At 38.4% G+C, this 288358-nt stretch overlaps 2 protein-coding genes and 1 pseudogene across 2 annotated transcripts; 1 reads left to right on the forward strand and 2 right to left on the reverse strand.

The window, feature by feature from the left end:
- Nucleotides 1-42140: 42140 nt before the first annotated feature.
- On the reverse strand, nt 42141-213929 carry Efhc2 (EF-hand domain containing 2). The gene is made up of 15 exons (XM_047536385.1): nt 213819-213929; nt 182597-182785; nt 150414-150564; nt 139283-139506; nt 135778-136029; nt 133407-133520; nt 132882-133020; nt 125761-125926; nt 118635-118777; nt 115853-116049; nt 112407-112537; nt 76237-76434; nt 74525-74617; nt 61954-62059; nt 42141-42948 (listed from the first exon to the last, which is right to left on the reverse strand). The coding sequence occupies exons 1-15, from the start codon at nt 213858-213860 to the stop codon at nt 42841-42843; spliced, it is 2253 nt and encodes a 750-aa protein (XP_047392341.1). The 5' UTR covers nt 213861-213929; the 3' UTR covers nt 42141-42840.
- Nucleotides 159524-162016, forward strand: LOC124972189 (putative deoxyribonuclease TATDN2). Its single transcript, XM_047536462.1, has 2 exons — nt 159524-159562; nt 160301-162016. The coding sequence occupies exons 1-2, from the start codon at nt 159524-159526 to the stop codon at nt 162014-162016; spliced, it is 1755 nt and encodes a 584-aa protein (XP_047392418.1).
- Nucleotides 213930-271728: 57799 nt separating the features above from the next.
- LOC124972495 (60S ribosomal protein L34-like) lies at nt 271729-272055 on the reverse strand (annotated as a pseudogene).
- Nucleotides 272056-288358: the final 16303 nt, after the last annotated feature.

Consider the following 288358-nt stretch of genomic DNA (forward strand, 5'->3'; position numbering starts at 1 on the left):
ACCAGTAAACTTTTTTTTGTGTGTGTGGTACTGGGGATTGAAACCAGAGGTGCTTTACCACTACCACTGGTTAAAGGTGCTCTACCCAGTCCTTTAATCCTTTATTCTATTTTTACTTTTTATTTTGAGACAGGGTCTCACTGAGTTGCTAAGGCTGGTCTCCAACTTTTGATCCTCCTACCCCAGCCTCCCAGTTAACTGGGATTATAGATGTGGCACCAGTTAGCTTCCTGAAGCTAGGGGTTGTAGGAAGTTCAAACTTGTATCTGGTTATAGTTTTATTTGAAACAAAAGCCTTCAGATTGGAAGATCCAAAGACCTGGGGTGAAATGTCCATATGTTTAGGTTAGATAAAGCATGGACAACTATGTAGAAAGGTTATTGGATCAAAAGGGTATGAATTAATAGTATATTTGGGGGGGGGGTCCTGGGAGTTGAACCCAGGACCTTGCATGTGCTAGATAAGCCCTCTATCACTGAGCTACATCCCAAGCAAACCAATGATATAGACTGAGGGGAAATCCAGCGAGGCCTGCCTGTTCAGACTCTTTTGGGCATCTCTGTGTAGCATTCCTTCCTTCTGGGAAAGGGACAGAACTCTTTTCTGGAATGGGAGTCTTATCGCCTATAATCAAACAAGGTAGTTCAGAGAATTAATTCATTTATTCCTCCATGTGTGTGTGCTTGCATGTGTAGGTGTGTGTGTGTGTGTGTGTGTGTGTGTGTGTGTGTGTGTGCTGGGAATTGAACCCAGGGCTGCTTTACCACTTAGCTACATCTCAAGACAGGGTCTCACTGAGTTTCCCAGGCTGGCCTCAAACTTGCAATCTCCCTGCCTCAGCCTCCAAAGTGGCTGGCATTATAGGCATGTGCCACGGTGCCCAGCTACAAACTATGAAATTTGAGACAACATGATATAAAAAGTTGTGAAATAGGTAAAGCAATAAAAAATTAACTAATTTAAATAAAGCTAAAGCAAATAGGTTAGGAAGGAGTTCCAGAACTTGGTGGCTGACGCATTATATGGTGGCAGAAAGAACACTGGGTAGACAATCAGAGGAACTGGTTCTGGTCTCATTATTACTCCTCATCACTTAGGATGATGCTATGGTTAGGATATGGTTTATTGTGCCCCCCACACCCCGCAAAGTTCATGTGCTAGAAGTCTGGTCCCTGGGTGGTATTATTAGGGGGTGGTGGATCCCTTAAGAGGTGGGACCAAGTGCAAGGTCCCAAGGTCATTGGAGACATGAGACAGTTCTCAGGCAATCCATGGATAATTCTCAATAGAGGATTGTTAGAAAAGGAGCCAGCTTGCCCCCACTTGCTTCTCTTTGCTTTCTGGTTCAAGATGTGACTACGTAATCCAACACGATTCCTGCCTTTGCTGTCATGAGATGATGCAGCCTTGCCACAGAAACTATGTATGCCATTTGGGCTTTGAACCTCTAGAACTGTGAGTTCAATAAACCTCTTTTCTTCATAAGTAGAATGTGTCAGTTATTTCATTACAGTGACAAAATGTTGAATAATACATGTGGTTCTGACTGAGTTGATAAATCACTTCTTCCTCCCTTCCCCTACCACACATGTACCTTGGTCTCCTCTTTGAAATAGGGAAGCAGGGGCCTGAGTGGGTGATCTCTGAGCTCACTTTCAACACAAGAACCCATTCATAGAGGGGTATGGTGAGGCACACCTTTAATCCCAGCTTTTTGGGAAGCCAGGGCAGGAGGGTCTCAAGTTCAAAGCTGACCTCAGCAACTTAGGGAGGCCCTAAGCAACTCAGTGAGACCCTGTCTCTAAATAAAATACAAATAGGGCTGGGGATGTGGCTCAATGGTCAAGTTTTCCTGAGTTCAATCCCTAGTACCTGCCTCCCAAAATGAAATGAATTTAAAGGGACAGACTTCTTTGACCTGTTCTTCCTCTCACTAAGATAACCGCACACCATATTGAACTGTCCCCAAAAGACACCAGACCTGTGTTTCTCAGGGTCACAAATGGGTGACTTGCTAGCTTCCTTCTGCCCTGATACCATTTTCTGGCACAGTTGTTCCGATAAAAGGGAAATTCCTTCAGGGAGACATTGACCTTTTTTAAGGAAAAATTAAATTATGGTAAATCAATTTTATGCTTTGTTTCTGGTCTACATCAGCTTCACCTCTGGATTGGACCAGACTTGGGTACACTGGGCCATGACTGTGATTTATCACGAGCAGGCTCCCTGGCCCATTGTTCCCTTACTGAAATAAAATGAGAAAAATCAAACTAACCTTCCATTCAATGGATGATATTCTAAATGGCAGCTCCCTTCAAGCACACACGGAAACTGTGGGCAGCCCAGATGATCACTCTGTATGATGTGATGCCCACAGCTGCCTATCCGTCACAATGTCGTTCCCCAAGGGTACATCCACTTCCAATCATTTATCGCTTTTCTTCAGCTGTGCGGGTGTGCGGGCAAGCAGCACGGGGTATTTGGGAGCCCAGGGCTGCTGCTATAAATCAGAATCCCTAATGCCAGATGCACGCTCATCCTTCTGCATTAATTTATTGCAGGGGTTGATTATTATTGTTTACACCAAGACAGGCTACATTTATTTTCCTGGGTGAAGAAAGGCAGGGTCTCAGACATTTAAGTCTCTTGAATAAAAGTCCTAAGGACAGTAAAGCCCACACTGATGGAGGCAGCAGAGTGGGGGTGGGGATTGGACTTTGAAATTAGCAACTCACCCCAGTATTTTCTGTAGGGAAACAGCACACGTCCCCATGTCCTCAGACATATCGCCTTGCTTATCGGAATTCAGAAGGCCATTGTAAATTTCAGACTTGCACTTAGTTTTTTCAATTCCAAAGTGGCTACATTTCTAACCAGAAATCTGTAGGGCATAAGGTTTGTCTTTTATCTCAAGCCTCCCCCAGTGAGACACTAAGGTCCCTCCACCCTCTCAGCAACAGGGCGGGGTTGGGGGGGTGCTATGAGGGAGGAAAAGACCTTTCTGATACATTGTTTCATTTAATCCCTGCTTTTCTTAAACTCCCTGGATTTAATTTAGTTATACTGAGAATTAGAAAGATTCTGTTTTCTTGTATTTCTGAAAGGGAAACTTTTGGAGATGCTGATGATCACTAACCAGCCTGAAAATATGTTAGCTTTGCTTCTCATTAGCACATGATCTCAGCTACGAACTTAGACTTCTAAGAGGAAAGAAAAGTCAAGTGTCAGCATAGGGTATTCATGTGGATTGGCTTAAGATCAGCCTATCACAGTTCCTTTATCTTTCTAGCATCTATCTATCCCAAAACTCCTCTGGGTAGAGCATTGTGGGGGGCATGCTTACAGAGGAAAGGAAAAAATAAATAAAAAGTGGCTGGGTTTATGCATTAGAAATTAATATGCCTCTTTGGGGGACTAGTTTTATGACAAGTTGTATCATTTGTCGAACTGGTTGGGGGTCTGTACACCACAGTCGTTCATTTTTTCAGGTGCTGTGTATTCCCCATGAGAAAGTCTTCATCCACTGTTAGCCTCATCCCTAATGGCCTATATTAATTTATAACTGAAGGGAATTGCAAAAATGTACTATGTTTCACAGAATCAAGGCAAGCTGTAGCAACCCTTTTAAAGTCATAATAAATTAAGTTGCAAAGAATGCCTGTATTTATCTTGCATCATTTTTATAGTTATTGCAGCTATTTTTCTTATGCTGGCTTAATTAAGATATGTCTTTGGGGAATTAACTTCTATTGGAAAAGAACAGAATTTTTTAAATGGCTTTTAAAAAAATTCTGTGAATATAAGAGTAGGTGCTGTGGATTGATTAGATGGTAAAGAGAGGTAGAGAACTCTGACTTGGGAGTTTCATCCAGGTTCTACCACATACTAGCGAGGTGACTTGGGTGTCGCTTTCCCCCTCTGGGTCTCAGACCTAGAGAAAAAAGTTGGAAGAGCCAATCTCTGTGACCTTTTGCCTGGTTCTTTGACCACCCTCAGGTTGAGAACTGCCAGACTTGTTCACATCAATCAAGAAACTCACCCAAATCACTAAAACCTGCTAGTTTTTAATGACTGAACTGGGTAGACTGCTCAGTATCCAGATTGATCATTCCATAGCTGGTTGTTATGACAACCAGTAACATTGCTGCAAAAGCCAAGGACTCAGTGGAGAGAAGTGGACACAACCAGAGGCCCCTCTGCCTTGGGAGCTTTAAAGGGACCTGGTTGGCCCCGTGGATTTGTTCTTTCCAGCCCAGAGCTGACACTGGCCCCATTAGTCTTTCTCTCTGACACGAGGTTTTGTGCTTACTCATTTTACAACAGCTTTGTATTTAATCTACAAAGCAACCCTGGCTGACTTGAAAAGTCCCTTGGTGTAGCCAACCATGGCCTGTTCTTCAAGCTAAGCTAATTATTTCTTTGTTTATGAAAAATATCCATATGCCTAGTAAATTCTTGTGAATATACATTTTTATTTTCCTGTTAATTTTATATGACATAGCTAAAGCAATAACTCAATCCGGCTGGTTAAGAGGGGCATAAAAAACCCTTTTAAGGTTTTCTGATCACAAACTCCTCTTTAGTTCCTCTTGAAAAGACCTACTTTTCCCTCCCATCAAAGATAAATAATATAGCAATCATTCCAGCCAGGTTCTCCTTCAACAGGCCGCATTCCACCAAGCAGAACACTGGCCTCCACCACTTTTGGTAAATCACTACATGGTGGAACCATGTTTGCCAGTCAGAAGCATTTCCTCTCTGCTTTAGCGTTGTGTGATTGGTTGTGGGTTTGTGCAGTTCCTGGCACAAGGAGAGCCTTTTCCTCCTTTGCCAGGTTTCTTTCAGACTTGCTACAGCCTGGTTTCAACTCTGGCTCAGAAACCAACCCACAGAACTACCTTTCCAATTGCTCTTTTGGCCTGGAGAATGTTGTCCAGTTTCCTGTGAAGGCCTCAGTCAAAGGCCTTGTTGTTCCCAGAGCTGGTGCCGCAGTGGGGATAAACTGTTGCCAACCATGGCTCCCTCACCCACCCCAGCCCTGGGGACTGCTGGGGGACTTTGAGTTCCCACAGACCCACAGGCAGGCACTGAAAGTCTGGGATACCACTGAGCATGGTTGCGAGGCATAATTTGGGGGTTCTGAAACTCCTGACTTAGAAACTAGACCCTGGTGGAGCTGACTCTGAAAACAAGAAAGAAAAGGTTGTCGAGCAACAGCAAATAATATGGATTAGGTCTCAAATTAACACAAACCAATTTGGGATTCCAGGCCACTTAACAAGAGACCTCCTTCCATTTTCCCAAACTCTGTTCCTTCCCCTGCCCATAACACACAGTGTTCCCTTTCTCAGGAAGTAATTTCTGTTAAAAAGCTTTTATTGCCCACTTTATGGAGACTTTATTCTCAGATTTATAATACTTCTCAGACTCCATATACATAAGCCATGGGATCTGGATTTCTGAAGAGAGAGTAGCTGTTATTTAGTCAAAAGGAGACTTCAAATTTGGCCAATATTCTGATTTATCTAGGGGAAGACTTTTTCCCCCAGAAATGAGAAAGAGGCAATACTCTAAATGCCATGGGATCTGTAGTGGCTGCACCTCATGAATAAAGTCACCTCATATACAGATTTCTCCTCACTATACTACTCCTCATCCTTGCTCCTCTCATTACTGCTCCCAGTTGTTTGATCATGACATGGGAGGCATCGGGACACAATATTTACTGGGTATACTCTGCATACCTTACAGTTCAAGGCAAAAAGAACAGGGAAAATGGAATCCAAAGGAAGCTCAGGTCCTTACAGTCTCTCATCAGGGTTCTTACTCTAGTAAGAACTGGCTTGGCAGCCAGTTCTCCTTCATGCTCTAATCCAGTGGTTCTCAAACTTTAGGGGTGTTAGAATTACCTGGAGCCTTACTAAAATGGGTTGCTTGTCTTATTTAGTAGGTCTGGGTAGAGGTAAGAATCTGTGTTACTAAAAAGTTCTCAGATGGTTCTTACATTCTGGTTCTACTTTGAGAACCACCACTCTAATCCGTTCCTGTTTCCAGAGCAATCTGGAGCATAGGAGCCTGATCCAATACCCTGTATCTGGTCACCATGGAGTAGACTCACCTCAGCATGACATTTAGGGCTGCCACAGTGTGGTCCTAGCTGGTGTGAGCAGTCACCACCTCACACATTCCATGTTCTAGCTCTTAGATTGTGTTCCCCCAAAAGCAAACCTAAGACAGAGATTTGAATATCAAAGCCAGGAAGCTGATCTATGGAAGGCAGTAAGACAGGAAAGGAAAGGAAAGCAAAAATGAGGTGAGTTAATAAGATTAGTGCTGTGGAAGCTGGGACTCAGTCTTGTGGCGGGTGAGATCCAGGGCCCAGGGTTACGCCACATGCATCCAAGATGGCAACTGGCAGAGAGTCAAAGGTGTGCTGAATGCTCCTTGAGAAAAACAGGAAGCGTTTACCATTGGCTGTATGATAATTAGTCCAGCCGCCTAGCGCACGGACAGATATATCTTACATGTATGCTTGAGCTGGTGATCGCTTGACCTTTAATAGGATTGGATGGACATATCTGATTACAATTGCTTATGCATGAGAGTGCTTATATATTGAGGGTGTTATCCGAATAAAGTGGAAGCTGCTTCATGAAGAGTACCTGTCGTTTGTCCTGCTGGTCGGTGGCAAGTGGCACAGTCTCACCAGGAGTCTCTCAAAGAGTGATCCTACTTGGGTGAGTGAGGGACTGAGGGCATTATCCATTCCTTTCTGCCTGTGACTGGTTGGGGACCACTTCTAGACCATTAACTTCCCATTGCTTTCAGTGTGCCCTGTGTACAAGTCTAGCCTCACTCTAGGAATCAGAGAAAGCCTGCAGACAGAGTCCCAGGCACTAGAAATAGTAAGCCTTCTGGTCAGGGTGCATGGGATGGAGAGAGCTAAGGATTCTTTGATGGGGCACTAATAACTTCTGCTCTCCGATATAACCCATTCTTATGATGTCCTGCTCTTCTGCACAGATGGGACCAAACCTACCTTCTCCAACTCTGGCTCTCTGGAAGACAGAGCTTTGCACTGGGCTGAACCAATTCTTTGGGGCTTGAATGGGCAGGAGCCTGGGTTATCCTTAACTCAACAGAAGTTTGTGTAACTACATGAAGTTAAGGAACCCTTAAGCAGTGGGTAGGCAGAAGGTGAGTAGAAATAGCCCCAGGAGGGCCATGGACACTAGGAGAAGATGCTACATGGTGGGTGTTGACCTCAGTTGCTGACAAAATGGCCAAGGTTTCTCAAGAGTCTTTTGAGATCACCAAATTGGGATAAAACTTAAGCCCTTTTGCCTTTTTTTGGTCAACAATGGCCACCTGCTCTGCAGTGATCTTCAAATATAATAGAATATAGAAGAAAATGATGGAATTGGAGCATCCTGATACCCAAATGAGTAGTCTTAAGAAATGTACACTTGAGCTGGTCCCTAGATGTCTTTAAAAAGTCCTGGATGTGGTCACTATGAGTGTGCCCTGCTACTTGCAGAAAGCGCCCCTCTTCCCAAGGGCTGAGTAGACCCTGCTTTCTCAACCTGTCTTTGCTTTGGGCATCCAGCCCAAAGAGTTAATTCCTTGAGAACCTAATAGCATGGAGCACTAGAACCATCAACAAGTTGAAAGCATTCTCTCCCTCAATTTTTAAACAGACTTTTTGCTCTTCCCCTATCAAGGTTATGAAAGTGCAGATTTATGGGTTACTCAAAGTGACTCGGAGAAGCAAATATGTATGACACTGGTTGTGTGGGTGGGCAAGAAAGACAAGAAAAATAAGCAACTGAAAATTCTCATTTAATGCTACATGGTAACTTAACATTCACTATATAAAAATGTCTTCCTTCTTTTTAGAAAAGGTCTAGACATTTTTTTTCCTAAGGAATTTCTGATCAAAACAATCTTATGCTCATAAAATGTTAGTGAATAGCTGGTTCATATCTTTTTTTTAAATGCCTTATTCTTTTTAATCACAGTTGAAGTGATATATGTATGAACTTTGCAAGGCATGAGAAAACATAATTTACTTGACATGATTTGGGGAGAAAAACTGAAATATATTAAACAATCCTTAACCGCATTATTTAGAAAGAAGAAAATCAGAGACACTAATTGCCCGTGATGGCTATTTATACGCTGCACCACTGGAGTGAAGGGATGCTGGCTGGTCTTGAAATAGGCAGTTTAAATTTGATCCAGAAGGCAACCAGTGGAGCCAGGAAAGACACATAAGCTGGGAGGTGACATATTTTCTCTGTTAAAGTTCAGTTATTGAGATGATAAAGAAACAATAAGAATAGGCCTAAGTCTAGTTTAGAAACATTACATAATACTACTGAGTAGGAAAAGTTTACTCTCTTTTCTAATTCATTCTCCTACCTGAGTTCCTTCCTTCAGATGTCTACCATCCTGAGGTTAGTCCCTAAATGCTCCAAACTCAACTAGGCAAACTCTTGATCCAGAACAACCCTTTCTTTCCTATACATCAACCAAAACCTACCTGTTTGGTATTTTAACCATCAAAAGTTTTCTGTGTGCTGAACTAGCCACCAGCTATAATTTAATAAACAAATTCCCATGCAGATGTCAAGGACCAATGGTGGCACAATTGTTCTCAGTCTGGGTATCACATAGGGAGTTGTGATAGGGAAACACATTCAGTTGCCAAATCATTTTGTTCGTGGTATTTAAATTAAAGGATTCCTATTAGATACAGAAAGAGGAAAGGTCTATCTTCATATTTTACCAAATATATAGACTTGCTTGAAAATGTAAAAATAACAAGTCTGAGGGGGTTACCTTAGAATTTTCAGTTCTGTTAAATTAGAAATATATTTATATGTTTCTATGGTGGAATGTAAGTTGTGGTTTCCATTTCTTGAATCTGTCCTTTAGGTAGTATACCTGGAATGCCATTGGTGTCTCTAAAACTTAAAGTATTTGTTTTGACTCACTGTCAGGTAATATAATTTGTTACAGAATAAAAGATGGGTCAACATAACCACCCAAAAGACACTATTCAATATGTGTCAATAATACAGAAGGTTCACCCAAATTCACCAAAAGGCTGTAGGCCCACTCCCAAGCGACCTTCACACTCAAAACAACATCCTTTCACTCTCAAAGATGTTGTAGCTAATGTCAAATATAATTACTTTGGGGGAGGAAATGAAATCAGAGCTAAACTATGGAGCACTGATAATGGTCATATACTAAGGGGCGTCCTTCAATCTTTATTGCCATCTCAAAAGTTTGTAACCTGGCTATTATCATTTCTCCAAGAGAACCCTCAAAAAGAAAAAAAAATCTTGCTGCCTAAATTAAAAGTGGCTCCATGTCCCATATGATTTCATTGAAAGCAATGGTTCTCCAGTGTGATTCCCAGACCTGTGGCATCAGCATCACCTGGAAACTTGCTAGAAATGCATGTTCTTGGGCCTCCCTCCAGTCCAACTAGATAAAAAGCTCAGAAAATCTCAAAACGTTGGAGAGTTGCATTTTAATAAGCCTTCTCAGTGGTGCTGATGCTCTTTAAAGTTCGAGAACCTCTATTCCTGACCACATTGTTTCTCACATGCCGTGACCATTTCCAGTGATGAACTAGTCACAGCTGTGCCCCTACCACGAGCGTTTAATCCTTATAAGCCTAGAGACAAGCCCACTCCTCCAATGAACTCTTTCTCCTCTGAGCCTCAAAAGCCATCATTGCCTATAGAATCCTTTTGTCATTTATCACTTATTTCTTATGACAACTGGAGCCTCAAACTCTTAGACCTTTGCACTGACTTAATATTTCACACTTGTCTCCCACTTAACAGTGCCTGACAACAGCGGTTCGCAGAAAGCAACAAGTTCCATAAATATCAGTTTCCATGGTGAATGACTTTATCAGAAGTTCTAATGATCACTTTGTATATGGCAGGAACACTGGAATATTCTTCAATCTGGAGAGCACCCACTAAATAACAAATGAGAATGGATGTGTCTTCCTCAAAGTCAATACTTCCTAAATTCTATTGAGCACATGGGAAAACTGAATAGCTATATGTAAAAAAGAAAGAAAGAAAGAAATCAGACCCCTGTCTTTCACCCTGCACAAAACTCCAAATCGAAATGGATCAAAGACTTAGGAATTAGACCAGAAACTTTACAACTGATAGAAGAAAATATAGGGTCAACACTCCATCATATAGGTGCTGACACTGACTTCCTTAACAAGACCCCCAAAGCATAAGAAATAAAACCAATACTGAATAAGAAGGATGCCATTAAACTAAAAAACCTCTGCACAGCAAAGGAAATGATTAAGAGCATGAAGAGAGAGCCTACAGAATGGAAGAAAATCTCAACCATCTACTCCTCCAATAGGAGATTAATATCCAGAATATACAAAGAACTCAAAAAACTTAGCACCAAAAAAAAAAAGAGAAAACAAAACAAAACACCTCACAAGTAATCCAATCAATAAGTGAACAAAGGAATGAAACAGAAACTTCTCAATAGTAGAAAGACAAAAGAGCAATAATACATGAAAAAATGTTTAACATTTCTAGCAGTCAGGGAAATGTAAATCAAAATACCCTAAGATTCCCTCTCACTCCAGTCAGAATGGCACTGATCAAGAATACAAACAACAATAAATGCTGGTGAGGTCGTGGGGTGAAAGGCAAACTTGTACATTGTTGGTGGGACTGCAGACTGACACAACCATTCTGGAAAGCAGTATGGAGATTCCTCAAAAAACTAGGGATGGAACTACCACATGACCCAACTATCCCACTCCTTGGTATTTTCCCAAAAGATCTAAAATTGGCATACTACAGTCATATAACCACCTCAATGACTATAGGAGCACAATTCACAATAGTTAAATTTTGGAATGAACACAGATACCTGTCAATAGATGAATGGATTAAGAAATTGTGGTGTATTTGTATATACAATGGAGTTGTACTCAGCCATTAAAAAGAATGAAATTATGGAACTTAATGCTAAATGGATGGAAATGGAGAATAACATGCTAAGTGAAATTAGCCAAACTAAGAAACTCAAAGGTCAAATGTATTCTCTCATATGTGGAAGCTATAATAAAATAAAGGAAAGAGTGAGAGAAGGATAAGATTACATAAAGAACCAATCAAGTACAAATTAATAGATGAGCAAAAGGAAGTCTAGTAGAGTAGAGGAAGTAGGGGTCGGAGGACAGCAGGGGAAAAGGGACAATCATGAATTGAAATCAATTTCCATGCATGTCTGAGTCTCTTGGGGTGAATCCAACTAAATGTATAACCACAAAGATCTAACTTAAAAATATAAATAAATTTAAAAAATATTTTTAGTTGTCCATAGACATTTATTTACTTATTTATATGCAGTGCTGAGAATTGAACCTATTAACTTCACACATGCTAGGCAAGTGCTCAACTAAGTCACTAAGTGGTATACTAAGCCACAACCTCAGCCCAAAATAAACAAATTCTAATGAGCACATAAACCATCTGAAGATCTTGTTAAATGCAAATTTCATTCAGGAGGACTGGGGAAGAGGCTGAGATTTTAAATTGCTAGGAACTCGCAGGTGATGTCACTATTGCTGGTCCACAGACCACACTTTGAGTAGCATGGCTAAGGTGAAGGAGATCTTGAAGGATCTGAAAACTATGACACAAGATGATCAGTTGAGGTGGGACCTATGTGACTATCTTTGGATATTTGGAGGTGAGGAATACCTTCACTCTTAGCTGACCTAAGAGCAGTGAGGGAAACTATAGTACATTTAGAAGACTTCAACTACAACTCACTAGAGAAGAACTTCTAAATAATCAGAATCTTCTCTACAGTAACTATGTTACCTAGAAATATCTGTGCACTGCCCCTGCCCCAACTTCACCAGACCTGGAAGTGTTACTACAAATGAGGGACCACTGGACAGAGGAATCCTGAATGGGACAAGTTGGACAAGATGGTCCCAGGACCAATGTAGCATCAGGATTCAAGTGTAGGGGTAGGGTGTGGCTCAGTTGTAGAGCACATGCTTAGCCTGGGCAAGGTTCTGGGTTCTATCCCCAGCACTGCAAAAGAAAAGAAAAAAGAAAAAGATTTTATTAGCATGTAGTCATATGTATATTCTCCTACAGTTTTATATTTATTTTTGGCACTGGGAATTGTACCCAGGGGTGCTTTACCACTGAGTTACATCCCCAGTCCTCTTTTGTTTTGAGACAAAGTCTCTCTAAGTTGCTGAGGATGGCCTTGAAATTGTGATCCTCCTGCCTCAGCTCACTCCCTCCAGTCACTGGGATTACAAGCATGCACCATTGCCCTACTTCTCCTATGATTTTATAAGGCTTTTATCTGTACTCTCTATTGCAAGTATTATTCTCCATTTCATTATATGTGAAGATGTTTACATTTTGTGATGTTTTTATAACTGACATAAATTTATTATAAAATTCTGATTGCTGTGCTATTTCTCATTTCTTTCTGATTTTATGTTTGTGATATTCTTCCTTGAACTTTTGGTCTTTATCTAATTTATACAAACAACACTCTTCTTTATAAATGAAAGGTTATGGATTTATTTATCCTTAAATGCAATGTTATTCATATTCCATACATGTTATAGGGTTTGTTTGTTTATTTGAGGCAGGATCTCACACTGTTGCCCAGGCTGGCCTTGAACACCAACTCCAAGGTTCAAGTGATCCTTCTGCCTCAGCCTCCTGAGTATCTGGAACTACAGGCACACACCACTACACAGTGCTAGGTGCTTCTTGTTCTTACAACTTTATTGAAATACAATTGATACATGATAAACAGCACTAATCTACTTTCTGTCAGTGGAAAAAAAGTTTGCATTCTTTGGAAATTTATATAAATGGAATCATACAGAATGTGTGCATTAAAGCACACATTAAATTAAATTCTAGCTTTTTCCATTTGGCATGTTTATTTTGAGATTCATCTATGTGGATGCATGTATCATTTGGATATACTACAATGTATTCATTTACTGGTAGATAGAAAGATGGGTGGCTTCTAGATTTGGACTATTATAAGTAAAGCTGCTATGGCATTTGTATGCAAGCCTTTGTATGCAAATGAGCTTTCATTTCTCTTGGGTTAATATCTAGGAATAGAATGACTCTGAAGATGTATGTTGAATATTTTAAGAATCAACCTATTTTCCAAGATGGTTTTACCAGCCTACATTCCTACCACAGTGCACCAGTGACTCCCCACATTGCCAATACTGGCTGTGATATAATATTAAATTTCGATTAGGTATGTATAGGTATTTTGTTATGGTTTTAATTTGCCTTTCCCTAAACTATTCATGCTTAAAATCCTCTTGTGTTTACTTGCCATCTATATACTATACAATAAAATGTTGAATAGAAGCAATAAGTGTGTACTTCCTAGATTTTTCCTGATCTTAGAAGGAAAGTAGTCAGTCTTTCATCTTTACGTACGATGTCAGTTGCAGGTATTTTTTTCATAAGTACTTCTTATCATGTTGAAGAAGTTCCCTTCTTCTTTGCTGGGATTCTCAAATTCAAGAATTTTGTATTTTTTTGAAATTCTTTTATGAAAATTCATTGAAAATTATTTTCCTTTTTTGATCTACCAGTGACAATGATTGGATTTGGAATGTTGAACTAACTGCACTCCTAAGTTAAATTTTACTTGGTCATAATGTACTATCATTTTAAAAGATTACTGGATTTATTTTTGTAAAATTTTATTAAGAAATGTTGCATCTGACTAAGTATGGTGGTATATTCTATAATGCCAGCTCCTTAGGAGGCTGAGGCAGGAGGATGCCAAGTTTGAAAACAGCCTCAGCAACCTTAGTAAGACTTCATCTCAAATATAAACAGAACTAGGCACATAGCTCAGTGGTAGAGCAGTTTCCTGGCATGTGCAAACCCCAGCACAAAATAAAAAAGAAAGAAAGAAAAGAGATGTTGCATGGGTATTCATAAGGGATGTTGATCTGTGGTTGTTCCCTCCCCACTAAAAAAAGTTTGTTTGAGTTTTTGTATTAGAGTAATGTTCAACTCACAATGAATTAAGAATTTTCTGGAAGAGTTTATACAAAACTGGTATTATTTCTTCACTAAATGTTTGGCACAATTTCCCATTGAATCCGTTTTTCTTGTCTGAAGGACTGTCTTTGATTTCATGTGAATTTTAGAACCAGTTTGTCAATTTCTACAAAAATGTTTACTCACATTGTGATTGGGATGGTATTGAATCTATAGATCAATTTGGAGAGAACTGTTCTTAAATACTTTCACTTTTTCTATATCCGAAAAAGTCTTTGCCATCCTTTAAATTTTTAAAAATTAAATCTTTTATTTTTATATAATAGTAGACTCACATGCAGTTCTAAGAAATGCTTCAAAGAAATCTCATGTATCATTTCCACAGTTCCCCTGATGGTAACATATTAAAAACTATAACACCATATCACAATCAGAGTACTGATATTGACAGTGAAGATATAGATTGCTGTCATCCTGAGGGTTCTTCATGCTGCTTGTTTATAGCCACACCCATTTCACCTCGTCTCATTCTCCATACCACCTGGTAACCTCTGGCAACCACTAATCTGTTCTTCATTTTTATGATTTTGTCATTTTAAGAATGTTCTACAGGGCTGGGGATATAGCTCAGTTGGTAGAGTGCTTGCCTAAGCACAAAGCCCTGGGCAATCCTCAGCACCATAAAAAAAAGAATGTTCTACAAATGGAATAATACAGTGTTATGAATCTGGAATATTCCTCAAAGGCTCATGCATTGAAGGCTTGGTCCGAGTGCAGCAATGTTTAGAAGTGGGGCTTTGGGGACGTGATTGGATCATGAGGGTTCTGATCTCATCAATGGACCAGTCTGGGATGAGTTCAGAATTGAATGGACTACAGAGAAGTAGAAGACACTATAGGAAGTAGGACCTAGTTGAAGGGAGTGAATCCTTGGGGATGTACCCTTGAGGATTATACCTTGTCCATCTAGTTCCCAGTCCTTTTCTCTCTCTCTCTCTGCTTCTTAGCTTCCATGAGGTGAGCAGTCTCCTTCATGCCCTTTTTTTTTTTTTTTTTTTTTTTGCGGTACTGGGGATCGAACTCAGGGCCTTGTGTTTGCGAGGCAAGCACTCTACCAGCTGAGCTATCTCCCCAGCCCTCCTTCATGCCCTTCTTCCATGATGTACATAGGCCCAGAATCAACAGAGGCAAATAGCCATGGGCTGAAACCTCTGAAACCCTGAGCCAAAACAAATCTTTGCTCCTTTGTTTTTCCTTGGGTATTTTGTCACAGCAATGAAAATCTGACTAACACATACCGTATATAACCTTTTGGGATTGGCTTTCGTATATGGCTTAATTCTCTGTAGACACATCCAGGTTGTCACACTGAATCATTGCCTTTTATTGCAGAGTAGTATTCTACAATATGGATGTGCTGCAGTTTATTTGAACATTAACCCATTGACTGGGCTATTACAAATAAAGCTGCTATAAGCACTTCTATATAGGTTTCATACCATGGTGTAAAACTACCATCAGGAAACTATTCTCTCATCTGTTCTTGCACAGATCCATTTATCTTTCCAAAGAGTCATTTGTTTCTCCATAAGTACCCTTTCTCCCTCCCTTCTAATAAGTCATTTATTCTCCCAGAAGTGCCCCTTTGTCCCTCCCTATCTCCTGTGAAGATGGAATATAAGCTCTAAATTCTAACTGCTTCCTTAAGTTACATTTCTTTCTGAGCTCTCGTGTGTATGTACATAATTAAATCTGTTTTTTTCTCCTTGCTAATCTGTTTGTTTCATTTCAATTTGCAGGTCCCCAAACACTGAACATACAATGGTAGAGGAAACATTTTTCTCCTAACAGTAGCTAATTATCCAACAAAGAAGGTAAAATGGAATCATAACAAAAATATGATTAATCCAAAGAAAGAAAAAAAGAGAAAAGGAAACAAAGGAAAAATTGAGCAGCTAGGAAACAATACAAGATGACAGATTTAAATCTAACCATATCAATAATTAAATTAAATCTAAATCTAAATACACCAATTAAAAGGCATCAGTCATCACATTGTTTAAAACAGTAAGACCCAACTAAATGCAGTCTATGCTAAAGGTATTTCAAATATAAAAATACACATATGTCAAAAGAAAAAGAAACAGCTGGGCTGAGGATGTACCTTAGTAATATAGCACTTGTCTAGCATATGTAAGGCCCTGGGTTCCATCTCTAGCACAACAGAAAAAATATACCATGGTAACACCAATAAACAGAAAGCTAGAGTGGTTTTATTATCACACAATATACTTTTTTCATGTAAAATGTTACTTTAATCATTGTTAGCAGCTCACATATTAATCCAACAAAACTGGCCTCAGATGACATCTCAGAGGTTCAATAACTTTGTTAGAATTCTCTCTTCTTTTCATTTTTTCCCTGCATTTTGCATCTTCTGTAAGTGGTCAAGGTCGATAGGTCAAAGCTGACCTGAGAGGTCAGAAAATTGTATTCTGACTCCATCTTTTTTTAAAATGTATACTATATACATTTAAAAACTTTTTTTTAGTTATAGATGGACACAAGACATTTATTTATTTTTTCGTGGTGCTGAGGATCGAACCCAGTGCCTTACACGTGCTAGGCAAGCACTCTACCCCTGAGACACAACCCCAGCCCCCACAATATACATTTAAAGGCAAAGAATATTGCCAGCAATAAGGAAATTCATTACATAACAATAAAGGGGTCAATTAATCAAGAGGACCTTCGACCCTAAATGTTTATGCAGTTAATAACAGAATTTCAAAATATATGAAACTAAAACTGAGAACTATAATTACAGTCAGAAATTTCAGCATCATCCTCTGAATAAGTGTTGGAACAAGTAGACAGAAAATAAGATATAGAAGATATGAACAACTTGACCTAATGGACACTTATAGAACACCCCATAAAAGAAGCATAGAATATACATTTTTTTTCAAGTGCACATAGTACACTTACCAAGATAGGCCATATTCTGGGCCTTAAAACTAGTCTAAATGAACTAAAAATATATGTCGTACATGTATGTTCTCTGATCACAGAGAATTAAAGTAAAAATCATCAGAAAGTTCCTTGGACAATCCCCAAATATTTGAAACTAAGTAGTATACTTCTAAATAACCTAATGAATCAAAGGATAAATCAGAGAAATAAAAAAGTAACTGAGCAAGCAAATGAAAATGAAAACAGTCTATCAAAATGTGTGGAATACCACTAAAGCAGTATTTAGGAGGGTTTCATAATACTAACATTAGAAAAAAAAACAAAGACTTTGAATCAATGACTTTGGTTTCCAATCTAAGAAACCTAAAAAGAAGAGCAAATTAAACCCAAAGTAAGTAGAAAGAAATGATAATGATCAGAGCAGAAGCTGATGAAACAGAAAAACACTAGAGAAAATTAACAAAATGACAAGCTTCTTCTTTGAGATCAATGGAACTGATTAATCTCTAGCCAGACTGACCTTGGAGAAGAAAAGAATAGAGAAGTTATAGTATGAGGAAGAGAGAGATGACATTGCTAGAGATCCTTCGGATAGTAAAAGGAAAAAAAAACTAAATATTAATGAACAACTTTAAGTCAATAAATTCAACAGCCAGCATGAAACAAACAGATTCCTTTAAAGACACAAACTATCAAACTCAACAGCACAAGAAATAGTAACCTAAAAAACCCTACGTTGGGAAATTAAAGGGATACGAATAGGAAAAGAAGAACTCAAACTATCCCTATTTGCTGATGATATGATTGTATACTTAGAGGAACCAGGAAATTCCACCAGAAAACTTTTAGATCTCATTAGTGAATTCAGTAAAGTAGTGGGATATAAGATCAATGCACATAAATCTAAGGCATTTTTATACATAAGCGATGAATCTTCAGAAAGAGAAATTAGGAAAACTACCCCATTCACAATAGCTTCGAAAAAAATAAAATACTTGGGAATCAATCTCACAAAAGAGGTGAAAGACCTCTACAATGAGAACTACAGAACACTAAAGAAAGAAATTAAAGAAAACCTTAGAAGATGGAAAGATCTCCCATGTTCTTGGATAGGAAGAATTAATATTGTCAAAATGGCCATACTACCAAAAGTGCTATACAGATTCAATGCAATTCCAATGAAAATCCCAATGATGTACCTTACAGAAATAGAGCAAGCAATTATGAAATTCATCTGGAAGAATAAAAAACCCAGAATAGCTAAAGCAATCCTTGGCAGAAAGAGTGAAGCAGGGGGTATCGCAATACCAGAACTTCAACTCTACTACAAAGCAATAGTAACAAAAACGGCATGGTATTGGTACCAAAATAGAAAGGTGGATCGATGGTACAGAATAGAGGACATGGATACAAACCCAAATAAATACAATTTTCTCATACTAGACAAAGGGGCCAAAAATATGCAATGGAGAAAAGATAGCCTCTTCAACAAATGGTGCTGGGAGAATTGGAAATCCATATGCAACAGAATGAAACTAAACCCATATCTCTCACCATGCACAAAACTAAACTCAAAATGGATTAAGGACCTCAGAATCAGACCAGAGACCTTGCATCTTATAGAAGAAAAAGTAGGTCCAGAGCTTCAACATGTCGGATTAGGACCAGACTTCCTCAACAGGACTCCCATAGCACAAGAAATAAAAGCAAGAATTAATAACTGGGATAGATTCTAGCTAAAAAGCTTTCTCTCAGCAAAGGAAACTATCAGCAATGCGAAGAAAGAGCCTACAGAGTGGGAGAAAATCTTTGCCAATCATACTTCAGATAGAGCACTAATCTCCAGAATCTATAAAGAACTCAAAAAACTCTACACCAAGAATGCAAATAATCCAATCGACAAATGGGCTAAGGAAATGAATAGACACTTCACAGAAGAATCTACAAGCAATCAACAAACATATGGAAAAATGTTCAACATCTCTAGTAATAAGAGAAATGCAAATCAAAACCACCCTAAGATTCCATCTCACCCCAATTAGAATGGCGATTATCAAGAATACAAGCAACAACAGGTGTTGGTGAGGATGTGGGGAGAAAGGTACACTCATACATTGCTGGTGGGGCTGCAAATTAGTGCAGCCACTCTGGAAAGCAGTGTGGAGACTCCTTAGAAAACTTGGAATGGAACCACCATTTGACCCAGCTATCCCAATCCTTGGCTTATACCCAAAGGACTTAAAATCAGCATATTACAGAGATACAGCCACATCAATGTTCATAGCTGCTCAGTTCACAATAGCCAGATTGTGGAACCAACCTAGATGTCCTTCAATTGATGAATGGATAAAGAAACTGTGGTATATATATACAATGGAATATTATTCCACCATAAAGAATGATAAAATTATGGCATTTGCAGGCAAATGGATGAAACTGGAGAATATCATGCTAAGTGAGATAAGCCAATCTCAAAAAACCAAAGGACGAATGATATCGCTAATAAGTGGATGATGACACATAATGGGGGGTGGGAGGGGTTAGTGTTAGGGTTAGAGTTAGGGTTAGGGAGGGGGGCAAGAATGGAGGAAGGAAGGACTGTATAGAGGGAAAAGAGGGGTGGGAGGGGTGGGGGAAGGGAAAAAAAATAACAGAATGAATCAAACAACATTACCCTATGTAAATTTATGATTATACAAATGGTATGCCTTTACGCCATGTACAAACAGAGAAACAACATGTATCCCATTTGTTTACAATAAAAAATTAAAAAAAAAAAACAAACCCTACATTGGACTAAGGATGTAGCTCAATGGTAGAGCACTTGCCTAGCATGGGTGAGGCCCTGCATTCAGTACCCAGCACACACATACACACACATACTCACACACACAAACACCCCCAAAAAACCTATCAAAGTAATTGAGGTTGTAGTTTAAACAAATCTTCCCACAAAGTAAACTGCAGGTTTAGATGGTTTCACTGGTTTAATTCTATTAAATGTTTAAGGAAGGAATAATTCATAAACTCCTCCATTGGAAAGAAAGGAATATTTCCTAACTCATTCTTTGAGGGCAATGTAATCATGAAATCCAAAGCGGACAAAGATATGACAAGAAAACTGCAGATCATTATCCTTCATGAACATAGGAGAAATATTTTAAACACAATTTTAACAAACTAAATGGAGTGGTGATACATAAAAAGAATAACACATCATGACCTAGCAAAGTTTATTCCAGCAACACAGTTGGTTTAACATCTAAAAATCAAGGTCATTTTCAAAGAACAGTGGGCAAAGGGGTTCAGTAGACATTTCTCCAAAGAAGATATACAAATGGCCAACAAACACATGAAAAGATGCCCAACATAATTAATCATTAGAGATATACAAATCAAAACCATAATGAGCTACCCATTTATACTCACCAGCATTTCTATAATTAAAAGGAAAATAACAAGTATTGGCAAGGATATGGAAATATTGGAACCCTCCTACATTGCTGTTTGTTATGTGGAAAATAGTTTGGCAGTTCCTCAAAAAGTTAAATGTTAAAATAATCATATGACTAGCAATTCCACTCAATATATATACTCGAAGGAACTGAAAACCAGCACTCAAAACAAATACATGTAATACATATTCATAGCAGCACTGTTCACAATAGTCAAAAGGTAGAAACAATCCAAATGTACATCAATGGATGAGTGGATAAAGAAATTATGGGGGCTGGGGATATAGCTCAGTTGGTAGAGTGGGCCCTGGGTTCAATCCCCAGCACCGCAAAAAAAAAAAAAAAAAAAAAAAGGTACAGCCATAAAATGGAATATTACTCAGTCACAAAAAAGAATGAAGTGCCAATACATGCTACAATATGGATGAACATCGAAAACATTATGCTGGGTTGGGGTATAGATCAGGGACAGAGCACTGACCTATCACATGAGGCCCTGGATTTGATCCCATAACCATACACGCATACACACACACAAATGCTAAGTGAAAGAAGTCAAATTCAAAGGTCCCATATTATGTGATGCTATTACATGGAATATCTAGAATAGGTGAATTCATAAACACAGAAATCATATTGGGGTTGGCAGTTTCTAAGAACAGGGGATAATATGGGGTAACTGTTTATTGGGCATGGTGTTTCCTTTTGGGGTGGTGAACATGTTTTGGAACTAGAGGTAGTGGTTTTACAACTGAAAATGTACTAAATGCCATTGAATTTTACAATTTAAAATGCTTAACTTTATGTGATATGAATCTCACATTAACAAAACTTTTTAAAAATCAATAGCATTTACTATATTAGCAAAATACGAAAAAATATGATCATTTCAATAGACGTAGCAAAAGCATTGGACAAAATCCATTATTGATTGTATCATTCAGTACAATAGGAATAGGAAGGAGCTTCCTAAACCTGATAAAAGTCATCTATCAAAACCGTGGAGTGAATGTTGTACTTAATGAAGAAAAACAGAATACTTTCCTTCTAAGTTCCGTGAGAAGAAAGGGATGTCCGCCCTCACAACTTTCGTTCAACATTGTACTAGAAGTTCTAGCCAGTGCAATAAAACAAGAGAAGGAAATAAAAGGCACACCTATTTGAAATGAAGAAGTGAAACTTTACTTATTTGTAGACTAACATCAGTGATGTAGAAAATCTGATCATCTGTGATCATCTATGTGAATTGTCCATATAAAAAATCTGACACTATCTACAAAAAGCTGGAAGACTAGTAAATGAGTGTATTAAGGTCAAAGGATACAACGTCAGTGTACAAAAATCAATTTTATTTCTATGTTGTAGCAACAATCAGAAATGAAAGTTTTAAAAATTAGCATTAACATCGGGGCTGGGGTTGTGGCTCAGTGGTAGAGCACTTACCTAGCATGTGTGAGGCACTGGGTTCAATCATCAGCACCACACATAAAAACCTAAATAAAATAAAGGTCTGTCAACATCTAAAAAATACGTCTTTTTAAAAATTAGCATTAACACATAGGAAATACATGCAATATCTGTACACTAAAATCTAAAAAATATTGCTAAGATAAGGAAACCTTAAGTAAATTAAGTTATATACTATATTCATCGGTCAGAGGACTCAAATATATATATATATATATATATATATATATATATATATATACACATATATAAATTTATGTATTTTTTTTTTGTACCAGGGATTGAACACAGAGGTACTTAACCACTGAGCCATTTCCCCAGCCCTTTTTCAAAAAATATTTTATTTAGAGACAGGGTCTCACTGAGTTGCTTAGGGCCTCACTCAGTGGGTGAGGCTGGCTTTGAGTTTACAATCCTCCTGCTTCAGTCTCCCGAGCTGCTGGGATTACAGGTGTGTGCACCATCACACCCAGTAGACTCAATATTTTTAAGATATTAATCCTCTTCAAAGTGATCTGCAGATTCAGTGCAATCCCAATCAAAATCCTACTGGAATTTTAGTATTACTAAAATTCATATGGATGCAAATGATCTAGAATAGCCAAAACTACTATGCAAAGGAGAACAAAGTTGGAGAATTAACACTACTGGTTTTGAGACTTATTACACAGCTACAGTAAATAAGCAGTGTGGTTATAATGATAGACATATAAGTTGAGGTAGGATGGAAGAATTTTTAAAAATAGGTAGAAAAGAGACATAAAGGACAAGGAAATAAAATTTAAATCTCGAAGTTCTGCATACTTTTTGTAAGAAAACCCACGAAAACCATGCCGGACACAGGAAATCACATAAGGGAGTTTATTAAGCAAACAGAGTGTCTCCCTGCAGGGTAAGAGAGAAAATGAGAGGAAAAGAGAAAGGGTGCACGTAAGAAAGAGTGTGGAAAGTGAGGAGGAGGAGAAAGCAAGTGAGTAGGAGAGAGAGAAGCAAGAAAAAAGATGGCGGGGAAGCTATCCTTAAGCAGTCAAATTCCGCGGGCTAACAGGCGACCAATAATGGAGAAGGATACTTGCAAGCTGACTGATGAACCAACAACTAGCTAGGATGTTCACAGACTGACAAGAAGTTGGGAGGCGGGCAAATGACTGCGACGAAAAGGGCGGGGAGAGCAACTTTGTATTACACTTTTCCAGTCCTGTCACTCCCTAAGCCAGTCTCTTTCCCAGGCTAGTCACTCCCAAATTCCTAGAAAAATCTGTAAATTTTTTTTCTTATTATTTTATAATAAAAAATCATAATAAATATTAATTAGAATTTTATAGTTATACATAGTATTTGGGCTCATCCTGATAAACTCATACATGGATGGAAATCAATTTCAGTTCATGATTCCCTCCTTTTAAACCTGTAAGTCTTAAAGTTAACTGTAAATTTATTCACTTACAATAATCACCTTGAACACTGTGAATTACCCCCCATAAACAGTATAAGCAAAAAGATATGATATCTTGAGGAACCTATAATTTAGGCAACCTCACAGTTCTGTTGATCAGATAGCCAAGACCACATTGGTCTGAGGATCCTGAGATTGACCAGACCACTAGAACCCATCGTGAGATTACCAGACTGATATGATTTCTACATACCTTCCCATACACACCTCTCACCAAGTTTTCTTTAAAAGAAGAACTGGGAACCTCCAAACCACATCTCTCTCTCTCTCTCCCGATGGCCCACATTCTCTCTGTTTCTCTACTCTCCTAAATAAGCCTCTGTCCATACCTCTGACTGGCATATACTGAAATTCCTTTCCATCATGTCTGCCAAGAACCCTGCTGGTCCTGAGTCAAGTTCCCCCTTCTCTCTGGGAACTCCTCAGAACCTTTTCTGGAGGCACCTCTCCTCCCCTGACAAATCCAGAAGAGAATATATTAAAAGAATAGACTTCATCAGAATAAAACATTTTTGCCCCACTGCCCCCCCCCAAAAAAAACCCTGTTAAGAGAAATGAAATGAAAATTATAGTTGGGGAGAAAATCTTTGGAAATCCCATATCAGATAGAAAGCCTGAATCCAGAACAAAAAAGAACTCTCAAAACTTAATGAGAAAATAAACAACCACACAATAATGAAGCCAGAATTGAGGGCAGGCAGTTAGCGTAGAATGGGGAATCTGGCCAAATCAAGGAATGGAGGCCATCAGAGTCTGGGAAGTTGGAGACAGCCCCTGGGAGATTGGAATGTCAGTGTTCTCAGTGCCCTTTTGATGACCAAGGTTACCTGCCTAACCACCCCTCCCAAAATGCTGCAGACAGGGAATTGCTAATTAATGTCCCCTGGGCCCCTACCTGAATCTCCATTTGGCCCTTCCCCCTGCCATCTACTGCTCACCTTTTTTGCTATGTCACAACTCCTGGGCTTAGTCAAAGGCAGGAAGAAGAGATAAGGGAGGGGAGAACAGAACAAAGAAGACCCTAATCTATAAGAGTTGCAGGCTGCGCTCACTTCTTGGGACTCTAGAACATCAGACATGGTCCACTTCTTCCTCCAGGGAGAAGTCTGTATTATTATCTTTAAATAAAACCTGCTTAATATGCTTGCCTTGGCGTGCTTCTCTAATGTTCAAACTTCAACATTTGAGGAAGCAGAACTCATCACCAGTAAACGGTGGTATCAATAAGATACTACTACACACCTATTACAATGGCTAAAATTAAAAGGACTGACCATTGTAATGTACAAAGCTGCTCCCCCGCCCTTTCAGGTGCAGCCATTTTCCCCGCCTCCCAACCACTTGTCAATCTGTGAACATCCTGGCTAGCTATTGGTTCATCAGTCAGCTTGCAAGTATCCTTCTCCGGTATTGGTCCCCTGTTAGCCCAGCGGAATTCAACTGTTTACTGTAGCTTCCCTGCCATCTTTTCCCATCCTTCTGTCTCTCCTCCTCACTTTCTCTATCCTCCTGGCTTTCACACTCTCTCTAGCGCACGCCCTTTCTCTTTCCTTTCTCTTTTCCTCTCATTTTCTCTCTTACCCTGCAGGGAGACACTCTGTTTGCTTAATAAACTCCCTTATGTGATTTCCCGTGTTCGGCGTGGTTCCATGGGATTTCCTTACAGTGGCGCCAGACTTGGATGGGATCTTCCACTGTCTCTTAAGTGAGTGGAACCCCATCTGATGCGCCAGTGCCACCGGACACAGCCCCACCTTCCATTTTGCCCAGATACTCTGCTCTGCATTCATCACCATACTTCAGGTTGGTGAGTCCTCTAGGTTGGTTCCCCTAGGCCGATTTATAGTTCCAGCAGGCCCCTATCGTCAGTCTTATCTGCCAGGTGGATTCCTGATTTTATGGTGGAGATTCTCTCAGGGTTGAGGCTCATCTTGCACTCACATTTGCACTCGAAAACCCTGATATCAGGTCCTCAAACCCTTCTCGGCTTTTGCTGGGCACACACATTGGTGCTTGTGTGACGACACAATGTGTTGCCCCTCATCTCCAGCCCAGTACTCTGGTCTCGGGATGCCCTGGCCACAGACTCGGCTGTATCAGTCCCCACCATGGGATCTGGGTCATCCAATCTGTCAGATCCCACCCTGGGAACCCTTCGCCCGACCCCCGGTACATAAAGCCATCAAAATTCATTTGTGTAATGGCACACAGCTTCCATGAGCGAGCGGGCAGATGGAAAAGGATTCCTTATCTTCAAGTCTCTTCTTTCTTGCTTCTTGGCTCTTCCTGCAGGCTCAAGCGCCTTCAGACCCTGCTTCTCTGTCTTGCCCTGCATCCCCATGTAATATAAGCAGCCCCATTCCCCACAAGTAGTGGGAGATAATTGTTTGACAATTTTCTGCGTCCAAACCTAAATTAATTACTAACCAGGAAAAAGGGTTAAAAGGACCTAAGAATCAAGTTTCTGCTAGAACATTATAGCCCTTTTAGATTCAGATCTCAGCCAAGGCTTAATTGAAATGTAAATGGAGGAAGGTGTAGTGGGAGACCAGTCTCAAACCTAAAGAAAAAAAAAGTGTCCATTTTAAATTTCTCCTGGGCTACAACTCAGAATTCTTTTCTCCCTTTCACCTTTTCTCTCCTTCTCATTTTCTCATGCTATAATTATGACCATTAACATTTTTCTTCTAGGACTTTTGTTTTTCTTAAATGCTATATTTTTGAGGTCACAATTTTGATTCTACATACCTAGGTTAATGATTTTTTCTTTTTTTTTTTGCATTAGCTTCTTTTTTTTATTGTAAACAAATGGGATACATGTTGTTTCTCTATTTGTACATGGTGTAAAGGCATACCATTTGTGTAATCATAAATTTACATAGGGTGATGTTGGTTGATTCATTCCGTTATTTTTCCCCTTCCCCCCACCCCTCCCATCCCTCTTTTCCCTCTATACAGTCCTTCCTTCCCCCATTCTTGCCCCCCTCCCTAACCCTCACTCTAACCCTAAAACTAACCCCTCCCATGCCCCATTATGTATCATCATCCACTTATCAGCGAGATCATTCTTTCTTTGTTTTTTTGAGATTGGCTTATCTCACTTAGCATGATATTCTCCAATTTCGTCCATTTGCCTGCAAATGCCATAATTTTATCATTTTTTATGACTGAGTAATATTCCATTGTATAAATATGCCACAGTTTCTTTATCCATTCATCAACTGAAGGGCATCTAGGTTGGTTCCACAATCTGGCTATGGTGAATTGAGCAGGAATGAACATTGATGTGGCTGTATCTCTGTAGTATGCTGATTTTAAGTCCTTTGGGTATAGGCCAAGGAGTGGGATAGCTGGGTCAAATGGTAGATCCATTCCAAGATTTCTAAGGAATCTCCATACTGCCTTCCAGAGTGGCTGCACTAATTTGCAACCCCACCAGCAATGTATGAGTGTACCTTTTTCCCCACATCCTCGCCAACACCTGTTGTTGCTTGTATTCTTGATAATCGCCATTCTGATTGGGGTGAGATGGAATCTTAGGGTGGTTTTGATTTGCATTTCTCTTATTACTAGAGATGTTGAAAATTTTCCATATGTTTGTTGATTGTTTGTAGGTCTTCTTCTGTGAAGTGTCTGTTCATTTCCTTAGACCATTTGTTGATTGGGTTATTTGTAGTCTTGGTGTTGAGTTTTTTGCTGATAGTTTCCTTTGATTTTTAGTTTGAATCTATCCCAGTTGTTGATTCTTGCTTTTATTTCTTGTGCTATGGGAGTCCTGTTGAGAAAGTCTGGTCCTAAGCCGACATGTTGAAGATCTGGACCTACTTTTTCTTCTATAAGATGCAAGGTCTCTGGTCTGATTCCGAGGTCCTTAATCCATTTTGAGTTGAGTTTCGTGCATGGTGAGAGATATGGGTTTAGTTTCATTCTGTTGCATATGGATTTCCAATTCTCCCAGCACCATTTGTTGAAGAGGCTATCTTTTCTCCATTGCATATTTTTGGCCCCTTTGTCTAGTATGAGGAAATTATATTTATTTGGGTTTGTGTCCGTGTCCTCTATTCTGTACCATTGATCTACCTGTCTATTTTGGTACCAATACCATGCCGTTTTTGTTACTATTGCTTTGCAGTACAGTTGAAGTTCAGGTATTGCAATACCCCCTGCTTCATTTTTCCTGCGAAGGATTGCTTTAGCAATTCTGGGTTTCTTATTCTTCCAGATGAATTTCATAATTGCTTGTTCTACTTCTGTAAGGTACATCGTTGGGATTTTAATTGGAATTGCATTGAATCTGTATAGCACCTTTGGTAGTATGGCTATTTTGACAATATTAATTCTGCCTATCCAAGAACATGGGAGATCTTTCCATCTTCTAAGGTTTTCTTTAATTTCTTTCTTTAGTGTTCTGTAGTTCTCATTGTAGAGGTCTTTCACCTCTTTTGTGAGATTGATTCCCAAGTATTTTATTTTTTTCGAGGCTATTGTGAATGGGGTAGTTTTCCTAATTTCTCTTTCTGAAGATTCATCACTTATGTATAAAAATGCATTGGATTTATGAGCATTGATCTTGTATCCTGCTACTTTACTGAATTCACTTATGAGTTCTAAGAGTTTTCTGGTGGAATTTCCTGGTTCCTCTAAGTATATAATCATATCATCAGCAAATAGGGATAGTTTGAGTTCTTCTTTTCCAATTCGTATCCCTTTAATTTCTTTGGTCTGTCTAATTGCTCTGGCTAGAGTTTCAAGGACGATATTGAATAGGAGTGGTGAGAGAGGGCATCCCTGCCTTGTTCCAGATTTTAGGGGGAATGCTTTCAGTTTTTCACCATTGAGAATGATATTAGCCATGGGCTTAGCATAGATGGCCTTTACAATGTTAAGGAACGTTCCCACTATCCCTATTTTTTCTAGTGTTTTGAGCCTGAAGGGGTGCTGTATTTTATCAAATGCTTTTTCTGCATCTATTAAAATAATCATGTGATTCTTGACTTTAAGTCTGTTGATATGGTGAATGACATTTATTGATTTCTTGATGTTGAACCAACCTTGCATCCCTGGGATAAAACCCACTTGATCGTGGTACACTATCTTTTTAATATGTTTTTGTATGCGATTTGCTAAAATTTTGTTGAGAATTTTTGCGTCGATGTTCATTAAGGATATTGGTCTGAAATTTTCTTTCCTCGATGTGTCTCTGTCTGGTTTAGGAATCAGGGTGATATTGGCTTCGTAGAATGAGTTTGGGAGGGTTCCCTCCTCTTCTATTTCATGGAATACTTTGAAGAGTATTGGAATGAGCTCTTCTTTAAAGGTTTTGTAGAACTCGGCTGAGAACCCATCTGGTCCTGGACTTTTCTTTGTTGTTAGGCTTTTGATGACTTCTTCTATTTCATTACTTGAAATTGGTCTATTTAAATTGTGTATGTCCTCTTTGTTTAATTTAGGTAATTCATAGGTCTCTAGAAACTTGTTGATATCTTCGAAATTTTCTATTTTGTTGGAGTATGGATTTTCAAAATAGCCTCTAATTATGTTTTGTATTTCAATCGTGTCTGTTGTGATATTTCCTTGTTCATTCCGAATTTTGGTGATTTGGGTTTTCTCTCGTCTTCTCTTTGTTAGTGTGGCTAAAGGTTTATCAATTTTGTTTATTTTTTCGAAGAACCAACTATTTATTTTGTCAATTTTTTGTATTGTTTCTTTTGTTTCAATTTCGTTGATTTCAGCTCTGAGTTTATCTATTTTCTGTCTTCTACTACTTTTGGTGTTGGTCTGTTCTTCTTTTTCTAGGGCTTTGAGCTGTAGTGTTAGGTTGTTTATTTGTTGACTTTTGCTTCTTTTATTGAATGCGCTCCATGAAATAAATTTCCCTCTAAGTACTGCTTTCATAGTGTCCCAGAGATTTTGTATGATGTTTCTTTGTTCTCATTTACCTCTAAGAATTTTTTAATTTCCTTCCTAATATCTTCTGTTCTCCATTCATCATATAATAGCATATTGTTTAATCTCCAGGTGTTGTAGTAATTTCTGTTTTTTACTCTTTCATTTATTTCTAGTTTCAATCCATTATGATCTGATAAAATACAAGGAAGTGTCTCTATCTTCTTGTATTTGCTAACATTAGCTTTGTGGCATAATATATGGTCTATTTTAGAGAAGGATCCATGTGCTGCTGAGAAGAAAGTGTATTCACTCTTGGTTGGATGGTATATTCTATAAATGTCTGTTAAGTCTAAATTATTGATTGTGTTATTGAGATCTATGGTTTCTTTGTTCAATTTTTGTTTGGAAGATCGGTCCAGAGGTGAGAGAGGTGTGTTAAAATCACCTAGTATTATTGTGTTGTGGTCTATTTGGTTTCTGAGATTGAGAAGGATTTGTTTGACATACATGTGTGAGCCACTGTTTGGGGCATAGATATTTATGATTGTTATGTCTTGCTGATTTATGGTTCCCTTAAGCATTATGAAATGTCCTTCTTTATCCCTTCTGACTAACTTTGGCTTGAAGTCTACTTTATCGGAAATGAGGATGGATACCCCAGCTTTTTTGCTGGGTCCATGTGCATGGTAAGTTTTTTCCCATTCTTTTACCTTTAGTCTTTGGGTATCTCTTTCTAAGAGATGAGTCTCTTGCAGGCAACATATTGTTGGATCTTTCTTTTTTATCCAATCTGCCAGTCTATGTCTTTTGATTGATGAATTCAGGCCATTAATATTCAGGGTTATTATTGAGATATGATTTGTATTCCCGGTCATTTGACTCATTTTATTCATTTATTTGTTTATTTTTGACTCGACTTGGTTCCTCTTTATTTGAGAGTTCCTTTAGGATATCTCCTCCCTTTGCTGATTTGCTTCTTTGTTTTTCATCTCTTCTTCATGGAATATTTTGCTAAGAATGTTCTGTAATGCTGACTTTCTTTTTGTATATTCTTTTAGCTTTTGTTTATCATGGAAGGATTTTATTTCGTCGTCAAATCTGAAGGTAAGCTTTGCTGGGTATAAGATTCTTGATTGGCATCCATTTTCTTTTAGGGCTTGAAAAATGTTATTCCAGGCCCTTCTAGCTTTTAAGGTCTGGATTGAAAAATCTGCTGATATCCGTATTGGCTTCCCCCTGAATGTAATTTGGTTCTTTTCTCTCACAGCCTTTAAGATTCTGTCTTTATTTTGTATGTTAGGTATTTTCATTATAATGTGCCTTGGTGTGGGTCTGTTGTAATTTTGTGTATTTGGAGTCCTATAAGCCTCTTGAACTTGATTTTCCATTTCGTTCTTCAGATTTGGGAATTTTCTGAAATTATCTCATTGAATAGGTTGTTCATTCCTTTGGTTTGTTTCTCTAAGCCTTCCTCAATCCCAATAATTCTCAAATTTGGCCTTTTCATGATATCCCATAGTTCTTGGAGATTCTGTTCATGATTTCTTACCATCTTCTCTGTTTGTTCGACTTTGTTTTCGAGGTTAAATATTTTGTCTTCAATATCTGAGGTTCTGTCTTCCAGGTGTTCTATCCTATTGGTTTTGCTTTCTATGGAGTTCTTAATTTGGTTTATTGTTTCCTTCATTTCAAGGATTTCTGTTTGTTTTTTTTTTCAATATCTCTATCTCTTTATTGAAATGGTCTTTTGCTTCCTGTATTTGCTCTTTTAACTGTCTATTGGTGCGTTCATTCAATGCCTGCATTTGCTCTTTCATTTCATCGTTTGCTTCCCTTATCATGTTGATTATGTACATTCTGAACTCCCTTTCTGACATTTCTTCTGCCATGCTGTCATTGGATTTTATTGATGTAACATCCAGATTTGTTTGAGACATTTTCTTCCCTTGTTTTCTCATGTCCTTCAGGTGTCAGTGGACTGCAGAGATGTTGCAGATTTCCTCTATTGACTTATAATGTCCCTGAAGATTGCTAGTGTATCCCCTCTTATCCTTCAGTAGCCTGAAGTCTTAGAGGAAGTTGATACTGCAGTGCTCCCCAAGGAAGCTGCCTCTCTAGGGTTGGTGACCCTCAGGTGGGGTATATTCCCTGCTAGTGGGCAGAGGTGCCTCTACTTGTTGACCAATGGTCATCCAAAGGGGAACTAGACTGTGGGCTGAGGCAAGGCCTGTTTGGGCCTGTGTCTCTGGTTTTACCGTCCTTGTGGGAAAACCCCACCCAGCGGGGAAGACTCACCTGGTGGGGAGGTCTCGCTGGTCAGTTCCCTTCCTAGAGGTTCCCCTCAGTCCACAACTACCGCCTGGGCAGGGCAGCCTTCCCAGGCAACGTTCCCAGGGGCCCGGACCTACCTCCTGGGCCTGGGAGCCTCACCCTTCGCAGACGAGTCTCCTTAGGTAGCCCCTCCTCAGAGAAGCTGCCCGCAGTCCTGGAACCTTCGCTCCGCCCCTCAGCTTGTCTCTGAGTAGCTCTTTCAAGAAAAGGTGCCTAGGTCCCCAGACCGGACCGTGCTTTGCACCTAATCGCCTGGCTATGGGACCCCTCCTCTGAGCAGTCACTTGGAGCCTTGTACATATGCTCCAAGTCCCAGTGACCCGTCACTCGTCTCTTCCTCCAGGCAGCCACCCGGTGTTCTGTGTGGGCGCTTGGAGACCAAGCAACTTACTGCGCACCTCCACTTCCTCAGGACAGCCCCCTCCCCGTTGCTCAGGCGGTTGCTGAGTCCAAATAGCTCGCCGCCCAACTCTTTCTCTGGCAGCCGCCGGAGCCCCGGCAGATTGCTCCAAAAAACCAAGCGGTGTGCTGCTCGGCCTCCTCTGCAAAGTTCCCCGCTCTCCAAGTTCACTGCTCCAGCGGGGGGAGGGGTGTCTTGCCGCCTGGGCAGGGCAGCCTTCCCAGGAAAGTTCCCAGGGGCCCGGACCTACCTCCTGGGCCTGGGAGCCTCACCCTTCGCAGACGAGTCTCCTTAGGTAGCCCCTCCTTAGAGAAGCTGCGCGCAGTCCTGGAACCTTGTCTCTGTGTAGTTCTTTCAAGAAAAGGTGCCTAGGTCCCCGGACCGAACCGTGCTATGCACCTAATCGCCTGGCTATGCGACCCCTCCTCTGAGCAGCCACCTGGAGCCTTGTACATATGCTCCAAGTCCCAGTGACCCGCCGCTTGTCTCTTCCTCCTGGCAGTCACCCGGTGTTCTGTGTGGGCGCTTGGAGACCAAGCCACTCACTGCGCACCTCCACCTCCTCTGGACAGCCCCCTCCTCGTTGCTCAGGCGGTTGCTGAGACCAAATAGCTCGCCGCCCAACTCTTTCTCTGTCAGCCGCAGGAGCCCTGGCAGATCGCTCCAAAACCAAGCGGTGTGTCGCGCAGCCTCCTTTGCAAAGTTCCCCGCTTTCCGAGTTCACAGCTCCAGCGGGGGGAGGGGTGTCTTGCCGCCTGGGCAGGGCAGCCTTCGCAGGCAACGTTCCCAGGGGCCTGGACCTACCTCCTGGGCCTGGGAGCATCACCCTTCGCAGACAAGTCTCCTTAGGTTGCCCCTCCTTAGAGAAGCTGCGCGCAGTCCTGGAAACTTCGCTCCGCCGTTTTTTCGCTCCGTTTTTTTGCTCCGCTTCACTGTCCGTTTTTACCGCTCCAGCGGGTGGAGGGGCGTCTCGCCGAGCAACTCTACTTCACAAAGTTCTCTGCGTTCAGGGGCTACCACCCCATCCGGGACGCCTCCCAATGGGAAAAACTCATCCAGCGGCTTTGAGTTGGTCCCAAGTCACTCACTATCTCCTCTTTTGAATCTTGAGTCCTGGAGCAACATGAAATGCAGTCGCCCTCTAGTCCGCCATCTTGAAAACCCCAGTTAATGATTTTTGATCAGTTCTTTTTATCCAACTCAAGTTATTTTTGAACATCCGTTACATTGCAATGGAGATAAGCATTATAAGGCCTTTGCTTTTGTTAAATATAAGCGTGCATAAAAATTAAAATTTTAAAAATGGATCCAAATATTTTTAATTCACGTAATTTAAAGAGGTTCAATTTAAATTGGGTAAACTAATAGAAGTAAAATGTCTTTAAAATCAACTCACAAGTCTCTAGGTGGTCACACTAATAAAATGTTGATGTTTATAAAATGTCTAACATCAATTTTTCTAGGACTTTTCTTCAACAAGAAAGAGACGGCAAATACTGTTGGTACACTTGTCTGATATGTTGGTTTTCTTACAATAAGATGAGTGAATTGGAGTCGACATGTATGGGATTACTCAAATGTGTTTGTTAGAGACATCTAATTAATTTACAAAGTTATTCCATGAAGTAACATACTCAAAAACATTATTCTTTGTATATTAAATGTGTTCATATTTTCTAGGTATGCAAGCCTTTAAAGCAGAAGATTTATCAAGCTGCTATTTTCCAAATTAAACTTGTCTGTAATGGTAAACCTATCATTTAATGTTCTATTATAGGACCTGTCATCAATAGGGTATATGTAAAATTTGTTAAATGTATTTCTAAAAGTTTTTGAAAGCCTGATTTATTTAAAGGTTAAACATGAAAGCATTTTACCACTTTGCCACACAAAAGGAAACTTAAAGCTCTCTCAGCCTTTCTTTAATTCATGTTTTAGATATAATGTTAAATTGTGTTAACAAATGTGCATATAGACTCAGGAGTCGATATATGTAAACTTCTTAAAATAACATTTAAGAAAGAGTATAATGTGCAGTAGCAAAAATAGGACAATAGTGACTGAAATTGGGGTCTCTGATGACCTCATGACTGTAGCATGCCTGGTGCCTGGGAGTGCTCCTGTGCAGGGGCACAAGATGCCTAACTGCTGTGGCAGTACATTGATCTCAGGCACACAGCTCTTGGGCAGGAAGGAATTCTTTTGCTAGGTAACTAGTGTTTCATCAGCTCCCTTCTCTGGTTCCTACCCACCCTACAGAAACTTTGGAACCTAACATTGCACATATATAAAGATTGCTGACATAACTCTTTAGATCTGCATTTCCGTCAGAGAACAGAGCTAAAAGCCCTGCCTTACCTGAGATAAGGCTCTGCCTCACAACCCTGCTGCATACTAGAATGACTCCAAAGTAAGCCAGACTTTAACTCATCTAAAGTTGTGTTCAAAAGTTTGATGTTTGTTGTAAAGACTACTGTGATCTCAAGCAGGGGATATAATGAATAACTCAGCCAAAATTCAAGATAGCTATTGCACAAACTGAATGTTTTACTGTTGGTGATTCCATTTGGTATTTTCCTTGTAAACTCTGTTGCCTGATCAATATTTTGCAGAAGTACTGCTTCAAGAGCGAACACCGTAAATTAACTTGGAATAGTAAGTCATCAGCTATAGGACAGATAATGTAAACCCCAATTAGATAAAAGGGGGTAAATAACTGTAAAGTCATAGACATTGAAGTTAAAGCCCAGTACTTTTGCTTTATGACTGGTGAGACTGACTTGCTTGATGGTTAAGATCAAACTTAGAGATTGAGATTAAATACAGAGATCAAGAAAAGTCCATATTTGGGTCTTGCCCTCAAAGTCAGCCTGAACCCAGGGAACAAGAGGACTTCTCCAAGGAGCTTTGCAACTCTGGGTCACACAACCTCCTGACCAAGGAGATTCATGAGGCCACTAGAGGAAAAGCCACTCAGTGCACCTGCTGCAGAGGAGGGGCATGGATAAAAGGGAGATACCCCTAATGTTTCCAAGGGGAGTCACCTCATCGAGAAGACCCTGCCTAACCAATGGCACTAATGGAGCTAAGAAGCTGCTCTTAAGTTCCCTACAAGTGACTCCTGTGAGAACTCAGCTGACTCTTTAACAGACAGGAACAGGTCACTTTGACCAGCTTGATCTTAAACACCTAGCAAAACAGTTAAAACCAAAATATAGCCATTCTTGGACATTTAAAAGAAATAATACTTAAATGTAACTTACGATGTATACTTGTGTTAGCCCACTAGAATAAAGACTAAAAAGAGAGATTCTTAGGCAAATGTGCCTGATAACTATCAAGAGAAACTGCCAGAGTCAGAAGTTTTTAGTCAGTTTAAGGCCTACAGACACAGGTAGGCTTAATCTATGTTTGCTAGTATCTCTACTGAATGTTGTGTTTACATTCCTGATAACCTAGACAATGTTAAAGCTCCCAAATAAAGGCCTTGTCCTCTCCAGCCTTTGCTAGACCTTGTTATGGGAACAACTTCTCAGTTCTTCCACCCCCTGGTGAGGAATTATTGACTTCTGTCATCTTTATGATATTCATTGGCATGTTCCAGATTCTGCAACATTTATATTGTATCAATCTCATTTCAGTACTCATGTCTTTTTGTTCTTCTCTCATAGAAGCACCCACCCCCAGATGCCTTTACAACCTGCTCTTCCCCAACCGGACTTCTACCATGGACCCCTCAATTGACCCAATTTCTAAAAAAGGAACTCCAAAGTGCTTGCCCCATGCTTCCCCCTTCCAGCTTGAAGAAGCCAGATCGGTCATCACCCCCTTTCCCTACAGCAGTGAAGGAGTTCCTAGAATTAGAGGGGTAAATGAAGTCAGAATTGGGGACAGGCAGTTAGTGTAGAAATAGGGGATCAATTAAATTGAGGAAATGAAGTCCATGAAAACCATCTGCCTTTGGAAGTCTGGAAGGAGAATGGACTTTTTACATCTCACCTGCAAAACCAGCCCCAGTCACTTAGGCAGGAAGGAGAGAGAAGGCTTCGGAAAGAACTGGAGAGCAAGAGATTTTCTTATAAAAACAGAAACAGGGGAATGTAATGCATAAAGCTGCTCCCCCCGCCCTTTCAGGTGCAGCCATTTTTCCCGCCTCCCAACCACTTGTCAATCTGTGAACATCCTGGCTAGCTATTGGTTCATCAATCAGCTTGCAAGTATCCTTCTCCGGTATTGGTCCCCTGTTAGCCCGGCGGAATTCAACTGTTTACTATAGCTTCCCCGCCATCTTTTCCCATCCTTCTGTCTGTCCTCCTCACTTTCTCTATCCTCCTGGTTTTCACACTCTCTCTAGCGCACACCCTTTCTCTTTTCCTCTCATTTTCTCTCTTACCCTGCAGGGAGACACTCTGTTTGCTTAATAAACTCCCTTATGTGATTTCCCGTGTTCGGCGTGCTTCCATGGGATTTCCTTACAACCATACCAAGTACTGGTGAAAATGTGAAGGAAATTGAACTTAATACAATGCTTTAAATATGTACAGTTCAAGTCAGGTATGGTGGCACACACAACTGTAATCCCAGCAACTTGGGAGGCTGAGGCAGGAGGATAGCCAGTTTGAGGCCATCCTCAGCAATTTGGTGAGGTCCTAAGCAACTTAGTGAGACCCTGTCTCAAAATAAAACATAAAGAAGGGCTGGGGATGTGGCTCAGTATCCTCTGGGTTCAGTCCCCAGTACAAAAAAATCAAATGTGTGTGTGTGTGTGTGTGTGTGTGTGTGTCTGTGTGTCTGTGTGTCTGTGTCTGTACATTGTATGTCAAAGAAACTTTTTTTTTCTCAAAATTTTTCATTGATAATGAAGCCATAATCGGGGATAGGCAGTTAGTGTAGAAACAGGGGATCAGGTCAAATCGAGGAAATGAAAGCCAAGAAAGCCATCTGCCTCTGGAAGTTGGAGACTGCCCCTGGGAGAATGGAATGTCAAGGATCTCTGGAGCTCATTGATTACCAAATTTACCTGCCTTTATCAAGGACTGCAAGCAAGGAGCTGCTAGTTAATGCCCCCTGGGCCCTTGCCTGACTGAATTACTTTGGCCCTCCCCCTGCCCCATCTGCCTCTTTTTACATCTCACCTGCAAAACCAGGCCTAGTCACATAGGCAGGAAGGAGAGATAAGTGGGGAGAGAACTGGAAAACAGAAAGAGACCTTAACCTATAAAAGATGTAGGGTGCACTCACTTCTTGGGACTTTAGAACATGAGCCATGGCCCCCTTCTCCCTCCCGGGAGAAGTCTATTATTACCTTTAAATAAAACCTGCTTAATATGCTTGCCTTGGCATGCTTTTCTAGTGTTCAAACTTCAACATTAGAGGAAGCAGAACTTGTCACTGGTAAATGCGGTATCAATAATATGCCAGGCACTGTGATTCTCAGACAACATGCTCCTCCTGGGTGACCTTATCCAAACTCACAACTGCCATCCATACTCTGATGAGGCCACTTATCTGTTCCACAGGCATCTTAAAGATTTAGCATGCCTAAGGCAGAATTCTATTTTTTCTCTGATCTTTCTTAGTACAGTGAATAGCAACACTATCTGACTAGTTGTCAAAATGACCCAGTTCAATGGGGCATGGTGGTATACACCTGTAATTACACAGAATTGGGAATTGAGGCAAGAGGATCTTGGGTTCAAGGCCAACCTCGGCAACTTAGGGGAGACTCCGTAAAGAAAATATATAAAGGGCTGAGGATGTGACTCAGTGGTTAAGTGTCCCTGGGTTCAATCTCTGGTACCATAAATAAATAAATAAATAAATAAACTGGGGATGTAGCTCAGTGGTACAGCACCCCTGGGAGCAATCCCACTACAAGAGAGAGAGAGAGAGAGAGAGAGAGAGAGAGAGAGAGAGAGAGAGAGAGAAGAAAGAAAGAAAGAAACCCAATCATAATTTTGATTTTTCATCTCCCTCACCTCCAACATCCCAAATGTGTCCTGAATCTGTCCACTTCTCAACATTACATGAATCGAAACCATCCAGCATTTCTCTGGCAATAGTCTCTTCATCAGCCTTCTCATCATGAAACTTGCTTGACAAAGTTCACACACCCAAAGCAGCCAGAGATTTTAAAATACAGCGTCATCTTTTCATCCCCAATATTAAAAATCTTTTAGTAACTTCTCACTCCCCACCTTAAAGCTCAATCTCTTTAAGGTGAGTTATGCACACAAGGTGGCCCCCAATCTCCTCCCAATTCCCCTCCACAATTGTCCTTTCTTGCCACTTCCTTTCTCCCTCTGCTCGCTCTGGTGATTGTTAAAACTGGGGATATCTGCGGCAGTCTGAAATGACTTTTCGACTCCTGTTCTGTATTCCATGGGTGGCCTCACAGCAATAATGAAGAGCAGTGGAAGCACGGGAGACAAAAAGCAGGCAAAAGTAATTTTTATCAAGTTCCTTTTTGAGTCAGATGTTCTTGTACAGGCAAAGTAGGAAAAAGGAAACACAAAGATGACTTTGGTGGAAGGATTTCTAAAGGAGAATGCATTTTTGTGTTTTCACCAAGCTATGGCTCCTCTGGATTTTAATATTATAGTGGGGTCATAACAAGAATTTCCTCTATTGTTGGCTTTACACAGATGCAAAGCGGTGCTCAGGAAGCTGGGAGATTGATGAATAGTTGGTTTGATGTATTTGAACCATTCACCACTTTGAGTTAAATGTGCATATTCGGTTCGAAATAGACAATGGGGAGGGGCAGTCCCCCTTTCCTTCTCTAACTTGCATAACATCAGGCCTCACTGCTTTAACTAATGAGTATTTAGAAGTAAAGACTCCTACTGATTCCAGCGAGCCATTAATTCTCTGCTTGCAGAGCCACTGTGGAGTTTTTCATCAGCCACATTTTTTAGCCATTACCAGTTGCTTCTGAGCAGTAGTGCTGACCCTTGGATTCCTGTATATGTCACACATCAGACACATAATGGGTTCCAAAGTCCTCCTGGAAGGAATTTTACAGGGGACCAGGAACACATGCAAAGATGCACATTCTGGTCACTCTGTTGACAAAGGTGTCTCAAAACTGTTAGTTTAGGGACTGTAACAGACTCTGAATGAAAATGTATATTTAAACCAATACATAACCTGGTAAAAGGTGCGGGTGGAGGTGAGCTGCGAAATTCTCTTAAACTAATTGCTCAGTCAGCACTACCCTTTGTAATAATGATGTTTGCTCCAGGTTTATTATTTTGCTTAATAGCCTCATTGATCTTGCCTCAGTGGGCTTTCCATTTTTACACATCACATTCTCTTGGGAATTCAAAAGACTGTGTCTCTGAAGATGCTCAGTCAACTTGAAAAGACTCATTTTTGAAAAGGTCTTAACCTGCCTTCAGCTTGAAGCAATTCAGACTTTGCCCAAGCAAACACCAGGGCACAGACGCATTGCTGGAGTACCTGTTTCTACCATTTGGAAGCTGTCTGTCTGAAAGGTCATTTACAGACCAATTGTGAAGGGTGCTCAAAATTCAGGGATCCATACTCATAACTAAAGACAATATACATATAATTGGGAACAGGGCAATTCATTATTTAATGGATTCTGCATTATTCAATGTCATAAATATTTTGTGGGAAGGCCTACTATTCCATTATATCTCCAACTATTAAACTTACAATGAACAAAATCATAATGGGTAGAGGAAGGGAAAGTCAAGAGAAGAAACACACAGAAAAGGTCATGAAATAACTCCCACTCAAATTAAGATACATCCAAGTTGGAAAGGCAAGAGTTTCATGGCTTTTCTTTTTTAATTTGAGGGAAGCTCATTTTATTCATCAATAATTTCCAGCTATTCGAAAGAAGGAAGGGCAAATTAAATCTCTTAAACTCATGACTGAGGGATCCAGAAAGAAGAGAAGCTCTCCAACCCCAAATAACCAAACGTCAAATAGCATAACATTTAAAAAATACCAAAAATAGTATATTTGACATTAATTGAATCAAAGGCAATACACAGAATAAAGTAGGTAAAATGTTTGAACTGTGATAAAGCATGAAATTTAAAATGCTCTGCCTCTCCTCTCTATTGTCTAAAAGTTTAACCATTCTAATAAGGACTAAGTCAACCAGTAGATTTCTCCACATTACTTTTCAAATGATTAGGTAATAGGTAAAAAAAAAAAGGGGGGAATAAAAGGGAAAATTAACACTGCACATTAGTCATCTTCTGACAACATCCATATTTCACAACAGTGACTCAGCAAGCTACTTAATGTGAACTTCAATGGCTTTTAATTAGTTTTGTAATGAAAAGAACCTGACTTGATTTGGGCTTTCATATGACTTTATCAATCATTTCCACAGTTCTGAGAATACTAACAAGTGATTAGTTCTTAGGACAAAAGTTTGCCTGTATTAGCCTTCAACCTACCCAGACACCCATAGGCAGCACTTATTTTCCATTAAAATGAGAAAATGTTAGGAGCTAAAAATACAGGTCTATGCAAAGGTGTGAAACTTCTTTCCAAATTATTACCTTGGAACAATGACAATAGTTAGGATTTCTCTTTTTCAGAGAGAAGAGGCAGAAATCCCAACCCGTTCCCCCACCTCCCCCAAAGATTTGAGTCACATGGTTTCTTTGTGCTGAAAACCAGTTATCTCTACTTGAAACCTAAGCAGAAAGCATCAGTATTTCGGGACCACCTGGAACCAATGGGGGTGCTGGGAGACTTCCAGATGGATTCTAAGACTATTCATTGATATTTACATAAGGAGAATAAATGTTTTTCCTAAGATAGCATGTCCCTTCAGTATCTTCAGACCACCAGCAAGAGAGGGAGGTACAGAAATTCTATTACATTAATAGTCTTTGTTTTTATGGCTTTGGCATTTATTAACTAGTGGGAGCTGTTTATTGGGTCATAAACTTTACTAATGGGGATATTATCTCTAAATTATAAATCTCCTTCAGTATATGGCTTAGTTATAAAAAGAATAATTATTTAAAGTGTCTGTATGGCTGCAATGTATCATGTTCATCGGCATGATTCCTATAATGTCCATTTCATTGTTTTGTAGGCTTGAACCAGGAACAATCAGGGCAGAAACACATCTATGCAAGAGAAAGAGTATGTTGTTACCCCCAAAACTCAGGAGTGTTCTCTTGGTTTCCTTCCCTTTCTTTTCTCCTTCTGCTTTTCAAATGAAGTACATTGCAAGCCAGTACAAGGGCTAAATTATCTATATATTTCAACTCCTGAGAAAAAGACAACCAAGTAAAGAATTGAATAGGTAAGTGACAGATGTGTCAACTTGAAAAGTTCCAGGAAAGTGTCATCATTCTAAAAGCTTGCTCTCTGGGGAATAGAAAATCTTAAAGTGACAAAATGGCTTGGCACTGTCAGTTGTCTTCAAAAAATATAAAAATCCTGGGACAAAACTCAAATAGTCAAAATTAGGGTTAATGGGTAGGTGCTTCTAGTATCTAAATTGAATATACTCGTTCATTAGAAGTCCTGTGGAGTCTATTTTAACAACAGTACATGTGTGGTTATCCTAAATGGTTAGTATAGGAAAGTAGTTTATTGATTAGTTTCAATTTTTTTTAAATGAAAGAGCCATTGTTGTTGAGCAAAATTGGTCCATCTGAGTGCCAAGAAGCCAGCTCACTTCCAGGCAAGATGCTGCAAATGTGGAGTGAAAGAATAAGGAGACAGGTGAGCCCCTGACATGTCATCAGCATCTTTTCCTCTCGTCAGAACAGACACTGAAAGGTGACTGGTGCAGTCCCTTCCTGACAGGGTTGTGCCATTGATTTATAATGCCCAGGATCCAACAATGAGGGTTCAGGTAGACGCAGAAGACTTGACACTGACTTCCTAGAGGTCTATGGCCATGAGTTTTAATCAAATGTACACACTATCACAAGAGTTCTGCTGAAGAAAAATAAAAATAGAACAAGGGAGATGCAGGAGGGAAATGTAGTTTTAGAATATTTAAACCTCTAGGCCTGGGGGCCATTGGTATGTATGTAAAATAAACCAAAACAAATCCTTGAAATCTCCAGCATTCACATCCTTAAATATTTTAGACATGTTACACTTTTGGTCATGCTATAATTATATACACGCGCATATATTCCTAAGCTAACAAAATGACTTTAGATTCAAAAAGGGCATTAAAAATACAAACAGTGCATGTTTCAATTTTTCACCCAATTGTGTGTGTACTGGCAGGGAGGAGGTTTCTTTTTTCCCCATAACTTTACTAATTTCAGAAAATAAATACATTCACTCTAGAGAGTTTAAGAATTATTTTGATGAGGTGAGTTGCTATAAAACTTAATTATATAAGTAATAAACACATGTCAAAAAGATTTTTAAAATGTTTACTAGAATCACAACTTATTGCTCTGATATAATTTGATTTTAAATTGTCATACATAGTTGGCAAAAATCATTTTCTTTGTATTGTAATAAATCAAATTACATTGGATGAAAAAAATTATCATAAGATTCTTTAGTATTCATAAATCATACATACGATATAAATGTTGAACATTTCTTTAAATGGCATTTTTAATAGTGCTGGTAACATTAGTAATATAATATGATGATCTGAAAAACTAAAATGACAAAAGATTAATTGTGGTTTATGGATTTCTATTCAATATGTACCTTGTTTCTTCTTGCTTTTAATGAAAATTAGGCCTATTAAAATAAACTTGACAAAATTAGAGCAGTACATCAAAGGAAGTTGACCGAACGTATCATGGTTCCTCCTCCTCTAAGCCATACACATCCCTCAAAAGGTCTAAGTATCTAATGCATTTCACAGGCATAGGTGATGGCATTCCCAGCCAAACATCTTCACATTTCTAGGAAAAAACAAAGATGGATATAATTAGAGCCACATTTCAAAACACAGTTTTGAAAATTCAACATCAACTTCTTTCTTGTCTTTATTTAAGCTTTTGGTAAACAGTTTATTTTCAAAACATAATTTTTTGCTCTGCACTTCAGGATCATGAGGACTTTGGTAGATTAGATTCTTTTCTTTCTTTCTTTCTTTTTCCCCAGTGCTGGGGGGGAATCCAGGGTTCTGTGCATGCTAGGCAAGTGCTCTACCACTGAGTTATACCCCCAGCCCTAGCTTCTGTATCTTGATTCTTTACCCGCTGTCTCTATTAGAATTACAGGTCCAGACTCTTTACCATATGACTTCGGATCCTGCCATGGAAGAGGAGGAGTAGTATTTTCCTGTCCCTTTCTTGTGGACTTGGCTACATGAATGGCTGTGGATTGTGCACTGTTAGTGCCAGGCCTGCTATACTTTTGTCACCACCACGAAAACAGTATGGCCCTGGATACTGCTGGTTCAACAGGAAACCAGGCCTACTTGCAACCTGGAGCTAAGCCCAGCTACAGCAATCCAAGCTCATCTGACCTACAGACCCATGGATGAAAAAAATAAACATGTCTTGTGAACCACTAAAATTTGGGGGATTGTTTGTTAGGCAGCACTATTGCAGTGATAGCTCTTGCTATTCTTTATTAAGAACTCAACTTTTTTTTTCCTCTTTCTTTCTTTTTTAAATGTTGCTGGAAATTGAACCCAGGGCCTTGTGCATGCTAGGTGAACACTCTACCACTGAGTTACATCCCTGGCCTTAAGAACTCAATTTTAAAAATCCAAACTGGTAGCTATACTGGCAGTTTGGGTCCCATTTCTTCAACAATCTGTTAAAAGAGTACTGGATTACTCACAGTATCCTTTTAGGGATAAGCTCCCTTATGTATACAGTCATGTGCTGCATAACAATATTTTGGCCAACAATGTACTGCATATCTGACAGTGATCCCATAAGATTATAATGGAGTTGAAAAACTCCTACTGCATAGTGAAGTCATAGCTGTCATTATGTTATGACACAACATATTACTCGTACATTTGTGGTGATGCTGGTTTAAATAAACCTACTGTGCTGCCAGTCAGATAAAACTATAGCACATACAATAATGTACATAAGTATGTACATAATGCTGGATAATGATAATAAATGACCATGTTTATGCATTTACTAACCTTTTATCATTAGAGTGTATTCCTTCTACTTACAAAGTGTACCATGTTATGCTATGGCAGCCTCATATCTTGTGTTTACCACACCTCTTCTCGATTTCATCATTTTCTTTTGTGCTTGATTTAATCTCACATCACTTTATTCATTTTGGCTCTAAAGTAATAGGCTATACTATGTGTATACACACACACACACACACAAAAACCATATGGCCCAGGAATATACTAGCAGTAACATCTAAGTTTGTGTAACGAATACTCTTAGGGTGCTTGTACAACAGTGAAATCACTTAATGAAGCATTTCTCAAAATGTACTTGTATCAGGTGACATATGACTATATGTGTGTATACATACATACTTTATATATAATACATGTATGTGCATATATGTACAAACTTCTTGCATATGCTACAATGGTCAATAAATATTAATATCAACAGAGGGAAAGTCCATAACTGTGGTTGCATATATTTCTATTATCAAGGTTAATTGTCTTATATATAAGGTTCTATTTCTTCTTTCTTTCTTTTTTTTTTTTTGTTTCATTTCTTGTGGTCCAAGGGAGCTAGGGATGGAACCCAGGGCCATGTGCATGCTAGGCAAGTGCTCTACTACTGAGCCACACTCCTAGCCTACATAAAAGGTTCTAACTCTCCACTAGTGTTACATTAGTATCCAGAGTCACAGTGTGTCATGGAAACACAGGGAAAGACTCAGTAAGTCTATGGTGATAGAATTCTGGAAGCACACTGGGTTAGCAAGATTTCAGTTGGGCCTTACAGGATGAGGAGCATTTCTCATGGGGGGGGGGGGTGGTTAAAGCACTGCAGGGTGTGCTAGGCATGGGGACTGAAATAAGCAAAGGCCTGGAGACCTCAGCACCCATTTTCAAGAAAGAATGAGTAGCCCAATGTGATCTGGAAGGGCCTTCTGAGCTAGTACATACTTGAGGCTGTGGTAAGAGGAAGCTACTGGTGGGTCTTGTCCAAAGGAACAGCAGGAATGTGATTAGAAACTGATTAGATAACTTGTTGGAATGTATGGAGAGTAAAATGAAATCGAGAAGTCAATTTGGTGGTGACTATGATAATCTTGAGGAGAGATGACTGCACCATAAACCAGAACAGTTGAAGCTGGGCTGAAGAATAGGGGTTATGTTTGAAAAATTCTACTGCAAGAGAATAAAGAATAACAAGAAGGCAAGATTTGAAATGGTGATAAAAGAAAGGGGTAGTAAAATGGTTTGAATCATGTACCCCACAAAAAGATATGTCAAAGTCCTGACCCTCCATATCTTAGAAAGTAACTTTATTTGAAAATAAGGTTTTTGCAGGTGTAATCAGGTAAGTTAAGATGAGGAAGATGAAGTCATATTGGAGTAGGGTAGAGCACTACTCCAATAAGACTGGTATCCTTAAAAGAAGAGGGCCACACGAACACAGAAAGACTCAAGGGGGTAATGCCATATGATGACAAAGCCAGAGATTGGAATTATGTAGCTATAAACCAAGAAATGCCACAAAATGTGAGAAGGCAAGAAAGGATTCATACATAGGTTTCAGAGGCAGTGTGGCCCTGCTGATACCTTGATTTTATACTGCTCACCCCAGAAGTGTGAGATAATAAATTTATGTTTGTTTCAAGTTACCTAGTTTGTGGTACTTTGTTAGGGTAGCCCTAGCAAACTAATACAAGTAAGGATGGTTCTAAGGGAAGAGAAGGAAATTAAAGGGATACGAATAGGAAAAGAAGAGCTCAAACTGTCTGTTTGCTGACAACATAATCCTACATTTAGAAGACCCAAAAAACTCCACCAGAAAACTTTTAGAACTCATAAATGAATTCAGCAAAGTGACAGCACACAAATTCAACACCCATAAATCAATTGTGTTCCTATACATCAGCGATCAATCAACTGAAAGAGAAATTAGGAAAACTATCGCATTCACAATAGCCTCAAAAAAAAAAATGCTTGGGAGTCAATCTAACAAAAGAGGTGAAGGACCTCTATAATGAAAACTACAGAACACTAAAGAAAGAAATTGAAGATCTTAGAAGATGGAAAGACCTCACATGCTCTTGGATAGGCAGAATTAATATTGTCAAAATGGCTATAAAAGCAAAAACACTATACAGATTCAATGCAATTCCCATCAACATTCCAATAATGTTCTTCACAGAAATAGAAAAAGCAATTATGAAATTCATTTGTAAAAATAAGAGGCCTAGAGTAGCCAAAGCAATCCTTATCAAGGAAAGCGAAACAGGAAACATCACAATACCAGACCTTAAATTATACTACAGAGGCATAGTAACAAAAACGGCATGATATTGGCACCAAAACAGACATGAAGACCAATGGTACAGGAGAGAAGACAAAGAGACAAACTCACATACATACAGTTATCCCATACTTAACAAAATTCCAAAAACCTACAATGGAGAAAAGATAGCCTCTTCAAAAAATGGTGCTGGAAAAACTGGTAATCCATGTGTAGGAAAATTAAATTGAACTCCTATTTCTCACCCTGCACAAAACTCAACTCAAAATAGATCAAAGACCTAAAAATTAGACCAGAAACCATGCACCTGCTAGAAGAAAATATAGGCTCAACACTCCAACATATTGGCTCAGGAATTAACTTCCTTAACAAGACTCCTAAAGCTCAAGAAGTAAAATAAAAATCAATAAATGGAATGGCATCAAATTAAAAAGCTTCTTCACAGCAAAGGACACAATCAAGAGCATGAAAAGAGAGCCTACAGCATGGCAGAAAATCTTTGCCACCTGTTCCTCAGATAGGGCATTAAAATCCTGGGTATACAAGAACTCAAAAAACTTAACACCAAAAACAAAACAAAACAAAAACAACAACCTAATCAATACATGGCAAAGGAATTAAAGAGACACTTCTCAAAAGAAGAAATATAAATAATCAACAAATACATGAAAAAATGTTCAACCTTTCTAGCAGTTAAGGAAATGCAAATTAAAACTACCTTGAGATTTCATCTCACTCCAATCAGAATGGCAATTATCAAGAATACAAGTAATGGGGCTGGGGAGATAGCTCAGTCGGTAGAATGCTTGCCTTGTAAGCACAAGGCCCTGGGTTTGATCCCCAGGACCCCCCAAAAAAAGAATACAAGTAATGGGCTAAGGGTGTGGCTTAGTGGTAGAGCACTTGCTTAGCATGTGTGAGGCACTGGGTTCAATCCTCAGCACCACATAAATATAAAGGTATTGTGTTCATCTACAACTTAAAAATATTTTTTTAAAAAAAGAATACAAGTAACAAGAAATACTGGTGAGGATGTGGGGGGAAAGGTACACTCATACATTGCTGGTGGAACTGCAAATTGGTGCAACTATTCTGGAAAGCAGTATGGAGATTCTTAAAAAAGACTAGGAATGCGCCGGGGTGCAGTGGCACACACCTGTAATCCCAGTGGCTTGGGAGGCTGAGGCAGGAGGATCTCAAGTTTAAAGCCAGCCTCAGCAACTTAGCAAGGCCCTAAGTAACTCAGTGAGATCCTGTCTCTAAATAAAATACAAAATAGGGCTGGGGATACAGCTTAGTGATCAAGTGCCCCTGAGTCCAATCCCTAGTACCCAACCCCCACCAAAAAAAACTAGGAATGAAGCCATTATTTGACCCAGTTATCCCACTCCTTGGTATATATACAAAGGATTTAAAATAGCAACACAATTTACAATAGCTAAGCTATGGAACCAACCTAGGTGTCCTTCAACAGATGAATAGATAAATAAAATTTGGTGTATGTACACAATGCAGTATACTCAGCCACAAAGAAAACGCCAGTTAATGGACAGATCTGTAGACTATCATGCTATGTGAAATAAGCCAATCCCCAAAAACCAAAGGCCAAAGCATTTCTCTGGTATGTGGAAGCTAACCCACAAAAAGTAGGGAGGGGCAAGAATAAAAGTTCAGTGGAGTAGACAAAGGGGAATGAAGGGAAGGGAGGGGAATGAAGGGAAGGGAGGTGAATGAATCTGACATAACTTTCCTATGTACATATATACCACAGTGAATCTCACCATCATGTACATCCACAAGGAATTAAGTAAAAAAATAATAATAACTATGGGTATTTGGCAGAATAATCAAAAGAGGGAAGGGAACAGAGGTTGGTAGAAGGGAAGGAGAATGAGAGATCCTGGGAACTAAATTAGAAGAAGATACATTCCATGCTTTTATAATTATGTCAAAATAGGTTCTACTATCATGTATAACTTAAAAGAACCAATTCTAAATTTAGTAATAGTTGACCATGTCCATATTAGTTTCCTAGGGATGGCAGTAGTAAATTATCACAACCTGGGTGGCTTAAATTAACAGAAATTGATTCTGTCACAGTTTAGGAGGCCAGCAACCCAAAATCAAGTTGTCAGCAGGATAGGCCCATGCCCTGTCCCTAGCTTGTAGAGGCTGTTGACCATCTTTGTTGTTCCTTGACTTGCAGAGATAAAACCGCAATCTCTGCTTCTGTGTTTACATGGTGTTCTGTGTATGTCTCGGTTCTTTATGTGACTATCTTATGAGGATTCCAATCATTGGTTTGACAGTCTACCCTAATCAGTATAACCTTGTTTTAATGGATGACATTGACAAAGATCCTATTTCCAAATAAGGTCACATTCTGAGGTTCTGGGTAAATGTGAATTTTGGGGGCAGGGGAAATATTCAACATAGTGTAATAGCATAAGCAAAATAAGGAAAGCAGGGAGAGAAAGTTAAAAGAAATTTCAGTGGAGACATAAGGATCAGAGGGAGATAGTATGTTCAATTTTGGACATTTTTAATTTCAAGTTCATATGGAATTACAGTGAAGATTCTGGTAAACACCTGGAAATATAGCTCTCTAGAGCACAGAGCTCATGTTCAGACTGTGCAAAGATGTGGAAGTCACTGGAATATGGGTGATCTGTAAAATTATGGCAATTGATAATATTGATGTAGACTCAGAACACCAAGTACTGGCCTCTTTAAGGTCCAAAATCTTAATTTAAGAGATGATTTATAATGATGAACTAGCTGAAGATTTTTGCAGGGTTATAGGAATCTTGTCAATATCTAGTGCTAGTAATAAGAAATTTGTTGGGTATTTAGTACATGACAGAAACTCTTTTAAGTGTTTTACATGTATCCCATTGTTTAATCATCACAGGAAGACCCCAAGAGGAAGATGTTATTATGATGCCTGTTTATAAAAAAGAGAAACAAGTCACAGATGGATGAAGTAACTTATTTAAAACTAAACCTCCAGTCAGTGGAGGAGCTTAGACTCTAACCCTAGCAGTGAGGCTCCAGAGCTATGCTTATCTATGAGGCTGCCCTGTAAGACTAGCAATGAAGTGGGCCTGTTCAGAAGTAGCTAACCTCCATCCTACATAGCTGCATTGGGTTCTATTATTTTCAGCAATAAAAGTTAAGTAGAAAACAATATTCTTGAAGTGAAACTCCTCTTTTCCCTCAAGAATGCCACCTCTCAGAGGTTGAGCCCAGTTCACCAACTGGCAATGTAAAGAAGGAAATGACCATTCTGACTCCTGTTTTGTGTAATTCATATCATATGGAACTTAGTGAAATAGTAGTGTATCATTGTGAACCTCACACCAAAGGTAGTGTACCATTGTGGACTTATTAAGCAATATATTTTAAAGAAGGTTGACATCAATAGTCATTCAATTCTACTATTCAACACATTCTCAAAAATTTATTATGAAATTTAGGGTAATCTTTGCTCTTAAATGATATTTTATAATTTAATCTTTCTATAGGGGAATGGTACAGACATACAGATTCAAAATTGCTATCTCCTGATAGGTTTTTTAAATAGTTTTTAATACAAAATGAATAAAACACATATAACTCATATAATTATGATAGGCATATTCAAGGAATGTATCCTCTTATGAAACAGCTCAGTACTAGAGGATCCTCCTCAGCACTTGTTAGTAAAAGTGGGTTTTGTCGATCTTTTTTTGAGCATGGAATCATGATTTACATGCTAATAATAGAAGAAATAGAAGCACTTACACTGGAATAATAACTCAAGAGTTTGGAAGCAAGAATCAAATTTATTAGCAATAAGCCAGACTTGGGCAAAAAGAAACTTAAGTAAAGGCCTAGGAGGTTTGAAATTAAGGACGGTTTAAGATAAAAGATAACAGTTTATTTCTTTAAATCCTGACTGCTCCCCACAGCACCCACAAAACTTTCCTGACTCCTCTAGCTCCACTATACTCTTTGTTTAGAATCAATATCACTTCCCTTGATCATTTTTCCCTTTCTCACTATTCTCTAGATTCTAGATGGGAGTGACTTTTTCTGTCTCAAATATTTGATAAATGCCACAGACACATTTGCAGTGCTTGAGGAACCCAGGATCCATCCACTGCCCACTCCCAACTTCAGGGAGATGTCCTCAGGTCACCTGAAAATAGAGTAAAGCAGGGGATTTTCAGAGGCTTAGGCAATAGAGTGGGACATCAATAAAGTAGAAGAAAGGCACCTTTTTCGTAATTTTGCCTATAATTGAATCTACCTAAAGGAACTGCATGGCTGGTCCCTTTGTAAAATAAAGAAGATTTGGGCAACCTAAGAAAACCCTGCCAGGTGTGGCATGGTGGTACAAGCCTGCCTATTATCTCAGAGACTTGGGAAGCTGAGGCTGAAGGATCACAAGTTCAAGGTCAGCCTTAGCAACTTAGCAAGACTTCAGCTCAAGAATAAAATAAAAAGGGGGATATATCTCCAAGGTAGAGTTTGAGGATGTAGCTCAGAGCACCCCTGAGTTCAATTCCCCGTACTGCCAAATACATACATATACACACATATGCATGTATATATGTGTGTATGTGTGTGTGTGTGCGTGCGTGTGTGTGCGCACTAAGCAATTTTGCATCTTCCCAAACTATCAGCTACTACTGTTGTTCTTTCTAATAAATCTGTAAGTGTTCCAAACATTATATAAGCTTAATGAAAATCTGGACAGTGAGTTAAAATACTGACCTTTTATTCATCCTACACTAAAATGCAAAGAAAACTCCAGATCATGTGACTTTCCCAAAAGTGCATGTAAGGTTTTGTTTATTTATTTTAGTACTAGAGATTGAACTTGGACCTTGTACATCCTAGGCAAGTGCTCTACCACTGAGCTACATTCCTAGCCCATGCATGTAAATTAAATGGGAGTAACTGCATGGTAATTCTACAACAGGGGGAATTCACCCATAGAAGTTGATCTCTCCCTTTCCAGATGAAGATGAGCCTTCTTGTGTCTCTGTAAGACAGGCCCCTGGCAGTGTAGGCTTGAAATCTATGTGTCATAGGTTTTGCCAGTGCTCCTTCCTACTCTCTCACCCTTTCCACTTGATCATACACCAGTGTTCCTTTGCTGATGAGCTTCTCTTAGGCCTCTGAGGTCCACTTTGGCTACCTCTGGCACAAGCCACAAGTGCCAGGGAATTACTTCCTATCCCCCACTTCGAAAGCAGTCCTCAACCAATGACTGAAGGGAGTTGACAGATGAATACTGCAGCTTCTTTGCACTTTGGATGGGACAACTCTGAGAAATATGTTGGCCACTGGATCCCAGCATTTCCTAGCATCTCTAAGCTCCAGTTATCCACATTTGTAACTGTTTGATAATGTACCCTTTAGTAGCTCCCTCCCTTCCCTTTTTCAGTACTTCTAATCCCTTCCAAATGGTTCTTTCACTTCCCTGCAAAACTATGATCAAATCCTTGTCTCCAAGTTTGCTTCTAGAGGAAATCAGATGAAGACACTAAGCAATTTTGCATTTATCAAAATTAAGAGCATGTTGCCAGGCATGGTAGTGCACACCTCTAATCCCAGTGACTTAGTGGTGATTTACATAAGTGTACACATGTGCAACTATTCCTCAGGCAACACTTAAGATCTATGCAGGATGCAAGAAGCAGTGGTGCACGCCTGTAATCCCAGTGGATTGGGAGGCTGAGGCAGGAGGATGGAGAGTTCAAAGTCAGCCTCAGCAATTTAGTGAGACCCTGTCTCAAAATTTAAAAAAAAAAAAAGGGCTGGGGAGTGGCTCAGTGGTTAAGTGTCCCTGGGTTCAATCCCCAGTATCAAAAAATTTAAGAACAAGTCTATGAAAGTCACAGCACAGCTTCGAACAAAGAAACTTCCTGGCAAACTGTGGGTACATCCAGAGTCTCCAATGTGACTTCCAGATAAATAGACAGTGCCCAAATCTCAGAACAAAATTTAATGTAACCTGGAGCATTGAATAATATGTGCCACATAGCATTTTCTGGAAGAGGGAAGACTATGAAATACAGAATGACATTCAATGATATAAAATTGTGATTCTGAAATGACTGGGAATCATCAACTCTGAGAGGGTCCTATGACATATTCCAAGCTGTCTGTCACTAGAACCACTTAAGATGTCAAAGAAGTTGGCAATAAATTACTCGTTCATCAATGGTAAAAAATTATAGCTGCCGATCTGTAAAAAATCATATACCCTCGAAATGGGAAGCAAAGATGGCACTGGATGAAAACCCAGTAAACAGCAGCTGCCCAGTGAGAATAGCAAAGCTGTGTGTGAGCTAATAGGCCTTGGATTTATTTGCTTTGACATTTTTAAAAGGAAATTTAATTGGATTATGTCTTCTTTTAGTTTCAAATTTTTCTACTGTAGGACTGGCCACCAGATGCATGAGGGGAAAAGATCGGGAGCCAATTAAATTCCATGCTTCACTGAAACAAGGTTATTTTTATTCTTCCCAACTGCAAGGCTGATAGAGTCATGTTAGTGACTTCATCATATTACTCTCTTCTACTAGCTTGGAAAAGGATGGTTCTATGCAAAATATCTATGCATTATAGAAAAGTCCAATAGTAGGATATATGAAATCAAAATTATGGTTTTCTTGGGTTTCCTTCCTTCTGATAAGGGTGACATGACCTTAGAAATAATCAAATTAGGTACAAAATCATAAAAGCAATTAAATTTTAGCAAAGAAAATTGAAATTCATTTTGGGAAAGGGATTTTGAAAATACTTCTTAAGATAGTCAAAAGCATTCTGATAATATAAGTAAAAGCTCATATATAAAACCAAAAGATTGGGCTGGGGTTGTAGGTCAGTGGCAGAGGCACAGGGTTCGATCCCCAACACCACACAGAAATAAATAAATTAAATAAAGGTATTGTGTCCGTCTACAATGAAAAAAAAATTAAAAGATTTGCTAATAACCCTACCCATTTCTGTCTTATCACAGCAATGGCAATTTTTCACCATCACTTTCCTATGCTCTAGACAAAGCTTCAATAGAGTTGTCATTTATGTGTGAGTGTAGCTAAAAGAGAGCTGTCACTTCTAAACAGGAAAACCTTCCTTAGAACTTCATCACAGGGAAAGTAAAATTTCAAGGAAACATGGAATTTTGGGGCTTAAGTGACAGGCTTATGTGCACAATTCTAGTAGATGTCATCCAATGCTTCAGCTCTTATTAGATTCCAGAAGCAGCATCTCCAACTAGGTTATTGCTCTGTGTTTACTAGTTATTTTTTCAATCTAATGAAAATGGATAATAATCTTTTATTTCAATTGTTAAATTCAACCACAAATACTAGAAATAACTGTTAATTTTTAAAAATATTTTTTAGTTGTCAATGGACCTTTATTTTATTTATTTATATGCATTGCTGAGAATTGAACCCAATGCCTTGCACATGCTAGGCAAGTGCTCCACCACTGAGTCACAACCCCAGTCCCAATAACTGCTTATTTTAAAAGTTGGCACTAGCCGCTAACTATATATGCCTTACCTTTAGGAATGCCTCTGAGTCTTAGCTTCCTATTTACAAATTGGGAATGATATTTATTTGGGCAAGATGTTGGGACAATAAAATGTCACAGAGCATTCTGTGCTCTAAAATGCCAAGAAGAGTGAGCTCTACAAGTAGGCTGTCCAAAGATTTATCCCAGGGTGTACCCAATCACCCACTACTTCCCACTGTCAAGGCCATATATTATCCTGTTGTGAGAAAGAGGGAGTTTTAGAACCAACTGCTAATACTTTTGCAGTTATAGTGCTCGTAAAATGAAGCCATGTCCAGTTTTTCTCAGAAATGTCACAAGATAAGACACCAGTCACACAGCACAAGTTATAAAGTTTACATGAGAACCAATTTAGTGTTATTTTTTAAAATGTGACTTCTGAGATTAACCAGACAGGCTCTAAACAGTGGGACCTATTTTGCCAGCTTTATAGCTACCATCTGTGAGTAAGCACAATAGAATGGAAATGGGGTCTCCAGGCTGTGATTGCACCAGGACAACATGCAGAGACCATAGATAGTCACATAATGAAGTGAGAGGTAAATTACAGCCCCATTGGCTCACCATGGGCTGTTGAAGTGAGACAGAGTGATGACCAAGGAAGCCCCCTGATCCCCAAGAATCCAGGCTACAGGCCACTGGCTGTAGGCCACAGCCAGTAGTCTTGAAGGGTGATAATCAGCTTATATCCATCTATGAATAAAAAAAATCTCTTACCAAAGGGCAGTAGGACCAATCAAAGATAGACTGCATGTAACATAGCTCTCTTTACATTTTGTTTGTTTGTTATTGGAACCCACTTCCATTGTCTGAGGCCACATGACTACTACATGTAGGGGAGCCACATCTGAGTTTGGGGCACTGGTCCTGACATCCAGCAGACCAAGCTCCAGGAGCTATTAGTCTGGTCCTGGCTTTATACCCTGGCTAGGCTATACAGTTTGTTCTCCTGAGCTAAGGTCTTTATTCTGGTAACAGATTGGGTTGGGTAATTCTTCATTAACCCCTCAAGATTCTTCACTCTGCTATCTGCCCTGGGAGGATGACCTATGTGGATCACATCACTCCCTGAACTTCCTTAATCTCTGGCTTCTAGGGTTCAGCTACTGGGAGGTGGTGTCAGGATAGGGCTGGGAGTAGGAGAAGAGGGATGTCATACTGATTTTCCTCCTCCTTGACCTCTTCCCTCCCTTTTGGCCCATGATTTGGTGGTGGCTGTAGTAGCAGTAGTGCAGTGATTTTATCCTCCACCTACTGCTCCAAGTCTAGCTCCTCTGCTGGGCTCCAGTAATACTGGTCCCTCCCTGCTTCCCCAGGCCTAAACCTGGTAAAGGTTTTCTACCATTGCTAGTCTCTGAGTGTTCCACTCTCCCTTAACCCTACCCATTCTTCTGTTAGTAGTCCTTTCATCAATCATCTCCAGGACCCCTTTGAGTTGTGTGCATTTCATGGTGTTACCTCACTAGAAAAGGGACTCAACCTGCTCTGTCCCCTTGGTGAGGCTGAAAGTTTGGGAGCCTGCCAACTGGCTCCCTCTGATTGCTGAACAGTGCTAACTTCTAGTTTCCTATCACTGCGCTGTTTTGGAGGTATGTCCTGCTGGACTCCCTGATACCCAAACCCTTCTAATCTCATATCTTGTGTACCAGACCACCCCTCAACTCAGCCTCTGGTTGGACAAAGCCCTGGTGCTGTTCCTGGTTTTTGTCCCCTCCCTATCTACCCCACACACTGAGAAGGTGCCCTTACCTAAGCTATTTATCCTATCAATTAACACCTGATGCAAGCAGAGTGTGAGTTGAATCTAGCACTCAGCTTTCATCACTCAAGAAGTCCTTTTTTCATTTCTCAGTATGATCTTGGGTAGAGGGAAGAGGTCATACTGAGAAAAACATTCAGCGTGTGAGTAAATCTATCCAGTTCTGAGTGGTGGCAGTACTGGGAACTTCTAGAGAGCTGTCCATGTCATTTCTGGAACTTTAGCCACAGTCAGACTGTCCAGCTCATATAATGGAGAAAGTGTGTAGCTTTTCAATCCCAGGCCTTCACGGAGGCCCTGCTTCTACACAGGGGCTCAGCCTACCAGTCCTTATCTCAAAAAACCTTTAATCTGATCACTTTATACTCAGTGCTGGGATACACAACCTGGTGAATCTTGCCCTGAAGCTCTGCATGTGACTTTTGACTATGGCAGATTCCCCAAATGTTGGTGATCCCTAAACCTATAAGAGATTTTTTTTCTGCCCAACTGGGCCCAGGGACTAGCAAATCTGGTCTAACCTCTGTGGCCTATTGTGGTATAAGCACTCTCCTATCAGTTCCCTGCCATGCATAGAAGATCTGACAATTCAGGAGACTGGGTCACACTACCAGGCTCCCAACTGACACACACACCAAAAAAAAAAAAAAAAAAAAAAAAAAAACAAACAAAAAAAAAACACCAACAACTGGGGCTTTAAGAGTGGTTTGTTGCCAAGCTGTGATGTGTCATCTTGAACCTCCTTGAAGTAGGACTTGGTAGTCTAAGTCCTGAGGAAGAACTGGGAGTTCCCTCCAAGGGTCACCTCAACTACAGATATGTCTTGGCTACAAAGAGCCACATTGTCTAAGGTTATTTCCTTTCTTGAACCAATACATAGGAATTAAAAAAAAAAAAAGACCAGGCTAATTTGGCCCAATTCAGGATAAATCAGAAAGATGATTCTAGCTCCAGAGCTCCCTGTGGGTCAGACAGGCTGCCTTTGGATATACACTGCACCTAAACTTGTTCCCCTGCCCACTCCTGATTCTTTCCCCTACCTTCCCCAGGAGTTGATTCCAAGGGTATTCTCAAATAAACATCCTACATGTTAGGCTCCATCTGGAGAATCCAACCTGTGACAAAATCTGATCCACAACTATCTCAAGGCATTATTAGATATTAACATTTAAGCATACTTAAAAGGTTCAGTAGATACTGTATTCTTCACTACCAAACCTACTGTGTGAACTATGCGACACAGTGCTTAACCCATTCATAACTAAATATTTTTATATGAGATTATAGATTCACTGATGACATTCCAAGCTATCTTGTATCCTCTTGATGAAACAATGACAAGTTTAGCAATATCAGAGTGCTGAACTCTTTGGAATCTGGTTAAGTTCTCATTATGGGTTAAATTGATTAGGTAGCATTTGATACATATTTTCTGTTCTTTTTAATTCATTAAAAAACAGTGGTCTCTTCCAAACGTCTCTGGCAGACTGAAACATTTCTAGGCTCAGTAAGCAGAACTGATGTGATCCTATGAGTAAAGTTCTTCTTACCATAAATGAGTAACAATTAGAAGAACTTGCTGCTAAAGAACAGGCTCTTTCTAATGGGACATTTTCAGTCTATAACTGTTCTAATGCTTACTGTTAAGCACAGAAAATCATCCATCTTAGCCTTGGAAGTGTCTGCTCAGGGCCAAGTGCCCTGACTTGAGGAAGGTAAGGCATTTTCATTTTATAAACAATGACAGAACCTAATTTAAGCCCTACTGTGGGACAAGTATGACAATAATTGCCTCATGTATACTGATTGAGTCCTTACAGTAACCTTAATGGAGAGTTATTCTTATCTGCATTTTTGAGATGGGGAAACCTGAAAGATTGACTAACGTGTACAAAGTCACCCAGTTAGTTGATGATGGAGTCAATCATTTGAACTCAAGTCCCTGTGATTCCAGACCTCTGCTCTACACTGCCTCTCTAAAGCACCTGATGCTCGGTAACTCTCCCAGTTGACAGAGTTGGTAAGTGATGAAATGGGGAAGGAACGATTGTAGGAAGAGTGAATCTTTGACCTTCCCATGCAAAGTGACTCAACCCCCAGTGTGGATGGTGATCTTTTTGTGGGTCATGAAACAATTTAATGGGTCAGGAACAACATTTAAAAGAGAAAGAAAGAGGGTAGGAGGGAGGAGAGGAAAAAAAAAATGAAGAGATAAAGGGAGGAAAGAGAAAAGAAAAGAGAAAATAAATCTAACTACATATATGATGGCATATGTAGTTAGAATAGCATTCTTTCATGAAACTTTTGTTCCATTATGTATGTGCATGCTGGATTGTCATGAAAAAATACATCTATCTTACCATGGGTCATAGTACAAAAAGGTGATTATATTTCATTCAAACTCAACAGTCATCAGGAAAATAAAAATTAAAGTAGTAAGATACCATATTTTTGAGGCAGAAAATATGAAAACAACAAAAATTCCTATCAATAGAGAAACAGTTGAACAAATTATTGTATATCCATATATACCTATTAAAAATGGCTTAGGTCTACACATATTAAGCTAGAGGAATTTTCTATGCCTAGGAAAAGCACACTACTGACAAATGTATGTGGTATGATATATTTTTGTACAAAAAATGATGAAATCTCAGAGGTAAATTGGGTACTAGGCTGGGTGGAATGGAAGAAGAGAGAAGTAGAAAGCAAGGCAGGGAACAACAAAGGCTTTTGCTAACTAGAAAAAGTAAGTCCCCTGGGAAATAGAGGACAACATGCAAAGAGCATAAATAGAGGAGTTTAATAAAGTGACTACAGTCATCACTCAATATCTAAGGGGGATTTGTTACAAGGCTCCCCATGGATACCAAAATCCACCGACAGTTCAAGTCTCTTACATAAAATGACACAGTATTTGCATCAAATCTATACACATCCTCCTACACACTTTAAATCATCTCTAGATAATTTATAATGGTTAACACAATGTAAATGCTGTGTAAATAGCTGTTGTACTGTATTGTTTAGGGAATAATGACAAAGAAAAAAGTCTGCCCATGTTCAGTACAGGCACAGTTTTTTTTCTTGAATATTTTCTATCCACGGTAGGTTAAATCTGTGAATGCAGAACCTGTGGATACAGAGGGCTGACAATATTTACAAAGTTGTGAGAAGTGTTTAGGAAAACCAACAGAGGATTCTCCAGTCCCCAGGAATTGTAACAGCAGGAAGCCATTACAACCATCTGGCTCTGGAGGGGCACATAATGTTGGAACCTGGAGTGGGCAGCTACATGGACAAAACCTCCAGAGAGGATTTATGGATCTTGGTAGGAGGAGGATGTGATTGGCAGGAAGGGAAATGATTTCTCTCTCTTCTCACCTTCTACTTTTCTGCTGGTGCATCCCATTGGCCAAGCCAACTAGAAGTCTGAAAGCTAGGGGACACACTGATGTGGTCCATAATGGTCAGACTTGGGCAGGCTCAGAGCAGGGGAGAGGGAACTAGAGGCAGGACAAATGAATGATAATCAACACAGAATACTAGGACATTAAACGACAAGATAGAATATCAACTGAATTTACCATTTTTATATATAAAAAGTTTTCTTTCATAATTTTTATATATAACATTTTAAAATATTTTAATTTTTCATATTTTACATATAAAAGTAAAAATATAAAAATTTTATATATAAACACCTTATATATAAAATTAAATATTCACATGGATAAGAATTAAAAGATTACCAGGGAAAATAACTATTGATTTGCTTTTGTGATGATACTTTGGATTTGAGTTAATTGAATCCAGCATCTTCAATCATAATTAAAAAGATATTTTTCTTCTTTTCTTTGGGTGCTGGGGATTGAACCCAGGGCTTCATGTATGCTAAGTACACACTCCACCACTGAACTACACCCCCAGTCAATGTTTTTCTTTTATTCTTGACAGTAAAATAGTTCTGAATTAAGATTCTTCCTCTGCCATATATTTGCTGTTTCTCTAACTTCTTCATCTCTAAAATGGGAATAATAAAAGTACCTATCTCATAGGGTTTCTATTAGGATTAAATAAGCAAAGAGCTTTTGAGATCTTAGGTCAATGGTTGGCACACAGTAAGTGCTATGTTTGCTATTACAATGGTGACAATGGGACATCAAAAGCCTCCTAATGGGTTCTCTATGACAGGATAACCAAGAACCTCACAGTGGATCTGCCTGTCTTTATCTGTTTTCGCCAGTCCACCTACCACCCTCCAGAGCAAGCTCCCTATAAAGGGCACACCTAATCATGTCACCCTCTTCCTTAAAATTTGTCAGTAGTAATGTTAATCAAAAAAATATATATTTTTAAAGGGACTGAGGATGTAACTCAGTGGTAAAGCTCTTGCCTAGTATGCACAAGGCCCTGGGTTTGAGTCCCAGCATTGCAAAAATAAATAAATGATTTATTTTAAAGAATGTTTAAGGAATTGAAAATGCTGACTACCCCGATTGATCATTATGTATTATATACATGTATCAAATTAACACACTGTACCCCATAAATATGTATAATTTAAAAATAATTAATTTTAAAAATTAAAATAAAAAATTACATACTTGTTAGTGGTCTCCAGAAAATATTCAGGACAACATTCAAACCTCGCCTACCCTTATAAGCAACTCCAGCCTCATCCTTCACTCTTCCCTATGTGCCTTCACTCCGCCATACCAATTCCCCCTGGCTCTGTTCAAGTATGAATCTACCCCATGTTCCAGAGAGCTCTGTTGGGAATGCCTTTTCCATATCACACCACTTTCCTACATTGCTACCATTATTACTCTTCACTGAACTGTCAAGCATTACCTCCCTGAGAATACTACTTGTCTGCTAGCCTAATTGAGAAGCAGCTTCTTGGGGTGGGGATGTAGATCAATAGTGGAGCACTTGCCAAGCATGCACAAGGCCCAGGGTTCCAGCCCCTGGCCCCCAGCAACACACACATACACACATGCATGCAAGCAGGCTATATCAAGCCATATTCCAAATCATGAGTGTACTGATTCCTCATCAGCAGTGGGTTCCTCCAGGATAATAATGATGACCTTTATCTCTGGACACCAGCACAGAGTAGAGAACCTGCTAAGAGTGGACACCTAATTCTGATTTGTCTGAGGATTAAATCTATAAATGAATAAAATAAGTAACTTACCTGATCTGAAGTTACTCAGTTAAGTGACAGAGACAGAATTTAACCCCAGGTCTGTTCAATTCCAAAGGCCACCACTGTCCCTCAATCATCTGGAAATTCTAAGGCTGCCCTTGAAACTCCAGAATAGTTGCATGCCTAAAGGAACTCCCAGGGGCACTAGATCAGCTCAGGCCAGAATGAACTGGGTCAGCAGGAATAAATGCCTCCTTTCTGACAGTATCAACCACATGACATTTGCTTTATCAAGGGACTTTCCCAAGAAAATCAATTTCTGGAGCATGTTAAAATGTAAACAAACCACCACCCACTCATCCACTCCTTAAAGATAATTGGTCCAAAGAGGTCTTAGAGAATTCAGACAATTCCACAATGTTGAGAGCACCATCTGATCACATGAACTCGTTTTCCCTAACCAAGCATTTTTCTATTGAATTTTTATTTTAAATTTGGCTCCACCATAAAATGTGCATCTCCATCTTCTATTGTTTCACCCATGGCAAACCTGTGTATGCAGTCACAGATATGCTGGGGCTTCAAGACATAGGTACCATTTGAGATTTGCTCTTGTGGCTTATGATGATGTTACCAGAATCCTCTGATAACAGTGTTTATATCTATTTATAACTGTAACCTATTATCCCATTTTCTATATAATTGGATGCAACTGAGGTTAAAAAAATTCAGTTGCATAAAAAAAGTCATGTTATTACAGAACAGATGTTTGCTCAGCATGAAAGTGAATTAGCCTTTACCACAAATACCCAGAAACACATAAACACTCTTTCCAAAAGCACTGATGTTGATATTTTACATTGAAAAATAATTTAAAGATACAGGATGTTAAAAAATGCAAGAGAGTACCTATTAATAAACATTCCAAGTTGTTTCTAATTTTACCTATTATGAATAAAACTGCTGTGAATAAAAAAATGCAAAGAAGGTAGCCACAGCTGGTTTTAAAAATAGGTGTTAATTTTACCTCTTTAAGGTATGTTGGTGCTTCAAATTCAGGCAGTGGATTCATTCTCCAGTTCAGGGCACAGAAAAATGACTCATAATTTATTTGATGTTCACTGTCTTCGAACCTGCAAATATATGATTTGACTTAATCTGCAGAATTCAGGACCCAAATGCCAGTTTAAATTTTACCATGAAAATACATTATCATGTATACCTCAATATTTGATATTTTTCTTATTTTTATTAGTTTATTATCTACTTATCATCTTCCAGAATATAAATTCTGTGAGAGAAGAGGTCTCACCTAGCTAGCTTGCCAAAGTATTCTTAGCACCTACATCAGTGCTAGTTCTTAATAGGTATTCAATAAACCTGTGCTGGAGATGTCCCAGAAACAAATTTCTGGGTATAGTAACTAAGATCATCATTATATTTTGTTAAGAACATTTGAAGGGCTGGGGAGATAGCTCAGTTGGTAGAGTGCTTGCCTTGCAAGCACAAGGCCTTGGGTTCGATCCCCAACACTGCCAAAAAAAAAAGAATATTTGAAGGTCTTTTTAGTTTAATAGGTGGTATCAAATGTTAATAAAATAAAATGTCCTTATATTTCTTAAACTGTATACCTTTAAAATCTTTAAGACAAGCCTAGAATAATTTTGTCTACTAGTACACTTTTTAGGAAAAATAAAAGGCATCTATCATTTATTATGTATTAAGGCTTATTTAAATCCACATTTGCTATCATGGAAATATGTTTTGGTTATGTTGTTGAATAGAAAGGAGGTTATAAAATAGTATGTACAGTTATGATCCTATTTTAGGTTTATTTATTTTAAAAGACATAGAAAAAAATCTGGCTTTAACAATGCACTTACATAAGAAGAACAGCTATATCTGGAAAGAGAAATTATGATTTTGGCTTTTTCTTTACACTTTTATATATCATCTGAATTGTTTTAAGTTTAAAATCAGAAAAAAGTAATTTTAATTTTAAAAAAATTAACAAATAATTATCCTGTACCATAAAAGCATAGGTCAAAAATAACCAATATGTTTGATCACTGCTTGCTTGCTTGCTTTATTTATGTAATTTTGTGACCACTATTTCTTAATTATGGACTCTGGCTTAAATTCATCCTTAACCTTGTTTGGCCATTAAGATACAATAATTTCAACTCAATTGGTATAATGACCTAAACATTGTCTAAAAACTCCTTAGTACAATAACTCAATGCCACTGAACCCAAATTTGAAAACATTATATCAGTTTTTAAGGCCAGTTATCTACTGATCATGTAACACCATGTTTTGAAGGAAATAACAAACATCACTAAGACATTCTTCTAAGTACTCTGTTCCAGGCCCCTGCCTTTAAAATAATGTACTCAATAAGTCAGATTTTTCCTATTCTTCAAAACATGTTAAGAAAATAATAGCTCACATTTATCAACTAATAAAAATCAGCAGCAACGAATTAATGTTATAGTCTACAGTCACATAGACTCATCAATTTAAACAAAGTGGAATAAACAGAGTGATCTGAGGAGGGAAACAGAAATTCTATAATTCGTTTGTATACATTTTTGGCCAAGGCCTCTGGGATACAGCTCCAATATGCCACCCCCTCCCACTCTTTACCCTTTGAATTTTGGCTTACTCTTCATTTCAACTCCTTAAAGGACATGCTCTACTTATGGAAATAATTGTAGCCAAAATGTAGGACCATTATTTCTTTCATTTGTGTATGTTTGGGGGAAGAATGAAAACCCAAACAATTAAAAATGTCTTGTAAAAAGCTTTCCTTTAGCAAGGAGCCTTAAAGAAAGCATTTCCTAATACTCTGGGTAGGAGCTGAGGTCAGAGAAGGAGATTGAGTAGTGCCTTTGACTTTTATTCTGAGGAAAACTAAGAGCAACTGGACCATATTGTACATAGTTAGGGGACCTACAATGTTCTGAAAGATCATGTTCCCCAGAAATTTATATGCTAAAATATAATCACCATGTGATGATATTAGGAGGTGGCATTTTGGGAGAGGTGTTCAGATCATGAGAACAGAGACCACATAAATGAGGTTAGTGTCCTTATAGAAGAGACCACTGAGAGCTCCTTTCCCCTTTCTTTTTTCTTTTTATCTTTTTTTTTTTTCTAGTGGGGTTCTTTATTTTTTTATTTTTGTCTTTTTTGGAACTGGGGGTCGAACCCAGGGCTTTGTGAATGTGAGGCAGATGCTTTGCTACTGAGCTATATCCCAGCCTTCCTTTGCCCTTTCTGCCATGTGGAAACACAGCAAGAAGGAGCCAGCTATAAGCCAGGAAGTGGGTCTTCTCCAGACACTTAATGTATGAACACTTTGATCTTGGACTTCCCAGCCTCCCAAACTGTAAAAAATCATTTTTTTTATTATTTATAAGCTACCCAGTTTATGGTATACTGTTGTGGCCATCCAAACAGACCAAGATAGGACCTAAGATATTTTTTAAAGATTACACTAATTGAAATATTGAGAGTAGAATATAGGGGTCAAAGTAGAAGTGGCAAGGGCAGTTAGCAGTCTCTTGCAGTAATCCACATGGAGTAAGAAATAATGGTGGCTTAGATTGATGATGGTGACAGTTGAAAGTGACAAACTCCAAATGTATTTAGAATGTGGGATTCCCAAAGGACTGTATATAGAGTACAAGAAAGGAAGAATTCAAGATGACTTCAAGGCTTTTGTTTGAGTAACTGAAAAGAGAGAACTGCCTTAACTGAGATGAGAAGGACTGCAGGAGCTACACAATGAGAATCAAGACCCCAAGTTCAGTTTGGGTTATGTTGCCATTTTGATGGGAAGTGAGCAATTGGAACTATAAGTCTGAAGTTCAGGGAAGAGGTCCATTTGAAGAATTAAGTGTGGGAGCATTAGCTTTATAGATGCTATTTAAAGGCACAAAACTGGGAGGCTGGATGAGATCATCAATGAAATAATAGTTTCTATCTGCTCTGATAGTACAGAATTTAATTGTCAGTAAATTCCCACATGAGTTACACAAGGCACTTATGCAATTCTAGAGTTCAGAAGTGTACTACTTCAGTAATTGGGGAACCACTCAAGAGACTACCAACTAGAACTACGATCACATCAGACTTTACTCCACATATACAATCCACTAAGCGGTCTTGTAGGTTCTACTACCATAGCATATTACAAATCCATCTACTTCTCTCCCTCTCTTTCACTTCTCCCAAATTCCAAACCACTATCATCTCTCACCAGCTTATAGCAACAGATTCCCATCTTGGTCTTGCTACTTCTATCTATGTTGCAAGAGACTATTCTTCACCAGAGTGATCTTTCTGTAACATAGATTTACTCAATCAATTTCTTACTTGAAGTCCTCCAATGACTTCCTAATCTACTTAGAACACAAACTGAACTCTATCAGGGCTTACAAAATCAACTTAATCTGGCTTCTGCAGACTTCTCTGATCACATGTTCTCACCTGAAAAATCCCTGCCTAGAACAATGTTCCAGGTCTACTGGCCTTCTTCTGGCTCCCTGAACATGCCAAGATTGCTCCTAGAAATGTAAGGTATTTGCACCTTCTGGTCCCTTTGTCTGCAAAGTCTCAATTCAAATTAGAATTCCTTAGGAAGTTCTTCCTGAAGTCCCTCTTATCTGAGTCTCTGCCTGAATTTGTACTAGTCCTGGATGACAGTGTTGGAACTCACAGAAAATGTGTGGAAGTCACCACAGGAAGTCCTATTATTTGTTACCATTCACAGATATTTGTTCATATTTACCCAGCCCTTTTTTTCTGTCTAGCTCATAATGTGTCAGACTCAACATGTCTAACCATTTGCCCATTTAGAAGAATATTTGGAAAAGATATTTCTGAATCAGATTACATTTGAGAAGCATCAAAAACCACAAATGAAAAAATATATGCAGCTCAGAAATGAGGTATAATTTTTTTCTGACAAGAAATGAGAGATGTCATCTTTCCTAAATCCCAGAGCTAGACGTAAAGAAAGAGTTAGCTAATGTGGTAAAATACTCCAAGTTTTTCTTTTCAGTTCTGTCTTAGAGGACCTTGATGTATGTGGGAATCTCCCCAAGGGGCACAGGAGAGAAAAGAACAAAGAATCTTTCAATAAAAAGGGATGAAACCAGCTAGCTGATGTTTCCTGGAAAAAGTCTCTGCTTTTGGGAAGTGGACAGAGTCGCAGTAAATCATGATGTATTGATCACAAATATTTCTCTCCCTTTTCCACCAAATCCCACCTTTCACCTGCCAAGGAATAAAAGTGGGGATAAAAAGGAATAAACACAATGATACAGATATCTGGAACGAAGACGAAAGTGGAAAAGATATTTCAAAAATTTTTGCAAGATGAGCTGGATGCAGTGGTGCATGCCTATGATCCCAGCTACTTTAAGGCTGAGGCAGGAGGGTAACAAGTTCAAGGCCAGTCTGGGCAACTCTCTGTCTCAAAATATAAAAAAGGCAAAAAAGGCTGGGAATGAAAGTCGATAGTAGAGTACCCCTGGGCTCAATCCCCAGTACCACTTAAAAATTTTTTAAGGTGAAAAAAGCAGATCAAGGGTTGGTAACTGACTTGGCAGAGCTGAGGAAAGGAAAGTGAGTCCAAAGTGTCTATCTGGTAGGGGCAGAAGGGAAGGTGTCACTGAGACGTATCAATGTGGCCTGCAAAATTCCTAAGTGACTGCATAATTCAGGTACCAATAAAGGCAGGGGTAAGGTGTGGCACTGAAAACAAGGACTGTTTGAAACTCTAAATAAAGCAAGAGTGGAGGGATCCCCAAGTATCTTCTTCTGCATGGTGCTTCTCCCTGTAGGAAGTAGAGGCTTGCTCTATTTGACTAATTCTAAAGAAACTCCAGTTTTGGAGAGATGAAGCATAATGGAGGCTGAAAAGAATCTGAATTTGAGAGCACTCAGCTCCCTTCCTTCCCCTTTCTTGTTTCCAGAACATTAGTGGCCATGTTTAAACTCTCCTACCTTCTCCTATCCCACCCTCCTTTCTACTAGGGTAAAGAAAAGATAGAATTCTTCTCTCAAACTATGAATGGTTCCAGAGAAATCCCCAGATTACAGCTTCTGTGGATTCCCCAATGAAGATGAAGCTTCAGGAGCTGATGGACTGTGCAAGGAAACCCACCAATCAACAAGACCCCCCTGCCACAACCAAAGTGTCCAACATTAAGGACAGAAGTCAAAACAGCAACAGGGGGGATAAAGAAACAAGAGAAACAGACTATTCAGGGAGCAGAGGGCAGGATGTGAGCTAAAAGGATATATTATGTCCCTGAAAAGAGAACAGAGGACAACAAAAAAGAAGCATGTGACCTAAAATCATGTTTTTGGAATTAAAAATATGAGAGTAGTAAAAAGATGCAGTTAGATGGGTTGGAAAACAAAGTGGAGGAAATCCCTTGGTAAATACATGGAATGAAAACTTGAGACAGAAAATATCCAAATGTGGGAGATCTAAAATCTTAATAATAGGAGTTCTCATAAGATAAAAACAAAAACGGAAGAGAGGAAATTGTTAAATAACTAATAAAAAATTCTCAGAAACAAAGGGAAGAGCCTGTGAAGTCAATGCACCCACAAAGTGGTAACCACAATGAATTCACATATGAACACACACACACACCGTTCCTATCATGAACTTCCAGAACATCAGGGATAAAGAACAGATCCTGAGAGCATACAGGAAGAACAAACAGTGATGGAAATCAAGATTATACTAAATTCTCTATCATCACAACAGGAAGTTAGGAGATAGTATCTACAAATGATAAATCAAGAAAAAACAGTATGCACATCCAAAATGCCTGCAGAAGCAGCTAGAAGGGTTGAAAACAGTCACTGATAGAGCCAGAGATTGCCATTGATGGAATGAGCTAGTCAGAATGATTGGATTATTTTTATTATGTTTAAAATCAAAAACAGAGTGTTAAAAGCAGGCAACAGACTCTAAAACATGCTTTTCTAGGTAATAAACATGGAAACATCCATTTTGGAAAGGAGTGCTACTAGTTGGGAAACTGCTCACTTGCAATTAGTCTCTGAGTCTTCCACCCTGCTCCCAAATTCTGTGTGTAGCTTCTTCCCTGGATCATTGATATGGTGAGAATTTTCATGCCATCATTTGCTCTTCTATACTCTATCTGATATATATTGTACCTGTAACATGAGGTCATCAGAGAATACAAAGGAAATCTCCAGCTCTAAAAACAGGACAGGTTGGAGAAGGAGACAGGGAGAAATAGTTTGGAGATGGAGAAAGCTTTGAACATCAAGGAAATGAGGACAAGTAGGCCACTCAATGCCTACAGTTACCCTCGAAGGTTATTACCCTGGTCACTCCATCATGGAGGCTGCCCTCTAGCTCATGACTAAATACATCATTTGCCAAATCCCAGCCATCCTTTCGAAATAGTTTGGAAAAGTCTGTGAATTGTATAGAAAATACATTTCCTTATTTCATTGTCATGCTGAGCTGTCGATAAAAAATATGATCCAAATTCTCCACCTGAGTTCCCTACTTTACTCCTCTCCAAAGGACATTTGGCTCTTGCTAAAACTCTGATCCACAGTCAAAGGACGGGGATTTGCCACTCTGGAAGAAATTCATGTTAAAAGTCTTTGAAGGGAATTCCAAAGAAGAACTTTCTATGGCAACATTGTTGGAATCAGTGCAGAGCCTTCCAGGGTGACTGCCCTAAAGGGCAATGCTAATTCTGGCTTTTAAGTGTTTCTATGCTTGTTAAAAAGTCAGTCTCCTTACTTTCAAGTCCCAGTTCACTGTGCTAAAGTGTTTTCCTAAAGCCTCCATAAATTCTTTCCCTTTGAAACTTCGGCAATCTACCATTACCTTCACTACACAAACCAAGAGACATGTTTGTGCAAGAAGGGGGAGGGAAGGCAATTTCTCTGGTTCCTCTCTAAATAATAATGGCCCCCAAACATGCTCTCTGATGCTTTGCTAGGTGGGAGTTCTTAGAAGTGAGTCTAATGGGACATTTGACTGATGTTCATGCTCCCCCTTCCAAAAATGATGAATGGCTTGAAAACTGCAGAAGCCATCCATCTCCTTGCCACAGGGAATAATGCTGAGCTGCTTTATTTCCACCCTCTACAGAGGTTAAGAAAAAAGGTTTAGTGGTGGCTATATTTTACTGAAGAAGAATTTGCTTCCTCTCTTTTGCAAAGGCTATCTCATCACTTTAAGGGAATAGGTTGAAAGGAGAAAAGGCAGTAAAGACCCATATTTGACTCATTTAGTTATGTCAGGTTTCAGGTCATTACCAGCAAACCTGCAGGTACTCTGAAACACCTGGTGAAATTCTTCCTGGCCAGATACTTGAGAAAAACTAGAGCTCTGGGCCACTGCATTGACTGGTCACAAAAAGTTAGGGTTGGCAAAATGGCGTTGCTCAAGCTGCCAACGAGTAACTGGTTATTTCTAAATAGCTAGGCCTCTAAATTCCAATTCTGATTTCAACACAGAGCTCTTTGGTGAGGTGGGTCACAGCTGCCAAGTATGGACTGTGCATACTGTGCTCTGTTGGTCCACGGAGTTTGGGATTATTTAAAAGAACTATGACTTTGACCACGAATCGTCCTACATTTGGAAGGGCAAATATCATCTGAGTGGATAGGTCTGCATGTGTGACACAGAGAAGAAGAAAGGGCATGGTGAAGGGAGAGAGACGGAGAAAGCAAACGCTCCTTTCTGAAAACTTCATCAGTACACCAGTCTGCAACAACAGAGGCCACATGGTTCAACGCTGTCCTTCAGCCTCATTGCCAGGTATTGTTGGGTGAAATTACATGAGCCCAAACCCTGCCTCTGGGAGGGGTCAGGGGGCAGGGCTGGGTAGAACATAATGAGATGATTTTAAAGCCCTGTTAACTTTTTCCATTTTAACAGATCTTTCTGGATGAGGCACCAGCTCTCTTGGGAGGTCAGTTCTAAGGCATTCCATGGAACCCAAAGCCAGCTATAAAAGACTGGCTTGGGGCAGAGCTGATGGGGAAAGAGTTGCACTTGAACTTCTAGTTATTCCAAGTCTCGATTCAGAAGGCCTCAATTAAGAGAGGAAGCCACCTCTTTAAGCTCCAGTCCCACAAGAAACTTAGGATGGACTGACCTCAGAATTCTCTTCATCTTTTATGGTTTGAGAGTCAGAATTTCTTGCCTATTAGTAGTGAGGAGCATTTACACTCAAATGAAGGCTCAGAGGGGTTAAGGAAATACTCCAGGACCATATAGCCAGAAGCAGCAAAACTGGACTTCAGAGTCGGGTCTGGAGGATCCCAAGTCCATGGTTTTCTCCTTCATGCACAATGCATCAGCACAGGACAAGTCTCTGAGGCTGAAAAGAGGAATGAGACATAGTCCCTACTCCTAGGAGCTGAGATAGAAACAAAGATTTAGGGCATCTTAGGGAGTTGTTCTAATTCCATTTGAGACTCACTTTGGCCTTGAGCATGTTCTTGCAGTGAGAGACTCTCTGCATTTATGAAATAATGAATAATGCCTACCATCAATTAAAATGCACCTTTTAATATGCTCAAGAATGTACAAAATATTCTTAGGCCCTTAGCACTATGTCAGTGCAAAATGTCACTCCTATTATTAATGGGTAATAGGCACTGCTACAAAGAACATTTAAGTCTGATGTTCTGTACATTAGTGAAATGAATTTGTGTAGTAAGTAAGGTGACCTCATGCTAGCTCTCACAGTACAAACTGATGGGGACTGGAGCAACTGAAGGTGAAAAGATTTTGAAGTCCAGATCATGGCTTGAATTGTGCTAATTAGGAAAAGACCTAGCTGAATTACAATAACAATGAGAATGGACTAGAATATAAATCTTAGTACCAAAACAGGGTCAGGAGAAACACTTGGGTAACAATCAATAGGTAAAAGAAAGTACCCAATTCTTCAATCATACTGTCTTTCATCTCATGATCTGAATCCATGCAAGAGGGCCACTCAACAGTTGCTTGGCCTTATCCCAAAGCAGGTAAATCTACACTTGGGCAGAGTATGCACTGAACAAAATCAACAAACTCCATGCCTGCCTCCCACGGGAGACTGCAGACGTCAGTGGGGGTTCTGGTTTAGCATGCCATGAGGAGGCTGTGCAGAAAGAGACTCTGGTCAAGGCTCTGTAAAGCCTTGTGGAGTCTGTGGGGAACAATAAGAATGCAGAATATAAATGTAAGCTGCAGGCTGATGGGCCCATTAGGAATTAGGGCAGTCTTTGAAAGGAATCTGTGGAGATGATGCAAAACACCAAGCATGTGACCCAAATCATGGCAGGGCATATTGAAGGGAGAGGGGAATGGGAATGAGACATTTTCTAATCTGATTAGTCTGAAGTTTCCCCTGAGTGTGAAGAAGGGTCACCACATAATTAGAGGCAAAGTTAGACTGAACATGGTCTGCTTAGCAGTGGAGAGGGGTGAACTCCCCAAAGCTAAGCTGGGCATGGAGGCAGATGTGTTCAGAGGCAGAGACGACTTTGAAAGCAAATTGCAGAACAAGTCTTTTTGCATTTAATGTCAAATTGTAAAGGCAAAGACAAAACAGTCTGCTGAGAGAATGGGAGGATGATGACTTGGTGGCCTCAGCACTGGCTAAGAAACTTCTAGGTCCTCCAGAGGCCAGGCTCCCACATTACTGGACTTTCCAGGACAACTCGTCCTCAGGCCCATCAAGAGATAATCTAATAAACATCCCAATTTCCTGACTAGAAGACAGCTTAATGTGTGAAAAAGCATCCAGATCCAACTATTGAAAAACAAGACTTCCTCCATAAAGGACACAGGATTCTTCCAGTTCATTTCTAAGTCAGACCGTGTGGTTTATGGTCCCTGACTTCAACTTCTCTCCTAGGCCCCAGTTGATAGCTAGTACCAGATGCCATGTTGGGAACTATGTATATGTTATCTCAATTAATCCTTAGAACCACTAAGAAGTAAATACTGTTGTTTGTTTGTGTTAGTCAGCTTTTTGTTGTTGTGAACAAAACACCAGACAAACAACTTAATGGAAGAAAAAGTTTATTTTGGCTCACAGTTTCAGTTCACAGTTGGCCAGTGCCATTGCTATGGGTCTGAGGTGAGGTAGCACATCATGGTGAAAGTGGGTGGTGAAGGGAAACTGCTCAATTCATGGCAGTCAGGAAGGAGGGGTAGGGAAGCAGTCAGGGACAAGACATGCCCTCAGTGGCCTACTTCCTCCAACCATGCCCCTCTTGCTTACAGTTTTCACCTCCTCCCAATAGTCCATTCAATTTATTCATCCTTCAGTGGACTAATCCACTGGTGAGGTCAGAGCCCTCATGATCCAGTCACTTCCCCAAAGTCCCACCTCTGAACATTACTATATGGGAGAACAAGTCTTTAACACATGAGCTTTTAGGGGACATTCTGATCCAAACCATAATACTTTTTAGAGGTAAGGAATCTGAGATTCAAGAAGTCAAAACTCTTGCTCAAGATCACATAGCTAGTAAATAGATTCAAAGAATATGAGAAACAAGGGAAGGGGGTAAAATTGTCAAGATGTAATAACTTATTGATTGTTTATTGGTGGTATATCAAAGGGGTTATAATCAGGTGTTTGCATCTGAATGGATCAAAGGTCAAGTCACAACTCTTCATTATAAGACCAGGGATAAAAAGAGATACATAAATAGTGTTGTGAGAAGTCTTAGGATACAATCACTCCAATCATCAACCAAGCAAATGTGAGAGGGATTCATGGATATGGTGGCACTTGAAATGGGTCTTGAAGGAAGAGCTGGCTTTCAGCAGGTGAAAAATATTGGAAGCTATTTCCTATGAAAGAAATAGCTGGAGAAAAGGCAAAAAAGTAGGAAGACATGAGGTATACATGTGAAATGCTAGATGGTTCCATTTCACTGTCATTGGGGAAAATTAGGAGTGCTTTAGGAATGTGATAACTATAGAGGATCCCGACCCCTAGGCCTGACTACTTCATCTCAGGTTTTTAACACCAAGAAGACTTACCTATCCTTCATACTGCTACTAGAAAATAAAAAAAAAATGAGCTAAAACAAACAAATAGAACTGATAGTCTAGAAAATTATTCCAGGTCAATCCAATGCATACACACACACACATCTAATGGGCTTTGCCCTTCCCTTGATTCTCCTCCTGACACTTGAACCCTAGTTCTCCAACATGGGAATTTTTTTTTGTCTGTTCCTTTGGTTTCTCCTTTTGTCTCAGACAAAGGACTCCCTACCCAACCCCTGCTTGAGAACAACACTCCAACGAAAACCCTAAGTCCCATGATGGAGGAGGAGGAAAAGTAGTTCAAAGCTAAAGATTTTGGTTTTAGGAAGCAATGAGATACCACAGAAGGTTTGTGAGTAGAAGAGTGACACAATGACATTTTTGCTCTTAGAAGGTATTAAGTTGTAGTCTGTAAAGGTAGATTTAAAAATTTAGACACTGGTGGAACAAATACCAAGGTGGAGGCCCTGAAATAGTCAAGAAGAAATGTACATCAGAACAAGAGTAATGATGAGGATAATGGAGAGGAGGCAGTAGATGTAGGCAGCAGGAAGGAGGAAGAACTCTCAGGATATCCTAATATATTGGCTATTGACATTATTCAAAATTGATAGAAGTGGGCTAGGGTTTTAGCTCAGTGGTAGAGCATTTATCTAGCACGTACAAGGTCCTGGGTTTGATCCCCAGTACCAAGAGAAAAATTGTTAGAATCAAGCCATGAGCATTTGAAAGATTCAGGGATCAAGCTACAGTGATTCTTCTTCTAGACTATAAGACTGAGCAAAATACCTTATTTTTCTAAACCTTAACATCCTCATGTGTAAGACAGGGAGGACACTAGTTTTGACCATACCAAATTATTCTCAAAAAATAATGCGTGCAAAGAAATGATTACAATGCCTCTCACAAAACCAAAAAATGCCAAAATTATCAAGAGATGTAAGTCAGTGGAGGAGCTGAAGTGATACCATAGGAAGCATAAAATATGACCAGAATCGGAGGGATGGGACGAATGGTGCCAGAAAGTCAAAAGTCAGGTTCAAGCAGAGGCAGTATGTTTAGAAAGCAATTCATTATGCTTTCCTTTTATGGCATCATAATCTCTATTTTACATACAGTGCTCTAGCAAGTCCTGTGCTAAAACCCTAGATAAAACCCTATATCCTCTTACCACATGTCTTTAACCATCAGGAACTACTGCTTCGAAAAACCTGCTCTGAATTTTACATCTAATGTCCTCATAATCAGTCAAGTTGTACTTTTAATTTTGTCCCAGAAACCCAAGTATATGTAAGTGTGTATTAATATCAAAAAGATAATAATTCATAATAGACTTTCTAACATTTAATTTCATGACTAACTTTTCCTTTTATAGTACTTAAATGGAGGTGGGTCTTCAATGATATAATCAAAACAGTCATGGGCAATTTAAGGGCAATTAAAGGTAGATGCAAAAGCAGAAATTGTCTCCAGAACAAAAATATGCAGAACAACCCATCAATGAGGATCTCTAGCTTACCTGGATAGTAAGTCTCCTAGAAGATCATCACTCAAAGGTAACCTGGAGGACTTGCACAGCCTTTGGATGTCTTTGGTGGGTAATACATGTTTTCTGCATTAAAACAAAATATATTGACTTTTATATACTTTGTGTCCCTTTGGTAAAATTATATGCCATAAGAAAAAAAATACAAATGCAATATGTCCTAAAAATGTGCATATGAAAATAAGAATGAGAACTTGTATTGGAGTTCACAGTAAGGAAAAACAGTCATATTGCATTTCACCAACTTTTTCCATTTCAGAGGTCACCAGATTCTGTCCTTAGGAAGGCCTCTCCTTCAAGATTCAGATTCTTGGTTGGTGATAGTACTGCCTATTAAGGCTGTAACCACGAGTGTTGCTCTAAGTAATCGATCTGCATTCTTGACCACTTGTCAAAAACAGTTTTGATATCTGAAAACATCTCCTAATTTGACAGGCATCTAGAGCCTCCAACACAAGCATGATATGACTTGAGGGCATTTTTCTGGTCTTTTCTTTGGATCCAAACCCAGCTAGGGCCTTAACATTCACTTCGATTTTGTCCAATGGAAGTCATTTTCTCTAGAGGAAGCCCAATGGTCATTTCCCCAAAAAGGCTTGTCTAGTGTTCTCACTTGGCTGAAGGTTTCCCAGGCACCATGCAAAATGAGAACCAAAAGGAAAGAAAGTGGGCTCTTTTCTTTGCAATGAGAATGTTGACATCTCCAATCAAAGGTTGTTGGATCTAGAAGAACCCCAAGTTGTCTGATCAAGCAGCCCCAATACTCCCAAGTTTTCCTTTAGCAAAGGAGGGTCAGGCGCCTCACCCTGGAGAAGGGGCACCACCATGGTAGAAGGTAGGGCCAGAGTTATGCAAAGCTCAGTCCAAACATCCTCTGGGAGGTTCAAGGAAGCTTAAAGTTTCAAAGAAAAATAAGAATTCAATAATGATGCATTATAGATTAGGAAAAAATCATGTTCATTTTTAAGAGAAACTATGGCACCTTCAAGGATACTTAGGGCATGTAGCTGGCCATTTGGGTGTAGACTTCAAGTGTGGGGATGAACAAAGGGGTCACAGGGAAGAGAAATGGCAGTGGTGTGCAGTAAAAGGACTAGAAGCTAGAGTGAGAACTAAGATTTTCTAACTCCAAATGAAATCAATAATTTTATGCCCCCCCATATCAGATCTGTGGATAAGATGAATTCCAAAACATATTAAGATGTTTGGATCCATTTGTATATAACAATGATTTAACAAAACTGTACACACATGAATCAGTGTATTCAAAATAGATTATACTAAGCATCATTACTTTTAAGAATAAATAATTTCAAAGAAATTCTGTAGAAAGTTTAATCGTAAATTCCCTGTTCTGTGTATTATAAAATTCACATTTATAAATCCCAGTTAGTACAAAAACAATGTAAGAAGACATCTTGGAATTAAGCCTGCTAACGTCTTGATTTACTATGTTTCAGTTGAAAGCTTCTAGAAGAAAATGAAAATAAAAGGGGACAGCTTATTCTTTTAAAGACACAGGGTCTTCCCTGTCCTCTAAGTATTTAAGGTAGCTTTGCTAAATAGAAGAGTATGATGAAACCTATCAATTTTCTTTTTGCCTTTTTGGATGAATATAAATTCCTTCATTACTCAGGTTCACATAAATTTAAATGATATATTAGAATCAATAAAACAAAGCTTACTTTTCTCGATCTTCATATACACAGTTAAAAATGAGTCTGTCGAAATTCTCAAACATATTTTTTTTGAGCTTTTCATGGGCCTGTGCAATTAAGACATTCACATCTGTACTCAGGTCCTCAGGCACCCGGTAGTGGCGTGCAATGGTTATAACCTCCTGGTCTACAATTTTCCCAGACGTTACACTCATCAATATATCTCTGTAAAGGAAATAGGAAAACACTCACAAAATGATATCTAAAAATATTTTACCTCTCCTTCTATTAAAAGGATCCAAATTTCATTTCATGAAACTTTTATCAACTGTGTAGAGGTCAGGTAACTATTGTCCTTTAACTTAATTCTTATACTTACTTTAGGAGCAGCAGGAGGATACTAATGCTAGAATGGAAAATCATCAGCACTATAGTTTTTAAGTGAAATGGCATTTTTCCCAGATTCAAACTTCTACCAGGTAACAGCCTACAACCAAGAAGTAAATTGTTGAAGTCCTTGAATGGTCAAAACACCTGTCACTAAGTACATGACTTTATGTAATGTCTATTAATCTTCCTTTTCAAAATAGTAACTGACTTGGGTTTCTGGTTTCCCAGGACAAAAAATTTATAAATCAATAAATCAGAATTGTGTTTTGGGGATGGGGAAAGCAATCATGCCCATTTCTGTAATAAAAAGTAAAAATTTAAAAATAAGAGGAAAGTTAAAAGAGCTATGTAAGGATACAGTTGTCAGAGTCTTTAGAAGGCAAATGGCATTGAGATTATTTGATAAAAAACAAATAACAACATATTAACAAAGCATAACAAATTGGCTATATTATTTTCAGTGTGTCCTCTATGAATTTATAGACTATGCAGCATACATACAAAATGATTAAAATGCAAAACTATTATGGTAGTTACATGAATTAGCTTCCACAAGAAAACTTACTGGAAATAATTCAACTCCAAAAAATCCCAAATAAAGGAAAGAAAATAAGATTTTATTTGCTCTTTTACTCTAGATTGGTTTTTCAGAAGAATGGCTTTTAATTCTTTTAGGTAATTCTGGTCATTATCACTATATCATTTAGGAATTCTAGCTGGGTACAATGGCGCATGCCTGTAATCCCAGTGGCTTGGCAGGCCGAGGCAGGAGGATTACAAATTCAAAGACAGTCTCAGCAACTTAGTGAAACCCTGTCTCTAAATAAAATACAAAAAAGGTAAAAGTGACTGGAGGTATGACTCAGTGATTAAACATCCCTGGGTTCAATCTCCAGTACCCCCCCAAAAAAAACAAAAACAAAAAAGCTAGGTTTCCCTAGAATTTCTTTAGTGTCTAGGAAAGCCCATGATATCCTATCCAAAGGAAATGGATTTTACCTATATCTACTTCTCAAGGTTTTGAGTTTTTTGGTTTGGTTTTATATTTTTAATGGGAAATGAGGGTCAAATTCAATCAAGAGGAGCCCACAATTTCAGGAAATCAGTTCACACAATCAGGAATACTGACAAGGGGATCACTCTGTGGAAAACACTATACAAGACACTCTGGTATCTGAACTTTCCAGTCCATACTCTGGGCTGTTCAAACATATAGATGAGTTCTCAAAGCTGCAAGATAGTAAAGCCAATTGAATGAAATGAGTCATAGCAATAACAACATCTACCATTTACTGGGGACTAGCTATGGTGCCCAACTATGTGCTGCTAGGTACTTTTGGCATAGATCGTCTCATTTGACCTAGGAGGTAAAGTACTGTTATCATTTCCATTTTGCAGATGAGAACACAGAAATGTTAAATAATCCACCCAATGTTACAAAAACCAGAATGAAAACCCTCTCTGGCTTCAAAGCCCATGCTTCTGCATATTTCTCTGTTGGTACAGAAGATGGAGTAGAAATGGAATGGGGCTCAGGCAAAGCTTCCTAAAGACAGGTACTGAGTTGATTTTTTTAAATAAATGGCCCTCTCTTCCTTTTACTACCCATGCTATGGTTTAAATGTATCTCTTAGAAGCTCATGGGTTGGAAATCTAATCCCCCAACTCATATGTTAATGGTTAGAAGGTAGACATTCAGGAGGTAATTAGGATTAGATGAGGTCATGAGGGTAGGGCCCCTACAATGGCATTAGCAGCTTTATAAGAAGAAGAGAGACCTGAGCTAGTAAGCTTGCTGTCTTGCCACATGATACCTCCTACCATGTCATGATGCAGCAAAGCCCTCACTAGATAGATGCCAAGCAGATGGCAGCATCATGCTCTTGGACTTCCCAGACTCCAGAATCATGCATGAGCCCAATACATGTCTATTTGTTGTAAATTACTCTGACTCGGGTATTTTGTTATAGCAACAGAAAATGGACAAAGACAATTCATTACCTCTGTTCCAAGGACTATCATTAACCAGCACAAAAAGGTAAGAGAAAATAATTTCAGAAACATTGAGTCACCAGGCATCTCTGACAGAGGACTAGATAATCACAGAAGAGGTGCTGCAAGGAAAGCCCTGGCTCATTTACAGCATTGGTCATGGAATAATCAGTCATGATCATACATAAAATGAAACACTATAACACCATTAATGGTATGGTGATTGATATTTGTTTGGATAAAAGATGTCTGGGCAGGGGCTGGGGTTATGACTCAGCGGTAGAGCGCTTGCCTAGCACGTGTGAGGCACTGGGTTCGATCCTCAGCACCACATAAAAATAAATAAAATAAAGGTATTGTGTCCATCCACAAATAAAAAAAAAAGATGTCTGGGCCATGTTGATATAACATGATCCAAGAGAAACTCAAGATACAGGTGCATATATAGTCATAGGAAAAAAGAAAACACAGGGAAGAGATGGGCCAAAACATCAACAGCAGTATCCTTGGTTGCCAAGATTTCTTTGTTTTTTAAGACATTTTGATTTTTCTCAGTTCTTGTAATAATCAGATATTACTTTCGTTATCAGAAATAAAATGCTTCAAATAGTTTTTTTTTTCCTTTTGAGAGTAGACTGGTGTGAAGAGGAACAAGTGGCACATATCCAAGGACAAGGAAAAAAAAAAACATGTGCAGCAATAACTAGAAACTTTCCACACACCTTTAACTAAACTTATTATAGTACCACCAGATCATAAAAGTTTATTTTCCTTTTCATTGGATAAACTGAAATTATCCTGGCTTCACTGCAGTTAAAATTTATATCTGCTGGGATTTTGTATGCTTGGATTTTAAACAGCTCGGTATTCCACAGCATTACATGGCATTATGTGAGAGCTTCCAACAAGCTATGCCATACTTAAAACTGTCATCAGTCCTAAAGGGCACCAGAGGACCTGCAGTACCTAACCCTGTGGTTGCTACATCCACATGAGGGAGGTGGCTGAACCAGGATCTCAACCATGGCGTCACAGACCCGCCTTGTAGACCTCAACTGGCTGCCACTACTTTGCCCTTCATTTGCCATGCGTGCCTTCTTTAGGACTTACTCCACCTTATCAAACTTTAATGGGCCTAGTCGGGTGCAGTGGTGCACACCTGTAATCCCAGCAGCTCAGGAGGCTGAGGCAGGAGGATCACAAGTTCAAAGCCAGCCTCAGCAACTTAGTGAGACTCTGTCTTAAAATTTAAAAAAAAAGGGCGGTTGGGGATGTGGCTCAGTGGTTAAGCACCCCTGGGTTCAGTCCCCAATACACATGCACCCCCAAAATCTTTAATGGGCCTCAAAGAATTAGGAATCTTTTTGAAAGTAGTAAACTTCTTTTTTTATTGTGATAAAGTACACATGGCATAAAATTTACCATTCATGACATTTATGGCATTGGTAATGTTGTGCAATCACCACCTTTATCTAGTTCCAAAACATTTCATCATCCCAAAGAAACCCCATGCCCATTAAGCAGTTACTCTCCTTTCCTGTCTCCCCACAGTCCTCTCTCCTATCCAGTAACCACTAATCTGCTTTCTACCTCTGGATTTGGCAATTCTGGATATTTCATATAAATGGAATTGTATGTGGTCTTCAGTGATTTGCTTCTCTTACTTAATACAATGTGTTCAGAGTTCATCCAAGTTGTAACATGCTTAGGTATTTCACTCTTCTTTATGACTGAATAATATAACATTATATGAATGTACCACATTTTGCTTACCCATTTGCTCTGATGGATATTTGGGTTGTTTCTACCTTTTGAATATTGTGACTAGTACTGCTATGAACATATGTGTAAAAGATTTTGTTTGAACACCTGTCTTCAGTTCTTTGGGGTATATGCACTCAGGAGTAGAATTGCTAGGTCATATGGTAACTACGTTTAACCTGTTGGGGAAATACCAAACTGTTTTCTGCATACTCCACTTCTGCTTTGTAGCAATCGCAAAAACAAAGATCCAACTTCCATCAAGCATAGACATTCCTCACTTATAACTTCAGAGTAAACTGAAAGAAGATCTGATTGATGCTAGCATCTCATCTCAGTACTTCCTGTTCAATCACTTAAGGGGAATAAAATGCATTTAAAAAGCAATTACGAATTGTATTGATCTTGTGCTTTCTGATTGATATTAGCTAATATTAAGGGTTCAAAGGGCAACTTACCTTTGTCTTTACCCAACATATTTTACACAGTCTAATACTGTATTATAACAGTATTATTTAGTTAGTTTCATAAGGTATACTGCCACAATTGTCTGTTTTTGTAATTAAGGTCATAAAACTGAAAAAAAATGCCAAACTGCTCTAGGTTATTGAGGTAACTATGCAGAATTTTGCAACATGAAATACTAATCAGTTTTACAAGACATAATTCCATTAAAGTCATCCAGTCAAGTAATAGTGAATCAAAACTTCCTTTTAAAGCTCTGAATCTCACGGTATTTTCTTACATATTGAATCATTCAAAGTCTAAGCAATGTCTTTCAAATAAACTTTAAAAATTAGTTTTGGCATAAACAAGACCTCTAGAGCCTAAACCTAGGCCCAAAGGCTTACAAGAAAATCTGGTTGAGCCTAAATTAAACCGAGCAGCAGTTTTGATCACAATTAGGTAGCACCCTTTCTCATTCTGTTCCATTTGATATTCATCAAATAAAATGTGTTTTCTTTCCTCTAAGCAGAAGCCACACACACCTGCTCACATCCTACACTCCTTCAGGCTCTCTCTTACACTTGTGGCCTAATCTGAAATCCCTGCCTTACTGTCACTACTGCTGGATTAGTGCACTGCCAGAGAGCTGTGCTGGAGGAAGGAAAGATGGAAAGATACATCAAAGTGGAGCCAATACAAATTAACCAAACAGACTTTGTTAAGGAGTTCAAAACTGGACTCAAACGAGTTCAAAGATATTTACAAAGCTCTTCAGCCTCATTAGGGATCAGGCCCATTACATATGGCCATTTGGACTATGCACTGTCCATCTTCAAAGAGGGCATTTATAGACTTATGGTATAAGTAGTCTCTAGAGTTGTGTAACATGGTGGCCTTGACAGAGAATCCAAGGATCTCCAGAGGAGAGGGGGAAAAGGGGGTCACTGCAGACCATAAGGAAATCATCTATTCCAGCCAAGACTGAAAACCTGTTTTCAATTGGGAGGTGGTGTGGTTTAGTGAGGAAAGTGTGAACTTTCAAATTACATAGTCCTGGATTAAAAGTCCAGTTCCATTATTTCACTAGTAAATGGAAACTATGGTAAATCACTTCTCTGTACCTCAATTCCTTATCGGTTTAACTGGGAACTGTTACTTGTGTAACAGAATTTTATTTTGCCATAGGAGCTAGGATGATCCTGCTAAAACATTGGTCAGATCATGCCATTACCCTGTTCAAAACCCTCTTAGGGCTTGCCAACTCTCTCAAAGCAGAACTCAAAAGCCTCATGATGGCCCCTCCTCTGCTATCTCTTAAAACCCATCAGCTCTGACCTGCCCATCTTTCCCTCTGCATGCACCTTACTGCTCTCCTTGCTTTTCCTCAAACAAGCCAGGCATATTCCAACCTCAATGGCACTTGCCATTCCTTCTAGCTGGATGGAACATTCTTCCCCTAGAAAGTTAGTCTGGTCTTTTACCTCCTGTATGGCATCTTCTCATCTGCTTGGATGTCAAGTTTCTCCATAAAGTATTTTGTTGGATTCCTCCCTCTACAATACTAGCCTTTTTGCAGTGCCATTCATTATACTTTAACCTGGTCTAGAATGTCCTTATTTTACATATCATCTTCATCACTTCTCCACAACTAGAATGTAAGTTCCACAGAGGTCAGGGCTATTTATCTATTTTGTTCATTGCGGAATCCATAATACCTTAAATGGTTCCTGGCACACAGTGAGGCCCATATAATAAATAGTTTGCTGAATAGATAAAAAATGAGGATGAAGTTATCAAGATATGAAAAGCATTTAGCATCGTGCCTGGAACTACAAATGCTCAATAAATGAAAGCATTTTTTATAATTCTCATCATCTCACAATGAAGATAATTTCAAGTTGTATTAAACTGAAAGAATAGCTTCTCTTAATTAAGTTTATCTTGGAGGAATGTGAAATGTTTTTGATGACTCTGAAATCTTTGAGTTTATCTTCAGAATATAAAAGGAAAATGGTCCACTTGTTTTAAATTGTCATATTCTGGAGTGAGTCTGAAGTGATAAAAGTAAAAAGCTCCAGGTGGGAATTTCTTTATACACTGGATAGGTCTCAAAAGCTTCACAAATACTCAATTTTTAGAAATCAAATTAAATGCCCTCTTTAACTCTCTGTTACATATAAAGATATGCTGTCTTCATTTTGGTCATTTTTAATTGGCAATGGAGCCCAACATCTTAGCAACAAAATCCTCTAATTTCTGTCAAGTTCTTAATGACAAACAAGTGCACTGAACCTTGAAATAAATCCTCTGAAATGAAAGAATCTTATGACAGCATAAGTAATTACTGCCAAATTCATCTACTTTGAAAATTGATTTTTTGATATATTTTCCAAAACAGAAGTACAGTCACATTGAAAATCATTGACCCTGTTCTCTTACTCCAAATAAATGTACGTGGTTCTTGTTTTCTCTATTACTACTCTCATCCTCATTTCATATCAAATATTATGGTTTTTCCTGTTTTGACATGTAGTAGAATGTACATAGTAATTTTAATTTATTTAGTTTGAAATTCAGTATGTCTTGGTACACTCAACTTCAAGGCTGTTTAAATGTAGCCAAAGAAATAGATATTCTCATGCCATTAAGAGTGATTACTGCACAATATTAACAGTCTATTTGTCATACAGGCAAAATTTTAGACATCCTGTAAAACATTCATCTCTAATTATTCTGCAATTTGATATAGTATGCATTTAAATGAGTCAAAGCAATAATGATTTTATTGGTTGTTTTATTTTAAATTGTGTCAACACTTTTTGGTAAAGCAAATGGAAGTCTGGATGATGGTGACTAACTTGCAATGTGGGCAGGAAAGAGTAAATATTCTTTTTGTTTTCAAGCAAAGTTCCTCATTTTCTACCACCTTCCTTTTCATTAACACCTACCCTGTGTTCAGGGATCATTTGTCTCCAAGCAAATTATACTTGTTTGGCATTTTATGTTTAACTGTCTCTTGCTTGGTTACCAGATGTTTTAGAGGCCTACAAGACCAACAGGAACTCTGTAACAATCAAGGGTCCTTATGTGCAGGGTGACCCCATATGAACCCACTAGTACTTACTGATCACACGATGGGCTAAATACCAGATGGGCCCTGTGCCCTCTGGGAGCTTATAATCAACTTAGTAATTCAAGACTTATATCAAACAACTATGAATAATATAATCAAATTCTTTATTCTTTTTAAACACATTTTAAAATATCAAATGTATTGGCTTTACTGTACTATAAAAGTAATACATTTCCAACTATAGAGAATTTGGATAATATATAGTGAGATTTTAAAAAAAAAAGGAAAGAGGAGCTGGGGATATATAGCTCAGGGATTGAGCTCCTGCTTAGAATGTCGGAAGTTCCAATTCCATATTAGCACCACACACAAAAAAAGAAAGAAAATGAAAAGAAAAACAATATGTACTTCTAACACCCCAAATATAACTAAGTAACTATCCTGGTATCCTTCTTTGACATCTATTTTCTGTACAGGGGTTTTAACCATTATTTTATTAATAGTTCTCAACGTATTTTATACTTTTTTCACTTAATTCCTACAATATTTCCATGTTGCATATATTCTTCTGAAACCAAAATACCAAACCATATTTCTGTTATTGGAAATGACATTTTTATATAAATAATGTCAAAATGAGCATCCATAAGCATAAACATTTGTCTGTATTTACAATTATTCCCTTTAGATCATGTTTCAGATGTACAATTAGTGGAGCAAAAGGAACATCTTTTGACCATTTTTTAATTAGTGTATCATAATTATATATAATAGTGGAATTCACTGTTGTGTATTTATATGTGCACATAATACAGCAATATAATTTGGTCAATATCATTCCCCAGTATCTCTTTCCCTGCCTTCCTCACTCCCTCTGGTTCCCCCTCTCTCTTCTACTGGTCTCCCTTCCATTTTTGTGAATATTTTCCCCTTTTCTCTCTCTAGCTTCCACATATGAAAGAAAACATATGACCCTTGAATTTCTGAGGTTGGCTTATTTCCCTAACATAACACTCTCAAGTTCCATCCACTTTCCTGCAAATGACATAATTTCATTCTACCTTATGGCTGAATAGAACCCCATTGGGCATATATACCACATTTTTTAAATCCATTCATCCATTGATGGACACCTAGGCTGGTTCCATAGTTTGGTTGTTGAGCATTGTGCTGCTATACATGAGTATACATGTATTGCTATAATATGCTGGCTTCAGTTTTTTTAGGATAAATACCAAGGAGTAGGATAGCTGGGTCATATGGTGGTTCCACTTTTAGTCTTCTGAGGAAACTCCATACTAAAGAATGGAACGTTTTAAAGGCTCTTGATACATGGTGCTAAGTTGCCTGTACTCTCCCCATTAGCAATGGATATCATCCATATTCAAAGTGTTTCCTAATTTGACAGGTAAAAATTATTTCTTGTTTTAATCACTAATGATATGACAACTAATAAACATCTCCTCACTTTATTAAGAAATTATATTTCTTCTAGTGTGTTCTGTTTACATGGGCCCCTTGCCCACGTGTCTATGCATTTGTTCAACATTGATTGAATACTAAACTTCAGGTCAGCTGACAGAGAATGTACATATAAGATTATACAAATGGTGTGACTCTGCATCACATATAACCAGAGAAATGAAAAGTTATGCTCCATTTGTGTACAATAAGTCAAAATGCATTCTGCTGTCAATGTATAACTTAATTAGAACAAATAAAAAACACAATGTCACATATAGTTATCTATATATTATATAGTTATATATGATATAGTTATATATTGCTTATAGTCACATACATATGCATTACATATGTTGCCCTTGTGAGCTGTACATTTATACACATGTATAATTATATTTTACATATATCACATATGCTTATGCAGTATGACTATATATGAATACAAGGATGAATATGCATATGTATATGGCGTAGGCACTACCAATCAAAAGAGACATGGTGATAATAATCTTAGGTGATGGTGGAAAGTTTGAGTTTGAATATTTTGTCAATTTTATGAACCAATGCCTTTGTAAAAATTTTGCATTTTATGTGCCTATTAACAATTTATAAGTTACATTAGAGTATTAAAGGAACACAGAAAACCTGGAAAAAAAAAAGAGAACAATGAAATAGATTTGACCCTCAGCCCTCAATCCCTGCATCCTAGAGTTAATGACAGACCAGAAGGAAAGCCAAGTCAACAAAACAGAAAAAGGGCTGCAATAAAAATCTGGCTGTCAGTTCAGAGAAAGGACCCATCATCCAGTCTGGCATGTGTATATGCCGTGAAGGATTCACTGCAGAGGTGGTAGTGCAGCAGACCTTGAAGATGAGTGGTAATCTGTTCAACAGAGAAGTGGAAAGGAAGATGGGAAGGAGAAGGTTGGAAGGAATGGGAGAAAGAACCGTATCCTTGAAGACTGAAAGAAGGCAAGAAGATGGTACACTGCAGGGAGTGGGGGCGACACAGAATATTAATAACAGAAGTTATTGTTATTAATTGCTAAATGTATGCCAGACATTGAACTATTTCACATGTATGAACTATTTAATCCTAAAATAATCCTTTCTTGATTATATTTATATTATTATTTTATAACATTATTTTTTATCTATGTGCTCAAGGGCACATAGATAGTGAGTGATGAAGTCAAGATTTGAATGAGATCTTTGGGGTTCTTAGGACGACTAGAACTTAGTGAAAACAAAGCAAGAGATAAATTAGAGAGCTGGCAGGAGGAGCCTAATCATGAAAGATATACATGTAGGCCAGGGACACCCAGGTTTTCTTTTGCTGATGAAGGGAATCTCTTGAAGGGTGTTGAGCAAAACAACAATATGAACAGAGTTAGACATCAGACAGAGCACTAAGGAAGCAACAGGAAGGTGAGTCTGCCATTGAGGGTTTGCTGGAATGATGGAGAGAACAGGGCAAGAATAAGAGCCAAGAGGCATCAACCAGGTCTCTTGCAGAATGTCTAGGAGACAAAGCTAACATGGAAGCTAGCTTTGAACAGCAGAAGGAACACCCTTCTACTGAGATTAAAAAGGAAGAATGTAATGTTATGGATATAGGAGCATGTGGGAGGTTTATATCACAGGATCTCTCTATTCTCTACTTACCTGGAGATGAGGTTTTCTGCTATGAACGAGAGGAATATTATGAGGTTACGAGCTTAAGAGTGAGAAAAGTTTGAGATATCCACTGTGGGGAATGGGAAAAGGCCTTGCTGGGTCTTGACTCCACCTATAATTGTTTTTTCATTCTTAACTACATGATAATCCATCAATTGTTCATCTGAGAGTAAAATCATATTTCCTTATCTTTGATAATTAGGCAGAGAGAGGTTTGTAATATTTTAAGACAATTTCAAGTTAATCAACATCAAATCCCAAATGGAACTATAGAACCTAGGAGCAAACCAGGTTTTACTGCCATCTGTGTCCTTGATTTCTTGGTCCCTAGTAATCCTTTCCTTTCGGCATATAGGTAAGTTCATATCCCCCAACTTAAAGGGGCATCAAATTCCAATCTTTGATCTTCCGACCTGCAAAATCATCCCAGTGGTGGTCCATCAGCCTGGCAGAACCTGTCTCTCACAGCGGCTGTATGACAACAAAGAGTCACAATGGTGTTGTTTGGCAGTTGTCTGACCCTCTCTGGACAAAGTAAAAGTCCCTAGGGTTCCTGAACAAGTAAGGGAGAAGGGGAAGAGAAGAGGTCTCAAGAAAAATTTAACAGAAACTACACAAGAATAATTCCTGATACAGGCTGAGCATCTCTAATTGGAAAACCCAAAATTCAAAATGCTTTGAAATCCATTTCGCATTTTACGTTTTTTTTTTTTTAATTAGGGCTGTTCAATTGGTAAAGTCTATACAAATATTCTAAAATCCAAAAAACTCCAAAATCTGAAACACTTCTAATGTAAAGCATTGTGGGTAAGATATTTTCAACCTGTAATAAGGCAACTGAGAGCTCAAGGAATTAAATGGGAAAGCAAAAGAGGGGATCACATGCCGACAAAGAGCAGATAGAATCTGTCATAATGGTTCCAGGGGCAATCAGGAAATTTACACTTCTGGTGAAAACTTCTCCTAGGACTCTCCCCACCATAGGCCATCTTGTTTTGTTTCAGTTTTCCATGTATTGTTGCTGTTATCTTCTATTCTACTTTTCTTTTGCAATAAAGACTATAACTTGGTTTGCTCCTAGGTTCTGAAATTCCATTAGGAATTCTATGTAGATTACCTTGACATTACCTTAAAATATTATAACCCTCTATTTACCTAGTTATCAAAGATAAGGATAAAATATGATTTTACTCTCAGATGAAATATGAGGAATTCAGCCCCTTATTTCCCTACCATCTCTAGTAACCCTAGTCTTGGTTACTTATCTGTGGTATAAGTCATGTCATTTGTCTTTAAAACAAATTTTAACAGTATCATTCACCTCTTTGAAGTGTTTTAGCTTGGAATTTGTGTGTGTGTGTGTGTGTGTGTGTATCAAATCTGTTTAATGTTCAATGTTGTTTCACTTTTTTTTTTCCGGTGGTGGTGCTGGGGATCGAACCCAGGGCCTTGTGCATGCAAGGTAAACACTCTACCACCTGAGCTATATCCCCAGTCCATTGTTCTAAATTTTTAAGATTAGCTGTCCCCTTGAGTTCTTCATTTTGACTTTTTCTTGATGTTCTAAAGTAATGTATTACTTTGAGCAATTTACTGAAGAAACTATTTTCAGTTTTTCTGAAGATCTAAAAACATTTCTATTGACCCATGTACAAAAAACATCTTGTCCCCAGTTTGTTTACCCTCAAAGCACTGCAGATTTAATCCAGTACCTCCTTGCATTACCTGCAGTCATAGTTTTTCAGTTTTTAGGTCACTGGTTCATCTCCTGCCAGTGGTGTTTTCAAGCTTTGTTTTGTAAGACTCTTTTCTATGTTCTTTTACATTTTTACCAAACTATATTTTGTGATCTCATTTCATATATGGTACTTTGAATAGTGAACTCTCTTAATTTCCAGATAAATTTTTTCACACTTAGAAAATAATTTTTTAGTGGCCATGGGTACAATTCAGTAGTAGAGGGCATGCCAAGCATACAAAAGACCCTGGGTTCTAGCACCTCCCAAAAAAAGAAAGGGAAAAAAAGAATTATTTAGAAAATGATCTTTGAATGTTACTTTAGTTTCATTTGTTCAGTCTCCTCCCTAGCTGCATTTCTGTTCTCTTCTAGCTTATTGTTTCAATCCCTTTCTTATTGCATTCTATTTGAGAGTGTTTCCAAAGATAGTTCTCTGGTTTACTATTTAGTCTTCTTTGGTGTCCAGTCTCCTATTAATGCCTGCTGTTTTTAACTTTTGATTCAAAAAATGCTTTATAGGTTTTAATACAAATTTTCCCTGTTTGGGTCTGTTTGTTTCTCAAAGTGTCCAGTTCTTGCTGAAACTATGATACATTTTGCTGTGATCATAACATAACTAGTTTTTAAGAATAAACAAACAAAAACCAATTTCCATCCAACAAATCACTTTTGGAATCTGCATGAGAATCCAGGTTTAGTTTTTTGCTGTTCATTCAACTTTACAAAGAGGTCCCTAAAGCATTCTGGGCATTGGTGTGTGGCTATGGATCACAAATCCCACAGTCTCTGTCACAGATGAGGGACAAAAACACATGTGCCTGTGTGTATGGGGAGAACAGTTAAGGAAAGAAAGGATTTAATCACACCAATCCTAAACAAACATACCAAGTTAATATGAAAAGGTGGCATAATTATTTGGGAAGGGGAAAGAAAGACAAACTTTTGATTTGAAGATGAAGAAGCCACATTTGGGTTGGAAGTTTAGTAAGGAAAGAAGAGGATAGGTGGCAGACTGAAAGTGGAGATCCCTTTTTTTTTTTTTTTTTGTGGTGCTGGGGATTGAACCCAGGGCCTTGTGCATGCAAGGCAAGCACTCAACCAACTGAGCTACATCCCCAGCCCAAAAGTGGAGATTCTCATCACAATTCACTAAATACTGATAGGCAAATTCCAGAAGAGAGTCTCCATGCATGATATCCAAGTTGTGCAGTTCATAATCATGACCTTAGCAGTGCCCTTTGCTGGGACCACTTTGTACACTATTGGGTTTATACTTAATTGACAACTTATCATTAAGGCAACTGTGTCTTTTACATGAACATACAATTCAGAAAAGAAAGAAGTTTAAGTCCATCAATGAAAAAAAATGACTTACTTCCATATCAGAATATGAAGTAGGAAATTTTCTGACATTTTCATTGTGACTTAGTTTTGGATTTGTTCTGGGTCTTCTATGAAGAATTCTGAGCTTGGGAGAGGGCAGTGCTGGGCTGAGGATTAAATCACTTATCTGAATCAGAAGTCACAGACACAACCTAGGCAAACCACCCAACCGACCAAATTTTGACAGTGGCTGGAACTTTTTAAACTTTGCAACGTCAGTAAGAAATCATTTTCAGTCCAGATAATATAATGGGAACTTGTTCCTGGCTCCTTGTTTTAAACACTGTGTGCCTGAAATCTATGTAATGAATCCTAGTGTGTAACCACAGAGCGTCAGCCCTAAATATAGCAGTTTTAAAAGTAATAGAAGAAATCCATATGCTGATAGCTTCCTCTGTAAAGCATATATGGCTCTAAATCAAAAAATAAAGTAAATATGCCCATCTATTAAGTGTTTTACATTTTTACTTATAAAAATTAAAGGAAAAAGGAGCATGAGTCAATTAAGATAAAACAAAATGAGGAAGCTGCTTGAGTCACAAACCTAACATCCCTGCTATTTCAGGACTCTGATCAGGGAGGGAGTAAGCAGCTCTGATGGGTGCTGGTGCACAGTCCCTCTCAGGACACAGAATTGTCACTCACAGGATCCAATTTGCACCAAGCTGATTTGCTGTAACAGCAACTAGCCACAGACATAGCCATGTCACGTCCAAGCCTGCTACAGGAGCAAATTAAACCTGCCTGGCAGCAGCAGGGAACCTCAAAAACAGTGAGCTTTGTCCACAGTCAATTCTAACCCCTCTGTGGAATACTGCATCACTCCCCCTAATATTCTCCCCATCTGCACCTTTTCCCAGGTGACTCAGTTGTGCCAGCCTCTAAAGAGGTACATTTTTTTTTTCCTGTTCCTTGACAATAGGGTCAGCCACAAGACTTGTTTTGGTCAAAAGAAGGATGCAGAACTCAAAGTGTGCTGGTCTAGATTTCAAGGACTTCCATGTTTCTCATTCCCTGTCTATACTTTTCCACACCATAAGAATGACACGTCCGGGTTAGCCTGCTGTTCTCTGGAGGAAAAACACAATACGAAGATTCAGTTTGTCCTGACTGTAGCCATTTTGAGTCATAACCACCATGATCACCCTGAGTAATCCTGGTCTGTTTTCTCTACATAGTTTCCCAGCATACTATAAATAGACAAAACCATTAGAGTGGTATGTGGGAGTTTTACTACAGGACGGTGGTGCTGAATATGCCTGACATCCTTGATATTAGCTTGAGATAAACCAGGTACATTCCAGCTTGGATGAAGTCACTTTTGTCGTGATCATTATGTAAACTTTCCTCCTCCTGATCCCATCGCAGGGATCCACCTGTTTTGCTGCCACCCAAGATGTGTTCCGGTATATAAGTCTCCAATAAATTGCACTCAATGCAATCCTGGGTCTCTCTGTCTCTTTGGTCTCATGGCACCCTAAAACTGGTTACACTACACTGGCACCAGGTTGTTCTGGAACAGATAGACACGCCCAACAGAACAGCCCCATGCAGGCCCCAGTCAGATCAAATGACCCCTAGTTAACTCCTGGACCTGTGAGCTAAGTAAATGCTTCTTTTGTACAACACTGGGATTCTGAGACCATTTATTAAACATTGAAACTGTGCCAACCAATGATTAATTCATTCTCCCAAATCCCACTCTCTTGCCCTGTACTCTTCTTCATTCAAGTCAGCAAGAAGCACGTTCATACACCAGTTAAAATTGAACTTCAGGAAGTTGGGCACCTGGGCCACAGCACTTCATGATCCTAGCACAATTGCTTTGACTGAACAGTATTCTGGTGGAAAGCTTACATTTTCTTCTAAGGAGTACTATCAGAAACATCCACCTGAAGCTCATCCCTGGGGATCTGAGGCCCAAGCTACTAATACCACCTACCAGAGGGTCTTCTTTGTGAGCAGCCAGAGGAGAATGTCTTTCTTGGGCTCTGCATTAGGATTCCTTCTTGGTAACTGGATTGTTGTTGCAATAGAAACACCATGAATCCTGTAAGTGATCACAGTCTCCTATTTTGCACTGACTCCTAGGAAGCTCAAAGCCAGGCCTGTGGCTGACTGCTAGTAGATACCCATGACTTTAGAGCCTGTGAATACACTCTGTCAGTCCCACTTTTAGGCCCATCATTCCTTCCTACTTCTTTGTTTTTTGATACCAGGGATTGAATTCTGGGGTATTCAACCACTGAGCCACATCCTCAGCCCAATTTTGTAGTTTTTTTATTTAGAGACGGTCTCACTGAGTTGCTAAGTGCCTCACCGTTGCTGGCGCTGGTTTTGAACTCTCTATCTCCCTGCCTCAGCCTCCCAAGCCACTGGGATTACAGGCATGCACCACTACACCCAGCTTCTTTCCTACTTTTATGTTTTCTTTTACTTTTATCTGTTTTATGTTATAGAATTATCTGCATCTTTGTAACAAACCTTAAATTCATTTCTGAAATAAGGCAACATAGCAATAAATATAAAGACAAATTGAAGGAATATATACCCAGGAAGTTCTTTTTTTTTCAAACCTATTCCAACTGTCCCCATCCCAGAAGACATCCTTCCAGAAAGACAGACTCAAGGAAGAGGAAGACAATTTCAAGACAAAGGTGTCACAATTGGTGGAGACAGCTGCTGGGCCATCCAGGGCACATAGGTGTTTTCTATACCCCCTGTATAACTTTCCTGTGGCCAGTGGAAAGGAAAAGTGAATGAAACAGTGTCCTGGGTATTTTCTGGCTTGGTGTTTCACATATGTTAATTCATTTAATGCCCTCAGTAACCTACTGAGTTATTCTCATTTTGCAGGTGAAGAACCTGAGCATTATGGAAGAAGAATGCATTGTCAACTCGAGCTGGTTTGAATACAAATCTTGACTTTATATGATAAAACTGTTAGACTGCCGAGCGCAAATCCCAGGTCTGCAACTCAATATGTGATCCTGAGTACTTTCCTTAACCTCTCAGTTCTTCAGTTTCCTCACCTGCAAAATGAATTATGATAGTACTCACTTTTTAAGACTGCTATGTGGAGTAAATAAGCTAATATGCAGTGGCATTTTCTGCAGCACTTGTCACATGGTAACATATAAGTGTTAGTTATTATTATAATTATTAGTAAGTGGTAGAATGAATTGCCCTTTGAGAAAGGCCAAAGTAAGTCTAGGAATGCCCTATTAATTGGATGCTAACTACTGAGTGAAAATTGAATCCGAACAAAGGGCACTGCCTTGGATCATGCATTTATTCTTCAATATGTAAGTGGGAATAAAAGGATACACTGAGTGGTACCAAGTAAAATGCAACGAGTTCAAAGAGTCAGAAATTACTGTGAGCTGGAGTGGTCAGAGCATCTTAAGAGAAGAAATATAATCTGGACCAAATCTGTAGAGGCAGGCAGGAAAAAACAGGATAGCAAAGGAGACCATCTCCAAAATGGTACAGGAAGAAAATGACCCAGTTGGGCAGCCCAGAAGTAGCAATGCCAGACCACAGATGAGGTTGGCCCTCCCCAAGGATCGCTCACTCATCTTTGAACCTCTCAACCACCATGAGACCTGTCACAGAGTAGGTATCCAATATATGTTGACTGACTGAATGCATACTACATTTACATGGTTCAACACTGTACTGAGGCACACCTTCTATACACAGAACCTTGGGTTGCAAAATTTACTTAAATGAAAAGCAGCAAGCCTTATCGTGTCCTAAATGTCATTACCCTCCTGCCCCAAAGTATCCTCTTATTTTATATCCTAATTTATACACCATAATTCTCCCTTGGAGGAACTACAGATTAGCATTTACTTACTGTTCCCAATTTTTTAAACAAAGTTTGAGATTTAATTAAAGACAAAAGCATGGGTGGCACTAATGGGGTCATTTGTTAGCATCTATGTAGCTACATAGCTGCCTGATTTTATTCATAGAAACTTCATTTAGAAAACAGACCATTAGCACATTGTATTCTGGATGAAATAGTAGTTTCACTGTTAATGATTTACCCACTCCCACAAGAATATAATCACGGAAAAAGAAATAAAATAAACACAATATAAATATATATGTATATATAAAACCTCTGAAAAAGACTTGGTCCTTTTTCCACTCTTTAGAAACATAAGAAATACTCTATCTGTTTTGGCACAATATTATATGGTTTATTTATTCTAAAATGCCAAGAATTTTTTCTAGCATCCCATAAAACTCAAGGTTATAAGAATGGATATGCTTCAAAAATAGAAAGAGAAAAGCCTGAGAGTGATTAAGATTTTTAAATAGTGGAGCCGATTTTAACTAGGCCTATATGATCACAGCCAAATCCACTTCAGCATAAGTGTTAATAATAATGTGACATTCCCTAATAATAATGTGTCTAGTCAGTACTTTCCTCAATGTAATTTTAGAGAGTCTGATGGCATGGTAGAGAGATTGTGTGTGGCAAAATGGCAGATGAAGTGGCAATTAAAACTCAAACTCCTGGCTGAGCTTGCAAAAAAGGAGAGAAATTTCCCCAGGTTCTCAGGCAAAGGAGGAGCTGACAGCCAGAGGCGAAGGTGTGCAAGCTAATAGGTAGCAGCTGCAGGGACATGGGGATCAAGTCCTTTAACAGGTAAGAGCCTAAATTTTAAAGCTCACTCAGGCACAAGGCTATGGCCACCGACAGAAGCAATTTGGAACTCCCACGTGTGAAATCTGTGCCAGAAGCTAGAACTGTAAAAGGCTGCAACTGATGTGAAAGAAGGATTAGTAAACTCTACCCACTGACCAAGAGAGATGACAATGAGGCTTTTTTGAGCTTCGTCTCTAGGTATGAAAAAAATTATCTGAGAGAACTCAAAGTCAACATTTTACATAATAAGAATTTGGAGTACTAATTTTACCCACGCACTACATAAAGCTCCAAGGTGACAAATTAACATCAAAATTAAGGTGAAATTTGGCCAGTTTATAAACCAGCTCAGAGAGGCAAAAACAAAACTACTCTAAAAGTTCTACTTCTGGATGCTAAAATTAGTGGGTGGAAGTTTGAGGAAAAGTAGGATGTGCATAGTCTCAAAATACCTCTCTCAAGTTATTTATTAATTACAAAAGGAACTTTACAATTGAGAAACCTGATGGATAACATTAATCAAGGGATCAAGGTCAACAGCACCAGCAAAAGTACATACTGACAACAAGAACCCTTTAGCAAGACAAAGAAGGATGAAACATCATTTCTGTGGTATTCTTTCCAAAAATGCATTATCTCAGGTTAACCATGAGATAACATCAAAAAACTCCCAATTGAAGGACATGCTAAAAAATAACCAATCACTACTCTTCAAAAGAATCAAGGTTATAAAAACAAGGAAAGGCTGAGGAACTGTTACAGACTGCAGAAGACTAAGCAGAAACAATGACTAATTCAGTGTGTGATTCTGGGTAGGATCCTGGAACAGAAAAAGAACCTTAGTGGATAACAGTAATTGTTGGCAAGAATGTAGGGGCAAAGGTACACTTAAACATTATTGATGGGATTGCAAATTAGTGCAACTACTCTGGAAAGCAGTATGGAGATTCCTCAAAAGACTTAGGAATGGAAATACCATATGACCCAGCTATCCCACTTTTTGGTATTTATTCAAAAGAACCAAAATTAACATACTATAGTGATACATGCATACCAATGTTTATAGCAACACAATCCACAATAGCCGAGTTATAATGTCTATCCACAGATGTAAAAGAAAATATAGTGTATATACACAATGGAGTTCTACTCAGCCATAAAGAGGAATGAAATTATGGCATTTGCTAGTAAATGGATGGAATTAGAAAATGTCATGCTAAGTGAAATAAGCCACACTTAGAAAGTCAAGGGTGGAATGTTTTCTGTCATATGTGGAAGTTAGAGGAAAATAAGGAACAAAAAAGGGGAATCTTGTGAAAATAGAAGAGAGAACAGTGGAGTAAAAGCAGAGGACCAAGGGTGAGGGAAGAGGGGAGGCAAAGTGGAAGAACTGGGGAATAAATTTGACCAAACTATGCTATGTGCATGTATGAATATATCACAATGCATTCCAATTTTATATGTAACTGTAAGGCACCGATTTAAAAATAAATAGAAAGAAATCCAATGGAGTAGAGGAAGTGGCTCAGGAAGAGGGAAGAGGGGAGGGAAGGGTACCAGGGACTGAAATGGAGAAAACTATTGTATATGCATTTAGGAATATGTCAAAAGAAACCCCATTATTATGTATAACTACAATGTACTAAAATAAAAAATAAAATTTAAATTTTAAAAAATCAGTGAACTTAAAAAGTTTTTAGGTTACAGTATTATCCAAAGTTAATTTTCTTATTTTGATAATTATGCTATGGTAAGATATTAATATTAGGATATGCTGGGAGAGAGGTACATGAGAACTCTCTGTACTGCTTTTAAAACTTGTCTGCAAGTTTACAATTAGTACAAACTTTTAAAAAAAGGGTTTTAAAAATAACTACTCTGAAGGGCCAACCCAAGCAACAAAGGAACACTGCAGTGAGAGAAGAAAGTACAATTTAAGATGAGCTCATAGATTCCTCAGAAAGCTTGGAATGGAAACACCATTTGACCCAGCTATCCCACTCCTTGGTCTATACCCAAAGGACTTAAATCAGCATACTACAGAGATACAGCCACATCAATGTTCATGGCTGCTCAATTCACCATAGCCAGATTGTGGAACCAACCTAGATGCCCTTCAGTTGATGAATGGATAAAGAAACTGTGGCATATTTATACAATGGAATATTACTCCGCAATGAAGAATGATAAAATTATGGCATTTGTAGGCAAATGGTCGAAATTGGAGAATATCATGCTAAGTGAGATAAGCCAATCTCAAAAAACTAAAGGACGAATGATCTCGCTGATAAGCGGATGAGGACATATAATGGGGGTGGGAGGGGTTAGCATTAGGTTTAGGGTTAGGTTTAGAGTTAGGCTAAGGAGAGCGGTAAGAATGAAGGAAAGAAGGACTGTATAAAGGGAAAAGGGTGGGAGGGGTGGGGGGGAAGGGAAAAAAAAGAAACATCATTACCCTATGTAAACGTAAAAAAATAAAAAAATAAAAAAATAAAAAAAAAAGATGAGCTCATAAAACATAGAAGGAATAATCCTCCATGAATGAGAACTAACAGATGTAACAGAGGGTTAGTAGTACCCCTTGAAATTTGGACAACAGAACAAAAATCAGTAATGAACTATGACAGTATGGTGTTTAAATTTATTAAAGAGATAAAACAGAGAAGCCATGAGAAGAGTGTGTGATGCCATGGAAAAGAATAGAAACATACCTAATTACATAATATATACATCCATATAGTGATTTTTTTTGTATGTGTATGTACATATATATATATATATATAAACTAAATAGCACTTAAGGTGTTGGAAAGTACAGTTATTGAATCAATTAACTAGATGAAAGACTTAAGGAAAATGTCAAGAACACAGCAAAGAATGAAAACCAAATGAAAAGAATGAATGGAGAAATGTGAGAGAAGTTAAGAGACAATGAGAAAAAGTAGAGTTTAAGAAGGAAAACAGAAAATGGACAAGAGAAGCTATTAGAAGAGATATATGGCTCAGAATAATTCTCAAACTCAAGAATTACAAATAGTCCCAAGATACATTATAATGAAACTGCAAAAAGACAAAAACAGGGAAATGAAACCAAGAGGAAAAATGGCAGAAGATTACAAAGGAATAATTATATTACTAAGAGACTGATGTCCACAACAAAAGGCAAAATACAATAGAACATCTTCAAAATGTCAAAGGAAAATAACTATAATTCTAGAATTATTTACTAATTTAAATTTCAAAAGAAAATAATTTTATTCCCAGAGTTATAAAGCAAGTCTCAATAAATATCTAAGAACCAATATCATGCAAACCATGTTTTATAACTAAATGTAATGTAAAGAAAAATCAAGAACTAAAAGAAAGCCAACTGTGTACACATTTGGAAATTTAAAAATAAACTTTTATATAATTAATTGTCCGAAAAGAAATTATAATAATACTAGAAAATATTTTATATGGAGGATAACACACTAAAGGTGAAGTAGTACTCAGAAGGCACATTCAAGTCTTACGTGCATGTCTTAGAAAAGACTGAAATCAGCAGAACAAATATTCAACTCAAAAAATTAGAAAATAAACACAAAGAAAGTATGAAAAAGGATGTAGTAAAAACAAGAGTAGGAATTAAAGAAATAGAAAACAAAGTTTTTAAAAAGGGTTAACACTTTGAAAGCTGTTTCTCTGAACAAGTAGCAAAATACAAAATTGTAGTAAAATTGATTTTAAAAAAGACACAAACTGTAGTAAGTTTTAAATCATATTAAATGGAAGTTTCTAAATCTACATATTTTTTAAAAGCAACTTGAAGAGAAATAGGGAGTCGAAATGAGACATAATACCCTTAAATAAAGTGAGTCATTACCCGCTAAAAATCTACCCACTAAAGAGAGGAAGGAACATATGGTTTGACAGGCAACTTAGGCAAACCTTCAAAGTATTGAGAATACCTACCTTACGAACTGCCGGAAGAAACCCAGAGTGAATGTTGTGAAAATTGTTTTAAAAGGCTATTTTAAAACACTGATATTTGAAGTGGACAAACATGTTAAGAAAAAGAAAAAGCACAGGCCCATCTCCTTTATGAACAAAGATGTAAAAATCCTAAATAAAATATGTATCTACCAAAAAAATCTATGACAAGTGAAGTACTTAATAGTGAAATATTATAAACATTCCTTTGAAAGTCAGGAAAAAGATAAGAATACCTGAAAATATTATTTATCTTATATATTGTATTGCAGGTGTTAGCTAATATAATAAGAAAAACAGGAAAAAAATATCATGAGGATCAGAAAAGAAGATGCAAATCTGTCATTATTTGTAGTTTATATATTATGGTTCAAAATTAAATCTAAGAGAATCTATAGGCTCCAAGAACTCAAAGAGAAAATGAGATCAACATAAAGGAAATACTAAAAAAAAATAGTATTCAAACACACCAGCAACAATCAACTAAAGATATAATTTTAAATTAAAAAACCACATTATTTACACTAGCAACAAAACTATGAAGTATTATAAAACAAGATATTCTATATTCACAGATGAGAAGTCTATGTCACAGTGACAGAAATTCTGCCCCCAAATTAACCTATAAATTCAACATTATTCCAGTCATAATTCAACTCTTTCATAGAACTAGAAAAAAATGGTCATAACACTGATATGGAATATTAAAAGTCTAGAAAGTCAGGGACTATTTAAAGAAGAAAAATTAGAATTTACTCTGCTATATATGATCATGAACTAATCATGAACTATAGTAACAAATTAGAAGAGGTGGCACTGGCCCAATAGAAAACAGACAAATTTAACAAAAAGATATGGCCTTCTTTCCCAAGACCACAGTTGATTTTTAAAATTTTTAAATTTATTTTTAAGTTTACATGCAGTAAGTTTCACTCCTTAGTGTACAGTTCTATAATTGTAATGGAAAACTCATCTAAACTCACAAAACCCTCAGCCTCACCTGGTTCAATTCAGGTGAAAGAAGGAAAGTTCCCTACAATACTTCCAAATGGAAGGTCCAAGTACAAAGAATATTTTTTTGCATGTTCTGCATTATAATTAGATATATGACAGCAGATCTTGTCACAAGAGCAACTTCCAAGGTATGGCACAGGATTCCCCCACATCTGTAATCAAAGAACTAGGAAGCCATGACTTTGAGGCACTAAAGGATATCAAACTGTCCCCTAAAAATCAAAGATTAAATAATTATTTTAATTCCCTAGAATGCCTTGATGAACTGCTCCAGTTAATATTGCTGTTAAACAAATTACCCTAAAAATAAAAGGTTAACAAACAACCATTTTGTTATATTCATGGATTCTGTGGGTCAGGAATTCAGAGAGCACAGAAGAATGTCTGAGGCTTCAACTTGGAAAATTCTGTAACTGGGGACTTGAATCATTCATGATAAGGGCCATCAACATATCTCAGCTGAGTCTGTCAATCAAATTACCACCTGTATATTTTTTTCATATAGGCTGAGTGTCTTCATAGCATGATAGCCTCAAAGTGGTAGGACTTTCTATATGGTAGCTCAGGGTTCCAAAAGCATGTGTCACAGCACACAATGTATAATCTAACCTTTTCTGACCTGACATCAGAAGTAACACAGCATCACTACTGTCCCATACTATCGGTTACATATGAGTGACAGACTCACTCAGATTCAAGGGGAAATGACACAGGCCCACCTCTCAGTGGAAGGAGCATCAGGAGCATCAAGTTAACATTATAAATGAGTGTAATGGATGAGAAATACTGTTGCAGCCATCTTTGGAAACTACAATCCACCACGTGCACATGGTATAGTTTCCTTCAGTTAACAATATCATTGGTATCTAGCATTCCTCAGTTAGTTGGGATAATAGTGAGGACTCTTCTGTTCTCAAGATATGGAAATGTATCACATAAGGAAATTGCTAAATATTAGAAAAAAAATTTTTTTAAAACAGCCTTTCAACTTCCTTGCAAGGAGAATTTGTGATTTTAACAGTCAAAACTATTAAAAGAATGGGTAAGACATTGTCAATAATTTAATAAGAATTTGAAAGTTATAAAAACTCTTTCATTTCAAAATTATATTTTAAAGCTCTAGATATTTTCTTTAATATATTCTGGACTATAATAGAAGTATTTCAAATAAGCATTTTAAGAATATAAGATAAATTTCAATCTTACCTCACATCACATACAAAATCACTTGAGATGAATCATATACTTACAGGAGAAAACTAAAATTATAAAACAGAGAAAAACACAGGAGAATATGACTCTGAGGTAGCCAAAAGCTTCTTAAACAGATTACAGAAAACAAAGATTGACAATTTGGACTTGGAAATATAAACTAGTACAACCACTTCGGTAAATGGTCTGGAAGGTTTTTTTAAAAACAAAACATATACTTATTCTATGCTCCAACAATTCCATTCCTAGGTATGTAATTAGGAAAAACAAAAATGAATGAAAGATGCCACAAAATGTACACACTGACTAATTTTATTTATATGAAATCCTAGAACAGGAAAAAAAATCTAAGGAGAAAAAAATTGGAATGCTAGTTTCTTCTTCTTCATCTTTTTTTTTTCTTCTTCTTTTGGTACTGGAAACTGAAACCAGGGGTGCTCTACCACTGATCTACATTCCCAATTCTTTTCATTTTTTGAGACAGAAGTCATTCTAAGTTGCTTAGCACCTCACTAAGTTGCCAAGGCTGGCCTAGAACTTGAGATCCTCCTGCCTCAGCCTCCCAAGTTGCTGGAATTACAAGTGTGCACAACCACACCAGGTTCAGTAGCTGCTTCTTGAATGGGAGATATGGGCAGGGATTGACTGGGATGGAGAGTGTTGAAACTTTCTTTGGTGATGGCAATGTTCTATGTTTCAATAGGAATTTGGGTTGTACAAGTATATGCATTTGTAAAACTCAGCAAATGTATACTTAATGCTTGTGTATTTTATTGAAAATAAATTTTATATCAAAGGAAAAAAATATAAGTAAGTGGCAAGCACACTAAAATATTTAGAGGGAAGTAACTGATATCTGTAATTTTCTTTGAAATGCTCCAAAATTAAGATGAATTAGTGGAAGGATGGAGGGATGTATTAATGGAGAAATGTGTGAAAAAGTTAAAAAAAAAAAAGGTGGCCATGGTGGTGCGTACCTGTAATCATAGTGATTTGGGAAGCTGAGGCAAGAGGATTCCAAGTTTAAAGCCAGTGTCAGCAACTTAGCAAGACCCCATCTCAAAATAAAAATAAAAAAGGGATGGAAGCATAGCACAGTGGTAGAGTACCCCTGGATTCAATCCTCAGTAACGCAAACAAACACACAGCAAATAAAGTAAGATGTAAATCTTACAATGGTACAATGGTAGATATATGGGTGTTTGTTGTTTGATCCTTTCATTTTTTTGACATGTAAAAATCTTCATGAAATGTTGGGTAAAAAATGAATCAACAAGATTTGGGGTCTAATCTGATAAGAATCTGAAAATTATAAAAATTCTTCTATCTCAACATTTAAAGTTCCAGAACATTATAATTACATATTATAAAACATTCAGGCCCATAATGTAAAGATTTTAAGAAAATACATTAAGATTACTTGGCTCATTAATAGAGTAGAACATCAATTCCAACAACTCATACTTTGTTCTATTATGATTCTGAGTCTCTTGAATTTTGCCCAGAACCTTCTGCCAGCATCTGCCATTAGCTCTTTCTGGAAATTGAAAAAAAAAAAAGAAATAAAAATGTTCTTTTTGAAAAATGTTCAGAAAGTTCTTTGCCCAGGCTTTTTGGTTTTATTTGTTTAGGTTTTATTTAATTTTAATTTTATTTATTTATTTCTATGATTACTCATTGTCAAAATACAAAACAAAGAATGAGGCCCCAAGTGTGTTGCCTGCAAGAATTTCTTCAATGTATGTACATTCCTTAAAATAATTATACGAATATACATGTACATACAACCTTTAAACTTTTGGCATAAATAGGAACATATTATACTTTGTTCTGAATTTTGCTTTAATAGAAAACAGCATGAAATATATGTGGTAACTGTCGGTGCTGTTTACCAAAATTTGGTTTCCCTTTTTCTTCTGAGCACAGTGTGGGGTCCTGTGACTAGTACTGGCCAATGAACTGAGGGTATAAATGGTATATATTTCTTCCCAGGGAAGAATCTATTGTACTTAACCCTCTGAAGTTCTCTTCTCTCTCAGGCAACATTCAAGGTAGTGACTATTCTCTGAGCTTCAGTCCCTGACTAGACACTGTGAATAAAATTCCTTTGCCAATCACAATGGCTACATAGAGTGAGCAAGAAATAATCTTTTGATGATAAATTCCCTGGGATTTTGGAATAGATTGTTACTGCAGCATTAATTGACTAGTCTGACTGCTATGATGAATATTTCTTCAGGTATGCATATTTGTTCTACTTCAGGTTTTCTAATGGCTAAAGAATACTAATGCAGTAGACTCTATCCAACTATTCCCTGACTGTTGGGCATTTGATTTTTCCATTTGCTATTTTCACTATTACAAAGTTTGCTGCGGTAAATATCATGTGTCTGTCTGCATGCAGCCATGTTTTTGCATCCCCCTGCAACACATATATGTCAATTCATTTGCCAAAATTTTCCAAATAAAAAAATTTCTATAAGTTCAAGTACTAAGTAAAAGGGTCTAAATATTAGATACTGGCACTTGCCCTCCAAAATGCTGAATAATTCAAACTCCTATCAGTAGAAAATGAGAGTATCTATTAGCTCACACACTCACCTGGAGTCAGTTACATTATTATTTTAAAATGGTACCAATATAAAAGGTGTAAAAAATATTTCATTGTTGTTTCAGCTTGCATCATCATATTTTCATAGATTTAAAAGACTATTTGTATTTCTTCAGTGAATTGTCTGTTCTTGTCATTGACTCATTTTTATGTATTGACTTTATAGTTTTTTTTTAAGTCCTTAATGTTAATCCCCTGGTTCTTATACCGGTTGTAAATATTTTCTCTCAGTCTGTCCCTTATCTTTTAAAAGTTTGTTTATAGAATCTTTTGCTATAGGGAAATATAAAATTTTCCTGCAATCAATCTTTCCCTTGTGGTTTTTGGAAACTGCTCCATCAAAAATAAAAATATATAAAACATTTTCTAATCAATTGTCAACAAAATCTCTATTAATAACCCATTCTTTATTCAGTGATTTGAAATGTTCTCCATATTCTAAAGTTCATAAAAATGGACCTTTACACTCAATGGACCAACTTCTCTCCTTAACCCTGAGAAACAAAACCAAATCTAACAGCAATAATAAAAACCTACTTTATAATTCTTATTAGAATTGTTTCAAATGTACAGATTAATTTGGACAGATTAGAATTTTTACAATATTTTCTTCCCATCCAGTTATTGTAAAGTTTTAAAATTGTATTGATTTCAAGCTTACACATTTCTGTCCAATTTATTACCAGGGATTTCCTAATTTTGTGCTACGGTGAATAAAATCTCTTTTGCAAAACATTTCCTAATTGGTTATTGCTGTGTATATAGTTTTCTTCTATTTAGTTACTTTTCCAAATATTCGCCCCCCTGCCCCATGCTGGGGATTGAACCCAGGGCCTTGTGTTTGCAGGCAAGCACTCTATCAACTGAGTTATATCTCCAACCCTCCAAATATTCTTAATAGTTCTATTTTTAAATTGGTAATTGTGTATTTTTTGGTATAATCATATTTGGTTTCTTTTTGCGGTGCTGGGGATCGAACCCAGGGCCTTGTGCTTGCAAGGCAAGCACTCTACCAGCTGAGTTATCTCCCCAGCCCTCATATTTGGTTTCTAATAACAATAAAGAATTATAGAGAGTGGGAAGAAATGCAGAGAAGTGACAATCAAAGGAAGACAGGTGCTACTCGCCCTCAACTGATGACTCTCATGGGAAAAATGTAGGCCCAGTTTCTACTTTCTAAGGGTACTAGACAAATAGATTTTTATGTTTGAACTCTGAATTTTAAAATACTAAACAAAAGAATAAACAACAACAAAACAATTGCCAGCTTTCAATCTTTGATCTTGTATCTAATTCAATACCTTCATTTAAAGCAATTTATACTCAGAAAGTAGCCAAGTGTAGGGAATGGCTCTGAATCTTGTTTAGCTGCTTGGTGAGTCAAAACAGTATTTTCAATTACCAAAACTAGGTAGGTGTTTTGCTTGGTTTGGTTGCAAACAAGGAGTTTAGTCTTTGATGTCAATATACATTTGTGTTCCATGTTTGACTCATGTTGGTTTGGATTTGCTATCTAACTTCCAAGCCTTCAAAGTATGAGAAATAAATTTCTTTATAAAATACCCAGCAATGAAGAGGTCTTATTTATTTTATTTTCCCTAGCTTTGTTAAAGTATAATTACAAAGTACAAGTTGTATATATTTACATTGTACAATGTTTTGATATACGTATACATTGTGAAGTGATTAAATCAAGTTAATTAACAGATTCCTCATCTCACTAATTACCTTCGTGTGTGTGTGTGTGTGTGTGTGTGTGTGTGTGTGTTAAGAACATTTAAGATCCACTCAGCAATTTTCAAGAACATAATGCAGTATTATTAACTATATTCACCATGCTATACAAATATATGTCCAGCACTTAATCATCCTAATTGATACTTCTGTACAAAGGATACCTTTTAAATAAGTAGCCTTTCTACAATTAGGGAAATCCCCATACTATGTTCCCTGACACCCCAAGAGGGAAATCAGCTCAATTTCCTGGCCTTCCATGCAATTAGAAACATGTAGGTGACCCAAGATCCACTAATCAGGGAAGTTTACAGAAAATGTTGACTCCAAGGGCAATAACAGGAGAAAACCAACTCAGTAAGGTCCACGTTTGGTGTCAGAGGGGTCCAGCTCTCAGGGGTGGCAAAGGGCACAAAGTGACGGAAAGTGGTGGTAGTGATGGCTGCCAAAAAAAGAAAAAATGGAGTTCTTGGCAACAACGCAAGTATAGCAAGGATGCATGGGTGGGGACGGTGGTAAAAGAGGTCATTTTTTCATCAGATATGTTCTACAGCCCAGTTCTGGGCTTTATTCCTAAAATTCAGCCTCAAGCTTATTTCTCCAATCTTTCCAAAGATACTGTGAACCACCCAGGATCCTTTCAATAAATTCCTTTTCTGCCTAACTAGCCAAAGAAGATTTTGCTTTTTTAAAACTAAGCCCTCACCAATACAAACACCACCACCAGGCAGTGACAGAATCAAATAAAAAAACCTCCATCTTTTTTGATTCCCAGGCCAGCATTCTTTCTACCACATCACATTGTTTATATTTAGTGCTTTCAGGAAGGTTCAAAATGCAATTCTCAAAGATATGCTATGAGTACTGACAAAGCAGATGCTTTGATTCATGATAAGAACCTATGTTTGAGTGTGTTTGGAATTTATGTGTTTGTTTATCTTTGTTTTTGCTTCTGTTCATACAGATTCATAGACTAGTGGCTTCCTTAAAAGATGTTAGCCTACAATAAAAACACTAAAAGCAATGTACACAGAGTACTGCAAATAAAGACAGAGCAAAACCATGCAAAGGGAGAGATCCTAGATAAATCAGAATGAGATCATTACCATGTTTTAAACACTAAATTTACAATCTGCTTCATTGAAGTAAGGACAGTAACATGGTAGATTATATTAATGTTTCCCAACCTGGATCCACAAATGATGATGTTTATTATTCCCCATGTTCATGGCCTCCAAGTTTTGAAGAGTTTCTTTTCCAACCTCATTTATTAATGTTTTGAATGACTCCATCACAGGTAAAAGTATAGTTTACTGAAATACTGAAAATAGCATGTAGATATATATTCTATTCTTGGCGACACCAGGTTGCCACTATTGGGATAAAGTGTTTTCTTTTCTTTCTTTCTTTCTTTCTTTCTTTCTTTCTTTCTTTCTTTCTTTCTTTCTTTCTTATCTACCATGTACTAGTCAGTGTACTACAATAAGAACTTCACAAACTGTACCAAATTTATTATTCATCACAACTGCTCTATGTAGTACATATTATTATCATTATATTATAGATTAAAAAAAATGTTCAAAAACTTACCGAAGAGTACAAAGCTGGTAAATGAGAGAGCTGAGATTTGGATCTGGGTTTGCCAACTCCAAAACCAGTGATCTGATCTATTTATAGTATACTACCTCCCTCAGGAAGAATTTCAGTTTTATAAGTGAGAACATTTTCCTGAGGCTCTAAATCTTAGAAGGAATTTATTATATGGATGTTCATGGAAGAACTACTGACCCACGATTAATAATGGAGGTCTGAGGAAGAACTCTAATAATTCACCGAGGCCTGATATACTGGGTTCTGGAGGGATCTGGGAAAGACTGACCATGGCCACTGCCCTCTGAGAACTTTGACCAAGTGGGGAGAAGAGATGAGCACAAAGGGGACCAAAATATGCATGAGTTACATGGGGCCAGATGTAAACTCTGATGGGCAGATCAAGGCTCAGAAAGGTGGCCACAGGGAGGGACATGCTATGTGTTCCCTGGCATTGGGCTACCCATAATTTAGAGTTCAGAGTCTGCTCTGGAAAGCCCTACCCTGCCCATGTTCCCAACTGTGTGAAATACTAGCCCTGCCAAACCTAGACCCTGCCCCGCTCCCTGATGAAATGTGCCCTCACTCTGAGAAAGGTCCTCACACTCTTTTTATAAATCAATAGATCTCATAGGTAAATCTGACAGACTGTGAAGAAATTGCAAAGAAATTGTCTAGGTAGAGGCAGAGTGGGTAAACCCCACAAAGCAAAAGAAACATGTTCCCCGCCCACATGGTAAAAGCAGAACCACTCTCTACTGTTTCCTGACCTGCTCCTATATTCCACCAGATCTATTCTAAGACAAATGTCTCAGGGAGGCCAACCTGTTAATCCATTAGCAACACTGGCATCTAATGCAGAGGTGGTTTATTGGCTCTATCTTTGAGGTTTTCCTGAGAGGAGGAAGAGAAATGCCAGGGCTTGGACAACACAGCAGGTCTGGGCTCTGAGGCACCAGGAATATACTGAGAGGGCCAGGTGGCTACATTGGACAGAATTTCAAGGCCACAAAAGTAAAGCCCAGAGACCTAACAATCCACTTCTGCCTGCCTCTATGCTTCTCTATGATTTCAACACACAAATTTGAAAAGGGAACATTTTATAAGTATATTATAAACCTACATTATTAGAGTTTCAGAATGGCAGAATATAGGAAGGACCACAGGAACCAATATACAGATCAAAGAATGAGGTAAATGAAGGTGCATGGAGGTGAATTTGGCTTGCCCAAGTCACTTGACTGGTGAGGGTCAGGCCTAGCTTTCCCTGACTCCAGTAAGCCAGAGACAGATGGCCCTTCTCTGACGCAAGATAATCAATTATTTATTTGTTTGCTGCAGGCTGTAAACTGAATGTTCCTTGAGAAATAGAATCATTCATTAAATTATTCAACAAACATCTATTGTACTTGGCAGGATCATGGAGGCAGGGAAATAAACAAGTAACAACTCAACAAGGGGGCTCCCAGTATATAGTAGACATAAAACATTTTGGCACACCGTTTGGCACATAGTAAGTGCTCAATAAATGGTGGCTTCTACAGAAGTATCCTTCTAGCAAGATATAAATAAGGAGGAAGAGGTGTACAAGGGGCAGATCATGACCAAACTCACAAAATATGCTGAGAAGCTGGATTAGTCCTACAAGTGATGGGGAGCTGATGTAGAATTTAAAGCATAAGAATGACCTGATCTGACTTTAGGAAGGTCACTATAGCAAAACTTTGCAGGATGAGGTTAAGGAGATCAGTTATGCAGCTCTCCAGAGAGTCAGAGGGAACTGTGGTGCAAATGAAGCTGGGGATGGATGGTAGGGAAAGTTTCCAGAGGGTTCAATTCCAGAGGATAGATGGGAGAGATGGAGATCAGAGAAAGGGTAGAGACAAGGTGACCCTTGGCCTGGGTTCTGGGAACACATATGGTAACCTTTACCAGGATACCCTCCCCAGTTGCAATTTTCTGGGAGAAGAAAATGAGGTCAATTTAATGGAAGTTATTTTGGGATACCTACGGAATATCCAAAGGGGAGAGATCTCAGAGATATCTGTATTTTCAAGTCTAATTCAGAAGAAGGGTCTGAGATTGAGGAACTAATATGGAAACATCAACCTATTGGTGAGAGCCAAAGCAGTCAGGCTAGACAAAATGTAGTCACTTGACGAACATTAACACCATACTATTTGCTAGGCATTGTGATAGGACTAAAGCAGAAAACAAGAAAGAGAAGGTCCCCACTCTCAAAGAGATTACCTTCTGATGAGAGGAGCCAGAACACACACACACACACACACACACACACACACACACACACACACAAAACTAAAATATTAGCTAGAGAGGAAAGGATTTGATTAGAGTGTGATATGAAAAGTAACTAGATATGTAGTTCCTTTGTCTTTGCCCAGGTAAGGGTGTGGGGAACAAAAGAGGGGTCTGAAGGCAATATGCAGGGACCCACACTTGTGGGTCAACCACAGAAAGGGAGACCCAAGCCCAAAGAGGTCAGTGAGTGCCCAACCTCAAACATGTTATATGAACTAGAACATCTTGACTCCTGGTCTATACTCCCATTTGGAGACTGCTATGGTTTGATGTGATTTGCCTCTCAAGTGCAGATGTGTTTAGAAGCTTGGTCTCCAGCACGGTGATATGAGAAGTGGTAGGACCTTTAAGACGTAGGGCTTAATGGGAGGTGATTTGGTCTTTGTGGGGGAACTGCCCCAGGAAGGGATTAATGTAGCTTTCATCTTGACATGGGGCAAAGGACAGATAGCTGATTATCAAAGAAAAGGAAATGGGTAGGCAGCACTTCACCCTCTGAGGGAGGGGAAGGATAGTACTTTTCAAGCAATCACCCCCTGGATGGCTCTCTTCCTGCCTTTTGGTCACATAGGCATGAGAAGAATGGAAACCTAAAATCTATAAAGGGACAAGATAACCCCACTCCCTTGGGCACCAGCTCTGGGTCCCCAGACCTCTGGAGGAGTCTGTGTCTGTCTCTCTTTGTTCTGTTTCTTAAGTAAAATTTACTCTTTGCTCTTGCCTCAGCATTTCTCAGGTGTGTAATCTTCAACACTGGGGGAATGAGGACCTGATAAAAGACAAAGACTGGTCCCTTCCCACTCTATGGCTTTCTAATTTGCCATGTAATCTCTCCTACAAGCGTTCCACACTGATGCTATCTGCCATGAGGTCCTCACCAGAGCTGAACTGATGCTGGTGCCATGCCTTTGGACCTCCCAAACTGTGAGCTACATGAATCTCTTTTCTTTATACATTACTCAGTTTCAGGTATTATGTTACAGTAATGGAGAAATGACTAATACAGAGATCATGTGACCACCTCCAAATTAGAACCTTCAACTAATGCTCGTGGTTATTTCATTCAGTAACTGTGTCTGTACTGAGCCCAGCTCTAGATGCTGGGGATACTGAACAAGACCATCAAAGTCCCTGCCCTCAGAAAAGTCACATTTTAATAGGAAAAAACACACAAGCACACATATATACACTCTCCCTACACACCCTGCAAGTAAACAGATCTCTAAGTAAAACAATCACAAATTGTGCTAGGTGCTGTGAAAACAAGAACAAGAGGCTAAAAATAACAGTGGGTGACTACTTTAGATAGGACAGTCAGAGAAAAAAAGTCCCTCTGGGGATGAGTCCTAGGATTAATGTGGAAAGGATGATGATGGAGGCCTTCCAGGCAGAGGGAAGTGTGTATGCACAGCCATGGATGCAGGAAAGAGCTAGATGTGCTTGAGAAACTGAAAAGCAACCAGGGAGGGCAAAAGACAGGGCTAGAGAAAAAGAAGTGATGATTCTGGAATTATAAACAGAATCATATCACTCAAGACCCTGTTGGCTGCAGTCAAATGTTTGGATCTAATTGTGAGGACAATGGCAAGCCACTGAAGGATTTCTTCAGGCCAGGCGTAACCTGAGCTGATTTTAGTCTTCAGGAATTTCTGGGATGGGGAGCTTTCTCTTTCTGAGCATGCAGTGCCTTGAGGCCACCCCTCCAATAGCAGTGTGGTAGTCCTTTTTCCCACCCACAATTAAGGTCAGGCCTCCATCTGCAGAGCAATTTCTCCTGGTTGGAGATCCTGCCTGGCCTAAGTGCTTCCCAAAAAGCCCCATGAACTCACTAAAATGTTTCCAATAGACTTTGCAAGAGTACTGGGAGAATGGATGCTTTTGTAAAAGGACACAAAATAATAAAACAAAACCACTCCCTCATTTCTGATGGAAATTTCTTGTTTTCTCCTCCACTGCTTTCCATTAGTCCATGGCCTGAGTAATTAATTATCTTTGCTCTTTACTCTGCCTCCATTTATTTTCCAAAACACCATGAACATGTGTATGTGACTATGAACAATAACAAAGGACTATAAATTCTTATTGATCCCAGAAGGTTGGGAATTCTAAACAATAAAAATATGTCCTCTGACAGCTTCTCTCCAAAGAACATTTTAGAGACACAAAAGAGCTTTGTTAAAACAACAAATGAGCTCCTGGGACACTGTGGGCCTCCTGGTGGGCTCCAGGCCACCAGGTAGTGATGCAATAGGCAACTGTAGACACAAAGTTGGAAAGACCTCCCTGCTACCCTTGCCTGGGCTGGCTTCCTCATTTCTCAGTCCACATCTTGACTGCATCAAGCCCAGTTTACTATATAGCTTTCAGCCACTATTGTTTTCGGGAGCCAGAATTCTCAGCCTAAAGAGAATGTCCCCTTTGTCCTCCATCCATGATTTAATTTACATTCTCCTGAAGGCTCTGTTCACTTTGTTTTCAAGCTAAGAAGTCTCACAATTGTACTTAGACCCTGAATTTGAATTTCCCTGTGTTTCTGCTGTTTGGAAATTTGCCTAGGTCAGTCACTGGGCAGTCTTGGGATTCAGTTTTACCTTAGAGAAAACCTTTATTGTTCATGATTTCTTATATTTCTAACTACTGTCATATTTTCCCCTTCGATTTCTATGTTTTTGTCTTTCAGAATCTACATACGTGTGTGACACATACAGATATGTGCACAACACCTTTTCTCTTAATAATCATTACAGTTTTCACTATCTTTTCCAACTTTATTGCATTTCTAGGGATATAGCCCTCCTTCGTATCCCAGATTTTTGGAGGGACTCTTAGCTGCATTTTCTTCTACCTTTATCATTCAGATGCACCATTCCCAGCATTCCTTTGGTCTTTCAATACCATGATTCACAAGACAATGCGCACATCTAACTTCCTAGGTTTTTTTCTGTCTTTGTTCCTAACTAAAAACTTATATGTAAAGCTTACTAGAATATTAGTAGCCCAAATTTGACCACAAAGTAATACAAATGCAAATAAATGCCCATTTCTAATAAAAAGCATATAGTCAACTGACTAGGAGACACGAAGAAAACAACTGTTCTTTTGCTCTTTGGACAATCTTGAGGGGGAAACAGATTGTTGTTAGCAGAATATGGCTTACCTGAATGTATTATAATCCAAAATCTTTGTGTGTCTACAGTCAGCAGCAGCAAATACCTGCTTGATCTCTCTTGATTTCGATTCTTCATCTTTCAGCTTTTGTAGGGCAAATTTGATGCTGCTAAATGGAAACTAGAAGAGGGAAATAAAAGGAAAGACATATTTAAATATACCTGAAATTTCAGGAGCCCAATATTTCTGATGGCAGCAAAAAGACTTGTACATGGTGAACCCAAATTTAGCTAGACATGGCTTTCTATAGAGACCAACACAGAGAAGACATGACTAGCTTTGTTATCTCCTGACTTAAGCCTTTACAACAACAAGTGTCATTAGCCTAGGCCCCAAATCTGAAATGAGATTAAGAGAGAGCAGGTCACAGAGATCAAAAAACCACCTCTGCTTCCACCTCAGCCTCCTCCCTGTAACCTTGGACATGGGCCCAGTATTTTGGCAGACCCTAATGCTCAGAATGGGAATTCAAAATTAGATAAGTAGACCCTTATTTTCTCCGGATATTTAGAATGCCCCCCAAATCCCCCAAAACTTCTGGCTACCAGGCAAGGCACTGATCAGAGCAAAGTTAGTTGTCAAAGATCCACGCAGGCAGTGTAATCCTCGTTTAGGAAGCCCAATGTTCCTGTCTCCTACCCTGTGATTAGCCTTTTGACTTAGAATATTTCTTATTCAAGTCAGTAAAGCACAAGGTTATAAATAATTACAGCTAAGAAATCAAAAATGAGATGAAATTTTAGAATAAAAACATTGATGGTAATTTAGTATAAAGCTCCTTCTCTCCTACCACAAAATGATCCAGGTGGTTTGGCACCTACTGCAGGCCCCCCACTCCCTCTCCTTTTTTGCATTTCCTTTCATCTATTTCCATGATAGGATCTATTAGCTCTTTTGAAAAGACTCCTCGGACTGGTATTAAAGAGTATATTAATCTTCCTCTGCTTAGAATGTCCTTGTTAAGAGTAGTTTTAAAATAATGTAATTTTTACTTGAGATGCTGATACTAGATAATGTCCTATCCTGCTTTTATCATTCTGAAAGAAGAAAAGCCCTTTATTCCTTAAAACTATATGTGTTTTGACTGAAAGTATAACTCAGTGGTAGAACGCTTGACTAGCATGCCCGAAACCCTGGGTTCAATTTATAGCACGAGGGGGGGCAAAAAAAGAAAGAAAAATTATACCTGCTTTATTAGATACAGATAAGCCTTGACTTTCAATGGGGTTATACACCAATAAGCCCATTGTAATTTGGAAACATCACAAGTCAAAAATGCATTGAATATACCTAACCTCAGCAAATATCCTGGCTTAGTAACACAGTACACTGTAGAGTATGGGTTGTTCCCCTCATGATCACAGGGTTGACTGGGAGCTATGGCTTGTGGCTACTACCCAGCATTGCTAAAAGAAGATAAGACTGCACAGTACTAGCTCAGGGAAAGAGAAAAATTCAAAATTTGAAGTACAGTCTCTATGGAATGCATATCACTTTTACACCACAGTAAAGTAAAAACAAAACAAAACAAAAAAAAACCCTAAGTTGAACAATCGTTAAGTTGGGGACTATCTGTATATTTCGTATTAAGGTATAGGTTCACCCTCTGTTTGGAAATAGAATGCTAATTTATAACAGCTACAACAACTAAACTTTCTATAGGCCACATAAAGGTAAGCATGTCATACATCATCATCACATCTAATCTTTCTAGCAACTTTATGAAACAAGCATTCTTGTTACTCTTATTTCAAAGAATAAATGAAGTTCAGGAAAGATACATGACTAAGATCTCTCAGTGATTAAGTATGGGGTCTGATTTCCAAGCCAGGTCTGTTGGTCTCCAGAAATTTAACTCCCTAATTATTATTATTATTATTATTATTATTATTATTATTATTTTGCGGTGCTAGGAATGGAACCCAGGGCCTTGTGCTTGCAAGGCAAGCACTCTACCAACTGAGCTATCTCCCCAGTCCTAACTCCCTAATTATTGAGTTTCTCACCTGAGTTCAGAGTTTTAATATAGCTGCTGGTTCATGCTTTAATGATAACCCAAACCCTAATACTACAAATGGAGAGATGATGTGGCAGCCAGGCAGAGTGCAGCTCAGGCCTCCTATCAAGAGAGACCCTGTGGAGAAGAGCATTGCAAGGCAACAGCATCCAGCTGCCACAACTTCTAGATCTACGCACAGTCCAAACGTAGTGTCCCTAATGACACCACATTCTCCCTTGGCTGCCTCACTCGATAATGGAGCACAGCACAGGGAGTACAGCTGGGCCACTGCTGTACTGACTCTGGGTGTCTCGGGTGGGCAGTCTTTGCTCTGGGCTTTCTCTCTGCCTGGTTGAGACATTCTTGAAGCTGCAAAGCCCAGATGAGGTTCTTCCCATCCACCCCTACTTCCTTGACCTCTCCCTCCACAGGGATCTGACCTGAATTCTGGTCTGCAGACCCCCTGCCTCCTTCTGCTCCTTCTTTGTCCTTCAGAGGACTTTCCCCCAATACACCTCTTGTGTTTCTATCTCTGTCTTGGCATCTGCTTCTCAGAAGTCCCAAACTGGTATGGAAGATGTGATGCCCATGTATTATATGGAAAGACTGATTCTAGCAACTTAATCTTGAGCATTTTATACGTAAATGAGACAAAATTGGTACTGTAGCATATAATGGCACGTAAATATTGTTACATAACAGGTGAGTTTTTAAAATAAAAAATTTCCAGATAGATTTTTCAATATTAGGCAATGATTCCCAAATACACATGTTTGCACACTCAACAAGCTCACATTCAAAATTAAGATTTTTCCCAAATGTCATTTTTACTGAACAGAACTGCCATAATAGCACTTTTAGGAACAGTACCCATCTGCCACCTTAATTCAAATTAAAAAAAAAAAAACACTTTTTGAGTTCACTATGGCCAATTCCTCCTTAAATTCTTTTTTAGGCCTCAGGTGGCCACAGTTATAGGAAGTTGCAACCCCAGCAGCTATTGAGTTCCCTTGGGGTTTCTGTTTGTTCCGGTCTTGGCCTTATCTGTTGGCCTGTGCCAATTAACTGGGATGGCACAGTGTGTGGCACCAGATTGTCTTCCTTTCCTATACTTGTTGAATTTCTTTCTGCAAACATTGTTAGTGTCAGCAGAAAAACCCAGGAAACTTGATTCAACCCTGGGCCTGCCTCCTGCCTGTTCCTGGAATCCGTGATGCTGGGCAGTGGAGAGCCAAGCGTGTAAACAGAGGAGACAAGGACCTGGCCTCTGTGATGGGACGTGTGGCCAAGTTGCACGGATCCATTATTCATGCCCACATGTGTGAATGCACAATGTAAAACAGTGGCAAGATGAAGAAGAAAAGCCTCTAGAGAAAGAAAAACACACATTGCAGAGGGCTGAGAGGCAAGTGAAGAATTATACAAAATAAATTCACCCTGTCTGTATTATTCTCCATGTAGTTTAAGGTGTACTCATCAGCATTGAGCAAAAGAAATATGTAACCATTCACGTTCAGTTTGGCTCCAACATACAGCTCCTCAGACGTGATATATTCTGATGGTTCACTTTTAAAGATATCTTGTCCAGGCCTCTTAACACGAAGTCTTTTCAAAAACATCCCACCAGTGAGCCCTATAGAAAGAGAGAAAAGTTCATGGGTAGCCTTTATTCTTAAAAGAACCATGTGGTTTGCCTTTAGAGTTGCTTCATCCTCAAACACAGACTGTACAACTTACCTGTGAATTCATATTGCCTATTATTCTCAGAATTAAGGGAGGAATGAAGCAGTGGGCAAAGAAATAAGACTTCCTAGGTGAGTGTGTTAAAGAAAAACATGGCATGGTATTCTAGTCTTTTGCTTCTTTCTTTCCCCCTTCCTAATCAAATAAACACTTAGCAAAGACCTGCGACATATACATGCCTGCAGCATACTGGGAGTGTGTAACATCAGGAGGTTACTCATCTTTGAAGAACATCTGAATAGCACCGGTTAGAAAATTTCTCACTTGTGCTTATTTCTACTTATTTGTCTCACATTTAATCTGACATGCGGATTAAGGGTAAATTGCCTCACCTCTATGAAGGAGATCACTTAGGAATGTGAAGATAACTGCGGGGGTCCCTTTAACTTTTTTACATATTTTTAAATTTTATTTATTTTGAAGTGCTAGGGATGGAATCCAGGGCCTCAAGTGTGCTGGGCAAACACTCTACCACTATATCCCCAGCTCCCTAACTCTTTTTTTTTTCTACAGGTAAAATATCTTTGCTTCTTTGAGTAATTCATCATGTGTCTTACTTCCCAGAATTCTCAACAACTCATCTGTTTTCTTCTGGGCATTGGTTTTTGACTTCTTGGAAAGTAGCAAGCAGAGATGAACAAGAAACTCTAGAACATTCTGATACAGAACTGAAATCTACAGACCTATAAATACATTCTGAGACCAGATGAGATTTTGCACTCAGTTTCATCACTAGTACATCACTATCAGCTCCTCCTACCACACTGAGACACCATAGGTGGTGTAAAGACACAGGCTTTGAAGCCAAATAGAGCAGTATCACATCCTGGTTAGGTCACTTGCCTGCTGGATAATCTTTAAGAGTTATTTAACCTCTCTGAACTTCTGTGAATTCTCATTGGTAAAATGGGAATAAAATTTGTGGGGGGCCAGCAAAATGTACCTCTTAAATTACCTATTGTGGGGAACATGACTGGCAGAAGGCCCCAGCTGTCATGTTCTGAAATCCATCCTCAGGTATATGCCAAGGTCATGCTTCCCATGGGCTGCTGCCAACAAATGACTGTGCAAGGCAGAGATGCTAAGATTGGCCCATTCCTGCAAAGACATGGGCTCTTCCAACTAGCAGCTTTGGCTCAGCCTAGCAGAAATCTTCTTAGAATTCCACTGCAGTCAAAACCTCCCCCTTTCTTCTTTCCTCTGTCCTTTACCAGAGTCAAAACTGCACTGCAGTCTGATGGCTCTCCCAGTATCCTCTGGCTCCCTCCAAGTTTTTCCTCACCAGCATTTCCCCTAAATAAATCTCTTGCAGATTTAATATTGTCTCAGCATTTGTTTCTTGAAGAACCTAACCTACTATAACAAAACTGAACCTCTTAGAGTTCTTGTAAGGACAACAGCAGGTACTGAGTGATGGCCACTACTATTATAAGCTTTTCAATGACTACCATCACCCTTTCTGGTTTACACATGCTGCAATTTGCTTGGCCACATCTTACCCACTCCAGATGTGTACAGTTGATTTTTTTGACTATTTGGAGTATGAATTATATTCATCCCTATTCAATTTCATATTTTAAGATTTTGTACTACTGAAGTCACTGTGGAGTCTTGATTTAGTTTTACAAATTATTCATTATTCACTGGTGTGCTAAGGGCTCATACCAGCTTACGGGAGCCTACTGTTGAATTTTCAAAGATTTTGAAAGCTGGTTTTAAACTGTTGGTTTCTTAAAACTGGATATGATTGGGGTATTCACATCAAGGAAACTGACAAACAGTACAAATCAGGACTTTTCAATTTTTTTTTGAAGAGCCAGTTAACCAGCACACCACTGATTATTCTTCCCAAATGTGTGTTTTTTCAGCACAGACAAAAGATGTAAACATGTTGAGACAAAAAAGAGTCCTACAGTTTCATAGTTTGGTAAATCAACAGCTCACCTCAGCAATGGCCATGGAATCAGCACAGTGTGGAGAACATTCCATTGGCCTGAGTGCTAGACCTTGGCAATAGCGTTAACAGACAGAAGGGCCAGAGAAAGATGGATCCTGAAGACTAAATTTATATATCTGGAATTCTTGTCATAGAGTCAAGCAAAAATCTGTTAGGCAGAAGTATCAAGAATACACACTTTCTCTTGCCTTGCTGGCTGAGAGTGACACTGGTGGCAGCCAGACTTTGATTTTGAAGCCCTTAGGCTCCACAGAACTACCTCAAGAGAAAGAGAGAATAGTGCCAAAAGGGGTTTATCCCAGGTCCCCCATCCCTGAGACAACCACAACTGTTCCTTGTTTATTATTTTGTATATTTAGATTCCCATTAAGACATTTTTCCAAAAGAAATCTAGTGATTTTTTAAAACCCACTATCACAGATCATCTAAGCTACAAAATCAGATCATATTCCCTAATCTTCAAAATGAAGGGGCAGTTCAATGTTTTTAGGAAAATACTATGAGAGTATGTCCCTTACCTGAATTCCTCTCTATAGGTTCAAACACTGAAAGTGTGTCATCGCTGAGAAAATATGAAATAATAAACATCCTGTCCACATCAGCACATTGGTCTGTGATTAGTTTTGCAAAAAAACGGAGTATATTGCTTATACCACCATAGCTAAATAGAAGAGAAATAAGAGAGCATTATAAGTAATTTTCTACATATCATGTATGTTAAGGGAAAAAAAAAAGGCCAGCAAGAGGCATGCTATGATTTTAAAAATAGGTTAAGCTTTCCAAACTGAGAGTCCTACCATCTTATTAAGGCTCCCAATCTAAATACAGAGGGATTTCCTCAGCATATTAAAATATATCTTGTTCATTATATGTCCTGGGTAGCACATTGGGAAAATGGATCCAACACAAATGTCATAAACATACTGCTTAAATCAATCACATTCATCAATTATTCTCTAATGACAAGCCTGGCACCAATCACAATAATCATGTCAGATAGAAGGACAAGCACCTGACTCCATGGCCTGATCCAATCCAGAAGGTATGCTCTGCCCATGCCTGGGACCACCTCCTCTTTTTACCACCCACTGTCTCACACCCATGCCTTTCTGCCTTGTAGTTCATATCCTCACCCCTCTCTGACTCACTCCCCCGGCTCCCCAGTATCACTCCCAATTCCCTTCAGGGGAAAATTTAACTTTTCCCTTTCAAATGCTGTAACAAATATTGCATCCATGCCTCTTCTTTTTTATAGCACTTATCACCTGTATTGCAAGTAGCCATTGCAGGTCTATTTTCCAAGGGGAAGTCATGTGTCCTATTAATGACTACCTAATAATAGCACTCTTTACATTATAAGTATATACTATACTCAGTAAATGGTTGAAGAAAGTTATACCCATACAGACTGGAGGTTGATAGAATAGGAGGCTGAACATGGGATTGAACTGTAGAATTAAAAGTTCTCAGAGGTGATTTCTTGGTCACTGAAGAAATTAATTTATGGTCTCTAAGCAGAAGCATGTATGCACATCTCTGTTACTGAAAGGTGGACCTTATAACAAATAGTAAGCCTTGGGGAGATCTTTGAAAATTGAAATCACCACTTGAAGGAGCAAAAAATCAAATCATGCCTTTGTCATTTCCCTGTCATGGCTCTCATCAGAGTGGTCCTTTCTTGAAGATTCTCCTATACTGAAATTCACTTTTTGTAGTCACAGTGATTAAAAAGCATAATGATATTGGTTCACAGAGGCAGAAAGTGCTTTTCTCTATACCTTTCATGAATTATCCAAGAACCTGGGCTGAGAAAGCATGGAGCCAAGAATCTCAGCTTGAGGTCTCAAGTGAGACAGAGTGCAGCAGTTTGTAAGGCTAGCTCCAAGGAAGCCTGGGCAAAACAGCCCAAAGGCCATAGCCATTTTCTTAGTGCCCAGTTCCCAGGCTTCAGGAGGACCTCACATAGTACTGGGGCCAGCTACACTGTGTCAACCATCTTCTCTGGTACATAATTAGACTTATAAGTAACAAATAGATTCAGCAGCCCCCTCTCATGAAAGACCCATAACTTTTCAGATGCCTGAAATATCATTCAAATGAGGTGTAATTACCGGGCAAATGAATACTACTGTTAATGTAACTTCATAGCACTTACATAAATTTACAAGTATATATGTTAAATGTGGACTTTTCAACATGCCCTGATTTCACCTAATTCTAGCATTCTGAAGAGCTCATCAATTGAGAATACAATCTAAAGGAAATCTTAAGACTAGTGGTTCACAAAGTTTATTGTGTAGAAAAGTCACCTGGGGAGCTTGTTAAGTATGTAAAATCCAGAGTCCCATCCCCAGGGATATGAACTCAGCAGTAGCCAGCTGACTTTAGAAACCTGCATTATTAGTAAGCACCCCAGGAGATTCTCATGAGGTGGTCCCCAGAGCACACTGTAAGAAACACTGCAAGAGTCTTCATATACTTCCTTGACCAAGAAGCTAATTATCAAACTTCTCTGAACATTATTTATCACAATATTCTGCCCTGCCAGGTAATCTTCTACTCAAACCCAATGTAGATTTGCACTTGTGTTTATTCCCATTGTTGCAAAAAAAAAAAAAAAAATATATATATATATATATATATATATATATATATATATATATATAAATTCCTAGATACAGGAGCCATGTCTTAACTTTTTCTATATAACAGTTTTCTATAATCACTACCTTGAATTTGTCTCCCATTTCTTTTAAATTCACTTCCATTAGTGTTGCTCTATCTAAACTGTTCTTACAGAGGCTAACAATGACCTTCACAATGCCAATTCCAATGCCTAATTTTTTCTTTGTCCACATCTCACTTGACCAATCAGCAGCAATTGACACAAATGACCATTTCTTCTTCGACGTTCTTGCTTCACTTGACTTCTGGGATTATGAATTCTCTTGGGTTTGCTCCTTCCTCCTCTTTGTCCCTTTTCAGTCTCCTTTGCTGGTTCTTCCTTTTTTTCCCCAATCACTTAATTTGGGGTGACCCAAGGTTTATTCATGCACTTCTATGCATCTATTCACTCCCTTAGTGATCTCATTCAGTCTCAAGACTCTGGTACAACTTGGTATCATGATTTGAAATACTATATGCATGCTGATATCTTCCAAATTTCTATCTGGCTCAGACCTCCCTCCTGTACCCCATCCTCACACATATACCCAACTGCCTATCAATATTTCCACTTGATAGCCAGCAGATATCTCAAACTTAACTTGCTCTAAAACTGAACTTCTGCTTTTGCCCTCAAACTTACTCATCTACAGTTTTCCTATCTCAGTGGCTGGCAACTCCACCCTTCTAGTTACTCAGGACCAAACCCTAAGAGATGACATAAGCTCCTCACTCCTGTTGCACCTCATATCTCATTTGTCAGGAAATCCTACTGGCTCTACCCTCAAAATATTTCCAGAATCCACTATTTAATTTCATCACTTCTACTGCACTCACCAAGATCTGAGTCACCATAACTTTTCTCTGGGACTACTGCAGTAGCCTCATAACTGGTCTTAATTTTACCATGGCCCTCTACAGTATACTCTCAACACTGTGTTGGAGAGATTTTCAATATGCAAGTCAGAACAAGTCACTTCTCTGCTTAAATGTCCCAGGGATTCCCTCCTTCTCACCCAAAGTCAAAAGAGTCCTTATAAGGTCCTCTGTGATCCCATCCCATGACTTCTCTTACCTTATTTCTGTGTATTCTGCCTTTTATTCATCTACTCTATCCAGTCAACCTCCTGGATGGTTCTTGCATATCCCAAGCATGCTTTTTGCTCAGGATCTTTACACTGATGTTTCTTTCTGCCTGGAACACAGTTCCTTCCCTCAGGTCCATCAGAACACACTATTTAAAACTACAACAGGGGGGTGTTCATCAGCCCTATACTCCCAACTTCCCTTTAACTTCTTCATAGAAACTTAATACCTTCTTTACTTTTCCATGGTATTGAATACCTTATATATACTAAATAATGTCCTTATGTATTATTTTTTATTACATACCCCCTGCAGCTAGAGTGAAAGTTCTCTGCAGGCAGGGTTTTGTGTTTGTTTTGTTTGTTTATAGAAGTATCATAACTATGGCAAGTACCTAAGTTGGTCTTTGGCACACAGCAGGTGACAGGAAATATTTGTTGATCAAGAAAATGAATGACTCATCCCGAGCTACACATCTACTAGAAGCCTCAAAAATAGCTAGAGTTGTAGTCTTGTGGTTCAGAAACACATAAAGGCTTATTTTTATTGATGGGAAAAAAAATTAAAGAGAAGGAAAATGACTGATGGGGACAGTAGATGGACAATACCTGGAAAAAGTAAGAGATTAAGATTAAATCATGAGGGCTGGGGTTGGGCTCAGTGGTAGAGTGCTTTCCTTGCATGTACGAGGCACTGGATTTGATCCTCAGCATCACATAAAAATGAATATATAAAATAAAGGCATTGTGTCCATCTACAACTGAAAATATTTTTTAAAAATATTAAATCATGAATTTTGGATGCTATATAGTCATGAATAGCACAAGTATGGGATAGTAACCTTCCTGGTGGGAAGTCATCTGTCTCTTCTATCCATCTTTAGAACTGGATCAGTGGATGTTTACTCTCTTACTGTATTCGCTTATTCATCCACTCCTTTTTGGTACTAGGAGTTGAACCCAGAAGCATTTTACCACTGAACTATACCCCAAATCTGTTTTATTTTTTATTTTGAGTCAGGGTCTCACTAAGTTTCTAAGGCTGACCTCGAACATATGATCCTCCTGCCTCAGCCTCCCAAGTCACTGGGATTACAGGCATGTGCTATCACACCTGGCTCCACTCCTCTTATTGGATAAAATATTGATCCACCCCCAAGTATGCAGTCGGCATTGTTCTAACCCTTAAGGAAACAATGAAGCCAGTCCCTGACCTCAAGGAACAATTGTTGGACTGGGAGAGCCCACAAACTACATAAATGAGTAATCTCCACACCATGTGGTAAATACAGCTTTTGCAGTAAGAAAGGTGTACTCCAGAAATCAGATTCAAATTCGAGCTCAAATAAAAATTAGCTGTGTGAGTTTGGGTAAGTTCCAGAGCCTCTCTGAGTCTCAGTTCCCTCAAGTGAAGAATGAGCACAGCAATATTATCTACTTCCCAATATTATCTTACTTTTCCTGTTTTGAGGATTTAATGAGATCAAGTATTATAAAGTAGTTAGTAGATAGTAACCACTAATTGCTTAGTGGTATTACTGAGTAGTAGTAGTAGTAGTATTAGAGGTATAATCAGTACAATACTGTGGGCACATAGAGAACAAAGTTACTAATTCAGCCCAGTACAGCAACAGTATTCTGGTTCTCCCAAGCCAGAACAGACAATGTAACCAATAGGTCATCACAGTGATGTTTAACCAGATAATAAAGATCTCCATGTCTATCAAAAACCTCATAGGATTTAATTTGAAATGATATCCTCCAATGACTCATAGTAGACAGCATTAACCTCATAACAATAGCTCCCTGTAAATTTGTTCTGATAGCAATATATAAAATCAATACATGTCATGAATAATTTCATGTTCCAATTCACATTTTCTTTATTTGTATTAAGAAACTATCTTTGTATGTTTTGTGAGATCATCTTCCTTAAGTTCTCACAGTGTTGAAACCTTGGGTCATTCAAACTCATGCATGAGTCTCCAGCTGAATGTGCCAGTTACTATGGAAACAAGGTCACTGTGTAGGAGGAGTTTGATAGAAGTGTATTCCTAGCACAGAAGAAACAGTGGACAGAAAGAAAAGAAATTAGAGATATTTGTGCCTATACCACCATTCTCTAGCCACAATAGAATGACACAAACATAGAACGCCGTCTGCAGTCAGGGTTCTGTGGGCAAGTTTACACAGTGCAGAGACTAAGTCAACTACCCACAAAAAATTGCTTTACCCCTGGGTTCCAGAAGCAACACCCTAGATAATATTTCATCTTGTTTACTTATAAGAAAACTTCTTTCTCTTTTTACAATAGGGATAATTTTCCTGCCCACCTCCTTTGGGTGGCGACCCTTAAAAACAGCAGTTAGCGAGAAATGTCCATCAAATAGTCCTACCCTGGAACCTCATTGTAAACACTGTTATCAATAAGGGAGGAAGGAGAATAAGTCAGTGTCCCTCTTATGTGATGATCAGTGGTTCTCAAACACTGATGTGCCTCAGAATCCTCTGGAGGGCTTGTGAAAACAGAGTGCTGGGCCCCACCTACAGTTTTCCATCTCAACTGGTCTGAAGGGAGAGGGAAAAGAATTAGCATCTCTAACAAGTATGGGGACCACACTTTGAGTAGCACTGAGTTTAAAACATAAAACCCTAAAGTCCTTAAAAATAAAAGATTATTTCTTGAAAGACAAAAGATATCGAATTACAGAACAGCAAAGGCATACTTTCCAACATTTTATACAAGTCTCAAAAAGATTTCAACCATTTTTACAAATATAGCACAACTATTATTCTCTCTCCTTCAAATGTTCAACAGCAGCATCTGACTTCATTCAATTTGACCAAATTCAGGGTGCTGTCTCATTTTCTTCTCCTAACCTTACTACACATTCCCTTTATCATTGTGCTCCCCAGGATCTCCTGACCCATTACTTCCCTCGTGCGGGACTGCAGCTTTTAGTCGCATCCTACTAAAGTATCTGCAGCATTTCCCCACCACTATTTCCCTGGATTTCTTCTCCACAGTCTGCTGTCCCTGCAGAAGCAAAAAGTAGCCTTGGGCAGTGCGTAGATTCTACATGCATGACTCAGGAGCAGATTTTACCTCACGTATATTAAGGAAACTTTTCAACATCCATCTTTTCAAATTATATTCAGCCACATGAGCAACCTATCATTACTAAACTTAACCAAACCTCTCAAATCAAAACAACAACATTAATTGCCAAAATAACATTTTGAAAAACACTTATATATCTTTGAAATCTCTATAACAGGGGTTGGCAAACCACAGTCCATGGGCCACTTCCAGCTCACCACCTGTGTTTATATGGTCTTCGAGCTAAGAGTGGTTTTTAGATTTTTAAATGGTTGAAAAAAACAAAAAGAAGAATATTTGGTGATATCTAAAATATAATGTGAAATTCAAATGTCAGTATTCATAAAAAAACAGTTTTATTGGAGCACAGTCACACGTGTTTACATTGTCTATGGCTGCTTTCATGGCACATCTGGGTGGTAGTGATAGACTGTATGGCCCACAAAGCCCAAAATATTTACCACTTGACTCTTAAATTTGCTGACCCCCTCCTCTACATCCTTTCCTAGGGATTATCTTCAGGGGAGGGCAGGCAGGCTGGCAGGCAGGTAGATAGTCAAAGGCACCACAGATTGGGGATAGTAGGGTTCCCCAGACAATACAGTAAAATAAGCATTCACATAGGAACCTAGCAATAACTATTAGTTAATCCACTTCAGTGAAAGGCTACAACGATATGTCCTTGGACTTGAAATTCTATGGGCTTTGTGATACCTGTTTCATCATGAAGACTATGTCAAAAACCCCAAACAGATTTGGTGAAGATATTACTAAAATCGTGGTTCCCTCAAGTACCTGTCTTCTTCCATGAATTTCCTGAAGTTCCTCTGGTAAGGTGTGGGCACCAGGCCTATGCAGGAACGGAGAGAATCCTCTTCAGACCCAAAGCCAGTGTAAGGTGGAAATTTCCTTTCTATTTTTGGAGGAGGAGGAGCCTTGCATGAAATGGAGGTAAAGTTCTCTATAACAAAACAAAGGCAAACAAAACATCAATATTTTCTTTTGCCCTGATTATGGCTGTTTTGAAAGGTTTGTTATGATTTCAAGATGAACATGGAGATCTTTGTAGACTATTTTAAATTCTTTCAAACAAAACATGGCAAAATCCTGTGAGAGTAGGTTCCAATCATGTTTACAAAAACCACAGAAGTCACTTAATAATTGTCATTGGTTCAAAAGAAGAAAAAAAAAGAATCTGTGTCAAATAAGTAAACATTTATCTTTTGTCATCACATCCCCACTTCTGAATATTTTGTTTTTCCCCTGATTTTTCCAACGATATGAAAATTCAAACTTGAAACTTTATGCCCCATTCCATATTTTAACCTGTAATTTAGCCCTCTCCTATCTTCAATCAACACTCACTAATAAAATTCTTTTACAAACAGGACTGACACTTGACTATTTTACCTTTCCACTTTCCCAGCCGCCAGTTCTTCCTCCTAGACCCACTTTTCCAGCCCCCTCCTTTGCCTCTAACAAACTCTAGGACATGACACTTCACTATCTAATGCAAAAACAAACACAAAAGTAAAACCTCTTTCTTCTCATACACTAGTGCTCCAAGTCACTCTTGTTCCTACCCAAGGAACGACTATAATGTTATTCAAATGGTGAATAAAATATAAAGAAGCAACAAAACAATGAAAACGTTTTAAATACCCAACTGCTTACTCTCTCAAAGGGAGTGCTGAGTGGTAAATACTGCTGGTTTTCTTTACTTATCATATGAGGAAAGAGAGATGGAGAGAAACCTGGGGACATATCTGTAAAAGCCTAGAAACTCTTAGGTACTCATTTATACTGCTGTGCAATCTCCCAAGAAGTTAACTGTGCTTTCCAGAAAAATAACATATTGATCTGATCTGCCCAAGTCACTGTGTTTGCCCCACTACTAATGGCAAAGAAGAAACCAGGATCTTTCCTAAAAACCAAACCACATAACCTACTTTCCACTTCTTTCCCAAACTTAAGTATGCCATAGGTATTTTGGTTATGAATGATAAGCAAAGATTTCCTATTCTATTGTTGAAATTCTAATAGAAGGAAAATTACTTTTTTTAATGCACACCACCATAAGAGAAAATGTGCATCGCTTTTCCATCCAAGACAACCTAATTCTAAAAATGAGTGGGTTTTTTTTGTTTTTGTTTTACTGAATTATCAAAACATGAAGGGTTTCAAGCCATTTCTAACTCTGATATGAAAACATTTTCAGTTTTCTCTTTTCCTTAGATTTCCTGGTAGCCTTTGTGTGCAATTTCCCCAAGCACAATCCCCCCACAAAATACCATTCCATCCTAACAAACTGTTCACAGCAGACATGTTGACAAAGAGAAAAGGTGCAACCAGTCAGTCAGTACAGGGGAAACTTTTCTGTTGTTATTTTCGTGGTGATTAAAGAGAAGTCTTGGTAAAAAAAGGAAAGTTCAAGTCTTAGAATTAGAACTATTGTAGACTCTACCATTGCTCACCATTACATCAAACACACCACCATCTGGTATCTTCATTTCAAGGCAAGCACCATAGAGATGATAGGAGAGCTCTATGTGATTATTAAAAAAATTGGGACATAAGAGTTTTATACAACAGGGGACATACACATACAACTCTACATACTAACCTGAGCAATTTAAACCAGGAAGATACATACTTAATCACAAAGTAATTAAGAATATATTCTACAGTTACCTCCCCTCGCCCCAGGTTTTATAACACACTGTTGTTTACTCAAGTACATAGTTTTTGCAACAGATTTAAGTAACAAAAGAACCAATTTAGAGCTTTCCTCTGCACCCACAGTGCCATCTAGTGTATAAAAGCTGAGAACTGTTCCACTCCATCACCCCTGACTTTTATAACACCACATACATCAATTTTTGGAAACGCTGGCTCAAGATCCAACTCTAAACCACATATTTCTGGGTAATTCACATACATTCACAAAGCTGTGAACTTATACCTGAATGACGAGTTGGATGTCTCTGGTTTTTCATCATGCCAACCTCTTGTGTGGTTCAGGTATTTTTTTTAAAAAGATTTGTTGAATAAATGTAAAAGTATACATTTTTATACAAGGCATCTCCCCAAATGTCTTCTGTAACTGGCCCTCTGCTAGATCCTGAGACATGCCTGTCTTTCAAATGCTCTGATTCCTCTATTTCCAAATAACTTGCAAAAATACATAGACTGAATGCCTATCCATGGATTGATTATATTCCAACAAACCGCAGAGAGATGATGTATAAAAAGGAGTCTTAATGTTCCTTCATGGTGATTTTCTATTCACCACCTCAGTTGGAAGCGCTACTGGGAAAAGTCTTCAGTTACCTCAAAGTTTATCTTATGTTCTTATAGCCCAGAGATGAATCCAGGCTCTGGGAGACTTACAGCTTATATAATTTTGAAAAAGTGCTTTAAGATAAAGAATGCCAGCTGGGCACAGTGACATGAGCCAATAGCCCCAGTTACTCAGGAGGCTGAGGCAGGAGGATTCAAAGTTCAAACCCAGTCTGAGCAACTTAGCAAGACACTGTCTCAAAATAAAAAATAACAAGGGATAAGGATGTAGCTCAGTGGTACAGCATTTGACTAGCATGGGTGAGGTCCTGGGTTTCATCCCCTATTACTGCAGGAAAAAAATGATAAAAAATGATAAATTATTAAGACAAAATTAAGCCAGTGCTTTGGGTTGGGGCCCCTGCAAAGGAAGAACCCTAAAGCTTTAGCTTCATTAGCTTCAAGGTAAATATACCTCTGCTTTTACTCAATACCTAGGTCAAATTATCTCAATGAAACCTTTACTTGGGGGTCAAAGGATTAGTGAATCACATAATATTAGAGCTATAAAATCCTTAGTAACCCTCTAATCCTCAACCATCTTCTCTTTATGGAAGGTAAAAGAACCAAAGTTGTTAGGTCCATTAAGATCATCTGGTGAAATCACAAAGCCAATTCTATCCCTGTTGTTGCAACTTAGGATGGCCAATTTGCTCAAGTGATCATTAAACTCTTCATCTTGGATGTCCTGCTGCTTCTAGCACAAAAGCTCAGAGACAGCTAGGAATGACTCACAAAATTAAAGATGCTCTAAGACTTTTGGTCAACCTTAATCTCAGTATAGCCTATTAAGTGTTCAAAAGCAATGGGAATGGATGATCTTGTTACTAGTTGGGTGGAATCAATGACAAGAAAATGCTCTAATAGAAAAAGAAATAATAACCCAAGGCAGAAATTTCTAGGTAAGGATGGTTTACATTCAAATTCCTGTCCTTTTAGTGGAAGAAATACCTGCTGGAGCCCCTGGAGATTTTTCCAACCTTCACACTGTAAGAAAGACTGACATATTTTCACCGGCTTATCTGTGTTCAACCACATCAAACATTGAGGGAGTGACCTGCTATAGCCCAGCAGGCAAGCCAGGACCAAAGGGATGACCACACTGCCTAATGGAGGAGTCACACTGGATATGATGAGCAAGAAATCTATGAAATCTCCTTCTCCTTATAATCCTTAAAGCATATAAGAATCTCATCTTTTCTAGAGTCAAATGTCTCTTGGAATTCTATCAAGCCCTCTGTTTCTACATAAATACAATATTCATGTACTTTTCTTGGGACTGTGGTCAACTCCTTCTCTTTGTCTGTCATCTTTTTCTCCTCCAAAATAAGTTGGGTTGCCTTTAAGTAGGAGAAGGTTCTAAAGTACCAAGTCCCTCCTGGGGACTGGGGTTGTGGTTCAGTGGTAGAGTGCTTGCCTAGCATGCAGGAGGAACTGGGTTTGATTCTCAGCACCGCATATAAATAGATAAATAGATAGATAGATAGATAGATAGATAGATAGATAGATAGATAGATAATCTCCTCCTGGCTGCCTGCTACAGAGGCCCCTAGCTGCATTGTTCTCACTTGTCAGCAATTTCCTGTGTGTTGCACAATGGAGATAACCAGGTATTCTATTAACCATAACAACTGATGAGGGAGGAAATGTGACCACAATTATTGGCAGGATCACTATTATTAATGACATTTTGCCCTGGTTTGGGCTTCCAATATACCAAAACATAATGTATAAAATTTGGTCTGGCTTACAAATTCTTAGGACCACATGAATTATAAACAAAAATACTCCCCACCACAAACATCACAACAAAACTGAATAAAGTCTTCATTGAAATTGTTTAATGCTTATGTCAACTGTTACAGCATTGGACTGCATTTTTTAATCCTTATAAATATTTTTTACCAACATGCCACAGCCACTAATGAAGAAAAATAAAGAGCATTGATTCAATTTTTTTAAATGCCAGAAATAACTGGCATTTAACCTTACCCCCCCCAAAAAAAATCAGGAAAAGCAAATGTAAAGATTATCAGAGAATATTGATCCATTCCCCTTGTACTCAATCATAGATGTAATTTCTAGTCCTTAGTTACATTAAGTACACTGTTGTAACTCAAGAAATGTTGTATAATAATAATGTCTGTTAAGCGGGATATTTTAACATATGTTATGAGAAATATAAAAAGTCAGTGTGACTATGAAATGCATCATAATTTTGCATTTGCATAATTTTGTGTTTAAATGCAAAATGCTCATGTTAGCTTTAAAGGCACAAACTACTTTTTTTTACATACTAGAGTAAGTCTATAGAGTGAACAAAAGAGACACAAAGAAATTAAGCACTAGGACTTAACTGAAGCACACTACAAGCATTTGAAGTTGATACATTTACCCAGGACAGCTCGATTTGGAGCACGCCAAGGGATTTGCAGGGCCTCAAAAATTCCTGTAGAAGCTGCTAAGGCACAAATGATGTATCGAGTCTCTCCAGTATGATATTCATTTTCCCAGATGCAAATTTTATATTCTCAAAATCCAGCTGACAAATACCAACCAAATGCTGTGCTCTATGTTTAAGGAATTACATGATGTTTTGGAATCTTTACCACATCCTTTATATTAAGGTAATCTTTCATTCTTTCACCATGACCTTGGATGTAAAGGTAATCTTCAGATGTAAGTTAAAGTTTTCAGTGGCCCATCATCAAATTTTCAATTTGCATTGAACACTTATTGATTCTCAACAGGCATCTACACTTATTAAAGGCCAAATTCTTCTCCACAATGACCTAAGGGTCACTAGCAGCTTCTTCACCTGCACATTTCTGGCTGCCTCTTATCCAGAGTCCCCAAAGCAACTATGCTCAATCATGTCCACTAAAGAGGACCGATTTTAAAAAATAAGAAGAGACCCCCAATTTGGTCCCCACATTTTGACTAATGTGGCATGCAGATGCAGTGGCATAAACTCCCTTAATAAACCAAAGGGTAAAACTGAAAATCTTTTTATAATTCCATTGTATGTTCTGTATACCTTCTCTTTCAATATAAAAATTCCCAAGAGGCCAGGAATGCTACACAATAGGGACACCAAGACACATCAGGTGGGCCTTGTCTCTCTAGAGACAAAGCACCTGATCTTTTAAGAGGCTGTGGTTGCTTCTGGCTTCTATCTCACCCCTCAGGAAAGTGTGTTTATAAGAATGCTCCAAGGTTCAGAGGGAAGCAGTCATCCTTTCAAATCTGTGGCTTCTACATACTTGAACTCAACTAGCAGATTGAAAATATTCAGGGAAAATTGTGTCTGTATTGAACATGTACACAGACATTTTTTTTCTTATCACTGTTCCCTAAACAATATAGTATAACAACTACTTTCATAGTGTTTATATTATATTAGGTATTGTCAGTAATCTAAAGATGATTTACAGTAGCCCAGCATGGTGATATGTACTTGTACTCAGCTCTTTAGAAGGCTGAAGAAGGAGGATTATGAGTTCAAAATCAGCTGGAGCAATTTAGCAAGAACCAGTCTCAAAAAATATTAACAAAATAAATTACATGGGAGGATATGTGTAGGTTCTATGCAAATACTATATGCCATTTCACATAAGGGACTTAAGCATCTTGAGATATGGGGGTAAGCTAGAACCAGTTCCCTGTGAATACGGAGGGATGACCTATAGGACTAAGCATCCCCATCCCAGCTCTAAACCCCAAACTGGGAGGTCAGCAACTCTCATCAACTCCTAGCAGCATACCTGGAGCCTTGGTAAAGGGCCTAGGAAAGGAGCAGAGTTGGTCAGAATGCCTTCAGTATCCTGAAAGTAGGAGTTTTATAAATGAGGGCTTGGGTTTTAGATTTTACATCATATCCTCCACCTGTTTCTAAGACTCTCATAACACCATGTACCATACTGTAGGTCCCAGCTTCCCTTCTACCCTAGAACCCCCTTACATAACTCTGTATCTTCTGAGCCTACTGCACTGACCTGTATATAGTAGGTGCTTAATAAATCACTGGTTTTCATTTTGAACTGAACTAATTTGATGGTAATGGAATTGATATCTATGAAGGGGGAAACTAGAAACTTGGATGATCCTCACCAGGAAAGGTGGAGCAAACTGGTACAAAAGAGTTCCCCAGAGAATTAAATATTTCTATTGTGGTAAGCAAGAACTGAGCAAAAGGCACTTAGATTTCCATTTTATTTGCCCAACTTAAACATTTACCCTAAATCGCAGTGAGGCAGAAAGCCACAAGGGAAAATAAAAATCCCTAGGATCAGGCAGACAAGTTCAGATCTTGGCTCACTCTTTGCTTGCTGTGTGACCATGGACAAATGAGTCCCTTTAAGTCTCAGTTTCTTCATCTTTAAAATGAGGATAATGAGTCTACCCATGAAGGATTGTTGTTGAGGAATATGGAGGATAATAAATGCCCCAGAGATAGCAAACATGCAATAAATGATAGCAATGATGAGCTTAACATTTGAAACTCAAAAGTAAAGCTTAGCTAGGAACAAAAAGTCAAAATTTAAAAACATTTTCTAGTTGGCAAACGTATCACTTACCAACTCCATATTTAGCCTTATAATAAGACTTTGTAAATTCATCACAGTCACAGAGGAGCACTTTCCTTCCCCACACATTGATGTAGGTTCCTATAGCCAGGTCACTATCTTTGTAAAACTCTTGGTTTAGTTTTCCTAGCTAAGAAAAACAAAAGAACATAGCATTGGCACCATGGACCTTCTAAAGAACTAGGTACCCCTTCCCAAAGGGAAAAAAAATAAACTTTCATTATACAATTTATAACTAAAATTTAAAAATCAAATCCAAAAATAATTGGTCAATGTTAATATTTGAAAGCATTATTTTAGCACTGTAGGACTTGCAAATAGCAATGCAATTCATATATTTCTGTATGCACCTAGGCACATTATTTGTGTGATAAATGGCAGTACAATCAATGTATATATTTATGTATTCATTGATTTCACTAATACTCTCACAAGGGAAGACTATGTAACTCACCCCACTGTTCAGTTTCCAGGGAAGTCACACTGGAAACAGTAAGAAAACATGAGGATCCTTACCTTGTACTTATCCAACAGGTAGCCATCCATTCGCTTCTCTGAGTAGCCACCATACACATTGAGAACTGCTCGATTTGTTATCTGGCCTGGTTGATAGACCCCAGGTGGGCCATGCTAGAATACAAAATTGAAGCAAGATATGGCTGATGGCCTCTGAACACAGAGATGGTGTGCTCTGGGGACACATGCAGGAAATAGGCAGTATATGATTCTGCTCCACCACCCAGAGGAAGACATACAGTTCACCCATCCTCCCTATACTGCCATAACCCCTGTGGGCTGGCCTATACTCCATGTATCCTTCACAGCCCTCATGAAACCCTGTCTTGCCCCCCACCCCTCCCATTCTACAGGTAGCCATCCACCTGGTTCTCCACCAAGCCACTAGATACACTGAGAACTGTTGAATCCATTACCCGTCCCCAACCCAAATCTCACCAGCACCTGCCACAGGGTTCAACCACTTTCTCTGGTTCTCTAATGGTTTTAATCAGCAATCACCTTTTCTCCTCACTAAACTACAATCCTCCCCTGTCTCCTTGCCTTCTTTTCTTTATTCTGCTTGGCACCCTGCCTCATCCTGAGCTCAGTGAATAGAGTACCTGCTGGTCCACCAAGTTAGTGAGGTAAAGGAGCAATAGACTTGGGTCAGCCCTTAACGAAAAATATGGCCTGCAGCAAGCTAGGGATCTGCCCAGTCCTGCATTCTGGACCCCAGGTGGTTCCAAGCAATTGTGTAAGCTGCAGGAAATACCTTAATTAACTATGTAAATTGACAGTGATCAAAAGTATCACATATGGATGTGAGATCTGAATCTTTCCTGATACACGTGACCTAAAATGGAAGTCTAAATGTGTGAAATTTATGATGCGTGTGGCATAAGTAGGTCACATAATGTAGAATATTACACTTGCATGCAAATTCTTTTCACCACTTACTGGTACAGGACTTGGGGCAAAGTATTTACCTTCTCAGAACTTAGTTCCTTCATCTCTTTCACTACAACATTACTTTACTGCTTCCTTTCTGAAAAGAATCTGTGAGTTTCAAGGGAATATCCATCCATTTTGTATCTCTCCTCCACAAGAACCTAAACTTCAAAAAGCAGGACTTAATCCATTCTTTCTCACTTTAACTCCCAAGCTGGCATACAGTTGGTACTCAATAAGTATGTGTTGAGTGAATGAATGAAATGAAGCAACTGATGTCAAGGCATACTGCAAATGTCAGGTATATCATTATTATTTTATATTTAGCCTATCTGCAAAGTCATTCTAAAAACAGGCTTCCTTGGCACATCCTGACCACCTACTGTGCATACTCTAGAGCCCCCTCAGGGATGAATTCTGCCTCCCTCTGCCTGCAAGCAACACAGCAGGGCTTCTGGCAGTGGGCTCAGAGAATCTCCGAGAACCTTCTGTGAGGACCAAATGGCCAGCGGTTGTGTGCATAGTAAATGAATGTTACAGTAACCTTTTCGGGAACACTAAGAATTAAGTTAAAAATACCTTATCTAAATTAGAAATAAAATATAACATGGAACAGTGAAAAAAAAATCCTTTATGTTTTTTGCATCCTTTTAGGTATTAATAGGTCCTTAGATAGTGTCTTTTACTATATTATCTTATTCAAACCTTACATTCACTTCAGGAAGGAACCACTGTTAACTACATTTTAGAGGTGGGAAAATAAGATCAGAGAGGCTAAGTGACTTACCCAAGGTCACACAGCTATTAAGAGGCAGATCCCTAATTCTATTCCAGATCTGTCTTTGTGCTATTCCTGTTACGCCCAAGTTACATTAGCTTTCAAATGACCATAAGTATTTGTAGAAATCAGTCTGCCAATACTTTTTAATAGTAAATAAAATGCAAAAGCTATTAATGACATCTGCCAGAGGCTAGCCACTACACTCAGAAGAATCACTCATTTTTGCGCTTACACTTGTGTGTGTTTGTGTGTGCACAAGTGGGTACATTTGCATGGGTATTTGCAACCCAGACCAACACCATGGACTCTCCTCAGGAGGCTGCAGGGGCCCTATCTAAGATCATGAGCAATTCTTTTACTAGGGAATCCTTTACTTTCATAAGACTGATTGTGAACTCAATGACAAATATGTACTTTCTCTTACATTTGATTTTTTCCCTTTACTTTTAAGTCCAGAACATTCCAACTCTAATTTGTCAGATTCTGTAGACTACTTTCATAGATGTATATTAATAGAGGACACAAGATGAAAGTTTTCTAAATTACACTAGTATAGGGTAACTGTCATCACATAGTCATAACATACAACATTCCCAACAGTAACTCAAATCTCCTGGCCCACAAGCAAATTCAGAAAGTGATTCTGTATCCATGGCTCACCTTGGGTAGCTTACTCCTCCGGAGGAACCATGAAATAGCATCTCGGCCTGAGTTGTGTGGTATCACTTCTTTGATTTCAACAGTATCATCAGACAAGAAATAATGCAGGATGAGCTCTCTACGGTCCCCAAACAATGAGTCTGAATCATCCCATAGACAGAAGAAACGTAAAACCTTCCCATCATATTGGAGGAACTGTTTCAGGGTGTCAAAGGATTCATAAGGACGTAAGGGATCTACACAGTCTAGTTTCTGCAAAAGGAGAAAATGTCAGAAATAATTGCAGGTTTTGCATAGGTGCTTCTGAGATGCAAGCAATAAAGTGATGAAGAGATACATTTTCTATTGACTATGATATTTTTAAAGATTTCAATTGACTATGACATATATGCATATATATGACATATGTGCATATATATATGCATCTATAACCAGATTTAACCTTAAGTAGACAGATAAGCATTAGGAAGTTTTTCATATTTTATTAAACATTATTTTAATACACCAAACTATCCTTCTGTAATGTTTTTTAAAGCTGACTTTTCTCAAAGACTTAAAGTTCTTGTTTGAGAATGGACAAAACTAATCTGTGGTGACAGAAATCAAAACAGTAATTGCTTCTGGATAAGGGATTTGACCAGAAAGGGAGACAAAGGAACTTTCTGGAGTGACAAATACTCAAACATCTTTTTTTTTTTTCCATTGCAGTGCTGAAGATTGAACCCATGGCTCATATATGCTAGATATAAAAGTTCTACCCCAGAGCTACATCTCCAGTCCCAGTCCAATGGATTACTCAATTGTACACATTTTCTGGCACTCATTGACCTGTATGCTTTAATACTATATATTTGACCCTATACTAATTATAACTCAACTGAACAAAACCATGTGTCTTTTTACTGGAAGTTCATATCCATAAAGGCTTCCAACTCATTCAGATTTTTATGAAGGTAAAAGAGAAGAAATATATTCATGATTTTATTTTGCTCAAAAAGCATTAGATTTCAAGGACACGAAAGGCCAGTAGAAACAGGAGAAGAGCAAATGGAAAACTTCTGTTCCACACACAAGCCCACGTCACCTATCCTCAGCCCCAGAAACAGAGAGCTCTGCAGTATTCTTTGGTGCAGCTCTTCCCACCATTTGCATGTTCTCAGCCCCATCTTGGAGCAAAACTGTCTCCATTCTAACTGATGAAGCCAAATAGGATTGTTATATAAGGAAGTACTCATTGGCAAAGGAAGTATTGTCCCAAATTGGGTTATGTAATCTTTTCTGTAAATTCTTGAAATTTTCTATCTGTCCAGGGCAGTCTAAGTACAATCTTACCCCAAGACAAAGGGGACATACAATAGTTTTCCAGAGGTTCTTTAGCTTTATCCTTGATATTTAAACAAAATTAGGGAACCACCACTTTCATAGAGATATTTTGGGGGGCAATAGATGATCTATTAGAAATACAGTATTGATTATGTACCATTGGGATCCTTTTCAGTTCAAGTTAAATTGTTTAATTTTACATTTCAAGACAGTAAACACTAAAGAACTAAATGCATAAAAGTCAATATAAAAGGCTATACTGACTAATTTTCCAAAGGTTTCTATATTTACTGAAGAGTTTTCTCCCTGAGGGAAAAAATACTAAAATGATCCTCTCAATCAGAAAGAAAATTATTTAAAACCATTTCTTGGCCGGGATGGTGGCATACACCTGTAATCCCAACAGTTCGGGAGGCTAGGACAGGAGGATCACAAGTTCTAAGCCAACCTCAGCAACTTAGCAAGGCCCTAAGCAACTCAGCGGGACCCTGTCTCTAAATTGAAAAATTACAAAATTGGACTGGGGATGTGGCTCAGTGGCTGAGTGCCTCTGAGTTCAATTCCCAGTGCCAAAAAAATAAAAAATAAAACCATTTCTTGGCTGTTCTAGGTACTTAGTCTCAATTCCTGGCACAATATTTCTTTTTTCTTTATAAACCTATGAAATCCTACAGTGCTTTTTGCAATTTCACATAATAGATCACCATTCACAATAGCTATCATATAATACAAACTGGTAGTGAATGAGTTGAGCCATTTAAAAGAGGTGGTAATTCAAATTAATCCATTTCCTTCAGGTTCTCTCTGGTGCTTCTAATGACTTTGTATTTACCCAGACTCTTTTGTCTAGGACATTTGGAAAAAATGAAAATGAACCCAAAGCAAAAAATCTCTTTGTACACTGATACACATGCATTCTACCTTAGATATTCCAGGATCAATTTTATATAAATTTTATTTATACACACACATACATACACATACACACACATACATACATACACACACACATATATATATTTCTCAGGAGAGTTGTATGCCTACATTAAAGGATAATTCTGCTGGTACTAGGAGACAGGTATAGATGAATAATCCTACATGCAGCTTTTAACAAGAAATTAAAGGAGAATTTGATTTAAAATTTTATATTATCTTTCTGCAAAGAAATGAATAATAAGTTTTAAAAACAATAAAAAATCAGATGAAAGTAATCTATGGGAATAAAAATGAGAACAATGGTTGTCCCTGGGTGCAGAGAGGAACTGATTAGAAAAATGTGTGAGAGAACTTTCTGGGGGGATGGAAATATTCAACATCTTTATTTGGCTATAAGTAACATGGGTATATGCATTTGTTAATATGCATCCAGTAGTATACTTAATGTCTGTATTTTACTGTGAATAATCATATATTAATAAAAAAGAAAAGGGAAACAAATGACAATAACAAAAATCAAGGTAAAACTCAGGAGATTTGTATCCAGTCACAGCAAAGAGATTGGCTGGGTATGTAACTTTACATGATACCTCCCCTTTTAGGTATTTAGATTAAAATTTGGGTCAGGGGATCATTTAAAATCTGCAGAAAGATAACAACGATAATACTGAATCTTCACTCCCTATAGTAACTGGGGTCAGACTTTGAAGGCAAGCATCTTTTCATAATAGAGGGACATTAGAATCATACCCCCTTCACTATTCCTGGACATCTCAGCATTCAATGTCACCATACAAAGAGCTGGGAATTCTAAGGAGGAAGAAAAAGGCATACCCACCAGGTTTGGTTTAGTAAGTCAGTAATAAGAAGCAAAGACTTTTCCAGTCAGAGTTAAGTAACTGAAACCAGAAAAGACTAGCCAAGGAAGTATGGGCCCAATATAAATGCTGTAAGTGATCACAAGGTGAATCATGGGCTCCTAGATACTATCCTACCTAAGCAGCTCACTGAATGCTCCTGCCTGGAAGAGACTCTACAAAAAGAACAGGAAGGCATGATTAGTTTAGGAATCATTCCTGTTCTGAGGCCAACCCTTGGCCTTCCCTTCAACCTAAAGGAGAACAGGACGACTCAAGTAACAATGGCCCCAAAAGCTTTCACAGCTACATCAAGTACACCCTTTACTAACCCTCCAAAGGTATTCTTATTCTGAAGACAAGAACTCACAGATGCATCAATTTCTTACCTCTCTCCGAACCTTCATATAAGGATCTTCAGGACACTGTCCAGGGGGATTTAATTTCACTCCTATTTTCTTCAAAAAGTTTTTTGTGAATGCATCACATTCATAAATCTTGAATGTCCGACCATAGAAGACAATGTCTGTGTTGATATTGAAATGATATACAGTATAAAACTGATCATCATCAGGGGGTGGGAGAGAAATCCGATGACGCCGGATAAAAGTCCCTGTGGCATGAAGTAAAAGACAACTGTTTTATCATGCGGCAACTAACAAGTTAAGAAGTTACAATACACCTTAGTAACAACCCAGAATGCCTTCCCACAACAGGGAAGTAGGCAAAGGGATCATCCAGGAGGCATTAGTACATTCAAGCTCTAAGGAGTCAGAGGGAGCTGAGACCTTGGAGGTCCAGAGTTCTTTGACCAGCCTGGCACATCAGTAGAGTTGCCTACGTGGTGTTAGGGAAGATATTTTAATAAACCATAAAGACTGGGGTGGGGGTGGGGAATGAGTAAGGGGGAACATAAGCAGAGTGACCAAAAATGCCACATTGCCATCATGTCTTCAGAGAACAAACAGGTTCACTTTCAGCCACTAACACTCAATGCAAACAACTAACCAAGGCATTAAGGTCCCAAAGCAAAGTGCTCATAAAAATGCATACTCCTTCAAAAACAAAAAATGCATACTCTTAGCTCAAAAAAAAAATACAAAGGTCAACAAGCTGTAGTATGTTAGGTGCCAACATGGTGATTTATAAGTATGAATGACTCTGCTAATTTGAAGCTTCATGATTTCTTTTCCCTCTATCAATTTATTCTTTCTTCTTCCTCTACAGCCTCTGTTCACCTCCATTCAATTACTACCAGCAGGTGGAGGACAAAGGAGACTTCGTAGTTTTGTTTGTTTGTTTTGTTTTGCTTTGTTTTTTGCTGTGCTGGGGATTGAACCCAGGGAAGCAAACACTCTACCAACTAAGCTATATCCCCAGCCCCTGGGTCAAAGGTTTTTAATTTCATCCCATCTTCCCCTTCTTTCTGATGCCCACTTGCTTCTGGTTAGAGATAAAGGGCAGTTTATTACTTAATAGTAGTATCACTAGCAACAGAATATCTGCATTTTTTTGTACCAGCTTCGTAAGCCCCAATTCTCACTGAAGGACACAATAAGAACCAGATAACAGCTGCACACCCAGTAGGTTACAGGACAGGAGAGGATCCTAGAGCTTAGGGAAACTGAATCTGCTACAGTGAGTGATAAGCAGTCTTATTAAACTGGACAGACGGTAAGCACATCTGCCCTTTGTTCTGGAGGGGGACACTACCTCTGTCTTCTGAGGTTAATGCAAACTAGCAAACCTGTGTTCCGCTCTAGAGGAAGAGACTATCTTTGTCTTCCAAAGCTATTTGTATATATAATGCCCTTGAAGAGAGTCCAGAACAAAGAGCAGTCAATCTCTCTGTGAGATGTATGGAAATGCAAGATACCCACAGAAAACTGTCTCTCAACAGCCATAACTGACTTGGGCCTGAGAACCATCTCCAAGAGGAAAGAGAAAAAAAAAGAGAAGCAGAGCAACCTGAGGATCTCGTGGTTCAATAATAATTGGCTTGTGTGACCTCTATATGGAGGTATTTTAATATAAAGATGTCAACCTATCTTCTTTGTATTTTATATGGTACTGAGAATGGTGCCTTTTCCAAAATCCCGAAATACTTAGAAATTATTCATTCCTTATTCATTAAGGAACATTTAATTAATATCTTTATGTGCCAGGAACTGTGCTGGGCTCTGTTCCATTATTCCACTTATCGTCTTTTCACTCTGTTGAAGGGAAATTAACTAAAATCATTTTCATCTTCTTTTCTTTGTAGCAAATTTTAATTACTTGGTACATTAAATTAAAATAATAAAACTATAAAATTAGAACTGGCCTAGAATATTTTTAAATGTACTACATAAAAGATGATATAATTTTACTGCAAAAATTATTCTTCAATTAGCCTTTAATTCATGCCACTGAAAACAGTACGCAAATTATTTAATCATTCAAGATTAGACATTTAGAACAAATTGCATACTTAAACATCTATAAAAGGATGGGCATTTCAGGTATGTTCAGGATCCATTATATACCGCTTTAAAAATACTTATATTGTGACAATTTTTAAAATATGTAAGATTAACTCAATAGTGATAGTCTTCTTCAAAAATTCCATCTATCTTGCATTTGTACTTCATTATAAAAACTCGAATAAGCAAGTTAGTGCTGATTTTTGTTCTGTAAAACTCTGAAGAGTAATTCTATATTGCTCTAAATTTAAAGAACTGGCCCACCCACTGGGTTTTTAAATAATAATAATCACAATCATCTTCCTAGCCCTAGGATAGACTTTCAGTTACATTTTCTCATTTAATCTTCAAAAATCCCATGAGACACTTAATACATGAAATATGAATATTCAGTTTATGAATGAGAAAACCAAAGCTCAGAGTGCTTTAAGTGCCATGCCCAAGGTCATGTCCTAACAAATGGCAGAAAAAGATCTTGAACTTGAGATTTCAGACTTGAACTATATACCATTACTTTCCATAATTTTCACTGAACTGTATCTCACTGTACTGTAGCCATAAATTACTTAAGGGAAGGAAAGGAGCCATAGGCAAAACAGAATAAAAATAGGCAGAAGAGCTGCCAACCACAATGAACAGAAGAGAGACTGATGATGGAGCTACTCTTTCAAAAGAACAGACTATCTCGTTCTAAGGGCAGATTTCCAGAGAGGGCCATTTGTCCAACAGCAATCCTTGCTGTAAGGACAGCACCACAACCTTACCTGTCCCTCCCAAGAACTTGCATATCTCAGGGCCCCATACTCCTCTCACTAGATGCTTCTCAGGAAAAGCCAGGAAAGTTCTTTGTAGCAACAAAAGAATCCTGACTATACATGAGTTGGAAAGAAAAGGCAGGTCTAACACTAAACAAGAAATTTTTTGCTAACCAGGATTCCAACATCACAATCCCATGTTAATCAGAAAACTGATGTGGGCCATTTGAAATGTATAGTTGCACATGAGAGCTTTCAATAATATATTTCTGGGATCTCTCAATTATGTCCTTTGAGGATTAAAATTTCTATTTATTGTGATTCGTGTGTTTATAGTCTTCCATGATAAATGGCAGAAACTCTACTAGCAAGAGTTTGTTCTGGAATATCAAAGAAATGGGCAGGATGCTATATCTTTGGCACACAATGAAAAGCAGCTGGATCATCAAGGTAGATAAGTAAAAATAATATTATAAAATGGAAAAACAACTAAAGCACCATATTTTGTCTTTAAAGTTTCAGATGTTCATCTTCTTAACTGCCCCATAATGGCAACTGGGACACATGTTCAGGCATCAAGTGCCTTCTTTCCAGCTTGTCCTCATCTTCATATTTTACATCTTTCTTCCCTTTTAAAAACCCTGCTATTTGACTATATTCTGCAAACCTTAACTTTCTAACATTTCCCTATGGTTTAGATCAGAGTGGCCATATAACCATTTATGTTTAAAGTGTTTTCATATTATTCAGTTGGGACTTGCCTTAGATTCAGCTCATACCGCTAAGTTTAGGTTTTAGGAACTCACCTTCCAGAAGTAAGATTCCAACCTCTTGCCTCTAAATTATAAGCATGTTTATTTCATTTTTGTAACACTGCAGACCTTGGGTCCATTCAAAACTAGAGGAAGGCATTTCTTAGGTGAATAAATATACAACTGGAATTTTCTCTTATCACCATGTGTACTAAATTTGTATCCCAAAAACACTAAGAGACTTAACAGTGATCAACATGATAGACCACCTTTCCTCCCCTTGCCCTCACTATATTATTCCACTAAAATCACTATTCCAGATTTTCTATTATTTTTCAAAAATGCTATCTTTGGAGTTTTGGTTTTAGTTTTAATATAGATAATCGAGCCCCTGCCTTTCAGCAAATGAATGAACATTTTTTCACCTTTTTTATGTGTTCTAATAAGTTATACATGGCAGTAGAATGCACTTTGATACATCTTGCATACATGGAGTATAATTTCTCATTATTCTGGTTGTACATGATGTAGAATTACATCAGTTGCATAGTTATGCACACAGGGTAATAATGTCCAATTCATTCTACTGTCTTTCCTACCCCTATACCCCCTTCTCCTCCTTTCACTCCCCTCTACCTAAAGTAACACTATTTTTCTCTAGCCCCCTGCCCTTATTGTGAATTAGCATCCACACAGCATAGAAAACATTCAGTCTTTGGTTTTTGGGAGCATTGGCTTATTTCACTTAGCATAATAAACATTTTAAAATTCCACACCTCTGATCATAATGAAAACTAATAACCCTATGCATTTCCCCCTTAGCTACTGAATAAGTACCAAAATGATAGCCTGGAAGGTGCTCTAACGTCCTCTTGAATTACCGCCTGCTTGACTATAGTTTTCTTAATATAGGCTCTACGATCTGTTCCCAAATATCTCCCAAGTCCTTGCCCTACCCCTTTAACACATTTTTATCTTGTGTTGTTCCTTTTGACTGTTCTACCTTTCTCTTTCTTCCACCTTTATCTGTGGAAACTTTGTGTGCGTGCGTGTGTGTGTGTGTGTGTGTGTGTGTGTGTGTGTGTATGTGTGTGTATGTGTGTGTGGTCTTGGGAATTTAACCCAGGGGCACTCTACCACTGAGCTACATCTACAACCCCAGCCCATTTTAATTTTTTATTTTGAGATAGAGTCTTGAACTTGTGATCCTCCTCTGCCTCAGCCTCCCAAGTTGCTAATATTATAGACAAGTACCACCATGATTGGCTCTGGGGAAACATTTATGGTAACACTCAAATGCCATCTTCTCTAGTGGATATTGGTTTTCCCTCCTCTGATCCCTCAAGTACCTGGTACCATTTATGATGCCTACATTGTGTTATAGCCTTCTCCTTCTCCCTTCCCCCTTCCTCCTCCTCTTACTTCTACAAATATTTATTGTGCAGACACCATGCACCAAATACCTATCTTCAAAGATTAGCAACTCACCGCCACTCTTAAATTCTACACTATTTCATTCAGTGATTGATGCTCCAATGTCCATCCTATACATTGCCAGATTTAGCTGATTGAAATACAGGATGCCCAGTTAAATTTGAATTCCAGAAAACTAATGAATACATTTTTAATATAAGTATGTCCCATACAATATTTGGGACATAGTTACACTGAAAAATTCTTCATTGCTTACCTGAAATTCAAATATAACTGGGCATCTTGTATTTTATCTGGCAGTCCTACTGCTACCCCTTCCATTTTATGGGATATACTACTTAGATATGGTATATAACTAATACGCATGAATGACATAAAAATGGCCAATTTCTATTTCATGATTACATTTGCTTCATTCAAATAGATTATCTTAGAGGATTTTTTAAAAAAAAACAAATACTACATAATTGAGGCGCCCAAACAAGTCATAAGTGGAGATTAGTGTTCCTATCCAAGGATGTACTAAGAACCATGTAAAAGCCAGTTCTTGATCCCTGGTCTTCAGAATAAAAAATTCTGGGTGGGCTAGGAAATTCTGATGATTGCTCCCAAATGAAAACAACTAATATGGGCCATGCCAGAAATCATGGCATGTTTCTATTCATTATCTTTTCTTTAGCATAAATTAGTTTGGATTTGGTAGCATTAGACTGACATTTATTCTGTTAGACATGTAGAAGTAAAACTACTGAGTTTACCTCTGACATTCCTGGCCTGACATAAAATTATTTTAACTACATTCCAGCAGAAGAGCAACAAATTCTATAAATACATTATATCTAACCCAAAAGAAAGTGATGTCCTGGCAAGAAATAAAGGCAAGTCTTGAATTGCAACAGTGACTTGACTCAATACACAAATCTCTTTGCCACCAAGAACTTGTGAATATTAAAAATATGTTTTTATTAAAAGCTGCTTATAACTGACACCCATTTTGGCACCATGCTAATGAATGCCTCTTTTGTTTCTGACTTATTCCGAACTCTGGCCACCCTTTAAAAAGTTACATGCTAACAGAGACAGTTTTTTAATTTTTCTTTTTCTTTTTGACCTATTTATACAAACGTGGAGTATATCTATACCCAATGGTGAGATTCACTATGGTATATTCATGTATGTATATAGGAGAATCATGTCAGACTTCTTCCACTGTCTTTCCTATTCCTATCACCCTTGGGGGGTGCTATAATTCATCTAGTTGCACTGATTTCTGAATGGTCAGATCTATGAGAAACAGGTGCAACCAGCCTTCCAGTTCATCAAGAAAACAGCAAAACCCTATGAAGTGACAGGAACATGAACTTGATCTCTAGCCTCTTTCCAGAGCCCACAGGTGCATGGAAGGAAGGCAGGTAAAAACTACTCAAAACACAACTAAAGAAAAACAAACAAAAAAACAAAACAAAACAAAAAAAAAACACTGCCTAGGTGGTTCATCCCACCAAGGTCTGAACCCTTGGCTCATTAAGTTTGTTTTCTTTTTTGCTATCATTTAATTTAGGAAAGCGTGAAAAAAGGCATTTAAATGCTTTTTCAGACTATTCACTGTCCAGACAGTTTTTAACAAGAATCATCGTATTAAATATTTCAAGAGAGACTGGTTTCTTTCTAAACATAGTTTGACGACAGAGTGGTTATTCATGTATGCTTTCGACAGGATTTGCTACAGCCCTCCAGCTTTCTCCACTCTGCTGACAAACTCAATGTCGTTACACAATGTGATTACTGTGTATTCTGTCCACCACCCTTGAGCTGCAACTCCACAAAGGGAAATGTCCCGATCACAGTAAACCAATCAGAAATTCTATAATTTTCTGCAAAGATTTTAAAGTAGTCTTTCTACTCAGGATTGTTCTTTGTCTTTATGAATAACAATCCTTCCTCCTTACATAAAAATTATTTTCAAGTGCATCATTATGACTATCTTCAACTTGTCTTTGGAATCTACCTTTGTGAGATTTGAAATTGAGGCTGAGAGAATTGAAAATCTTATTAAGAGCCTTTCCAAGATCATCCTAGAGGTTGTATTTCTTATTTCTTCTTGGGTAGTTTAATAAAACAAAAATGCACTGGACAGGGGCCAGTGAGCTACAGGAATATGAATTTTCACTTAAAAAGGAATAATAATAAAAACATAATCCAACTCACTAATGCAGGTTTGGCATATTGTGTGATCTCCATTCTGTCATTTGGGCAAATTTGGTAGTGTGGTTGGGAAAGTAATCAGAAAATAAGAAAAGTTTGGTTAGGGAATATCAGAGCAGTGTCTAAGTGAAAACTAAGAAAAAAAAATGTTAATGCAATATTGTCACCCACTTAATCAAATACACTTGAGTAAAACAGATGCTCACAGAAATGAAAAGTTGTACATTATCTCTTCCTGTTCTTAAATAATTCTATAAACATTTTCTAATACATTCTTCCCAATCTTTAAAAACTGCCTTGTATGTGTTAAAAATGGCCCCAGAGTCTAAAACTATATGTCCCTTAAAAAATAAAATGTCACATTTTTAATTTTAAAGTACGTCGAAATCTTTTTTTTAAAATGTTAAGGCATTTCCATATTTCCTAGAAGATTCACCATTCAGTCATGAGTTGGAACACAAAGAACAATGAGGACAGCTCATATGGCTTCCTGATACCAATCGTCATCTTCTCCCTGTACTAGAAAAAGTATCAGAGATACTAAATCAAATTCTCTTCCTCTTTGCACCACCTCAACAGCAGTTTTCCTCCAACACAGTAGAACAGACTGCTTCTGGTCATGATCTGGGTACCCCTGATTGCCAATTCACATTTCTAGTCTTATTTTTCCTGAAAATTCATCCCAAGTTTCCACCTGCCAAGTGGGTATCACCACACAGATGTCCCAATTCCTTCAAAGGCCTCATGCCCCCAAACATACCTGAGCAACAAACCCCAATCCTGCCCCACACTCTGTGCTCCATACTCCTGGACTTTACAAAGGTACCAGCATCCTTTTGACCAGAGACCTCCAAGGCAATCCGCTGGGGCTCAAGTATATCTCAGTGGTAAGAGTTCTTGCCTGGTATGCATAGGTCCTGGGCTCAAACCCCAGTACCACACACACACACACACACACACACACACACACACACAAAGATGAAGCAAATCACCCCCTAAGCCTGTTTCCTTTTCATTAAAAGTCACAATGGCATTACCAACTTTAGATGGTCATTGGGGGATTGCATGAGATAATAATGATAAAGTAGCTACTTTATCATTTGATATTTCCCTTCCTCAATCTCTATATTTAATCACCAGTCAAGGCCAATCAACTCTGCTAACCAAATATTTCTCAAATCCTTCCCCTGCTTTCCAGTCCTACTACCACGGTCCTGGTTTGGACACTCAGCATTTCCAGCCAGAACAACTATAAAACTCCTGGACTAGTTACTATGTTCCCTTTCCTCTCCAACCTGTTGGTCTATGAACTCCATGAGGTCGGGGTATGATGGGTCTTAATCCTCTTGTCCTTTCTCCCAAAACCCAGAACAGTGCCTGGCACGAAGTAGGTATTCAACAAATACTTCTTGACAATGCCAACTGGCTTCAAATTCATTACCCCAAGCACCAGACACAATGAAGCCATGCTGTAAGAAAAAGGTCAGTCTTATGAACATTGAGGGAAGTCCTTTGCACACTGAAATGAGGTTGCATGACAACCTTTTCTCAGAGACCCCTGGCCCCCAAATTCCTGTTTCTGCCTCCTTGACCTCATTATAGTATATCACTATGGAGGCATCAGGCCTAAATAAGTAGTTAGTAAGCAAAAACTTTATTTAACATAGGCACAAATCACAAGATGTGTTAACTAATGACAAGAAGGTAGTAAGTAGGATATGTGTGTGTTAAAAACAGAAAGGAAGTGACGGAAGGACCAAGAGACAACTAATTTTCAGTGGATATTAAATATACATGAAGCACCTGGGCTCTAAATATTCATGATACACTAAATATACAAGAGACACTAAATATTCATGAATATTCAATATTCATGAGGCCTTAATTCGGCCACTCATTCATTGGCGACACCAATTCGTGCCCCATGGACCCTCTGTCCAAGAAACACAAACAAAACCTATGACTATTCATCAGTCTTACTGGCAAGCTACAGCTGTGACCAAGCACTCATCTCTCCAACAGAGAGATGGTGTGCCTGTGGACCAGGGCCCCTTCTGTCTGTGGTAAAGGAGAAGAGGTGGGGAACAAACCATTGCCTATCCCAGGATTAAGGCAGTGTGGTCATTATACCTTCTTGAACTTGGTCCAAATTATGTACCTATCCTCTTTCCCCTGGTTTCTCTCAGTGTGGTTTTGTTGTAGGATGGGGCTGGGGTGCTGCTGGTGGGAATGGAACCCAGGGTCTTTCCTATGCTAGGCAAGTGCTCAACCACTGAGCTACATCCCCAGCCCTTGTTGTGCATTTTAAATTATGTTAATCTATCGTATGATTCATGCATTTTAATTTGGCCCACAAGCTTTCTGTTCTGTGGCCTCTGGGGGAGCATGTATGCATGCTTCTTAGAGGCCACCATTGCATCAAGGTAATATCCCAGGCAACACCATGGCTGGCTGCCACATAGAGTACATGGTAGAAAATGCAGAAATAAGGGCAGAGAGACCATGGTTGGCAGCTATTCCATTCTTCCAGTCAAGAGAGTAGCTTAGGTTGTTAGGATGGTAGTAAATAGGACAAAAAAGACATGGATACATGTCAGAACACATCTTTCTAGAGAATGAAGAATAGGGATGGTAGGTAAGTATGAGTAAATGGGAAAAACAAAAGGAGTGGAGACTGCAGTAAGAGAAGTAATTTCAGAGTCTGAGATAATAGAGATGGGAATATTCCAAAAGACAAAGAAATGACACTGCACCCAAGGATTGTGGTTCTTCAAGGAACAAAAGGAACCTGGAAGAACATTTACATTAATGACCAAACCAACACTCAACTCCCCTCCTATACCTCTACCACATTATCAGTGAAAAACAACACCTGACCTTTCCCCAGCGGCAAAATGAACAAAAAACATGTGACTCTCAACTCCTGCACCCTACACCAAACCTCCACCCTCAATTCCATCCACTGCAAGTTCTGGCAGCTCTCTGTTTGTAAGAGAGCTGAATTCTGTCCTGAATTCTGACCTCTTGCTTCTACCCTTGAGGATACAGAAAATGTGATCATCCTTCCTCCTTACTTAGATATCTGAAGACATTTATCAGACACACTTTAGTCTTCCTGTTACAGACAAATATTGTTTTTCACTATTCTCTATTACACATGACAAATTGTCAGTCCTTGCCCCATTATGGTTAATTACTGTCCCCTTAAGGTATTCAGAATTCAACATCATCCCAAGGGAAGGTCCCACAGCACAACCAGAACTAATCAGTCACTTCCCTTGATATATTCTCCCATACTCTAATAATGCAGCCTTAGATTAGTTTCTCTGGTGGCCATGTCACAGAATTAACTCATATATCTATGGCTGAAGTAGAGTCCAGAAAAAAAATGAATGCCATACACAGGGTGAAGGAACGAGGACTTTCTATTGAGGTACCATCAATGTTTTGTTAATTACGGTAAATGATGTTAGTTAACAGAAAGAGGAGAGGGTAGTTGAAACAAATGACAGTAAATTCAGGAAAGAAAACCAATCTAAAAGTGGCAGCGGAGAATAGCTTTCTCTTTTCCATTGAGAATGTTTTACAGAAAGCAATGTGGCCATGGCAAAGAGACCAAAGGGTTCAAGGACAAAGTCAAAGACACAGGAGAATTTGCTCATACTAGAGCAGCACCTGAAAGCATACATTATGCCACAGAGAAGTGAGAGAAATGACCGTGTTGAAGTGCGAGGGGTAGAAGGCTGATTAAGTCACTACCATTAATTAAACACTTAACAGCATCCTCCTCTCACCATTGCCAACAAGTTGCATACCTAAGTATTAGCATGAGATTTTTAAAAAGCTAAAGGAAGACTAGATTAAGGCAGGAATTAGAAGTGAAAAAATCATAATGTTGTTTAAAATAGATACCTTGAGGCAGTCCGCTATTTTTCACCTCTGGTTCATTGACTTGAATTGTGTCATCTTCAAGGTAGAAATAGATTTTATAGTATCTTATTCTATAGTTTTCTTGGTTTTTATCAGGCACTTCATCTTCCAAATAGGCATCAAAAGATAATACCTGTTGGAATCATAATTAAAAACTATAAAAAATTCAGCAAACTTAAAAATCAATAAAGCTACTGCCCATAACTGTTAGTATTAAGAAAAGGGTTGAGAGAATTTTTCCAAGACATTCTACACACCAACTATGAGAACAGATATATAATCAAGGTTACAATACATATAGATTATTTTATAATTTCATCACCATGTGGTTAGAACAAAGGAATGATATTCAAGTAATAAATCCACCAATCAGCTCTACTATAAACTGAACTAAAGTTTGTCTTTGGAATTTCACAGCGGATTCTAAATGTATGTGTTAGACAAAATATTCTTTCTCACATGATGAATATAAGTTTTGTGATTTTTCCCATTAAAAATAACATAGTTACTTTGGTTCTGGGCTAAAATTATCCTGACTCTTGGTCCTACTGACTGTTTATCCTAAGGCAGTTCAGACAGGCAGATCCTAAATTCTTCCAAAGCAGAGGGACTTCAACTCACATTTTTCCAGGAGCCTCAAAGAGCCTAGCTTAATGCTGGCCCCAGAATTATCTCACCTTACATTGTATGAATGGGGGCAGGTGAATTCTAATGTACTTACAGCAAAAATCAAGAGATTATTTTTTTACTATCTGGAATACTCTGGAAAACTGTGCCTCTCTGCAAATGAAACACAGTTCTTTTTTTCCCCCTGTTGAAACAGATAACTGTGCCTTTTCTTCAATACTAGGCAAAAAGGTCTTCATGCTTAGATGCCAGGTGGTATAAATATGTATCTTTAACCTTTGGAATCACCCCCAACAGAGCAACCTGCTCATACATTGAGGAGAAGGTAGTAATAGAGGATACTTGTGGCAACAGTATCATTTACACTACCATTTCATGTTTAATCTAGACCTCTCAAGGAATCTGTGCTCCATTTAAATATTCCCTTTACCTCTCACTTTTGATCAATTTTTATCATTGAAGTTGCAAAAGTTAATTGTGTATATAACTCCAAGGTTATTCAACATAGACAATATGTATATTAATCTACCTTCTAGGGGTATCAGCTACCCTAAATAAGAACAAACATTCCTGGAGTAGTTAGCAAATTCCTATCAGAAGCCCACACTTTAGAAGTAGCTAACAAAATGCTTGATCAACACAAGAACCTTTGTTAATCACCACAAATGATGTTAGAAATGAGTTTAGTTAGTAAACTGATTGTATTCAAAATGCACAGATCAGTTACCAATGTTGACGAGGCACTGTCCTTACAGGAATAGGTTCTAAGAATCTAAGACTCTGGGGAGTCAAGAGGTCTATACCTTTCAACACAGCACCTATGACTTCATTATCAAATGGTCCTATATTCAGTGGCTTTCTTGGAGAATTCGTCTGGCCTGATTCCAATTAGTTTAGTAAACACCCAGTGCTAGCAGGGTATCACATTTGTGTTGAGTGAGCAGTTCAAGTAAGATGCTGTGGAATGGGTACAGGATTTTTTGATCTGGGTCAATTAATATTTTAGAATTAGAGTTGATGGCTGCACAACATTGTAAATGAACAAAATGTCACTAATTGCACACTTTAAAGTGGCTAATGGTTAATTTTATGTTATATAAATTTTACTTTAATTACAAAACAATGTTAGACACTAAATTGTATTGTATTGGACATTTTATATTATCTGAATTATATTTGGAACACCTAAAAAGACAGAGAGCTGGGGCTTCATTGGGCTTTCAGCACAGTAAGTATTCAATTTTAAACCTTTTTTTCTGTAATCAGGTAGGAAAGTTTGAAGAGAATATTCTTAGCTGTCACCCCCCACACACACACACACATGTTGAATGCTACTGGTAAAAATTTGTGAATGACTAAATAGGCATAGGCCAGTTGACAACAATTGTTAGGTACATAGTCATTAAAATATTTACCAATGAAATGATGCATAAAAGAGAATAAAAGATATTAAAGGGAAATAAAGAGAAAAGAGACCGGGCTTCAATACGTCCAGAAGATGAACACATTGGTATTTCATTTTCTGGTACCATGAGAATACAGGGCTGCCAAACTTCAACATGAAAGAGAGAGGGTAAATCTGAGAATGGTGGAGATAAAAAGATAAAAAAGGAAGAGGTAGAGGAAATTGTAAAATGTGGCAAAACAGAATGTAAGGGAAGACACCAAATAGATTTAAAGTGATTTCAAAAAGATAAATGACCTAATTGCAATGGAACCTGCAAAGAATCCAGAAAAAGAACCTAAGACAAAAACTGTTAGGAATGAAAATTTATAGAAACATAATTACAATACAAAGTTTTATCATAATTTATAAGTCAAGCAGAGACTAGATAAGAAAAGTTCTAGAGGATATAATTGGCTGCAATTTTCTTAAAAACAGAATGTAAATGCTATTTGGCAGGGTGTGTGATTTTCAGTTCCCCACAGGCCTCCATAGGCCCTACAGTATTTATTAGACAAGGTTACCTGCCTGATCCCCAACACATTTGGAATTTCGATCTTAGCCTACAGGATATAAATATGAAATCAGTTAGTTTTAAATAATAGGTACATGGTTTCCTCGTTATAAAGGAAAACATTTTTACACACATATTTCTGAATTCAGAGTCTTACAATTAAAGCGAAAAGAAACTCAAAGCAGTCAGGAGTGCATTTTGATGGGCAAGTAGTTACAACTTAATGTATGGTACAAATTTAGCTTCTCAGAGAAGGAATTAATCATATTTTCATGTCAATCATTTGCTTTGCACTGCATATCCCAAATAGCTGGATTTTAACAGTAATTTAGTCTCCTCTTTTTTATTTAAAATGTAAAAAGATTCTTGTCCAGTGTGGCACTAACAACAACAACAATGAAAATAACAACTGTGTAGAAAGTTTTCTATTACAGGCTAGTCCATGCAATTGTAAGGCTAAAGCAAAAGCCTAATGTCTCAGAATACATCATACAATTTTTAAAGATGGGGAGGTTGGTGTGACCAATGCATGAATCATAAAGACTATTACTCAGGAACCAAACCTGTAAGTGTCAAAAACTCACAGTTGAATTTTTAGCGAAGTTGTTAGGAAAGAGGATGAAACATCAGTAATGTTAAATAAGGATTGGCATTTTACAAAGAGGTCAACATCACAAATCTTGTTTAAAATATTTGGGAAGCCAAGTCCAATGGCGTAGGCCTGTACCTATAGTCCCAGCTACTAACGAGACTGAGGCAGGAATATCACTTGAGTCCAGGAGTTGAGACCCCAACTTTAAAAAACAAAAAAAAAAAGAAAGAAAAGAAAAGAAAGAAGGAAGGAAAAAGAAACAAGGGCTAGGAAAGTAGCTCAGTGGTACACTGCTTGCCAGAGTGCTTGCCTAGCATGCAGGAAGCCCTGGGTTTGATCTCAGTACTACAATAAATAAATAAACAATTTAAGCTCTATGTTATGAAAAAGGCTCAGGTTTAAATTTTGAAGTACTCTTAGAGAAGATATGTAACAGTAAAAATAAATGCATGCTCTTCCAGGTTAGTAGAAAACAAAAATTTGTGTACATTTAATACAGTGTGTTTATTCTTCCTGAAAAAAGCTATTGTTAAATCAATGGTATCTCTTACAACTAAAAAGCTTAGAATCAAGGAAATAAATGATAAATTTTGTGTTACATATAGAAGATGGCTCCTTTATACAGGACAATGGTAGATTTACAGAATTTTACTATGCCAATTCACAAAAACAAGAAATTTTAAAAAACAAATTACATAAGTTGTCACTGGTCACAAAGTGATACAACTAGAAATGTATAATGTAACTGCAAACAAAATCTGTCACTTCTAATAACTGTAAGTGAAGAAAAATTTAAAACCACAGAAAGTACAAGATCTAATAAAATATAAAGTCATATAAACCTATAGGACATAGGCAAACCTGTAATCTGGGAATAAATTAATGAATTTAAATTATTATTCAAGAGAGTTTACAGTTTGACAGAGGATAAATTGCTAACCTCATTTCTTAGCGTTGGCTGCACATTAGCAATTACAAAAAAAAAAAAAAAAAAAGACCAGACCTAAGTCTAATTAAATTAAATCAGAATTGTTGAGGAGAGGAAGGCATTAGTATTTTTTTAAAAGCTACTGATGGGGTTCAGGACATGCTACCCCTAAATATAAGACCTTGACATTTGAGAAATCAGCATAAGCAGGATTGTTTCCTGAACATCCTTGCTGTTCTCCCAAGAAGCAGATCATAAAATCTAGGAAGGTCACTTTCTGACCATTTCCCTCCCTCCTTTCCTGAAGACCCTCATGTCACAGGTGTCCTCCCTATACCCAGAAAGGAATGTCACACAGGGACACAGAAAAGATTCTGAACAAACAGGCCTTGCTAGGTTCCCCTCAATTTATTACCATTAGATTATACCCTTCAGTTTGCCAATCCTACTTCTGCATGACTGTCCTTAAAAAATAGTTCTCCCATTTCTTTGGGTCTTTATCTGAAGGCTCCCACATCAAATGAACTTTTATTAACTAGATTGCATGGTTTTCTCTTTTTAATCTGTCTTTTGTTAGAGATTTCTCAGTCATGAACCATGCATGGGTAAGGAAAAGATACTGTTTTTTCTCACCCATGCTCCCCAGGTAATTCTGAAGAGTAGCCAGAGTTTAGAACCAACAGTTGAAAGAAAAACTTTGGAATATGCAAAAATTTGTCAAAAAGAAAACAAGTAGAAAGCAAAAGAGCACAGACAGATGAATTTGAAAGGAGAAAAACAACTACAATAAACAAATCCAAGAGTTTTTTTAATTAGCTAAGATTCCAGCAAAGCTAATCAAGAAAGACGAAAAATAAGTAAAATCAGAAATGAAACAGTTCATGACAAATATAAATTATAAGACAAATTATCTTAAACATGAAAGTAAATTTTAAATCACAAATAAGTGATTGATTTTCTATAATAATTATGACTCATCAAAAACAATGAATAAGCTAATAATGAAGGAAGATGTGAAAAAATTATCAAAGAACTGCTCCAACTGGGATGATTTGCTAATGGACTCTTTCAAACCTTTAAGGAAAAAAATCACCACATTATGTAATTCCTCTTGAATACCAAAAGAGATGGAAAGTCACAAAGGTGAATTCCAATGCGTAATAAACATACCATAAAAAAAAAAAACTCTGCAGCAGTTCTTACATTGGTTGTACATTAAAATCATATGTAGAACACACACACACACACACACACACAATCAACTCAGAATCTCTCAGGGTGGGTTCAGTATCAGTGATTTTTATAGCCCTCCAGGTGATCACAAGTGCAAGCCAAGGTTCAGAATCACTGCTACAGATCAATTTCACTACTTATGATTTATAGAAGAGCCTAACAAAAATACAAGCAAACAGAATTTAATAGTCCATAAGAATTATAAACCACCCACACAAAAGGCAGCATTTTCCTCACATACACAAAGATGTTTCTTAGGAAAAAAGAGCAAATATGTAATGATCTCATACCATTCGCTATCACATACATTTTAAAATGCAAGGGTAACTCTTTTCTTTTCTTTTCTTTTTTTTTTTTTTGTGGTGGTGGGGATTGAACCCAGGGCCTTGTGCTTAGGAGGAAAACGCCCTACCAACTGAGCTATATCCCCAGCCCAAGGGTAACTCTTTAACAAGATTACATAGCATCTGCTTTAAAACAACAGCTTCAACATCCAACTTTATATTAAATTAAACTATGTGTCTACTACACTCAGGGACAGAACAATAATGCCCCTACCAGAATCAATATTTAATACTGTTTTTAGAAGTTCTGGACAACATAAAAAGATACAAAGTAAAAATATTGGCAAGGAATAGACAAAAATAATCATTACAGGTAGATAAAATAACCGAACAAACACTAAAAAAAAAAAAAAAATGAAAAGATTTCAGTGTAACCACAATTAAATAAAAAATATCCTTATGTATTAGACAGTTAGAAAATGCAATGGGTGAGGGGATACTTTCCCCATCCTATTTTCACAGTAGAATAAAAAAATATGAAACAACTTAAAAGTAGTTTTAATTAAAATTTTGTGACCCTGATAAAAACCACTTTTAGAAGACATAAAAGAACTTGACTAAAAACATAAGTGAAGTATATTCTGGATACAGACTAAAAAAATTTTCAAAACTGATGTATCATTGATGTTTTAGAGGGCTTAAAACTAAGTCCACCTGATAAAAATCAACAAGTCAGCCTATTAAAAATAATTATTAAAATTAAGGGAAATGAAGTAGACCTAGCTCTCTCAGATTTTATACCTTAGCATAATGCTTCAATTATTAAAATAGTACAATGCCATAGTAACAAGAGACATACTAGAAGGTGGAAAAGAATTGACTGGAATAGACTATTACAAGAATTTAACACACATTGAAAAATAAATCATGTATCAGTAACCAAAAAAGTATTAACTTGGAAAAACACACATAGAGATCCCCATCTAAATTAAAACCCAACACAAACAAATAGCAGGTGGGTTATCAGCTTCAATGTAACAAATCATCTCCTTTCACTCCCCAAAATAATATTCTAGGCTGAGAAGAAAGAGAAAAACATGAAAGAAAAACAATTCGACAAGAAAAGTTATAACTTCATTCTATTAAAATATAAACAAAAATCATACTAATGGAAAAATTGGAAAATATGACAAAAGTTCATTTCATAATTTGTACATGTGGTATAGACTGAACTCAGGGACACTCTACCACTGAGTTACATCTCCAGCCCTTTTTATTTTTTTTAAAATATTTTTCTTTAGTTTTAGAGGGACACAGTACCTTTATTTATTTTTATGTGGTTCTGAGAATCAAACCCAGTACCTCACACCTGCTAGGCGAGTGTTCTACCACTGAGCCACAACCCCGGGCGGCCCCTTTTTATTTTGAGACAAAGTCTTGCTGAATTGCCCAGGCTGGCCTTGAACTTGCCATCTTCCTGCCTCAGCCTCCCAATCGGCTGAGAGTGGCTAGGATTGAAGGTGTGTGCCACAGTGCCCAGTTATTTTATAAAGTGGGTTTTGTTGTTGTTTGGGGTTTTGTTTGTTTTGTACTGGGGACTGAACCCAGGAGTGTTTTACCACCAAGCTACAATCCCAGCCCTTTTTATTTTGAGGCAGGATCTCACTAGGTTACCCGCGCTGGCTTTGAATATGTGATCCTCCTGCCTCAGACTCCCAAGTCCCTGGATTACAGGTGTGCACCACCGCATCTGGTCACCTGGTTTATAACTTTTAATGAAACGAGAAATGAGCATAAACAAAATTCAAGAAAGGGCCAACAAAATGTTTAAGAAATTATCAGGTAAGCACAAATAAAAAGTACAATGAAGCATCAGATTTGTGTGTTTCTCCCATTAAATGGACTATTTGCCACAGAGGAGCTCTCTCCCCACCCCTCTTTTTGCGTGTCTTTTTTGAGACAGGGGTCTCACTGTTACCTAGGCTGGCCTCATACTCCACGTTCAAGTGATTTTCCTGCCTCAGCAACACACTATGCCGGGCTTCAGATGGAATTTTAAATTACTGTAATTCTTCTGGGGCGACGTGGTGCTTGCTATGAGGAACCATTTAAAAATTCCTACACTTCCTCTCAAGAACTCCATTTCTGGGCATGTAGCCCAAAAAAATAAACCAAACTGGTAAAACTTAAATGCGCAAAGATGTTCTTTGCGGCTTTTTTTCTTTTTTTTCCACTTACAGATAAAAGCTAGAATGAGAGGACCTGAAGAGTTAACAGAAAAACAAGGGTTTGGTGAATTATGGCGCCTCCAAGGACTCCTGAAATATTAAAGCACTAGTATAATGCTTTTGAGAACCATGCAGCAGTAAGAAAAATACTTAAGATATGCGCTAATGTTTTAAATGAAAATAACACAGGACTAAAAAATGGTTATATACCACGATTATGTTTTTAATAGTATGTATAAACTGTGCTTTAAAAACCGTGACTAAGCTTTTTGAAAAGATTGTGGGTGTGGAATGGAGGAACAAAATGCATGGAACAGTGGCAGTGATACCAGTAGCTCGGGCGGAGCCCTGGCGGGAAAGTGGGATTCCGTGAGCAGCAGACAGAAGAGACGGAAGTGGAAAGTAACGGAAGTGGGGGGCTGGAGAGAGTACTCTGCTGAGGAGAGTTTCCGGCCTGACAGACAGGAGGGAGGGATGATGGGGGCTGGCTGTCTCGTTCTGCTTCTAAACTGCATTCAGACTTGTCCTCCTGATTGCCCTCGGCGACCTGGGCCTCTGGACCAGTAGTCCAACACAGAAAGACCCTATGTATTGTCCCTAAAATTACTTGTTGTCACTTAAGGACTTCGGCATCTCGGAAGGTTCTTGTATTATGAACCCAATGTAACACTTTTGCTGTCCCGGAAGTACTTTGACAGGAAGTAGCGTCATCAAAATTGCACGCGCGTGGCAATCTGGGATGCACACTGTGGGCTCAGACGCCACGCTGGGCTTTTCGTGAGTCCTCGATCGCTGTGACTTCTGCACAGTGCTTTGGAATCAGTGACAGGACTTGGCGTCTTTGGTACACTGAAAACTGTTGAAAAAAGGAGTACCACAGGAGCGGCCGTTAGGTAGGAAACCCTAGCAAACAACTGCCTGGGGGAACTGAGTGAAGTGGTTCTGAGGGGCCCCGGGCGGGGGTGGGGGGCGGGTCCCCAAGGACCTGAAAAGCCCAGGAAGAGAATTCTGTAGACTCTACGTGGAGGTTTTCCTGGGACTCATCCCATCATGGAAATTCTTCCTTTCCCTCCTCAGGCCCAGGTGTGGCGGGAAACACCTCCAAAAACTGCTTGATTCAGGACACACAAGGCTCATTAGCCTGTGGGATCCACTCTGCACTCCGCCGGCCTATTTCTAAAAGAAATGGCTTCTGTAGAGGATACCTATATCCTTCATTCCAACCCTACATCCCATAACTCCATGAACTCTGAACTTGCGTCTGAACCTGAGGAGCAAAATAAGATGGAGGAACCAAGTAAGTTACAGGAAGAGATGGGTAGGGTTCAGGAGCAGAATAAGATGGAGGAACCAAATAAGATACCGGAAGGGACAGGTAGGGTTCAGGAGCAAACTAAGATGGAGGAGCCAAATAAGATAATGGAAGGGACGGGTGGGGTTCAGGAGCAAACTATGATGGAGGAGTCAAATAAGATACCAGAAGGGATGGGTAGGGTTCAGGAGCAAACTATGATGGAGGAGCCAAATAAGATACCGGAAGGGACAGGTAGGGTTCAGGAGCAAAATAAGGTGGAGGAACCAAATGGGTTACCGGAAGGGACAGGTAGGGTTCAGGAGCAAACTAAAATGGAGGAACCAAATAAGTTACTGGAAGGGACGGATAAGGTTCAGGAGCAAAGTAAGATGGAGGAACCAAATAAGTTACCAGAAGGGACGGGTAGGGTTCAGGAGCAAACTAAGATGGAGGAACCAAATATGTTACCGAAAGGGACGGGTAGGGTTCAGGAGCAAACTAAGATGGAGGCACCAAATGGGTTACCAGAAGGGACAGGTAGGGTTCAGAAGCAAAGTAAGATGGAGGAACCAAATGGGTTACCGGAAGGGACGGGTAAGGTTCAGGAGCAAAATAAGATGGAGGCACCAAATGGGTTACTGGAAGGGACGGGTAGGGTTCAGGAGGAAAATAAGATGGAGGAACCAAATGGGTTACAGGAAGGGATGGGTAGGGTTCAGGAGCAAAATAAGATGGAGGAACCGAATAAGTTCCAAAAAGGGATGGGTAGAGTTCAAGAGCGAGGCTCTTCAGTGATTTACCGGAAGGCTATCTATGGCATCACAATAAAAGCAACACCAAAAGAAAAGGGGGAAGCTGCCCCTACTACAAAACCACGGGTACTAGAGCGTCCCAACTCTGGAGGAAGACTAGGCAGGAGTGTCACTTTCTTTGCTTCTCAGAAAAAGAAGGAATCAGCCCCCAAAATGAACAGCTTCAATGACAGGAGAGTGATTGCAACTCCCTGTAAGAAACTGAATGAGAAGCCACTTGGTGACCAAAGGACAGTCATTTGTGAAAAAAACTCTTCACCCTTAGGAATTCAGGATGCAAATAATTCCTTCTCAGTAATTCAAAAGCCTAAAGAAAATGTGGACCACCCCTCTTCAGAAAGTAAATGGACTGATGTGGATGAGAACTCCACTATGGGATTCTCTAAGAAAGAGCCATTCTCATGGAGTTTACCAGTAGTTTCAGAGCCTTCATCCTTCAAGAGGGACTGTGACATACACCAGTCTAATTTGTACTATAGTCCTTGGAAGGACTACACCAGCTGTTGGATCAGCAATACCAAGATTTCTCGTTCTCTCTCCACAGACAACAGTAGTACCAGTACCACATTCCAGACTGATAGAGGCAGACAGAGCTTCCTAGGTTGTGATTATTCCTACCATCCAGTGAGCTCCCAAGATACTTACAAGAGTCTGCAAATGACAGAAGGCAGATCCCAGAATCTTCATTCATTTCATTTCTCCAGAAACTCAACAGCAGCCATAAAGGGAACAACCTATCAAGAGGAGGAGCTGCCAAGTCCTTGGGGAGCACATGCATTTAACTTCCAGCCAAGGAGTCCCTGGCAGTCATACCTACTAGAGGGTTTCATTGATACCCACTGTCACTTGGACATGCTCTATTCCAAGCTGTCTTTCAAGGGGACCTTTACCACATTCAGAAAAATTTATAGCAACTCCTTCCCTAAGGAATTTCAGGGCTGCATCTCTGACTTCTGTGATCCTCGTACTCTAAGGGATGGCCTGTGGGAGGAACTATTGAAAGAAGACCTGGTTTGGGGAGCCTTTGGCTGTCACCCTCATTTTGCACGTTACTACAATGAGCATCAAGAAAGAAGTCTCTTGCACGCCTTGCGACATCCCAAGGCTGTAGCATTTGGAGAAATGGGCTTGGATTATTCCTACAAGTGCACCACGCCTGTCCCAGAGCAATTCAAGATATTTGAGCGACAACTGCAGCTAGCTGTGTCTCTCAGGATGCCCTTGGTGATCCACTGCCGAGAAGCTGATGAAGATCTGCTGGGCATCATGAAAAAATTTGTGCCCTCTGACTACAAGATCCATAGGCATTGCTTCACTGGCAGTTACCCAATCATTGAGCCCATGCTGAAGCACTTTCCCAACATGTCTGTAGGCTTCACAGCAGTCCTGACCTACTCTTCTGCCTGGGAAGCCCGAGAAGCTTTGAAAAAGATCCCACTGGAAAGAATTCTTGTTGAAACTGATGCTCCCTACTTTCTTCCTCGCCAGGTTCCCAAAAGTCTCTGCCAGTATGCCCACCCAGGCCTGGCCCTTCACACAGTGCGAGAAATTGCCAGAATCAAAGATGCACCTCTTTCCCACATCTTGGCCACCTTGCGTGAGAATACCAATCGCCTCTACAATCTTTAAGTAGAAAGGACACAGTCAAGATTCTTCCAGAAAAGGGAAACCAGCAGCCTGACAAAACATGGACTGGATTTGAACTCTGCCTGTCTCCTAGATCAAGTCCATTGAAACCAAGAAAAATAAGAGAAGTTTTCTTCCTCAAACCCTCTTCATAAGACCTGCTTTTGACTGGTAGGGTGGGGTGTATTGGGATAGAAGGAGGGCTAAAGGAAATTGCCCTTGCTGTTACTTTGGATTTTCCTCCCAAGCAAAATGCTGGTTGGTAAAGAAAAGAGTTCTCTACAGCCTGTTTTAAACAGCAGCTGGTGAATAGTCACACTTCTTGTGTTTAAAAAAAAAAAAAGTAACATTGAATTTTTAGAATGTACATTATTACAGGAATTTGATAATCTATTGTTTATTGTTAAATTCATAAATTCAGTGGCTATTAACTTGAGACTTATTTCTAAAGATAAACCAAGCTAGCATTTTGTCTCAAAGGAAACTAATTTAGATAAATAAAAACTGGTTAGTGAATAGTAATGACATGTCAAGGGGGCTATGGAGGTGCTTAAGAGTGATGAAAACCAAATACAATTGAGTCTTAGCCACTGAAGAGATGAGTTTTGAATCTGAACTAAATTCCCAACAGTTGTATAATTTTAAAGCTCTTCTGATAACCAATATATAAAAATAGTAGCTGTTCATTTAAAATGCCCTGATTTTTAATAAAGTACAAATGTGTACCACTTAGAAATACTGTTCTTCAGAAAGACTTCAAAAGTATCAGCAGGACAAGGAGAAGAGCTTTAGCTGCCCACTTGGCAAATGGCAGGCCCCCCTGAGAAATTATAATGAATCACATTCTAGGGAAAATATTTGAGTTATGAAACTTAACTTTGTGAGCCACCTAAATCCAAGAATCCCATTCTTGGATAGGCATGCATGCCATTTTAAAGATGGAAAGTCTTTTTTCCTTGAAAACAAGCGGTGAAAATAGACTCAAGAGTATTTCAGACTTATCTAGTTTCCTTTATATTCATTTATCTGATTCAGAAAAATCAGCTGGCTCATCATTTGGTTCTCAACTCAAAAGTCACTTCCACAAAGAAGCCCTCCCTGACCACCAATCTAGGAGAAAGAAAAAAAATTAGTTCATTCGGTTTTAATTTAATCATAGCACTTATATCTGAAAGCCTTTCAATTTATCTGTATGTTCATTGGTTATCTTCCCTCAGTAGGTTTAAGTTTACAAGTCTTATTCAGCACTTAATCCTCAATGTTAGTTAGTGCCTGGAACAGAGCAGGCAGTAAGCAAAAATTTCTTGAATTCATAGATAAATAAGTAATGAACTTCATTAACACTGGGGAAGATTAATGAAAATATTTGGGAGAAGGGTGATATTAGGAAGAGAATAGAGAAATAAACCATCATATTTCCAATATCCCTCTCTAATTTAAAAGACAAGTCAAAGATTAAAGGCCATCTATGGCCCACTGATAAATGTCATTCGTGTTACAAAAAGAAAATCCAGCCTTACCAGGATATTTGAGTTTATATTTCCTATAAAAAAAACACTGAGTATTATCTTGAATTTCTCCTTTGTTGAGAATTCAGTCTTTGAAGAAAGTTTAAGTGTTAAAAAAAAAGTTGTAGTGTTTCATTTTCTTTTCGTAGAACAAAAGAAGTTAATGCAATGTGAAATGTATAATTTGATTATACTTTTCAAGACAGAGCCTTGAAAAACTAAGCCACCAGTATTTTGAGCTAAGAAGCTTTTCTTCTATTTAATGTACACTTTAAATAGACATTGCTCAAAGTCTGTCCCACAGAGGGCTTAAGCTTGTCTTAAAGGTCAGCAGAAAACGGTTCCACAGACATATATTTTAGGAAAATACTAAGTTGTATGAAGTTCCAGAGTCTGTTTTTTTTATTTTAGGATCTCACATGTCCATTGATACACTAGTATGCACCATAAGTACTCAAGATGACATTTCTCAACTATTGATAGATTAATATGAGGTATATAACTCAGTAAGTTCAAGTTCTTTAGGAACACCTGCTTGGGAAATGCCACTTCAGTCACATACTCCTGGTTACATACCCTTGTCACATTTTGTACATCTCTACTCGCCATATTTTTTTTGTGGGGGCAGGGAGCAGGTAATGGGGATTAAACCCAGGGGGCACTTTACTACTGAGCTATATCCCCAGACTTTTATTTTAATTTCGAGACTGGTCCTCACTGAGTTGCTTAGGGTCTCACTAAGTTGCTGAGGCTGGCCACAAACTTAAGATTCTCCTGTCTCAGCCTCCCAAGTCACTGAGAGTAGGAGCATGTGACACCATGTCCAGCTCTCCACATTTTGTAGCAGATGCATGTACTGTACTACTTTGCAGCATTCCTAACATGCAGAAGAGCAACTCGCCATTTCTTCAGGAATGGGAGTAAGCAGTGTAGTCTTGTCTGACTGGCCTAAATCAAAAGTCACAATTTTCATTTACCTATTCCATATGAATGGGGAAAAGAATACCTTGCCTATTCACGTTACTAACAAAAAAGGTTTGTGATCCAAATGTGTGAGAGATTTGAGATACTTCATAAATAGTTTTCTACTTAAGTGATAGATATTCTGTTGCACCTCAAAGAATTGGCATCTATCTGTGTGTATGGTATTTGCTGTGCCTATTCTTCTGTTCCAGATATATCAGGGCACCAGAAGGCAGCCAGAGATCTAGAAATTCAATTTGTGATCCCTAGGCCATTATTTGCTCTGGAGTCACAGAGCCTCTCAGGTCCATTAACAGGCTCCTTGAACCCTGACAGTCTTTTCAGGGTACATCACAATACTTTGCTTAAGTTTTAGAAAGGCAGAGCTGGTGACATGGCTCAGTGGTAGCCTACACGCTTAGGTTTCAGCACTAAAAACAATTTTTTTTTTTGTAAAGGCAGCAAGTTTTATCTTTAAAGCTCAAAAGGAGCAAACTTTGTCTTTTGACAAAGGAACAGAGGAATTTGTTTTTATAGTTTGTTTTTATTCATCTAACTTTGAAATTCATATCTGCTTATTGTAGAATTTTTGAGACTCCTAAATAGAACAAAGGGGAAAAATAATCAATAATCCTACCACTCAGAGACAATCACTTCAGCCTTTGGAATAACTCTGACAATTTTCATGAATATTGCCATAGTTATTAGCCAATTCCAGTATTGTATTCCTTGAGTCAATTTTGCTAATTAATATTTACTCTAGTATTCACAATTAGCATAAGCTATATGTTTTACTTCCCCTGAATTTATGATTAGAATACACTATTTTCTGTATTTTTGTTTTCATGAGCAAACAAGTGAGAGGTTTATTAATTCTATTATTTTAACCAGTCAGTTCTTAGATGGTTGTTTATTCAAATGTTTACACATTATAAAATTGAGCTTTTTAAGTTCATTAACTTTTTCTTTCTGCTAATGTCTGTTTTGTGCTTTTCCTAATGTCTTTAGCTAAATCTTAGTTTCTTTTTGATTTGGGAAAGAACAAAGAATTTAATACCATAAATATGTCTGTAATTATTAACTGCTGTATGCATGGAATTTTTTGATAGTTTACTTTTCTTCCTGTAAAAATTAATATGTATTAATTTAATATATGTACAAGACTATGAAAGATGAACAGAAAAAAATGTGTGGCATTTCTCTTACCTAGTACCCACTGTTGTTCTTTTCCTTTACATAATTGTGATCATATAATTATGTTAAGTTGCATATTCTTTTTAAATAGTTCATATTTCTGATTATGAAAGTAACTCATGCCCATACTTAACTGAGAATTTCTATGCCACAAAAGTCTCATCACAAAGCAATAAGAATATTAATTTCTGATGGAATTTTACTTATGGTCTTTTTAAAAGGCAGTTAAAAATACAAAACATGTTTATTAAGCAAGTTAAAGAACATTTACAAATCATAAAGATGATCTACAGATAAGTTTGGGATTTTTTCCCCTCCTGATAGAGTTTAACTCTATTCATTGTAATTTTTAAAATGTCAGTTCAAGTATTCTAAAAATTGATGTCTACTAAAACTCACTAGAATAAGAAAAGTAATAATGTGTTTTTTCTCTGTCCCTATTCTGAATTTGGTGCTCATTTTATTATTATCCTGTCTCTCAATAAATGCGTCAAATGTTTACATTGCTTCAAACTTTATATTTCATGATTATCTATTGTTTCATTCCACTGCTCACCACGAATCCTTTTATTTCATGACTTCCCCATGGTCGAATTGTTTAATTTGCTTTATCTTAATTGGTTGGCACATACCATCAAGCAACTTTCTCAGAAAAAGTACATCGGTGGCATGTGTATGATAGATTTCACAACTGAGGTCATCGCTCTGTTGATTTCACTAATGAATAGCACTTTGGCTGAGTGTAATATTTCTGGGTCACAAACTTATGCCTAAAATTTATACATATTGCTTCACTGTCTTCTGGTATTTAATATTGAAGCTGCTTCTTTTGGGGTTTACTTTTTTGAGCCAGGATGATTAATAATTTATTTGCTTTACCCTTGAAATCAAAGTTTGCCAGGAGGTAAGTAAGTACTCAGTTCACAAATTTATCTTTCTTTATGGTGATACTGGGGATTGAACCCAGAAGCACTCTACCACTGAACTACATCCACAGCCCTTTTTATTTATTTTAAATTTTGAGACAAGGTCTTGCTAAATTTCTGAGACTGGCCTCAAACTATGATACTCCTGCCTCAGCCTCCAGTCACTGGGATTACAAGCGTGTGCCACCACACACAGCTAGTCTACATCTTTTATAGTATAGAGTTTTGTTTTTAATGTTTTCTTATGGTATGCTTAATCAATTCAGCTATTTTTTAATCTGGCCTCTAATATTTTAGGAATAATTTTATCTTGTTGCTCTTTCATCTTATGACTTCTTATGCATTTTGGGAGATTTTCTAAAGTTTGCCTTTCCCATCACTCATCCCATTTATAATCATCTCCCCTGTTGTAATTTTTTCTCCACATATTGCCTTTTTTTGGTTTCCTCACATTTCTTCCTTCTTCAGCAAGCTCTCTGCCTTTTTGCCTACAATCTCATTCAGCAATATTTTAAATTTATTCTCTTGTTCTGTTTTCTCCTTCCAGCTCTCACTTCACAAGGTTTACTTCCACTGCTTACTTTGTATTACATACTTCTTTTTATTCAACAGAAAACACAAAGCACATTGTTATAAAAAATATTCATTTCCTAGAGAAAACAATTTTGAAATAAATGTTTTTCTTCCTTTGCCTCTTGAATACTATGTTCTCCATTTATGTGGCAGAGTCTTTTCAAAAACCTTATGTTGGGGTTCTTTGTTCATTCTTGAACAAAGAGCAGTCTATCTAAGCTGATCTTCCCCAAACAGGGTGCATGGGGTCTCTTTTACTCCTTTTACTGTTCATCCTAATGGTTTTAGATTCCTCCTCTCAGTGGGAGACTGACTGGTTGGTATAAATTCATATACAGAATGTGAAGAGAAAGTAGGAAAGGAGCTGAAGCTATGGATAGTCCCCAGTAAGAAAAACTTTACATTTTTCCATATCAACACTTCATAAATTGATCTGACCTCCATTCCAAGAACAGACTGCCCAGTCCTGTGTGTGCCATTGCCTGCTCTATCAGAGAAAAGCCCCAATGCAGGGCCTGCTTTGACCCCAGTGTGACTATTCCTGGGTCTCCTACTGGCACTCATAAGCTATCAACAGGTTGTGGGAGTAAACCAGCTAAAAGCCCTTGAAGGTTATCCTGACCCCAGTTCAATTCTTTTCACTCTCTCAAGAAGTAAAATTTCAAGTTGGTTTTGGCATATTCCTTCAGTATAACCCCATCTGCACTGTGTCAGGTGGAAATTCTTCAAAGTTTGCAGGATGAAGATGAAACCCCTCCTCAGTCTTCAATATTAATATAGTTTCCATGTTCTGAAATTTTACAGTCATTTCCATTGGAATTGTGAGGTGGGAGTACATCTAAATACCAATGTTCAAGTTATAATCTCACTCCAAATTCTTTTTTTCTCTCACTTCATTTTTGATAAATTTATGTTCCTATGGATACTGTGTTTAAATAGGCATATCTTATTTTAAGAAAATTCAGCTCATACAAACCTGAATCTCATTTAGTGTGCTGAACTAAGAGATGGTCAATAAAGGTAAGTGGAATAAATGAATGACAAAAGGACAAATTATAGAAGGTGGATTTCCAAAGTATTTTTGTATTATAAAAATATAAATCTATTTATAATTTATGCTCAATATTTATTATTAAATCTATGGTTTAAGATGAACTACATCTGTATGGTTCATTAAGTTATTTTTATTTGTGTGCTGCTTCTTAAGATATGATTTTGTGATGCAGAAAAGGGGAAAGGGAAGTGGCTAAAATGCTAGAATATTCTTGTAGCTTTATCACAAATTAACTATATAACTGGTACAGACCACTTAAACTCTTTGTTCACTAGTTACCCTTTCAGCAAAAAATAGAAAATCAACACTTGCTAACCACAGGATACTGCAGCACTATTTAAAGGATTAAGAAAATTATGTATATATAACAGTTTTGGAGAGAAGATGAATGTATAAAAATACTGAATAATATATAAAATCAGTGTAGGATGCAAAGCTGGAAGCTTAAAAATACTGTCAAAACCATATCTAAAATAGTCTTTTCACATCCTTATGGAGTCTATTCAGCAAGGCAATTAAAAAACACTTGATATTACTAAGAAGAGGTTCAAACCCACTGTTTAAAATCAGACTTCCTGGAAAAACGATACTAGGACTAGAAGAAGGGGGCCACCCTATCCAACAAAAATCACAGTGCTAATTATGGAGTTTCAAAAACTGAATAAAGACAACTGACATGTTCAACATGGAAGATACAAAAGAAACCCAGTCCCAACTATATAAAAGGTAGATTTTACTTATGTGTTATATACATAATTGTTCCTTTATCTCTTGTAGTATTGTGTGTGTGTGTGTGTGTGTGTGTGTGTGTGTATTTCCCTCCCAAGGAATAATTTGAGAACCAAGGCAAAAACACTCCTTGATGCCATCATTTTTAGATATGATTTTTAAAAGACTGGGTTCCACTCAAAAGAGCAAGAAGAATTAACACTTAGATATAATGCCCTTTATGTTCTCCAATCCAAAGACTATATTCCTTAATTCTAGAAATTAATAACTGGACATCCTTCCTCAGTACATTATTCTATAGGTTCCGAAATACATTATTTACTGCCCACAAATGCATCAACAGCTGAGGTTACACAATGACTATTTGATGCTGAAAGACCCTTTACTAAAACAATAGTGTGAACCAACCCAGTTACAGAATATCTACTAAGTTCAAAGCTCTTTGTGGTGGACACAACACTCAATAACACAGCCTCTCCAGCTATAAGGATTGTACAGTCATGTAAGGGGGTAAGACTAGGTGCAAATAACTGCAAGATGGGGTGTGTTGCCTCCAAATAATTACAGTGCAGCGAAGATAAAGCTGAAAGTCATTAGGGAAAAACTTTTATTTTTTTTAAATCCACTGAGTATATACTATTGAATGCCTTCCATGTGTCAGGCACTGTTTTAGGCTCCAAGAATTCAAAGCTAAGTAAAAATAACCAATATTGATTAAGTACTTAGAATGGATCAGGCAGTGTGTTAAGTGCTTTTACACCTTCTTATTTATTCCTCCTATAAAGTACATAATACTGTGATCTTTGTTTTATAGAAGTCAAGGTTTAAGCCAGGTGTGGTGGTGCACACCTGTAATCCCAGCAGCAGCTGGGAGGCTGAGGCAGGAGGATCCCAAATTCAAAGCCAGCTTCAGCAACTTTATGAGGCCCTGAGCAACTCAGAGACCCTGTGTCTAAATAAAACATAAAAAAGGGCTGGGGATGTGCCTCAGCAGTAAAGTGCCCCTGGGTTCAATTGCTCACACACACACACACACACAAAGTCAAGGTCTGAGAGGCTAAATTGTTTATCCAAGGTCTCAAGGTCTCAGGGTAAGAGAAAGGGGGAGCTGGGATTAGAAATCAAGCTGCCAAGCCCCAGAGGTTGCATGCTTAGCCACATCCCCTGAACTGCCACAAAATCGCTACTCACTCTTGCTCAGTGGGGGACACTTAGACGAATAATAGGGATTTATGAAAATGCTCCAAAAGGAGCAAGGAGTGCCAAACCATCAGAAAGCATCAAGAAGGCATCACAGTGCAGGTGACATCTAAAATGGGCTTTCAATGGATAGAAAGGACAAGGAAGTGCAAGTAGGGAAGAGCATTCCCTGTAGAGGGAACAGCACATGCAAAGTTACAGGAATATGGGAGGGTTCAGCACATGGGATATTGCAAGTCATTCTGTGTGGCTAACAGCTGAGTAGCAGAGGACAGGAGATTTAGAAAAGTCCAAGAGCTAAAAGATATGCGGTCCTAGGCCTATCTATGAAGGGTATGAAAGGATTCTAAATGTTTTAGAAAGTTAATTATAGCAGAGTGGGTAGCTGAGAAAGGGAATCAGATTGAAGGCAAAGATGCCACTGAAGAGGCCACTCCCAAGTGAAAGATGAAAACTAGATAGAGGTAATGGCCTTGGAAAGAGGAAGATTAATGAAAGGAAAATTCAGGGGGAGAGGAGAGAGGATTTGATCAATTGATCAGTGACAGGGAAGGGGTAATAGTGGTTCTCTTGTTTAAACACAAACAGACATCTAATTTAATGAGTTATCACTTAGCTATAACTCAAATAATAAGCTAGTATGGTCCAGTCTCAGCATGGTAGTGTATTCAATGAAAAGGCTATCTCACCTTTTCTTAGGCTTCTGAAAAACAATCTAAAGGTGATCCAATTTATGCTCCACATCTACACTTCTTCCACAAAATGTCTCATTTCATCACCATAAGTTGTTTGATCTCTCCCTCTTCCCTCCCTCTTCTTCATTTCCTATATTCCCTAAAGTCTAAGAATCCAGTTAGAAAATTCACAAGAATCCTTAGAGGATGGAGAAGGAGAGAAAGTGAAATGAGCAAATTTTTGTTCAGGCAGGCCATGGCCAAAGGAAAAAGCTGGAAACACACATTAGTAATATTCTCATTACGAATCAGTGAGATCTGAAGCTTTAATTAATAAAGCTGACTGTAAAAGTCAAGTAGATTAGACTTGAAAATACGGTTGTGATTTACTCTACTCTTGGTCCATAAATGCCAAAATAATTGCCCTGGAATAGTAGGTGGGAAAAAAAAAAATCAACAAGCGGAAGCAGAGATAGAATAAAATACCCTCAAAACAGATTTCATATTTTAAGCCAGTCACACAGGAGGGAAAGACTAGGATAGATTGCAAAGAAAGAAGAGTTTTGATTAAACATCAAAGTACCTATACAAAGTTTCTTGTACCTAGATGATCATGGTGTAAAATCCATGAGTACAAGTTCTAAATAAAAGGAATGTAAACACAACTGTCATTGTCTGACTACTATCGGTTCAAAATAATGAAAAATAGGTAGTTATGCATCACCTTCCTTCCTAAAAGACCATTTAGAAACAGACATCACAAAATATCTTGTTTAAATAGAAGAATTATTTTTAAAACTACCCTCATACCCCAAACATTAATAGTACACAGAGGAGGGGGCTGGGGTTGTGGCTCAGTGGTAGAACGCTTGCCTAGCACATGTGAGGCACTGGGTTCAATCTTCAGCACCAAATATCAGTAAAAGGTATTATGCCCATCTATAACTAAAAATATTTTTTAAAATAGTACACAAAGGAACAATTAGGAAGGGCAGTGTATCCATAGCGTAATGACTGCTTTTTAGAACACAATAGTCTCAGTAGCAGCATCTCCCAACTTCTTATTCTGGAATATGCTAGTATTATGCCAAAGGAAAATGCAAGAATCCTGCAGTACAGGTGATGCCTGGGATAGTCCCAGCTTGTGCTTTACTTTCCCTAGGAACACTGTTCTCCCTGCCCCAGGTAAAGAATTAAGAAAAGCCTGAGGCAAGGGATGAGAATTAATTCTTCATGACTATCTACTATGGGCTGGGCACTTAACAAGTATTGTCCATATAATGCTCATGGCAACTCTTAAGGTAGGTTTTGTTACTCCTACTTGACAGGCGAGGGAACTGAGACTAACAGAAGTTAAATACATGGCCAAGATGAAATAGGTAATAAATGGTAAACCTAGGTTCTAACCCCCAGAATCTGACTGACTGAAAAGCCTTATTTTTTCCACTAAACCAGACCTTCCCATTAAGTGGATATTCCAGGAAAGCCATGTTCCTATGATACCCTAGCCACTGCACATGGAGTTAATGTAAGACAGTGCTCCATTTAGGGAGGCATATGCACGCTAGGTCCAACTCTAGGGGTAAAGGGAAAGGAAAAGACTACCCATGGTAATATCATTGATGGTGATGATGATAATATCAATGATGATGATGATGATGATGATGATGATATTCTCCTAAGAAGCAAAGTCAGCAGCTGCAAGACCTGAAGCAGGAAGATGAAGTAGGGAAAAGAAAGTTAAATAGGGTGATCAGAGTGGAAGATGAAAAGAAATGAGATGAAAGTAAAGAGAATGTGGATAAAGAGACAGAAAATTCCAATAAAGAAAAAAAGAAATGGTAAAAAGGTTGAAAGATGGAAGGGACAAGGAGATTGACAGAAATGGGATGAAAGGTAAGAAATAGAATGAAGATAAACACTTTTGTTTACCTCTGAATAATATGGCAGCTATTCCTACTGCCCACCATCTCCTGATTTCTGTTGTCCTACAATGAACAAGCTTGCCCTCTCAATTATTTATACCTCTGATAAAAGGTTTACAAAAGTGGCATGTGTCCCTGGAGAATCTTCTTTATGAAAAGAACTATTAGTACACTAAATAGCACAATGAATGTGCTAGTCAGAACAGATATTTAAATACGGGAGTGTAATTAAAATAAATCAAAGTGTATGAACAATTTAAATATCTTACTATGTTTTAAAACTTCTGGAGGTTAGAAGAGTAATTTATTTGGAAAAAAAAGTAGCATGTTTAAAATAAAGGAAGGTTTTTTTGTTTTGTTTTGGTTTTTTTGTTTGTTTGTTTTGTTTGTTTTTTTTTTGTACCAGGGATTGAACCCACAGGTGCTTTACCACTGAGCCACATCCCCAACACATTTTATATTTTATTTAGAGACAGGGTCTCACTATATTGCTAAGGCTGGCTTTAAACTTGTGATCCTCCTGCCTCAGCCTCCTGAGCCACTGGGATTACAGGTGTGCATCACCGCACCCAGCAGGATTTTCAATCCAGAGAATGAAAAGCGACTACACAAATACCCAGAAATATTCTGTGGTACACCATTATGTGAATTTGCTGCACTTGGTTTCTATACGTATTCTCAAAGCTGTACCTCAAATCTTGAATCCCAAACAGTAAGCCAGACTCCAGATAGTAGATACTGTAAAGTTCCATTCGTATGAAATGCAAGAAAAGGCAATACTGAGCATAGTATCAGAACAATAGGGGAGGGACAAGTGAAGGGGACATGAAGGAACTTTGAGGTGACAGAGATGTTCTCTATGATGCTGGGGATGGTGGTCACACAGAGATGCATACATTTGTCACAACATGTGTAACTTTTTAAAATTGGTATATGTCATTTATACTCTAATAATAAAGTTGATTTTTAAAATTAAAGTTTACCTCAATAATGTTGACAAAAGGAGTCAAACAAGAAATTCTGTGTCCTGATTGCAGTACTTATTACATGTATCTATTCATGTGATAAAATTTCAGAGAACTATAAAGTGAAAAATGAATGTGTATAAAAATTAATGAAATCCAAATAAGATTTGCAGTTTAATTAATAGTATTTTACCAGTGTATTTCCTGGTTTTAATAATATACTAAGGTTATATAAAATGTTATTAGAGAAAACTGAAGAAAGGGTACACAAGAACTCTGTACTATTTTTATGACTTCTGTTGAGCCCAAAATTACTTCAAAATATTTTTTAAAAAATAAAAAAATGCGGTTAGAGTTTATGGTCAGCATTTGTATTATCAAAATGATACAAAGTCTCAGCAGCATTACAAAGGAGTAAGCATACCATAGGGCAGAATTCTGCAAATACAAAATCAAAGATGGTAAGTAATTTTTTAAAAATATTTTAAATAAACCTGTAGCTGGTCTGAATTCAGAGGGGGAAAGTACACACATAACCATGACCACTATGAACAAAAAATAAATCAGTCTGAAATTTAAGTCAACAAATCAAATAATGACTATTAGACCCTAACTTGTGAAATAAAATGTTACAAATGACAAGGATTTTATGTGCAAAAAAGAAAAATAAATGTGCATAGAGAATAACAATACAAAGAAGCAGCAAGAAGGCAGTCATGTGCCAGCCAAGGAGAGAGGCCTCAGGAAAAACCAACCCTGCTGGCACCTTGGCCTTGAACTTCCAACCTCTAGACACATAAGAAAAGAAATTTCTGTTGTTTAAGTCACCCCAGTCTGTAGTATTTTGTTATGGTAAAATACTACAAACTAATATGTTAAGCTATAAATTTAAATGTCATAAAATTTACCTCTTCGAAGTGTATACAGAATTTGGTGGTTATTTCATAAATGTATAGAGTTGTGTAATGATCACCACGATCTAGTTTAGAACATTTCTATTGTCCTTCAAAAGTTCCTTCTCTTAACTAGTGCAGTGGTACATGCCTAGAATTCCAGCCACTCATGAGGCTGAGGCAGGAAGCTCACAAATTCAAAGGCAACTTGGGCAACTTAGAAAGACTCTGTCTCAAAAATTTAAAAAGGGTTGGGGATGTAGCTCAGAGGCAAGGTGTTCCTGGGTTCAATCTGGAGGGAAGGAGGAAGATTGGTTCCCTTTCCCATGGGCCTGGCCCCAACAACTACTACTTTTTCTCACATATTTGCCTTTACTAGAATTTCATGTAGATTGAATAATACAATATGAAAGTCTTCTGTGCCTGGTTTCTTTCATTTAGTTCAATGTTTTTAAAGTTCATCATGTTCTTACATACATCAGTAGTTTCTTTTTACTGCTGAATAGTTTCCATTGTGTTGATTACACAATATTTCATTTATCCATTATCAATGAATGGATACTTGGGTTATTCTCTGGTTTGGGCTATTATGACTAATGCTGCTATAAAAATTCACATGCAGAGCCAGGGGCAGTGGCGCACACTTGTAATCCCAGCTGCTCAGGAGGCTGAGGCAGGAAGATCATGAGTTGAAAGCCAGCCTTAGCAAGAGCAAGGTGCTAAAAGCAACTCAGTGAGACCCTGTCTCTACATAAAATACAAAATAGGGCTGGGGATGTGGCTCAGTGGTGGAGTGCCCCTGAGTTCAAACCCTGGTATGAAAAAAAAAATTCACATGCAGGTTTTTGTGTGAACATATGTTTTAATTTCTCTTAGATAGATAAGTAAGAGTAGAATTACTGGGTCACAATGTAAGTATATGTTTAATTATTGAAGAAACTACCAACTGTCTTTCAAAGTGGTGGTACCGTTTTACATTCCTAGCAGGAACATATGAAGGTTCTAGTCATTTCACATCCTTGCCAGCACTTGGTGTAGTCAGTACTCTTCAATTATAGCCATTCTAACAGGGGTATACTGATCTCTACCAAACAGCTCAAAAAGACTATTTTAATCATGGCTAATGAGAATAAGCCATAGGCCCACTGGTTAAAAAAAAATATATATTAGGCCTACAGTGAGGGCCTTAAAATTTTGTCTAGTTGTTAAATTCTAGGTTGCAGAAAAGGGGAGAGGATGGTAAAAGATTCATTCTGAATCTCATACCTTTTATTCTAAAAACATTTATTCCAGATTTTAGGATTTTTTAATTTAAATGCCTTTTGAATTTCAAAAAAAGATTAAAGAAACCCACATTGTGTAATGAAATTAGAAACTATCACTTTAACATAAATTTAAAGACTGCAATTTTGTGTTTTACTCTTAGTAATAAATGCAGAATACATAGTTGAGAATTTGGGGCTTGACATGTTTTAGGCAAACAGTCTGATTTCTTCTCTAAAACTAAGTAGCTAACAATTTATGTGATTTTTGTGATGTTAACATGGGATTAAAATGGTGGTGTACTTCAATCACACTGTATTATAATTATACATATTGGTGACTTTTATTAAATGATTCAAACAATAGTCAAATAATCTGAAAATTATATAATCCTACGGAAAAATTTCCATTTGAATCTTAAGATATGGTTTATCTGACACATTTTCCACTTATTTTTAGAAGTTCAATTATATTTTGTAAACTGATTATATTTTATAACACTCCTAATTGGCTTCAGGCAAAACTTCAAAAATCTATATTTATATATTTTTCTTCGCTAGCCATGTGAAATTCTAAAATTCCAATGTACTGTACTTTTCTCCTTTTTTCCTTCTTTTTTTTTCTTTTTTCTTTTTTCTTTTTTGGTGCTGGGGATTGAACTCAGGGCCTCATGCATGCTAGGTAGACAAGAACTCTATCACTGAGCTACACCCCAACCCAATATCTGATTATTTCTTAATCCCTCTGCAGAAAAATTTCAAATTCTGGCTGATACTGGCTAAGAAAGAGAAAAACAACCTGATACCCAGGAGCCAGTCTGGCACCCACAGCTAGCCTTGGTGTTGACTACTGTACAAGAACCAACATCAGACAAGACTACTCTGTGACTTGATGAACAAAGACAAAATCAGGACCACTTGTATAAAAACAGAAAATGAATGCTGCCCAAGTCAAAAAATATCAAATGTCCCCTTCTCCTGGTTCATAGGCATGACAACTTCTTTTCTCCCAATTCCAGTGGTACCCTCACTCTAGTGTACTCTTTCTATAAAAGAGATTTGTTAAGATACCCAACCATAGAAATTTCCCTGCTTCCTGATAGCACCTAATCCAGAACAAACCCCACTTCCTTAAGCCCACCCCAAAATTACCCAAGTCCAAATCCTATCATAAGTCTTTTCTAGCACCTGCTTCCTTAGACATCACATGGTTGCTTAGGGTGTGTGTTTTCCCTCACTGCAGAGTGATAAACCCACTTGTTCTTAAAAAAAATTAATTAAAAAATATAAAGAATTTAAAAAATCAAGGTGACTGAAAAGACCAAATCATTTTTATGCTGTTCAAAGCAGAGATTCATATAGTTACTACATAAATAATTAGCTCATTACAAACTCACTACATAAATAATCAGCTCACTACAAACTCAATGTCAATTAGTACAACGTTATTAAAATTCTAATTCTATGGTCAGTAGTTCTGAGTATAATTATTATGTTTACAATAGAAAATGAAATAATATTTTAAATACATGCATATCCCCATAAGATCAACCTTTATCCTGGCACTCACTATAATAGGATAATTTGTGAAATAGCAAACAAATTAGGCTAACTAGCTGCCACTGACAAATGAAAAGAAATGAGAATATAATTGTAGTCTATGTAAATGGTGTTTAACATCCAGATAGAAGTCATAAAAACATTCAGGCATTTGTGTATTTCTAAATATTGTTAGCTTTTATAAAAGCAGATAACCATAGGATCATATATGATAGAAACCATAGAATATCATAAACTGCTGAATGCCAAATTTCAATTAATGACAAAGCAGTTGGTGCCTGGTATAATTATAAAGAGCCCCAAGCCAAGAGATCTGAGGTCTGGGCTCAGTTCTAGAATGAATGAGATAACTTCACTTTAGTCAAGTATTAGGTATAGACTGCTAAAGGTAAAAGATCCTTAGAGATTAGCTAGCCAAACCCTGTGTTACAAAAAGTGAGGAAACTGAGGTTCAAAGAGGTAAAGTGACTAAGCCGCAATCACATAGCTATTTAATGGCAGGTCATAATCAGAACCAGTAGCTCCAACACCTAAATTCAGACCCTGACCTCTGCTCCACTTAACCTTGTAAATGATTCCTCATTTATACAATGAGGACAATTGTCTAGGATTGCTTCTTCCTCACAGAAGTACTGGAATGATGACTGGGAACAGAGTTGGTATAAGTGATGCATTTTGTGCTTGAACAATGTCTGTGTTCTAACCTGATATGGAGTGGTCTCTTTCATGTCTTGATCTATCATGGGCTTTTATTTTTTGTATTGGGGATTGAACTCAGGGCCACTCAACCACTGAGTCACATCCCCAGCCCTATTTTGTATTTTACTTAGAGACAGGGTGTCACTGAGTCACTTAGCGCCTCACTTTTGCTAAGGCTGGCTTTGAACTTGAGATCCTCCTGCCTTGGCCTCCTGAGCTCTGGGATTACAGGAATGTGCCACTGTGCCCGTCTATGGCCTTCTTTAATTTGGGTGAATTCAATGACATCACTAGACTTTTCCAGGTGGGCACAGTATCAAGCAAAATTATTTTAGTTATTTGTACACTGCCCCCCTCAACCTCCAGTGCTAGGGGTTTTAAGCAAGTTCCCATGTTTCTCAGTAGGAACCTTATTGGCATTATAGGTAGAACAGTTCTTCCAAGTGTGGGGTTACCATTCTCATATTGTGAGATGTACAATACACATTTGGTCCCCAGCAGCACCTTCTAGTAAGGGCTAGCCCCAGGGTGAGGTGATTTAAAATACCAAAGTTAATACAAAAAATTAATGATGGACAAAATATCAAAATACCAAAAATGTTAAATAAAGATGGGATCAGCATAACTGATTTTTTTTCCTTTTGTCTCAGACTCCAATATGGTTTACCTAGCACAGTTACTGATCCTGTCTTGACATAAAATATAGGTATTTTGTTCACCATGAATTTTCTGCATTCATTTTTAACATACTACACTAAAATATCTAACTTGATTGCTAAGTTCCAAGGCATCCCTTGAATGTTGCACCCAAGGCAAGTGCCTCACATGCTTTACCCTACCCAAGTCTTGCTCCTAGTCATTGTGATAACCCAGAACACTTCCATACATTTCAAAATGCCTCCCCAGATTGAGAACCTCTGAAATAGGGGTTGATTTTTCTCAAGCCCAGAGATAGGCAGCCCAAGACTGAAATGGTGGCTCTGTGATACCAACAGGGTATATGTTTTATTTATCTCCGCTGTACTTACAAGATGGCTACCAGATCCAAAGAATTATATCCTAATTCCAGAGGAGAAAATAAAGCAAGGGTGAATGGCAGGAAAATCATACCAGTTAAGTCTAACTCTTCATTAGTAAAACAGTAACTGTCCCTTTAATGCATTTATCCTTGGCCAGAAGTGAGTCGCATGGCCAAACCTAGCCACAAGGATTCTAGAAAAGTGAACACTTTTAAGTGGACACATATCCAGCCTGCATAAAACTGATGTTCTGTCTGTAAGAATGAAGGATGGATGAATGAAGGATAAAGAGCAAGAAGCATCCACCATGGGGATCATGCAAAGTAACAAAAGCTGACTCTTTCTGGTGACTGCAAACAGCATTTTCTCTGTTGGGCATTCTTTCCCTGAGCAAGGCATTCTTAATGATCACTTTCACAATTATGGATAAAAACTGGAATGTTATCCTAGGTTGGGTTCCATAAAAGCTGAACCTGAAACAGATTTAGGCACATGCAATTTACTAAGGGCACACTTCGGGGAGAAACCTGTCAGGGAGTGAGGTAAACAGCAAAGGAAAGGGAAATGTACCAAGCAAAGATGCATTCTCAGGCCAAGGTAAGCCTTGGCTGATGCATGAAGGGGTATGGAGCCTGAATCACAGCACAGTCACATTTTCAGGCAAGGAATCTGAGCTTCTTACTTGAGTCAGTCATGTCATTGGCTGCCCACTTTGGGGGAAGAAAAGCCAGTGTAACTTCCCAGGTGTCTCTAGGAGCTGAAACTCACCTACCAAGAGCAAGTCTCCAGAGAGGATTCCAGATGCAAGCTGCTTATCAAAGCATCTGCTGCAGCTGGGGAAGGAGAGTAGCACCCCCCGCCCGTGGATCAGGGTGGGCACCAAGAGCATATACTGCAGATATTAATTTTAATACACTCTCCAAAGAATTGCCTTTATTTTCATTTTGCATTGTTTGAGAGTATAACCCCAGAAATATTGCTAGGATTAAGAGCTATTAGAAGAACTGGCAACAAGTTGAAAGTGTCTCATTTTTAAGAAAAATGATTAACAGGTGTTGACTTGTTTTGTTGAACCACTAATGGAGAAATCACTTTGTAATTTGCTCTGGGTATTAACTAGGATCTAGTCTGTAGCTCACAATCCCGTCAGGGCATGTAAATATTTCATAGTCTTAGGGTCTTGTTTAAAGCTCAATTAATATTTAATTGAAGTTGACCAACAAAATAACCAAAAGAATTATGTTGCATTTAGTTAGATCTGAAATGAACAAGCTCTTCATTTTCTCAAGTAGTCTGAAGCTAAAATCATTTCAACTTCATAAAATATTCTACATAATTTTATAAGTAATTAAAGAGGTGCAAAATAGGCTTGAAAGACACATATTAAATATTGAGAAAAACATGAAATTTCAACCTTAAATGCAAGAGAAGAGTATAATACATTGTGGTCTACATTACTCAGTAGTACTTTAGTTAAAAATAATGTGACTATCCTCTTTTTGACATAAGATAAAAAGAGAATTTTTTCTTTGACCCTTGCAAATTAAATATCCTATAAGATTGAGACTAACAGAAACCCAGGCATAATCACCCCAAGTCAGTCATTCCAAAACTTGTTTTTGAGCTCTAGGTCTTACACTGAACCAGGTACTGAAAATAATAAAAAAGAAGTATTGGCCCATGTTGGGAGTAGACGGTTTCCCAGGAGAAAAAAAGGCTCCCTGTGGCCTGTTAGACCTCTATTAAGTATTAGAACTGGGCTTCAAAAAAAGTGTGTGTACTAATTGATGTACCCTATCATAGATGAAATTGGATATGTCACTTCAACCATATTTGAGGACATTTTAATTAGAATCAAAGTATTGCCAGCAAATCCATGTTAAAGGCTGCTAAAAACCACCTGGTAAACTAGGCATACTATGATTTGAATTCTTCATCTGATCCTGAATTATTTTTAATTATAGAGTCTAAAATAATCTAATAACAGGTTCTTTTTTGGAGAATAGAACATGGGGTTCTGATACAAGGTTGTCTGATAAACACAGCATATCCATATAGCTGCCTTGTGGGGAAAAAACTGGTTAGCTTGGGTTTCTTTTCCTTTGATCTTAGACCTGCTTTAAGATATTCAAGAGCACTTGCCTAGAATGCTCAAGGTCCTGGGTTCAATCCCGAGCAACACACACACACACACACACACACACACACACACACAAAGATACTCAAGTGCATTTCCTTTTTTAACTGTGTTGTGTTTGTGTGTGTGTGTTCCATGTGCAGACATATATATTCATAAGTTCAGACTCTTATCTAAAAATGGCAGTTCTACCCTTCCCTTCTGCAATTCTTTCCATGTCACCCTTTAGTCCTTAGGAAATCATAATTAGTACAGAGGAAAGAAGAGAAGGTATTTTTCTCTTCCTATTTAATTCCACATTCAGAATGAAGCAAAATTACTTGGCTAATGGAAACTTACTAAGCAAAAATAATAACAGGGTGACCAGACTCCAGTCTACAGAAAGACAGATTATCCTGTACAGAGGAGGAGATGAGAGGATGGTTGATAAGCATTAGCCAAGCATTCTGCAATCCATGCGCCTGGTCAGAAACAGCAGAGCAAGGGTAATTAATCTTTGTTTAAGGTATTTTTCTCTTGAATTTGTCTTTTTGCCTAGAGATAGTCAAATAGTTGTGGTCATAAAGGATTCAAAATTTCAGCTAGACAGGAGGAATAAGTATAAGAGATCCACTGTAAAGCATGGTGACAATAGTTAATAGCAACTTGAAAATTGCTGAGAGTAGATTGTAAGTGTTCTCATCACAAAAAAAGATAAGTATGTAAGGTAATGCATATGCTAATTAGCTTGATTTTGCCATTCTACAATGTATACATATTTCAAAACAACATATTGTACTCCATACATATATAGTCATCCCTCAGTGTTGGTGGAGAACTTGTTCCAGGACCCCCATGGATACCAAAATCTAAGGATGTTCAAGTTCCTTATATGAAATAGGGTGAGATTTGCATACAACCTATGTACATCCTCCCATATACTTTAAATCATCTCTAGATAGCTTATAATACCTAATAAAATGTAAATGCTATGTAAATAGTTGTTATACTGTATTAGAGAATAATTAGAAGAAAAAAATGCCTGTACATGTTCACTATAGAAGCAATATTTTTCTGAATATCTTCAATCATAGGTTGTTACATCCACAGGTATGGAACCTGCACATACAGAGGGCTAACTATATACAATTTTTACTTGTTAATTATAAAATAAAAAGAGAAACACCAAAAGTAAAGGAAATCACATGTATGTATAAAAGCCAAAAAGAAAAAAATTTAGCCTTAACATTTGCATTGAAGACTCTCGTTTTCTCAAATCAACACATAAAACTTTTACATTTTTCCCAATGCCTTGTGATTTACCTGTTTATCAAAAGCTACCCATGATGGTACATCGGCTCCTTCTCCTTTAGGATATGCACAATACTTAGGCTTTATCTTTTGCCCAATAAGTGGTTCTCCACCTATTCCAGGTTTCTCATCACTCACTAGCATCCTTACATTGTTGCAAAAGCCCCAATGTTGGGATTTATGGAACTTCTCCTTTCCAACCTGTGAGCACAAGAGACAACATAAAATGTTCAGTTACTCTTTCTGATATCTTATTTATTTTCCCATCACAAAATGCATATGGAATGGCAAATAATTATGATCAATTTTTAACTGTAAAGTTGTGTCACATTTTAAATTCATTTTAACAAGTTCAAAACTTTGAAAAGTGATAAGAATAAACCTAATGCACCATGCTATTTAAAACATTTCAAAATAACAATTAGCACAAGTAAGCATTTAGAACACTGCTAATTGGTCTTTCTTACTTATTTGCCAAGAACGCAAACAGAAGAAAGAAAAAAACTCCTGTACTTCAGAGTAAAAATGTAACTGTTTTCCACAGAAGTCTAAACATTATTTTCACCAAAACAGAAAACAAACTCTTGTCCTTGTTAGAAGAAATGTAACAAGAAATTCCTCAAAGCTGACATTCTTCTAATTGTAAAGCTTTGCCTCCCAACTCTTTTGGCGATGTGGACAGAGAAAAGGCACAGATAATATCACCAAGGGTTGGCAAGGGTATGGACCAACACCGCCTCTCATGTACTGCTGGCAGGGAAGTCAAATGGTACCACTCAAAAGACAGAGATGGCAATTTCTAGCAAGGAGAAAGGTGTATATGTCCCATGGCCTGGCAAGTCTACTCTTGCCCCTGAGCACAAGGAGCTGGATAGCAGATGATCTGTTACACTAGTGTTTGCAAGGCGGATAAACAGCAGAAAAGCTATCTCAATTGTGTTCTCCTTTTAAAACAGGGGTCTAAAATTATATATCAATACAGACAAATCCTAAAACATGTCCAGGAAAAAATTAGGTGGTAGAAGGGCACATATAATTTTGATAATTCCACATACACAAAGTATTTTTTAAAAATAGTCAATAATGTAGTATTATACTTATAGCTAATGCATGCATGGAAATGGTAAGCAGCAAATTCAAGATTATATAATACACCTGATAATATATGAGATACAATATAATCATATATATCACAGAATGAATGTGCCACATAGCCATGTATAAGAAATATGCATTTCAGATACAGCTGAAGCCTCCTCTGAGTTTAAGACCCTGCCTCTCCACAGGTAACCCTTACCCAGAATTTGCTGTCAGGATTGTGTATAACCAGTGCTCTTGCAAAGCATGATGACTTGGCAGGACAGTCTGACAGAACCAAAAAGATTTCATTTCCTTTTGTGGTAAAGATGGTTGGAATAAATGGAGGAGGGTCTGGGCAGCCCTGCCCAGGGCAGCCAGGATTGTAACAGCTGCCCTGGGCAGGTGACAGCCCAGCTCTAAGGCTCGGGGAGGAAAGCTAGAAGCAATGTTCAGGAAGGTAAGCTATTGCCTGGTTCTGCTCCTTGGAGAATCAATTGCTAACACCTCCACCATCCCTACCCACTCCACCCCCCAACGTACACACTCGCACATACAATCAGGTTATCACAAGTCAGTCCCAAATCACCAGAGAGCAAAGCAAAAGTTCAGTTTGTCAAAATGAATGGCGGAATAGTGTAGAATGTTATAAAAATAAAGCAAGTAATTTTGGGTAATCACAAACTCACCTCAAAGCAACAAATGTTTCTTAAGCACTGATTATAGTACTGGCTTTGAACCACATATACTAGTTAAAATAAGCACAAGACTCAGTCCTGCCTTGAAGAAGAAACACACAATCTTGCCAATGAAGCAAGATTTAGATACAGAAAACAGTACAGCTACCATTTTTGACCACTTACTATGAGCTGGATTTCTTACTAAGAATTTATGTATTTTATTTCATTTCACTGCCACAAAATCATTTGATCTCATTATTACTACCATTTTACCAATGAGGACACAAGGCAAAGAAAGGCAGGCCAGCACACCCAAGACTACACAGTAGCTAGTGGCGCCTACCTCTGAACCTAAGCTCACGTGATACCAAACTCTGGTAAGTTTATCTGGCTAGAGCTGAACACCTCTGGGCTGGAGTGGTAGTACTGAGGTTGTGTGGATAACTAACTGGATACTGTTTTAGGCCTGGAGGAATGGGATGAATTTAATAGGAGAAGAGAGGCAAGGATGTTCTGGGCAGGGTTGTAAGGATGCAGAGCAGATGAGCTGACAGTGCCTAGGGTGAGGGCAATACACAGGCAAGTCTACTAAAAAGGACAAGTTCAAGTTTGGAAGAAAGGTGAGATAGAGCATAGAGGTCTATATTATGGAACATCTTGACAGTGTCTTCATCAGGCTGCCAGAAATATTTACTGAGCCAGTCCCTATTTCCAGGGAACAATGCATAAAGATTATTAAGTTACAGCCAGTCTCCACTACTCATAAGTCTCTTCCATGGATCCCAGCTTCCATCATCACATCCAAAACACCCTCGCCGTTGCTATCTTACTCAGCTACCTTAACCTCCCAGAGCTCCACAATATATCCAAATGTTTTCTCTATGGTCAGACCATATCTCACAGCTTATAAGATACCTTGATGTTTATTCAGAGTCATGTCCCTGGTCAAGTCAGACCCCTACACAACACGCCCTGCCCCCAAGGGTCAGCTCCTGTCCCACTACACAGTCATCCCTCCCACAAATATATGGTGAGCATCCATAGAGTACAGAGTTATGTGGACTCTGGGGATACAGCCTGGGGCAAACCACAGTTTCCAATCTTGGAATAGAAGCCAGTCACTATGGCCCTGGATTTGGCAATGGTTTCTTAGATATGCACAAGCAACAAGAAAAATAAATTGGGCTTCATCAAACTTAAAATATGCATTGAAGTATACTATCAAGAGAGTAAAAATACAACCCACAGAATGGGAGAAAATATTTGAAAATCACATAAGTGTCTAGAATCCAAAATATATGAAGAACTCATAACTCAGCAAAAATACAAACAATCCAGTTTAAAAATGGGTGAAGAACTTGAAGAGACATTTCTCCCAAGAAGATATCCTGATGGCCAATAAACATGAAAAGATGCTCAGTGTTATTAGTCTTTAGGGAAATGCAAGTTAAAACTACAATGAGATATCACTTCATAGCCACTAGGGTAGCCATAATCAAACAGGAGAACGACAGGTGTTGACAAGGATGTAGAGATGTTGGAATCCTCATACATTGCTGGTGGAGATGTAAAATAATCTGGCCACTAGGGGAAATGATTTGGCAGATCCTCATTCAGATAAACACAGAATTAGCATATAATCCAGCAATTTCACTCCCGGGGAATACACTCAAGAGAACTGAAAACATTTGCCCACAGAAGATTTGTACACAAATGCTCACAGCAAAAACAAAACCAAAATGTACATAGCAACATTATTCACAATAGCTGAAAGGTAAAACAACCCAAAGTCCATAAGCTGATAAATAAAATGCGGTCTATCCATACAATGGAATATTACTTAGCCATCAAAGGGAATGAAGTCCTGACACATCCTATAACACAGATGAACTTTGAAAGCATGATGCTAAATGAATGAAACCAGATGCAAAAGGTCACATAATATATGATTACACTTATAAGAACTATTCAAAATAGGCAAATTCATACAGACAAGAAGTAGATTAAGTGGCTTCCAGGGACTAAGAAGCAACTGCTTACTGGGTATAAGTTTCCTCTGAAGTAATAAAATTCTTATTGAAACATTTAGAATGGTTAAAATGGCAATTTTTATGTTGTGTATGTTTTACCATGATTTTTCTTTAAACAGTCAGTGTGAGACTCACACACCACAAATAAGCTACATGAAGACCTTTCCAGGGATAGGCAAAATTATGAGGCCCTTACTGACCACAAGTCCTTTGTCATATACCACAACATGTATGTGTACTCATGTTCATTTTTGCCAAGTGGCCTTAAACTCCTGGACTGAAGCATTCCTCCTATCCCAGCCTCCCAAGTAGCCAGGACCACAGGAATGTACCACTGGGCCTAGCTTAAATAACTTCATTGTTTAAACTCTGGAATGATGATGTGTATTCTTCCTTTTTACATGTCCCCTCACCATCTAACACATTGCTGAAGATACACCAAGTCCATAAAACTTGAATGATATGTTAAATGGTTGCCAAATTGAAAATTGTGGTCTGCATCAAACAGCCAACAAGGAGTCATTAAAGTTTCCCAAGGGACACAGGGGCAAGATGAGGCAGCACATCTGAAGATAGATGTGGGCAGGGAGGATTCAAAGGGGGCTGGTCTAAAGGCAAAAGTCTTGTAAAGAAGCAACTGCCACATGTTAACCTGAAGATCTTCAGGAAGCTGATTAAATCATAGCATGCCCACTGAAGCTAGGAATCCCTATACATGATGCTGGGGTGTGGCTCAGTGGTAGAGCACTTGCCTAGCATGCAGGAGGCCCTGGGTTCCATCCCCAGCATGGAACAAGAAAAGAAGAAATAAAAGCAAAAGAAATCCCTGCACACAAACATTTGGGCCACTATAGCCAAGTATGCTACCCCAGGTGATAACAGAGGGGATTTCAAAGTCCATGCTTCTCTATTCTCTCCCTTTTGATTAAGGCGAGGGCTTCAGTTTGATAGCACTAAGTTGACTTAATTGTTTGACCTCCCAAACATCTGTCTATGAAAAGGAAAGCAGGTCTCAGACTCACAGCTTTTTCCAGGCATCAAATCTAAAAACACTGTTTTGTTTTCATGTCTTTTTTCTCACCATGATCAAGTGCTATAGTTTCCATTTCGGTAAAGAGTTTCCCTTTAAAATACATTTTAGTTTTTTTTAAGTGATTCAGTTTGCAGAGAGATATCAAATACCTAATGGATCTTTGGAACTGTAGATAGGTTTTTAAAATCTTGAACATGGCATGTATGCTATCAAAGTATAGCACCCTGTGACCCACTGGATCAGCTTCCACAGTAGGTAAGTTTAAGCATCCAGGAAGAGGACAGGAAATTGGGATAGGAAAAAAAAATGGCCATCCAGGAAGCAATGTGACTCTCAGAACCTGTGTCAGGTCCCTCAACAATGCTCAGGAGACCAAGAGAAGAATAAGAAAAAGGTTCAGGGGCTGGAAAGCATGGCAAAAGGACTAGAGACAGTGGACTGAAGAAGGTTCTGGTCAAAAGAGGGGGTGAAGTGGTGGAAAACCACACAACAAGCAAACAGGCAAGACTGCTGTCAATTTAAAATCTCCATTTAACTGCCTCTCCTCCCAGTGCTGGTTTGCTGTGTCCCATGACCAACAGCCTTAACCCCTCCCTCCCATGGGTTACTCTCCCTAGACACAGTGAGACACTCAAGTCTTACTTGGTAGAGGAAGAAGGCCTCCTTCATCCCCAAGTCCTGCTTCCATTACTGTCTTCACTCCCTCCACCTTCACATTTCACAAAACAGTAGTCTGCTGTCACCAACAGTCCTTTCTCCCCTCATTCCCTCCTGCTATCTGTGAGGCCATATCTTGAAGAACACCACACTATTCTAGTTTTAGACAGGTCTAGGGACCCCTAACTTGAGACATGAAGTGAAGAGACTCCACGGGGGCCAGCCATAGAGGCTTAAAGGACATTGGATTTTGTTTCAAGCAGGCGATAGAAAGGATCACTATGGCTACCATACAAAGAATCAGGTATATTGCAATAGTCCAGGCAAGAAAACAAAGGTGGCCCAGATCAGTGATACAAGTAGAAATAGTGAAAGTGATCAAATCCTGTATATATTTTGAAGATAGAACAAAAAGGATTTACTGATAGATTTGATATGGAGCAACTAGAAGGACGGAGTTTCATACTGGGATATGGAACAGCGGGAAAGAACTCAGGTAAGAGGTCTGGAGGTAGGAGACAGACAGAGAAGTGCAGAATTCTACCTTGCACACGTTGAGTTTGAGATATCATTCAGACAGGCAAGTAGAAATATTGACTAGCAGGTGGATATGTGAGTCTGAAGTTCAGGAAAAAGGTGAAGGATATAAACACTTGACATACATCAGTTGATGGCTAATAGGTAAGGCTATAATCCTGGATTGAAAGATGACAGTGCAGAAAAGGTGGCCAAGACTGAACCTTAAAATATCCCAGTTTTAAGAAATCAGGGAGACAGGGTAGAACTAGCAAAGGAGATGTAAAAGGAGTAGCTGGTGAGACAGGAGGAAAACTAGGAGAGTTTAGTGTCATGGAAACTGTAAAGAAAGCATTTGAAGAGGAGGGCATGATTAACTGCATCAAATGCTACTGGTAAGTCAAATGAAAATGAGCCTTGAGACTTGACCCCTGATTTGATAACAAGGAGATGGTCATGACCTTGATGAGAATGGTTTTTGGTAGAGTCACAGGGACAGAAATATCTTCTGAACCATATGGCTTTTTGCATAGCTCTAGTAAGGTATTGCAAATCAGAACTTGAGTTTCTAGTATTTATAATTCCCTTAAAATAACCCAAGCTCAGAAAAATGTAAGAAATAAATAAAAGATCTAAACGTCATCTCCTCTTGAAGTTTTCCCTGGCTGCTAGAGGCAGAACATTATGTCCCTGCATAGATCTTCTAATAAAATCTTGAAGATCACCCTGAAGGTTGCCCATTGGCCCCTAGTAGTATACCAGGACCAGATACAGTACCTAGAACACAGGACAATATTTTTTAAAAATAAATAACAGGCAAGATTCTTGAAAGAGCAGCAATGGTACAGACAGAAAGAATCTTACAAGGTTTGAACGTGATTCCTTCATTCAACAAATGAGCCCCCATCTGCATATCCATAATTCCTATGCAGCCATCACTGTACTTACCATATTATATTATAGTCTCTATTCATGTGCTTATAATTAACACTAGACTGTACTTCCTGAGAATAAGACTACAGGGTCTAGCAAATAGTAGGCCCTCAATAAATATCTGTTGAGTGAAGAGACCATAAACTGCCATTTAGTTTCAACTAATCTCAATATTCCCTTGACTACATTGCCTGGCTTAGCCTCCTTAAATCTTATGTAAACATTTGGAATTCTGAGAAATCAAGAACAAAACCAGGGAGTAAAAGTGTAAATATGTTGACATAAGGGCTAGAGCAGGAGATCTGACATTGGAAGCTTGGAATTCACTTTTCAGCTTTGCCACATGTGGATCATGTGATTCTGGAGCTGTCACTTTATTTCTCTAGAGGCCTCTGGCTTTGCCATCTCTAAAGTGAAAATAATAAAACCTGTTTCATGGAACAGCGGTTAGGACTAAGTGAGAAGATAACTGTGATTGTGCTTGCCTGTTAGTATTTATCATTTTCTCAAGGGTAAAGATTTGGTACTGGCTTTTAGAGAAAACTGAGTTAGAGCTCCAGTAAAAAAAGACCAAGTATTATTCCCTAAGTAACCAACCTGAGTGCTGTATTTTCTTTTCTACAAATAGATTTTATAAAACAGTTTTTAACTTTATTTTTATGTAGTGTTAAGGATCAAACCCAGTGCCTCACACAAGCTAGGTAAGCACTCTACCACTGAGCCACACCCCGACCCTAAAAAGCTCTTTTATAAATAACACATAATGACATTTTATATGACTTAGAACTTAATTTTCTACATTTGATTCAACAATTTTATAGATTTATCTCTACTTTCTTGACACTATTGGTCAAATTTGTTTCATGAACAGGTATGAATTATCCAATTTTCAGTCCTTGCTCAAGAGTCGCTTTTAACACTGTCCTTCTTAGTTCCATGAAAGCAGAGCCACAGTCTGTCTTATTTCTCATTCAGCATCTAAAAATGGCCTGACAGGGATCCAGTCAATAATTGGTGAACTTAATATACTTTCCACTTTTAAGATTTATTTTTTGGCAGCCAATGGTAGCAAACCCTATGCATATAGATTAGGGTTACAGGAATTCAAGGGATTACAGAATTGAGTAGTAGAAGTCAGAGACAAATTCATGGAGAATCTGAGTCTTAAAATCGGCCTTGAAACATTCAGTGCATTTGTTTGGCAGAATAAGAGAAAAGATGCAGGGGCATATTGAAGGACAGGGACCAGATTCAGCTAGATTCACGGTCATTTCCTACCGTAGGAAATAAAATTTGAAAAGTTAATATGGAAATCTATCCATAGAGAGCCTTAAATGGCAAAAATCAGATACTTAAATTATATCTTATAGGAGTTGAGGGCTCTTCAGGCACCATCTACTGCTTCAACCTCCCTTAGAAACTGCAGAAATAAACCTCATCTCATGTCTTTCCTGTCCTGGTCACCACCATAGATAGCATCAAGAGACAAAAAGGGGGACAGAAAGAACAAGGGTAAAAAGTATACCTACTGCTCTAAGGAGAAGTAACCTATGCAACCCCATGCCTGCATGCGTCACACACACACACACACACACACACACACACACACAGTATTCTATGAACTCTTGTCAGTACATTTTTGTCCAGCTTGTTACAATGACTAAGAACACCATATGACAGAGTCTTTTTATTTTAAACTCTAAAATTCACCAATGCTCTGAAAATTCAGGAAAATCCAAAATCTATGAAATTTAGAATTTAGTTCAATCAAGTCCTTGCTAAACTTATGAGCAAATTCTCTACCCAAAGAGTATTGTCCAGATTCTTATCAGATATTTACAATTCTCTTTCTAAATAAAATAAGCCAGGCCCAATCCTTTAAAAGAATATTTTTAGCATGAAAGCAACCATTACTGAAACCTTTCCAAAATTCTTGGCTTGTGAATTCACACAAACTCAAACCAACAACAACCAAAAAAACACACTTGCTTTTCTAAAGTTAAGTAATATCAATTTCTATTTTATTCTAATCAGCGCAGCATGAAAAATTCCATTCTTGCACTATTAGAATATTAACTTGAAATTTTAATTCAGAATTCTATACCTTAGAAATTTACTGTTACTTGGGGATGTGTTTGGTATACAATAACAGTCCATAATGCACCTATTTCAAAGGTTTAACACCCTCCTCCACACACAAACTTGAGATTTGCCATTGTGCATTATAACTTCTTAGAACTGCATAGCAACCTGCCTTTTACCCTGGTGAATGCACGCTCTGTCTCAGTCCAAGGAAATTAGGCAAATGATTTAGCAAATCATAAAGTCAGGATCATGCTATCCCCAGATCAGTGCTCCTCAGTATCTCAACTCCCTGGTCCCCATCCCACTTATGACACGACTCTCACTGCTTCACATCAAATTCATAACTGATACCACCACCCCTTTCTTGTTACTAAAGATTGGAAGAGCAATTTGATCACACACTTGGATTGATTAAGGAATCATCAGGGCCCCTACAGCAACCATAAACCCAAACCTAAAAGCAGGTTACAGTTATCAACATCAGGAGTTGCAGACCCATTTGCAATCTCTCTTGACAGAACTCCAGCACAACAGACTTGTTTCTTTCTAGTCTGCACTCTGAAGCTCAGATATTTGATAGCCTCATAGCAAAAGCAAAGAGCAAAGAGCTGACTAGGGCCTCCAGGAGCTAGAAGCCTATCTTTGCAGATGCAAATATCATTTCTGTTGCCATAATAGCTAATAATTGTAACACTGTTTAAAGTACTTTAGAAGCATGAAACTGAATTCTCCGAGAAAATCTGTGTATGTTCTTTCATTATACCCATTTTACAGATGGGAATTTTGAAGCACAGAGAGTTTAAGTAATTTGCTCAAGGTTACTCAAGCAGTGTAAGTGTTAAACCCAGGATACACACCCAATGCCTGAGCCCTTAGCATTAGGCCTCACATTCTTCGTGCTCTCTTGGAGAAAACAGATCTCCCCTTGTTTAAGTCATCAGGATTGAATTGTTTTTGCTTTCGGCAAGCATAATAGCAAAAATGACTACCCTGACCTGGAAGAGAAGAAACAGATCAAGTAATTGATTCTAGACTCAATCCCTTAAAAGCAAGGCAGGTATGAGAAGAGAGTGCTGTCAAAACCCCTCAACAGCAACCAGCAGTTGCTGGAAATGGCGATTGAACATAGCCAGTTAATATGTAGTCAGGGACTTGGTGGCCTAGCTTGGTGGTAGAGCACTTTACCTGGCATGTATGAGGCTCTAGGTTCTATCCAAGCACCACCAAAAAGAAAAATCAGTATGTCAGTGAAAGGAGCAGACTTGGATATCTGACGAATAAATGACAAGGCCCTAGTGGACGGCAAGCCAAAAAAACATAGGCGTCACAAGAGCGCTGCACCAAGGAGATAAGACACCATCTGGACCAGAATTGGAAACAAGCCAAGAAAAAGGGTATATAAACTCCCCTCTCAGAGAGCTCCTCGGCTCAGCCCAGATCTCCTGACGAATCCACGTCAGCCAGGTTCGCGAGCCCCACCGAACATCCATCCGTCAAGACTGCCGAGACTCCGCTGCTCTGACGGCTTCACCACCAGCGGAGCCTGCCTGTCCTCCATTCCCGGACCATTGGCCAGAGGGAGTTCTGAGACCAGCGGTCGTCTGCTCTCCGACTAAGATAAAGTCGCATTTGGGGTCATCGGAATCGACAAGGCAGAAAGGACTTTGGACTATTTGATTGAGGTGTGTTTATTTGCCATTCGATTTGATTGATGTGTGATATTAGAAAGATTAAGGTCTGTGTTATCCCGAGTGTATCAAATAAAGCCAATTTGTTTGGAACCAAATTCTAGTCACTCGCCTCTCTGCCGCTCGCGACAGTCAGTAAGCATTAACAACACTAATTTTTCTAACTACTTTTTCAGGTTAATGGAAAATTCAATATAGAATTATCTAAAACCATCATTTTTTTTGATATGCCTGCCTGATCAGGTTCTGGAACTAGTTTGCTTCTGTTCCATGAATAGTGGGGGGGGGGGGTTTCTCCCTTCATATCATATTTATTTTAGAAATTCGTTTTCTCTTTTCTTTTCTATACTTTTATGGAGGAAAAAGAAGTCATTCGGCAGATGCTGTGAACCTCCTAGAGAAAATAACAACAAAATTGCCTCAGGTAAAGTGGGATCTGAGAGCTCAAGACCATAAGAGCATGAAAGCTATCATTACTTATTAATAAAGCTAAATCACTCCAAAAATAAGCCCAAGTAGGCAAATAAAAAAGTATGTCAAAGAAAACCGCAAACATCTTCAAGTTAATTTTTCTTTTTCCAAACCTAGCTTGGAAAAGTGTTGTGCTTGTGATTCTTAACCACTGACTTAATGTAACAATAAGACTGATTTTATGCATTTAATAATGTGTTTCAATCAGTAGAGTAAAAAATAAAATTTAAATCACTAAGATTTAGAGAAAAGTGCAGCACCTTCCTTTTTTCCCTCTAAATAATCCAACTCAAGGCACCAATCAATAAAGAGGATTCTAAAGACTTCCCTTAGAGTCAGTTAAAACTCACTGGCTCATTGTAATTGATTACTAATGTCCATTCCCAAATTCCTTCTCCCTTGTTAGTCTCTACTTAAAACCTCCAGAAAAAGCTAAATGCTACACTTCTTTCCTTAGCCTCCTTTCAGAAGTCTGTTTTGCAATTCTAGAAAAGGTTTTTGCTCTCTTGAGCCAAGAGACAGATGCAACCCAGGGCCCCTCATTCACCTCTACATGTATTGAGAGGAATACATGATGCCGGGAGCTACAGCAGCCACCTTGGGATCGATCACCAGTAGGAATATGGGGAGGATTGCAGAGACAAAGTTGCTGAGACAAAGTTGAGTCTCTGGAGATATGCCAGCAACCACTTACATCTAGACTTTATTTATTTGCAGTGCAGGGAATGGAGCCCAGGGCCTTGCACATGCTCAGCAAATGCTCTACCACTGAGCTACAACCCCAGCCCTTAATTTTAAAAGAGTAAGATTACTATGTAATATAAAGGATAATTTTCTTTATGCATTAAAGAACACAAGACAAAAATATATATTTTTTGGCAGTATTAGGGATTGACGCAGAGGCACTCTACCACTGAGCTACATCCCCAGCCCTCTTTATTTTTTGACACAGAATCTTGCTAAAGAGCCCACAATGACCTTGAACTTCTGTGCCTCCTGCCTCTCAGCCCCTAAATACCTGAGATTACAGGTGTGGGCCACCATGCCAGGCAAAGAAGAACCTTGACAAAGAAAAATAAAGTTGAAGAAATCCCTGACCCTGATATTAAGGTTTATAGCTATAGTAATAAAAATAGTGTGACATTGGCAGAGGGAAAGACACATTGATCAATGGAACAGAACAGAGAACCCGGAAGGGAACCCCCACAAATATACTAAGACAGGAGCAGTGGCACATGCCTGTAACCCCAGCATCTCGGGGAGGCTGGGGCAGGGGGAATCCCATGTTGGAAGCCAGCCTTAGCAACTTAGCGAGACCGTCTCATAACAAAAAAAAATTTAAAGGCTGGGGGTGTAGCTCAGTAGTAGAATGCTTACCTAGCATGCACAAGGCCCTTGGTTCAATCCCCAGTACTGGAAAAAAAAAGTAAAACTGATCTTTTTATACCAGGGATTGAACCCAGGGGTGCTTTACCACTGAGTCACATTCCCAGCCCTTTTTTATATTTTATTTAGAGACAGGGTCTTGCTGAGTTACTGAGGCAGGCTTTGAACTCAGGAGACTTCTGAGTCACTAGACTTACAAGCAGGCACCACCACGATAACTATAAAATTTTTAGAAAGAATAAAACAACACAAGAGACAATTTTTAGGATTTGGGATAGGCAGACAATCCAATAAGCATAACATATAAAAAGAATTTATTTTCATGAGATTCCTCCCTCCCTTTTTTAATGCTAGGAAAAAAAAAATCTAATTAAGCCCACAAGAAGATATCACTACTCACCTACCAGACAGCTAAATTAAAAATAGTGCTGACACTAAATGCTAACCAGGGTGCAGGAAAACAATATAAACACACACACACACACACACACACACACAGCTGCATGGTAATGTACTCTCAAAACTGATTCGATAGCCCAGCGGTTAGGGAGGCTGAGGCGGGAGAATTTCGAGTTCAAAGTCAGCCTTAGCAACAGAGAGGCACTAAGCACCTCAGTGAGACCTTGTCTCTAAATAAAATACAAAATAGGGCTGAGAATGTAGCTGTGGTCCACTATCCCTGAGTTCAATCCCCAGTACCACCCCCCAAAAAAATGACCTGATAGTTTTTATCCCAGAGAAATGAAAACCTATGTTCATACAAAAACCTATATGTGAATATTCACTGCAGCTTTATTCATGATAGCCAAAACCTAGAAATAACCTAGGTGCCCTTCAATAGGAAAATGATTAGAGAAATGGGTATTTACATGGAATGCTACTACTCAAAATAAAAAATGAATAAACAATTAATACATAAAACTTGTTTAATCTCCAGGGAATTATGCCAAGTTGGGGAAAAATAATTCCAATAGTCACATGCATTTTGATTCCACTTATGTAACATCTTTTTTAAAGACTGGGTCAAGTAAAGCTGTGGGAGTAGAACAGAAATCTATAACTGGTTGTGGAAAATTAGTTGTAAACATCACTGCACTCAGACCAGTCTATGTAACATTTTTGAAATAAAAGTTTTAGAAATGGGAAACAAATTAGTAGCTGCTGGGGTCAGGAATTGTGCAGGGGTGGGGGAATTGGGAGGAAGGAAGTAGGTGCGGTCATAAAAGGGCAATAGAAGGAATCCTTGTGGTGACAGAACCATTGTTCACTGTGGTGGTGGCCACAGGACCCTACACGTGTGATAAAATGTATATACTACATGCACATACACAAATGGTACAAGTAAAGCTGGGAAAATATGAATAAGATTGGTGGATTATATCAATGTCAATATACAGGTTGTGATATCCAGATAGAAAGCTGGGAAGAAAAGAAGAGATACTGAGTCTCAAAGGAAGTCCTCATGAACCACTGAAATGCAGGAAACACTCTGTAACCATTAAAATGCAGAAATATACCCATGAACCATTGAAATACAAAAAGTACCTTGTTACGGTTTGGATGTGAGGTGAACCCCCAAAAGCTCACATGTGAGACAATGCAGGAAGGTTCAGAGGAGAAATGGTTGGATTGTAAGTCTTAACCCAATCAGTGATTTAATCCTATGATGGGATTAATTGAAGTGGTAACTGGAGTGGCATTGTGATGGGCTAACAGATCTGGCTCCATGAGAATGTTATAGGCCAGAGTCTAAGGGAAATGACTAAACAGACTCCATTTTGCTCTGAGACTCCATGTTATGTAGGAAATGAGCTTCTCCCATGGGAACACCCCGCCTCTGTACCCATCAACAATTGCTTAGCTTCTCCAATGGGAACAGCCTGCCTCTGTACCATCATCAGTTACTTAGGGTGACAAGTTTAGCAATACAAAATGACAATTCTTATGTAATGAAAGATTGCTCTCTTTTGATTCCTACTGCTCCTAAACAATGTAGCATGTGAACGGTGATTGAGTGGATGTTAGTACCCATTCTTTAGTTTGTACCTAGGTAAAGGTCGTTTTGACCCACTTCCCCCTCTGTTGATGATCTCATGATGTTAGTTTGTAATTTCGAATCATAGCAACAGACACTTAAGACTGATGTGATTTTTGGTATAAGAACCCCTACAACCATATGGTTGGGGCTGTTCTCCCAATAGTCATTTTTGGGGGCATTGTGTGAGACAGTCAGCTGGCCGGCTTAATAAAGACTCTCAAATTTGAACTTCTCAGTGGCAATCTGTCTGTTCTTAAGTTGTGCCCCATAACAGCAGGGTGTGGCTGGAGGAGGCGGGCATTGGGGTGTGGTTTTGGGGTGTATATTTTGTATCTGGACAGAGGAGACGCTCTGCTTCCTGATTTCATGTGAGCTGCTTTCCTCTACCACACACTCTGCCATGATGTTCAGCCTCACCTCAAACCCCAAGAAATGGAGTCAGCCTGCTATGGACTAAGACTTTTGAAACCGTGAGCCCTCAAATAAACTTTTCCTCCCTTACAGTTGTGCTGGTCAGGTCATTTGGTCACAGCCGCAAAAAAGCCGACTAAGACACACCTATAAAAATTGCAGCTACTGAGCCACAGACCCCTGGGTCCTGCCCTTGTCTACAAAAGTAAGGTGAGGGTAAAGTGCAAGCACAGGGAAAATTGATGCAAAATCATGTGATTCCACTCTGGTTCCACTTCTAGTCCAGCCTCCACCAACTGTTCCTCTATAAATATTACCTCATAACAAGGGGTTGCTATATCTCCCTCTGGAAATAGCCCACATTCTCCCTTAAATGAGTATTCCTTGCTCAGCGTCAAGGCGCAGGCCTGTAATCCCAGTGGCTGAGACAGGAGGATCTCGAGTTCAAAGCCAGCCTCAGCAAAAGCGAGGTGCTAGGCAACTCAGCCAGACCCAGTCTCGAAATAAAATACAAAATAGGCCTGGGGAATGTGACTCAAGGGTCACATGTCCCTGAGTTCAATCCCTAGTAACTTCCCCCTCCCCCAAAATAAGACTAGTCAATGGTCAGCAATCAGAAGTAATGTGCCCCAATTGAGGTGTAATTCAAATGCAGAAACCACACCCGCAGGCTAACCTGTGGAAATGTTAATGGACACCATCAAGACCTTCTTCTAATGTAAAAGACCATGAGGTTCACCTGTGGGAACACTCTAGCTAACCCCTTTGTCCCAGAAGTGGGAAAATGGAAAGTGGGAGTGAACCTAGATGGGAAGGATTAAAACTCAGGCTAAAGGACACCTCAGATACATTTTCAATGCCTGTTTAACAGATTTTGCTCCATGCTCAACCACAAAACCATTTAAGCCTCTAAATCAGAACAAAGTGGGTTTTTCTGCTATCTGGCCTCCTCCTGCGTCTTGGGAGTTCTCTCTCTTCTCACTTATATAAACCCTACTCCATTTACTCTTCCCTTCCATTGTGGATTTTATTCTTCAAATTTGTGAATGAAGAACCCAGAAGGAAATTGGGGAAGTGAGGAATCCAGTCTCATCCCAAAACTCTGGTTCCAATACTATAGTTTTGCAAGATGTTATCATTGGGGGAACTGGGTGAAGCCTACACAGGATCTCTCTGCAGTATTTCTTATGCGAATCTACATGTGAATTTACAATTAGCTCAATAAAAGTCTCAACTAGTGAAAAAAAGGAAAGGGTCCACTTTTCTTGGTCACTGGGAGAGGTTCCCTGCAGGTGCCTTGTATAAAGTATTAGGTATGAACAAGAATGCAGCTGAGTAATAAATGACTAAATTCTAACCAAAATTATATGGAAATAATCCCATAAATGGCAAAGTAAATATTTCTGCTTCAATTTGATACGGCAACACATTTTAAGTACTAAAAGGTAATAGAGAAGACAGGATAGCCTAAACTAAGATTAAAACATTGTGATGGGTCTGACCTCCCCCTAAAAATCTAAGTTTTAACCATGCCCTCCTTTGGGATACCAAACAAAATGAGGAAAAAAAAAAAAGAATATGGCCTTTGACTGGTCAAGCTAGTCACTTTGTCACAGTGGAGTTGCCAGGTGAAATTGAGCATCATGAGACCTAGGAAAAGAGGGAGTAAAACAGGGGATGGTGGTGCACACCTGGTGGCTCAGGAAGCTGAGGCAGGGGGATTACAACTTTGGGAGGCACTAAGCAACTCAATGAGACCCTGTCTCAAAACAAAAACGGCTGGGGATGTGGCTCAGTGGTTAAGTGCCCCTGGGTTCAATCCCTGGTACTTTAAAAAAACAAAAAAGAGAATAAAAATATCCACCTTTTATTTTTTGCTCTGGGGAATCCCCTTTCCCTCAAAAAAAGTGGCTCTGCCATTTCAGCAACTGTAGAACATGATAAACTCCCCAGGAAATGGTTTTAAAAATTCCTTCACATTCGTGCTATTAGCATATTTGGAATCCTACTGTTGGAAGACTGGCCTCCTAAGGAGTCCTGAACTGAAGAATATAGATAGAAAAATCTCTTACTTCCAGGAAAAGCCAAACAGGATGCCAACAAGGAAGAGAGAAATGTCCTTTGGCGTGGCACAAAGGCCACAGAGAAGCTTCGAGTCACAACTTGCCTAGGAAATTCTTCACACTGCTCTGGCTACCTTGTATGAGCCACACATTCTGAGAGCCTTATACCTTGTTGAAGACACAAAAGCAAATGACTTTCTTTCTTCCTTATATTCACTGCTGCTAAAATAATTATTGTTTTGTTCCATAGCAGCAGTGGAAGACAGCAGGGAGACCCTAATTCCAGAGATGATTTTTCCCAAGCTGCGTTTGTTCCTATCTAGATGTCAACTGTGGTTGCCACAGGTAGAGAGGGACACGGACAAGGGTGACTGTTTTAGTCAGCTTTTTCGCTGCTGTGCCTAAAAGACCTGCCGAGAACAATTTTAAGGAAAAGTTTATCTGCGGGCTCAGAGTTTTAGAGGTTTCAGTCCATAGACAGCCAGCTTCATTCCCTGGGGCTCCAGGTGAGGCAGAACATCACAGCAGAAGAGAGCGGCAGAGGGAGACAGCTCACATGGTGATCAGAAAGCAGACAGACTCCACTCACCAGATACAAAAATATACCCCAAAGCCACGCCCCCAATGCCCTACCTCCTCCAGCCACACCCTACCTGCCTTCAATTACCACTCAATTTAATCCCATCATGGGATTAATTCAATGCTTGGGTTAAGGCTCTCACAACCCAATCATTTCTCTTCTGAACCTTCTTGCATTGTCTCACACGTGGGCTTTTGGGGGACACCTCACATCCAAATGACTGACAAAACAATCAATCAGTTTCTTGTTCAGCTGAAGATTGCTATAATCACACCTAAAGAACACCAAACACAGGGCCGAGGAGAGAGTTCAGCTGATAGAGTGCTTGCCTTGCAAGCATAAGGCCCTGGGTTCAATCCCCAGCACCTAAAAAAAGAAAAAACACACACTAAACACAACAAAGGAAATAAAGCAATGAATGGTGTGGACAATATGAGCATTCGGGACTATGTAGACAGAGAGTATTATGGTTTGAATATGTCCTCTACAAATTCATGTGTGGAAACTTAATCCCCAAAGCCATATGTTAATGGTATTGAAGCCAGAATTGGAGACAGGCAGTTAGTGTAGAAATAGGGGATCAGGTCAAATCGAGGAAATGGAGGCCATGAAAGTCATCTGCCTCTGGAAGATGGAGACTGCCCCTGGGAGAATGGATGGTCAAGGATCTCCCGAGTCCACTGTTTATCAAATTTACCTGTCTTTGTCAAGGATTAAAGGCAGGGAGTTGCTAATTAATGCCCCCTGGGCCCTTACCTGGCTGAATCACTTTCACCCTTCCCCTGTCCATCCGCTTCTCACTTTTTGCATCTCATCTGCAAAACTGGGCCTAGGGCGTGCTCACTTCTTGGGATTCTAGAACATCAGCCATGACCCCTTTCTCCCTCCCAGGAGAAGTCTGTATTATTACCTTGGCGTGCTTCTCTGATATACTTCAACACCTGAGGAAGCAGAACTCGTCACCAGTAAACGGCAGTATCAGTGTTTGGAAGTGGGCTTTAGGGGTATAATTAGGATTAGATGAGGTCAAAAGGATGGGGTTCCCAAGATGGCATCAATGGCTTTATAAGAAGAGAAAGAGAGACCTGAGCTAGCAAGTTTGATCTGTCTCACCATGTAATTCCTCTGCCATGTTATGATGCAACAAGGAGGCTATCACCAGATGCCAAGCAGAGGCCACACCATTGCTCTTGGACTATCTAGACTCCAGATCTGCAAGACATCAACTTATTTTTTTATAAATTACCCAGTATCAGATATTCAATTATAACAACAGAAAATGGAATAAGACAGATGGTTCTTGCTGACATGAATAGGGGATGGTTTAATGAGAAGGAGGGATTAGAAAAAAGTTGGGAGGGAAGGTCAAGGGTCTAGATGGGAAGAGGAAGAGGCATCAGGAAAGTGAGGGGACAGATGAACTAATAACTGAATGGAGAAGTCCAAAAATATATTCAAAGGACCGACAGTGCACATACTGGTTGAAGGGAATATTAGGCTTGTTTTCCACAAAGAAAAGAGGCTTATTTAGAAAGAACAAGATTTTTGGAATTTTTCCAATAATGTTATACTAATTTTAAAATACAAACAAAAAACTTAAAGAAAGGAATGCTAAGGCCAAGGAAGACATCCAGATGCACAAGTATTAAGTCTGTGACTTGTGTGGTAGTTTGTTGGTTCCCAATAGCCAATAAAGGTAGTCTTTTTCCCTCTCCCACATCCAAAAATAGATGGTGAAAAATCAAAATAACTTCAAGCATCCCTTGTAGCAAAGGATAGCCATGTGACACAATTTTAGCATATAAGATGGATGAAAGGAACCTACTGGAGAGATTACTGGGAAATATTTTGTTTTCCTACCTAAGAATCATTTTCCCTCCATCTCCTTCCTGTTTATCTTAAACATGGTTATGAGTAGTTGTGATGACTGGATCTGAGGCAACTCTTTAGCAACCATGAGGTCACAAATCTATGAAAGAAAAATCAATATTCTGAAGATGTCAGAATGGAAAAATAAAAAGATCCTGAGTCCTTTAATGGCATTCATCAGTCACTGCCTAAACCTGAAAGTGCTATGCTTCTAGCATTCTTATGACATGAGCTAATTATTGACTTAAATAACTATTTGTCAGGTATTCTGTTACTTATAGCCAAGTGTATCCTAGGTGACAGAGCTATAAAGTTCAGTACACAACTCAAAGTGACCAGTTAGGTGTTTGATATGTAAATCAAAGTGTAGGCCACTCTAATTTCTGGATCCCAAAGCAACATCTAGGAATAGCAACGGAATATTATGTCATTTCCAAAGTATGAATGGGTGCTTCCAGAGGTGACCCAGTTTGAAATACTATAATTTCAAGTATATTTCAGTAGTTAATGGGAACAAATCAAAACTGTCCTGTGATATGATATAGTGGACACCTGTTGTTTTATCTGTCCAGCAAACCCCACTGCTATTAAATCTATCTAATAGAGCGTTAGTAAGCCTCCCATTACTGTAACAAACACTGAGATAGTCAGCTTATAAGAGAAAAGATTTACTTTGACTCATAGATTTGGAGGTTCCATCCATGACTGATTGACCCTGTTGTTTGGGGGCTTGTAGTGAGGCTATGCATCACGGCCGGAAATCTGTTAGAGCAAGCTGCTCACCTCATGGTGGCCAGGAAGCAAAGAGAGGAAGAAGAAGGGGATGGGGTTCTGATATCCCCTTCGAGGGCACAATCCCAATGACCAGAAGATCTACCACTAGGCTCCACCTCTAAAAGTTCTACTACCTCCCAATAGTGCCATGGTTAGGGACCAAGCCTTTAACTCGATCTTTTAGGGGACACCCATCCAAACCATAACAATAACTTTATTGAGCTATAACTTACCTATCATAAAATTTATCCATTCAAAATGTAAAATTCGATGGAGTTTAGTATTAGAGTTGTGTGATCACCACAATAATCTAACTTTAGAACATTTTCATCATCCCCAAAAGAAATCCCATACTCATTGGTAGTCATTCCTTTGTCTCTCTTTCCTTACACAGTCCTAGGCAACCAACCATAAATGTACTTTCTTATCCTGTTGTCTATTCTGTACATTTCACATAAATGGGATCATATAATATCTGACCTTTTCATTTTTTTTAACATAAGGATTTGGAGGCTCAACCATGTATTGATACTTCATTTTTTTTCTTTCTTTTTTTTTTTTTTGGTACTGGGAATTGAACCCAGGGGTGATCAACCACTGAGCAACATCCCCAGCCCTCTTTTTTTCTTTTTTTTAATTTTTGAGACAGGGTCTCACTAAGTTCCTTAGGGCCTCGCTAAGTTGCTGAGGCTGACTTTGGACTTGCAATCCTCCTGCCTCAGCCTCCCAAAACGCTGGGATTATAGGTGTGCCACCACGAACAGCACTTCATTTCTTTTTATGGCTGAACAATCCCTTGTATATGGAAACCACCTCTTGTTTATCTATCAGCTGATAGACATTTGGGTTGATTCCATTTTGGGGCAATTATGATGGATGCAGGACTGAAAGAATAGCTCAGTGCTACAGTGCATGTTTAGTATGCACAAGGACCTGGGTCCAATCCCTAGTCCCTAAATTTTAAACAATAAAATAAAAAAGTATGAACAATGCTGTCATGAACATTAATGAGCACATTTTTGGTGTGGGAATATGTCCTCTTTCTCTTAGGTATATACCTAGGAGTTTTGTGTCATATAGTATTAACTCTGTGTTCAACAATTTGAGGAATGGCCAGACTATTTTCCATAACAGCAGCAGTACATTCTTACCATCAATTCGTGAGGGTTCTAATTTCTCTATATCCTTGCAACTTGGATAATCTTTTTTGCTATAATCATCCTAATAGGTATGAAACAATATCTCATTTTGATTTTAATTTGCATGCCTGTAATGAATAAAGATGTTGAGCATCTTACAAAGTGCATACTGGCTATTTATACAGTTTTTTTGGAGAAATGTCTATTCAGATCCTTTGTTGCCCTACCTCTTTTTCTGGTACTGGGGGTTGAATCCAGGGTCACTCTACCACTGAGCTACATCCCCAGTCCTTTTTATTTATTTCTTCTTTAAATATTGAAACAAGGTCTCACTAAATTGCCCAGGCTGGCCTTGAACTTGTGATCCTTCTACCTTGACCTCCCAAGTAGCTGGGATTATAGGCATGCAGCACTACGCCCATGTTCATTTTTTATTTGGATTATTATCTTTTTATTGTTGAGTTTTGGGAGTTCTTTATATATTCCTGATCTAAGTCCCTCTTAAGATATATGCTTTGCAAAAATTTTCTCCCATACTATGGGCTGGCTGCCTTTTCACTTTTTGGTGTCTTTTGAAGCATTAACTTTGGCAATTTATTGTAGCATTATTTGTAATAGCACAAGACGGGAAATAATATAACTATACATCAAAAGGGGATGAGTTGGATAATCTATTGTAAGTTCATACAATGGAATAGCCCCATAGCTGTGAAAAAGGAATAAGAAAAATAGCTCTCTCTACTTCTATGAAGTGATCTCTAAGATATGTTCTTTAAAAAAAATAAAAGGAAGATGCCAAGGAATGTGCAGAATATGCTACTATTTCTTTAATAAAGGGGAAGCATGTAAATATATTTAAGAATTTGCTGATTTAAAAACCAAAGGAGAAAAAATATAAAAAACAAAACACAAACAAACAAAAAAAAAAAAGGGAGAGAGAAGAAGGGAGAGGGGTAGCCCAAAGCTAAATAGATTTTTAAAGTTACTTATAGAGGGAAGGGAACAAAGTAGCAAGATGACAGGGACATGGATAAAAGCTAGACCTCTCTGAAAGTATCTTACTTTGTAAATTTGACTTTGAATCAAAAAATACTTCAATTAAGAAGCAAAAGCAAGACAGGCGTGGTGGTTCACACCTGTAATCCCACCAGCTCAGGAGGCTGGGGCAAGAAGATTGCAAGTTCAAAGCCAGCCTTAGCAACTTAGCAAGGCCCTAAGCAACTCGGCAAGATCCTGTCTTTAAAAAATTATTTAAAAAGGGCTGGGAATGTAGCTCAGAGGTTAAGGGCCCCTGGGTACATCCCTGGTACCAAAAAAAAAAAAAAAAAAAAAAAAAAAAGCATTAATGATATGAAAGAAGTTAACTGGGTTTCAAGTTGATAACTTAACTATACTCCCAGCAATCAGTTAAATGAAATTAAAACCCAGCAAATTGACAGTACATTCCTAGTGGGATACACCCTAAAAACAAAGAACTACAAAGAAATCTTATACTACTTTTAAAACTCAAATTGCTTATAATATCATTATTAGTCAGAAACTATTATATGCATATATTTTTTTATTTATGGTAAGATAGAGTAATAAATAATTATGCTCACATCCTTCTGAATCAACATTTTCAATGCAAGTAGAAGATAAATATAAAATCAAAGAAGTTAAATAAAAATCCTATAATCCTTAATTTGCATTGGAAATATGTTTGAACTCATGTTATATTTTATCTTTAAAAATATATACATATTTTCTAGCCTCTATTTAGGCAAATGAAAATTTAAACCACAGACTAGGAGAAAATATTTGCAGCCCACATATTCAACAATGGACTTCTACACAGATTTTTTTTTTTTTTTTTGAGATACAAGGAATTGAACTCAGGGTCTTGCACACACTATGCAAGCTCCCTACCATTGCATAATGTCCCCAGCCCCCCAGAATATATTTTCAAAACCTTTAAAACTCAATAGTAAGGAAATAACCCAATTAAAAACGTGTAGAAGACATGAACAGACATTTTACCAAAAGAGATATACAAATGGCAATGAAGTCCATAAAAAGCGGTGCAACATGATAACTATTAGAGAAATAAATATTAAAATCAAGATGAGATACACTACACATCCATTAAAATAGCTAAAATCTAAAATATTGATAATACCAACTGCTCACAAGGATTCAGAACCACAGGGACTCATTTACTGCTGGTAGAAATGGAAAATGGAAGATAGTTGGGGGATTTCTTATAAAGTTAAACATATATCTACCATATGGCCAGTTCTGACTCGATGTGAAAGTCAAGTATCCAACCATTCATAGGAAAACAATGACCATTTTGCTGCAGTTTTCAACTTCTTATATGTATAAGTAAAGCTTTCCTTGTTTAACAGGTATGGAGAGAAAGGCCAGAAATTTCGTTTCAATTGAAAATAAAATTAATGTGTGCTTATCTCAAGTCTGGTCCAGAATTGAGTATTTATGTGGCAAAATATAAGTACAAATTTCACATTGGAAAGGTAAATATTATTCTTTCAGTTTTTTGAAAACTAACTCTTAGGTATGTATGTCTATAAAGAAATCAAGATTATAATTTTGTAACTGCCTATATTTGAGCCTAATCATGTCAGTCATATAAAAAACACTTTAATTTTTAAGTCCTGTATAAAACTGTCTTAGATTATATTTTTATTCATATTGCTAAAATCTCAAATGATTTTAGTAGCTTTATTATTTAACATTGCCAACTTTTTTCTTTCTTTTTCTAGGATTGAACCCAGGGTTGCTCTACCACTGAGCTACAACCCCAACCCTTTTTTGATTTTTTATTTTGAGACAGGGTCTTGCTAAATTGCCCAGGCTGGCCTTGAACTTGCCATCCTTCTGTCTCAGCATTCGGGATAGCTGGGATTATGGGTGTGAGCCACCACCCCTGGGTGAGGTAGGATCTGAATCCCTATCTGTCAAAGCCCAGGTTCCTAACACAGCATACTTGTTTCCAGCCTACCACCAACATGTTCTTATGTTGTAAATAGCTTGACTAAAATGAATTTACAGCTTTATTTGAATTAATTCAAGTAAACCCACTTCTTGAAAAACTGAATCCCACTGTGGATTAAAACAGAAATAATAATCTTAGCTTATTTACCAGAAATGCATTATAATGATTTATGAGTTTTTTTTCAATGTATGAAAAGGAAAGAAATGTAAACTAAGCTTTACTACTTTTGTTTGTTTCTCAAATACTAGGTAAAAGTCACTTTTCATTTTAAATAGGAGAGAAAACTGCTCTTGCTCATACCATATGCCATTTATCATTCCTCACTAGTAATCCTAAACTATAAACTACAAAAGGACTTTTAGGTCTACATGAATAAGGTAAAAAGGAAAAACATCAAGTAGGAAATTTTAGGATAAGAAAAAACAACCTGCCATTTCTTCTAGGGTACTCACACTTGCTTTAGTTGATGCCTTTTGTGGGAAAGAGCAAGAGTTGTTAGTTGAAAAAGTCACAGTGAAGTCAACAGATGCACAGAAAATTCTCATTCTTTACTCAAAGACAATTAGTATTATTACAATATTGTTAATAATAGTAATTAGCACTAATAATGCTAATGTACCATGAGTTGCAGAAAATAAACTATATATTTATAATTTATATAATTATATGATTTATGTTTTATTTTGTATATATAATTATATGTATCATATAATTGCATGTGTATATATACAACATGTGTGTGTATATATATTTAAATATATATATTCATTGAAGTGTGTGGTGCTGGGGACGGAACCCAAGGACTCACAAATGCTAGGCAAGAGCTCTACCACTGAGCTACATCCCCCCCAGCCTTGTAGATATAATTTCTATGATGGAGTTCCCTGAAGCTTAAAAATCATTTCAAAGACTCCTTCACGATAAAAAAAAAAAATCGAGATTTAGAGTGATGACAATGACTTGGAGGTGAAGTGGCACATGCTGCCTGTAATCCTAGCCACTCGAGAGGCTGTGGCAGGAAGATCCCAAGTTCAAGAACAGTCTGGGCATTTTAGTGAGACCCTGTCTCAGAATTAAAAATAAAAAGGGTCTGGGGTTGTGGCTCAATGGTCGAGCTTTTGCCTCACATGCGTGGGGCACTGGGTTCCATCCTCAGCCCCACATTGTTGGGGGCTGTGCCAGCCAGAACGGCGCCTGATCACATCGGCAGTGAGGAGGTTAATTAGCATAAGCGCACTCAGGTGATTTATCACTGGCCATATTGTTAAGTCCACCCACACAACATGTGGACAGGCCCGCCTGCTTGGGCCTGCTCCTTTTTGACCCTTGCGTGGTGGGGCAGCTGGCTCCTCCCCTGATGGCAACTGCCGTGGCCCCGCCCTCCGCCTCCTGGAGGGAATATAGGTGGGCGGTAGGCGGGGGTGCGACAGAAAAAGGCGGAGAAGCCAAGGTGCAGAAAAGAAGAAGCGGCAAGCAGATAGAAGCAGCGAGTAGGGGCAGCGACAGAAGGCAGATCACAGAGCAGAGAATTGAGAACACACCTCTAGATACACCCTTAGTTCACAGGATGCAGGATGCACCTTTAAGAAGCAGCAGCAGAACTAGGAGGATAGGATTTCTGAAAGTGTAGTCTCTCTCTTAAGCAAAGTCTCTCTCCGATAAGCAAAGCCTCTCTCTCTCTCTCTCTTTCTCCTCTCAAAGCAAGTAAATCCTTGTTTCCTCTATCCTCTATACCCGCACAAATTGTTGCTGCAGGCAGTGGCAAATAGCCGCGGATTTGGCACCGCAAAGAGCCAGTGACACCACATTAAAAAAAAATAAAATAAAGGTATTGTGTCCATCTACAACTAAAAAGTAAATAAATAAATAGGGCTGGGGATGTGGCTCAGTGGTACAGTACCACTAAAAGTTTTAGAAATTTCAAAATTTTAAAAAGATGAAGAAAGGCTGGTTGGGCTCTGTCAAGGCTTCCTGAAGGGTAGAGGCTAGATCTGGCCTTGAAAGAAGTTGGAGACCTGAGGGGCATGATGGTACACGCCTTTAGGCCCAGTTACTCAGGAGGCTGAGAGGAGAACTGCAAGTTCCTGGTCATTATTTTGGTACCCCCAAATAATAAAATAAAATAAAAATAAAAAATAAACATGGCTGGGACTAGCTCAGTGGTAGTGTACCCCTGGGTTCAATTCCTAGTATAGCAAGGACAAAAGCATTTTTTTAAAAGTTGAAGATCTAAATTTATAACACTGAGGCAAGAACTGGTGGAGGTAACTCTAACAGGGTTTTTTTTTTTTCCTTCCAAACACTGAAAGCAACCATAAGACATAAGCTATGTCTTAGTGCAGCCCAGGTCACATACGCCCACGTGCGGAGGTGGCACATACACCCCCAGGAAGGAAACAATTTGTGAAACAATACTTACTCTTCCCAAGAACAATACACTCTAATTTGTGTTCTATTTACTCTATTTTTTTTCCTGTTTCTCCTTTAAAAAAAATGAAGGTCATGATTCATTAAATTCCTATTTTATGTTACTGTTGTGAATTTAAATAATGCTCTTTCTTCTTAAAGCAGCATTTGCTTCACTATAAACTAGATAATGAGGGCTAGGGGTGTTGCTCAGTGTGGAATATTTGCCTAGCATGCTGGAGGCCCTGAGTTCCTTCCTCAGTACCACAAAAAAAAAGTAAGTAAATAAATAAATAAGCAGAGGAAGAGTGAGCTGTTCCTTACTCATTAGAGGCATATCAGGACCAGCTACACAACCATCTGCCCAAAGTGCTGTAGAAAAGATTTTCAGGTTTGGCTAGAAAGATCCCTTTTAACTTTAATATCCTATCATTTTGACAACATGCCTGAGATTCTTAGTTGAATACAAATCCAACATGTAGACTGTTAGAAAAGGCAAAAGAAAGGAAGACTCTAGAGTATAACTGTGATCTTTCCCTGAGGCTTTTAATTAATTCATATCTAAATAATTTTAATGTCATAAGTGGTACAAATGCTGGCATTTTAGAAACCCCAATACTTCTTGTATTTCAAACATAGAAACAGGTTGCATATCACCTAGCTGCAGACAAAAATCAATCTATTGCTCATGACTGATGACTAGCAGCTAAGTAAGGGGAAAAACAAGTTCCTTTTTAATTTCTATGAAAAAGCCATCCCAGTTAGCTCATGTTATAATGTCAAGTAATTATGCTATCTATAGGAGGCCAAAGTTTTTCATTTCATAATTTCATTCAGCAAGCTTGGGGGTGAGGAGATTAAAAACTAGATATGGCTTTACTGATTTCTGACCATTCAATACCAGAGAGCATCCAATCTTATAACAAAGTACAAGTCTGTAAAATTATATTAATTTTTTGGCAACACCTGGCACATGTAGTACAATTTTTAAAATGCAGCCACCTGATTTGGGAACATACTTGGTAACACAAAAAATAAATAATGATTTGTTGAATGACAGCCCAAGATATCTAATAAGTGTACTGTTATTCTCTAGTTCACACACATCCCCATTATTCTCATGCACAAAGTAAGTACACAAATAATAAAATTAAGTAAATAAAAATATTGCTTTAAATACACTCATGAGTCTAGAAATAGATCTACACATAGATGAATGCTTGATTTATGGCAAAGTGGCTCTGATGAAGAAACAGTACCCTTTTCCAAAAATGGTCCTGGACCAACTGAATATCCATATGGGAAAAAATATAGACTGACCCCTTGACCCCTATCTCTTCACCTCCTCTTCACCTCTTCTCTCTCTCTCTCTCTCTCACACACACACACACACACAAATGTATTCTAGTTATAGACCTATATATGAAAGGTTTCTAGAAGATAACATGACAAATCTCTTCATGACCTTGGTGTAATTATTTCTCAAATAAGAAACAAAAAGAAGTAAAATAAAGGAAATAGCACCATCAGAAATATCATTATGGGGCTGGAGGTATAGCTTAGTGGTATGGTTCTTGCCTAGCATATATGAAACCCTGGATTTGATCCCCAGTACTGCAAATAAAATAAAATATGAACTGAAACTGTCCCCCCCAAAAAAGGAAAGGAAAAGAAAAAAGAAACCTACCATTAAGAGAGTGAAAAGACCCAATATATTATAAGATATTAAAAATATAGGCAGATTATCTTGAACTTGAACATCCAAATTGTGAGCTAAATAAACCTTTTCTCTTAAAAAATTATATGTACACATATATGTGGGTGTATATGTAAGCATATGTATGTGTGTGTATGCATATATATGCATTCATATATATATGGAGTGATCCTAAAGATCACAAAGAAACAAATTGGCAACCTAGTAGAAAATTAGTCAAGAGACAAGGAAGCACTACATGAAAGAGAACATCCATATGACCAATAAATATACAAAACATGCACAACTTCATTAGGAATTAGGGAAGGGCAGATTAAAACTACAAAGAACTACACTACCCCCACTAACCAAAATACCTAAAATTTAAAATACTAAAAGTATCACATTTTAGAAAGTAAAATAATAAATTATATAAATAAAATAAAATATTGATGGGAATTTAAATCAGTATACTCACTTTGACAGTGTACTAAATTTGAACATGCAAATACCTTATGATTTAGCAATTATAGAAAAAGATATGGACAAGAGTCACAGCAAAACTATTTGTAAGAACCTGGAATTGGACAGGGGGGAATGGGAAGAAGGAAGGGGGGATGGGAATGGGAAAGACAGTAGAATGAATTTGACATAACTCTCCTATGTACATTTATAATATACAACCAGTGTAACTACACATTATATACAACCACAATAACAATGGGAAGTTATACTCCATGTATGTATATGTCAAAATACATTCTACTGTCATGTATAACTAAAAATAACAAATTTTAAAAACTATTTGTAAGAACCTCAAGCAAACTAGTTATCTAATAAAATGCATGTATATATATATGCATATATATCATATATATATCATACACATATACAAGAAGTTATAGTCATTCAATGGAGTGCTATAGAGCCATGAAAATGTACAAATTACCTCTAAAGACAGCCAAAGATTTGTAGACAAATCTAACAAGACATTTCCATGGATAAAAAGTTCAAAACCAAGCAAAATCTAATTATCGTGACAGAAGTCAAGATAGTGGTTACATAAGGAAAGTAGGGAAAGAGTAAAAAACAGGCTCATTGGTAGAGTTGTCACATAAAATACAAAATGCTCAATTAAATTTGAATTTCAGATAAACAAGAAGTAATCCTTTAATATAAGCAGTTCCCACGCAATATTCATGTATTTTTATTGGCTAAATCTGGCACCCTAAGCAAGGTGAGGTACTTTTTGAGTACTGGTAATATTCTGTTGACATTCATTTTGTGATCATTCATTCTACATTTTTATGTATATGTGTTGTTCTTCACAATAATAAAATTTGAAAAACAAGTAAGAGTGTACTCAGTACAATGTTGCAGACTTTTAAGTATCTCATCCAACCACTGTGTTTCCCTCCCAGCCTTAATCAGCATGTGAGAGTTGTTATACTTTTGCAGGTGGTGGGCACCCATAATCAGCAGTGTTGCTAGGCCAAAAGCTGTAGGTTCTACTTTGATTTTTTATTAAAATTATGTTTACACGGCCTGCTTTTTTACTTCTGGAATCTTCACTCATGCCCTGCTTCTTGGGAGTTTTCCTTATTTGCATGGTTGGCTTATTCTTACCAAAGAGCAATGCTCTGTTTGGGAGGCCAGCCTTTAACCATAAGCCAAGAAATACACAATCCAGTGTTCAAGGTTGGACTAACCAACCTATGTGTGGGGATCAGAATCAGAATCCAGTGTCCTGAAGCTACAAATAAACCTGGAACTTCAGGGCCAGCAACTTAAATACAGACAGATACTGACACTGTTCAGAATTCATAGTCAAAACCTTCAATCTGCCAGCTGCTTTCTAAACTTATTAGAGGTTTACACAAATACCTGGAGTGCCTTCATCTAATTCCTTCCCATCAGTGTATTACTTATCTTTTGTAGACCCAACTGGCAAACCCAAGTAAAGAGTAGTAACTCCATGCAAACAAAAGCCTATAGCGTTTTCACGGTATTGTTTAAATAAGGTGCTATGTATTGCCAAGAGTTCAATGCTCAGGGTGTTTTGTGTTGTTTTGGTTTATACCTTCATCTTGCTTTCCAAGTTGGGTGTGTCTCTGTAAAGTTTGGTACTAAATTTTACAGGCTGGTAGAACTCTTTTACCTATTTGTAATCTACTCCCCCCCTTAATTGTGCCAGGTTTCTTCAATTTAATAAGAAACTATATTTATCTCTTTCACACAGGGTACTAAGAATAACAATTAGGTTCTTGGACTGTGAAGATAGGTTGAGAGAAAATCAGCTTCACCACTGAAACTGTAGCTGTGCTTCAGTTTTCTTAACTGTAGAATGGGTATAAAAATAGTACCTAATCCAAAAGACCGTTAGGAGCATCCAGTGTCATGTGACTTGATTAAAGCTGGCACATGTTAAATATTCAATGTTGTTTTTCATCATTACTATCACCGGCTACCTTTGGCGATTCTGCCACCTGGAAGAACCCTCCTATAAGGTATCTAAAGTAGGAAAAGTATCCAGATGCAGGAAGATAGGGGCCAAACCTCGAAAGTTTGGTCTCAGTTGCACCCAACCCAATGGAGAATCAGCGGCAGGAGGCCTCCCTTAGGGTCCGGGGAAATGCCGTTGCCCCAACCCTGCCTGAACCCCTGGCTTTGGCAGGGACCTCTGACCTGGGACGCCCTGGCTACTCACATCGCGTTTGAAGCTGTTGCCCGGCAGCAGCGGTAGGGCCATGACTCTCTACTTCCCAGTTTCTAGGGTCCGACGGGCAAGGGTCGGCAGGCAGCGGCCGCCGTGGCGGCGTTGTTTGACCCCCGCGTTACCTGGAAACGGGAGGAGGCGTCACGGAGGGAGGCGGGGTTAGGGTTGGCCAGGGGGCTCGGGGCGGGGGCGGGGCTCGGGGCGGGGCAAAGCGGAAACCTTCCCCGCGCACTCGGTCCCCCTCCCACCCCCACAAAGGGCAGAATGCAAGTCTCCGAAGTCTCATCTACGAAGACCAAGACAAACTCGCCTTTCCCCCGTCCCCGCCGCTTTCTGGCTTAACCTCTTCCACATAGAGCTCAAAGCCTTTCATGTACTTCAATTTCTCCCACTATTGACACTTTTTTTTTTTTTTTTTTGCCATTTGGCTATTAAATTTGGTGCAAATGCACAGAAAAGTACAGAAATTAATAAGCCACCCGTGAACCCACTGAGCTGTCACACAAGTTAATGCTTTCTTATGCTGCATTTACATCAGCTTTTATTTTGTAATTAAAACATTCGAGATGGATCTAAAACTACGCATACCCACACGAAAACACATTCCAGCAGTAACCACCGCCTTCAGTCCTTCCTCTGTGCATTTTTATACTTGAAATCAACATTTGTAAGGTCCAATCAGCGGAGACCAGGAGCGGGGTCAGGTGGCACAAAAGGCGACTTCTGTCACTCCATCATATACCTAAGATGCCTAGGCTAGGGGACCTCTTCAATTCCTCTACCCTAGTTGCTCCCTGAGTCCTACGGGTTGGACACGGTGCTCTCAGTAGTTCTCCTCTATTTCTGTTGAGCCCCCATCCCCATTATTTCTTGCTTAGTTCTCTTCTTTGAAGAAAACAAGATGTCGTTGATCTTGCCTCCAGAACCATCCTTTTTGTAATTCATAATGCAACCGTTACTCTTCTACTTCAAAAATCTAACTTTCCAGTCTCCTTCAGAAAGGCAAACTCCCTAGCTTGGTCGGAAGAGCCTTTTGTCAGGTGGATGCCTACCAACACGCTCCTTCCCTTCCTTTGTCCCCTCCTCGGATCCAGCTCTGAGAAACCTCTGGCCGTTTCCAAACCAGGCTCTTTTTCTTTTCTCCTGCATTCTGCAAATGACCCTATCTTCCTATATTCCACCCGAAGGGTAACCCCTTCTTGTCATTCACGACTTGTTTCAGTGTGAGAGAGAGACATGGAAGATTTTGCCATCTTGAGGAAACAAATACTCCTTCACCTTCTTCTGCCCCCTCTTCCATCTGTATTAGGTGTCCATTCTAATTGCGACTTTCACTGTATTATATTGCAATCTTGTGTTTACTTGATATTCCTCCAGACAGGAATTGTATGACCTTTTGTATTCATCAATAATACCATAATTGTTTTTCTGTGTTTATAAATTTTACACATTCACACTACAAGTTTCTACTACCTTGTTTGGGTTTTGGTGCTGGGGACTGAACTCCAAGCACTGCACTGCACTACTGAACTATACTCCCAGCCCCCGTTGCCTGCTTTTTTCACCTAGGATTTTGTTTTTGAGATTTTTTTACATATTGGCACATGTAGATAAGAGGTCATTCATTTTAAATGCATTGTATGCTTCTAACATAAATCATTTATCCATCTGCTGTCATCTATCAATGACAATTAGGTTGTTTCCAATTGTTCATTAGTTAACAAGGCTGCAGTGAACAACATGCTCCTTTGGAGCTTATCTAAAGGTGGAATTACATACAGGAGTGCAAGACTCCAACTTTACTAGATTTTGCACAACTTCAACTTTACTAGATTCAAGAACCAATTAAGAATTAGTTCTCTTTCCCCTCCTTTTAACAATGGGTATCATCAAGTTTTATAATTTTGCACAGACAGTTGAATAAATGTGAAGTGGTATACCATTGTCATTTAAATTTGTTTCTTCCTGGTTCCAAAAGCAGTTGATTTCCTTTACCCAAGTTAGTTACCTTCTTCTGTGACTCATCTTTTCAGATTGTTTGGTAATTTTTCTATTTAATCATCTGTAGTATTTATTTATTATTTCCTGGATACTAATCCTAGGTATAACAAGTATCTTCTCATTGTGGTTTGTCTTTTAATTTTAGATATAGTGGGGGGTTTGTTTGTTTTGTTTTCTTGTTTTTCTTTTTGTACCAGGGATTGAACCCAGGGGCACTTACCTATTGATCCACATGCCCAGCTCTTTTCTCTATTTTATTTAGAGACAGGATCTCCATGATTTGCTTAGGGCCTCACGAACTTGCTTAGGCTGTCTTTGAACTTGCAATCCTCCTACCTCAGCCTCCTGAGCAGCTGAGATTAGAAGCATGAGCTACCATGCTCTGAAAGTGGTCTTTAATGTACATAAAGTTGTCATTTTATCCTATTCAAATATATCATCCTTGCCAATATAGTTTGTGTTTTGTATGTGAATCCGAAATCTTTCATTACTTTCAAAGAACAAAGTTAGTCTCCTAAAAGTTTTTATGAGCATTTTTAAGTGTTCCTTTTCTGTTACTCTCTAAATTGGAGTATTTTGAAATAATAGAAAAGTTTATTTTTCTTTTTTCTTTTTTTCTTTTTTTTTATTGTAAACAAATGGGATACATGTTGTTTCTCTGTTTGTACATGGAGCCAAGGCATACCATTTGTGTAATCACAAATTTACACAGGGTAATGTTTGATTCATTCTGTTATTTTTTTCTCTTCCCCCCCCACCCCTCTTTTCCCTCTATACAGTCCTTCCTTCCTCCATTCTTGTCATCCTCCTTAACCCTAACCCTGAACCTAACCCTAACCCTAACGCTAACCCCTCCCACCCCCCATTATATGTCCTCATCTGCTTATCAGCAAGATCATTTGTCCTTTGGTTTTTTGAGATTGGCTTATCTCACTTAGCATGATATTCTCCAATTTCATCAATTTGCCTGCAAATGCCATAATTTTATCATTCTTTATGGCGGAGTAATGTTCCATTGTATATATATACCACAGTTTCTTTATCCATTCATCAATTGAAGGACATCTAGGTTGGTTCCACAATCTGGCTATGGTGAAACGAGCAGCAATGAACATTGATGTGGTTGTATCTCTGTAGTATGCTGATTTTAAGTCCTTTGGGTATAAGCCAAGGAGTGGGATAGCTGGGTCAAATGGTGGTTCCATTCCAAGCTTTCTGAGGAATCTCCATACTGCTTTCCAGAGTGGCTGTACTCATTTGCAACCCCACCAGCAATGTATGAGTGTACCTTTTTCCCCACATCCTCGCCAATACCTATTGTTGCTTGTGTTCTTGATAATCGCCATTCTAATTGGGGTGAGATGGAATCTTAGGGTAGTTTTGATTTGCATTTCTCTTATTACTAGAGATGTTGAACATTTTTTCATATATCTGTTGATTGCTTGTACATCTTCTGTGAAGTGTCTGTTCATGTCCTTAGCCCATTTCTTGATTGGATTATTTGTATTCTTGGTGTAGAATTTTTTGAGTTCTTTATATATTCTGGAAATTAGCGCTCTATCTGAAGTATAAGTGGCAAAGATTTTCTCCCACTCTGTAGGCTCTCTTTTCACATTACTGACAGTTTCCTTTGCTGAGAGAAAGCTTTTTAGTTTGAAACTATCCCAGTTATTGATTCTTGCTTTTATTTCTTGTGCTATGGGAGTTCTGTTAAGGAAGTCTGATCCTAAGCCGACATGTTGAAGATTTGGACCTACTTTTTCTTCTATAAGATGCAGGGTCTCTGGTCTGATTCCAAGGTCCTTGATCCATTTTGAGTTGAGTTTTGTGCAGGGTGAGAGATATGGGTTTAATTTCATTCTGTTGCATGTGGTTTTCCAGTTTTCCCAGCACCATTTGTTAAACAGGCTATCTTGGCCCCTTTGTCTAGTATGAGAAAATTGTATTTATTTGGGTTTGTATCCATGTCCTCTATTCTGTACCATTGATCTACCTGTCTATTTTGGTACCAATACCATGCTGTTTTTGTTACTATTGCTTTGTAATAGAGTTGAAGATCTGGTATTGCGATACCCCCTGCTTCGCTCTTTCTACTGAGGATTGCTTTAATAGAAAAGTTTTAAGACTAGTACAGGGGCTGGGGTTGTGGCTCAGTGGTCCAGTTCTTGCCTAGCATGTGTGAGGCCCTGGGTTTGATTCTCAGCACCACATATAAATAAATGAATAAAATAAAGATGTATCAACATCTAAAAAATAAAAATAAAAAATAATAGTACAAATAACTCTCATTTATCCTTCATCTAGATTCATCAGTTCCTCCGTCCTTTACCACATTTGTTTTATCATTCTCTCCATATATAAAGGTTTTTTTTTTCCATTGTAGAGTAAGTTGCAGACATTAAACTTTCTTTTGTGATCTAATATTTGATCAATTTTTATAATTATTCCATGTGCAGTTGAGAAGAAAAGTGTATTCTCTACTAGGTTCAAAAGTTCAGTGTAGATCATTAAGATCTATTTTATTCATTATCTTGTTTATCCTTCCTATATTTTTACTTATATTTCTACCACTTGATCTCCTTTGCATTCAAAGTCTTCTACTAGCTGTGTAGGGTATTTCTACTTTTATCTCCTTGCATCTTTGGTCTCTGCTTTTTAAAGATGGTTAAGGAACTTGGGATGTAGTTCAGAAGTAGGGCACTTGCCTAGCACACACCAGGTCCTGAATTTGATCCCTAGCACCATAAAATAAATAAGTGTGGCTATTTAGTGCCTAGATTTTCATTGTGAAATTGGCTTTTAACATTATAGTGTCCTTTTTTGGCACACTTGGTTATTTGTTCACCTAAATTCTACTTTGTCTGAAATCAGAATCACAAACCTCACTTTCAATACTTTTTAAAAATTTCTACTTTGCCATGTTTTATTTATTTAATTTGTGGTGCTGGGGATGGAACCCAGGGCTTAGAGCATGCTAGGCAATCGCTTTATGACTGAGCTACATTCCCAGTTCTCCCATTTATTATTTTTTTTTACCTGGTACATCTTTGTACATACTTTTATTTTTAACCTGTCTGAATTACTTTGATTAGATATAGCTCCTATCCACCACATATTGTTGGATCTTGCTTTGTAAGCCACACTGAAGATATTTTCCTTTCAGTAGATGAGCTGAGTCTATTCATTTACTACCAATACTGATATTTTTAGTCTCAACTCCAATATATTAAGTTGTAGTCACCATGTTTTATATGCATTTATTTACTATTTCTTCTTTTTAATGTATTTTCTTTGCAATTATAATTTATAAATTCATTTGGGTATTTACGAAGGCTTATATTTCTGTCCTAGTGTTTAGCTTTGTACTACAACTTTTCTTATGAGATAAGGTATGAACGTCCTCAATTTTACCAAATAATATTAAATTCTTTTTAAAGTGTTTATAGTTGATATACTGAAACTTTATTTATTTATTTATGTATGTATGTATGTATTTTGGTACTGGGAGTTGAACCCAGAGGCCCTTTACCACTGAGCCACATCCCCAGCCCTTTTTATTTTTTATTTTGAGTCAGGGTCACACTAAGTTGCTTAGGGCCTCACTTTATTGCTGAGGCTGGTCTTGAACTTGTGATCTTTCTGACTCAGCCTCCTGAGCCATTGGGATTACAGGTGCCTGCCACCACACCTGGTGAAACTTTAATTTTATTAAGTATATTTTTATTTCTGTAAGTCTCATTTGTTCTTTTAAAAATCTGTATATTTTTTCTTTTAAATAGGACCTTATTCTTTTCTTGTCATCTCCTTTGCTTATTCTCTCTTTCTTTGGTATTGGGCATCAAACCTAAGACCTTGTATGTAATAAGCACATACTCTACCACCGAATTATACCCCTGTCCCTTACTTTATCTCTTTGATCATTTTAAACATATATTCTTCCCTCCATCTTTATGGGGGATTGGTTTCAGGACCCTCCAGGAATACCAAAACCTATGATGCTGAACTTCCCTATTTAAAATACATAGTGTTTTCATGTGACCTTCCTGCATTCTCCTGTATACTTTAAACCTTTAGATTACCTATAATACTTAATACAATGCAAATGCTACATAACTAATTGTTATACCCTTCTAATGTTCAATAGTACAGTTGAATAACTATAGTCGACAATAATTCTGAAATATATTTCAGAAAAGCCAGTAAAGCCAAGTATGGTGGCCCAAGCCTGTAATCCCCATGATTCTGGATGTGGAGGCAGGAGGATCACAAGTTCAAGGCCAGCCTGGGCAACTTGGCAAGGTTCAAAATAAAAAATAAAAAATGGCTAGAACTGTTGTTCAGAGGTAGAGCGACCCTGAGTTCACCCCACCCACCACCCCCAGTGCCACAGGTGAGGGCAGTTAGTGGAGAGGAGTCTAACTGTTCCAACAAAAAGAAATGATATATGTCTGAGGTAATAGATATGCCAATTACAATGATCTGATTGTTACACATTGTATACATGGTATAAATGTATTGAAATGTCACAATGTAGTCCCTATATATCTACAGTGATCATTAAATTGTCAATTATTAAATATGTCAATTAAAAATAAAGTTGGTAAATAGTTGTTATACGGTTTTGCTTAGGGAATAATGAGAAGGAAAAAAGTCTGTACGTGTTCAGTAGAATGCAATTTTTAAAAAAAAATATTTTCAATGCACAGTTGATTGAACCCAGTGATATGGAGGGTCAACTCTTGGTCCTTATTCATCAATTCTAATCTCTTATGTTCATGGGGAATCACTTCTCTTTCTTATGTTGACTGACTTTCCTTCATGATGGATTATTTCCTCATGTGTTAATAAATGTTCACAAATATCCCACCTATGGGGCAACTCATAGAGCTGAGACTCATACCTTCTGATTCCATGTGGAGTCTTCTTCTGGTGCCATTGTTCACACGCACTGACCACTGCTTAGTCATGGCCACACTGTACACACAGGCACAGTGAGGATAATTTCCAAACAAAAAGTAGTTCTAATATGTATGATTTTTTTTAAGGGAGTAATGGAAGAAAATGTCTTAAATTAGGGTTCCCTGAAAGATCTAGCACCTAAGGCTGCTGCCCACATCCATCTATACCCCCATGTGCTCTATTCACACCTGCTACATCCTTTGGGCATACTGACATCTCCATCTTTGTACTTCCTTGGCTATTCCCCACATCCTGTCTGTTCTCCCATAACCCACATAGAATCTTAGAATCATTGATCCAATTGTTTTTCATTTAACTGACATTTATTGAGTACCTATTCTGATGTGCCAGGACCTTTTCCAAACACTGGAATGAATCAGTGACTAAAATAAAGTGACACCCACCCCACCCAGTGAGGGGATCAAACCCAGAGCCTTGGTAAATGCTCTACCAGAAAGAGTGACACTTCTTAACACCCAAGATTTGAGGTAATCAGACTTTTGTAAATTGGAACTTGTAACTTCTTGCTTTCTTTTCCTTCCATGACACATATCTTCCCATTCCGCCTCCCCTGACACATCTAGCACAAAGGAACATCTGAAATGGTATATAACTCCTTTTGAAAATAAATTTAAAGTCAATTAGTCCTGAGAATTGCAAGACACCCCTGAAATAACTGAAGACACCTTGGGGCATGTCAAGACCAGTGCTGGGAAGCACTGTTATTGATGTTCAGAGTCTGTGTTACACACCCATGGATCAAGAAAGCACAGGGGAGGCCAAAAGAGCTACCACTTCTGAGCAAGCTCATACTGGCCTAGGAGCAAGGAAATATTTGCCCAGTTGGAGGATTTCTTTTGAGGAATGAGGTCATTCTGCAATCTGGAGCCTTTCCACAAGATGCAAGAGCCCTGGGCAGCAGGAGGGAGTGCCTTTGACGGTATTTCTGTTCAAACTTCCTTTTCTCTTCCAGTGAAATCCAGCCTGTCAGTTCTCCCATGTTTTGATATCCTCATAAATATCACTGCCCCCTTCTTCTCAGTTCCTGAAAGCTGACATTCTTTTTCATTATTTTGTGCTTACATGGGTTATATACACATTTCAAGTCCTCATCTTGAGCATTTAAAGAGGAATTAGCTTCACTTCTTCATAAACTCTTACAAAAAATAGAGGAGACACCAAAACCAGACAGAGTCATCATCAGAAAATAAAACTACAGACCAATATCTCTTATCAATAAAGAAACAGAAATCCTGAAAAAAAAATACTAGCAAGCCAGATCCAGCAATATATAAAAAGGATTATAGACACAGACCAAATGGTATTTATTCCAAGAATGCAAACTTGGTTTAGCATCTGAAAAGCAATTGATGTAATATACCACAATAATAGAATAAAGGAAAAAACACATGTTCATCTCAATACACAGAGACAAACATTTAACCAAATGGAACACGATTTTTCTATAAAAGCAATTATCAAACCAGGAACACGATTTTTCTATAAAAGCAGTCATCAAACCAGGAATAGAAGGAACTTCCTGAGGCCAGGGGTACAGCTTAGTAGCAGAGTGTATGCTTAGCATGTATGAGCCCTGGGTTTGATCCACCCGCTACCCCCCCTCCAAAAAAAGGACTTCCTCAACCCAATTATGGAAATTTATGAAAAAACATAACTAATATCATACTGAATAGTGAAATATTAGAAAGCAATGACAAGATAAAAACCAGAAACCACTTTAACACCTGGAGATTAAATAATACACTATTGAATGGGGAATGGATAGCAGAAGAAATCAGGGGAGAAATAAAAAATACTTAGAAACAAACAAGAATAGTGATATGACATATGAAAACCTCTGAGACAGTATGAAGGCAGTTCTAAGATTAAAGTTTATAGCACTGAGTTCACACATTTTTTTTTTTTTTGCAGTGCTGGGGATTGAACCCAGGACCTTATACTTGTGAGGCAAGCACTCTACCAACTAAGCTATCCCCCCAGTCCTGAGTTTGCACCTTTAAAAAAATAGAAAATACCAAATAAATAATCTAACATTACACCTCAAGGTCTGAGAAAAAGAACAACAAACTAACACCAAAATCAGCAGAAGACAAGAAATTATTAAAATAAGAGTCTAAATCAACGGAATTGACAATAAAAAAAAAACAATACGGAGGATCAATGAAACAAGGAGTTTAATTTTTGAAAGGATAAATAAGATAGATAAACCCTTAACCAAACTAACCAAAAGAAAGAGAAGACTGAAATTAATTAAAAAAATTTGGGAGGTGGGGTACTGGGAATTGAACCCAGAGGCCCTTAACCACTGAGAAATATCTCCAGTTCTTTTTATTTTTTATTTTGACTCAGGGTCTCACTAAGTTGCTTAAGATCTCACTTCCTTGCTGAGGCAGGTCCTTGAACTTGTGATCCTCTTAATTCAGCCTCCTGGGTTGCTGGGATTACAGGCACACACCACCACACTATCCCAAATTAACAAAATTAGAGATAAAAAGAAACTATCACCACAGACACTACTGAAATCCAGAGGATCATTAGAAACTATTTCAAAAGTCTATACTCCAATTAGCTAGAAAATAGTGAAGATTTTGACAAATTTCTAGAGACATAAGACCTACCCAAATTGAGGATTTAGAAAAATTAAAGAGATCAATATCAAGTAATGAAATCAAAGCAGCTGTCAAAAGACTTCCAACAAAGAAAAACCCAGGACCAGAAGGATTCACAGCTGAGTTCTACCAGAACTTTAAGGAATAACTAACACCTGTTCTCCTCAAATTATTCCAAGAAATAGAAATGGAGGGAACACTTGCAAATACATTCTATGAAGCCAGTACATTCTGATACCAAAACCAAAGACACATCAAGGAAAGAAAACTTCAAACCAATATTGTGATGAACATAGATGTGAATATTCTAATAAAATATTGTCAAAACACATACAAAAACATTTTTAAAATATAGTGCACCACAATCAAATGGAGTTCATCCCAGGGATGCAAGTTTTGTTCAACATACAGAAATCAATAAATGTAATTCATCACATAAATGATGTTAAGAACAAGAATCACATGATTATATCAATAGATATAAAATCCTTTGATGAAGTACAGAATCCATTCATCTTTAAAACACTAGAGAAAGTAGGCATAGAAGGACCTTACCTCAACATTGTCAAAGCTATAAATGACAAACCCAAGGCCAACATCATACTTTTAAAAATAAATTTTGATTCATTGTACACAAATGGGGTACAACTTTTGTTTCTCTGGTTGTACACGGAGTCGCACCATTTGTGTAATCATCCATGTACATAAGGTAATGATGTTTATCTCATTCTGTTATTTCCCCAACATCATACCTAATACAGAAAAACTGAAAGCATTTCCTCTAAAAAGAGGAACAAGATGTTCACTCTCACCACTCTTATTCAACACAGTCCTTCAAACACTAGTGAGAGCAGACAAAAAAAGCAAACTAAAGGGATACAAATAGGAAATGAAGAAGTCAAATTGTCTCTGTTTGCTGATGACATGATCCTATATTAAGAAGAACCAAAAAACTCCACCAGAAGACTTCTAGAGCTAATAAACAAAATTGGTTAAGTAACAGGATACAAGATCAACACTCATAAATTAATCATTTTCCTAAACTCAAATAATGAATCTGCTGAAAAAGAAAATAGGAAAACTACCCATTCACAATAAACTAAAAAAAAAAAAAAAAAAAAAAACTTAGGAATCAATCTAGCAAAAGAGGTGAAGGACTTCCACAAAACTATTGAGCACTAAAGAAGGAAACTGAAGAAGACCTGAGAAGATGGAAAGATTCCCATGTTCTTGGATAGGCAGAATTGATATTAAAATGGCCATACTACCAAAAGGACTATACAAGTTCAATGCAATTCCCATCAAAATACCAATGACATTCTTAATAAAGGTAGAAAAATCAGTGCTGAAATTCATATGGAAAAACAAGAGAACCAGAATAGCCAAAGCAATCCTTAGCAAGAGTGAAGCTGGAGGCATCATAATTACAGACCTCAAATTATGCTACAGAGCTATAGTAACAAAAACAGCATGGTACTGACACCAAAACAGACATAAAGACCAATGGAATAAAATAGAAGACACAGAGAAAAACTCACATAAATACAGTTATCTGATAATAGACAAAGATGCCAGGTACATACATTGTTGAAAAGACAGCCTTTTAAATAAATAGTGCTGGGAAAACTGGGTATCCACATGTAGAAAAATAAAACTCAACCCCATCCTTCACTCTGCACAAAATTCAACTCAAAGTGGATCAAAGACCTAGGAATTAGACTGAAACTCTGCAAGTGCTAAAAGCAAATGTAGTTCCAGCACTCCAGCATGTCAGCACAGGAACCAACTTCCTTCTTAACAAGACTCCTAAAGCACAAGAAATAAAGCCAAGAATAAATAAGTAGAATGGCATCAAATGGAAAAGCCTCTACACAGCAAAGGAAACAAGATTTGAAGAGAGAGACTACACAATGGGAAAAAATCTTCGTTAGTTACTCCTCTGACAGGGAATTAACATCCTGAACATTTAAAGAACTAAAAAAACTTAAGACCAAATAACCCAATCAATAAATGGGCAAAAGAACTAGATACTTCTCAAAAAAAGAAGTATGAATGACCCACAAATATATAAAAATATATTCAATGTCTCTAGCAATCAGGGAAATGCAAATCAAAACCACATTGAGATTTTACCTCACTCCAATTAGATGGCAATAATCAATAATACAAATGATAATGCTGAAGATGTAGGGAAAAAGATACATTCATACAATGTTGGCAAGACTGCAAATTAGTACAACCACTCTGGAAAGCAGTATGGAGATTCCTCTAGGAATGGAACCACCATATGACCCAGCTATCCCACTCCTCACTATTTATCCAAAAGAACTAAAATCAGCATACTATACTAATACGGGCACATCAATGTCTATAGCAGCACAATTCACAATAGCCAAGTGTGGAACCAGTCCAGATGTAATGGATGAATGCCTGAAAAAAAAAATGTCCACGGGTTCATCAATGGATGAAATTATGGCATTTGCTGATAAATGGGTGGAACTGAAGAACATTATACTAAATGAAGTAGGCCAGACTCAGAAAGTTAAGGGTTGAATGTTTTCTCTAATATGCATAAGCTAGAGAAAAATAAGAGGAAAAATGGAGGGATCCTAAAAAAATAAAATGGAGATCAGTGGAGTAGAGTAAGGAGATAGAGGGGGAGAGAGTAGGGACAAGAAAAGGGGGGAATTGCAGAATAAAGTAAATCAAATTATGCTATATGCATATATGAATATACCACAGAGAATTTCACCTTTATGTATGTCTATAAAGCCCCAGTTAAAAAAAAACAATAAATAAATAGAAGGAAGACCAGTAGAGTATAGGAGTTGGAATAGGGGGAGGAAAAGAGGAAGTATGAGGAACTGAAATGGAAGAAATTATATTCAATGCACATATAATTATGTTAAAATGAACCCCACTATTACGTGTAACTACAATGCACTAATAAAAACATAATGAAGGGCTGGGGAGATAGCTCAGTTGGTAGAGTGCTTGCCTTGCAAGAACAAGGCCCTGGGTTTGATCCCCAGTACCGCAAAAAATAATAATGAAAATAATAAAGAAGACCTACAAATGGCCAATAAGTATATGAAAACATGCTCAGCATTATTAATCAAGGAAATGCAAATTAAAACCACAATGAGATATCACTTTTCACCTGTTAGAATGACTATTATCAAAAATATAGTGTACCATCAAAATGATAAGTAATAGGATGTGTAGAAAAAAGAACTCTCATATGCTGTTAGTGGGAGTGTAAATTAGAACAGCCATTAAGCGGGGCTGGGGTTGTGGCTCAGTGGTAGAGCACTTGCCTAGTATGTGGGAGGCAATGAGTTCCATCCTCAGCACCACATAAAAAAAAGAATAAAATTAAGGTATTGTGTCCATCCACAACAACAAAATTTTTTTTTAAAAAAAGAACAGACATTAAGGAAAACAATACAAAACTTCCTTAAAAATAAAACTACCATCCTCATATTATTCCCCTGTGTTTAGTTATAAAATAAGAAATCTCAGAATGTTTCATTATGCACCATGAAATCTACCATATTCCTAGTAAGGGTTTATCAAACTACACAGTGTAAACATCTTATTTTTGTACACTGACTGACATCAGGCACAGAGAAAAAGTCCACATTCCCAAAGGAGTGGCACCAACTGAAAGATGGATGATGGGACTGAGAAGTATATTTTGTTGTGATCCTAAAATTCTTTGATTTTAAATCATGAAAGCACAGACGGTATAAAGTTTGTATGCTTAATGTTGTATGTTACATTTTAAAGTCCATTTAATTAAAAAAATAAAAAATAAAACTACCATATGATCTAGTAATCCCACTTCTGGATCACATCCAAAGGAAATGAAATCAATATGTCAAAGAGATATCTGTACTCCCATGATCAATGCAGAATAATTCACAATGACTGAAATATGGAATAAAACTCTGTGTTTGTGTAACTCAGTTTATCGTTGCTGTAACCAAAATACCTAACAAGAACAACTTAGAGGAAGAAAAGTTTATTTTGACTCACTGTTTCAAAGGTTCAGTCCATGGTCAGTTGACTCCATTGCTCTGGGCCCAAGATAAGGCAGAACATCATGGCCAAAGAGTACAGTAGAGAAAAGTTTCTCTGTTCAGGGCAACCAGAAAGCAGAGAGATAGGAAGGACCGGCAGGGAAGATGCACCCTTCCAGGGCATGCTCCCAGTGACCCACCTCCTCTAGCCGCACCCAACTGCCTATAGTTACCACCCATTCTGTCCATTCAAATCATTAACCAAGCAAAAGAATTAATCCAATGATTAGGTTACAGCTCTCACAATCCAATAACTGCACCTCTAAATAGTTCTGCATTAACACTGGAGATTTGGGTGAATACCTCATATCCAAATCATAATGGTGTCCATCAAGGATGAATGGATAAAGAAAATGTGGTATAGGTGCACCATGGAATACTCTTGGCCTTAGAAAAACAATGAAATCCTGTCATTTGAAACTATATGGGTGAACCTAGAGATTATGTTAAGTGAAATAAGCCACATACCACATGACATGAAAGAGATATACCACGTGATCTTATGTGAAATCCAAAAATGTTGAACCCATGGAAAAAAAGAGTAGAATGGTAGTTAATAGGGGCTAGGAAGAAAAGGAAAAGGGTGGGGAGATGTTGGTCAAAGGATACAAAATTTCACTTAGGAGGAATAAGTTCAAGACTCTACCAGCTACTATAATTAATAGCAGTATATTCTTGAAAACTGCTGAGAGATAGATGTGTTCTCAACAGGAAAAAAAAATGGTTAGCATGTGAGGTAATGAATATGTTAATTAGATCAATATGGCCTTTCTATGGTGTTCACAAATTGCAAAATATGTTGGCTTCAGGCCTATAATCCCAGCTATTCTGGAGGCTGAGGCAAGAGGATTGCAAGTTCAAGGCCAGCCTGGGCAACAAAATGAGGCCTGTCTCAAAATGAAAAATAAAAAGGGCTGGGGATGTAGCTCAGTGGTGAGTAATGTGCTTAGTATGAGTAAGGCTCTGGGTTCATGCCCAGCAACAAAGCAAGTGAATAAATAAAATTTTAAAACCCTTTAAAAATTGACTATGAATCTATACTTGCTGAATTTCATTGATGGGTATCTGAGGGCTTAGCATCCTCTTCTGTTTTAGAAAATGTTAGAAAGTTGTCATAATAAACAGTCGAAAACCAAACCACTAATTACTCATATCTAATAAAATATTACCACATGGAAATAATGTTATCAGACTTCCTAATTTTTTTAAAGAATTCAGAAATTCAGATACTAATGTAAAATCTTTGGTGTTTGATGATCCATTTTTAAATCACAGGGCACAAAAAAAAGTTACATGTGGAGTTTGCATTCAGCACACAGCCCCCACTTTGCAACATATAATTTAGAATTAATGGATTCTGAGATTATCTATCATAAAACTTATCTTAAGCATACAGTTAACATTCTGCATTTTTTTTTTGTACTGGAGAATGAACCCAGGGGTGCTTAACCACTGAGCATCATCCCAGTCCATTTTTATATTTAATTTAGAGACAGGGTCTTGCTGAGATGCTTAGTGCCTTGCTAAGTTGCTGAGACTGGCTTTGAACTCTCAATCCTCCTGTCTTGTCTTCCCAAGCGGCTGGGATTACAGGCATGTGCCACTGTACTTGGTTGTGCATTTTATTTTTAAAATCATAACCAATTTCAAAAAAGTTCAAAGAATGATGAAACAGTCACTCATGTATTTACTATGTAGCCTTAAGAAAACTTAACATGCTCCCCCAAATGCTTCTAAAAGAAATAAAATGCCATTTTGTATTAATGTATTATTAATGCCATTTTGGTGCCTCTCCTTTATCCCATTCCCTCTGTCTCTCCAAGTAAAACTATCCTGAAGTTTGTGTCCATCTTTCCCAGCCAACTTTGTAGAATTTCACTACAGCTGTTATTTATCCAAAGAACAGCAAATGTGTTTTCTTTTTCTAGTCTTGAAATAAATGGTTTTACACAGTCACAAAAATTCAATTAGATTTCTACTTAGCAACAAAAAACAGCTAGAAAACTAACTTTTAAAAGACCACTTAGAATAACATTGAGAAATAATTTGTATCTAGGAATAAACCTAAGAAAGGATGGGTAAGACATTTAGGGGGGAATGATAAACTATATTGAAAGGCATTAAATAAGGTCTAAAGGAATGGAGATAAGGCTGGGGGTATAGCTCAGTGGCAGAGCACTTATATAAGCATGCATGACACTCTGAGTTCAATCCCCAGGACCATGAGCATAAATACATAAACACATAAATAAAAAAAATGTAGATAGACATTATATGCATGGGTTGGAAGATTCAAAATTCTGAAGATATCAATTCTCCTCATTGTCACTCCAGTGACAATCCCAAAAAGGAAAAAAAATAGAGAAGGGGGGAAAAACACATAGAAAGATACATTTACATAAATACATATAAATATAAATACATAAATGTATTCATATAAATACAAATAATAAAATAAATACATTCATTTATATAAATGAATATAATGTATAATGTGTATATAATGATACATAATGTATATTTATATAAATGGTACATTTAAATACATTTCAAAAACATACAAAAGCCAGCAAAATAGTGTTTAGTTACACAAACATATGCAAACTAATAAAACTATAAATGGAAATAAATGATAAAGGTTACAGTTGGGGAAGAGGGGACAGAAATTCAAAGATAACAATAATGTTCTTTTTCTTTCTTATTCTTATTTATTTATTTATATTTGTGGTACTAGAGATTGAACCCAAGGCTGTTCTACCACTGAGCTACATCCCCAACCCTTTTTATTTTTTATTCCGATAAAGGGCCTCTGTAAGTTGTTGAGGCTGGCTTGGAACTTGTGATCCTCCTGCCTCAGTCTCCTGAGTTGCCTGGGATGACAGGCCTGTGCCACCACATCCCACAAAGTTTGGCACTCTTTCATTTTCTCTGTTCTGTATCAGTTTAGACAACATCTAGCTCCACATCTTTCATATTAGTGTTCAAGGGAGTTTAAAAGTGTGCTATTATGAAATATGAACTTGATCTTCTTTCCCCCATTTCTTGGCATACAACTACTAAAATCCTTGGAATCTGTGAAGTGATAGTGTCTTTTGTACACTGATTGACTGATGGCTGGCAGCCCCTAGGTAGCTTCAGGATGAAGCTGATCACTCTAAGAACCAAGGCAGGATTAGAAGACTGGAACTTTTGCCCCACCCCCAAATTTGCAGAGGGGAGAATTGCTAAAGGTTAAATTGATCACCAATAATAAAATCAATCATAACTATGCAATGAAGCCTCCATAAGCCTCAAGGGAAATAGTTAAGAGAGCTTCCAGATAGCGGTATACACAGAGGATCCTTCAGGTCAGTGTCCCCAAAGAGGGCATGGAAGTTCTGCACCCCTTCCCCAATTCCTTACCCTATGCATCTTGTCTCGTGTTATTCTGTATCCATTGTAATATCCCTTATAATAAACCAGTAGCATAAATGTTTCATGTGTTTTAACCCACAGGTCAGGTTGTGGGCACCTCAATTTATAGTCCATGGGTCAGAAGCACAACCTGGGGCTTGTCATTGGCATCTGAAGCTGGGCAGTCTTGGGGACTGAGTCCTTCCTTAACCTGTTGGATTGGAAGTTATTTTCAGGTAGATAGCATCAGAATTGGACTGAATTAGAGCTTGCCAATGTGTCTGCTAGAGGATTGTTTGCTTGCTTAGCAATGTATAGGAAAATCCCCCATATATTCGGTCACAAAATTTTCTGTGTTGATGGTTGAATGAGAGTATAGGAGAAACAGAGTTTAGTTTCTCCTATTCTCTCAGAAAAGGAGATGTTAGAACTGAAGACAGAATATTTGGGAATAAGCGACATACAGATGACTGTTAAAACTGAAAATGAGTTTTCTTATAGGAAATTATAAAAGATGCAAACCACAGAACTACCAGAGAATAAACCTTGGAAAACAGCTCCTTTTACTACCACTATTTCTTTCCAAAGTCAAATGACTAGATATAATGGACAAAATTGGAAAGGCATGTGTTCCATCCCAGCTTTGCTGCTTACTAGCTGGGTGATCTTCAGGAAACCATGTAACCTCTCTGTGCTCTAGATTTTAATCTATAAAATAGATGGTCATGAGAATTACACTGAAAAATAAATGTAAAGCACTTAGCATTGTAGCAAGCACATAATATACACTCAATAAATGCCATTTTGTTTTAAAATTTTGTATTAGAAACAGGAAGATCAGAGGCCAAGAAGGTATGTGTTAAAACTAAAGAAATGGGGCTGGAGATGCAGCTCAGTGGTAGAGTGTTTGCCTAGATGTATAAGGCTCTGGGTTCAATCCCCAGCACCACAAAAATAAAAGTAAAATAATAAAAATAAAACACTAAAGAAATGATTTTTCCTGAGATTTTTTTAAAATAAAAGTTCTCCATTAAAGGAACTATTCAAAGTATATTATATGGACTGTAATTCTTATATAAGTTTTCCATTTCCTGTGCTCTGCAAATTTTGGTGTAATCTGAAAAAAAAAATAATGAGGTTTAGGATATGTAATTTAAAAAACAATTTCACCTGTATTTACTGGTAGACTTCATTAGAGATAATGATAGGGAACAGACCAGCAAGTTAATCCTCTTCTTTGCCTTCCAGTTACCAAATTAAAGATCACTTTTACTCATTAGTTTGATCTATTCTCCTTCGAAGTAGAAGTCTTCCTTCCTTCCTTCCTTCCTCTCTCTCTCTCTCTCTCTTTCTCTCTCTCCTCATAATAGTAAGAAATCAAGGATACAGAGAAAATCTGAGAACAACAGCAGAAAAAAAGACTGCAAAATAAAATGTTAAAAATATGTTTTAAGGAAATAAAAATTTGGGGGTAAGGGACGAATGGAGGAACATTAGATTGTATAGCAGGAAATGAGGGGGTGGAATGAGACAAACATCATTACCCTATGTACGTGTATGATTACACAAATGGTGTGATTCTACATTGTGTACAACCAGAGAAATGAAAAGTTGTACTCCATTTGTGTATAGTGAAAAAAAGTTAATTTTATGGTATATAACTTAAACCCCAATAACATGACCTTAAAATTAAAAAAAAATTTAAATTGATTGAAATAAAATACTTTGCCAAAACTGAAAAAAAAAAAAGAAGTAAAAATTTGAGAGGACAATATATCACCTAAAAAGATGAGGAATACTTGAAGTAGGACTCCTAGAAATGACAAATGCAATCACTAAAATTTAAAGAATTAGATACATTTGAAAAGAGACTTGGAAGACATATCTCAGGAAATTTGTCAGAATATAGCAAAAAGAGATTAAGAGCTAGAAAATATTAATGAAAAATAAAGAGGCATGTAGAAAAACATGAAAGTATCCAACATATATTTACTAGAGTTCCAAAAAGGAAATTAGAACATAGAAAAAGTGATCTTCAAAACTTAAATGAATAAGGATTTACCAGAATGGTTGAAAAGACATGTATCCTCAATTATAGTGGGAGGGGGGGGGGCGCGGAAAGATCATAATCCAAAAACCAAAAATAAATTTCAGTCACAAAAGCTCACAAAAAACCTTAAATATATGCAGCAACAAATCACCATAAACATTACAGAGAAACAAAGGCAAGTCAAGTGAACAAAAATAAATAAGACAGGACTGAGGATGTGGTTTAGTGGTAGAGCCTAGCATGCCCTGGGTTCAATCCCCAGGACTACAAAAAAAGTGAGGCTGGGATTGTCATATATCGCTGGTGGGAATGCAAAATACTATACTTGCTTTGGGAAATTGTTTTGCAGTTTCTTATAAATTTAAACATACACGTATCGCATGACCAAGATATCTCACTCCTGTGTATTTATCCTGCAAACATGAAAACTTAAATGCCTAAAAACCTGTGAGCATACATTCATAACAGCATGATCTGTAATCGACAAAACCTGAAATAACATAAATATCTTTCAGTGAAAGAAAGCATAACACACTGGTACATACATAAAATTGAATATTATTCAGCTATAAGAAATATACGATGAAGACAACACCATGGATAAATCTCAAATTCATTTTTCTAAGTGAAAGAAGCCCAGTTTAAGATTCCATACTGTACCATTTCATTTATTTTATTTGTTTTTTTTTTTTTTTTCAAGGTACTGGGAATGGAATTCAGGGCCTTATGCATGCAAGGCAAGTGTTCTACCACTGAGCTATATCCCCACCCCTCATAATAATGGTGAAAAGATTTGTGCCAAGGGGCTACAAGTGGGGACAATGGTTCTGTATGATGATCATGGAAAAAGTAACACAAATAGGTATGTATCAAAACTCACAGAACTGTCTAGGCTCAGTGGCACATGTGTATAGCCCTAGCTACTCAGGAGGCTAAGATGGGAGGATCACTTGAGGCCAGGAGTTCAAGGCCAGCCTGGGTAACAATCTCAAAATTAAAAAAGAAAAAACTGTATATCAAAAGAAAAAGACGACTATTTTACTATGATAACTTTTTTGGTTAACGGCTTTATTAAAATATATAATTAATATACTATACATTCACTCATTTAAAGTATACAACTCAGTGGGCTTTCATTTTTTCCCTCTTTTTTAATTGATGAAAATTGTATGTATTTATGGCATACAAAATGATGTTTTGAAATATGTATGCATTATATAATGGCTAATCAAGCTAATTAACTTATGCATTACCTCATGTTTATTTGTGGTGAGAGCACTTAAAATCTAGTCTTTTATCAATTTTCAAGTATACAATACATTGTTATTAAATACAGTCACTATATTGTACAATATAGCTCTTAAATTTATTCTATCGCGTTCCCTCTGCCCGCAGAGAGAGACACGACAAACGTCTGAAGCTTTGGAAGTTTATTGTGCACAGTCTTCCTTTCTTTCCCTCTTTTCTATCCCCTTCTCTCTTTTCTTTCTCTCGCTCTCTTTCCCTCTGCTTAACTCTCGCCTGCTCCGGTCGCTCCGCTTCTCCCGCTCGGCTCTCGCCCTCGCTCGCACTCTTCTTCCTCGCTTCTACTCCCCCCTCCCAGGAAGTTACCAAGCTTATATACACTTCAACCAATCAAGGGAGAGTACACGAGGTAAACGGCGAACAGCTGTAGGTATAGAATAGGCACACGAGAGAGGCATGCACTAATCACATTGTTAACTAGCTAATACTGTATAGCCAACCGCTTTTGGCTCAGCGCCAGACGCCATCTTGACCGTGCCCAAGGCTGGGAGTCCCGGGTACCCCGACATTATTCCTGCTGTCTAACTGAAATTTTGGTTCCTTTAACTATAATTTTTAAAATAAAAATGGAGGACTCAGGCTGTAACTCAGTGGTTATAACTTGCCTAGCCTGTGTGAGGCCCTGGGTTTGATTTCCAGCACCACCAAAAAATAAAATAAATTTAAAATATGAAAACATGTTATTTTTTTATACGAGTATATATTTATTAAAAACAACCTATATCATAATGCACTCAAAATACCACATACTGTTATGTGGTATAACATGTTATTTTTTAAAAAAAGTAAAAGTGGAAAACCCAAGTCAGGTGTGGTGGCCCATGTCTGTAATCCCAGTGACTCAGGAGACTGAGGCAAGAGGATCTCAAGTCGAAGGCCAGTCTCAGCAACTTTAGCAAGACCCTGTCTTAAAATAAAAAGGACTGGGCATGTAACCCAGTGGTAAAGCTCTCCTGGGTTCAATCCTCAGTACCAAAAAAAGAAAAGTGGAAAACTTAAATAAATGACTGTAAAAAGTAATTCAAGATCTACAGTTAAAAAACCATCCAGCCCAGAGGGAAATGTTTCCTAACTCTTTAAAGAACAGATGTTTTCTATTGTTATACGTTAAAGAACTCACAAATATATGGTTTCCAACTCTCTATGATGCTAACTAGCATAACCCTAATAAGAATACCAGACAAAAAGAGTGTTAAGAAAGTCAGAAGGGGGCTGGGGTATAGCTCCGTGGTAGATGATTTGACTAGCATGAACCAGGCCCTGTGTCCCCTCCAACCCAACGTGCAGCATGAGGAAGGGGGAGGGGCCGAGGGAAAAATGGAATGAGGAAAGGAAAGGAGAGGAAAATAAGAGAGAGAGGTGAAAAAAAGAAAAAGCAACAAACCAAAAAACCATGAATTGATCACACTTACCAGCACAGATCCTAAAATCCTAAATAAAATGTTAGAAAATTAGAACCTAGCGACATATTGAATGATACATCATGACAAGAAAAAAGGAGTAAATCTCCAAAGAGTATTTTCAGGCTTTAGAAGAAGTTAATAAAAGATGAGCTCAAGGCAAGGTGATAAAGCAACATAATAAGACAGATGTAGGCTAAGGAAAAATGCTATGTACATGTGATGTATTTAAACAAGATCTGTTTTTCCACTTCTGGCAACACAGCAGGTATCTTTTAAATCCTCTCCTGCCCCCCACCACACACACGCACACTTCCCTGATTAAAATACAAGGGGCCAACCTGCACAACTTAACAAAACCCCATCTCAAAATAAAATTTCTTAAAAAGGGCTGAGGATGTAGCTTGGTAGCGGGGTATTTGCTTAGTATATTTGAGGTCCTGTGTTTACTCCCTAGCACCGGAGCCCTCCCTTTAAATATATAGCTGCATTCAAAGGAAGTAAGGAATTCCCAAAGGTCCAAAATTTTTGGTAGATGACGCATCAAACCACAGTGATAAGCAGGCAGTGATGGAGTTGGCTGTACTACCCCAGGTTAGATTCTCTTAACCTCACTAACTAGGAGATTCCTTAAGTCTGTGGGCTTATCGAGTCAGGAGAGAAACCTTGGGCAAAGAAAGACTGGGTTCATTCATTGTCACTAAAATGGCAGACTAGAAATCTCCTACCAGCAACGGATATACAAAGAAATGTGATGAACTTCCCCTCACACAGGTCAGGGTTAGAATATCAACTCACCCCTTGGTTCTTCATCTGCTCTGACAAAGTTTAAAAAAATGATCCCTATATTGCTAAAACCAATGGCCACTCTCCCACTTTCATTTTTTTTGCATTTTTCTGAGGCATCTGACACTGTGGTCCACAAGCACCTCCTTGAAAGTCTCTAGTGCTCCAACCTCAATAGCCTGCACTCTCTGGATCCTCTTTTCATGCCCTTGGATATTTATCCTCTGTCTTTGTGTCATATTCCTCTCTCAAGCCATCTGATTTTCATCTTTGGAACTCTTCACATGATTTCTTTGATCAAATTTGCCTGACCTAATGGATTTAACTACAGGTGCTTTTGAATCAATGACCTAGCCCAGAATAGTTCCCTGAGCTTTAGAATTGACATGCTATCCCAAAATATGACATCTTGGTATAGTAAATAGTTTAAACTTTGAGGGATGATAGGTGTGGGAAAGGCTTTCTGAGATTCCCCTGCAGCAGATCCTAATGTGAGAGGTGCCCTTCCTAGATCCAGAGGACTGAAGCATCCTCCTCTTCCAAGATGGAGGGACACCACAAGAAATCTGAATGAATAACCTTGCCAAGTATCCCCCAGTTTACTCCCTTAGCCCATACCTTTTCTCCTATCAAATTTTCTGACTCCTCATACTTCATCAAACCTAGTATAAAAATGCTTAGGTTTCAGTGTTTCTTCAGGGTTTCGTTTTCTTTTTCTTTCTTTCTTTTTTTTTTTTTTTTTTTTTTTTTTAGTACCAGGGATTGAACTCAGGGGCACTCGACCACTGAACCACATCCTCAGTCCTATTTTGTATTTTATTTAGAAACAGGGTTTAACCGAGTTGCTTAGCAGCCTCACTTTTGCTGAGGCTGAGTCTTGAACTTGTGATCCTCCTGCCTCAGCCTCCTAAGCCACTGGGATTATAGACCTATGCCACTGCGCCTGGCTCCAGGGTTTCATTTTCTTATGGCGGCTCCTGTATCATGTAAAACGTGTATTAACTTCTATAATTTTTCTCTTTGTCACTGTCTTCTGTCAGTCTAATTTATAGGGCCCTAGCCAGAGAAACTAGGTGAGTCTGGCTAGTCTTGCATCCATACTGAGTGCCATCTGGGTAATATACCTCAATTGGAAAGCTGACCTGGGCATGTAACTGAATGCAATGGGTTTGCCCCTCCGTAACTGCAAAGCTAACAAGCACAGTCAGGAGATAAAAGAGTGGAGAGAGCAGCAAGTAAGGAGAGAACTACAGACAATTCCCAAAGTATTATTCTCTCTGAACAAAGAAAGCATGGGGCTTTTATTGGCGAAATTTATACATATTCATATAGGAAAGACTCATTACCACGTGTAGAGGTGGGCACATTCCTGAGCATGCTCTTTTTGAGGTCATATATCACATTTTTAAAATGGTGGACACGAATGCCTCTGGGCAGAGAATTTAATATGATGAAGAGCAAAGTTGACTCTAGGTCACCTAAAAAGAATGAGTCAGAGTGACTGGTCAATTTGGGATGGTTCCTTGTCATTTTCTCTGAAGGCCCTTATCTGAAAACAAACAAACAACTTTGAAGCTGCATTAAGTGTCATTTAGGGGATGGAGCTTAGTGGTAAAGCACTTACCTAGCATGTGCAAGGCCCTGGGTTCAATGACCAGTAGAGCAAAAAAAAAAAAAAAAAAAAAAGTCATTTAAAGGGGTGACAGCACTTCTGACCCTCCCATAAGCTCCCATAAGTAGAGGGGCTTGATTCTGAAAATACCTGCCTAATGACTAATAGTCATTTCTCTTTTACAACACATCCATGGTACCTCCTTTCCTACTAGGCCCTCTAGTATGACATTACTGGCTTGGAGTAGCAAGGAAGACTTTCTTTTTCTTTCATGGCACTGGGGATCAAAGCCATGACCTCAAACATGCTAGGCAAGAGCTATATCCCAGCCTTTGGAAACCCTTCTGGAACTGGTCTTTGGACACTTGTAGGTATCTTTTCATATTAACTGTGTCCAGCAGATCTTTCACCAGTAACCCAAACAAAGCTTGCAGTGAGCAGCACCAACCAGAGTTTATTGTCTCTAGCCTTTGCTCTTGCCATACCCTTGACCTTTCCTGTCCCCAGTCTCCTGGCCAGATACTATTTGTCCTCCTTGTCATTCCAGGGCTCTCTCTTCTAAGAGAACACCTCCTCTGTTCCCATAGTCCCCTGTGCATATAGCTAGCATGTGTGTTTTCTTCATGTATATAGTTTTCTGTCCAACTGAACTGAAAACTCTTTAAGGAAAGAGACCTCATCTTTTTCAGTATTGCATCTTAGCATAGCATAGAAGATCAACAGGCATTTATAATCCAAACTGCATCTGAAACACATAGAGTAAATTTTTAAATCAAATAATGACATATTGATTTTATAAAAATGAGAAATGCTTTTTAAATTTTTTAAAAACTAGGAAGACATCAAAGCACAAAGAACCAAGCTACAAATTCCCTAGAGTCCCACCACATAGAACTAGCTAGCGTCAACAGACCCAATGAAGGATTACAGAGAATATAATGACCCAAACACCCTGAAATAATTTCATAAGAATAGAATTGGACTAGACATACTATATCTAATAGAACATATGAAATTTAATAATACTATAATTTAATTTGAGAGTAGAACTGAAGAGAATCTGCAAGAATTTTCTGAACTATTCATGAACATTTCTTCACCACAAGCAATATTAGTGAGCATTTAAAAGTGATTCAAACTCCCAGGCAAATGATCTGTATTTAGCAGAGCAGTTAGCAATTTCAATTATTGTGTAACTTTGGGATTGGTTAGGGAGCTCCCAAGAGGACAGAAAAGTTTTCACTCAGAAACAAAATGTATTGAGTTAAGCAATAGGGAGTTCAAAAACAATTATTATTAAGGGTCTCACTGTTTTTTTTTTTAACTTTGCAAAATTGGTTTTCATTACTTTCACTCTTGGTTCAATAAAAAGACTTTTAAATTGGCTCTTTTTAGAATTTAATAAGCTCCTTAAAAGTGATGCAAATATTTCTTAAATCCTGAAATAAGCTTTCCACTGCATTCAGATGTGCCCATCTGAAAAGGTTGATTACAATCAATGGAATTTAACAGATGGACCTAATTGAAGGATTACTGAGTGGGCACCTTTCAAAATAGACAGCTACTGCCCCTGTTTTTCAGGGATGTAAAATCTGGTAGAAATGTATTCATTCCTTAAATGTTTTTTCACAAAAGATTACAATGTGCCTGGCACTATGCATTGCACAGTGGTTGTGATTTTTATGTCACATTAAGGATAAATGGAGAGTTAAGAGGTCACCTTGGACTGAAACGGTTATGGAGCTCAAATGAGCCTCTGTTATCATCCCTCCCCTCTCTGTTTCCTTCAGAAGAGTTAGATGATCTGTTCCTTCTCTTCCCTTAGTACAATGCATTGTGGCATGATCTGTATAACACCCATCTCTCCTGCCTATGGGACTATGGGTATCTGGAGGGCAAGGCTAACCCTTGAACATATGAGCAGTGTCTGGAACTAAATATTTGTTGAATGAATGGACAGATGGATGGATGGAGGGATGAAGGATGGCCATTAGAGAATGGACTTCAAGGATGAGGGGATTCCCAATAGGTGGAAGTGATGGAAAGAATATACCCAACAAATGGGAAAACAAGAGGGGAAGTCCAAGACTCATTCAGGAATTGACAGAATAGTTAGACTGGTGTCAGAGATTGGCATGGGATTGTGCTGAGAATGTGAATTGGCACTAGACTGAAGAGAGGCTTAGAAGTGAGGCTAAGAAGTGAGGATATTATTAGCCAGAGGACATCTAATTGCTAGAATGGTAGACGTTATGGTTTTTTATGAGATGTCCCCAAAAGCTCCTGTATTAAGGCAGACATGTTCAGAGGTGAAGTGTTTGGATTGTGAGACTTAATGGGCCCAATCAGTCCATCCTAGTTGAATGGACCAAGTGTGGGTGGTAACTGTAGGCAGGTGGCGCATGGCTGGAAGAGTGGGTCACTGTGGGGCATACCCTGGAAGGATGCATCTTCCCTGCAGCCCCTCCCCTGTTCTTGGCCACCATGAGGTGAGTAGTATTCCTCTGTGATACCCTTCAGCCATAATGTCCTGCCTTACCTTGGACCCAGAGTAATGGAGTCAGCCTAACATGGACTAAACCTCTGAAACTGTGAGCCAAAATAAACTTCCCCTCTTCTAAGTTGTTTTTGTCAGATATTTTGGTCACAATGATGCAAAGCTAACTAACATGGTAGAAGAAGGTAAGATGAGGCAGGTGGACAGGTTGAGAGATTATCACAATAGAACAGATGAGAAATAACAAGGGATATTTGAAGTGAATATGAAAGACCCCCCCCCCAAAAAAAAGAATATGAAAAAGAATCTTCAGGCCTAGGAAACAGATTGGATATGGAAAATGAAGGAAAAAGACCTGAAGATAACTTAGATTTCTTCTCTGACAACACCACCAATAGTAGCACTAATAACAGAGACAGGCAAGTCACAAGGGGAACGCATCTGGGATCAGTATTACCATAGTTTTTTCAGTTACCAGGCTTCACAATTTCAAAGTAAGTGATTTCTTTTTTAAGTTAACTGATTTTTAAGATACTTAGTCTGCTTTCCACTGCTGTGACAAAATACCCGAGAAAATCAACTTAGAGGAGAAAAGATTGATTTTGGCTCACAGTTTCAGAGATTTCAGTCCACAGCCCCTTGGTTCCATTGATTCTGGACCTGTGGTGAGGCAGAACATCATGATATGGAGGGTGTGGCAAAGCAAAACTGCTCACCTCATGACAACCAGGAACAGAGAGAGAAAGGAAGGAGTCAGGGATGAGATAGACCCTTTCAGGGTCTGTCCCCCTCCCATAGACCTACTTCCTCCAACTAGGCCCCAACTCCTACCATTTCTACCTACTTCCATTTATGAACCCATTAATATATTTAACCATTGATGAGATCACAGTCTTCATCATTCAATCACTTTCCCAAAGCCCCACTCTGGACATTGCTGCATTGAGGACTGAGCCTTCAATACATAAATCTTTGGGCTAAAGTCTAGATCGAAATTGTAACAGATCCTTTTGAGGAATTCACAAGGAACCAGCCAATCATCAATTCTTCCAGACTCAGTACTTTACTGCAATTGGTTTCCATACCCTGACCAAATGGTTCTGCTTTGTAGATGCTTTCTAGAAAGAGTGCTTGAACAGTTAAGAGCCCAGACTCTGGAGCCAGGCTGAGGTTCCACCCAAGCCTCTACCCTTATGAGCTATGTGATCTTGGACTGCTTACTTAACCTCTTTGTGCTTCCATTTTCCCATCTTTAAAATGGGGACAATATTAACACCTATATAATAATTTGAGGATTCAGTTAAATAGCAAATGTCTGATGTTTATTAACTATCAACTATAGGGAATAGAAAAAAGAGAGTCACAGGGGCTGGGGTTGTAGCTTAGTGGTAGAGTACTTGCCTCACACGTGTGAGGTACTGGGTTCAATCCTCGGCACCACATAACAAATAAAATAAATGCATTCTGTTCATCTACATCTACAAAAAATTTTAAAAAAGAAGAGAGGTACATGAATAGCATAAAAGTGAATGAGCATATTTAAGGCGTAGGAGGTAAAAGGAGGCCAGGGAAGAAAGCAGAGAAGGAGTGGAAGAACTGGAAGTTGGCTAACAGAGTGCAGTATCATAGAAAGCAAGGGATGAGAGTCTCAAGAAACAGCAAGACAGGGCTGGGGGTGTGGCTCAGTGGGAGAGAAGTTGCCTAGCATATGTGTGGCCCTGCGTTTGATCTGTACAACCGCACACACATACACACACACACACACACACACAAGAAACAGAAAATCAATAGTTACAGATCCTGCTTAGGATTAAAGAAGAGAAGGCCACTATATTTGCTAAGTTGGGGGTCCTGGCTGATCTTTAAGAGATCAGCAATACTGGCTGATGTTGCTTTTTTGTTATCTAGTTTGTTCTAAGGCAGTACAATTGTTAGGTCTTTGCTACTCTCTCTGTGATCACATTTGGTCAGTTTCTAGAGAATTGAAATATTGTGTCATGAGATACTATCTGGCTTCATAGCAAGAACTACAATAGTGATTTTCAACTTTTGAGTTTCAAAAATCCAGGACTTGTATGTTCATACAGTAATCATAATACAAAATCTTGATGATGATGATCAATAAAAATCAAGAGTAATATAGTCCTGAGCCTCCAAGTTCAGAAGAGAGACTTTTCACTAAATTGGTTATAATATTTATATTCTCTAAGTTTAGACAGAACACACTGGCCTATTTGGGGAAATTTTCAACTTTTAGCTACATTTTTGAACTATATATGTAAGAATACGTTGGCTTTTTTTGTTTGGTTTGGTTGGTGGGGACTAAACCGAACCACAAATGTGTGCTAGGCATTTGTTCTATCAGAGATTTTTTTTTTAAAACAAAAAATGGGTTCTGTTTTAAATGTATATTTGCAGCATATTAGAAGAGAAAGCTATGTTGAGGAAGTGTCTAAGAGAATTGAGTAAGAAAAAAATTTAAGCGAGGTCATAAAAACATCCAAATCTGATGTTTGACAGTGTTTCAGGGTCCCCAAAACTACCACCAGTTTCCATGATATGCTAGGACAACTTGTAGGATATAAATGTACTCATGGCCACAATTTATTATAGTGAAAAGGACACAGAGAAAAATCAGCAAGGGAAGACACAAGGGGTGAATTCTGGGGAAGACCGGACACAAATTTCCAAGAGTCTTCACTTACTGGAGACCCCCAGGATGCATTTAATTCCCTCAACAATGAGTTGTGATGGCCAAGTATGAAATTCGATCTACCGGGGAAGCTCATTAGAAATAACTCTCAGGGATTTTACTGGGGGCTAGTCAGGTAGGCACCCCCTGTGTGGCACATTCCCAAATTCCAGACTCCCACAAGGAAAGCAGGTATTCAGCCTACACCATATTGTTTGCAAGAACATTTTAGGCACAATGAGTCACTTCTATCAGTTCTAGAAATGGTGGGAAGAGATGGGGGTGTAGGTCAGTGGTAGAGTACATGCTTAGCATGCACAAGGCCCTGGGTTCCATCCCCAGAACCAGAAGAGAGAGAGAGAGAGAGAAAGAGAGAGAGAGAGAGAGAGAGAGAAAGAGAGAGAGAGGAGAGACTGACCCAAGGGCCAACCTTGTAAGCGGGACTTTCTAGGCATAAGCAGTAAGGCATTCTGGTTTTTTTTCTCCCCTGCACTGAGGGTGATATTTTTCCAATGAATAATTTTCTCCTCTCCTCATGGGTTGTCGTCATTTTTCCAGTCTCTTAAGATCTAAAGCAAAAGACTGTGAATAGAACAGAGTGACACACATTTGGGATTTGAGGTGCATGTGTGTGTGTGTGTGTGTGTGTGTGTGTGTGTGTGTGTGTTCACACATGCATGCACATATGTGTGTGCACCTAAAATAGTCATCATAACTAAAAGAGCCTAAACATTGTGAGTTGCAGGTGCCTGTCTGGAATCTTTCCTTTATGGCTAATACATTTTGAAGTCCTTACCCGGATGAGTAATTACGAGAAAGTGTGGTGGCCTACTGTCAATGTTCTATTTTAAAGTAATTCCCCAGCCATTAGAATTTGCTTCAGCTGCTCTTAACATCCGTTTTCTACATGCAGGTACTTGGTGAAAAACAAAAAACACACCTCTGAGCAACAATTCTCTCTCACTTCGGTCACATTTTTTTTTCTCTGAAGTCCACACCTCATCTGTTTTGTATGGAATGGTGACTACATTTTTAGTTCTGAGTTTGCATGTGGGTCTGGTTCATACTTTTCTTTGTTTGCTGTGTGATTGATGTATCAGCAACACCCAGTCCTATATAAAGCAAGGCCAAAGCTCCCAAGGCGAGGAAATAGTTGAAATCAATGATAATCACATTTTATTCAATTAAGACTCTTACTTCCTGAGAATTCTTCTCTGTCATCTGGTGTCTGAATCTTACAGCTCAATTACCTTCAACATTTAGTCCTAGGAGATTATTTTGAATAATGACCCGCCTGCATATGCTCTTCTTCCTATCTTTATCTCCCCACAATTAATTTTCACTAATTTTAAATTTGTTTTTTATTTACTCATGGACTAAACTCGTATTTTGATATCTATAATACTAACTCTTCTAGATACTGGGTATACAAGTAATAAAGAAAACAAAGTCAACATCCTCAAGGAGTTTTAAAAATCTAACAGGAAGATCAAATGGGTTAAGAAATATCTCTAGACCAATGTCACGGCACATGCCTGCAATCCCAGCAACTCAGGACGCTGAGGCAGAAGGATCGCAAGTTCAAGGACAGCCTTGGCAATTTGGTGAGGCTCTAAGCAACTTAGCAAGGTTCAAACTTAGAAAGACACTGTCTCAAAATGAGAAATAAAAAGGGCTTGGGATGTGGTTCAGTGGTAGAGGGCCCCTGGGTTCAATCCCTAGTACAAAAAAATAAAAAACATATCTCTATATCTATAAAATATCAGGTATTCAGGACATGGAGTAAATTGAAGGGATAGAGATTACATGAGCCAGAAAAGGTTTCAGATAGATGAATTTAGTTTTGAAAGATAAGTAGAAGTTCATCAGAGAAACTCCAATATTCTACATATACAATGACCCAAAGAATAAAAACAAATGGCATGTTCAAGGAATTTTTAGTAACTTAGCTTGTCAAAAGGGTGGAGTTGGGGATGCAAGTGTCAGGAGACCAAACTGAAAAGATTGTCAGAGGCCAGATCATGAAAGGACCTGGATACTATGTTTATGAATTTTGATACAGTCATTTAGGCAATGTTTAATATGTAAAGAACTGTAAACAAGAAAGATACACATGGGGTTTATGTTAGAAAAAATTATCCCCTGGGACAAACAGAAAGGGGTTGGAATAGAAGGCATTGAGTTAGTTCATTTGTAAAGATGTTGGTTAATTCCCATGAGGAATTTATAAGGGCCTGACCTGAGGACAGATTTGTATTCAAAAAAGAAAGATTATAAACTTGGAATGGAACCTCCATTTGACCCAATTATCCAACTCCTTGGCACATACCTAAAGAACTTAATATCAGCATACTATAGTGAAAAGGCCATATCATTGTTCGTAGTAGTTCAATTCACAATAGCCAAGCTATGGAACCAGCCTAGGTGCCTTTCAACAGATGAATGGATAAAGAAAATGTGGTACATATACACAATGGAATATTACTCAGCCAAACAGAGAATGAAATTATGGCATTTGCCAGTAAATGGATGGAACTGGAGACTATCATGCTAAGTGAAATAAGCCAATCCCCAAAAAACCAAAGCCTGATTGTCCTCTCTGATATGCAGATGCTAGCTCACAATAAGTGGGTGGGGAAAATAGAAGTTCATTGTATTAGAAAAAGGGGAATGAAGGGAAGGGAGGGGGGATGGGAACAGGAAAGACAGTAGACTGAATCACACAGAACTTTCCTATGTTCATATATGAATACATGACCAGTGAAATTCTACATCATGTACAACAACAAGAATGGGAAGATATACTCCATGTATGTAGCATATGTCAAAATATACTCTACTGTCATGTGTATCTAAAAAGAACAAATAAAATAATTTAAGAAAAGAAGAAAGATTATGATTGGCTTGGGCAACATCTGTAAAATGCTTCTTCTCAGGGTTGTTTTGAACATTCTATGGATAACCCATGTACATTGCTGAGCAGAGAGTGGCCTGTCACAGAAGTGCTTTATGACACCTCCCTTTCTACTTTCCCTATGGAACATCTTTAACTTTTGTTTACTTCTTACTCATGTGTCACATGATACTCATGGCAGAAATCTGGGTGGGATATGGGTATGAATAGAGGAGTTAATGCTGGTGAAGACAACTGTTAAACGGTTGCAGGAAGCCATTGTTTTGCACTGAGACCTGCACTAGGCCTGGACAAACCAGATTGGAACCCAATGAAATCATGCATGCAAAATGCCACATAATACAACTGAAACCTTAAGAAAGTAGGTATATCTCAAAATAGACCAGTTCTCCCCAACCCTCAAAAACAGAAGATTCCAGTTTACCTGAGTCAGCCCAATAAAGATGTCCCTTCAACTTTAACCTCAACAAAAAAAGTAACAGAAATAACCCAATGTTAACTAACCAGATTTTAATTTTTTTTTATTGTTCTGTTTCCTTGTTCCCAATAACAAAACCCAATGTTCTGCTATTGCCCAGAGGGAGCTGAGACCAAATGAAGACTTGTGAATTCCATACTGAAACCTATTCCAAAAGGATCAAGTCCATTTACGATGGGGACAGAGAGTGACTTCATTCTTTCAAACCAAGGCACAAAATTCCATAGTATGGCTAAACCATACATTTAACCAATCTTCTACTGATGGAACTTGAAGGTTATTATCATTATAGCTAGCATTGCTATTACAAGGTTTTGTAATTCCCATCCTTGTGCATTTATCTTTGAATGATTGCATAAGCCTTTCTGCATAGTAGGATCCTGCAAGTAAAATCAAGTATATATTTTAAACTCTCATAATTAACTTTGGGTATTTCCATTGCCCAGTGATTCCCAATTGAGTGAGAGAGAGCTGCCTCTCTGGGTTACTTAAGAAACTTGATGTAACCACTGGTGCCATTGCCCCAGGCCATTCTAACATACTCACTCTCTTCAGACCTTGGGGCACAAGAAAAGGGGGACAAGTAATGTGTGTAATTCTCTGGTTGATTTCCTTCCAGGCCTTCCTCTCTTGAGAATGATTACTTTGGCTCTTCCAATTAGGAGATGAATGCACTGAACGAACTCACTTCCCACTGGAGTGAGTGAAGTTGGTCACAAACCCTGCGAGAGAAAATGTTCCTTTAATATTTACAGTCCCTGTGTTCTTCAAGAAGCAACTCCTTTTTTCCCTCAGTGTTAACTTTGTTTATTGGACACCTCCCAGTTCTAAAGAATAGTACTGGGCTGGGGTGTAGCTCAGTGGTAGAGCACTTGTCTAGCATGAAGAAAGCCCTGGGTTCTATCCCCGGCACAGTGAAAAAAAAGTAATAGACAAAACAGTATAGTTGTTCTCAGCAAGACAGGAACCTGGAATTGAACATAAAAGGCAAAAAGACTGCTGACCCCTGTAACGATTTTCAGGTGAACGATTTAATCTTTCTGTAACTTTCCTGGAAAAAAGTTTAACCTCAAGGGGCACTTTGCTAGAATTCAAAGGCCCAAAATGTAAAAGAAAAGACTAAACTTTAGAAACTGAGATTAATTATCTAAGAGGAGGGAAAAATGGAAGGCGGGAATATCTTTAAAGCTTCAGAGTACAGGAGACAAACTGGTATGGGGGTGAGCAAAAGCTATTCTGTTTGCACCATGGAATAAGCCCTTAACACATAGATTTGAACTGTACGTGAAAGCAGATTTCAACATTTCTTAAAGCAAGTCCCTATTATAGTTAAAGCATTTAGATACATTAAGAAGAAAGATATTGATACCCTTTGCTTTTAGAATAAGAATCTATATTAAAATTGCCCTAAGCTGTATCTAAACCAATGTGACAACCTCCCCTATTTGCAAGGGTCATATTAACTCAGTAGATTTTAAGAAAGGTTTTCTATGATGCCGCTTCCTCCCGGATGATTAGCTCCAAAGTAACTCCAAGCTCTGCACAGCTGCTCAGGGCAGGTAGGGGCAGGTGTGGCCATCCTGAGTCTACATTCTTTCAGGAGAAGAACAAATAATCAGGAGAATGGGATGCACTATAGGTGTTTACAATTTTTTATTATAATTTAAAATAAGAGGGTTGTATCATTTAGGGTTCAGGTAGAAGACAGAAACACCAGCAGTTAATTAAGAAAATAAAATTTAGTATAGATATTCATCCAGACTTGGAATTGCTACATTACATGGTAATCCTACTTTTAATTTTTTGATCCAACTTCTGTTTTCCAGCAGCTACACCATTTTTCATTCCCACCAACAGTGCACAAAAGTTCCAATATCTCCACATTCTTTCTTTTCCCACTTTCTTTTTTAATATAGTAGTTATCCTAATGAATATGAAGTTCTATTTTGATGGATTTCAAAGTAAATCAGACTTTTCTTCCAAGAACTTCAGCTTGTATAAAATTTACTGTAGTTTAATATTTATTTTTTTATATAAAATCTATGTAGAATGAAATGCACAAAACGTCGGTGTCCATTCACTGGGTTTTGACAAATGCCAACTGCTTTACAACTCCAATCTCCTCATGCCTGTAATTCCTGTTCCTTGAGAGGCTGAGACAGAAAGATCACCAAGTTCAAGGTCAGCCTGAGCAACTTAGTGAGACCCAGTCTCAAAATTTTACAAAATATTTTGGGGACAGAGTTCCATGGCAGGACACTTGCCTAACTTGTATGAGAACTTGGGTTTGATCCCCACCACTGCAAGGTAAAAAAGATATCTAGGTAGGTAGGGAGGGAGATAGATAGATAGATAGATAGATAGATAGATAGATAGCTAATAGAAAGAACAGAAGGTTTCTGTTTCTGTTTTGTGGTGCTGGGGATAATATCCAGGGCCTGTTGCAGGTTAGGCAGGCACTCAATCACTAAGCCACATCCCCAGTCCCAAAAAGTTCCTTTATACCCCACCCTAGTTAGTCCCTCCCCCAAGTCTTGCTCCCAGACAAAACCACTTCTCTGATTTTCTTCCACCACAGACAAGTTTCACTATTCCAAAACTTCATATAAATGTTATCATACATTATATACTTACAGCACCCATGAGAAAATATCCGTCCCTCAGATGTCCAACTCCAAGGAGTATAATGGACCAACAACCCCAGCTACTAGGTTCAAAATCCATCCCAGGGCTGGAAGTGTTCATCAGTGGTACAACACTTGCCCTGGGTTCCATCCCCAGGATGGCAAAATCCTTCCCAGCATTGGTACGTTTGCCATGCCTCTCTGGTTCCTCCAAACCAATGACTGAATGAGGTGGAACTTTGAGGCAGGCAAGTTCCTTCCAGAAACAAGATTCCTTTGACAGTTGGTTTTGGTCTTTAGGACAGCCTGCAGCCTTGCTGAACCTTCCATAGAACACTTGACAGTAGAGGATGCTGCCACCAGCCCTCTTTCCTTCACTAGAGGTCACAATGGCATCACAGCCTTTGGGCTCTCACAACCTTTCCAACTCCTACTCCCTCCCCTTTTTTATTCTGGCCATTTCCCTTGATAAAAATTTTAACCACTTAATGTTGCCTTAGCATCTGCTTCTCACAGGGCCTATGCTAAGACAGAATTCTTTTAGGCAAAGTTTCTTTCAATCCACATATGTCTTCATTTGTTTCTCAGAACTAAATATCACACTTCTACAGAGACACTGAAATTCTTTAAATATACTGTAGGTCAGGTCAACATTTTCAGCATCCCAAGGAGTGTTCTTTATACTAATGGCTTCACTCATTCTCATGGGTGCTGCTGCTGAACTGCTTCTCCTCCCTCCTTCATCTGTTCCATTGGAGTTTTTTGTTCATTTGTTTGTGTTTGTGCTACTGGGGTTGGAACCCAGGTCTCTTGCATGCTAGGCAAGCACTCTACCACTGAGCTGCACACCAGGCCCCTATAAGATTGGGTTTTGGACACAAGAAGAGAGTCTGATAGGTAAGCCTGGCAATGTTTCCTCCTAAAACTACAAGGGAAGTGGTACATGTGTACAAGGATGTTTGGTCCAACTTGTTTAGATACATGAATATGCCAAAATTACTATGTGGGCTCTAGATTCAGACTGCCTAGCCCAAGTCCTTGCTCTACTATTGAACTCTATCAGGTAGGAATGCTTTAGGCTGCAAGTTACAGAAAAGCAGACCAGCAGTAACTTAAAGAACTAGGAATTCATTTTTTCTCACATTATGTGAAGTCTAAAATCATTCAGCTCCAATCCTGGCATGGTGGTATATGCCTATAATCCCAGTGATTTAGGAGGCTGAGACAGAAGGACCACAAATTCAAGGACAGCCTCAGCAACTTAGCAAGACTCTAAGAAACTTAGCAAGACCCTGTCTCAAAATAAGAAATGAAAAGGGTTGGGGATGTGGCTCAGTGGTAGAGTCCCCCTGGATTCAATTCCCCTTACTTCAAAAATAAATGAATAAATAAAATAATAACGAGCAGCTCCTGGCATCAGTTTGCAAGTTCAATACATTTCTGCAATTCCTCTGGTCTTGCCCTTATGCTTAGAAGATGGTGAGATGGCTACATCATCTTAAATCAACTCTTCTGTATTCAAGAGCATAAGAAATGCAAAGTATTTGCTAGAAGCTCCCAGCAGACCTCTGCACCTGTCTCATTGGCTTCTCTGAGCTGCAAAGAAGGCTGGAGGAAGACAGAATTGGGTTTTCTAGTCAAATGGTAGAGGCAGACTATAGAGAAAGATTCTGGAATTGCATTAATTTTGGTAATCAATATAGATACTGTAGCGGCTTACTACCTGAACAATCTGGGGCAAGTTCTCACATTGATTTCCCCATTAACAAAGGATAGGGCTGGAGTTGTGGTTCAGGGGTAGAGCACTTGCCTAGCATGTGTGAGGTCCTGGGTTTGAGCCTCGGTACTGTATATAAATAAATATATTAATTAAATTTTAAAAAGATCCATTGACAACTAAAAAGAGTTTTAAGAAACAATGGGATAATTATAGTGTTTATTTCATAAGTCTTGCTTTGAGGATTAAATCAGTTATAATATATGAAGTGTTTAGGAAAGGACCTGGAAGATAGTAAGTTCTCTGAAATCAGACCAGAGACTCTGCATCTTACAGAAGAAAAAGTAGGTTCAAATCTTCAACATGTTGGCTTAGGAGCAGACTTCCTTAACAGGACTCCCATAACACAAGAAATAAAAGCAAGAATCCATAACTGGGATAGATTCAAACTAAATAGCTTTCTCTCAGCAAAGGAAACTATCAGTAATGTGAAGAGAGAACCTACAGAGTGGGAGAAAATCTTTGCCACTCATACTTCAGATACAGCACTAATTTCCAGAATATATGAAGAACTCAAAAAACTCTACACCAAGAATACAAATAACCCAATTAACAAATGGGATAAGGAAATGAACAGATGTTGGGACTAATGACACATTAACTAACTCAGGCTGACTCCTTACTTCCTGGCAGGTGAGCAAGATCAAGGCCTCAAAGGCGGTTTCAAAAGTTAATGACGACAAATCAGACCACCATCAGGGATTGGTTAACAACAGTTCCAGTTCCACAAACGTGATCAGCTGGTACTTGCCATATAGTCCTGTGGGACTCTCGCCTGCGTGAATCCCCCCCCCCCCTTGCTGACCTTTAAGCTGATTGGTTCCCGCCTAGCCTTCGCCCTGCATAAAAGCTGTGTGACTTCCTCAATAAACGAGTTCCTGCTGTGACTGGTCTCCCTGATGCGTCTGATTGTCCTCCACCTGGTGGGCTGGGTGTGAGTGATCAGGCCGGTCAGCCCTAACTTTCCCAGTCTGACCTTGTTGGAGAGTGCTCCCTTCCCTTGTCGCTGGTTGAGAAGAGCAAGGGGGCTAAAGACCCCAACAAACAGACACTTCACAGAAGAAGATCTACAAGCAATCAACAAACATATGAAAAAAATGTTCACCATCTTTATTAATAAGAGAAATGCAAATCAAAACCACCCTAAGATTCCATCTCACCCCAATTAGAATGGCAATTATCAAGAATACTAGCAACAATAGGTGTTGGCGAGGATGTGGGGAAAAAGGTACACTCATACACTGCTGGTGGGGCTGCAAATTAGTGCAGCCTCTCTGGAAAGCAGTGTGCAGATTCCTTAGAAAACTTGGAATGGAACCACCATTTGACCCAGCTATCCCACTCCTTGGCCTATACCCAAAGGACTTACAATCAGCATACTTCAGAGATACAGTCACAACCATGTTCATAGCTGCTCAGTTCACAATAGCCAGATTGTGGAACCAACCTAGATGCCCTTCAATGGATGAATGGATAAAGAAACTGTGGGGTATATATATATACAATGGACTATTACTCAGCCATAAAAAATAATAAAATTATGGCATTTGCAGGCAAATGGATGAAATTGGAGAATATCATGCTAAGTGAGATAAGCCAATCTCAAAAAACTAAAAGACGAATGATCTCGCTGATAAGCAGATGATGACACCTAATGGGGGGTGGGAGGGGGGCAAGAATGGAGGAAGGAGGGACTGTATAGAGGGATAAGAGGGGTGGGAGGGGTGGGGGGAAGAAAAAAAAATAACAGAATGAATCAAAAACTATTACCCTAGGTAAATGTATGATTACAAAAACAGTATGCCTCTACTTCATGTACAGAGAAACAAGATGTATCCCATTTGTTTACAGTAAAAATGAATTTAAAAAGGTAATAAGTTCTCAATTGTGGTAGATATTATTTACCACAGGTAAAAATAGAATACAATTTCAATGTCTATCAAAAGTAGAAATTGTATAAATCCATCCAGTGGGAATACTATGCAACTATTAAGATGTCAATCAATCCTAATCCATGCCAAAAGATCTACCACATATTGTTCAGTAAATATAACAAGTTACTGGACAACACATAAATGTCCTTGTTATATAAAATTGTACACATGAAGTGTACATAGTATAGAAAGAAACATTATTTTTTATGAATCAGAGATATCCTAGGGGTTCGATTACTTCCAGTTTATGTGAATCTCATGTAGTCTTCAGACCAAAAGTTGACATTGTTCCCTGAGAAAATCATTTACTTAATGTTTTTTCTAAATATTCCAGAAGAATTTAAGAAATCAAAATGTCTTGTTTACAATTGAATAACTTACTCTCAGAGATGTTTGATTCATAAGTATGCCCTATTTTTTCTTTTTTTTTTTGAATTTTTATTTTTTTATGGTGCTGGGAATCTAACCCATGGCCTCACACATGCTAGGCAAGCGCTGTACCACTAAGCTATACTCCTGGGCCCATGCCCTATTCGATTAAGAATTTGGATTTTATTAGCAAAAAAAATCAGTTATTTAACTGAAATACCTTTACTTCTCTTTTTTGATAAGTCATGCAATGTAATCCATAGAGAATAATACATTTGTTTCTTTTGTTTTATTTTGTTTTTGATGCTGGGGATGGAACCCAGGGTCTGATGCCAGCTGAGTAAGTTCTCTACCACTTATCTATGCCTCCAAGAATAGGACATTTGGATTTGCATATTCAAATACTAGAACCCTCAGATTTCTTTTCTCAAATGCTTCAAGAAATGCAGGAACACTTTGTTTTCTCTGAAAGTGTCCTTATATGTGTGTCTCAAAGGTGACTGATGGCTGCAAATGGACTTTCTTGTTCTGTCATTGAGCCCTATTGCTTCTTTGGCTCCTTTCAAGGGAATTTTTCTTTTAATAAAATAGAAGTGTTGACTAAACTAACAGTAACTGCTCAACAACCTTCAATGTAAAGCTTAAGCTTCAATGTAAAGGAGCACTACCTTCAAGGATTCTTTTTAAAGTTTCACTCTCTCAATAGAACATTCAGCATGATTTGGGATATCAGATCTCCTATGGAATTTGTCTACTTTACAGGTCTCTGAATTATTCATTGCTCAGGGGTGAAAAGGCTAGACAAAACTTGAAACTAGTTTAGACTAGAGAGCATAATTGTAGATAAGATTTTAATGACACATGCTAATTGTTAAGAGACCTGGGAAAACCTTGTAGCATATTATGCAACATACAGAGTAAATGGCTATTACACAGCATCTGTAAGAATCATTGTACTCTCTGTTATATCCCTGTCCTCTGTAATGACTTTCATATATTTTGTTTTCATATTTCCTATGTTAGTCAATTTTCTGTCAGTATAACAAATACCTGAGATAATCAACTTATAAGGAGGAAAGATTTCTTTTGGCTCAGATTTTTAGAGATTTCAGTCCATGATTGATTGGCTCCATTTCCTTGGGCCTGTATCAGATTAGTATATCATAGTGGATGCTCATAGTAGAATGAAGTGGCTCACTTACTGGCAGGAAAGAAAAAGAGAGTACAAGAAACAGACCAGGGTCCCACTATCACCTTCAAGGGCACACTTCCAAATGACCCAAAGATCTTCCAGTAGACCCCACATCTTAAAGGTTCTACTGCCACCTAATAACACCATAGTCTGGGGAAACAAGCCTTCCCCACATGGACCTTTGGGCAACATTTAAGATCTGCATTAGTCAGCTTTCTGCTGTTGTGACAAAATACCTGAGAAAAAATAAAAGAGGAAAGTGCTGTGGGGCGCAACTTAAGAACAGACTGATCACCACTGAGAAGTCCAAATTTGAGAGTCTTTATTAAGTTGGCCAGCTGACTGTCTCACACAATGCCCCAAAAAATGGTTATTGGGAGAACAACCCCAACCAATAGGGTTGCAGGGGTTTTAATACCATAAGTCAGCACATCAATCATAAGTGTCTGTTGCTATGAGTTAAAATTACAAACTAAAATCATGAGATCTGAATCATTAGCAGAGGGAGAAGTAGGTAAAAATGACCTTACTTAGATACAAACTAAAAATGGCTACTAACATCTAAACAATCACTGTTGATATCACTGTTAACATGGTACATTGTTTAGGAAAATAGGAATCAAAAAGAGAACAGGGCTGGGGATATAGCTCAGTTGGTAGAGTGCTTGTCTTGCAAGCACAAGGCCCTGGGTTCAATCCCCAGCACTGCAAAAAAAAAAAAAAAAAAAAGAACAATTTTTCATTATACAAGAATTGCTATTTCATCATTTTGTATTGCCAAACAAGTTATAAGCAACTATTGATGGGTATGGAGGCAGGGCATTCCCATGGGAGAAGCATTTCCTACATAACATGGAGTCTCAAGGTAAAGTGGAATCTGTTTAGTTGTTGCCCATATAGCTGGCCTATAACATTTCCATGGAGTCAAATATGTCAACCCCATCACAGAAAGATTTATTTTGGCTCTCTGTTTCAGAGGTTTCAGTCCATAGTCCCTGGGCCCTGTCACTGTATACTTGCAATGAGGCAGAACATCATGCCAAGGAGGGAGTGATAGAGCAAAACTGTTCACCTCATGGCATCTAGGAAGCAGAGATAGAACAAGGAAGAAACTGGGGACAAGATATACACTTCAAGGGCACACCCCCAGTAATGTATTTCCTCCAATTAGCCCCCACCTCCTACAGTTTCTATAGTTCCCAATAGTCCATTCAATTATGAAGCCATCAATGGACTACCATGGATGAGATCTGAGCCCTCATGATCCAATTACTTCCCTAAAACCTCACTTCTGTGTATTGCTGCTCTGGGTACTAAGCCTTCCAGATCCAAACCAAAATAATATCCAAACTATAGCATCTCCCCATAGATGGTGAGAACCTCACTGGGTTTCTGAGCAATTATAAATCCCAGAAAAAGACTCCTCTGGTTTAAAAATAATAATAACAACACCATTATTTCCTCTCTGCCCAACAGTGGGCTTTCCTCTGGCAAGATGGTACCTGGATTCCCTGCCACCTCATGGAGTGTGGTGAGGTGGGCAGAGCCAGGGATCAATATCCATTAAGGCTCAGTGCTGAACACCAAGTTAGCCAGCCGGCTGGGCACGGGAAAGGTTCATGGTCTTCACGTATCTGTACATCACTTGCCCTCATCATTTCCACTTTGCATGTCATCTTGACCTCCACTTCCAGCACCTTCATTTCTTAGCCTAAGGACATTCTGACCAGCAGAGTTAGTTTTGTCATTGCCAGGAAATCAGTGTTCCCCTCCACCAACTCAGTAGCTATTTGAATCAACTTTTTTGCCACTGTGACCAAAAGACCTAACAATTGGGGGAGGTACTGGGGATTGAACCCAAGTGTGCTTAACAAATTAAGTGAGACATACGTCCACCCCTTTTAAAAAAAATTTAAATTTAGAGACAGGGTCTCACTAAGTTGCTTAGGACCTTGCTAAGTTGCTATGGCTGGCCTCCAATTTGCAATCCTCCTGCCTGAGCCTCCAGAACCGCTGAGATTACAGTTTGTGCCATCACGCCCGGCAAGAACAATTTTAGAGGAGGAAAGATTTATTTGGTGCTCATGGTTTCAGAGGCCTCAATTCATGGATGACTGACTCCATTGCTGTGGGCCTGAGGTGAGGCAGAATCTCATGGAGGAAAGGTGTGGAGGAGGAAAGCAGCTCAGGACATGGCAGTCAGGAAGTAGAGAGAGAGAGTGAGAGAGAGCTTCTCACCAGTGACATAATATAAACCAAAAGGCACACCCCAGTGAGCCACCTCCTCCAGCCCCACCCTACCTGCCTACACTTACCACCCAGTTAACCCATTCAAGCAGATTAACACGCTGTTACGACTCTCATAACCTGATCATTTCTCCTCTAAACTTTCTTGCATTGTCTCACATGTGAGCTTTTGGGGGACACCTCATAATTAAACCATACCAGTAACCTTCAACCAATGAGGGACAGGAGCAAATGATATGTAAATTCACCATCCTCCTTGCCCCTCAGGCAGGATAACTCATTTTCCAAAGTTCCCCTGCAGCACTGAGCTCCAGTTGCCCAGAGTGGCAACCTGCTCCACAGAGTGCCACTTCTTAACTTGACTTCTTTTGCTTGCCTTACTTCCCCCACCAGTGTTTCCCAGGATCACCTCCCAAATAAACTATCCACTTTTAAGTCCTTGTCTCAGAATTTCTTTTGGAAGAATCCAAATGAAAACACAGGTACAGATGCAGAGTGCAGGGAGGAGAGCAACCCATAGGTGTATGGTGGGGGGCAGGCAAGTACAGGCTTTCTGAAGTCACAGCTGGAATCAAATCTGTAATTGTCTATATCCTAATTTTTTGGGCCAAACCAAATTATATATTATCTCTGGGTCTTAGTTTACTTACTTGTAAATCTCTACCTTACAGGGTGGTGTGAGCATGAAACAAAATAACAGGCATAAAGAGCATGGAACATAGGATGAACTAAAAAAGGGATGAGATTATTACTACAAAGACCCTCAACTCCCCCTTCAGACTGTGCAAAGGAACAGAAAACCCTACTTTCTATATGAAAATTGTTTCCTCCCAAAAGAAATGTCTTTCACACTCACCAGCACAGCTCCAATCTCTCCCGTATACCCAAAGTGGAAATGCTCCCCACTCCAGCCTGATTCCTGCAAGGCATATGCCATAACATTTAATAGATGAAAATTCACCAAGTTTCTTGAAAAGTTAATATGTGACCTCACTTATCACCTAAAACTGAGCAGATGGTTCTCAGCTGTATACATCACTTAAGATTTTTCAAAGGAAGCAGCCATTTACATCAGGGGAACAGCAAAGCCCATCCAAAGTGATAATCAGGGAATTTGGGGAAGCAAGGCAGAATACGTCATGTCCCCAAGGGACCCCAGCATGCACTATAATCTCATCTGATCCCCAGATGAATTGGGACCTGTATTTTGAGATCTGCAGCCACTATGGGACAAGTTACTTCTATTACTGCTCTGGTATATTTTAATGGAAAAGTTACCACTATCTCCCTTAAGGAATGAATAATAATGAAGCTTTCAATTTGCATAGTGCTTTAACCCCCTCCAGGTTTGTCAATATATATTATTTTATTTTGTATTCAAATACTTCTCATATCAAGAAATTGTTCCTCTTTTTCAATCAGAGTTTTTGTAACCTGCACTGTCTTTTCCATGATTGTATCCCCTGGGATTTTTTTTTAGTGCTGGGGATTAAAACCAGGGCCTTGCTCATGCTAAGCACATGCTGTACCACTGAGCCACATCCCTAGCCTGTCCCCTGGGATCTATAGACCAAATAAATCTTCTTCCATGTTAATATTTTTCAATAGCTGTAGACTGCAGCTGTGGCCCATTCTCTTCTCTCTTTTTGCAATTTTGATCATCATATTCACTTGAGACCCATTGTTGGGTGGGGGCGAGATGAGATCAGAATGCCATAAAGTCTCCATAAAACTGTATTGATGATGTCTTCTTCATCCTTCTTTGCTGCCTTTTTTCTACTGGGGATTGAACCTAGAGGCACTCTACCACTGAACCCTTATTTTTTATTTTGAAACAGGGTTTCACTAAGTTACCAAGGCTGACTTGAACTTGTGATCCTCTTGCCTCAGTCTCCCAAATGCTGGATTACTGGGGTACATGTCACTGTGCCCAGCTCCAATTTCTCATCATTATTTTCATGTCTCTTCTCTGGCTTCCAGAGCAATGAATTCTCTAGGTTAAAATTGTGGCAACATCACTGAAAAAACAGGGATTTTTCAAGTTTCAGGCCCTGCAGGATCTTTGTAAGACAAAACAGAGGGGTTGGGGGTGTAGCTCAATGGTAGAACTCAGATGTGCAGGCCCAGGATTCCATACCAAACCATAAAAAAGAAAAAAAATGAGTCTCAACCACCTTTGGACCTTTTTGTCTTTTCTGGTTTTGGTCTATCTCTGGTTGAAGGCATGTAAACCCTTCCACTAAAATAAATAAATAAATAAATAAATAAATAAATAAATAAATCTTTCTGCAAAATTTCCACAAAATTGAAGAATACCGTTAATGTGGATTTAATTTTCTCCCTTATTTATAGCTCATCCAAACATCTTAATTTGATAGTCCTGACACTTGAGAAGACTTCCTTGTGACTGTTCACACACACACACACACACACACACACAAACACGCGCGCACACACACACACACACACACACACACACCACAAATCCATGACCATTCTGCCTTTGCAATGCACACTATCCATTCTAGCTCAGAAGCTGGACTCCATGGGACCATGTCATAGCCTATCTCCCACCAAGCTGTGTCCTAGATTCAGCTTCTGCCTCAATTAAGGAAGCATGGGAGACAAAGCAGCACTTATTTTTAAATTAAAAAGCCTCCTGGCTTCCCTTACAGACTGCCTTGAGTGTGCTGCCCTGATCAAAGCAGCTTTGAACAACTCTTCTGCTCTGGAGAGAATGTTGCCCATCCTAATGTTAATGGGAAACATTAAAGCATTAGCAATGTGCAAGGGGCTGAAGTTCGTGTGGAAGAGACTCAAAAGTTGTTTGTCTTCATTCCAAGAATCCTTGAAGAACATGATTAAAAACAGAAGTTACATGGTTCTAAATCTTTTTACTTATTCTAATTTTATAGGCTTTTCCTTTTTCATTTCTGTTTCTTTGCTTGCCTGTTTATTTATTGCTTCCTCTTATCCTTGTCCAGTTTTCATACTTCTCTTTTTGCTTTCTTAATTAATTTTCCCCTTGCATTATCTTTTTCAAAAGTCTTTTTGGTTTCATTTTTCATCCACTTCCTCTTTACCCCCAGTCTTTCAACTCCATTCCCTGTTTCTCTGTATCTTCTCTTTTCTGGCAGTGCAGGGCATCGAACCAGGGCCTCATGCATGTGTAAGTGTTCTACCCCTAGCCCACACCTCCCTGCCCTCCTTATTTTCCTTTTGAAGAAAAGATACAGAAGCTGGGCATGTAGGTTTGTGGTAGAGCACTTGCCTAGCATGTGTGAGGCCCTGGGTTCAATCCCCAATACAGAAAAAAAAAAATAGCGGGTGTTATGGTTTATATGTGAAGTGTCCTTCCAAACCTCCTGTGTGAGTTTAGAGGTGGAAAGATCAGAACTCTTAAATTAATCAGTGTATTAATCCCCTATAGGAATGAACTGGTGGTAACTGTAGGCAGATAGGATAGGACTGGAGGAGGTAGATTCCTGGGGGCATGCCTTTGGGGTATATATTTTGGTCCTTGTTGAGTGGATCTTTCTCTGCTTCCTGGTGCCAATCCTGAGTCGCTTTTCTCTGCCACATAATGTCCTGATGTTTTCTGCCCCACCTCAGGTCCCAAAGAATGGAGTCAGCTGTCTATGGACTAAGACCTCTGAAACCATTAACCCTAAATAAACTTTTCTTTCTCTAAAATTATTCTTGTCAGGTCTTTGGTCACAGCAGTGAAAAAGCAGACTAAAGCAAGACAAAAAAAGAAAAAAAGGGACCGAGGGTGTAACTCATTGGCAAAGCATGCATAAGGTCCCTGGTTTCCCTAGACCCCAAAATATTTTAAAAACATAAAGAGTAATCACTAACCCATCTGTTATTTCTACCATTTATCACCCCCTCTAAAACTGATTTGAAGAAAAAAATGTTTAGTGTAGACCCAAATTGGAAACAACTCAAATACCTGTCAACTGGTGAACAGACAAATTGCTAAAGAGCCATACAATAGAATGTTACTAGCAATGAAAAAGCTAAATAATTGTTGAGCAAAAGATGAAGCCAGACATAAAAGTAAATATATTTTATAATTACACTTACAAGAACTTCAAGAATAGGCCAAACAAATTTGTGGTGGTAGAAATCTGAACAGTGGTTTCAGGGAGATGGAGTATTGAGTAGAAGGAAGGACAAGTCCACTTTTAGGGCTGATGGAAAGAATCTTCATCTTGATTAGAATGTGTTTGTATTTGTAAAAAGTCATCAAACTATATGCTTTAGATCTGTGCATTTCACAGTCTTTAGATCATATCTCCCTTTTGAAAGAAATCTTTTAAAGAATGATAAAAGGTGATGAATTAATTTTGGTAATCACATAGTATGGCTTGTGACATAACAAATCATTTATCAGTAGAAGAGTAATCACTAGGGATTTGGATGAGTGCAGGGGTTGGGATGGAAAAGGGAGGTTGGATTTGGTTTAGTGCAAGCTGCGTGTATGTATTGGAAATATCACACTGTACAATTAATATGTATTAATAAGCATCATTTTTCAAAAGATAAAATTATTATTGTTTTGATTGTCTTTGTGGTACTGGAAATTGAAGCTAGGAATGCTCTATGACTGAGCAACATTCCCAGCCCTTTTTATTTATTATTTTGAGACAGGGTCTTGCTAAGTTGACCAGGCTGGCCTCAAACTTGCAATCCTCCTGCCTCAGCCTCCCAAGGAGTTGGGAATACAAGTGTGTACCACTATGCCTGGTGATAAAAAATTTTTAATGAACAAAAAATAAAAAGATGAAATCATTTTTCAGGATGCTATTTAATAACATGGGGGTAAGGCTTACATGTGGAAAAACATATGGAACAAAATTGAACACGAGAAATGGTGCCAGTATGTACGTGGAAAAAGATGGGTAGTTAAAAAATAATAAAAAAGGACAATAGCACTTTTTTTTCCATAGGAGAGAAGTTTCTCCCATGATGTTGGTTCTGAAGTTTATGGAAAGCAGGACCATTTTAAAAAGGCAATAATTTTTTTCAGAAAACCACATACTCTACCTATTTGTTATAGTCATCCAAAAGCTTGTATTGGGTTGCACAGGAAGTAAGATCCTAAGATCTTCCTTGGTTTCTTGCCAAAGTCCATCTGTTTGGGTTAGTTGATCTTTTATTTGGTTCTGTCCCTTTGTTCAAGTGAGCATGTCCTTCAACGGGCCCACCCCACTACTTATTCATCGAAGTAATTTTGGGGATGGTACTAGGTATTGAACCCAAGGGTGCTTAACCACTGAGCAACATCCCCAGCCCTTTTTATTTTGAGACAGGGTCTCACTGAGTTGCTTAGGGCCTCACTAAGTTGCTGAGGCTGACTTTGAACTTGCCATCCTCCTGCCTCAGCCTCCCGAGCCACTGGGATTACAGGCATGCACCACCATGCCCAGCTTCATCTAAGTAATTTAAGAAAATGTTAAATAACTGTAGAAGAGATGAGATCCCTGTGGAATGCAACTGATAAATCCACATTATTTTTCAGTAAGCATTTCTGGGAATGGATGACAGGGCTTTACCTCCCCCCAGATAGTTTAACTGAAGAAGATGCCTTCTTCAGGAAGGCCAGCACTGTGGCACAGGCCCGTAAGCCCAGCAATTTAGGAGGCAGAGGCAGGAGGATCACAAATTCGAAGTCAGCCTTGGCAACTCAGTGAGACTCTCATCAACTTGGTGAGAAATTGTCTCAAAATAAAAACAGTATAAAAGGCTGGGGATGTAGCTCAGTGGTAAAGCCCCTCTGGGTTCCATCCTCAGAAAAACAAAAAACAAAAAGCCTGTAAGGAGTGATAAAGGGTTTACTTTGGTGATACTTAGACTTTTTTTTTTTAAGAGATGATATAAAGAAGATGGATCATTGTGTGCGTGTGTGGTAGTGGGAATTAAGCCCAGGGGTACTCTAACACAAAACTACATCCCCAGCCCCCCTTTTTTTTCTTACTTTGAGACAGTTTCTCTAAATTGCTCAGGCTAGCCCTGAACTTGTGATTCTCCTTCCTCAGCCTCCCAAGTGGCTGGGATTACAGGCATGCACACACCACCATGCCTGGCTGTGATCATGCTTGAAATAAAGAGACTAGGTAACAAGATAAAAAAAAAAAAAAAAAAAAAAAACAACTTTTTTTTCAGTATTGTGTATGAAACCCAGGGCCTTGCGCATGCTAAGCAAGCTCTCTACCACTCAGCCACTCAAAATGGTTTCATGGAGTTTTTAGTAGATAGCAACAAGGGGAAAGTGAATTAAAAAAAAAAAACTTGGAAAGGACTAACTACATCCTCTCATTTTATCCTCAGTTTCTTAATTCACTAATGAATGGGTCTTTAGGAGACAATGAACCCTAATTTTTCTAGAGATGCAGAAATACTTCTCCTTGATTGATTAGTCCTGTTCCTCTTCAAAAAAGGGTAGTGTCAGGATAAATACTATTTACCTCCACAGTGCCTGGAGCTCACATCACGTTGGTAATGAATTTCCTTTATTCTAAGTCCGTTTGGGCCTTATTTCTGTTAGTTGGTGCTGGAAATAACCTGATACAGCTGTTCCCTACTTGATTAATATAAATTGGTTTTGTATCATCTTTTGCTCACATACATACAAAATTATTTTTGTTGCATTCCTTGGCAACCAAGAATTCTCAAAACATATCACACACAGTTAATCATATGGTAATATAATAATAAGACCCCAATAGGCTTAACCAAGAACCTAAAATTCATAGGACTTGGTAAAATCTGCCAAAGTGGTCAGTCATTTATTTATTCATCCATCAAGCAATTATTGACAGCCTACTATGCATCAAGCATTAAATAATGTGAAGTCTACTGCACCCTAATTCTGTCCCTTTAAATTACATTTGAGTGCAATGAAAATAGGGCAATCTGTGATTATGCATATATTCATTACAAACTACTGCACAAATATTTGGCTCATAACTATGAGTTAAATGGTATGACATTTCTATGAGAAAATTAATTACTCGAACATGTGTTGTATAAATATGTCAAATCATTTATTTGGATGTTGTAGATTGCATATTAGTTTTTCACCAGAGGAAATACATGAGAAATAAACATGAAATGCATGCTCTATACGTTGTAAATGTCATGTTATGCCCAAGGGCTTTTTGCAAGTGAACAATTTTTTTCCAGATGAGAAGAGTGGCATCTGAAAGATCATAAGATCACAGATCCAAAGAGAGAGTTATTTTGCAGAGAGTTCTTCATGCATTTAGAGGTCGCACCTATTGATAACGTGTCTATTTAAAGACCATGTTTCTTACAAATAGCTATGTGTAAAGAATGGGTAGATTAATCATTTCAGGTACCAAACTGTCATATAAATAGTTTGGAATTCTAACTGCATAGGAATATAAAAATTAAGATTTATGGTGTGGTATGTGTACCTAGTTCTGATGCTTTTTATGGCTTCAACAATTTTGAGGGAGAAAGATCTATATAAGGATCTATAAGTTAGAGGTTGTAATAAAAGCCACTCGAGACAAACATATAATACTACAATAAATGATGGTATAAGATACTACCTTTTAAAAAGATACAAGTAAAATCAGATACTGATACTAATAAAATGAAGCCTTTCTTTTTATTGAGGACCAAAAACCTGCTCAGGAAATAGAAGAAACTTCCCCAATGAAGCATATGGACTTTGCTCTGAATGCTCCAGAGGGAATATGCTTATTCAGTCAGGCATAAAGCAGAATCTTCTCCATATTAATATAGGTACAGGATAAGAGTAACATCCATCACATAAATTAACCATGTTATAGCAGGTTTTCTTTATATTCTGTTTGGTTTCAGGCCCCCAAATTCATCATATAAAATATCTAAGCTTGCTTAATTAGAATGTCTAATGTCGAACTTTCCATTCACTAAATGGTATTTGTCACGGAATTTACAAATGGCTCATTTTATTTCTAATTTTCTTAGTTTCAGTACAATCAGCCTCCAGAACTGTAAGAAATAAATTCCTGTTGTTTATAAACCACTCAGTCTATGGTATTTTGTTATAGCAGCCTGCACAGACTAAACTGACAACATTGTTCAAATACACTAAAATATTTCATGCATGAATTAATATTTTCGCTAACCAACAAAAATGTTAAATGTCAGAGTTCATACGTGGCTTTAAATTTTAAAAACAAATACAAACTCAAAGTGGCAACAGAGAAAGAGAATTGGGAAAAAAGAAAGAATTAGGCCATTTCATGTTCTATTTCTTCTGGTTTGTAATCATTGCTATATTACTACTTATTTATAATCTACTATTTAATGTCAGGAATGTGTAGCACCACAGTAATTACAGACTCAAACTGTGCCTAAACTAGCTCTAATAATTATTAACCATTACAGAAAATCTGCAAACAACTTGTATACCTGAATCCCCATGTTTGGGGTGGGGGTAGCTGATAGCATGAGGAGGAATCCTCCAAACTGACTTTCATGTAGACTACGATATCTTTTAAAAGTTAAGTAACAGCATTGTGCTAAGTTGAAGCTCTTACCATACTATTGTTGCAGTTTCTGTTTAGCTCTTAAACATGCATTATGTAATACTGTAGTCAGCAGCCACATGTGGCTGCTGAGGTACTAGGAATGTAGCTAGTCCAAATTGAAATGTGTTATAAATAGAAAATACACATCACATTTCAAACAAATGCATGAAAAAATTATATCAAATATTTCATTAATATTTTATGTTGATTTCATGTTGCAAAGATAATATTTTGGGTATTTTGAGTTAAATGAAATATATTATTAAAATGTAATAAAAATATTAAGTTCACCTATTTCTTTTTTCTTCTTAAAATGTGACTACTAGAAAATTTAAAATAACACACATGCTTGCATTGTATTTCCCTTGGACAGTGTTACCCTAGACTAACAAAAGATTTTAGGGGAAAGGAGCATTTCTATCACTGACATTGTTTAGAATTGCCAGTGCAAAGTGAAAATAAAAAGCAGACTGACTGAGTTAGTTTTAATATGGTTCTTAAATTCCCTTTAGGTAACGCATCTGCTTATTGCTTTCACTTGAGGCCTAATTTACCCTACTGCCTCTTTTTTGGTATGCCATTTTGGGTTGCTGTAACAAAATATCCAAAGCTGGGTGCTTTATAAGGACAAAAGGTTTATTTTGACTCATGATTTTGGAGTTTAAAAATGTCCAAACTCAGAAAGCTACATCTGGCAAGGGGTTCATGGTGTATCATAACATGGTGGGTGGCATCACAAGTTAAGAGTACATGCGAGAACAGCAAATTTCACATGTGGAAGAGGCCAAACGTGTGGTGGACTCATTTTTTAAACAACTCATTCTCATAGTAACTAACCCCAAGAGATCTAACCCACTCTGGAGAAACCTAACCCACTTTCACGAGGTGGGCATTAATCCCTTTTAAGGGTAGTGCTCCCATGACGTAATGACCTCTCACTAAGCCCCACCTCTTAAAGTCTCCACCACCTGTTAAAAATGTTAAATTGGAGACTAATTTTGGGGACAAACCATATCCAAACCATGGCAACCACTAAATCAAACCTATGTAGCTCACACCACTAAAGTCTACCTTATCCATAGATTGAGTTCTTGCTCTTTTCTCCACTGTCCCCTTAGTTTTTCTTCCATTCTCACTCTATTTCTGGGCTTTGTTAACATTGTTCCTCCTCACCCCAATGTTCTATCCAAAGTGTATGAGCATCTGACTCCTCCAGTTCAAGACTCCTGCCTTGAATCTCCCTCTAAGATTCCAGTTCTCAGGAATCTCTTCTCTTCCCACTCTCACTGCCATTTCATTTTTTCTGACTCGTTGGGGCAAGCTTGTGACAGGACATGTGACAGGACAAATGGTATTTTGTCATTATTGAAAAATGTTTTTAGTATATATGGCTCATCCCTCCAACTAGTTGAGAGGTTCTTAAATTGTGGGATTGTGATTTACATGTCTTTTTCATCTTATGCAGTGTGCCTAACAGTATTATGATATTTCATACATTTAACAGAGATTTGTTGAGTGAGAGAACAAATGACCTTACAGCTTAGATTTATTAAGATCAACTCATCTGTGAATGACAGATCACCCAAGATAACACACCTTTGCACAAAATAGAAGTTGATTTTTTTGTCATCTAAATGAATGGATAGAGCTTTTTGGGTCCTCAACTGTGTGAAGTGCCTTGGCTATTTCCAGCTCCTGGTCTGCCATTCCTAGGTTATGGTCCTCATCCTTATGGTTTAAGAGAGCAACTTACCCAATAGCATCAGAAAGAGTAAAATATTTAGGAATAAGTTGAACAAAAGAAATATAAAACTTGAACATTGAAAATTACAAAACACCATTGAAAGAAATTAAAGATCTAAATAAATGCAAATACAATCTACATTCATGGATCATAAAATTTAATATTGTTATTACTCAGCCATAAAGAAGAATGAAATTATGGCATTTGCCAGTAAATGGATGGAACTGGGGACTATTGTGCTAAGTGAAATAAACCAGTCCCCCAAAACCAAAGGACAAGTGTTCTCTCTGATATGTGGATGCTAACCCACAACAAGGGTTGGGGGAGGGAAGAATAGAAGTTCGTTGGATTAGACAAAGGGGAATGAAGGGAAAGGAGGGGGGATGTGAATAGTAAAGACAGTCGAATGAATCGGATATAACTTTCCTATGTTCATATATGAACGGTGTCACCAGTGAAACTCCACATCATGTTCAACCACAAGAATAGGATCCTAATTAGAATGTTATACTCCATGCATGTATAATATGTCAAAATACACTCTACTGTCATGTATATCTAAAAAGAACAAATTAAAAAAAATTTTAAAGATTTAATATTGTTAGTAACAAAGATGGTATTGGCACCAAAATAGACATGTAGACCAATGGTACAAAATAGAAGACAGAGACACAAACCCACATAAATATGGTTATCTCATACTAGACAAAGGTGCCAAAAATATACATTGGAGAAAAGATAGCCTATTCAACAAATGGAGCTGGGAAAACTGGAAATCCATGTGTAACAAAATGAAATTAAACCTCTATCTCTCACCCAGCACAAAAATCAACTCAAAGTGGATCAAAGACTTAGACACTAAAACGGAGACCCTGTGCCTGATAGAAGAAAAAGTAGGCCCAATCTTCATCATGTTGGCTTAGGACCTGACTTCCTTAACAAGACTCCTAAAGCACAAGAAGCAAAATTAAGAATCAATAAATGGGATGGATTCAAACTAAAAAACTTCTTCTCAGTGAAGGAAACAATCAATAATGTAAAGAGAGAGCCTACAGAATGGCATAAAAATCTTTACCATACGCACCTCAGATAGAGCACTAATCTCTAGGATACATAAAGAACTCAAAAAACGTAACACAAAAAAACCTAATAATGCAATCAATAAATGGGCTAAGGAACTGAACAGATACTTTGCAGAAGAAGAAATACAGTTGATCAATAAACATTTGAAAAAATGTTCATCATCTCTTGCAATTAGGGAAATGCAAATCAAAACTGTTGTAAGATTTTTATCTCACTCCAATCAGAATGGCAATTATCAAAAACAAGCAATAATGAATGTTGGCAAGGATGTGGGGAAAAAGGTACACTCATACATTGTTACTGGAACTGCAGATTGGTGCAACCACTTTGGAAAGCAGTATGGAGATTCCTCAGAAAACTTGGAACGGAACTACCATTTAACTCAGTTATCCCACTTCTCAGTTTATACCCAAAGGACTTAAACTTTGCATATTACAAAGACAAAGCCATATCAGTGTTTATAGCTGCTCAATTCACAATAGCTAGATTGTGGAACCAACCTAAATGCCCTTCAATAGATGAATGGATAAAGTAACTGTGGTATATATACATAATAGAATATTATTCAGCCATAAAGAAGAATAAATTTAAGACATTTGCAGGTAAATGGATGGAGTTGGAGACTATCATGCTAAGTGAAATAAGCCAATCCCAAAGAACCAAAGGCTGAATGTTTTCTCTGACAAGTGGATGCTGATACATAATGGTGGGGGGGTGGTGAGGGAAGAATGGAAGAACGTTGGATTGTGTAGAGAGAAATGAGGGGAGGGGAGAGGGTAGGGGAAAGGAAAGATGGTGGAATGAGACAAACATTACCCTATGTACATGTGATTACATGAATGATATGACTCTACTTCATGTACAACCACAGAAATGAAAAGTTGTACTCCATTTGTGTACAATGAATCAAAATGCATTCTGCTGTCATGTATAACTAAATAGAACAAATTAAAAAAAGAAACTAAAAATAAAAAAAATTTAATATTGTTAAGATCACTATATTCTCCCAAGTTATCTACAAATTCAATGCCATTTCAACCAAAACTCCATCTAGTTACTTTGTAGAAATTAACAAGTTGATTCTAAAACTCCAATGGAAATTCAGAGGACACAGAAAAGCCGAAACAATTTTTCTTTAAAGAGTAAAGTTGACAGACTTAAACTTACCCTGGCTTCTCCTTCTTCTTCCCAAACTAGGGACTGAACCCAGAGTCTTGTGCATGCTTGGCATGTGTTCTACAACAGAGCCACCTCCCTAACCCAGCTTCCTGATTTCAATACTTACTACAATCTATAGTAGCTGAGACCATGTAGTGTAGCCACAAGGATAGACATATAGACCAATAGAGTAAGAGTCACATTTATGGTCAATAGATTTTTATTTTCTTTTTGTAGTGTTGGGGATGGAACCCAGGGCCTTGTGCATGCCAGGCAAGTGATTTTTGACAAGGGAGCTAAGATAATTCAATGGGAAAGAATAGACTTTACAGCAAATGGTGCTCAAACAGTTGGATATTCACATGCAAAAGTATTAAATTGCACCCCTAAAACTAACCATACAAAATATAATTCCAAATGGACCCTACACTAAATGTAATAGTTAAAATTATAAAACTCTTTCTTTGGAATTGGTAAACAATATTCTGGAGCTGTTACAGTCCTGGGATCGAACATCCAATCATTGACCCAAGTAACTGCATCTTTTTTTTTTTTTTTTTTTTTTTTGCAGTGCTTGGGATTGAATTCAGGGCCTTAGTGCTTGTGAGGCAAGCACTCTAACAACTGAGCTATCTCCCCAAGTAACTGCATCTTGTTTGTTCTTTCTCTGTCAGCCTAAGGATCCTGAGAATGATCAGACCACCATAAAACATCTTGTGATCATTATTCTGATGTCATCCTCACATACCTTCCCATGTCCATCCTTCACAATATTTCCATTAAAAGAAGAATCCAAGAACCCCAAAAGACAGAGGAAGACTCGTGGAGAATTAGGACTTCCACCATTTTTCCATAGTAAGAAGGCACTACTTTCAATTTCTTCAGTGTTAATAGAAGCTGAAGGAAAAATCTAGATTTCTACATCACTCTGGTAAGAAGGAGGTTGTGACTATATTTTCCTGAAAGCATAGTGTCAGAAGAGGACTATCAAAATGGAAGAATTAAATTAAATTCAGTGGCTGGGGATATAGCTCAGTTGGTAGAGTGCTTGCCTTATATGCACAAGGCCCTGGGTTCAATTCCCAGCACCAAAAAAAAAAAAAAAAAGTCCTCAATAAATTAAATTCAGAATGTTATGATATTAAATATATCATGTATCCTGGATATTGTATCCAGGATACAATCTAAAATCATTCATCATACCAAGTATCAAGGAAATCTCAACTTGCTTTTAAAAAAGACAATTAACAGAAGCCAGCAATGAGATATTGTCAGCAATGAGATATTAGAATTATCTGACAAGGATTTTAAAGCAACAGTCATAAAAATTCTTTGAGGAACAGTTATAAACACAATTAAAACAAGTTAAAAAATAGAAAGTATAAGAGAAGAAATAGAAAGTTCCAATAAAGAAACAAAAAATTAAAAAATGGAATCTTTAGAACTGAAAAATAAAATAATCCAAATTTTAAAACTCGGCTGATTGAAAAATCAGCATGGAACAGAGAGAGGAGGAAATCAGTGAAACTGAAGACAGAACAATAGAAACTACCCAACCTAAACAACAGGAATTGAGGGAACACTGAAAAAATAAATCTATGGAGCCTCAGGAATCTGTGGAACTATATTGTGTAAGACCCTGGCTTAATCCCTAACACCAGAAAAATAAAATGTAACAAAATAAGTTTTCAAAAATCTCCATGTCTTGGAGTCATGAGAAAAAGAGATAAAGGATGTGGAGTTGAAAAAGTATTTGAAAAAATAATGGCTGAAGGTTTTCCAATTTTGGCAAAAAACAAACTCACAGATTCAAGAAACTAAGGGAACCTCAAACAAGATAAATTCAAAAATCCATACCATGTCATATGATAAATTTCAAAAAACAAACCTGAAGTCTTTCTTTTCTGTACTAGGGATAGAACCCAGGCCCTCACACCTGCTAGGCAAGTGCTCCGCTGCTGAGCTACATCCCCAGCCCTTTATATGTTTTTATTTTGAGACAGGGTCTTGCTAAGTCACCCAAGCTGGCCACAAAATTCTGATCTGCCTGCCTCAGCCTCCTGAGCAACTGGAATTAAAGGCATGCCACCTCAACTGGCTAAAGAAAAAGTCTTAAAGTCAACAAAAGAGAAATGACACCTTACCTATCAGAAAAACAATTCAAATGGCCATGGGTTTCTCCTTAGAAACCATGTAGACCATAAGAAAGTGACAGAATATTTGTCAAGTGTTGAAAAAAAAAAGAATTAATAACTCAGAATTCTATATCCTATGAAAATATTCTTCAGGAAAGAAGGCAATATCAAGACATTATCAGATAAAGGAAATTTAACAGAATTTATTGCCAGCAGACCTACCCTCAAAGAACAGCTAAAGGAATTTTTTTTATCCTTTTGACTTTATTATTCAAAGAAGATTCATTTTTTTATTTGGCTTTCTGACTCTGTGCTTATGCCTTCAACACTTTCACAATAATTTTCTGTTCCTCAATAAGGAAAGCATGCATGGAACAACCACAGGCCCTGCTGACATGTATTTTTGTTTTAGACAATCTCATAATATGGACGTTAGGTCTCAGAGCACGAATCCCTCGAAGTCTGCCTGGACACACAACACACGCAGATTTGGGTGCTTTTCAAACCTTCTTTGTATAAAGATAAACAATTCTATTACCAGGGGTTCGAGACAGCCTAGTTTTGTTAGAGCCTGTATCGTAGGAAAGTCTAAGACAGTATGTCAAATGCTGGACCATTCTGAGTGCCTCTAGACACTGTCCTTGGAAAAGCAGGAAATTCTTTAAAAATAACAGCAATGAGAAAAGAATGGATCTAAAAACAACAGTAAGGAATACAAAATAAGGGAGAGAGTAATACTGATATGAGTAAATATAACAGATGTTCCTCTTCTCTTGAGTTTATTTTTGATTTCGTAGTACTGGGGATGGAACCTAGGGCCTCATGCCTACTAGACAAATACTCTATCACTGAACTACAATCCCAGTCCTTTCTCAAACTTTTCTTTTGAGACAGGATCTTGCTTATCAGCCCAGACTGACCTTGAACTTGCAATCCTCCTGCCTCAACCTCCTGTGTATGTGGGATTACAGGCATGTGCCAGCATGCCTGGACCTTTTTTTGACTTTTTTTTTAATACTGGGGAATGAACCCAGAGTCACTTTTCCACTGAGTTACATTTCCAAACTTGTGATCCTCCTGCCCCAGCCTCCTGAGTCCCTGGGATGATAAGTGTGTGCCATTGTGCCCACCATCATTCTTTTTCATAACATTCTTTTTCTTTTTTTTCCATTTATATTTTCCCCTTATACCCTATCTATATAGCTAGGCTTCCCTTCACTCTCAGAAGGTTCCCTGAAATGAATTCATTACTGTGCAAAAGACAGGACCGCATGCTGTACACATGAAAACTAATTAGAAAGGCAATGCAGTGATAGAGAAAGAAGTTATTATAATAATGAGCTAGTCGACTGGAAAATGGGGGCTGTTATGGTTTGAATCTGGATTGTACCCCCAAAGTCTCTTCTATTAAAGACTTGGTCCCCAATGCAGCAATATCCAGAGGTGAGACTTTTAGGAAATTATTGAATCATGAGGGATCTAACCTCATCAGTGGATTAATCCACTTGATGGATTAATCATTTGAATATATTATTGGGAAGTGGGATATAGCTGGAGGAAATGTGTCACTGGGGGCATTTCCTAGAAGGCGTTTTCTTGTCCCTGGCCCCTTCTTCTGTCCCTCTTTCTCTGCTTGGCTGGCTGCCAATTGCTTCACCTCAGACCCAGAGCAAAGGGAGTCGGCCCACCATGGACTGAAACCTCTGAAACCATCAACCAAAATAAACTTTTTCTTCTTTAAGTTGTTTATATCAGGTTTTTTGGTCACAGCAAAGAAAAGTTGGCTAACATGGGGGCTATCATCCTAAGAACTAACTTAGCTAACAACCACAACAGAGTGCTAATATAGGACATTTAAGGAAGTGTGTTTTTAGCCACAGAGGGGTGGACACTAAAGTAATCATTAGTTCTGCAGTGGTCCATTTCTTTGATGCATATTCTGATATCATCTAAAGGTCACCAAATGTTCTAGGTTCTGTAAATCCAATCTAAAGTTCACTGATTAGGAAGTCTTATGATTGATATTTCTCCTGTTCCTTTTTCTTGGAATGGTTGACCCTATTAGTTAATAACTTCATCATTTAGATGTAGCTTCCCTTTAGAATTTAGAATGCAGAACCAAAGTAAACAAAGCAAGTTTGCAAAGGACAATTTGCAAAGGACAAGTTAACCCATCAGGTGGCTTCAATTTAGCAAGAAACACATTAAACAGGAAGAAATACACAAATACACTGCATGCACAGAGGCAATCACAGAGCGTAATTACCCACCTGCCCAACAAGACTCAGACACTTGTATAACTCTTTTCTATAGGGAGGGTGAGAATGAAGAATGTAGACAATTTTGAGGAGTTATAAGTGATTATTGCGGCATAAAATTTCTGGTCCCGAGGACAGAAATTTGCTTGTGAAAAGATTCTTTAGTGGCATGCCTGCAATCTCAGTGACTCGGGAGGCTAAGGCTGGAGATTCACAAGTTCGAGGCCAGCCTGGGCATTAGTGAGACCCTGTCTCAAAATAAGAAATAAAAGGGGTTGGGTATGCAGCTCAGTGGTAAAGCACCCCCAGGTTCAATCCCCAAAGGGACAGACAGTACTTTGTAATAAAGTCCATCCTGGTGTGGTTACATTCTTCAGTCTTCTTTTCTACCATGAATAATGAGATTTGGGGTGGAAATAAAAGGCAGTGTGTTCCCTTTTGAGGGTAATCTTAATGTAAGTGAGGAAATTCCAGAGATAGCCCCTCCCTGTGCTTGGGGAAGAAAAGGAAGACAAGGTTACAGGGACCTTCAATCTGAGGCAACTTCTAAGGTCTCTTGGCATATCACACCTCCAGACTTTGGGGAATCGTTTTCTGAGCCCTAACACCAGTAAAAACATGTTCTACAACCACCACCATCTTGTCATTTTTTTAATCTTGCCTATCTGGTGGTTTGAACAATAGTTTATTTCGTACCTCCTCAGGAGAACAGGGTTGTTTCCTTCTTACTTTAGGTATCATTTAAATTTATTATAATGAATACATATTATTGTTGAAATTCATGTGAAGTCATTAAACATTTTTTAAATATCATAGATACATTAAAAAAGAATTCTAAAACATGTTCAAGTAACCCACAGAAATACAGGTAAAGGACCAGTAGCTTGGGTGACTGAGAAAGGAGGATTGCAAGTTCAAAGCCAGCCTCAGCAACTTAGTGAGGCACTAAACAGCTCAGCGAGACTCCGTCCTAAATAAAATATAAAAAGGTCTGGGGTTGTAGCTCAGTGGTAGAGCATTTGCCTAGCATGTATGAGGCACTGGGTTCAATCCTTAGCACCATATAAAAAAATAAATAAAATAAAGGAATTGTGTCCATCTACAACTAAAAATATTTTAAAAGGGCTGGGAATGTGGCTCAGTGGTTAAGTGCCCCTGGGTTCAATCCCAGGTACAAAAAATAAATAAATAAATAAATACAGGTAAAGAAAGCAGAAATGGACAACAAACAAAAACTCCACAGGAAACAAATAAGAATACTGAAGAAAACAAAAATTAAAATAAAAAACTCAAGTCTTCGTATCATTACTTACACTAAATGCAGATAGTCTGATTATACCTATTGGAAGACAGAGATGGGCAGAGTAGATTAAAACAGGTGACCCAACTATGAACCCAAATGCAACATAGGTAGGTTGAAAGAATGAAAAATGTATGCCATGTAAACATTAATCAAAAGAAAGCAGGATTAGCTATATTCATATTAGATAAAGCAATCTTTAGAGCAAGGAAATTACTGTGGGCAGAGAGAAATTTTACACAATCATAAAAAGATCAATCTACCAGAAAGATATAGCAATTCTAAATATGTATGTGCAAACCAAAAGAGCTACAAAACACATGAAGCAAAAATTAGTACGTCCGAAAGAAGAAATAGAAAAATCCACAACTACAGTTGGAGACTTAACATTCCTTTATAAACAACTGATAAAACTTCTAGGCAGGTAATCACCAGGGATATACACACCATCCACAACCAGGATCTAATCAACATTTATAGAACATTCCACCCAATAACAGCAGAATACACTTTCTTTTAAAGTGTCCATGGAACATAGAACAACATGGTCCATATCCTGGACCATAAAACAAATCTTAACAAATTTAAAAGGATTAAAATCACAGAGTGTATGTTCTGTGAGCACAAAGGAATCAAACCAGAAACCAATAAGAGAAAGATAAAAGGAAAATATCCAGACACCTAAAAGTGAAAGAGCAAACTTCTACGTAACACACAGGTCAAAGAGAAAGTCTCAAAGGAAGTAAAAGAAAGCATTTAATTGGATGAAAATAAAAATATAGCACATCAAAATATGTGAGATGTCACTAAACCAGTGCTAAGAAGGAAATTTTTACATCACAGGGAAATATTTACATCATAAAGAGGAAATAGTCAAGCTCAGTCAGTAGTGCATGGCTGTAATCCTTGCTACTAGGGAGGCTGAGGCAGGAGGATCACAAGTTTGAGGCTGACCTCAGTAACTTAGTGACACCCTGCCTCAAGATAAAAAATAAGAAGGGCTGGGGATGTAGCTCAATGGTGGAGTGCCCCTGGTTCAATCCCCAGTACAAAAAGCAAAACCAAAACCAAACAAACAAACAAAAAAATCACTGTTCCAAAAATCTCTAGTGTTATTCTGAAACCTACTTCTAAGTGTTTGTTTTTAGCCAGGCATGGTGGCACATGCCTGTAATCCCAGAAACTCAGAAGACTGAGACAGAAGGATCACAAGTTCTAGGCCAGGCTAGGCAACTTAGAAAGATCCTGTCTCAAAATAAAAAATAGAAAGGGTTGGGGATGCGGCTCAGTGGTTAAGTGCCCCTGGGTTCAATCCTCAGGGCTGCAAAAATTTAAAAAAGGAAAAGTCTCAAATCATCCTGATCTCCTTTAAACACTACAGAAGGGCTATGGTGTGGCCCCATGGTACAGCCTTGTGTAACACATGGATGTCCTGGGTTCAATTCCCAGTACCTCAAAAATAAAAATAAAAAAACAAATGAACAAAACTGTAGAAAGAAACCTGGTGCTGTAGCAAGTGTGCATGCCTATGGTCCCACGACCTGGGAGGCTGAGGTAGTAGGAGTTTGAGTTCAAGGCCAGCATGGATGGACAACATAGGGAGACTCTTACTCTTATTTAAAAGCAAATATGCCGGGCGCAGTGGTGCAAGCCTGTAATCCCAGCTACTCAGGACACTGAGGCAGGAGGATTGCAAGTTTGAGGCCAGCCTCACCAATTAGTGAGACCCTGTATCAAAAGAAAGAAGAAACAAAGGACTGGTGGTATACTCAGGGGTAGAGCACCCCTGGGTTCAGTCCCTAGTACCACCATACAAAAAAAAAGCCTACAAAAAGAACAAAATAAACAATAGCAACAAAAGCAGATGAAGAAACAATAAAAATAGAAGCAGAAATCAAATCAAGGAAATTGAAAGCAGAAAAATAATAGAAATCAATAAGCAGGGAGCTGATACTTTGAAAACAGCAATGAGACTGACAAGCCCCTAATAAGACGAACAAACAACAAAAGAGAAAAAGAAGAGGCACAAATTACTTATATCAGAAATGAAATACTATATCATCAAAGACTGTGCAAACTTTAAAAGGATCATAAGGGAATACTGTGAACAACAGTACACACATAAATTTGATAACTTAGATGAAGTGGACTAGTTCCTTAAAAAGCATAAACTTTGATCAGGCACAGTGGTGCTAGACTGTAGTCCCAGTGACTTGGGAGGCTGAGAAAGAAGGATCACAAGTTTGAGGTCAGCCTCAGCAATTTAGTGAGACTCCAAGCAACCCAGTGAGACCCTGTCTCAAAATAAAAAATTAAAAGGGCTGGGGATGTGACTCAGTGGTAAAACATCCCTGGGTTCAATCCCTGGTACTAAGAAATTAAAAAAAAAAAAAATTTCTGCAACTTACCCAATATGAAATAGATAATTTGGGTAACTCTATAACTATCACAGAAATTAAGTTTGTAACTTTAAAACTCCCAAGAAAGTAATCCCCAGGCCCATATGAATTCTACCAAATGTGAATTCTAGGTGAATTTTATCAAACATCTAAAAATGAATGAACGTCAAATCTTTTCCAAAGAAGAGAAGAGGAGGGAACATTTCCCACTGTTGGGTTAAACACTAATCCATGCCCAGGAAAGCTTGCGGTAAGAGAAGGGCTCTAAAGAATGTGATAAAAGGAAATGGAGAGGGGGAGCCGGCCACTTCCCTTTTCTCCTACCTTTAGGAGAGGATCTAAGCCGAGTGGCCCTGCTTGTGAAGCAAAGGAATGTACTCTTAAAACATCTGAAGAAGTCCCCCCGCGCAGTGGGCACGCAACCTGTGCTATGTATTCCCCGGCTTGTAGGCACGTGCAGCCCTCGCTGTTTCCTGCCCACCGCCACTGAGGAGTAAGCAGTAAAATGTACAAAACCTCTGTTGAGTCCTCCAGGTTCTTCCTTTGGAACTGGTAAACAGTATACTAGGGTATTTCCAGCCCTGGGGTGGAACACCAAATAATTTTATGAGGACAATATCACTAGAAAAAAAGAAGGAATTAAAACCAGAACAAAGAAAATCACAGACTAATAACTCTCATGACTTACAGGCACAAAAGTACTTAGTAAAATATTAGCAATTAGAATTGAGTAACATATAAAAAGAATTATACACCATGAACAAAAGGGATTTATTGCAGAGATGCAAGACTGGGTTGATACTTAAAAATCACCCATGTAAACCACCATATTAAGAGGATAGATAAGAAAAAATAATATGATCATATTAATTGAGGTAGAAAGAGTATTTTTTCTTTTCTCTTTTTTTTTTTCTTTTTGATACCAGGCATCTAACACAGGGGCACTTAACCACTGAGCCACATTCCCAAGTCCTTTTTATTTTTATTTTTTTTACTTAAGTTGCTTAGAACTTTGCTAAGTTGCTGAGGCTAGCCTTAAACTTGCAATCCTCCTGCCTCAGCCTCCGCAATTGCTGAGACTACAGGTATGCACCACCACACCCAGCCAGAAAGTGATGAAATTTAGCACTCAAAGAGGATTTGATTTGAAAATGTTGGACTAAGGAGCTTCTAAAGTCTGTCCAAAAAAGCAAAGGAAAGAAAAAAGGCAAAAACTGAAAAAAAAGAAAAAAAAACTTCTTAGAACTCTAGAAACTAAATCGAAAACTTTTAATTATTGGGGAAGTGCTTAATCAAGAAAAATAAGCAGAGAGTCAAACAGGAACAACCAAGAGAACAGCCAAGATTGCAAGTTTGCCTTAGAGTCTCAGAGTGCCCCTATAGCTGTCCACGGGATGAGTGGTAACATGCAGACAAAAGGGAAAGGACATGATAAGAGGAGGTGAGGGAACCCTGCAGAATGTGTGACTTCAAAGATGATCCCCTCTAGGGTGTCCCCTAGCAGAAAGGTAGGGTGTAATGGAAGCCCAAATTGAGCTAGGAAGAAATGAGCAGAGTCCAAGTGTGAGACAGAGACAGAAAGCTGAGACCCATGTGTGCCTGCCTTTGGTAACTCCACTGATGGACGATGCACCATTTGGGACAGGCCATGTGGAAGATCCCAATCACGACTTTGCTGCAATTCTGGAAATGATGTGGTCATAGGGAATCTCCAGTGTCCTGCCCCTGCTTGCCCCAGTTTTTGTGGCTGCCATGTGCCACTAGAGGTAGTCCTTATATCATCCTAATTTGTATTCATAAATTGTGCTCGTTTTCCAGGGATTTGTCACCATGCACAACAGTTGGATACATTGGAAGCCAATGCCTCCGGGGTTTAAAGGTGTCTCATGAGAGCTCAGCCCATCTCTGACCAGGCCACTGTCAATATCCGTTAGTTGAAGAAAAAGCAGTTCCCAAGTGCCACCCAAACCTATCTCTCTTAGCTGTCTCTGTGCTGACCTTGAGCAGAAAGCTTTCCCTCCTCAGGGCACTCTAAGGAGGATAGATGCCAGTGTTTACAGAACTTCAGGGTCTTCATCTGCACAGATTACCTTCTGGGTGGGCAGTTCCTTTGCATGTTTTAGGAAAGGTTTATTGGTTAGGGTCTTAGGTCAGGTTTTTGACTTTGGTCTTATTTTAAAGGTTGCTTGGGGACCCAAGGGGGTCAGCCTCACACGGGAAAGGGATGGAAATGGATGGGGCGTTTCTGATGTGAAGGCTTTTGTTTTATTTTGATTTTGAGTTTGTGTTATGTTCTTCTCCCTTCACAGACCAAAGTACTGTGTTTGGGGTCCACTGTGTGGACATCACCCAAGCATGGCGCTTACAGGAGGAATTTAGGGTCGGATAAGTCCCAGGTCCCAGACATAGCAAAGAGGAAACTGCTCCTTTGGTTCCTGCCCAACTTTAGGGGGGCCAAAATCTTCCGTAGGAGGGAGGAGGGTGTTGCTGAAGAGGCAGACTTTTGGAGAGAAGGCAACTTCCAGGTTGCTGAGTAAATACCACTGTGCACATGCACATTCTCCCACTTGGGCAGGGCTGAAAGCCTTACACAGGAGCAGTAGAGAAGCAGCCATGGTCCCCACTATGGACTGAGGGGACCCCAGATGGGCCCCTTTGGGTCACACTGAAGCAGATACCTCCAGCCACCCATTTTGACCTGATGGCAATGCTACAGGTGGCCAAGAAGATGGAGGATCCCTGTGTCAGGAGTTAGACTGGTCTTACTGAGGGGTGGTACCCCAGTGAAGAAAGAAGAGAGAATGAAGTTCCACGCAGGTCCTCTGTCAACTTGAGGTAGTGTTTTTCAATTGTTGATATTTCAGAAGGGACTCTTCAGAAGCTCAGCCGCCCTCCCTAAGGATTAACCCTTCCCTGGGAGTGAATTTCCACATGTGCCTTTAATTTGGGACAGACCAGACCCCGCTGCCAGAATCACTGGACTAAGAGCTGCTGTTTTCTGCAGAGGAAAGGCCCTCCCTCATCTCAGCTCCTCACCAGGCAGATCACTCATGACCCAGGAACCCAGCAACTCAGTGCCTTCAAGACCCCTCCATCCACTCCCTCCCAGATCCCAGATATCTTGCCTGAGGAACCCCAAGCCCTTGTCCCTCACTGTACACGGATGGCAACTTTAGCAAACTGCTTGTGGTCTTTGTTGAGGGCTACAGTGAGATTGTTTCCTTTGGTTTTGTGACTTTGTTTTAAACTGAAACTATTACTTTCTTTTGCTGAACAGTATCAATAGAACGGGACATTGAGCTAATCTGTTAGATTGCAATATCAATGGTAGTAGTGAAGCCAGAATTGGGGACAGGCAGTTAGTGTAGAAATAGGGGATCGGGTCAGATCAAGAAAATGGAGGCCATGAAAGCCATCTGCCTCTGGAAGTTGGAGACTGCCCTGGGAGAATAGAATGTCAAGGACCTGCAGAGTCCATTGATAACCAAATTTACCTGCCCTTGTCAGGGACTACAGGCAAGGAGCTGCTAATTAATGCCCCCAGGGACCTTGCCTGACTGAATTACTTTGGCCCTCCCCCTGCCCCATCCGCTTCTCACTTTTTACATCTCACCTGCAAAACCAGGCCTAATCCCATAGGCAGGAAGAAAAGAGATAAGGGGGAGAGAATGGGAGAATAAAACCCATAAAAAGGACAAGATTTGCTCATCCCATGGATTCTGCCTTTGGGTCCCTTTCTTCCACCCGGGAGAAGTCTGCTTTTACTTTTCTTTAATAAAGCTGCATTTCCACTCTACATTTGCCTCGGCGTGCTTCTCCGGCATTATACTTCAACACCTGAGGAAGCAGGACTCATAACCGGTAAAGAGCGGTATCAGTAGTTTAGTGTCTTCATATTAATGTTATTTGTCCTGATTTGAGCAATAATGATAAGGGAATGGTTTATTGTTTTTTAATTAATCCACTTTAACTAAAGTAGAATGGAAAAGAATCAAGAATACAAAGTAAATCACTTAAAGATGGAGTATATACTTTTCTCATTTTTAAACAGCACATATTTATTAAAAGGAAAAATGTCATTAAAAAAGAAAGAGAAAACAGCTGTGAATGTAGTTCAGTAGTAAGGCCCTTGCCAAACATGTGCGAGGCCCTGGGTTTAATCCATACCACCACACAACTAAGTTAAAACAAGAAAACAAAAAATCCAGTTTATACATTAATGTTCATAGCAGCATTATTCCTAATAGCCAAAAGTTGAGACAACTCAAATATCCATCAACTGATGAATGGATAAACAAACTTTGATAGAGTCATACCAAGGAATATTATTCAGCCATGAAAAGAAATTAAGTACTAACACATGCTACAATATGGACAAAGTTGAAAACATTGTTAAGTGAAGGAAGCTGGACAAAAAAGTCACATATCATATGATTCTATTATATGAAATATTCCTAATAGATAACTTCATAGAGACAGCAGATTAGCAATCACCAGGGATAGTAGGAAATTACTGCTTAATGGGTCTGGGTTTCTTTTTGAGGTATCAAAATTGTTCTGGGGCGGGACGTGATGGTGTATGCCTGTAATCCCAGTGACTCAGGAGGCTGAGGCAGGAGGATTGCAGGTTTGAGGTCAGCCTCAGCTATTTAGGGAGACCCTGTCTCAAAGTAAAAAATAAAACGACTGGGGATGTAGCTTGGTGGTAGAGTGCTTGCCTAGTATGAGTAAGTCCCTGGGTTCAAGCCCAGCACAACACATACACAAAGAGTGTTCTGGAATTGGATGGTGATGATAGTTATACAACATTGTGAATATACTAAAAACCACTGATTTTTACACTTCAAAATGGTTAGAATAATGAAATAAAATGATGAAAATTTTTGTATGTGAATTTTATCTCATAAGAATTAGACAAAAAGATTCAATACCCATTCATGATAAAAATGCTCAGAGAACCAGGAATAATAACTGCTTCGACTTGATAAAGAATGATAGATGTATTCCTACAATATGTATAATCAGAACAATGAAAGATTATACTCTATTTATATATGATCTATCAAAATGTATAAATGCATTCTACTGTCATGTACAACTAATTAGAACAAATAAAATTTAAAAATTAAATAAGTAAATAAAATAAAAGTTTGGTTTTTTTCTAAAGAATGCCTTCAAAAACCCTATAGCTGACACCATACACAATGGTCAAGAACTGAGTGCTTTCTTCTTTTATTGGGGGGGGGGCATTACTGGGGATTGATCCCAGGGCCTTTTGCATGCAGGTGAGCACTCTACCACTGAGCTACATCCCCAGCCCTGAATGCTTTCTTCTTAAGATCCAAAGCAAGGCAAGCCTCCAGGCAGACTAGGGATCTTGTCCCAGGCCCCACCCCACCTCAATTAGCATAGCTGACTTGCACTTAAAGACCTCCCTTTCATCCTGCCTCATTGCTGTTATCAGAGTAGCTGACTTCCCCCAAGTATAAACAGCAAGATCCTGTTTTTCAAAAATATTGCTCAACCATTCCGAGAAGCATGCGCAGAGCTTTGGCACATGTGCAATAAGCGCAAGGCACAGGAAACTGTCAATCATCCCTCATTTAGCATAAACCACTCCTAGCAGAAAGCCCACCAAAGGCAAACAAAGAACTCAGAAGCATATATAAGCTCCAACCCCCTTCTGAGTCCATGAGCAGATGCTTTTATTCTGTCCCTGTTGCATTATTGCAGGGTATCTTCCTCCAATAAACTCTCTCAACTTCTTCTCTTTGTCTCCGTGAACTCTTCTCACTTCCAGGGTATTGGCCATCACCCAGGTCTCCAAGAAATGTGTCAGCTCTCATCATTCTTACTCAGCGTAATACTGGAATCCTAAAAAGTGTAATAAGACAATAAAAACCATACATCTCAGGAAGGAAGAAATAAAAGCATCCTTATTTTTAGGTGACATAATTCTCTACACAGAAAAATCTTAGAAATCTAGTCAGACACAGTGGTGCACACCTTAATCCTAGTTACTCAGGAGGCTGAGGCAGAAGGATCACAAACTTGAGGTCAGCCTCAGCAAGTAAGTGGAATCCTGTCTCCAAAAACATAAAGAACCGGGGATGCAGCTGTGGCTCAGTGGTAGAGTTCTCCTGGTTAAATCCCCAGTAACCACCCCTTGCCCGAAAAAAAGGAGACAGAGAAAGAAAATTCCAGAAACCTACATAAAAGCCCCTTGAAGTAATAAGTGAGTGAGAGTAAAACACTGGAAACAACCCAAATGTCCTTTAACAGATAAATGGTAAAACAAACTGTTATACATCTACAACATGCAACACTTCTTAGCAATAAAAAGGAACAAACCTGATACAGCCATTTGGATGGGTCTCAAAGGTATTATGGCAAACGAAAGGAGTCAATCTCAAGGGTAACATACTGTATGATTCCATTTAAATAACATTCTCAAACTGGTAAAACTAGGAAGATGGTGAACAGGTTGGTAGTTAATAGGAGATAGGGATAGTGGGTGGGAGGGGACTGGGTGTGGCTATAACGAATTAGCAGGGGGGAGATGTTGGTAGTGATGGAATCATTCTATATCTTGATTGTGATGGCAGTTACACAAATCAATATATGTGCTAAAATAGTACAAAACTGAGATAGGAATTTGGGGATAAAGGGAGAGTTATGAGTCTCAAAAGAAAATATTCATGAACCATTGAAATGCAGAAAGTGCCCACGAAGAGTTGCAACTCCTGAGTGACCCAGAATGCACCCTAGACATATGCCCTTGCCCGCAAAAAGTAACATGAGACCAATGTGCAAACCCAAGGAAAACTGATGTGAAATGTGTAACTCTGCCCTGACTCCACTTCTACACCTACCCTTAGCAACTGTCCTTCTATAAATATTAATACCCCATGCCAAATGAAATGGCCCACATTCTACTTTGAATATGTATTCCTTGCTTTTACCCCAAAGTTTCTCACTCTCAAGGTAGCCCGCATTTTCCCTTGACAGTGCCTCTGCTTTCCTAAGTAAATCTCTGTCTATGTCCCTGACTGGTATGTGCTGAAATTCTTTTCCATCACATATGCTAAGAACTCCAAGAACCCCACTGGTCTTGAGTCAAGTTTCCCCGCTCCTCCGAGGGAATTCCTCAAACCCCTCTTTGAAGGTATCACTTCTCCCATGACAGAACTATACACATTGTACTAATGTCAGTTTTCTGGATTTGATATCATATGAAGGTTACCTAAGATGTACTCACTGGGAGAAACTGGATAAAGGGTATATAGGAACTCTGTACTCCTTTTGCAATTTTCTGTAAATCTATAATGACTTCAAAATCTAAAGTTTTAAAAGTTGTGAAATGAGCTGATGAAAAGTAATGACTTAAATATTGAACTTAAGAAGGCAGCAAAAGCAAAGCAGCCTACACCCAAAGAAAGTACAAGGAAATAATAAAGCAAGTAATAAAAGAGATAATAGAGAGGATCCACAAAGTCAAAAATCAATTTAATAAAAAGATAATACTATGAAAATCTTAATGTCAACAAATTTAGAACCTAGACAAAAAGGCAAAACTCCTAGGAAATATAACCAACCCAAATTGACTAGGAGAAAATTAGAAATCCTGGGTAGTCCTATAAGTGCTGAGGAATAAAATCAATATGTAAACACACCAGGCCCAGATGGTTTTATAAGTTCTACTGAGCATTCAAAGAAATCTTTCCAATATTGTAGAAATTCTTCAAGGGAATAGCAATAGCAAGGAAGTTCTCACTCTCCAACTGTTATAAAGCTAGTACAACCTTGATAGCAAAAACAGACAAGAAAAGTATAAGATTGAGCTGGGGGTGTAGTTTACTGGCAGAGTGCTTGCCTAGCATACACTAGATTCCGGGTTTCATCCCCACCACATATAGAGGGAGGGAGGGAGGGAGGGAGGAAGGAAAGAAGGAAGGAAGGAAGGAAGGGAGGGAGGGAGGGAGGGAGGGAGGAAGGAAAGAAGGAAGGAAGGAAGGAAGGGAGGGAGGGAGGGAAAGGAAAAGAAAGAGAGAGAGAGAAGGAAGGAAGGGAGGGAGGGAGGGAAGGAAGGAAGGAAAGAAGGAAGGAAGGAAAGAAGGAAGGAAGGAAGGAAGGAAGGAATAGAAGATAACCTGATAAAAGTTATTCACCAAAGATGAAAACTAGTCTAATACCTAAATGTGAAACATGAGAACTTTACTTTTAAAATCAAATCAGAAACAAAATAAGGACTATTAGCACCTCTCTTCAACATCACACTACAGATCTTGTCTGGTTAAGTAAATTGAGAAGAATAATTTATGTCCTTCTTAGGTTATAATGGTTGGAAGGAGGGAAAATGTCATTATTTAAAAATTCAAGGGCATAATACCTGGCTTCAATTCAGTGAAGACATTTATGTTTATTTACATTTATTTTGAAACAATACACCCCTGGCATGTTGCTTTCTAAGGATCTGACAATACAGAAGAAGAGCTTAGAGAAAAATGAGCTATGTCATAGTTTGTCATATGTCTTGTGGTTGTTATAACAAATTACCACAAGTGGGTGACTTAAAACAACAGAAATTCATTCTCTCACAATTCTGGAGACTGGAAGTTTGAAATGAAGGTGCCAGTGTAATACAGAACATGGAGTCAGGTGATTGTCTAGGAGTTTATGTGGATCTATTGGTTTAAGGAAGTCAGCTCCAGCACAACCCAAGGTAAAAAACTCAGTTTCCACAAGACATTCATGCAATCTTTAGTCCAATAAAAATATTGATCAGGTGTTTTTCCTTCTTTGGAGAAGCCATGAACTCCAGGTCACATATGTCCTGGTTTAAAAATAAACTTTTTGCAATTTTCTGAGCAAAAGCCTGCAGCTACTCTTTGTAGCTGCTCAGGAAGTTGCCCCAGGGTCCATTTCCCTATCTGCCCTGTCTTATCTCTTCCTCCTGATTTCATCAGTAGAGCCACAGTTCCTCTGGAAGTTCTAAGGGAGAATTCATTATCTGCCTCTGACAGTTTCTGGTGGCTACAGGTTTTCCTTGGTTGTGGCCTCATCACACCAATCTCCACCTCCTTGGATACCCTGCCTCCTCCTCTTCTCTACATCTCTCCTTTTTTGTGTCTTTTAAAAGGACTCTTGACAGGTGGGTTTAGGATCCACCTAGATAGTCTAGAATAATCTCGTCTTGAAGGTCCTTAACTTAGAATGAGGGTATAATTCAGTGGTGAAGCTCTTTCCTAGCATGCACAAGACCCTGGGTTCCATCTCAGCACCAATTAACAAACAAACAAATAAAAGATTCTTAACTTGGTTACATCTGAAAATACCCTGTTTTCAAATAAGTTCACATTCATAAGTTCTAAGGGATTCAGATGTGCATATAGATTTTGGTGGAGCTACCATTCAACCTACCACAAGTGGTTAGTAAATCCCTCAACTGTCTCTTGAATTTCAGTAATATACAGACCATTTGTGACCTGCAGTGGCACACGCCTATAATCCCAGCAGCTCAGGAGGTTGAGGCAGAAGGTTTGCAAATTCAAAGCCAGTCTCAGCAACTTAGTGAGGCACTTAGCAACTCAGTGAAACTCTGTCTCTGATAAAATATTTTTCAAAAAGGGCTGGGGATGTGGCTCAGTGGTTAAGTACCCCTGGTTTCAATCCCCAGTACCAAGAAAAAGAAAAAAAAGAAAGATACAGACCATTTGTAAAATAAAGACAAGAGCTGGGGTGTAGGTACTTGCCTGGTATGCATGAGGCCCTGGATTCAATCCCCATCATCAAAATAAAATAAAATAAAATAAAATAGACATTTTCATAGAAACTATGATTCCTTTTTTTTTTTTTTTTCTGGTACTAATACTGAACCCAGGGGCACTCTACCACTGAGTTGCATCCCAGCCCTTTTTATTTTGAGACAGGGTCTCACTAAATTACCCAGGCTGGCCTCAAATTTGCCATCATCCCACCTAACCTCCCTTGTAACTGGGATTACAGGTATGCACCACCATGCCCAGTACAAACAATTCTTAATAGATTTGTGAGTGTGTGGAATTTGACAAATTTTATGGTAGAGCAGACTAAGAATAGCCCAGACATTTCTGGAGAAGAATGACAAGGTTGAGGGAAACCTACTACAAGTCACATGAACTTCGTGATTAAGGCACTATGACATTGGCTCAGAGTTAGACAAATGAACCTACTGAATATGACTGGTGACCCAACAAGGCACTGAAATATATAGAGACACATTTAGTTCACATCATGAAAAATAAATCACTTCCTGGTTGTCAGGATTTGAATATGAACAGCCAAAATTTAACAATTTAGAAGATATAAGAGAATATCTGATAATCTCAGGAATCCAAATATCCATCAACAGGAAGATTTAAATAATCATATGCTCATACAGTAAAATACTTGTGGACACAAATACACTTCTCAGATCTGCCTTCAAGAAAAACCCGTGTGGGGCAGGGTGGTACACACCTGTAATCCCAGCAACTTGGGAGGCTGAAGCAGAAGAATGGCAAGTTCAAGGCCATCCTCAGCAACTTAGAGAGACCTGTCTCAAAATGAAAAGTAAAATGGGCTGAGGATGTAGCCCAGTGGTAGAGTGCTCCTGGGTTCAATTCTCAGAGGAAAGAAAAAAGAAAGAAAAAAGAAAGAAAGAAAGAAAGAAAGGAAGGAAGGAAGGAAGGAAGAGAAAGAAAGAAAGAGAAAGAAAGAAAGAAAGGAGGGAGGGAGGGAAGGAAGGAGAAAAGAAAAGGAAAGGAAAAGAAAAGAAAAGGAAAATGAAAGGAAAGGAAAGGAAAAGAAAAGGAAAGGAAAGGAAAAGAAAAGGAAAGGAAAGGAAAGAAAAAGAAAAGAAAGGAAAAGAAAAGAAAAGGAAAGGTAAAGAAAAGAAAAGAAAAAGAAAAAGAAAGAAATAGAGAACCTCTGACCCTAGCTGCTG

The sequence above is a fragment of the Sciurus carolinensis genome, chromosome X (genome assembly GCF_902686445.1).
Source record: "Sciurus carolinensis chromosome X, mSciCar1.2, whole genome shotgun sequence".
In the NCBI taxonomy this organism is placed as follows: domain Eukaryota; kingdom Metazoa; phylum Chordata; class Mammalia; order Rodentia; family Sciuridae; genus Sciurus; species Sciurus carolinensis.

Excerpts from the sequence above, each read along its gene's own strand:
- Efhc2 (XM_047536385.1), bottom strand. The coding sequence starts at position 213,860 with ATGGCCCTACCGCTGCTGCCGGGCAACAGCTTCAAACGCGAT. Across the intron at positions 118,778-125,760 it reads AAATTCATGGAAGAAGACAG|CTATGGTGGTATAAGCAATA; the intron begins GTACTTGAGGGA and ends TCTTCTATTTAG. Across the intron at positions 62,060-74,524 it reads CTAGGAGACTTACTATCCAG|GTTCGAAGACAGTGAACATC; the intron begins GTAAGCTAGAGA and ends ATATATTTGCAG.
- LOC124972189 (XM_047536462.1), top strand. The coding sequence starts at position 159,524 with ATGAACTCTGAACTTGCGTCTGAACCTGAGGAGCAAAAT. Across the intron at positions 159,563-160,300 it reads CTGAACCTGAGGAGCAAAAT|AATAAGATGGAGGAACCGAA; the intron begins AAGATGGAGGAA and ends GTTCAGGAGCAA.